General features: G+C 46.8%; 4 protein-coding genes across 6 annotated transcripts; 1 reads left to right on the top strand and 3 right to left on the bottom strand.

Annotated features, from left to right (window-relative positions):
- Positions 1-36,851: 36,851 nt before the first annotated feature.
- Positions 36,852-64,747, bottom strand: LOC115076493 (apovitellenin-1-like). Its single transcript, XM_029578036.1, has 4 exons — positions 64,658-64,747; positions 63,881-63,962; positions 40,913-41,075; positions 36,852-39,172 (listed from the first exon to the last, which is right to left on the bottom strand). The coding sequence occupies exons 1-4, from the start codon at positions 64,745-64,747 to the stop codon at positions 39,070-39,072; spliced, it is 438 nt and encodes a 145-aa protein (XP_029433896.1). The 3' UTR covers positions 36,852-39,069.
- A 5,322-nt stretch (positions 64,748-70,069) lies between these two features.
- Positions 70,070-96,972, bottom strand: ILDR1 (immunoglobulin like domain containing receptor 1). 2 transcript variants are annotated; one of them, XM_029578815.1, is made up of 8 exons: positions 96,319-96,972; positions 81,264-81,434; positions 79,069-79,218; positions 76,524-76,643; positions 75,400-75,546; positions 74,223-74,354; positions 72,574-73,409; positions 70,070-71,292 (listed from the first exon to the last, which is right to left on the bottom strand). In XM_029578815.1, the coding sequence occupies exons 1-8, from the start codon at positions 96,356-96,358 to the stop codon at positions 71,251-71,253; spliced, it is 1,638 nt and encodes a 545-aa protein (XP_029434675.1). In that variant the 5' UTR covers positions 96,359-96,972; the 3' UTR covers positions 70,070-71,250. The 2 variants fall into 2 exon arrangements, with proteins under 2 accessions (XP_029434675.1, XP_029434676.1); XM_029578816.1 differs by lacking the exons at positions 81,264-81,434; positions 96,319-96,972 and having other exon boundaries at positions 76,524-76,674; positions 79,069-79,191.
- Positions 96,973-123,274: 26,302 nt separating this feature from the next.
- On the bottom strand, positions 123,275-245,682 carry ILDR2 (immunoglobulin like domain containing receptor 2). 2 transcript variants are annotated; one of them, XM_029579221.1, is made up of 10 exons: positions 245,605-245,682; positions 187,113-187,445; positions 182,110-182,226; positions 173,183-173,239; positions 129,823-129,969; positions 129,133-129,303; positions 128,167-128,280; positions 127,152-127,359; positions 126,142-126,769; positions 123,275-124,249 (listed from the first exon to the last, which is right to left on the bottom strand). In XM_029579221.1, the coding sequence occupies exons 2-10, from the start codon at positions 187,417-187,419 to the stop codon at positions 124,214-124,216; spliced, it is 1,785 nt and encodes a 594-aa protein (XP_029435081.1). In that variant the 5' UTR covers positions 187,420-187,445; positions 245,605-245,682; the 3' UTR covers positions 123,275-124,213. The 2 variants fall into 2 exon arrangements, with proteins under 2 accessions (XP_029435081.1, XP_029435080.1); XM_029579220.1 differs by lacking the exon at positions 123,275-124,249 and adding an exon at positions 124,429-125,438.
- Positions 245,683-245,944: 262 nt separating this feature from the next.
- Positions 245,945-276,915, top strand: MAEL (maelstrom spermatogenic transposon silencer). The gene is made up of 12 exons (XM_029579035.1): positions 245,945-246,257; positions 259,124-259,222; positions 259,936-260,023; positions 260,229-260,378; positions 265,150-265,191; positions 265,631-265,758; positions 270,945-270,999; positions 273,451-273,592; positions 274,288-274,350; positions 274,587-274,719; positions 274,995-275,064; positions 275,203-276,915. Exons 1-12 carry the CDS (start codon positions 246,126-246,128, stop codon positions 275,319-275,321), a joined length of 1,221 nt encoding a protein of 406 aa, XP_029434895.1. The 5' UTR covers positions 245,945-246,125; the 3' UTR covers positions 275,322-276,915.
- The last annotated feature ends 11,443 nt before the right edge of the window (positions 276,916-288,358 follow it).

Below are 288,358 nucleotides of genomic sequence, written 5' to 3'. Positions count from 1 at the left end.
GCCAATAACTTCTGGTCAAAGTTAAACAAAGAGATAGGTTGATAAGACGCAACAGAAGAAGGATCCTTACCAGGTTTAGGGATAACTGTAGTAATCGCTTTGTTCTCTTCAGCAGGATATTGTCCCTCTTTGATCAGAGCATCAAAGATAGTGACTAGTAAATGGGGAAACATCATCAACCAAATTTTATAAAATTTGGCAGAGAAGCCATCCAGACCGGGATCTTCAAAGACTTTGCCGACCGAATGCCCGCAATTATTTTCCCCAAAACTAATAGGCCAATATAAGGCTGCGTAAGTGAGATTCCTCAAATTGTTTGAGACCAAGGTTAGCTAGAAAAGTCTGACACTTAGGTCACAACCACCAGAACTATAAAGCTGTGTGTAGTAGTCGGAGAACATCCACAAAATACCAGATGTGGAATAAGTCAGATGCCCACCCTGATCCTTGAGATGGGAGACCCCGCTAGGAGAACGGGCCCCTCTAATAAGATGAACCAACAACTTCCCCATCTTATTAGCCTGGTGGTATAATTTAAATTTATAGTATAAAATACTTTTCTTAGTCCTTTGATGTAAAAGAGTATTTAAAGCAGCTTGCCTGGAGAAAACAGCCTCTATATTAGCAACTGTATTAGATGCCAGCAACGTTGCTTTACATTTTCTCAATTTAAGGTCTAAAGCCACCAGTTGCTTATCCATAGATTTCAGTCTCCAAGCTAAATACGAAATTATGCCCCCCCCCCCCCCGACAATACCGCTGTAGCAGTATGTGTAAATACCTTTTTATATTTTGTGTGGCATGTATTGCAACTTTGTATGTAGAGTGGGTATGGATGTGCATTTTATGGATGATTGTGAAGGGTGATGTTTATTAATGAGATAAAATATTATATGAAAGCTAAGATACATTGTAATGCATGTGTCAGGTGTTTTTATTTACATAAATTCATGAAATTATTCCCTTTTTATGTTTCTTATCTGGCTAATTATTCCCCTTTTTATGTTTCTTATCTACCAACGCCTTGCGCCGCCCCTCGACCCTCCATGCGCCCCCGAGCCATTCTCTGGTCTCCGGAGCCGCGTCCCCCTGATGCCGGGGAGGCGGGCCCATGCGGCCTTTTAAATTTGGGCGCTCTGCTGTGGCGCCGCGCTGTGGCAGGCCCCTTTGTGCGCCCCTTCGTGCAGCCCCTAAGTGCTTCTTCCCACACAGCCAGCACTTTCTTGCCTCTAGAGGCCTCATCCAGTCTTCATCAACTCACCTTCAACTTTAATACCCTTTGGGCTTCTATCATGCTTTTTTACCCTATCCCTACCATAAAAAACTGCTACAATAACCGCAAAAAACGCGCCGAACCTACATTTCTCCAGCATAAGCGTTTGATACCCATTATGACATCTCCATTCACTCAATTCCTTGGGCTTTCCTTATTTTCACTAACACTCTTCAACGCCCAAACCATTAAAAAAACAAACCACATATAGTTAATGACTATCTCCTGGACTCACAACCGGACATCTGTGCCATCACTGAAACTTGGTTGAAACTCACAGACTTAGCTCTAATCAATCAACTACCCCTTCATCTCTACGATATCTATTCCATACCTAGACCCAAAAAAAGAGGAGGGGGACTTTGCTTAGCTGCAAAAAAAGAGTTAAGACTATCCCTACAGAACACTATATATACCTCCCGTCTTGAATTAGCGCTTTTCAGCTCTAAACAGCTCCAAATCTGTTTACTTTATGCTCCACCCTGCCTCCTAGACTTGGATCCGTCTCCGCTCATTGAGCTCATGGCCAAACATATTAAAAATGACACCCCAGCAACCATCATGGGAGACTTTAACCTCCACATCGACGTGACCCCCCTCTCCTCCAACTGTGAAATGTTACTGTCCTCCTTCAAGGCCATGGGCTTCTCACAAATCATTAAGAGTCCCACGCACAAAGCCGGGCACACACTGGACCTTATATTCATAAATTCAGGCCTTACCCAATCTTCCCCACCTCATTGCTCCCCTATCCCTTTTAATCTCGCTGACTGACAGCGTCCTCACAGACCATCTAATGATCACAACTGACCTTTATATCAAGGACATCCCAGTTTCACCAGTCTCCAAAACCACAATTCACTACAGGAATTTCTGCTCCATGGACGACCTCACCTCCCATCTTTTAACGGAACTCGCTAACCTTGACCTTTCTGACGCAGAGGCAGCCCTCACTTCGTGGCATAACATCACAAACAAGGTGGCAGAAAATTTATGCCCCTTAAAAACTAAAGAGCTAGACCCATCCAGTAAAAACAAAAAACCCTTGGTTCACACAAGAACTAAAAAACCTCAAACTAGAACTAAGACAAAAAGAACACGCATGGCGAAAGAGACCCTCTAATGCTACACTAACGGAGTACAAAACCTTCATGTACAGCTACAGAAACATCATCCTTCGCACAAAAAGAGATTTCTATGCCCATAAGATTCACAATTTCTCCTTCGATGGCAAAGCACTGTTCTCTTATGTCTCAGAGCTCATGAAACCCACTTCTCCAGTTATCCATGACGATCAAGCCCAATCCAGATGCACAGAACTTGCACAATTTTTCGAAAACAAAATACTCAACCTAATAGCTCCTCTGGCAGCCTCAAATATAGAACCTTCATCTCTCTACACCCCCCCCCCCCCCTTCAGCCAGAAAGCAAACCTAGAATCCTTCGAACCCACATCCTCGCTCAAAATTGAATCTATTCTCAAAAAGATGAAACCCTCCTCACATCCGATGGACTTCATTCCTTCTAAACTACTGCTCACCATCCCAAATACCATCGCAAAGCCATTAGCAGAGATCATCAATTGCTCGCTAACTCAGGGATTAGTACCGGACCCGCTGAAACTAGCCACCCTCAAACCTCTGCTCAAGAAACCCAACCTGAACCCAGCAGACCCGGCCAATTTTCGCCCCATCGCTAACCTTCCATTTGTCGCCAAACTTATGGAGAGGATAGTTAACAAACAGCTCTCAGAATACCTAGAGGAAAATAAGATTCTCACACCAGCCCAATTCGGATTCCGCAAATCCCGCAATACGGAATCCCTTTTAATCTCGCTGACTGACAGCGTCCTCACAGGCCTGGAGAAAAAGACCCCCTACCTCCTGGCACTTCTCGATATATCTGCAGCATTCGACACGGTGAAGCACGCCATCCTCATCAATCGGCTCTCAAACATAGGCATTTCAGGATCAGCCCTTGAATGGTTCAGATCATTCCTTGACACTAGGACCTTCAAGGTCAGAATAAGCAATAAAGATTCTCACCCAGTCAAGTCCACACTCGGAGTCCCTCAAGTATCCTCCCTCTCCCCCACCCTATTTAACATCTGTCTTCTCCCCTTATGTCAACTTCTCTCAAATCTAAAGGTCACGCACTTCATCTACGCCGATGACGTCTAGATCCTGATACCAGTCACTGAATCAATCTCCAACACCATTAATTTCTGGAATAATTGTCTACAGTCCATAAACTCCCTCCTCACCAGCCTTAATTTAGTACTCAATACTTCAAAAACAGAACTTATGATTATCACTCTGGATGACAACACGCAGGCTGCCAACAACCTAATCACACCCCTAATGCCCTCCCCCACATACGTAAGAGACCTCGGTGTAATTATTGACAACAGGCTGAACCTAAAAAAATTTGTCAAGAATACAACAAAAGAATGTTTTCATAAACTTCACATATTAAAAAAGCTGAAACCTCTCCTCCATTTTCAGGACTTTAGAACAGTTCTCCAAACAATTCTATTTTCAAAAATTGATTACTGCAAGTCTCTACTAATCGACCTTCCAGATATCACCACCAAACCACTACAAATGTTACAGAACTCCGCTGCCAGGATCTTAACCAATTCTAGCAGAGGAGAACACATCACACCTATCCTAAAAAACCTACATTGGCTCCCTATCAAATCCAGAATCCTGTTCAAAGTTCTAACCATAACCCACAAGACCATTCACTCCCAAACTTTGCTAGATCTAAACTGCCCACTTCGTCATCATGCATCATCCAAACCAATCAGAACCAGTTACTTAGGCACCCTCTATGCACCTCCAGCCAAGTCATTGCTTAAGAAACGGGCATTCTCGACTGCCAGTCCCACTCATTGGAATGCCCTCCCCATGGACCTTCGTCTAGAAACTTGTAGTTGAACGTTCAAGAAAAAGCTTAAAACTTGGCTTTTCACAAAAGCCTTCACCTAAAGGTTTCAATAACCCCATCATCTCAGCTTGTTCAGACTGCTCCCTTCTCACTCTTAACCACACCATACCAGTCCTCTCACAGGGCCTGGATACAGGGTTAGATTCACTCATTTCATGTCCAATACGCTAGATGTTTGATGTTATAATCTTTATTTGTTATAATCTTATAATCTTATAATTTTATAATTTATTTTCTCACGACTCACGCCATGTTATATGTTGTTTATCTATAATTCTTACTACATGTAATAGATGTAAGACTAGTTCCTTGGTTTATCTATAATTCATACTAAGTTCACCTTGTTATTTGTACCAATATGTTCGAAGTAATTTCTAACTTTAGTTCTCTGTAAACCGACGCGATATGTACTAGTACATGAACATCGGTATATAAAAGCCTTTAAATAAATAAATAAGTGACAATGGCTTATCTAGCTAACTAGCAGTGACCCATGCCAGATATCTAGATAAATACTGATTTATCCATCTAAATGACAGCAGTTCTCCTCTGCCAGATAGCTGGGTAGATCGGTAAGTATCCAGGTAGCAGCTGCCACTATTTACCTGGATAAAGCTCTAAAGATCTGGGGGGCAATATTCAACCACTGAGCGGCTTGGCTAGTTAGCTGGATAAACATATCTGGCTAACTAGTGGGGTATATTCACTGATGCAGTCGCACCACCGATTAAACCAGGCTATCCAGATAGCGTTTATGTATAAGTGCCTAACTTTAGGACAGCCCTACTGCTGCACTAGAGTTAGCTGGATAACTGCAACTATTGGAGTTAGCCAGTTAACTTATCTGGGAACTTCCGCTCCTCCCCAGAATGCCTCCTGCCTGCCCCCAGAATGGCCCCCATCTTATCTGGCTAGAATTTAACATAGTAACATGTTACTATTTAACTGGATAAGCGCTCAATATACCAGGGTAAGCCATTTAGAATATCAACCTCCTGAAGATTAAGCAGCCACATACAAGAACATGAGCCGCAGGCTTATAAAAGGTCAGGTGCCCAAAGAAAAAGATAAAGTAGCAGGAACACCGGGATGCCTGCCCCCCTCCTCTTTCCTGAGTTAAAATGTGCAGATGCCAAATGCACATTTTACAGTTTATGCTCGTTTTTTAACTCCCGATGCATTTGCATAACATTAGCTTACTGCATCGGGAGTTTAAAAAAAAAATTATCTAAGCATTTAAAAATTTGTATCGAAAACCTGCGCACAGTTTTTTTATTAATGCTCAAATTATTGCATTTGCCTGTCTGTGAGGGCTGGACTGACTTGGGAGAAGGCTATAAAAGCAAAGAAAACTTCTCCCCAGGCCACCCCACCCCAGGAAGCTGCAAATGAAACTCAGCTTGTCCTTTGCCCTGAAGAAATGTGGCATACTGCCCACTGGGGAAGCATGGGCAATGCATAGGGGCATGTCTCCACGCTTTGCACTTTGAAGACACTGGGGTGCGGGCACTGCCTCTGTGCTAGTAGGCACTAGGCAGTGCTGGAATACCAGGCAGATAATCAGCAGATACTCTTGGTTCTATCATGCAACCTGCAGCCTATCTAAAATGGCATTTGAAGGTCAAATTATAAAAGCTTCAAAGCCTGGTTTGGAGAAAAAAAATGAAGTGCCCCTTTGACAGCTCGGTAATACCTTCTCTCGCCACTTTTCTGCTTTGTCTGAAATCTCGAGAAAGGGAGCAGACTTCAAGCTTACCGCAGCCTTCCACTCAATGTCCTAAGGGGCTGAGAAATTCCTGGAAACCTGTGAGCACCCGATTGCCTTCTAAAGCCACGTGTGCAAAGTAATAGTAGAGCTTGCGCTGGAGGGAACTATGTGTAAGTCAGGGTCTCCTTTCGGCAGGGCTCCCTATTCAGTGCAACCAACTGGTAAAGCTAGCACATGGTACTCCCGCACTGCAGGTGACTGCCTCCTGCGGGCATGGACTTGTTAAAGGGAGCTAAAGGAATACATTACCTGGATTGGAGAGAAAGAGGCATGGGGCCTGGTTCTCTAAGGCTTTTCTCCCATTCTGTATCTCCTGGGAGAGCTCCTGCTCTGGCCTTTCCTGCTTTGGAAGGTTGCTTTGCACTTGCGGCTCTGCCAAGGCTGACTCAGTCATACCTCGGACAGGTGTTTCAGCCACCATGAAAAGGACCCCTAGGGTTCTCTGGAAATGAGGAATTCTGTATTACACATGCAAAAATAAATAAATAAAATAAACCAAGTTAATCCAGAAATCGAAAACAAGACACCTGATACCTGTGAGAATGAGTTCAAGGGAATCATTTTAAAAAGACAGCTGCCCCTCACTTAGTCTCTCTGTATGGACGACTCCACAAATGGATTTGAACAGGGCGACGCAATGTGGAAAGCAAATTTGTCTTCCCTCTCCAACTATATATTTTCCCTTTTGAAATTTAATTAGAAAACTATTGCAAATGATCAATGTAAAAAAAGAAAATAGGGAGCACCAGTTTATTGCAATGGATGCTTTTTGTCTCTTGATATTTCTGACCTGGGGGCAGAGCAGTTTTAAGGAGCTCCTGCTGTTGTCTGTTTTTTCATTCCAACCTGACCATGAATACTGCATCCCCAGTGGGGAATAGAAGATCTCACCCAGAAATGAAATCCAGGTCCTTCTGCAATGGGGAGCATGCAATGCTACCACTGAGTCGCCAGGCCGGTCCCACCATTCTTTCATATCCTGATTTATAATTTCACACATGGGATCAAATTACAAAGTGTGGCAGGGACCAGTGATGGTGCTGGAAAAAAATCAATTTGGCCCTTGCATGGAAGGCATAATACAGTAGCCAGCTGTAGGGGGCGCCCAAGGACAGGGGATCCCATCCAGGAAGAAGAGAAAGCCCACAGCCACCAGGGGAGCCCATCCCGTCCAGCTGCAGAAGAGAAGAAAGCCCACGGCCGCCGGGGAGCCATCTCGTCTGGCAGCAGAAGAAGAGGAGGCTCACGGCCACCGGCAGAGCCCATCCTGCCCGGTGGCAGAAGAGAAGGAGGCCCACGGCTGCCTGGGTGCTGCCAGAAGCAGGGAGCCAAGACGTTCCGCGTACCGCGGGGGAAGGGGCATGCAGCTGAACAGCCATTTCCTCACCCCTCGATACAGCCCTTACTTTTAAGAATGCTGCACCAGGGGAGAGAAGAAGAGCTGCTGCACCTGTTCCCGGTGTCTGAGTGAGCCGAGATGTTCCGCGTACCGCGGGGGAAAGGACATGCAGCTGAACAGCCATTTCCTCACCCCTCGATACAGCCCTTACTTTTAAGAATGCTGCACCGGGGGAGAGAAGAAGAGCTGCTGCACCTGTTCCCGGTGTCTGAGGTTGCCAGCAAAACAAAGAGAGGGAGCCTGCCTTCAGTGTGCATATGTATATGAATGGGAGTTTGTGTGTGTGTGTGTGTTTGTGTGTGAATGAATTGGTGACTGAGAGAGAATAGGTGCCTGCCTGGGGACCTGCCTGTGTGTGTGACAGAGAATGGACATCTGTCTGTGTGTATGTGAGAGAGAATGGGTGCTTGCCTGGGGGTCTGTCTGTGTGTGAAAATGAATGAATGCTTGTCTAGGGGTTTGTCTGTGTGTATGTGTGAGAGAATGAATGGGTGCCTTCCTGGAAGTCTGTGTATGATAATGAATGGGTGTCTGCCTGGGAGTCTATGTGGCTGAGAGCCTGTGTGTGTATGAGGGAATCTGGGGGAGTAAAAGCTTTTGTATGTGGGGGTGGGGAGAGTCTTAGAGCTTGTGTATGAGAATGTGTGCGTGTGTATAAGAGCATGTATGTATGTGTATGTGACAGTGTATGTGTGAGAGAATGAACATGTGAGTGTGTGTGAGAGAGAAAGAGGATAAAGTCTGTGTATTCCCCTAGCCTGCTAATCCTTGACAATCTCAGGTTGACTAGAAATCAAGAGTTCCCAGTGTTACGCATGCTGTCCGCGGCAGACCTGCGGCACGGCCCCCTCACCTTTCTACAGTGACTCCAGCTCCTGGTTCTACCTCGCTGGCAGCGGTGGACCATCAGCTCTGTCCTCGGGCCCCCCCTGGTGCCTCCAGCCCTGCCACAGTGCCTGGCATTCCTGGTCCAGCCACCACTTCTCATTGGACCTCTCCGTGTGGCCTGCGGAGAGACGCTGCTACTCGGCACCACGCCCACCATTGATGTTTAAGTAGGGTCCGCGGTGGGAACCTAGCCGCGGCCCTGGATGATGACATCAACACAGCTATAGTATTTAAGCGCAGGCTCCGCTCCCTAGCGTTGCCTTTGCAACAGGTCTCCTCGCTGGTCAAGTATTCATTGCTTCTAGAGATTCGTCTCATCCCTGCGTTCCTGTTCCTCGTCTGTTCCTGGTTCCTGTCTCCTTGTTCTGCCTCGCTTCATTCCTTGGATTGCCTACACGGGCTTTGGCTCTGCTTCGCCTGACCATGCCATTGACTCTCTCCAAGCCCGGACCTCTGCATTGCCTGACTACGCTATCATCTATCTCCAGACCCAGACCTCTGCTTCACTCGACTACGCTATTGCCTATCTCCAGACCCAGACCTCTGCTTCGCCTGACTTATGCTATTGACTCTCTCCAAGCCCAGACCTCTGAATTGCCTGACTACGTTTGACTATCTCCATGATCAGACCTCAACCTTGCTTGCAAGTGCCTCCGGATTGCCGCCAGCCCTGACTCAAGCCTGTTTCTTGACGCCCCTCCAGCTTGCTCCCTGGACATGGTTTATTCAGGCTTCGGCCTGCTCTTGCTCGAGCAGCCCATGTCTGTCTCCATTCCATTGGCACTCGAATTTCCAGGACACTACCCCATCCAGAGTAAGACTACCATTTCTCACCTGCTGTCTCTGGGCTGAACCAATCTCTACTTCGACTACACACAGAGGCCCACCTAAGTCCTGCCGGCCCCGGCACCCGAAGGCTCAACCTGCGGGGAACGAGGGCTGGTATAGGTGAAGCTCCAGCGGCCTCTATCAGCCCACTCCGCCTGCCGACGGTGGGGACCCATAGATCCCTACCTACGGGTTGCATCAACCCCACCTCGGCCCAAGGGTCCACCTCCGGCACAACACCCAGGTATAGAAAGCAGTGGCTTTTTAAAAAAAAATCCCTATTAGTTTTAATTATTGGGTGTTTTAAAATATTTTATTGGTGCTTGGGAAATATGAAATGTATATGACTTCAATTAATAGAAGTTATTCTATTGTCAGTAGTTTTAAAATATTATTCGATTAGTATGATTTTACTATTATAATTGATGCTTTATGTTTCTTGATTTTTATTTGTTTTATGAGGAATGGTGTTTCTGTTTTTCCATTGTTGTTTATTTATTTATTTGGCATTTTTTATATACCGACATCCGTTTGCACATCGTATCGGTTTACACTTAACCTTAGAAATAATAGGCAAGGCCTTTACATGGAACGGTAACTATAGTTAACAGAGAAACAAGCAACAATTAACGAAAGAGGAAAACTAATTTACAAAAAAAAAAAAAATGTACAAGAAGTAATCAGTGATCATGTTACACACAGAGTCTGGCTTCTTGGGGTTTCCATTTCAGTTTTTGTCTGCATATTGCTGGTTCTAATTTGTGATCCTTTATTCTGTATTTGGTGAGGCCCTGTCTGTGTTCTGCATGTGTAATTGAGGTTAAATATTTTACTAATGTGTCATTTCTATGTAGGGATCTATAGAAGCTTGAACCTCCTTATTCTCCCAGCATCCTCCTCAGTTACACCCTCATAAGATGTCCCATATTTATTGACACAATCCTGATACATGTATTATTTCTCCCATTTCCTTTCCTTCCTGCTTCTCATTGCACCAATCCTCTCTCATCTATGCCCCCCTCAACCGTTCTTCCCCTTATTGCCTTTAACTAATTGGAACCATCCCAATTTAAGCAACTTTGTAAGTTATTGTAAATAAATCTAGTGCTATGTACATAAGTTACCTTTATATACAATATCTTTAGTCTCATACATATTTCTTTTAGGCATATAGACATTTATTCTGTTAATAGCTTTATATGTACCTGTTTTCATGTTACTTGTCAAGTGCATCTTAAGCGCAGTTTCTCGTTTATTGTAAACCGATGTGATATCCCTGATGAATGTCGGTATATAAACCATTAAATAAATAAATAAATAAATAAATAAATAAATGTTCTGTTTTCCTAATAGGAGGTATATTGGTGTTTTAGGGCCTAGTGTAATGTTTGCAGGGTCACCTTTTCATAGGATTATAACTGTTTTAGTGCTGGCAGTTAGTACTGTTTTGGAATGGGAGGTTTATTATATTGTAATTGTAATTTAGCTTGCTCATGGCTTTCTGAAGACCAAGCCCACACCCAACATGTGTTACAATAGTCATCATACCATATGTGTTACAAGGGTCTTTTTGGTTTTTATGCAGGGTTTTCTGGTTGACACCACAGCTGTACATATAAATATAATATACATAATGTTGTGATAATTTTACTTCAAAAGACTGTACTTTGAGTGTGGTTTTTTTACATGTAAAATCTTTTATTATAAATGCATAATATGAAATAGTGTGTGAAGAGGACCGTGGTAGGGGGAAGGCTGGGCAAAAAGCTGTAAGATTCTCTTAGGGTGCCTAATACCCTTGCATTGACCCTGATTAGTAAAAGAATACAAATTTAATGTAAAAAAACCCCCCAAAAAACAGAATGAGGAGGGACCAGCCCAGTAACTGTTTGCACAGGGCTGCAGAAAAGTTAACACTGGCCCTGCATGGTGGTGCCCTGTGGTGATGCACTGGCAGGGTCCCATCCCTCCCTAGGGAAGAGACATCACACAGTGGTTGCCATGTGCTGATGTGCTGGCGGATGATAAGGGAGGGAGAAAGAGGGTGGCCTCGCAGAGGAGACAACATGGAAAGCTTTGTGAAAGGAAGTTGCAGAATATAAGATGTTAATAAATAAATTGGCTCCCAGGCACCAGAGACCCTTGCTACACCTCTGGTATTTACTCAGATATGGCTGCAAAATGTATTGCCTTTATAAACAGATTATTGCTGACCTTAATTTAGCTGTTCTTAATAATCGGCTCGTTTCCTGATTTCCTAGGAAGCCACATCTTGGATTCCGGCTGCTGAGAATACAGTCAGGAGAGGAAAATCTTTTCTCATGGGCAAACACCCAGCTGCTGTAAAAACTGTGTCTTTGAAACTAAAAGAGAGACATACAGTTGCATGTGGAAGGGAGGCTCAGCATTTCATAGACATTTTGAAGAATTCAGAGTATAACCTGTTTCTGTATGCCCACAGTTGTTTGGCTGAGAAGACAGTTTGAGTACAGCCTTTGTCCTGTTCGGGCAACTGCCTGCCCTTGAATACTGTGTACAATTCTGGTCGCCACATCTCAAAAAAGATATAATTGCGATGGAGAAGGTACAGAGAAGGGCTACCAAAATGATAAGGGGAATGGAACAGCTCCCTTATGAGGAAAGACTAAAGAGGTTAGGACTCTTCAGCTTGGAGAAGAGACGGCTGAGGGGGGATATGATAGAGGTGTTTAAAATCATGAGAGGTCTAGAACGGATAGATGTGAATCGGTTATTTACTCTTTCGGATAATAGAAAGACTAGGGGGCACTCCATGAAGTTAGCATGTGGCATATTTAAAACTAATCGGAGAAAGATCCTTTTTACTCAACGCACAATTAAACTCTGGAATTTGTTGCCAGAGGATGTGGTTAGTGCAGTTAGTATAGCTGTGTTTAAAAAAAGATTGGATAAGTTCTTGGAGGAGAAGTCCATTTCCTGCTATTAATTAAGTTGACTTAGAAAATAGCCACTGCTATTACTAGCAATGGTAACATGGAATAGACTTAGTTTTTGGGTACTTGCCAGGTTCTTTTGGCATGGATTGGCCACTGTTGGAAACAGGATGTTGGGCTTGATGGACCCTTGATCTGACCCAGTATGGCATGTTCTTATGTTCTTATGTTCTCATTCTGCTGGGAGCCCAGTTCTTGGATTGCCATACCAGTAGCAAAGTGTACCTTCAAGTAAAGTACTGAAAAATGAATTAGTGAAGAGGAAATGATTATTCTAGCATTGTCAGTTATTAGTGTACTGTCTTGTATGTTGTACAGTGGAAGTGTGAAAAAAAAATCTTCAGCTGTAGGTCCCCAGAGGGCTTGCAATCTAAGGGCCTGTTTTACTAAGGTTTTTTCCCCAGTCTGTGTTTATGGGGGAAAATGTTTGGTAAATGAGGCCCTAAGTTTGTACCTTCACTTCTACCCACTAATTCTGTGTGAAATGCACGTATCTGTTAAATATTCACTGACAAACACAGGTTCTCTACTTCAAAAATCTGTATGTATAGTGTGGCCATTAAGGGATGTGTTGTCATTGTATAATGACCGGATAATTCGCCACAACATTTGTGTTGTTTTTCATCCAAAAGGACACAAAAACAACAATGAAACATTTTGTTTTTGTCAATTTAGTGCACACTAAAATCTAAACAAAATAAACTGAAGACGAAATAAAACAAAAGTTTTTTTTTCCCATACACTACCCCTATTGCCAACCCCATTTTCAGTTTTTCTCTATAATCACCTTCTCCCTTTGCTGTTACCTCATTCCTGTTCTCTCTTCCTCCTCCCCTGTGATGCAAACTATGAATTGATGAGATAACACCCATTACCTATGGCACAGCAAACCAAGCATTTACTATTTCTGATAAATTTTCCCCAGTTCATGTCTTTAAAGTATCTGTGCATATCTAGTAGCACTCTAGAAATTATAAATAGTAATTTCTTCTGATTTTTAGTTTGGGACAATGGCAGATGGGAGAGGCGGGCAAACTATAGCCCATGGATCATGTGTGCAGCAAGACGGATCCCAAGTGACACCCATGAGCTGGAAGCCTTCTGCATGTGTCCCTCAGTGGAAAATCTCCCCCCACCCCCTCTGTTGGAATTCCAAAGGGCCCTCCAAACCTTCAGCAGCCTACCATCCAAGGGAACTGCTGTTTAAAAAAAAAAATAAAAAAGTTATGAAGGGTGAGCATTAGTATCTGTAGGGTGTACCAGTGAAGTACTACTAGCCATAAAGGGTCCAGCTTTCTTTTAAAGTTTAAAAATCACCACTAAGTCATTGCTAGATATGGGACAGTGATGAACCAAGCACTACTTAGACCAAAGTGTATATCTGGACCCAATAGTGGGTCTCAGAAAACTTTTAGATAGGTCCCAAGATGAAATCTTATTGAGCACATATATTCAACCTGGAAACTCAACAAGCAACATCAATAGAGCTAAAGAGTTAATCATAAAGGATTTGGGACACACAGCTTTGAAAATCGCCACAGTTTAACTTGTGTTGTTTTTTTTTTAAACTATTTTTCTCCTAGGACAAGCAGGATAGTAGTCCTCACAGATGGGTGACACATGACGTCCCTCTTCAGTCTTGTTTTTTTCCGCAAAGCAGTCGCCTCATCTTCCTTGGAGCTCTCTCCAGAATTTTCAAAATGTATTCCTTCATGGATTTTTTTTTCCATTTCTTCTTCACGCAGGGTCCACCTTTACTGTCGATTCCCCCGGTGTCTCGGTAGGTGTTTCCCTCATTCTTTGCGGTTGATTCCTGAGCATGACATGCCCCAGTAGCTGCTGGCCATCAACCGCTCACTGGCTTGTTTTCATAGCGTTGTGAGGTTTTCATAAATACCTCCAGTGCCCACGGACCATGTCTCTTATGGATCTGCTCGAGGCCTGCATCCTCTGCCTGGGGGCTTCCCATGACATCTGCGGGTACTCCGACTGCGCTCAGATGACCCGTAAAGGCCTTCATTCCCAGCTGGACAAGATGGAGCAGCTTTTTGGTGCCAAAAAGTCGGCTCCATCAACTCCAGGCTTCGGGAGCCTCAACACCGAAGGGCCGTGGAGACCCTTGTGATGCACCATCACCCTTCACGTCCCGTTTGGTTCCTCCTTGTCAAGAGAGAGACTCGGGGGATTGGCCCTCTCCATCATCGGATTGATCCAAAGCGTCTGGATCGTCATCATCCTCGGTGCTGGAGAAAGACCGGACCTAGCACAGAGGGAAGCACCGACACCAGCAGTTGCCTTGCACGGCCCCGGTGCCGATTCCAGATGAGCAATGGCCCATGCTGTGCCTCCTCCAAAGCGACTCCATGGTGAGGAGGCCCCATCCTCTTCCAAACCTGGGAGTCCCAGACATTCCCCACTGAGTGTGGGGCTGAGCACTGAGCTTCCTTGGCCCCCCGTGGAGGCTCTGGTGATGCCTCAACCTCCTCCCCCATCATCCTCGTTCTCTTCACTGGACTTTCAGGAGGAGGTAGCCTGCACGGTGCAGCAGGCGGTGCTCTGAGCCCTCCGGAACTTTGAACCACCCCCCAGCGCCAGCTCTCATATCGGGGCCAGAACCAGCGCCTTCACTGTTAGTGCCCCTGCTAGAGCGTCTTGACGTACTCTTGACCATCCTGCCAATGTAACCAGTATCCGGAGCTCCCTCGGTTCCCCGCCGGCCACCACCGATCCCTCCGAGGAGCAATACCGATCCATCCAAGGAGGAAGATTTGATGTTGCGCCCGAGGCCCCTGATGGTGCCTCCATTGCCTGAGCCCATCCCTGGACCATCAGGTGCTCCAGGGCCTTTGGTCCCCTCTGGGTCTTCGATGCCCTTCCAGCACCTTCGATGCCCTTCCATCCTCCGGCACTGAGACCACCCTCGATGCCACTGCCAAGGAACATGGGCACTGGACCCTCTCACCATCCCCCGGTGGATGTCAGTGAGGAGGATGTGCCTTATGATTTCTGGGGAGATGATACCTCCGACTCCTTGTCTGGCGACCTACCGTCCGAGCCTTCTCCGCTGGATGAAAGGCATCGTTCTCACCCAGAAGACTTCTTCTTCGTGGGCTTCATTAGGGCCGTGGTGGAAGCCATCCCCTTCCAACTCCTCATAGAGAAGGACACCCGCCACAAAATGCTGGAAGTTCTCCAGTTTGTGGATGTACCAAAGGAGGTGGTAGCCATCCCAGTCCACGAGATCCTTTTGGAACTCCTCCACAGAATCTGGGAGTACCCGGGCTCTGTCCCCCCAGTTAAATGGAAGACTAATGCCCTTTATCTGGTCCAACAGGTCCTGGGCTTTCAGAAACATCAGCTCCTCACCAGTCTGTGGTCATGGAGTCTGTCTTTAAAAAGGCCAGGAGGTCTTGCATGCATTACTCTGCCCCCCCCCCCCCCCCCCCTCAGGCTGAGAACATAGGGCCTTGGATGCTCTGGGCAGGAGAGTGTTTCAAGGGGCAATGCTCATTGCTCGCATCGCCTACTACCAATTGTACATGGCCAGTACAGTAAGAACTTGTGGAAACAAGTTCAGGAACTGGCAGAGCATCTGCCTCAGCAGCACCAAGATGCGCTGGAGGCAATAGTCCAAAAGGGCCTGGAGGCCAGCAAGTATGAGGCGAGGTCCACTTTTGACAGTTTTGCGGCCAGGGTTTCAGCTGCGGGCATTAGTGCCTGCCACATGGCCAGACTTCGAGCCTCCGACCTCCAACCAAAGGTCCAAGAAAGGCTGGCGGACCTGCCTACACCAGAGAGAATCTCTTCGGAGACAAAGTCAGGGATGCAGTCGCTCAGCTCAAGGACCAACATGAAACCTTGCAGCAACTCTCCACCAGCATCTCAGACCCGCTTCCTCTGAGCGTAGATCCCTGCGGCAGGGACCTCACAAATCATTCTACCACCAGAGAAGAAACTATCCTCTGACTTCCCCTGCCAGGGCATCACGTCCCCCAACCAGGGGCTGGCCTTGCCAACAGCGCACCCCCAGCCTGTGCCGCAGCCCAGTCTAGCTGTGGGTTTTTGACTGGTGGTGAGAGAGTGGAGACCACCTTGCAGTACCCACAGATCCCTGCCCACCGGTCGGGGGCCACCTGTGCCTGTGTACAGACTGATGGCCCCCTATTACCACCGATCGCTGGGTTCTAGCCATCATACAACATGGCTACCGCCTGAACTTCCAGACAATTCTGGCGGATTCTCCGCCTTCTCTGGAACAGGACCTATTGGAGCATCAGGAAATGCTTGAACTAGAGCTCTCAGTCTTGCTAAAGGCAGGTGCAGTAGAACCTGTATCCCGCTCCCAGCAGGGCCAGGGGTTCCACTCGAGATATTTTCTGATACCAAAGAAAGCAGGCAGCCTTCAGCCCACTCTTGACCTCAGAGCCTTAAACAGGATCTTGCAGCGAGAACATTTCAAAATGGTCTCATTAGGCACCCTGATTCCTCTCCTTCAAAAAGGAGATTGGCTCTGCTCTCTTGATCTGAAGGACGCGTATGCACACATAGAGATATTCCCGCCTCACAGGAAATATCTCCACTTCTTGGTGGGGCCATGACATTTTCAATACCGGGTGCGGCCATTCGGCCTCACCTCAGCCCTGCAGGTCTTTACGAAATGTCTGGCAGTGGTAGGGGCACACCTGCACCGGAGTGGGGTACACATCTTCCCCTACCTGGACAACTGGCTCATCAGGAGCACCATACAGGAGGATGTCCTGCGCTCCCTCCACTTGACAGCCGAGCTGCTACAGTCACTGGGATTCGTGATCAATTTCCTCAAATCCTATCTGAGCCTGTCTAAATGGCTGGCATTCATTGGGGCTCTGCTGGACATCACCCTGGCCAGAGCGTTCCTCCCCCAGGACCGTGCCCAGACCTTGATATTGCTGGCATTCGCCACCATCGGACGGTCTCTGCCAGGGTTCTGCTCCGCTTACTGGGCCACATGGCGACTGCAGTGCATGTCACTCCATTTTCCCGGCTGGCCATATGGGTAACACAGTGGACACTCTGCTCTCAATGGCTCCAAGCCACCCAGGTCCTCTCAGCACCAGTCCAAGTTACCTCACTGCTCCGGGCCTCCCTCTCCTGGTGGGAGAGTCTGCCTAACTTGGAAAGAGGTCTTCCCTTCCAAACACCATCCCTCCAAGTGGTGCTGACCACCGACGCCTCCACCTTGGGTTGGGGAGCGCATGTGGGCAGTCTCTGCAAGCAGGGCATGTGGTCAGTGCAGGAAGCGAGTTGTTAAATCAACTCCTGGAGTTGCGAGCAATCCGGTATGCCCTCTCGGCGTTCCAGGATCACCTGGCCCACAAGGTGGTTCTGATCCAGACTAACAACCAAGTCCGCAGTGTAGTACATAAGTACATAAGCAAACAAGCAGGGAGGCACAGGATTATTCCTGCTCTGCCAGGAGGCAGTACAGATTTGGGCCTGGGCCCTGTCCAAAGACATGCTCTTGCAAGCAGTTTACCTTGCAGGGACAGAGAATGTGGTAGCGGACCGCCTGAGTCGGACATTCCACCCCACGAGTGGTCACTCAGCCCGGCAGTTGCGGACAGGATCTTCTGTAGCTGGGGCAGACCGGACATAGATCTCTTTGCCTCCCCTCAAAATTACAAAGTGACCCACTTTTGCTCCCTGTACAGGGAGGACGGAGAACCAGCCTTGATGCCTTTGCCCAATTTTGGGACAAGGGCCTACTGTACACGTATCATGGTGGGGAAGACTCTCGTGAAGCTCCAGCAGGACAAGGGCACTATGATCTTGGTTGCCCCATACTAGCCACAGCGTGGTTCCTGATCCTGCACGACCTTTCAATTTCAGAGCTCATACATCTAGGCACCTCCCCTGACCTCATCACACAGGATCAGGGCAGATTGCACCACCCGAACCTCCAGTCGCTGGCACTTACTGCCTGGATGTTGAAAGGGTAGTCTTACAGTCCCTTGACCTCTCTGATAACGTGTTGCAGGTACTGGTGGCTTCCCGAAAGCCTTCCACCAGGAAGTCTTACCGGTTGAAGTGGAGGAGGCTCTCCATCTGGTGTGAGGCAAAAGGCCTAGACCCATTCTCATGCCCCACTCCACGACTGTTGGACTATTTGCGGTCCCTCTCGGAGTCTGGGCTACAGACCACCTCGATCAGAGTCCACCTGAGTAGTATCAGCACTTATCACCAGGGGATAAGTGGTGCACTTGTTTTTGTGCAGCCGTTGGTGGGCCGCTTCATGAGGGGCCTGTTACAGCTGAAGCCCCCTCTGTGTCATCCTGTTGTGTCCTGGGACCTCAACATGGTACTAGCGTGGCTCATGCAGTCTCCTTTCGAGCCTGTGCGCTCCTTGAGCTTAAACCTGGAAAGTCATTTTCCTGGTTGCGGTCACCTCCACCCACAGGCGTTAGTGATGTATCCGCCCTATATAAAATTCTTTCATGACAGGGTTGTTCTACGCACTCACCCTAAGTTCCTGCCTAAGGTGGTGACTTATTTCCAAGTCAGTCAGTCCATATTTTTGCCCTCTTTCTTTCTGAGACCCCATTCTCACCAGGGTGAATGGACTCTGCACAGCCTGGACTGCAAACGTGCTCTCACCTTTTACCTTGAGTGCACGGCAGTCCACGCAACTCTTTGTCTCCTTTGACAAGAACAGACTTGGTGTTGCGGTGAGCAAGCAGACCCTGTCTAACTGGTTGGCAGACTGTATATCTTTCTGCTATGAGCAGGTGGGCCTTCCGCTTGGAGGCCGCATCAAGGCGCACTCGATTAGAGCCATGGCAGCGTCGGTGGTGCACTTCTCTGTGGTCCCCATCGCTGAGATCTGCAAGGCTGCAATGTGGAGCTCCCTGCACACATTTGCCGCCCATTACTGTTTGGACAAGGATAGTCGACATGACAGTACTTTTGGCCAATCTGTCCTCCGTAATCTGTTACAAGCGTAAGAACCCAACTCTCCTTACCTAGGGACCAGTGCCTGGTTCGTGCTGCCTCCTGTTCTGTTGTTGTGCACGTTGGCACGTGGTTAAGTGCTGTGGGTTCTGTTCTTGCCAGGAGCAGCCTATAGCTTGGTATTCACCCATCTATGAGGACTACCATCCTGCTTGTCCTAGGAGAAAGCGGAGTTGCTTACCTGTAACAGGTGTTCTCCTAGGACAGCAGGATGTTAGTCCTCAGGAAACCCATCCACCACCCCATGAAGTTGGGTTCTCTATTGCTCTATTTGCTAAGATATGAGACTGAAGAGGCACCCCACGTGGCCACGAGGATAATGGCATGCTCAGTGTGCCAGTCAAAGTTTTCCAGGCTGCGTTCCATCTGTTGATGTCACCTGTCTGTGAGGACTAACATCCTGATGTCTTAGGAGAACACCTGTTATAGGTAAGCAACTCTGCTATATTTTGGTGGCCCTGTGATTTTTGTTATAGCTTATAAATGGGTTCCAAATGGAAAATTTTGTGAGTCACCAGCCTAGAAATTCTGACTCTAAAGACAAGAGGCTAATAGAGGAATCCTAGACTGGGGGTATCATTGTGGCGTTGGACACTGAGGGACCCATTTGAGGGTTTCCAGAATGTTTCTGAATTTGCCTAATTATAGGAATGCAATAAATGGAATATAAGCACTTTCCTTGAATATCCATAGCTCTGCTTTCTTGGAATCCAAGATCTTATCCACATTCTGGTTTTATTTTTACAATCCTAAGTTAAAGTTAAAAAGAAGAGAAGATGAACTTACTACTTATGGTTAAATGTGGAGGGGTGCAATAAGGAACAGAACTGGGGAGCGAAAGCAAAAAAACAGATAAGAGGAACCTTGGTGGCTCTCATCCAGGTTTGATCTGTTTTTCTTTCCCAGCAGTGGCACTTTCCTGGGGCCAGGATCACAACACTAGGGGACGTCATGTGCTCTTTTTCCATAACAAAGAGCCCTGGGAAACTAGGCCTGAAAGTTCAGGAACAGATTGCTCTTTGGCCACAGTGAAGTTTAACCCCAGATTTATTTACTTTCATGAGCATGTTTGGACAGACAAGAGAATCATTGATGGAAGAGGTCCTTAGACATGGATGTACAAGGCTGCATTTTTCAGTTGTTTTCACAAGAAAACCTTACAATTGATCAGATAACTATTTCCATGTTGCATGACAATGATCCTTGCCATCGTGTTTTGTGTGTGAAGGGAGATTTTAGTGACTTTTAGTTATTAAAAAAAAAAAAAGAAAAAGATAAGTGGACTATAGGGTTTATGAAGGTGATGGATGAAGAGTCAAATTTACTATGTCTCTATTACCAAAAGCACAAAATAGGAGCATCCCTCTAGTACCTCTTATCCCTAAAGGCATTGGCAACTGTGAGGCACAGAGTGAGCAACTATCATTTGCAATTTGCCACACAGATGATGCTCCTAAAATTCCAATCCTGGGACATTATTGTGAAGATACTGGCAGTGGGCTAAACTGTATCACATTTGAGCCGATGCAGTAAAGTGCGCTCAGGCATATCATAGCGATATTAAGTTGGAGGCCCCAAATAAAAATAAATAAATAAATTAAAAAAAAATTAAAAATCTGCCCATGGTCCGCAGGTTGGAAGATGGATGCTCAATTTTGCCAGTGTCCGTTTTCCGAACCCGTGGCTGTCAGCGGGTTCGAGAACCGATGCCGGTAAAACTGAGCGTCGGCTGTCCAACCCGCTGATAGCCGCCGCCTCCTTTTACTGCAGGCTCTAATTTGCATACGGGCCGATACTGAATTGTGTGCCCAGGACACTGGCCTGTGCACGCGTTGGGAGAGCGGGCGCTCGCCGGCTCTCCCGCAACTTTTACTGTATCGGTCCGATTGTGCAGCGAGTTTAATGTGTACAGTTTACTAGAAGATAGACACTCAAACTCATTTCATTGGGTCAAGAGCTGAGATATGAACCAGTATTCCCAGACCTTCCAAACTACTGCACTATGCTATTTCCCCCCCCGCCCCCCATGGTGGACTTCAATTGTATTTTATTGATTACGTAGCTACTGCGGGGGGGGGGGGGTGGAGTTCTCACAGGACAAGCAGGATGGTAGTCCTCACATATGGGCGACATCACAGGATGGAGCCCTGTACGGAAAACTTTTCTGTCAAAGTTTCTACAAAGCTTTGACTGACACTGGCGCACTGAGCATGCTCAGTCTGCAATTATCCCTGTGAGCCACAGGTGTCTCCCTCAGTCTTCTTTTTTCCGCTCTGCAGTATGCACAGCGGATAGGAGCTCTGTGAGAAATTTTAACATTTTTTCCTCACGGAAACACTTAACTTTTTACTTCACAAACACTTTTCCCTGCACGGGTCTCTCTCCGCGTATGTTTATACGACGCTCGGTGAGTACTATGCCTTATTTTTTCGGTCAGTTCCTGTCAACTTTCTGGCCTGCCAACCGACTGAGGCCTTCCCTCTCCCTATTTTTTTCAGTTAGCTACACATAGCCTGCGAGTGTCCCTCTGTGACACTCTGCTTGGTTATTAGCACTAGTGGGACAGGGACTTTCACGGTTTCCGTTTCCGTCAGGGCCCCTGTAGATTCAGGTCCTTCATTTTCCCCGGTACTCATGCGCAGTCGATGCACCATCGCTACTGTCGGTACCCCATTCAGGCTGCCCTGGATTCTTAGATGCCATCAGTACCCCTCCCCCCGCTGTACCTTGATGCCATCCTCCCTGCATCGTTTCTATCAGTGCGCCATGTTTTTCAAATTCATGGCACTGATTTTTCCTTGGGTTCCATCAGTGCTACCACTGCTCGGATGGATGCCATCAATGCACACCTTTGTCTCGTCACTGCCATCCATACTTGGGTCGATGCCACCATTGCCCGGGGCACTTCCATCGATGCCAGGGTCATTTTCATCGATGCCATCCCTTATTTCATGGATGCCGTCGGTGCTGAGGACCTCCCATCGATGTCCAGGTCCTTTCCATCGATGGGCATCGATGCCAAGGTCCATTCCATCGATAGACATCGATGCCAAGTAGTCTCCATCGATGGGCATCGATGCCGGGCCGATTCCATCAATGGCCATCGATGCCAGATCGATTCCATTGATGGGCATGCATGCCAGTTCGATTCCATCGATGGATATCCATGCAAATGCCATTTTCATGCATGCCATTGATGCCCATGCCAATTCCATGGGTGGCATCAGTGCCAAAGTGGATTCCATCGATGCCAATGTCAGTTTCATTGATGGGGTCCATGCCAACATCGATTCCATTGGTGCCCATGTCGCTGCCATCGACATCCATGTCTGTGGCAATCAATACTGTCCACATCCATGGTCATATTGTCGATGCCCATGGCCATGCCACCAATGCCTACAGATGGCATTGGTGGCATGGCCATGGGCATCGACAGTATGACCGTGCCACCAATGCCATCAGTGGGCATGCCACCAATGCCATCGGTGGATGGCATTGGTGGCATGCCCATGGTGGCATTGGTGGCATGGCCATGGGCATCGACAGTATGACCATGCCACCAATGCCATCGGTGGGCATGCCACCAATGCCATCCACCGATGGCATTGGTGGCATGGCCGCCTCCATACATCAATGCCCTCGACACCCACGTCGATTCCATCGGTGTCGTCGACGTTCCTATCGATCTGGTCATCGACTCCGTCGATGTCGGTATCTTTTTTCCTGATAACAACGATGTTTTTTCGACTATTTGATGCCACATCATTCCCATAGATAGCTACGCCGATGCCGTCAGTGCTCCATCACTGTCATCATTGCTCTGGCCTAGTCATCAACGTTTTTGATGATACCCTCGAGGCCGCTTCGGTCGCCATCGATACCGTCAATACTGACATAGCACCGCCACGTAATGCCCTTGCCTGAACACAGTGCTCCATGCTTTGGGTTTTATTAAAGCCCCATATTAGCCTACGACATTACATAGTGCCAGGAGCAGAGCAGGCATGCTGACAGTCCGTCATCGATCGCCATCCAAGACAGCGAGTGCTTCCATCTCGGTGCTGGGGAAAGACCGGGCCGAGCACCATGGCACACATCGTCGCCGATACAGTGATCATCCGCCGCCGATGCCATCCAGCACATTGGTGCCATCCTTCCCGATGCTGGACAATGCTCAGGCCGAGCAACATCACCACTGCCATCAGCACTGTTCCGCACAGTTTTGGCAGTCCTTGGTGCTCCAGAAACACCGGGTCGAGGTCCCAAGAATTCTGCACTAGTGTCACAAGACATCGAGCCGCTGCGACGAGGGTCGGGATCACAAGCTCGTTAATCGGCTCCCCTGTTCCCAGCGTGCCCCACCGTCATCGGTGCGGGATTGTGGCCCTCCGCTAATCACGGTGTAAGCGCCAGCCACGCCCAGCCTGTCTCCTCTATACCTGTGCCACCATACCAAGCATCAGAGTTGAGACGGATGTCTACGTCCACAGGCTACCTCTCCGGAAATCGACGGAGCCAGCAATCTTCACCGGCTCAACCTGCGGCGATCCACTTCGGATGGTAAGTACCCGCTTCTGCGGCATTCCCATTGAGGTGTGTTCTCTAATTCGGGCCACATGGTTCGAAAAGTTCTGGGTCATGTACCTTCCAAGAACCGTATTAGTGTCACATATCGCTATGCCAGCTATGTCAGCCACAATACCAGGAGAACCTCTCTATCATTTCTTTGGGATTGCATCAGGGATTCCTCCCTTTTTCAGCAACGAGGCTCTGTACTAATTAATGCTCTGACTTCTGGTTCCTACTTCAAAACCAAAGTTCCAGGTGCATTCGCTGATCTGCTAAACACGACATTCAGCAAATATTGCCTCAAGTACAAGTCCACCTTGAAGCCTGACGATAGGTCTCAGTGTCTCCTTGTACAGCACACAGAAATGCGGGTAAGACTTTACCGCTCACACTCCCGTGGGAGCTTACATGATATCCAGATTACATCAGCTCCTCCAGTTGGACACCTCCTGGTCTCCCATCTGGTCGGATATCAGAGCGGCCACCCCACCTTGTACCAAAGTTCCCGGTACACTCCCCCAGACACTACAAAGTGCAGAGGGGGGAAGGGAGGAGGGTTGGGGAGTTTTAATTACACTATTCTTTCTTTCAACAGAAAGTAGTTACTCTCCGCACATCCTGGATCTCAGAAATACCAACTTTCTTCAGAAGGCACAGGTAAAATGGTATTTCTCGTTACCATGCTTCCATATTGCAGTAAGTACATTACTCTAATCTTTCTATGTGCTTTATGGTGAGTCAACAATATTACAATTCCAAGCTCTGCCGGTTGCACCAGCTTCGGCAACTGGAATATTTCATTGAATCACTATTGGTGAATGCTGTTTCTCTGCGGAGTGCAACATCATTCACGCTTTTTCTTGCATGGACAACTCCATAACCTAAGTCAGTCCACACAAGAAGCTCTCACTTCTTCATGACTCACTATACATTTCCTAACTGGGATTACTGTCACTGCCATAAATCCCTTTTACAACACTTCTGGACACCACAGTCACAATGATCTTCCTGTCCAGCATACGTGCAGTCATTGTAATAAATTCTTACATGTTCCTGCATGCTTTTTCCATAACCTCAGCCCCTCAATTCTTCATTGTCGGGACATGGGGTTTTTTCACTATGCACTTTCCTCAAAGAAAATGGCTTTGAGTTAGATTCAGTGAAATTCCATTCTCAGTGGGTCTAAGCTGTTCAACCACTTTCGTCCCTCATCCATATTGGCCTCTGAGGAGGGGGACTTTCCTCCTCACTCTCCTCTGGCCCTAAGCTCGCAGCGCGCCAACAATTTCAGGGCTCCTCGTTCCCCCCACTCCCCCACCCCTCCCGGCCCGCGGGGGAGAATTTAATTATTATTATTTTAATGTTTATGTGTTATGAAAATGTTTTATGTATGAAGTTGTTTCACTGTAAACCGGAGTGAAGGCATTCTGCTATACATCGGTATAAAAAAAGAATCTAAATAAATAAATATTGCAGATCTAGAACCAAAACCTAGTCTGATTCTGCTCATGCTCACATTTTACTCAGGGTTGTAAAGTTTGGCCTAAAAGCTTCTCAACCCAATATGCGTCTATTCCACTCCAGTTACAGTTTCACATGAACTTCCTGAAGCTTGTAGCCATGAGTTATACCCTTATGCTTTTCAATACTGCCTCTGCAACAAGTCTTTGTGCATACAGACAGCATAGGGACAATGTGCTTTCCAACACACAAGCACGCACAAACTCTTCTCTGCTCTGCAAGGAAGCTGCGTAGCTCTACTCTTGGCCCTTGCTCACTTCATGCATTCTCGGCCACTTATCTAAGAGATTTACTGAACGCACTAGCAGACCTTCTCCATGTAGGTTTCTATCCTCTCGAATGGTCTCGGACTACATGTCTGGTGGGAAAAATCGTCTAACACTGAGGTCAACCGAACTTGCCCTCTGCGTCCGAATCGAACCATACGGTACACAAATTCTACTCCCTACACATGTTTCCAATGTGTTCCCATAGACGCCTTTCTTCCATCAAGGGCCTCTTAAATGTGTCTCTTCTGCTGCCTCTCATAGCCAGCACTCTTCTAATGTTGAACCGGGACGGGGTTCACTGTTCCTCAGACCCACGTCCTGACTGAGACCAGTATGCTCCCATACTTCTCAATCTATCACACCAATAACCAATTCGCCTTCTCACCAGTCAGTCTCAAATCGTAGACTCACTGATGTTCTCAGGTACTGGTAGCATCACAAAACCTTCCACACATAAAGCCTACCATTCAAAATGGCATGATTTACCACTTGATGCATACAAAGGTGTATTACCCTTTTTTCTTTTTCTACACCACTCTTTTCACTAGTCACAGAATGGAACCTATATCTTATCCTTATAAGTCTCTTACTTTCTCCGTTCATGTAAGCTTCGTGGACCCTTGGGCCGATCGGAACCAGAAGATGGACTGCCTTTGGAGAGGCTGTGATACCGGTTCCAACCGGGAGGCGGCGAAGGCGGGCTTCTGGACTGCTGAGAGGAAGGCACGAAGGGCCCTATGCGACCAAGGGCCAGGAGAAGAGGCTGACCTGGTGGAAGGTGATGTTCGCCCTGGAAGCCGGTACTCCCCCGAGAGGAGCTCGTAAGAGTCCGGCCGCTGGGACTTAGGAGATTCGCCCTGGAAGCCGGTGTCCCCCCGGGAGGAGCCCGTAGGAACCCGGCCGCTGGGACTTAGGAGATCTCTACCGACGAAGTCGTTGCTCACCAGGCCAGGGTCAGGTGTGGGATGATCGCCGTCAGCCAGTCCGGGTCCGGAGCCAGGGGGTCGTCGTCAGCCAGTCCGAGTCAAGAGCCAGAGGGATACCGTAAGCCAAACCGAGTCGAAAGCCAGAAACCACCGAAGCCAAGCTGAAGTCAGGAACCGGGAAGAACCACGAGCCAATCCGAAGTCGAAAACCAGAAGATCGAGCAACGAGCAGGAACACAGCAACTGGGAGCAGGACGAACCTGGGAACCTCGTTGCAAGGCAAAATCCAAGTCCAGCTGCAGGGTTTAAATACCCTGCAGCGTCTGATGTCGTCAGGGAGCGTCCTGTGCTTTTCCCGCGCTGGCCCCTTTAAATTCTGGCCTAAGACGCGCGCGCGTCTAGGGGGCGGGGCTAAGTGCCGAACGACGCCGGCTGCTCCGGCGAGGCGAAGAGGAGGCAGCAGAGGGCCCTGCAGGCCCGGGAGAGAGCGCCCGACGTCGGGGCCGCGGCAGCGGGGGTCCGCGGAGGCCTGGGGGGCATGAGGCAGCGCCAGAGCCGCGGTCAGGTAGGCGGCGATCCCGGGGCTGACCCGGGATCGCAACAGTACCCCCCCTCCTACGCCCCCGTCCGGGGGGCCGGGGCTTGTCCGGATGTCGGAGGTGGAACTGCCGAAGAAGGTCCTTATCCAGGATGTGGGACGAAGGCTCCCAAGAATTCTCCTCCGGGCCGTATCCCTCCCAAGACAGTAGGTACTCCCAGCGGTGGCGACGGCAGCGGACATCCAAAACCTCTTTAACCGTGTAGATGACGTCCGGATCCGAGGAAACATTGGAAGGTACTGGCGGGGAAGCCCGAAATCGAGAGAGCACCAACGGTTTGAGGAGGGCCACGTGGAAGACATCATGGATCCTAAGCGAGGAGGGCAGCCTCAGTCTGTAGGACACGGCCCCTACGCGTTCGGCCACCGGAAAGGGTCCAATGTAATGAGGCGCTAGTCTCATGGAGGGAGTCAGCAATTGAATGTGCTTAGTACTTAGCCATACCCTCGTCCCGGGTAAAAAGACTGGAGCGGGCCGTCGATACCGATCGGCATATGCCTTGAAGCGAGCTGCAGTGCTGCGGAGCTTCTCCTGAGTGGTAGTCCAGAGGTGGTGAAGCTGGCTTGCTGTTAGCTGTGCTGCCGGAGAGGTGACGGTCACCGGTAATGGTAGTGGAGGTCTTGGGATCCTCCCATAAACGAGCTGGAAGGGGGACTGTAGCGTAGCGGAGTGCTTGTGGCGATTGTAAGAAAATTCCGCCCAGGGAAGGAGAGAGACCCAGTTGTCTTGGAGCTCATCCACAAAAGCTCGGAGAAAGGTCTTAAGAGACCGGTTGGTGCGCTCCACTTGGCCGTTACCCTGGGGATGAAATGCCGTGGTGAAATCCAACTGTATCCCAAACTTCTTGCATAATGCCCTCCAGTATTTAGCCGTAAATTGGGGGCCACGATCTGAAGCGATATGCGAGGGCAGTCCATGTAATCGAAAAATATGCTGGACAAATAGGTCCGCCAGCTCAGGAGCCGTAGGCAGCTTGGGTAGAGGGATGAAATGTGCCATCTTTGAAAAGCGGTCAACCGTGACCCAAATTACAGTTTTCCCCTCAGAGGGAGGCAACTCCACCACAAAGTCGGTGGATAGGTGAGACCATGGTTCCGTGGGGATAGGAAGTGGCTGGAGTAAGCCCCACGGGCGCCCCGGTGGTGGTTTTTGCTGAGCGCATGTGGGACAGGACTGAACATAGAGCCGGACATCCTCCTTCACTCGTGGCCACCAATAAAACTCGGTGAGCAACTCAAGGGTTCGAGCAATCCCAGGATGGCCAGCCGTCAAGGAGTCGTGTGCCCATGCCAGAACCTTCTTCCGAGAACGGATTGGAACCACCGTTCTCCCCTCGGGTCCTAAGTCAGAGGCTGCCAGTAGGACTTTAGCTGGGTCCAATATGTACTGAGGGGTCTCGGTAGCGTCATCAACTTCTGTGGTGCGGGAGAGAGCATCCGCCCGGACATTCTTGGCTGCGGGTCGGTAGTGAAGCGAGAAGTCGAACCGACTAAAAAAGAGGGACCAGCGGGCTTGTCGGGGATTGAGTCTCTGAGCATGAGACAAGTACTGCAGATTCTTATGGTCGGTATATACTATGATCGGGTGTTGGGCGCCCTCCAACCACTGCCGCCATTCCTCGAACGCTAATTTTATGGCCAGCAGCTCTTTGTCGCCAATCCCGTAATTCTTCTCTGCCGGTGAAAACTTGCAGGAGAAGAATGAGCAAGGCCGGGTTTTGCCGGTCGGGGAGATTTGGAGCAACACCGCCCCTACCGCGACATCAGAAGCATCCACCTCTACTATAAACTGACGTAGAGGGTCAGGGTGCCGGAGACAGGTATCCTGTAGGAAAGCCTCCTTGAGATCCTGGAAGGCCTGCGTAGCCGCGGGAGACCAGTTCCGTGCATCCGCGCCCTTCCGCGTGAGGGCCGTCAGGGGGGCTACCAGACTGGAGTAATGTGGGATAAATTGACGATAGAAGTTAACGAATCCTAGGAACCGCTGAAGCGCTTTCACTCCCGATGGTTGCGGCCAACCCTTGATGGCGCTCACCTTGTCCGGGTCCATGCGGAAGCCTGTGGAGGAGATGATGTATCCTAGGAAGGGCAGTGATTCTTGGTCGAACTGGCACTTTTCGAGTTTAGCGTACAGGCGGTTCTCCCTCAGTTTCTGCAGAACTTGCCGCACGTGCTGTCGATGTGTCTCGAGATCCTGGGAATAAATCAAGACATCATCCAGGTATACGATGACGAAGGTGTACAGGAAGTCGCGGAGAACCTCGTTCATCAGATTCTGGAATACCGCAGGGGCGTTACAGAGACCGAACGGCATGACCAGATATTCGTAATGGCCGTCCCTGGTGTTAAACGCGGTCTTCCACTCGTCCCCTGGGCGTATGCGGACAAGATTATAAGCCCCTCTGAGGTCCAATTTGGTGAACACACGAGCCCCCTGGAGGCGGTCCAGCAGTTCCGGGATCAGAGGCAAGGGGTAACGGTCCCGGCGGGTGATTTGATTCAAGCCCCGATAATCAATACAGGGGCGGAGAGAGCCGTCTTTCTTCCCTACGAAGAAAAACCCGGCCCCGGCCGGGGATTTGGACGGTCTGATGAAACCCCGATCCAGGTTTTCCTTAATATAGGCTGACATAGCTTGGGTTTCCGGCAGAGACAGGGGATAGACCCTCCCACGGGGCGGTGTGGTTCCTGGTAGCAAATTAATTGCGCAATCAAAGGGTCGGTGCTCCGGGAGTAATTCTGCCTTTTCCTTAGAGAAGACATCCTGAAAGGCATGGTAAGGAGGAGGTACCGTTAATGGAGCTGTGCAGAGTGATATGGGTTGCAGCGGACGTGCGGGAAGGCAATGACGATGGCATGCGGAACTCCAGGAGGTAATCTGAAGGGACCTCCAATCGATCACCGGAGAGTGTTCCCTAAGCCAGGGTAGGCCCAGGATGACTGGGTGAATAGATTTTTCAAGGATAAGAAACGAGATTTCCTCCTGGTGGAGGGCTCCCACCTGAAGCTTCAGAGGACTGGTGCGAGTGGATATTAAGCCAGGAAGTGGATTCCCTTGAATAGAAGAAACCCGCACAGGCGGTTCTTGCGGGCGAACCCCGAGCTGTAGCTGTTGTACTAACTCCTGGAGGACGAAATTTCCCCCGGCCCCAGAGTCGAGTAAGGCTAGGGTATCAAAGCCTCCCTCCGGAAGACACAGGCGTACCGGAACGGTACATGGGGAGCTGGGTGAAATGTTGCCTAGAGTCAACTCCCCGCTGAACTCTAGGTTCGGGCGTTTCCCGGACGCTCGGTACAACGGGCCAGAAAATGTCCCTGACCCCCGCAATAAAGACACAGTCCTTGGGTACGACGGCGTCTGCGTTCCTCCGTAGATAGGGGGCCACGGCCTAACTGCATGGGTTCCTCGGTGGATGGAGTGGTGGCTGTAGGAGGTGACGCCCGGACTCGAGGCGGAGTGATCCTGCGGGTAGTTTGCCCCTGGGTAGGCTGTCGCTCTCGGAACCGACGCTGGATTCGTCGGTCTATGCGCCCAGCTAGTTCAATGAGCTCTTGAAGGTCGTCGGGCAGGTCACGACCGGCGAGCTCGTCCTGTAGACGAGGAGAGATGCCCTCCATGAAGATGCCATGCAGGCTGTCGGTCCCCCAGGCCAGCTCAGTGGCCAGGGTCTGGAACTCTATGGCGTAGTCCTCTAGGGGCCGATTGCCCTGCCGCAGCTGAAGCAGTTCGGAAGCAGCCGTGGAGGCCCGGGAAGGCTCATCGAAGACTCTGCGGAAGGCTTTGACAAACTGAACCAAGTTGTTCAGTCGGGAATCCTGACGTTCCCAGAGAGCCGAAGCCCAAGACAAAGGTCTCCCATCCAGGAGGGAGATTATAAAGGTCGTCTTGACTCGATCCGTCGGGAATTGTGCGGGTAGTAGATCAAAACGGATGTAGCATTGATTAAGGAACCCCCGGCACGCCTTCGGATCCCCTGAGTACCAGGATGGGGCAGGCATCTGAACCGGAGCGGCGAAGTCAGGGGTGGCCCGAGAAGTAGACGCCCGGGGACTTGCTGCGGAGGCTCCATCAACGCGATCCGCCAGACGTTGTACCGTCGACATCAGCATGTCGAGGCAACTCTGCTGCTGCTGCAACTTCTGGGCTAAGCCTGGAATAGCCTTGAGGCCGGCAAGGTCCGCCGGGTCCATGGCCTTGCAATCTGTAAGCTTCGTGGACCCTTGGGCCGATCGGAACCAGAAGATGGACTGCCTTTGGAGAGGCTGTGATACTGGTTCCAACCGGGAGGCGGCGAAGGCGGGCTTGTGGACTGCTGAGAGGAAGGCACGAAGGGCCCTATGCGACCAAGGGCCAGGAGAAGAGGCTGACCTGGTGGAAGGTGATGTTCGCCCTGGAAGCCGGTACTCCCCCGAGAGGAGCTCGTAAGAGTCCGGCCGCTGGGACTTAGGAGATTCGCCCTGGAAGCCGGTGTCCCCCCGGGAGGAGCCCGTAGGAACCCGGCCGCTGGGACTTAGGAGATCTCTACCGACGAAGTCGTTGCTCACCAGGCCAGGGTCAGGTGTGGGATGATCGCCGTCAGTCAGTCCGGGTCCGGAGCCAGGGGGTCGTCGTCAGCCAGTCCGAGTCAAGAGCCAGAGGGATACCGTAAGCCAAACCGAGTCGAAAGCCAGAAACCACCGAAGCCAAGCTGAAGTCAGGAACCGGGAAGAACCACGAGCCAATCCGAAGTCGAAAACCAGAAGATCGAGCGACGAGCAGGAACACAGCAACTGGGAGCAGGACGAACCTGGGAACCTCGTTGCAAGGCAAAATCCAAGTCCAGCTGCAGGGTTTAAATACCCTGCAGCGTCTGATGTCATCAGGGAGCGTCCTGTGCTTTTCCCGCGCTGGCCCCTTTAAATTCTGGCCTAAGACGCGCGCGCGCGCGTCTAGGGGGCGGGGCTAAGTGCCGAACGACGCCGGCTGCTCTGGCGAGGCGAAGAGGAGGCAGCAGAGGGCCCTGCAGGCAGCGGGGGTCCGCGGAGGCCTGGGGGGCATGAGGCAGCGCCAGAGCCGCGGTCAGGTAGGCGGCGATCCCGGGGCTGACCCGGGATCGCAACAGTTCAAGCCTTTCCATTCCTGTGATTTCACAGTTTGACATGGGAAATACTTCCATAAATGTCATTTCTGCCAGCAGTGTCAGTGAGTTACACACTTTGTTACATATTCATCCGACCCTGTGTTCCTCAGTCACCGAGTGGTTTTTACGCATTCAACTTCCTATCTTTCTTAAGGTAGACGTTACATCTCACCTTACTCAGGATATACTCTGCCCATTTTTCCCAACACCTCTCTCTCACCAGAGCGAGAGGGTTTTTTCCACTTCTTGGACAATAATAGTGCGCTTGCATTCTATCTAGATCGCACTACATTCCATAGGAATTCCACCTAGTTCTTTCCTTTTCTGGCAAGAGTTAAGCTGCGAGTTCCAGTGGGCAAACAGACCTATTCCTCCTAATTGACAGTCTGTATCTCTTTTTTACCAACAAGCAGACATTTCACTACAACACTGTGTGTAACCACACTCTGTTGCGTCCTTCCCAGCCTTAATAGCTTCCCCTTGGCCGCTGCTGCTTGTACATGTTTATCAGGCTGCAACCTATAAGCAGGACTACCATCCTGCTTGTCTTGTGAGAAAGCAAGTGTTGCTTACCTGTAACAGGTGTTCTCACAGGACAGCAGGATGTTAGTCCTCACGAAACCCACCCTCCACCCCGCGGAGTTGGGTCTGTATACGTTTTTACTTTTATTTTAGTTTCGCTTGCGCTTTTAGCTATAAGACGAGACTGAGGGAGACACCCGAAGCTCACAGGGATAATTGCAGGCTGAGCATGCTCAGTGCACTCAGTGTGCCAGTGTCAGTCAAAGCTTTGTAGAAACTTTGACAGAAAAGCTTTCTGTACAGGGCTCCATCCTGTGATGTCGCCCATATGTGAGGACTAACATCCTGTTGTCCTGTGAGAACACCTGTTACAGGTAAGCAACACTTGCTATATGCCCTGCCAGTGGGTGGTATATCTTGGGGTATTTTATAAATCTACCTGTAAGAATCCAAGAGGAAAATGATGAGGCCTGATATGGCCCTACCAGGGAAAGGGTGGAGGCCAGCACTTTAATAGGTTCTTATCATTTTTAGGACTGAGATGGAGGGCAATGATAGGAAAATAATTGAAGGATCAGGTTAAAAACAAAAAAACATGAGGGGTGGTGGAGAGTGGGGAACTGGTGTTAGGTTGCCATGTAGCTGTCATATGCTAACCAAAGTGGAGGAATTTCTCAACCAGGCAGACTAGTATTTTCCTGCCATCCTGTACCATGTTACCTTTTTCACTGTGGTGTAACTTCAAATGGTAGAAATGACATCAGCAATTGGTCCTCTGAGGGTGAAGTCAAATAATTATCTGTCTACTTTTCCTCAAAAATCATGGCACCAATCCCCAGAACTCACACAAGTTTTGAGGTGGAAAACAGTGTCCTAGTTTAACACAACAGAATGCCATAGATGTAAAACCTTTAAAGTCCGCTTCCATTGTTCTTTTCAGATGAAGAGAAGAATTATCCAAAGATGTGACTGCACATTGTTGACCTATGAAGAAGGGACTTGTGTGGTCTCAAAAGCAAACTTGCATCATCTCTGGATAATAACCTACTTGTATTATTTATGTGTGAGTTTGAGGGCATTATTGTGGTTCTAGAGACCAGGGGGCGGCAACTCCAGTCCTGAAGTGCCACAAACAGATCTGGTTTTCAGGACATCCACAATAAATATGCATGATGTAGATTTGAATTGAAGGATCAGGTTAAAAACAAAAATACATGAAGGGTGGTGGAGGGTGGGGAACTGGTGTTGGGTTGCATGTGGCTGTCATATGCTCATGTAACCAAAGTGGTGGAATCTCTCAACCAGGCAGATTGGTATTTCAATGTATTTATCCACTATGACACCTAGATCTCTTTCCTGAGTGGTAACTCCTAAGATAGACCCTATCATTGTGTAATTACAGCAAGGGTTATTTTTCCCTATATGCATCACTCTGCACTTGTCCACGTTAATGGTAGATGAAGTTAAACTCTGGAATTCATTGCCAGGGAATGTGGTTTCAGCAGTTAGTATTACTGGATTTAAAAAAGGTTTGGATAAGTTCCTAGAGGTTAAATCCATAAACTGCTATTACGGTAATTAATAAGCAATAGTAGCTTGTGAACTATCTAATGTTTGCGTACTTGCCAGGTACTTGTGACTTGGATTGGCCACAGTTGGAAACAGGATACTGGGCTTAATGGACACTTGGTCTGACCCAGTATGGCATTTCTTATGTTCTTATCTATCTCTTGGATTAATTTTATGATTTAATCTCTGAAAATGGACAGAATTGGTGTTTTGATGGACAGGAACAAAAAGAAACATGTGGGATAATTTTATTGACTGGCTTCCGTTAGAGGACAAGGTAATCTATTCACGGTACTTTCACAGATATAAATTAGAGAGAGGTTTGATCTTTGTGTTTTAACTATGAATAAGAACATAAGAAATTGCCATGCTGGGTCAGACCAAGGGTCCATCAAGCCCAGCATCCTGTTTCCAACAAAGGCCAAACCAGGCCACAAGAACCTGGCAATTACCCAAACACTAAGAAGATTCCATGCTACTGATACAATTAATAGCAGTGGCTATTCCCTAAGTAAACTTGATTTATAGCCGTTAATGGACGTCTCCTCCAAGAACTTATCCAAACTCTTTTTGAACCCAGCTACACTAACTGCACTAACCACATCCTCTGGCAACAAATTCCAGAGCTTTATTGTGCATTGAGTGAAAAATAATTTTCTCCGCTTAGTCTTTTAAGTAGTCAGTCGCTTTGAAATTATAAGCAAATTGAGATATGATTCTCAACTGGGGTGTGGGTCCATTAATTAAGGGAAATTGTTTTCTTAGTATATTTTGTTTATCATTTTACTTTTTTACATAATACAAATGTTAGCTTGCAGTCATGCCAGAAGGAAAACAGCTACTGCCAATAAAACAATTATAAAGATGCTACTGTCAGTAAAGAGAACAAATGTAGATAGGATAAAATATATAATACCGTACACATGGCATGAAAATAAGGCATTCGTTTATTCACCTAGAAGCAGCAGTCTCACATTGGATAGGACATTTTGGTCTTGGACAGTTGACATTAAGCACATGCTCTATGCTAAGGCATTGGGTCATTTTCCCAGCAATGTGCCTTCTCTGTATTCCTCTGCAAGGAATACAGAGAAGGCACATGTTCCTTCCAGTTGGTGACAATTGGCAGCATGTTAGGCGCTCAGGTTTTTCTTCACGCTACCCTAAAGTCCACTTCTCTCTCTTAGATTCATAGGAAGAACATAGCATCCGAATTCAGATATGCTCCAACCAGTCAAAGGGTAACCTGGACAGTTGGAGCCAGTCCTACTTTTACCGCATTGCATCTTGTAGTTCCTGCTTTTCATGGAGAAACCAGAGCTACAGGCCCATTGATTCCAAGGGGGGAACCAGGGCATGACTTAGCATGACCAGGAGACATCAGTCTAGATAGTAACCCTCTACAGGCAGAATCACATCATAGCATTAAGAAGGCATGTCTTTCCCCTTGTCTATCCAGCACCCTGTCCCCAGCTGTAGACCCTACCTCTCCCTTCTCCCCCCCCCCACCTCCTATCCACACACTGTCCTTTCACCTACTGTGAAGCCCACATTTAACCACTGCATTATTTTCTTCCGCCAGGATCTAGCTTCAAATATTGTTTTGTGGTAATAACAATAGTATAACCACACATAATTTTCCCCTTGCATATCCTCCCCGGTTCCCCCAATCCATCCTTAGCAGTTCTCAGTTATCACACCACTTATACAAAACTAACTAATGTTCCTGTACAAATTACCAAAGCTTGACCCATAACAGGATTTAAGGTACTGTGGTCAGATAATTTGATTGCACTGGGAAATACAATAAAGGCAGGACAACATAAACTGAAGTTTGCGATTTAGGTTGCTTGGGTTATACAATTTTCTAACTAGTAGAGTGAGCCCCCTCTGGTGGCAAAAGGAAAATATTAACAAAACTAAGAAAAGTTAAAGGCACTTAACTAGTACTATACCCTGAATAAGAAAAAATATTTTTAGATGTAAAATTCTAAAAATTCTGCAATTTAGGAAATACCAAGACAATTTCTGTTCTTTTCCCAGAGGTGCTTCAGTCCCTTATTGATCCTCTTGAGGAGCCCTGGAACTCCCAATTTCTCTTCAGTCGGCTGGGGGGTGGGTGGGGATTAAAGGACAGCTGGGTTCACAGCAAGAATCTGAGGAGAAAATAACTTGCAATGTGGCAGTTGCTTTTGACTCTGGTTGAAATATCTCTCGCTTTCAGAGTTTCTACCCCCCTGCTTAGCTTGTGTCCCTTATAGCCGAGGAGCTACTGCATTTACACCAGATAGTCCCCTGGTTCTAGCCCTGGCTAGGACTGGGCCATCAGGTCTGGATGAAAAAACTGTCTTTGTTGAATAAGGCTCAAACTGGTCAGCCCTGATGCTCCCAATTAGAAATTAAAATTGGAAACATTATGGAGAGATGAGGGGATTCATGGGTAATAGCATTTTTTAATTATTTTTAGGCCACCTTTCCATTTTTATCTGAAAAGTGATTTACAACATTTTTTAGGTATGAAGGGTCCCAGCCTCAAAGTGTTTACAATGTTAAGTGGGTACCTGAGGCAATGGGAGTTAGCCTTGCCCAAAGGTCACAATGTGCACCAGTGGGAGAAGCAGGATTTGAACCCTGATTTACAGTCATTCTTTCCCCAAGTTTTTGTGCAACTGTGAAAAAGAATCAGAAGTAAATTGAACTTGCTGGACACAAGTCTTTATTTAGACTCTGTCATTCAGAGGACCAGACAGACGACTATAAAATATGATAAAGTAGCAGGTTACTGGGTTAGTCCATTTGAAAGCATAAAAAAAAAGAGAGTTTTTTCACTGGATTAACTTAATCCTTTTCTTGACTAGCTTTTGGATGATAACCCTCCCTCCCTCAGGTCAGAATCAAATGAGCAAAAGATGACATTTACTATGTTCATTCGATTCTGACCTGAGGGAGGGAGAGCTATCTCCTGAAAACTAGTCAAGAAATGGATTGAGTGAGTCCCAATAAAAAACTATCTATTTTTTTTTCTGTTTGTTAACCTTTATGTATGTACAAAACAATATGGAAGACTAGAAGACAAAATGTGGTTATGGAAAGGATAAGAGAGATCATGAGATCTATGTCAGGTGAGAAAGTCGGAAAACATCATGAAACAGCTAGAAAACACATTACAGGTGTTGATTTTGAAAGACAGCAAGAAGCAGTGTTACAGAAAATAAGGATATTTTAGAATGTATTATCTAGCTGCATGAAAGTAAATGTAGGCCAACAGCAGAATAATTTGGTTAAAACTGTTAAAGATATTCTGAGTTTCATTATAACAGAAAATGACTAAGAAACTTTGGCATTTTTTCTTAACTCAAAAAAAGGATATTTTCAAATCTGCATGTTTTTGGACATCAGTTAACTTGTATACTGGAGACTGGAGAATCCTATTTACTGCTTTAAGGCACTAGATAATCTGTTGCACCCCACCCTGCTCAGGTAGTGCTTTTGATGATACTGCAGGCCAAGGATAAGCAGTGATTCACAACCCTCTCTTGGAGGCACACTGGCTGGTCTGTTTTCAGGATTTCCACCATAAATATGTTTCAATTTATTTACATAGGTTGGAGACTGAGCATAGACAAATCTATCTGCTGCCTATTCATCATGGCTGTCCTGGAAGTCAGATCGGGATAGGTGTGCCTCCAGAATAGGACAGGCTTGAGATAAAGGATGTGCTTGGCTGATTAAACTCCATAATCAGGGACATTTTCAAGACTACAATATCCCTGGCAGGATTCTTCAGATGAGTTCCTATCTCCCCTTTGTACTCTCACATTATAAAAAGCAAATATGCAGTCTGAATACTGGGGATTTACCAGTGATGTGCACTATCCATGTTCTTAAATCCCCATTATTTCCTCTGACTGTTCTCCCATCTGCTGAAACTTACCTGAGGGCTTGATGTAAGAAGGAGCACAGTAAAACTGTGTGCTGGAATTCAGCACAGTTTTTTTTTTTTAATGGTGCAGTAAAAAAATTGTAATGCCTGATGCAGTAAGAAAATGGTATACTAATGCATTTGGGAATTAAAAAGCACATAACCCCGAGTTAAACTGTGCAGTCAGTCTTTTCCACAGGGAAAAGGAGTCATGTTATATGCACACAAAACAAAATGAGCACTTTTGGGTGCATAAAAGTCATTAGAGTACAGAAAAACATTTTTCTTTACATAAATCATATTTTATGTACAGAAAACATGGTTTATGAGCACAAAACGTGTTTTCTACCTATAAATCTCAACCACAAGTCCTGGCACTGAAACTCCAGCTTCTGGCAATAGAGGAAATTAGCACTGGAAACTTTACTCCAACTCGGAGTTTTCAGCGCTAAGAAAACACGAGGCAAGCCAGCACACTGGGGGTAATAGCTAATGCTACCATCAGCATGGGATTTACATGAGACGGCGCTAACCTGTGTGCAGAACTCCATGTTGCATCGGCAGTAAAGATTACACACAAAAAAATGTGTGTGCAGCTGCGGGTTAACCTGTGTGCTCTGCTAAGCGCACCGTATTACATCGGCTCCAAAGCATTGCACTTCTCCCATGAAAGCTCTGGATTTACTGTCACAGCCTCCACAATGCCACGAAGAACAGCTGCAACAAAAGCCAGAGCTAAAGAATTTACGTATTAAAGCTTTACATGCAAATGCATTCATAAAGTGACCTCTGATTAAATGCTGGTTCTTTAGGTGTTTGCAATCACTGAGATGGCTGGCGGCTTTTTCTCCCTCTGGCGACTAATTTCAGAACATACAGAACTGGTCAAGACGTCTCAGTCTTTTTGAAGTAAAAGAATCGATTTCACTTTAGCCATGCAATGGAAAAAGATGACGGTTTTCCACAATTCATCTTCACAATGGCTGGTTCTAGGGTTTTGACCAATTTGCATCCTCCCAGAGCCCAATCACTTTATTGTACAGATCTTCAACATACGGCGTGAGCTGTGAAGTTTTTTCTATCAGGAAACTCCTGTTAAAGACAGTAATACTGGTTAGACTGGAGAAGCAAGAGGGAATAACCACCCATAGTGAGTGGTTTCTGCAACTTGCTGGGTTCCCACATTTGCTTATCAAATTGGTAGTCTCTGCGCCAGTGGTTACCAAACCTGCCCTATTGACCCCACAGACAGTTGGATGTTCCGACATGAATTTGCAAGAGATATATTAGCATGCATTGGAGACTCCGCATTAATAGGACAAGTTTTGGAACTACTGCCCTATAAAAGGAGGCTATTAATTTCTCATTTTCCTGGCTAAGGTGCAGTTTCTGATGTAAGTGTTTTCTGATTCTATTCATGTTCAGTCCTAGCTACCTATGCCAACAGGTGAAGGCTCTAATGGGAGAAAGTGGCAGGTATTATAATTGGAAGGGTGGGATCCTTTCCTCAGATCCTGTGATTTCCTATCCCTATTCTGTGCCTAGCCCTCTTCCCTGGTTTCAACAGGTTCTGGACCTGTTTTTCCTGTCATCTTCATGGGTGGGAATCTGAGGCATGGTGAGAGTTAGCATATCATAGCATCAGCGGGATATGCAGGGGAGGGAACGTTTAAATAGAAGTTTAGGATAAATAAATACTTTAAAAATATATCAGGAACCCTTTGTGTTATGGTAAATCTGGGAAAGAGGGATTTTTTTATTTTTAATAAAATGGTAATCTTGAATGCTATAAATAGGGAGGTGGAACCCTGTCACCATCCACATTTCATCATGTGCTGCCACTCACCTATTGACACTGTCTAGGTTTGAGGCTAGTGTACAGTGCATGTGTGATGTGGGTAAGGAGGAAAGTAGGAGGTAAAAGATATTCTTCAGGACAAGAAGAGAGAGTGGTCCACTCCCCATTACTCTGTGGTGATTTTATGTTGAGGCAGGTACTGTCAATGCTTTCCCACCTGGCTCAAGACAATCTTCTGAGAAATGTTTGAGTTTTCTATTACCTTTTTTAAAAATACTTTTTGCCTATTTAAGTGCAGATTTGACTGGTGGTTATTGTGGCAGAGATCTAGTCAGTTGAATTGTCCTCCAGGCAGCAGTGGTTTGCTACCCCCCTTCCCTGAGCTGCCCTTAGGCATGTGAACCAGCCAGCTCACCCTCCCCCCAACAAGATGGCACGGTGGCGCAGCTGATGATGTAAAACAAGTGACTTACACAGCTGGGCAGCTGTCTATAAGCAGGTACCCACTCTTGTCTATTGGTAAATCTGCCCCTGTTTCCAAGCTCTTGTCCAGCTCAGGCCATGCACACTGGCTCAGTGTTGATACAGGTGTGTGTACCCAGAAATATGCATTCAGTTACAGTAGATGTCTCACCTACCAACTAAACCAATGCAAATATAACTTGCAGCAATTGCGGGATGAGGCTGGGACAAGAGAAGGAAAAGAGAGGTACAACTGAAGAGACAACAGTTTACTACAACTTAAGTATGAAATTGCAAATTTGTTTTACCAATTTTTGTTTGTAATCTCTAGCTGTCCCTAAAATGTATTGTAAATTAATTGATGTAGACAAAGATGGGTGAGAGATTTGGTCGCTGGGATGCTGATGAGCTGTAAGAGTTTTACTTAACGTAACTTGAAAATTCATCTACTCTTCATTTTGCTCCTAGTTAATAGAAGCATTTGCTGTAATGTATTCCAGGGACGTATAGCTGAACATGGCATTTGAAATCATGTGTGCTATGGTCATGAAGGAGTGCTCTCCACATGCTACCTTATCTGCTGGATCTTCGAATTTTCAAAGATACTCCAGAGCGATTTCCCAAATTCTGGCGAGACTTTGTTTATAGTATCATAGATGTAAATTGCGATAGTGTCTGGTATGATCAGCCAGTCCTTGCGAGTGTGCCTTTTGGAGATGGTTCTGGTCCTCACTTCTACAACAAAGAAAAAAAATTAAGGGGGAGAGAGTTTGGGGTGGGGTGTGTGAAGGAGTAGAGTTAAGAATTGTGAAGAAGATTCTCTTTACCATGCTCCTTCAAAGTTCTAAGTTAGGACCCCCTCTCCCCTGATCAGTAATCACCATTTCCCACCCCAATTCCATGTTTCTTTCCTGTCCTAGACCTTCCAGTTTTTCACTACCCTCACTAGTACCTACCATTCACTTCACAATGTTCTTTTCCATTTATTCAATTTTACCTTGGAAATCCTGCTTGTGATCAACCTAAACCAATAATGGTGGTAGCTGATATTTCAATAAGAGTACTGTTGCTGGATCCTAGAACTCATGCTAGGCTACAAAGAATATTGGTATTGACTGACGCTCTCCTCCTGATTGACTCCTTTCCTTCCTGCAGCCATTATGCAGAATAAAGATGATATTATCCCTACATTTGGAGCACAGCTATCTCACCATCAGGAAGAAAGCTACAGCATGGCTTTTTAGCAAAGCATTCACAACAGAGACTTTCTGTCCAGCAATCTAGTTACTGCAGATGTATTCCTATTTCTACAGCAACAACAAAAGAACGTATCAATGAATTTGTCTTTAAATATATAGATCCTCAACCACTATGTTGATTTAACACTACTGTAATCTACTTTACATTTATTATGATCCGCTTTGAGGCCATTCATGGTGAAAACCGGATTATCAAATGCCAATAAGTAAATAAATAATGATACCCCTGACCATTAGTATTCAGTGACTGCAAGACTCCCATAAGCCAGTGGATGAGAGCCTATTTTGATCACTGAATGGTTCTCCCCCTATCCCCATCTGTTTTTCTTTTGATAGACATTATAGAACTGCTTCTGTGAACAATGTTGAGTTAGATTAAAACAAAGACTGGACCCAGCAGCAGCAGACTATGAATTAGTTGATCATCTTTGATGCACTTGGTCCAGTGAAAGTTAAGTACATTTTTTTTCACTTTTGTTTTTCCTTAACCTAAAGAGCTTAAAAAATGTTTATTAGGTTTCCTAAACACTCAGATTCAATACTTTGGTATAAAAATATAATCTAAATTAAAATAATTGTGAGATATCGTTCTTAGTTTTACTTCAGCCAAACTAAAAACCTACTTCATTATTCAGTATTAGAATGAAGAAAGACATCAGGGCATGGAGCTTAAACATCTTCAGACTACCCATATTAGGATAATTATTTGTAATAATCCATCCAGAGAGAGGATTTAAACAATTGCAGAATTTCAAACACTGTTTTTCCCCTGGTAATAATGAATTGTTGCTCTGTAGAAAATGTGTTTTATCAATTCACATCCCCAACCTTTTTGCACAGTGTATTTTAATTCCTAAACCTATGGCACCGTGATGTTTGATGGCACTCACAGCACACGACAGCACTCATTCCGACAGCATCAGTGGCGCTTGATGGCATCCCTGGCATATGACGATGATGGTGCACCCAGTGCTCGATGGGCCCCTGGTGCTAAATGATGCACATAGCACCTGACAGTACTGAGGGTGTCCATGGCACCCAGGGCTCTCAATGACACCCTTGACATGCTCCTGGAACATCTTGCCAGAGAACCATTAGTGCTCTAGCACAGATGTGCACAGGCAACCAATTCTGGGCATGGCACCAATGGAGCAGCAGAAAAGCTGATTGGCCAGGCTCATGCTCACCCCTCTCTCTCAAGGAGATGCATTCCCAGAGCAAGCTGTCAAGCAAGAAGGGAGGCTACATCACTCAGGGCACCAGAGGTGGGAGGGAGGTTCTAGAAGCCAAATTTAAGCTCTTAGGCTCTTAGGTAGAAAGCTTAAATCCAGAACCTCCAGGGTAGCATTTTCTGAAATGCTCCCTATTCCATGTGCAGGTCCCCAGAGGCAGGCAGAGCTCCAGAGTCTCAATGCGTGGATCAGATGATGGTGCAAGGAAGAGGGTTTCAGTTTTGTTAGGAACTGGGGAACCTTTTGGGGAAGGGGGGAGTCTCTTCTGAAGGGATGGGCTCCACCTTAACTAGGGTGGAACCAGATTGCTGGTGATAACCTGTAAAAAGGAGTTCCTGTACGTACCCGGATCAGTCCAGACAGTGGGTTGAGTCTCCTTTCCAGAAGGTGGAGACAGACTAAAACTTGAAGGATGCCCTATATCAGGACAGAGCCTATCCTCTATCCCTTCAGTATTCGTCTGTCTCCAGCAGATGCAGCATCTCCCCTTCGGTTCTCTGCTGTAGGCTAGTCAGCCTCTTCTTCTTTCTTTTTCGGCTCAAGCAAGTAGTTCTTTGATTCCCGCTTGTTTAAAAAAAAAAAAAAAAAAATCTATGAAGGAAATTTTGCCTTCTTTTAGTGCTTTTACTGTTTTTGTGTGGGAGACGTCCGTCTCCCAGCTCTTGCCCGGCTCAGGGGGGCTTTGCCCATTTTGCAGGAGGGGGTTCCCTGCATAGTCCTGAGTCCGTGGACGCTTCCAGGTGTGGGGACCAACGCTCTCCGGGCCTCGTTCCCCCTCTGGCTGCTGAGAGGGTTTTTAACCCACTGCTGCACTCAGTAAAAAAAAAAAAAAAGGAGTTTAAAAGTTTCAAACTTTCAATAAGTTGCAGGTACTCACCTACCTCTAACTTATTTGCAGCAGTTGACCAGATGTTTTATTTTTTTCTGGTCAGAGTAGGCTAGAACCGGCAGCCAGAGAAGCAGAAGGCAGCAGGTTTCCCGCCTGCTCTCTCCTGCTGTGCAGGCTGTCAATCAAGCTTTTTTTTTCTCAGCTTTTTTTTCTTCAACCGCGGCTTAGCTATGTCCCGGCTGGCAGCCTGCCTTTCTTGTGGGCTGCCCTCTTCGCGTTTTTCGCGGCAGGGCCTCTGCACTGCTTGCCTGCCGGGTGGGGAAGGTCCCTCCTCGGCAGGACAAGCAAATTTAGCCCGGGGCTCCACTCCTCCCGGCATGGCTAGGCCTTTCCCGGGTCAGCAGAGCCCGGGAACGGCCGCCATCTTGGATTTTTCATCGGGGCCGATTTCAGTGCTCCCTGGGGCTGGGGGGCCAGATTTTTTTTAATTTAACCCCCGATTTGGCCCCCGCTGGTGCCCAGGAGGGGGGTCCAGACCTTCCCTCACCCCCCCCGCCAAATCCAGGGTCCCTTTTTCAGCAGATTTCGTCCTCCTCATGCACAAATCTTATCTAGCTAGCCTGCATGAGCTGGATGAAAGCCCCCCCTTGCCCCCCCACCAAAAATCCCTGGGGCTCCGCTGCCGGTCCCTCCACTGGACCGGCCGCGGAGCCCCAGGGACCAGTTCGGGTGCGGGTGGTCCCGGGGGAGCCCCCCACCCCGGTGTCTCCCGTGTCCTCGGACCCCGCTGCTTCCTCGGATTCGGCGGATCCCCCCCCCTAGAGGGGGATGACCCTAGAGCCCTCCGTCTTTTTCGTAAGGAGGAATTAGAGCCCCTCCTTCCTTTTGTTTTGCAGGAGCTGGGTCTGGAGAGTCCCTCCGTGGATAATCTCATGGCCTCGCTCCCTAAGAATATGAACCCGGTTCTGGGAGGGCTCTGGCCTCGGCCTTTCCCTTCCACCCCATGCTTAAGCTCCTTATCCTGCAGGAATGGGAGGCTCCTGAGGGTGCGCTTCGGGTGGGGCATGCGATGGATAAGCTCTATCCCCTCCCGGAGGAGGGCTTGGAGCTGTTGCGATATCCATCCGTGGATTCTTATGTTTCTGCAGTGGCAAAGCACACCACGATTCCGGTGGAAGGTTCCACGGCCTTGAAGGATTCACAAGATCGTAAGCTGGAGGCTCACCTGAAGCGCATCTTCGACGTTCTGGCCCTTGGGGTCCGGGCGTCCTGCTGTAGCAGTCTCATGATGTGAGCGGGCCTCCAGTTGGTCCAACAGTTACTCTGCACCCAGGAGCTTCCGCCAGGTGAGGCAGAACAAGCTGAACGTCTGGAGGCAGTCACCGCTTACGTATCGGACGCCCTCTATGATCTGGTCCATGTCCAGGCGAAGGCGATGGTTTCGGCACTGGCAGCCCGGAGGCTCCTTTGGCTACGCCACTGGTCGCCTGATCAGTCCTCGAAGACCCGGCTGGGCATGCTGCCCTTCAAAGGTAAGATGCTCTTTGGCGAGGATCTTGAGAAGCTTATGGACTCCTTGGCTGACAACAAGGTCCATAAGCTCCCAGAGGACCGCACTAAGTCTTCCCGATCCTTCGCGGCCTCTCACTCTCGCTTCAGGGGCCAGCGTCACTTTGCTTCTCGGGGGCGGGGCGGTTCTGCGAGGGGGTCTTCTCGTGCGCAGTCCTGGTTGCAGTCCTTTCGTGGCAGACGGCCCTTTTGCAAGGGCCAGCCCGTGCGTGCCGCCGCTAAACCTGCCACGCAATGAAGTTCAGCCGACCCATTCCTCGGTTCCTTACCTTGGCGGACGCCTCTCCCTGTTCTTCGAGGAATGGGTCAAGATCACGTCGGATCAGTGGGTCCTCGACATTATCAGAGACGGGTACGCTTTCGACCTCATCAGGGAACTTCCAGATCTCTTTCTTTTCTCGCCTTGCGGCCGGGCCAAGAGGGACGCGGTGGTCCAGACTCTCTCCAAGCTTCTGGATCTGGGAGCGGTGGTCCCAGTCCCGGAAAGGGAAATTGGCGCTGGCCAGTATTCCATTTACTTCACCGTGCCCAAAAAGGACGGGTCCTTCCGCCCAATATTGGATCTCAAGAGGGTCAATCGGGCTCTCAAGATCCCCCACTTTCGCATGGAAACCCTGCGGGCAGTCATTGCGGCGGTCCGCCCAGGAGAGTTCCTTGCTTCCCTCGATCTCGCAGAAGCTTATTTTCATATTCCCATTCACCGCGACTATCAGAAGTATCTCCGATTCCACATTCTCAACCAGGACTTCCAGTTTCGAGCTCTCCCCTTCGGCCTCGCGACCGCTTCTCACACCTTCACGAAGGTCATGGTAGTAGTGGCGGCGGCCTTGCGCCGGGAGGGGATTCTCGTCCATCCCTATCTGGACGATTGGCTCATCATGGCCAAGTCAGAGACCTCTTGCCGGCAGGCGGTGGATCGCGTCTTGGAGCTCCTTGCCTCTCTCGGGTGGATAGTGAACTTTCCCAAGAGCAAGCTTCAGCCCTCCCAGGAGTTGGAATTTCTGGGAGCCCACTTCGACACCCGAGTAGGCAAGGTTTTCTTACCTCGGGCGCGAGCCCTCAAGCTGATCGATCAGGTCCAGACTTTGATTGCCCTACCTTCCCCGACAGCCTGGGATTATCTCCAAGTCCTGGGATCCATGGCTTCTACCATCGACCTTGTCCCCTTGGCTTTTGCTCATATGCGTCCGTTATAGAAAGCTTTGCTGTCCTGTTGGCAGCCAGTGTCGGAGCAGTTCCACGTAGTCCTTCCGTTCATGGATTCTACTGCCGAAAAATTACAGTGGTGGCTGTCTCTTCCTCATCTTCGGCAAGGGATGCCTCTTCAAGTTCCACAGTGGATGATAGTGACCACGGATGCCAGCCTGTTGGGCTGGGGTGCGGTCTGCCTTTCTCAGTCCACCCAGGGAACATGGTTGCAGACTCAGTCACACTGGCACATCAATCGACTGGAAACTTTGGTGGTCCGCCTGGCTCTTCAGGAGTTCCTTCCCCTGATCCGCGGCAAGGTGGTACGAGTCCTGTCCAACAACTCCACCACAGTCGCCTACATCAATCGCCAAAGGGGCACTCGCAGTCCCCTAGTAGCCTTAGAAGCCAGCCGTCTCCTCGCTTGGGCAGAGCGTCACCTACAGTGCCTTGCGGCTTCTCACATCGCCGGAAAAGAAAATGTTCAGGCCGACTTCCTCAGCCGGCAGTTGCTCGATCCGGGAGAGTGGGAGCTGTCTGATGCGGCCATGGCTCTGATAGTGGACAGGTGGGGTCCTCCTCACCTCGACCTTATGGCGACTCTGCGCAATGCCAAGGCCAATCGGTTCTTCAGCCGCTGGAGGGAGCACGGCGCAGAGGGCATGGATGCTCTGGCTCTACCTTGGCCAGCGGACGTCCTTCTGTACGTGTTTCCCCCGTGGCCACTGGTGGGGAAAGTTCTCAGGAGAATCGAGCTCCACCGGGGACCGGTGATTCTCGTCGCTCCCGAGTGGCCGTGAAGGCCGTGGTTCGCGGATCTCATCAATCTAGCGGTGGACGGGCCCCTGCACCTCAGTCATCTTCCTCGTCTCCTCTGGCAGGGGCCTGTATATTTAGACCAGGCCGATCGCTTCTGTCTTGTGGCCTGGCTTTTGAACGGCGTCACCTGAGGTGCAAAGGTTATAGGGAGGAAGTCATCTCCACCCTGCTGCGAGCCCGGAAGCAGTCGACTTCTCTGGCCTATGTGCGCATCTGGAAAGTTTTTGAGTCCGCGTGTACGGAGGCGGGTGTCCCTGCGCGCTCCGCCTCGATTCCTTTGATTCTTTCTTTTCTTCAGAAGGGTCTCTCTAAGGGCCTCTCCTTCAGTTCTCTACGTGTTCAAGTCTCTGCACTCGGCTCTCTCCTGGGTCGGGTGGACGGTCATGCCTTAGCAGCTCACCCTGACGTGATTCGTTTCCTGAGGGGCGTTAGACACCTCCGCCCCCCCTCTCGGGCCACGTGTCCTTCGTGCTCTCTGGGGCGGATTTTCAGAGCCCTGCTCGCGTAAATCCGCCCAAAACCGGGCGGATTTACGCGAGCAGGGCCCTGCGCGCCGGTAAGCCTATTTTACATAGGCCTACCGGCGCGCGCAGACCCCGGGACTCGCGTACGTCCCGGGGTTTTTGGAGGGGGGCGTGTCGGGGGGGGCGGGCCCGGTCGTCGCGGCGTTTCGGGGGCGTGTCGGCAGCGTTTTGGGGGCGGGTATGGGGGCGTGGCTACGGCCCGGGGCGGTCCGGGGGCGTGGCCGCGCCCTCCGTACCTGCCCCCAGGTCGCGGCCCGGCGCGCAGCAGGCCCGCTGGCGCGCGGGGATTTACGTCTCCCTCCGGGAGGCGTAAATCCCCCGACAAAGGTAAGGGGGGGGTGTAGACAGGGCCGGGTGGGTGGGTTAGGTAGGGGAAGGGAGGGTAAGGTGAGGGGAGGGCAAAGGAAAGTTCCCTCCGAGGCCGCTCCGATTTCGGAGCGGCCTTGGAGGGAACGGGGGGAGGCAGCGCGGCTCGGCGCGCGCAGGCTATACAAAATCGATAGCCTTGCGCGCGCCGATCCAGGATTTTAGTGGATACGCGCGGCTCCGCGCGTATCTACTAAAATCCAGCGTACTTTTGCTTGAGTCTGATGCGCAAGCAAAAGTAGGCTGATCGCGCTTCTTTTAAAATCTACCCCTCTGTGCGGCTCCCTTCGAGCCTCTTCGCCATGCTACGCTCAAGGATATTACGCTAAAGACTGTCTTTCTGGTCTCTATTTCCTCTGCTCGCCGTATTTCCGAGCTTCAGGTGCTGTCCTGTCGGGAGCCCTTCTTGCATTTCTCGGATTCTGGGGTTTCTCTCAGGACGGTTCCTTCCTTCTTGCCTAAGGTTGTCTCCGCTTTTCATGTCAACCAGTCGGTTGAACTCCCAGCGTTCTCTCCGAAGGAGATTGTGGGTATAGCGGGTGGCGACCTTCGTCGGCTAGATGTAAAACGAGTCTTGCTTCGCTATCTCCAGGTCACCAGTGACTTCCGGGTATCGGACCATCTTTTCGTCCTTTGGAGTGGTCCCAACCACGGTAAACAGGCTTCTAAGACCACAATTGCGCGGTGGTTGAAGGAAGCCATTTCCTCGGCGTATCTTTGTCAAGGTCTTCCGCTTCCTGAGGGTCTGAAGGCCCATTCTCTGCGTTCTCAGGCTACTTCTTGGGCGGAGAGTCAATCTGTCTCCCCGCAGGAGATTTGCAGGGCTGCCACTTGGACGTCTCTGCACACTTTTGCTCGGCACTACCGTCTGGATGTATACGCTCCGGCGTTCGGTTCCTTTGGGCGGCAAGTGCTTCGAGCGGGACTGTCTCGGTCCCACCCAGTTTAGGGAAGCTTGGGTACATCCCACTGTCTGGACTGATCCAGGTACGTATAGGAAAGGAAAATTAGTTCTTACCTGTTAATTTTCGTTCCTGTAGTACCACGGATCAGTCCAGACGCCCTTCTCTGTCTGTTTTCTGTCCTCTCGAAGCTTGTTTTTCTTGCAGGTCTGCAGATTTTCATATATTTCTTTGTGCAAGATTACTGAGCAATTACACCGGAAGCCTTGGTCGTTTTCTTATACCAAGTTGATGCAAGAGCGTATAGGTATACCATGTTTTTCTACATTATTCTATATTTGCTCTGTTGAGCTTTACAGTTACTTGCGTGATCCTATTCTTGGGTTTGTTGTTTTATGCTTTGACATACGTTATACTGAAGGGGTAGAGATAGGCTCTGTCCTGATATAGGGCATCCTTCAAGTTTTAGTCTGTCTCCACCTGCTGGAAAGGAGGCTCAACCCATTGTCTGGACTGATCCGTGGTACTACAGGAACGAAAATTAACAGGTAAGAACTAATTTTCCTATAGAGCAGCTTTTAAACTAGAACAAAGGGGAAAGCAGACAGTCGCTCAGCGGTGCATGGTTCAGAGAGAGGTATCTTCAAAGGATACTAATGATGCATTAGAATTAGGGCATCCCGACAGTGAGGTTCCAATAATAAGAAAAGTAGTCCAAGTGCCTGTAACTAAAAACTCACCTGAACTAAAAAATTCTAACTTATCCCTATCAATTAAAAAGCAGAATGAAAATACAAACAAAAAACAAACTTTGAAATGTTTGTATGCTAATGCCAGAAGTCTAAGAAGTAAGACATGGCTATTCGGTCAAGCATTCCCTTAACTTACTTAGTCTTCCACAGCTCCCATAGACTGTTTTCATACTGTTGACGTCCAGAACCTATGCTCATGTTTTTACTCATCAATAAGAAATTTCTCCCTCCTCCCCCCCTCCACGAACAACCTTCCTTCCCCCTCCCCATGCGCTAGTTTCGCTCAAATAGTGCATACTGCTACTGTTCCTAGTTATGTTATGTTATATTATCCAAGTTGTTCACTCCCTTGTTCATTGTAAGACATATGTTGTCATTGTTTTCTACTTGTTATAATGTAAACCGGAGTGATAAGTAATTCTGTTACCTGAACTTCGGTATAAAAAAAAAAAAAAGTTATAAATAAATATAAATAAGTAAGATGGGAGAATTAGAATGTATAGCAGTGAATGATGACATAGACTTAATTGGCATCTCAGAGACATGGTGGAAGGAGGACAACCAATGGGACAGTGCTATACCGGGGTACAAATTATATCGCAATGACAGAGAGGAGCACCCGGGAGGCGGTGTAGAACTTTATATCTGGGAGGGCATAGAGTCCAACAGGATAAACTTCCTGCATGAGACTAAATGCTAGAGATGTGAATCGGAACCGGAATCGGTTTGGATTCCGGTTCCGATTCACATGTGGGTTTTTTTTCATCGGGCCCGATCGCGGTTTTGTTTATCGGCTGCGCCCGAGCCGATAAACAAAAAACCCACCCCGACCCTTTAAAACTAATACCTTAGCTTCCCCCACCCTCCCGAACCCCCCAAAAACATTTTACAGGTACCTGGTGGTCCAGTGGGGGTCCCTGGAGCGATCTCCCGCTCCTGAGCCATCGGCTGCCACTAATCAAAATGGCGCCGATGGCCCTTTCCCTTACCATGTGACAGGGTATCCGTGCCATTGGCCGGACCCTGTCACATGGTAGGAGCACTGGATGGCCCGCACTATCTTGTGCTCCTACCATGTGACAGGGGCTGACCAATGGCACCTGTAGCCCCTGTGACATAGTAAGGGCAAAGGCTATCTGCGCCATTTTGATTACTGGCAGCCGATGGCCCGAGTGCAGGAGCTCACTCCTGGACCCCCGCTGGACCACCAGGGGCTTTGGGCAAGTCTTGGGGGACCCTCCTGACCCCTACAAGACTTGCCAAAAGTCCAGCAGGGGTCCGGGAGCGACCTCCTGCACTCGGACCGTCGGCTGCCAGTATTCAAAATGGCGCAGATAGCCTTTGCCCTTACTATGTCACAGGGGCTACTGGTGCCATTGGTCAGCCCCTCATATTTATGCAACACTAATAGCATATAATCTTGATAGTCTACACGGAGTAAACCTCATATAAGATGGCGGGCTTTAACTTCGATAGCCCTGTCAGCCACAAAGATGGTTGTGCGGTCACCACTTTGACAACAGACCGTCACTATGGTATAATCATTGGTTACTCTGGTATTAGATATTATAATTTTTACGTAGTTTTTTTCATTTTTTCATTTCATTTTTCCATGACTTTTTATGGGCAGTAAAGTAACACTTATCGTAGCACTTATCGTAGCAGTAGGTGCAGCGGGGATATCTGGCTGGCGGACCACCGCCATTGTACCTGAAGACTGGAGGATAGCTAATGTAACCCCAATATTTAAAAAGGGCTCCAGGGGCAATCCGGGAAACTACAGACTGGTTAGCCTGACTTCAGTGCCAGGAATAATAGTGGAAAGTGTTCTAAATATCAAAATCACAGAACATATAGAAAGACATGGTTTAATGGAACAAAGTTAGCATGGCTTTATCCAAGGCCAGTCTTGCCTCACAAATCTGCTTCACTTTTTTGAAGGAGTTAATAAACATGTGGATAAAGGTGAACCGGTAGATGTAAAGTTCTTGGATTTTCAGAAGGCGTTTGACAAAGTTCCTCATGAGAGGCTTCTAGGAAAAGTAAAAAGGCATGGGATAGGTGGCGATGTCCTTTCGTGGATTACAAACTGGCTAAAAGACAGGAAACAGAGAGTAGGATTAAATGGACAATTTTCTCAGTGGAAGGGAGTGGGCAGTGGAGTGCCTCAGGGATCTGTATTGGGACCCTTACTTTTCAATATATTTATAAATGATCTGGAAAGAAATACAACGAGTGAAGTAATCAAATTTGCAGTTCAGAGTAGTTAAATCATAAGCAGATTGTGATAAATTGCAGGAAGGCCTTGTGAGACTGGAAAATTGGGCATCGAAATGGCAGATGAAATTTAATGTGGATTAGTGCAAGGTGATGCATATAGGGAAAAATAACTCATGCTATAGTTACACAATGTTAGGTTCCATATTAGGAGCTACCACCCAAGAAAGAGATTAGGCGTCATAGTGGATAACACATTGAAATCGTCGGTTCAGTGTGCCTCAGCAGTCAAAAAAGCAAACAGAATGTTGGGAATTTGTTGGGTTTGTGGCATATTGTGGACTCTTGGTCAAAGTGGCGATGACTCCTCCCATGGGGAGGGGCCCCGTGGGGAACCACAACGATTGGCTAGACTCTTAGTAAGCAGACACTGAGGAAAGAAAGCTTTATTATACTGCTGTTGATGAGTTGAATCTTGCCCAAGGAACGGACAGTGCTGTAGTCCAGCTATATTACAGTAAAGCTCAGACAGACTCTGTAGTTGATGGTCTCACCCAGATGTAGCAAAGGTCCGGTAGTGTTCCGCAGCACGGGATAGGCCATGAACCTTGAAGGGTGGAATGAGGAGAGCTGGAGCGTAGTGATACTCACAGAGTAGCAGTGCTGATAACTTCCTTCGGTAGTTGAATGAAGAGAGGGACCCTTGGTCAGAGGTGCAGGATACACTGAGCAGAATAGGCCCTCGAGGAGCGAGTACCTAGGAGCGCCGAGGGTTCCTGAAAGAAAGCAGGCAGGACCCCCGAGGGGCGGGTGTCCTTATGGTTAGGAAGATTAACCCCAGAGGGCGAGTAGAAGCGAGAGGCCCCCGAGGAGTGGGTACCCAGAGCTTCCATAGGAGCGAGATACCCCTGAGGGTAGTGAGGAATCCAAGCGAGCAGCTTAGAAGCGGTCAGAGTAGCAACACTGAAGACCTTGTTAACTTGTTGTATTGGAGCAGAGCGGAGGTTTAAATATCTGGAGGTACTGACTTAATGCGTTGGGGCCGCCCCCAAGGTTCCTGCCATGACTGATTAAAAAACGTAGGTAGCGTGCGCGCGCGACCTAGGAGGCCTCAGGAAGAAGCATGGCGGACGGGGATGCCCATGCTGGCTCAGAGACGCCGAGGGTTTTGGCAAACAGCAGCAGAGGCAGCCATCCTTCCAAGGGAGGAGGAAAAGGGTAAAAGAAGGGTGAGGCAGAGCAGTCACAGCCATCTGCGACCGACGGACGCAACAGTACCCCCCTTCAAAGGGCCCCCTTCAGGACCTCTTCCTTTTGGTCTGGGTTTTCGAGGGTGTGCGAGATGAAATTGACGTACCATGTCTTTGTTCATGATGTTGGCCAAAGGCTCCCATGAGTTTTCTTCTGGTCCATAACCCTCCCAGGAGATGAGGTATTCCCATGTCTTGCCTCTCATACGGACATCCAAGATGTCATCTACAGCATACTCAATATCGTCCTCCGTGTCCAGGTTAGTGGGTTCTGGGGTCTTCTTAGAGAACTCTGAGAGCATCAAGGGTTTTAACAGAGAGACATGGAAGGCGTTATGTATTCTCATTGATGGGGGTAATCTCAAACTGTACGTCAGCTTTCCCAAGTGCTGAAGAATAGCAAAGGGTCCTACATAGTGAGGTGCAAAACATGCTGAAGGTAGTTTAAGACAGAGGAACTTGGTACTCAGCCAGACTTTGTCTCCAGGCTGAAACTTAGGCACCTCTCGATGGTGAGCATTGTAGATCTTTTTTGCTTTCTGTCCTGCTTTAAGGAATAGATCCTTCATTTGCTTCCAAAGCTAAGATAACTCTGTTGCAGTGGCCTGTGCGGCAGGAGAAGCCACTGATAAGGGAATTGGCAGAGGAGGAAGTGGTTGTCGTCCATAGACAAGTTGGAGGGAGAAGACCCCATAGATGTAGCAGGATGCGAGTACATAAGAACATAAGAACATAAGAAAATGCCATACTGGGTCAGACCAAGGGTCCATCAAGCCCAGCATCCTGTTTCCAACAGTGGCCAATCCAGGTCATAGGAACCTGGCAAGTACCCAAAAACTAAGTCTATTCCATGTAACCATTGCTAATGGCAGTGGCTATTCTCTAAGTGAACTTAATAGCAGGTAATGGACTTCTCCTCCAAGAACTTATCCAATCCTTTTTTAAACACAGCTATACTAACTGCACTGACCACATCCTCTGGCAACAAATTCCAGAGTTTAATTGTGCGGTGAGTAAAAAAGAACTTTCTCCGATTAGTTTTAAATGTGCCCCATGCTAACTTCATGGAATGTCCCCTAGTCTTTCTACTATCTGAAAGAGTAAATAACCGATTCACATCTACCCGTTCTAGACCTCTCATGATTTTAAACACCTCTATCATATCCCCCCTCAGTCGTCTCTTCTCTAAGCTGAAAAGTCCTAACCTCTTTAGTCTTTCCTCGTAGGGAAGCTGTTCCATTCCCCTTATCATTTTGGTAGCCCTTCTCTGTACCTTCTCCATCGCAATTATATCTTTTTTGAGATGCGGCGACCAGAATTGTACACAGTATTCAAGGTGCGGTCTCACCATGGAGCGATACAGAGGCATTATGACATTTTCCGTTTTATTCACCATTCCCTTTCTAATAATTCCCAACATTCTGTTTGCTTTTTTGACTGCCGCAGCACACTGAACCGACGATTTCAATGTGTTATCCACTATGACACCTAGATCTCTTTCTTGGGTTGTAGCACCTAATATGGAACCTAACATTGTGTAATTATAGCACGGGTTATTTTTCCCTATATGCATTACCTTGCACTTATCCACATTAAATTTCATCTGCCATTTGGATGCCCATTTTTCCAGCCTCACAAGGTCTTCCTGCAATTTATCACAATCTGCTTGTGCTTTAACTACTCTGAACAATTTTGTGTCATCTGCAAATTTGATTATCTCACTCGTCGTATTTCTTTCCAGATTATTTATAAATATATTGAAAAGTAAGGGTCCCAATACAGATCCCTGAGGCACTCCACTGTCCACTCCCTTCCACTGAGAAAATTGTCCATTTAATCCTACTCTCTGTTTCCTGTCTTTTAGCCAGTTTGCAATCCACGAAAGGACATCGCCACCTATCCCATGCCTTTTTACTTTTCCTAGAAGCCTCTCATGAGGAACTTTGTCAAATGCCTTCTGAAAATCCAAGTATACCATATCTACCGGTTCACCTTTATCCACATGTTTATTAACTCCTTCAAAAAAGTGAAGCAAATTGATAGCAAATTGATAGCAAATTCTGCCCAAGGCAGCAGTTCTACCCTGTCTTGAATTAACGTAGGACCGTAGAAACTGTTTAAGTGTTCTGTTCATTCTTTCAGTCTGTCCATTAGACTGAGGGTGGTAAGCGGAGGTCAAATCCAAGGAGATTTCAAACTTTTGACATAGGGCTTTCCAGAACTTAGCAGTGAATTGTACTCCTCTGTTGGACAGAATATGGTTAGGCATTCCATGAAGACGGAAGATATGTTTGATGAAGAGTTTCGCTAACTCCACGGCTGAGGGTAATTCTGGTAAGGCTACAAAATGTGCCATCTTGGAGAAGTGATCAATTGTGACCCAAATGGTATTGTTCCCATTGGAGAGTGGTAAGTCTACCACAAAATCGGTTGCTATATGTGTCCAGGGTTCATCTGGTGCTGACAGAGGTTGAAGCAGACCCCAAAGACATCCGGCTGGTGGATTTTGCTTGGCACAGACAGCGCAGGAACCCACATAAGCTTGTACATCCTTTTTCATGGTTGGCCACCAGTAATACCGCTGTAACATGGCCAAAGTGCGACTCTGACCAGGATGGCCAGCCAGGCGGGAATCGTGCGCCCACTTCAACAGTTTCTTCCTTTGATTTCTAGCCACAACCATCTTTTCAGCGGGTACCACATGAGTGGCTGCAAGAACCACCTTCTTGGGATCAATAATGTAACAGGGTTCATCAGGCACATCATGAGGGGAGAAGGATCGTGACAGGGCATCAGCCCGGATGTTCTTCTCTCCTGGACGGTATTTCAAAAGGAAATTGAATCTGTTAAAGAACAGTGACCATCTTGCTTGATGGTGATTGAGTCGTTGTGCATGTCTGAGGTACTCCGAGTTCTTGTGATCAGTGTACACTACTATCTGATGTTGTGCGCCCTCCAGCCAAGGACGCCACTCCTCAAAGGCCAGCTTAATTGCGAGTAACTCTTTGTCTCCGATTCTGTAATTTCTTTCGGCGGGCGGGAACCACCTTGAGAAGGAGGAGCAGGGATGGAGCACATTGGATTCGCTGTACTGGCTCAAAACCGCTCCCACATCGACGAATGATACGTCGACCTCGATGATGAATGGGTGATGCGGATCTGGATGGCGGAGGCACGGCTTCTTTTGAAAAGCCTTTTTGAGAGACAGGAAGGCTGATATTGCTTCAGGAGACCGGTTGGCAGGGTTGGCTCCCTTTCTGGTCATTGCAGTGAGAGGAATAGTCAATGATGAATAGTTGTTTTTTTTCAATCTTTATTTCTCAATTTTCAGATGTAAAATACAAACAATTAATTGAGTTTACAAACGAAATATTAGGTCTGGTTAGATTACAAATAACGAAAAATCCCTTCTTATCAATACATTCATAGAAAAACATTAATCATTTCCAAACTCATAAGTATTAATCATTAATGAGGGTGCATTGCACGTGATGAAATTATAGGGAGTTTATAAAAAAGGCAATTCATTAACAATGAAAGGGCTCATATAACTTGCTTATTTTTCCTTATTTATTTACTGCTTAACTCATAATTGGGGATGAGGTTGGGACCTTCCTCTGTTCTAAGAAATTCTTAAGTTGATCAGGCGAGAAGAAAATAAAAACGTCATTTTGTTTTCTTAAGACGCACTTACACGGAAATCTAAGGGTGAAAATATAACCTTCATCAATTACCCCTTGGCGTAAAGCCAAAAAGGCTTTTCTCCGTAATTGTGTTGTTAAAGCTAGATCAGGGAATATTTTCACCTGCTTACCCATGTAATTGACTGGACATTTTTGAAAATAAGTTTTCATTATTAAGTTTATATCTTCGAATAGAGAGAAATTTACCAAAAGTGTGCCCCAATCTATTATTTGGGCACTAGATTCTAAAAAATTTGTTAAATCTCCCTGAAAGGGCTGTTCTAATCTATCACTTAAATTTCTTTTCTTAGGTATAAAATAACAGTTTACAATTGTTATTTTTTCACTGGGAACAGCGCCAAGAATTTCAACTAGTAACTTTTTAAGAGTGGTATAGGGCAATTCCCCGATCACTCTGGGAAAATTGAGGATTCTTAGATTATACTTCTTGGCTGAGTTCTCCAGTGATTCTAATCTTCTTGAGATAGCTTCTCTATCTTTGACAACAGCCACATGAAAGTCCATATTATTCTTTTGGGATTTCTCTAATTCTTTAGTCCTGTCATCTATCTGTTTAATCTGTTTCTGTGTTTGCAGTTTGTCTTGTTGTGTTCCTATTATTAAACTATCAACTTTTTTTTCTAGCCCTTTAATATTAGCAAACATCCCTTCCATCATTCCCCAAAGCGATTCAAGCATAACCACTGCTGGGCGGGGGGGTAAACCTGTATTACTATCTTGGAAATCTTGATGTAAATTCCCTCCCAAAGGGGTATCTAATTTCAAGTCTCCTTCTCCTCCACTTCTTGAAACTGTGTCCAGTATAGCAGCGGCTCCCTCAGTGATGGAATCAACACTGCTCCCTACGGGGCTTGTCTCCGCTGGTCTTTGTGCAGGTGGAATAGCGATGTTAGGGCTCAGCGATGCCTCGTCTGTAGGCACATTCATCCCTCCCTGGATGATTGGCACATCAGAGTCTTTAGACTTCGCCTCATTTAAAGCAGGAGAGAGGAGGAACCTGCTGATTTCCTGCTGGATTGGGGAAGGCAAGGGGAGTGAGGGAAAAACCCGCACTTTACCCTTGCGTTTAGGAGGCATAATTCCGTTACTTATGATTTTAAGGACTTCAGCGGTTTCTCCAACAATTATGACGCCATATCACATGCAATGGATAGTCAGCAGAGAAAGCAATCTCGTTCAAAATGAAATAGTTCAGTACCTTATCAGTCCAGCTAAGATGGTCACCGAGATCCGACGATTCCGGGCGAAGCCAGGCAAAGCCGTCTCGCCGCGCGCCCCTTTAGCGCGCGCCGCTGGTAGACTCACTTAAGAGGATGACTTCCGGGATCCGCCTCAGGGTCCGCCCCTCATGTTGCGACGTCGGCGGGTCAGCTGGAGCTCACAGTCGGGCAAGGGGATTCCCTGCCCCATTCTCGACAGCCTCAGGTAGCTGGACAGTTCTTTTCTCTGCGCCCTCAGTTTAGGAACTCAGAAGCCCCGCTTAAGAGAGCGACTTCCGGGATCCGCCTCAGGGTCCGCCCCTCACGTCGCGACGTTGGCGGGTCAGCTGGAGCTCACAGTCGGGCAAGGGGATTCCCTGCCCCATTCTAGACAGCCTCAGGTAGCTGGACAGTTCTTTTCTCTGCGCCCTCAGTTTAGGAACTCAGAAGCCCCGCTTAAGAGAGCGACTTCCGGGATCCACCTCAGGGTCCGCCCCTCACGTCGCGACGTCGGCGGGTCAGCTGGAGCTCACAGTCGGGCAAGGGGATTCCCTGCCCCATTCTCGACAGCCTCAGGTAGCTGGACAGTTCTTTTCTCTGCGCCCTCAGTTTAGGAACTCAGAAGCCCCGCTTAAGAGAACGACTTCCGGGATCCGCCTCAGGGTCCGCCCCTCACGTCGCGACGTCGGCGGGTCAGCTGGAGCTCACAGTCGGGCAAGGGGATTCCCTGCCCCGTTCTCGACAGCCTCAGGTAGCTGGACAGTTCTTTTCTCTGCGCCCTCCATGAATAGTTGTTGATAAAGGAACGGTAGTAATTCATGAAGCCCAAGAAACGGCACAGTACCTTCAGGCCTGTAGGTTGGGGGCCAATCTCGGATGCTTTCTAATTTCTTGGGGTCCATCTGAAACCCATTTTTTGAAACAATGTATCCCAGGAAGGGTACAGATTCCTTGTGGAACTCACACTTCTTGAGTTTCGCGTATACATGGTACTCACGTAGGTGTCTTAAAACCTTCTTGACATCCTCTTGATGTGTTTGTAGATCCTGGGAGAAGATCATGATGTCATCAAGATACACTACTGCACATTGATATAGTAAGTCCCGTAAGATTTCGTTCATCATATTTTGAAAGACTGCAGGTGCGTTACTTAGTCTGAAGGACATGACGAGATATTCAAAGTGTCCATCGCGAGTGTTAAAGGCTGTCTTCCATTTGTCACCTTCACGAATGCGCACCAAGTTGTAAGCTCCTGTGAGATCCAGTTTAGAAAATATCTTGGCTCCCTGGAGTCTGTCAAATAGTTTGGAAATTAAGGGCAGGGGATACTGGTCCTTGATGGTAATTTCATTCAGACCCCTATAGTCGATGCAGGGACGTAAGGTGCCATCTTTTTTCCCCACAAAAAAGAATCCTGCACCAGCTGGGGATTTGGAGGGTCTGATAAATCCTTTTTGAAGGTTCTCTTGTATATAGGCGGACATGGCCTTAGTCTCAGCTGCAGAAAGAGGGTAAACTCTCCCTTTTGGAGGCTCCATATTAGGTTTCATGTTTATAGCACAGTCAAAAACTCTGTGAGGTGGATGTACATCTGCTGCTTGTTTAGAGAAGACATCCTGGAAGGAAGCGTATTGTGGAGGTAAACCTAGTATGCATATTAGCGGCGAGACTTCCGTGAGACACCGGCCATGACAGCCGGGTCCCCACCGGGATAATTCCAGCGTTGCCCAGTTAAATTGTGGCATATGATCTTGTAGCCAGGGCAGTCCAAGTACCACTGGATGCATGGCCTTTTCCAATACGAGGAAGGAGATGGTTTCAGAGTGTAAAGCTCTGGTGAGCAGGCCGATGGCCTGGGTAATCAACGAAACCTCTCCAGGCAGTGGTTCCCCATGGCTTGAAGATAATAGCAATGGCTTAGCTATTGGTGTGGTAGGAATCCGTAGATGTTCTACTAAGCGCTTTAAGATGAAATTTCCTCTGGCACCGGAGTCTATGAGGGCAAGGGTCTGAAACTCAAGGCCTCCGCAGAGGATTGAGACTGGTAGAGACAATGGAGGAGTTGGTGCGGTGAGGCCTAGGAGGAGTCCTCCTGCGGATCCTAGGTCTGCCAGTTTCCCGGACAGATGGGACAGGTTTGGACGGCGTGGCCTGATTAGCCACAGTACATGCATAATCCCATGTGTTTGCGGAATCGTCTGTCTTTAGAAGTTAAATGACTTCTTCCTAGTTGCATAGGCTCATCTTCTTCTAAGGGTGCAGACGGTAGGCTTGAGGCAATTGGCACAGGTTTAGGATGGTTAGCTCCCGGAATGGGCTTCCGAGGACTCTTAGCCTCTTGAATCCGATTTCCCAGCCAGTTCCATGAGAGATTCAAGGGTATCAGGCAGATCGCGAGCCACCAGTTCGTCCTTTAAGCAAGAGTTGAGGCCCTCCATGAAGATAGCACATAAACATCCTGTGTCCCAGTGTAGTTCGGATGCTAAAGTATTGAATTTGATCGCATAGTCTGCTAGCGGCTTATTACCTTGCTGGAGATTGAGCAGAGCGGATCCAGCAACGGTGTGGCGAGCCGGGTCATCGAAGACAGACTTGAAAAGTTTCAGAAATCCTGATAGGTCATTCAGGATAGGATCTTCACATTCCCATAACGGTGAAGCCCAAGCCAAGGCTCTTCCTTCAAGTAGAGATAGGATATAGGTGGTTTTGGAAGCTTCTGTGGGAAAGAGGGTAGGTTGCAAAGAAAAATGCATATTGCATTGGTTAACAAACTCTCTACACATCCTTGCTTCACCCGTGAAGTGGGTAGGCATGGATAATGGTACGGTGGACTTGACAGTCACCACCGGAGACAGCAATTCTTTCAATGGAGTTGCTGAAGTATTCTGTTGTGCATATAACTGATTGAAGGCAGCAGCCAGGCTTTCCAGAGACTTTTGTTGCTCAGTTATCCGCTGGGCTAGGCCAGGAATGGCCTGCAAGGCTGCAAGCTGAGCCAAGTCCATGGAGTTAGCAATCTGTTGGGTTTGTGGCATATTGTGGACTCTTCATCGAAGTGATGATGACTCCTCCCATGGGAAGGGGCCCCGAGGGGAACCACAGCGATTGGCTTGACTCTTAGTAAGCAGACACTGAGAAAAGAAAGCTTTATTATACTGCTGTTGATGAGTTGAATCTTGCCCAAGGAACGGACAGTGCTGTAGTCCAGCTATATCACAGTAAAGCTCAGACAGACTCTGTTGTTGATGGTCTCATCCAGATGTAGCAAAGGTCCGGTAGTGTTCCGCAGCACGGGATAGGCCGTGAACCTGAAGGGTGGAATGAGGAGAGCTGGAGCGTAGTGATACTCACAGAGTAGCAGTGCTGATAACATCCTTTGGTAGTTGAATGAAGAGAGGGACCCGTGGTCCGAGGTGCAGGATACCCTGAGCAGAATAGGCCCTCGAGGATCGAGTACCTAGGAACGCCGAGGGTTCCTGAAAGAAAGCAGACAGGACCCCCAAGGGGCGGGTATCCATAAGGTTAGGAAGATTAACTCCGGAGGGCGAGTAGAAGCGAGAGGCCCCCGAGGAGCGGGATACCCCGGAGGGTAGTGAGGAATCCAAGCGAGCAGCTTAGAAGCGGTCAGAGTAGCAAAACTGAAGAACTTGCTAACTCGTTGTATTGGAGCAGAGCGGAGGTTTAAATACCCGGAGGTACTGATGTTATACTGTGGGGCCACCCCCGAGGTTCCCGCCATGACATATTCAAAAACGTAGGCAGCATGCGCGCTCATGCCCTAGGAGGCCTCAGGAAGAAGCATGGCTGACGGGGACGCACATGCTGGCTTGGAGACGCCGAGGGTTTCGGCAAACAGCAGCGGAGGCAGCCATCCTTCCAAGGGAGGAGGAAAAGGGTAAAAGAGAGGTGAGGCAGAGCGGTCTCAGCCATCTGCGACAGACGGACGCAACAGAATTATTAAAAAGGGAATGGTCAATAAAACGGAAAATGTCATAATGCCTCTGTATCGCTCCATGGTGAGACCGCACCTTGAATACTGTGTAAAATTCTGGTCACCGCATCTCAAAAAAGATATAGTTGCGATGGAGAAGATACAGAGAAGGGCGACCAAAATGATAAGGGAAATGGAACAGCTCCCATCTGACGAAAGACTAAAGAGGTTAGGACTTTTCAGTTTGGAGAAGAGACGACTGAGGGGGGATATGATAGGGGTGTTTAAAATCTTGAGAGGTCTAGAACGGGTAGATGTGAATCGGTTATTTACTCTTTCAGATAATAGAAAGACTAGGGGGCACTCAATGAAGTTAGCATGTGACACATTTAAAACTAATTGGAGAAAGTTCTTTTTCACTCAGCACACAATTAGCCTCTGGAATTTGTTGCCAGAGGATGTGGTTAGAGCAGTTAGTATAGCTGTGTTTAAAAAAGGATTGGATAAGTTCTTGGAGGAGAAGTCCATTACCTGCTATTAATTAAGTTGACTTAGAAAATAGCCACTGCTATTACTAGTGACAGTAACATGGAATAGACTTAGTTTTTGGGTACATGCCAGGTTCTTATGGCCTGGATTGGCCACTGTTGGAAACAGGATGCTGGGCTTGATGGACCCTTGGTCTGACCCAGTATGGCATGTTCTTAAGATTAACTTGGACCCATGGAGACTCGTTCCCAGGTGTGTGGAGTAGATGAGCTCTCCTTTCCACGGAAAAGGTTCGGTCCTGGATTTCTTCACTCTGAGCCTCTGTCAGTGCCCAGTGATTGGACAAAACTTCCTGGACGTTCTGCCTGGATGAAAACTTATGCAAATCACCTGGCCAGAGGCCTACTCCAACCACACATGGACTGCATACTGCCAGTCTGAACAGGTACCTGACTAAGGCACAAAACAGACAAATTAAAGGAGAGGACGACATGAATAAGTTGTGGGTGCAGCATTATTTATTATGGAGAATAGAAAATCCTCTGCCATCTGCACAGTGCACTAGGCCTGAAGAGAGGTGCTTGAAAAAAGGAGAAATATTAAAATAAATCTAAACTACCACAAGGTATGTGAGGGTAATTATAAAACACAAAGGCTGTGCTAGAAAAAAGTGCTTGCAGCTCCAGAAATGTCACAGCAGTAGCTGTGAGAGCAACACTGAAATCGTCAGCTCAGTGTGCTGCAGCAGTAAAAAAGCAAATAGAATGTTTATTTATAAATGATCTGGAAAGGAATACGACAAGTGAGATAATCAAATTTGCAGATACAAAATTGTTCAGAGTAGTTAAATCACAAGTGGATTGGGATAAATTGAAGGAGAACCTTGCGAGACTGGAAGATTGGGCATCCAAATGGCAGATGAAATTTAATGTGGACAAGTGCAAGGTGTTGCATATAGGGAAAAATAACCATGCTATATAGTTACACGATGTTAGGTTCCATATTTGGTGTTACCACCCAGGAAAAAGATCTAGGCTTCATAGTGGATAATACATTGAAATCGTTTGCTTAGTGTACTGCGGCAGTCAAAAAAGCAAACAATGTACATAATAGGATTGCCATACCAGTGCAGTAGTACTATGAATCACCAACCTGATTTCTGTGGACATTCACTCACATGACTGCTTCCAGCCTATTGCCACCAACTGTGGTAGAGTAATATTCACTAAATTGGATGCTGAGCTCATGCAAGCTCCCCTCTTTTTCAGATGTCAATAAAGAGCCAGAATGAAGAGGGAAGTTTAACTCACCAGAAAGAGTGAAGCCAAAAAGCAGGATCAGAGCCAGAATCCAAGCCTGGGATTGCATGATAAACTGGTAGTGCATAGAGATCTGCGTAAAAAAAAAAAAAAAAATCAGTAATTTAAGCATTGAACAAACTAAATATGACTTAGTCTGGAATACAAGAGCATAAGACATGACAGGCCGGGTCCATCGAGTTCAGCATCCTGTTTCTGACAGTGGCAATTGTGATCCCAAAGAGTATATCTATCAAATTCTGTGGCCATGAGGAAGAGCATGAAGAATGGAATAATATAGGAGGACTGGTTGAGAGGTTCTTTCTAATGGGGGCTAGTATTCTTTTGTCAGTACATCACCCAGTACCTTACTAGTCAGATGAAGAGCCTCCCTTGGGTTGTTTGGGAGGATAGAGACCAGTTTTGTTAGTTCTGGAAGAAGACAGATTTTCAGTCCTGAGCAGATATAGATTAAGCTGTAGTTGATTTTAGTAGGACTTCTCCCAGAAGCAGGAGAGCCTATTTTACCACCCACCGAATACTGACAGTCTGATGTCATCATCTCTGTATATTATTAGTCCCATTGACATATTACTTCAATTGCACTTGACCACCAAAAGTAAATCTGTGGATGCCTGCTACCAAATGGAATTTGGTTTCCCTTCCCCTCTGCTCTAGAAATCGTGTTTGCCAGATATGCCTACAATTCCAACTCCAATTATTGAGTCTTTTTGTCTCCACAATATTTTTTCCATGAACACAGACACAATAAGCAGTTCAGTTTCTTACCTGTCTAGTGGAGGAGGGCTGTTCTTCATGTCTGTCCCAGGTGCTCGCACACTGACCACATTTATAAAGATAGTGGAGGACAGAGGTCATGTTTGGAGAACAAATTCCAGTTTTGTGCAATGTTTTGCCTGTTTTCATGGGTCAGAAGCTTGTGAGCTTAGTACGTCTGTGTGTCTCCTTTCAATTTCTAAATGACTGAACCTAACTGAGCCAAAGATTTTGTGGAGGTAGACCCTTGAAGGGACATCAGACTTTTCTGGTGAGTGATATTGAAGGTTTAGAGGGCAGTTAAAAGCTGGCACTTTTCCCAAAAGCAATTCCTGGAGAGCTGAACTGAGGCTATCTGGAATTTTACACTTTCTGCTGGTCATCTTTAAAATTCATGCAAACTGATAAAAGAACCTATCCAGCCTTCCACAAATCAATCATCTAATTCTAAGAGATGTAAATCTGGTAAAATAGTTTCTCTGGTTGTAAGGACAAGGTGACTCAATCCTTCTCTCTCTTGGGAATCTGGACTATAAATTCCAGAGTACCATGAGCCATATTGGGCTTGAGAATGCAATGGGCTGGCAGCTGAACCCTCAGCATCAGGATGTGTTTCTTCCCACTAAAGGTTGATCAAACTGGATTTTTATTCGCCACAGTTCTTGAGGAATCTATGAATTTATTAAAAACAAAGTTGAAATTTATGTTAAATAAAAAATGGTCTCTTTCTGTGGAATAAATGTTTCTAAAAGTCTACAGAAAAAGGATTTACCTACTGTACATGGAGTTGTCTCCCAGTTGCCTCAGACCTGGGTGGTGTTCCAGAGGTCTGTGCCTGTATGGTATTTAAAGGCTTTACTGCATCTGGTGGTAGAGTTAGCAGAGACAGCAGAGTCTGGTTTACATTTTCAACCTCAAGTCTATTCATTTCTGGGAGGTATGGTTCCATTTTCTTAGAGGAATGAATGAAAAGGACCAGCTTCAGATGCGAGTTAGTTATTAAAAATAATAGACAGATCCTTTGACCCTAGAGTCATTGGATGTCATTGTTAGAGCATTGTTTGATTCTGTCTCTGTCTGGAAGATCCTACTGTCCAAGTCTCCAACATGTTGACAGAGACTCCCACCATGTTTGGCACCTTGGATACCATTTAATGTATCCAAATCTTCACCAAATATCCAGTTAAACTCTTGAATAATATCCAGTGGTTTCAACTCTAATTCTTGGGGTGTTAGATTAGCTCTATAACTATGGAATATGTTACCAATTGCAGTGCGATCGGTACTGAACTATCAAAAATTCTGGAAACATGTTAAGGCTTTCCTGTTCCCTAGTGCTTGAGTGTGTGAGGGGGGATTGCAGGAGTAAAGAATTTAACAGTGAAGAGAGTAATTATGTTTCTTTGTTTTTATATTTTTTTTTATGGATTTTTTTTATTGTAAACCATTCTGATAGTTTTGCTTATATACAATTTTAAAATACATTTTAAAAAGCAGGAATTCACAGGAGCTGAGCTGGAACTTTGAGAGAACTTTTTTTAGGGGGAGGGAGCAAAGAAGGGATGGGGGAAAGAATTACAAAAAAAAAGAAGAAAATAAAGTGAAATAATATAATATGAAAGAAAAAAAATGTAAACATTGACAAGCCTGACCTGGTGGTAAAAAGTGGCAAATATAGCATGAACATCCATGCAGATGACCTGGGTTTGATTCCTGGAGGAAGTCTTCTGCTCCCTGGGCTGGCTAGAGCTGGGGATTCTGTGCTCACAGCCCCTGGGAGGGGCAAAAGTAGTCATTCCTCGAGCAATACCTAAGGGCCAGACTTAAGGTCCACATTAGTCGGGTTCCAGAGGAAGCAGCAATCTGTGGCCCCACGCCACAGATTGGGCAGAGATAGGATGGGGATATAAAAAAAATAGGGGGCAGGAACCTGGCTAGGTGCAAATTGAGCTGGATGGCCTAAGGAGCAGGAGGAAATAGGCCAACTAAAATGTGAATGCAAATTACAATTTCCATATATCTTGGCTCTTTAATCGACTGGGAGTGATGCTGAAGTATTCACAAGTTAAAGTGGGACTGAACACTGAGGCCCCTGGAGGTGAATCATGTAATTCTGGAGAAAGGGTTTTGCCTTGGGAGAAGAGATGGGGCTAGATTTCATCTTCTTCAGGGCTCTGATCCCAGCTCATCCTTTCCAGGCACCCTAATGCAAGCTTTGGCTTCTATGGGGATAGGAGGGAGTAGCCTGTATTGAGATAGTAGAAGAGTTCCCCCATATTTTCATTGTCAACAGCACTTTCCAAATTGAGGCAAAAAGCTCTTACAATGGTGAATCAATCTGTCCATTTATCCACCCATTTGGTCAGAAGCCCAATAATTTGGCTTTCAAGTCACCCATGGTCTTGATGAGATTCAGGTTGTTTTCAGGAGGATCTTATTGAAAGGCTCCAGATCCATGTAGATGCGTGCTTTACTTTCCCTTCACTTGCACTGAGCTATCCTCGATTTAACAGGAAGACATGAAAGAACTTGTTCCAGAAGCGTGGCGGCTAGCCTGTCACACTTTTCCTTTCACTTCAAATGGTGTTTCAATTTGCCCCCAATATTTTCCCATTCAAAACATGCTGAGATATTTTCATTGACAAATGTGGTATGCAACTGGGATAAATCTGTTCCCCAAAACAAATTTATATCTTGATTTTTCAGGAGGAAATAATACAGTTTCTTCTTCATATTCTTTCAGAAAATACCATCACCAATAAGGCCGCGGGGAGGGGACAGAAAGCAGTGGCTACCGATTTGTTATGCGCCTGTCGATAAGTGGGGAAAGCACTATTTCTAAATGTTCTTCTTTACAGCAAGTAACCTGCTCGACCTTGAGTACCCTCAGCTCAGTTAATCAGTGACCAAATGAGCACATGTGGCAGTGGCTGTGACTGGTCTTGGGCTGGGCAGGGCCAAAAAGCTGCCAGGGAGCTAAGCCATGGGTATGTGGTAACAATACACACTTTTTCAGTTTTCTTTTTTACATTTCAGTGGCAGACTGCTTCATGATTTCACGAGTGAAGCAAGGTATGCCCGTGGCTGCAAAGTTTAACTCAGACCCTTTTATTTCTAGCTGTGTTCAGCTGCTGCTTGAAAGGCAGACTTCATGGTGACGTGATCAGGGGAGAAGAAAGGGACCACCACCAGAGCTTTTGGGGCTTTCTAGCAGCACCACAGGGGCTCTGTCGCAGTCACTTCCCTTCAACCATCTAAAAAGACAGATGGTGCCTGTCTGTCAATCCTCCTGGAATAATGGAGTGAGAGTGGGGTGGGGAAGAAAGAAGGGAATGTAGACCGACTGTCACCCAATTTTCAGAAAATGTGACTTTTTAAAAAAAAACAAACCCCAAAAACAAAAAAACAACACATTCCACCTTTCACTCTATAAACAGATGATCTAGCCAATCTGAACACACACACACAACTAAACCTGGCAAATCCCAAGCTGGCCAAAGAAGCCATCCCTAATGGATGTCCTAGGGAAGATTATTTGGTATCTGATGACTTTTGGACCAGAAGAGGTGGGACTTATCTGATCTTGCATCATCTCTAACAAGGAGGTGAATCAAAATCTTTTGTGTGTTTGTTTGGTTAGTTTGCTGAGCAGTTTGAGGTTTTGATTGAAGGTCTCTGCTTTCATCAACAGATTGCAGGCCCAGCCTTGGATCCTGTAAAGCAGGGAGCACTATACTGGCAGGCATACAAGAATTAAGTAGTAATGCTTGTGAGGGAGGGTGGCAGGGAGAAGCAGCTGTCCTGCAACTGTGTAGGTGCTGGGGGAACAGAGATATATTTTTTAAAAATGAAGATATCAAGTTTTCTGCTCTAGCCTGAAAAATATTCAGCCTGAGCAAGGCATCTGAATTGAGCTTCTTGACATGTTGTCCATTCTTACCATACAGCCACTTCTTGAACATCCTAGCAATACAGTGAACATGACCAAACACATGTGGTGGAAATGCAGCCCATGCTTCAGCCGAGAGCTGGACATATGGCAGCCCAGGTTCAAATGCTGAGGCTCTGCATACTTGAAGTTGATAGGAACCTACTGTAGGTGTATTCTGTCTCTTGTTCCTTAGTGTGATGGCACAGAGGCGGTCTCTCTCTTCATTTTTTGATCTCATCTGAGAGTCTCTGGCCAGCTGTAGACCTTTCTTCTCCTAGTATTCTGTGATTGATAGCCCTGGTCTTTTCCCAATACAAAGCCCTGGACTGCACCCCAACATCCTCCCAGATAGCCGTTCCAGACTCAGAACCAACCTGCACTTTATCTGCTGGTTCAGAGGCAGCTGGCTGATCTGCCATTTGTCTCTTACTTGGGGGCATGAGATGAGTTGGGGCATGAATTCCTGAGTTATTAACACTCCATTGCAACAGGAAGAGGGAATAGATGAACACAGTTTATTTATTTTATCTGGCAGTTTCCTCTTGCTCCTTTTGGACTTCCAGAACCAGGAATGGGACCTTGGTGCTATCTGCCTTAATTCAGAATTAGGCAGGGATTTTTTCCCTCTATTTTATATTTCATTCTCCCCCACCACCACCACCTTTAATCCAGCCATTGCAATGACAGTCCTAGAGTGAGGACCATACATCAAGTCTCCTTCTCATGCTCTGCAATCATGGGCCAGTAGGTGTTACCAATATACAATGACCATGACTTACCTCCACCATCCACCATCCACCATCCCCTGTCCCATCCCCCTCCCCTCAGGCTGTGATTGCTTCTTCCATAGCAGCCCCAGTCCCAGTTAATACAGTAAGCTGAAGACCCAACCAGGGGATAAAATCTATGTCCCTCTGCATGGCAGTTGTATTGAGCGATTGGATTGGATTTATGCACACAGCTTCCTTAAATCCTGCACCCATCATCCATGAACAGCTCCCAGAAAACCTATCCTTTTCTTAAATAGTAATAAATGATATAGTTGTATGATAGTATCCAAGTTCTGCAGAATATCTGGTTTTTTGGCTTTGTGCCTTTTTGTCTTATTCCCAGTTCTTCTTTCCTTTTTGCCCTTCTAGTACACATTTTTGGATTGTGAGGGAGAGAGAAAGATTATACATCTCTTGGTAGGGACCTGAGCCCTGGCTTTCTTTTTTATATACACTTCCACCTGTGAGGATGCTCTCCTGTTTGTATTAATGTTTGGCAAGGAGGAGGGTGAGGATTTTTTTCTTTTCTTTAGATGAAAGAAGCATTTTGACATTTATGTAAGTGTTTTCCAAGCCCATTAATCTGAACAAAAATACACATGCATTGCTGGACTAATGTTCGTTTACTTTCATTTAGATTGATAGGAGTGGAAAATGCTTACGCAAATGTAAAAGCGTTTCTTTCATGGAAAATTAGAAGAACAAAATTCAAAGAGAATAAAATACAGAATCTAAATTATTTTTATTTTATAGACAGTGATTAATCAATGTAAAACAAAATTATATATAATATATACAGTATATATTCATAACTACAACAGCTGCAGCTCAAGGTTCCGAATTTCAATGACTTATTGTCTCTCTTTTTTTAAACTATAATTTTTATCCTAGAAATTTATTCTATTTTTATATTTCCTCTACTGCATATCTCACCCTTTAAAGCAACAATTCTCCTTAGGCAAGAGGCAGCCTTTGGATCCTGCTATGTTTACACCCTGAACCAGGTCAGTTGGTATTGTTGGTGTGCGATGGCTTGAATTCCCTTCCTTCCTCCCCCTAGGATTGTAATTACCACTGGGTCTCCCTCCCTCCCCCTCAAGAGCTGTGATCACCACTAGATGTCTCTTACTTTCTTCAGGGGCTGTGAACACCATTGGAACTCCCTATCTCTCCCTTCAGAAATTATAATCACCACTGGGATGCCTTCCTCTTTCTTCTGGGTCTGTGATCACTGCTGTGGCTTTCTCAGAGGCTGTGATCACTACTGGGACTCTCTTCTCTCTCTAGGGGCTATGATCACTGCTGGGATGTCCTCCCTCCCCAAAAGGCTCTGTGAGCTGCTTCTAACCTTATCACTTTCTAGACAACAGCATTTTGGCTGCAGGTGGCTGGTCTGCTGCATGGCCCACAAATTATAATAAATCACCACCATACCAGGAAACAAAGCTGTATCCCAAGCCAACAGTGTTCTGTTATCCTTCCTTAGTGAAAAATGAGTGAATGGAAATCCAGCTAAGGGAAGCCACCTCCCAAGTGAAGTGAAGCCTCCTTTGACTCCCATACACCAATAGAAACTTTCCAAACTCCATGTCTCTATCAACCCTGTCCTTGAAGAAAAACAAGACTTCCATGATGTAACCACTTGTTTCTCTTCCATCACTGCTGGTAGGTGCTGGGGCTGATCTGCTTTTAAACATATACAGTATGCACAAGTACAATTGAACTCTAGGCACTGGTCTACATTGTTGCCGTAGACCAGCTCTTCATGGGTTGCAACTAGGGTTCCTGACACCAGTTTATTCCACATCATTGGTTTTGGTCTATTCTATTAACAAAACCCAGTTCACTTGCCAGAGCAGCAGTAGAAACTGTATGGTCTTTTCTATCCCTCTAGACTCTGAGGGCTAAATGATGACACTCCTTCCACTGCGTGAGCTTGCTCGGTCCTAAAAAAGAAAGCAGAAGGTCAGAGCCAGAAGCCACAGGCATCTTTCTCATGCAGCATTCACACCCTTTGGTCTGCCAAGCCAATGTCAAGGGATAGTTTTAAAGACTTTTCATTATTTGTTTAAAGTGGGACAGTTGTGAGACTTGAGAGGATGATGCCTTTGAAGGCTGTGTAGAAGAATGATATTGTTAAGGATCTGTGCAGATGTATTTATCTTGAAGATGATTTCAAAGGGATGCATGCAGGTAAAGAGGCACATCCCTCCAATCTCAGCATGAAGGATGCAGAGTATGGATGGAAGAGCCGTCTCATCTCCTGGCTCAGATCCTCCTGGTTACTGCCAATTCATACCATACAGCCAGACCCTAGCAGGAGAGTAATAATCTGATTCTGAACAAATTACTGCCAACTGATGGGGGTTCCAGCATTTACTAGAATGGAAGGCCAAAGGCTGAGCTGCCACCCTGGCAATCAATAAAAAATTATTCCAGACCTCAAAATGGAGCATGTTGTGAGAATTTGGGCTAGATTCAGACCTGAACCCGAAGGGGAATGGTTCATTGGTCCTCCCTGTCTTTGTCTAGGGTCAGGGCAGCACAGGAAGAGGACAATTTGGATAAAACACCCAGTTTGCCACAGACATACTGGATTACACACCAGTTTCAACAGCAAAACAAATCTCTCACATGTTCATGAAGTGTACTGAAATCACAACATGGAGTGGAAGCCAACAGCCAGGAGATAAAAACAAGTTAGCTTTATTTCATTCCAGGTGATGATCCTGGACCCCCACCAATCCAGGGTCAGCCTGGGCTTGGAGTGATGTGGAAGCAGAGCATGTGACCCACTGCAAATAGTCAGGCAAGAGAGCATATCTCAGAAGGTTCCTTTCTTCTCACTTGGTTGCAGTAAACCTAACATTGTGCTGGAGGCAAATTACCAAAATACTGTCCCTACCATAATCCAAGGGTTTCAGTACAAATGAAGAGAATGTTCTCATATGGCCCATGCAAATATCAATGATACAAACTACATTTATGATGTATTTTATATTGAAGTGCAAGCTACAGCTATCTCCCTAGACCCTGCAGATCTGAGGAGTAGTGCTAAGTACTCAACTGTCATTTTAATGACATGGAAAATGCTTTATCTGCTCTTTTCAGTGAAACTACATCTGCCAGGGAACCTCAAGCAACAGAACCACCTTGAGATAACAGGGATTTTGTCATAGGGTGGAAAGCATCATAACAGGAGAAGCTTCTCTAGGCTGGGGACTCACCGACTGCCTGTCCACTCTGTAGTTGTGACTTTTTCCCACTGTGATGTCCAGTGACCGATAACTTGGAGGCTTCTCTTCCGGCCATTCAGAGTGATGGCCATCACGACGTCTGCTGCGCCCCCGAGGGCGGTCGCGATCCTCATCCGAGCTCCAGGAGCCATGCCGTGATGGTGGAGAATAGCTTCGCCGCCGACCTCTAGGCCCCAAGGTTCGTTCAGGACTGCCCCTCCTCCCTGAGCGATTCTTCCTTCTGTCCGGAGACCACCTCCTGTTCGAGCGGCAGTTTGGACGCCCCCTGGGACCATCGCAATAGGAGTCATCACTATAGCTGCCGCGGTCCTGCCTGCGAATAGGCGATGCGTCACGCCTGGAACTGTAATGGCCGCTGTGGTAAGCCTCTTCCCGCTGACTATAAGGGCGATTCTCATGCTGCCTTTCCCGAGACACTCGATTATGGCTGCTGCTGCCTCCACTGGAACGAGGGTCTACCAAGGCCTGGTTCTGCCTTCTGTCCCTCTCATCTTCCAGCGGGTCCCAGGACCCTGCCCTGTTGCTGCGCTGGCGTGAGGAGTTGCTGGTCCTCTGGGAAGCCGTAATGTGCTCAATGATGGGAGGCAGCTGAATGACCCTGCGCTCCACGTCCCGCACTTCAATCTCACCAAGGGATGAGAGCATGCTGGGGTGGTGGCTGCCACTGCTGCACTTCATGCCAGTTTGCAGCGGCTGTACTGTGTTGAGGTTTTTTATTTCTGCTTCTAGGTAATCCAAGACTTTGTTGCTGGGAGGAGGGTAGTTGGGCTGCTGGAATATCGGGAAGCTGTTCTGCAAGGAAAAATCTACACACAGGAAAAAGAAAAATCCAAAACAAAAAGGCATTAGAGGCCTAAACTCTACCAAGAAAGGGGGCTGAGCCTATTTCCTAGTGGCTGTATCATGCATTGCCATGCAAGAAACTTTGGTTTCATTCTCTGACCTACCTTCTGAGGTCAGGCTAGCAGGGGCTGGGGATGCTCAGAGCCTATGGAGGTGGGGGGCAGGGAATTCCAGTCATTGCACAAAAGCAGCATCTTCAAATGGGGTTTAGGGACATGTGCACTGGGCTCCAGAGGGAGCGCCAACCTTTGTACTTCCACAGAGGAGAGTGACTGTAAGGGCAGGTCTATAAGTGGGAAAATTTTCAGGGTGGCTGAGAATGAAGGCTATGTCATTAATGGGGGGGGGGGGGGGGCGCTGTTCCAGCTGAGCTGGAAGCTGCAAAGGAACAGAAGGAACCTGCTAGGGAAAAAAAATCCATCAGCAGACACCAAGCGCATCACTTGGATGTGGAATACAGACATAGAAACTTGCTCACTCTCCCAATTGATAGATCAGCTCAAACTCAGAGGTGGGAGTGTTATGATCCACTACCATCTTAGATCTGCACCTCCCTTCCACTAACAAGTACTAGCCAAGTAGGCATGGTGAGCACTTCCTCTTACATCTAAGAATGAGCAACAGAGAAGGGATCCCCTCCATTGGCATAGGTTGAGTACTTCTAAGCGACCCAGCATGGCATGTCAATGTTCTTATCCTCTATACAGATACTTTCCATCTAACCCCCCAATTCCCTCCTCTGCCAACCCTGCAGTGCCATTCAGGCACTTGCTCACCTCTTTGCAGCAGGGGGTTCAGCTGGTACGAGGAATGATAAGAGTTCCTTTCTCCGCCCAGATACATTGGCTTCTCCATCATCCACGGCAGTAACCCCTGTGCCTGCTTCATGTACCTATGCCGGGCTAGGGCTGGGAGGATAAGCAGAGTGACAAAGAAATACTAAGTGTTTGGGTAATTGCCAGGTTCTTGTGGCCTGGTTTGGCCTCTGTTGGAAACAGGATGCTGGGCTTGACGGACTCTTGGTCTGACCCAGCATGGCAATTTCTTATGTTCTTTTGTTCTAAGTTGATGTGTGTGTATCCTGCTCAACATGCAGTTTGTACTGCAGACAGAACATGCAACAACAATTTTAGATTGTGTCAGAGTAGGACTTCAGGCCTGCCAAAGGTCCAGAAACAGGCAAGCATGCTGGTATGCTGGAGATCAGGGCTAAATTCCCCAGACCAGCTGGATACTCGAGGTTGGGAGTGCTCTGGAAGCAGGCATCGCAGGTCCTGGGGTGGATAATCTCTGGCCAATTCATGATAGATACCCGCATAAGGGTGCCATGTAAATAGGGCAATTAAAAAACAACAACCTGCTGACTGAATTAAGGATAACAACTGAGACCTGTAGGACTGAGCCCCCGCCTGCTTCTTCGTACACATGAGGCTAGAGGGGCACCTGAGCTGTAGAGAAAGGAGAGGGGCTAGAAGGCGAGAAACTGCTCAACAACTCCTCTAGCACCTCTCTCCAACTGTCAGTGCTACCAAACATGGCACAACCAACATCGAATGTGGCACTGTGGAGGTTTCAATTAGAAAGAGGGGCCAAAATCAAGATTGAATATGGTACTATGGAGGTTTAGGAATGAGGGAGGGGGGATTTCTGTAGGAAATACAAGAGCAGAGGCAAAAAAATAATAGGACCCAAAAATTGCTTCACAATGTTGGCAAATATAATCTTATTATTATTGGCCAATATCAAAGGGGCAAATTGATACTCTAAAAGGAAGTGACTTGCTCAAGGTCACTTATAGAATCGTGGAAGGGTTAGGCTTTAGACATGAATAAATGAGTCTTATGTAAACTAGATCTATCTTGTAAATGTCCTGCAAGGCATATAGCCAGAGGCTGGTGTTGGTCACCCCTATATAGCGCTGTATAGTATGGCAGCAGGTTATTTGTACCTCACCTTCTTCAGGACAGCAGCACTTGGTTGGGCAGCAGGGGCAGCGGACATGGCAACAGCAACACTGGGGACAGCACTGGCACCAGCAGATAGCGATGAAGATGAAGAGGAGGACGGCTCCCATGATGATAAACAGTACAGTCAGCCAATCTAAGGGTGGTTAAAACAGCAATGAGAAACCAAAAAGGATCTCCTGATGATATACCATTTAGGGTTTCCAGCTGGTTCCTTAGTAACATAATAGATAAAAAAAAAAAAAAAGACCAAGCAGCCCATTCACTCTTCTCAGTATTCTTTTCCATTCTGCTAAAGATACATACCAGCTGCCAACCACAGAGGGTGACTGCCTACAAGATTTCTCCTTACCCAGGACAGGCTTTTTGTTTTCTTCCTCTGTACTCCATCATCGTGGTTATTAGAGCTACAAGATCCTTGTTCAGTTGCCTCCAGTACCCACCTTCCCCATGTCTAACAACAAACCTCTGAAATCATCTAAAATAAATATCCAGCAATACTAGCGCTATTTTGAACACTGCCCCCACCCCATAAAAAAAAAGATTGATCCAGTCCTAATTTTACTTCCCAGCATGCATAGAAAATAGATGCCCCTGCTTTTCATGGGGAAATGAAATGTACAGTGTAGTTTTCTAAGAATCAGGGACCAAATCAGTTTGTCTGGGGGAAATGGAGCCAGCTAGCAAACTTGTTCATATACGACTAACCAGAACAGTGGCTATCAATTCCCCAGGAAAACTGGATAAGAGAGGAGGAAGAAAGGAAAGAAAAAAAAAGTCAGGCAGTGATTAGGAGAAAGACAAAGACAGAGGTCAAGCTTGTCACTGTTCCCAGGTTGGCAATTACTGCTGCTACTCTCACGGGAAGGGCGACACATGGACCATCTTATAGTGACACCTAGTGGCCTGGTGGAGAGCAGCATTGGAAGGTGGCTTCTGAGGAGATAAGCATCATTGCAGTGCTTGAGGAAGGAATGCAGTAAAGACTGTGTGTGATGGGAAGCAGTAGAGAGGGGTCTAAGAAGGATTTAAGAGATGGAGGAGATTGGAAAAATGGGAAAGGGACAAAATAAGATAATTGAGACATGAGAACTGAGCAGCATCAGTACTTACGCAGCACCACTAATTTAACCTCTTTGTCTGGATCACCGGAGGTGTCTCCCGGAGCTTCAACTGCACAGTAGTAAACGCCATGGTCCCACCACATCACTTCACTGATGACAAGATCAGCTCCTGGAGGGACGCAAGCCATGACATCAGAACTCTACAAAAGTAATCATTACCGGGGTTATCCACAAGAGACACCCAGGGATGCAACACCCACACTGCATGCCTGAGACTCTAGCTAGGTAGAACAATGCAAGGCAAATATGTAGGCCAGTGTGCTAGAGTGTGCACATGTCAATACATGGTTGTGCAAACAACTTTACTCCCAATTCAGCAAAGAGTTTCATGTACAAATGTGAGTCAGAGAGGAAGATTCCAGGGCTAGTATTAGGCTATAGGGATGAACTTAGGGTTCATGCACATCAATCACATTTTCTGCACACTAAGCATATTTTTGAGCACAAATTTTCAGGTTAGTGTGCATTTTAACATTTTTTTTTTTTATAACTCCCGATCTATTAGCATACCATTAGCTTCAGCGCTTGAAGGAATTTTTTTAGCATGTAAAAAAAATGTGCATTGAAGATCAGTATTTTTTTACCCTGGTCTTCTTACATAAAGTGACCTCCCCCTTTCCTATTCCCATCCCTCACTCACCTTCCTCACTTGGGACTCATGAAAAGATTGCTTAGGGAAGAGGAATCCCAAATTGCTCAACAAGTCCTACAGATTGTGGGCTGCATTTTTTGGGGGGGGGGGGGGGGGGGGGAGGGGGCAGAGAGCTGAGGCATTCATTTGCATGCCGGCCATTATTTGCCAATATTGGGTGATGCAGGGGAGCTTTTCGGAGGGGAGTGGAGAACTGAGGCACTCATTTGCATGCCGGCCATGCAGGGGTGTGGAAACCTTCCTTTTTATTGTGGTTTAGATTTTTTTCTTAGGGAGATCAGAATTACATCTCCCTGCACACAATAGGACTGAACCGGGACTGGATCAGACTGTCGGGGTTGACCTGAGTGAGAGGGTGATCCTAATGTCCTCTTTATCACTGCCAAGAAGGCTTTAGGGTTCCCTCCTAGGACCTATGAACACAGCCCACACAATAACAATCAAGTCTGGGAGCAGAGTCTTGATCTCTGGCATTGGAGCAGACTCTAGACCATTGGGCAGCCCAACTCTCTACATTGTGAGAGATTGACAATATTTATTTTAATTTTTCAACAGAAACAAACCTGCTTTGGTGTGTACTAGCTGTGTTTTTGTTGAGGGGGAGTGGAGGAACAGGAAAAGATAAGGTTATTTTTTGGTTGTTGATTACATCCCTAACCAGATACATTTTCTGACTTTTCTTATGGATATTCTCCAAACTTCTCCAAATGTCCCAGATCCATCCAGGGCCAGCGCGTCCCAATAAGCAAACTAGGCAGTCGCCTAGGTTGTCAACCATTAAGGGGCGGCAAAGAGCAGCCATATGGGGCCACGAGCAGAGCCCATCCCACTCACGGCCGAAAGGAGTAGACATTCAGTGGGCTGCGAGCAGAACCCATCCTACTTGCTGCCGAGAAAAGCAGACATTCAGGCCGCAATTAGCGCCCATCCTGCTCACGGCTGAGAGAAGCAGAGTCTCAGCGGGCCATGAACAACACCTCTGTGTGTGAATGAGAAAGACTGTTGTGTGTATGAGAGAGCAATGCTGTTAGTAAGAGAGAGGGAGGGAGCCTGTGTAAGGGTGCATGTGTGAATGAGACAAGGAACTTAAGTGTGTGCAACAGAGGGGGCCAAGTCTGAGCGAATGGTGATGGTGGCGAGCGCAAGGCAGAAGGTTCGCCTAGGTAGCCTAATATCCTTGCACCGGCCCTGGTCACATCATGGAAGCCACAATAGCCATATTTCTCTCTTCTAATCATTCATAGGCCATGAGATCTCACTGCAGCTGGGTTGCTGTCAGCAGGTTATCAAATCCAGGTTAGGTGGCACTATAACACAGACAGCTCATACAGGGCCAGCTGAGCCAAACCACAAGTCCACCTATAGGTCAGCCGAGGGACTCTCAAAGCATTCAGTGACTAGAAACAGGTAAATATCACATTATCACTGTTCAGGGCCCCACTTTTCATCTTTACAAGGCATACTATTTCTTCCCCTCCCCATGAGGGTCACAGGTTTTTTGGAGATGTCAGACACGTACATGGGGAGGCCCCCAAAATGTCACCCTTCATGTTGGATTTAGGACTACAAGTCCTTGTTGATCATGGTAAAGTAATTATCACACATTCTGCATTTAGCGATATTTATAAATCTGTGAGGGCAAATTTGTGACCCCAAATTAAATGACCCATATGATGTTCACCAGTGCTGAAGAGAACTCGCAAATGCTCACCAATGCCAGGCTCCAGACCACCCTGTAACTACAGCTGTTTGGCACTTGAGGGCACCAAGGCTACAGGAGCCCCTCCCCATCCCAGCCACTGGTTATCTGAACCAGCCTGAGCCTGTAGGGCCAGGACTTTCCGTGGCCTTTAGAAGGTCCCCCAGGGCAGAGGCCACTTACGGTCCCGAATGGTGATCTTCCGCTGCCTGTAATCCACGCCCAGAATGGGTTCATTCTGTCCTCGCCTCTGAATGACGATGCGCACTTCCCGCTGATTGTCATTGCAGTCATTGGCAGGGTCCTGGTGCAGATTTAAAGCCGCCTGGTATGCTGGGTTGGAGGGAGGAATGTAAACAAACATAGTAAATGACAACAGATAAAGACCAAAATGACTCATCTTGTCTGCCCAGCTGAGATTAATGCCTTTTGGGTAGATGCCCTTATAAATTCCCACCTGCAACCCATGCCTTTTATCTCGCCTCTCAACCCCAACCCTTTTCCTACCATGCCTTTTATCTCGCCTCTCAACCCCAACCCTTTTCCTACCATTGTCCCCCCACATGTGATTTCATTTTATTGATTATTTTTTTCTTCTGTAAATACACAAGTTATATATGTTATCCTCTGTAAAACATTAAGATATCAGGGTCTAGCGGTACAGAAGTCTTTTTAAATAAATAAATCCATCCCAAACACACCCAAAATCTACTACAGTGCCAACCCCTGCCCCCCCTCCCCCACCACCACCACTGGGAGGAGGCATAGCCTAGTGGTTAGAGCAGTGGACTATGAACAGGAGACCAGGGTTCGAGTCCTGCTGTCACTCCTTGTGACCTTGGGCAAGTCACTTTACCCTCCATTGCCTCAGGTACAAACTTAGATTGTAAGCCCTCTGGGGATAGGGAAATACCTACAGTACCTGAATGTAAACCAGTATGATATCTCGATTGAGATCGAATGTTGGTATATAAAAATAATAAATAAATAAATAAATTTCAGGCCTCGCCATCTTCAAATCCCCCTTACTGATATACAGAGGGAAGTTACTCCTGCTATGGGAAGATTACTGTCTTGTCTGAACGGAGTTCTTATAAAACAGGAAGCGAGAGCAACAAAGTGACAAAAGATTTCTAGTCATCAAGCTCAACCAGCTAGAGAAGCGGGTGGCGAATGGAGGGACAGCTTAAGTGTCTGTTGGAGGCCTCCATTTCTTATCAGCCACAGGGCAACGGGGATGCCTTCTTTCCAAGCTGGTACAGACATATGAGTCATTTTTCATGGCCCATTAAGGATGCTCTGCATTCAGCTCTGGGCCCTGATGAAAGCTGCCTCATCACCTCTGGCACAATGCTTCACATGACAAGCGATTGCCCACTCTGAGTGCCAATTAAACGTTTCACTTTCAACTTGTTAGAACTGAAATTCTTTATGCAGGCTTCCGATCCAGAGAGTGGGTGAAGAGATAAAATGAAAATGGCTGAGAGTGGGGTGTGAGCAGTATTACGAGCCACAGATCTTATCAGAGGGTGGTGAACTACCAGAGGAATGCAAAAATGCTTCCAATAACAGAGTTAACAAGTTTCATGCCTGCCACGTGCTGTTTTGGATTATTATATAGTGTATATTAAAAACAACTTTACCATACTATGCAGATCCCGAAAGAAAATTCCGTAAATACAGATTACAGATATGCAGAGTGAGGAAGCACATGGTAATTAAACTGCAATCAATTTTAGTCTTTGAAAAAAAAAAAAAAAAAAAAAATCAGCAGGCGAAACCTAGGAATCAGCAAAGAGAGAGATACGCTGTCTCCTCCTTCAGAAAGCACTAGGATTAGGGGTGGGGGACACGCCATGAAACTAACTGGGAGCAAATGTAAAACAAATTTGAGTGTGCATTTTTCTGGCCAATGCACAATTAAGGTTAGGGAGCAAATCTCAAAGTCCACTATTCGCTGTTCATAAAGAAGCTTTACTGTCATTTAATAATAGGGTAATTTCAACAACAGAAAGCTGATTAGTGGTCCCCCTAACTGCTAATTAGCTTTCTATTGTTGGAATTACCCTAATATGAAACGACAATAAAGCTACTTTTTGAACAGCGACTAGTGGACTTTGAGATTTGCTCCCTAACCTTTGTGTTTTGATCACATATTGTGTGCAATGCACAATTACACTATGGAATTTGTTGCCGAAAGATGTTGGACATGTTTTTTCTGGAGGAGAGATTCCCATTTGGCCCAATATATTGTGGTCATGCATTTCTGTGCCTTCAGGGTACAAACACAGGGAATGTAGTGGGATCTGCCTGGGAGCAGCAGTGATGGCTTTGGCACGGTCGCTGGAGCAATGTGCTGCAGCCAAGCCCGGACTCACCGGCAGAGTAATAGTCGAAGATGGGGTCCTTGCAGAAAGATTTGAAACGCCAAGTCACGGTCACATCTGCCACCAGGGCCGAGGTGCTGTAGTCACACTTTAGGATGATACTGGAGAAGAGTAAGGTGTAGCGCTGAGTATCCTGCACCGTCACCATCAGGGAGAGACATCCTGCAAACAAGAAGCTGAGGTCAAGGAGCAGCAGAACTTGATGTCGCAGGATGGGACACCAAGGAGGGTGAGGAGGAGGAGCAAGAGTTAGGACAGAGCCCTGCAGTACTTCAGCTAAATCACATTTAAGCTGCAATTAAAAAATAATAAAAAAAAAAAGCCTCAGGAGAGCTATACAATCTCCCTCCCTCCCTCCCTCCCCCCCACCCCTCGCAGCACTCCTAGATCCTGATGCATTATTAAAGCTTTTACCCATAGGTACAGAATGGGAGAAAACCCTTGAAGAATTAATCCCACACACAGTCATGTTCTACCTGGAATGAGAGATATTTATAACTACAGACACATATGATTTGCCTGAATGGCATATGAATAGGACCAGTGATTTTTTTTTTAATACAGTAATTAGAAGACTATGAAAAGGCATCGCCTAACCTAGCAAGATGATGGGATCCCCTGCTGCTAACTCCCAGGTGCAGGATCCTCTTCGCTAAATCTTTGCTGCTGCTCCGCGCCAAACTCTCGGCACATTGCCAAGAAGACACCCAGAGGGGGGTCAAAATCTCCCAGCTAGGAGAGTCTCTTTTTGGAGGAAAGCTACTACAGACACATAGACACACACACACACACACACACACGTTTTAAGCTGAATTTGGCTAAACGTTTTCCAGGGACACTGAATGTGCCTCCTGGCCAGCTTGCAATGGTGGCAGGAGCTCTGGTCCAGGAGCTCCTGAAAGCCTTCCCTCCCTGGCCATGCTGCCTTCACACTGTGGTTTTCCCTTATCAGGGCCAAACACAGCTAGATAACAAGTGTTTGCCATTGTTAACTGCAAACTAGATAATACATAGAGTAAACGCTGTATAGACAGGGAACAGTGTGCAGCTCTGGCTGCTTTACATGCACTGTTTCTTTACGCTATAGATCATTTTAGTTGCGTCAGCTGCTCCCCTTCTCATGCATGGGTAGAAAAATGTGGAAATGGTTAAAAAGACTGCCTCTGGGCAGCATCCTAGAGCAGAAGAGACCAGGAAAAAGGAGTAACAGCTGGCCAGCTGTTTGCAGAATCACTTACTGTTAATACAGCAGCATTAAATACTGTTAATAATAATAATTTGGGGCTCATGCAGAACTCTGCAGCCAAACAAGATGCTTGACAGTTCTCACACATTAAAAGCATTTATGCCACCACCTCAGGGGGTGCCTGAATTGCATGACAACCTCTTCCAAAGGAAGGAAATAACAGTATTACTATTATTAACAATTATTACAGAAGGGTGAAGTGAGGCAGAAAGAGAAAGATGACGACTTTGTCAGGAAGTCTTCTGCCTATTGGTTCTGTGCTCTGACATATATGTAGCCGATTCTGAGAGCACCATTTTGATGCATGAATTGTATGAGGGTGGGCAAGTCATTGCCCCATTACAGCAGGGGTAAACTAAGGAACATTAGAATGCACCTGAAGGTTAGAAAGAAAAAAAAAGGCATCAGGGGACTCCTGTCCACAATCTGAAGCAGGAACATTATCCCTAAACTTCACTGGTCTGTAGCTGAGATGGTACAATCATGGACAGCCCATCTTGAAGGGAAGTAGGACTCTGGGCATGAAGGTGGCTTAAAGACCAATGCTAAAACTTCAAGTTGAACATGGCATGGTATCTGCAATCAGAGTAGACCCTTTGAAATCAGACCTTTTTTTCCCATGCATATTTCCTTGATGAGGAGCAAGTCCCAAATCCTCTTTCTGACCTTTCACCTGTCTTACTTCTCCTTCCAAGGCTGGAGGCTGTCTGCTGTTTTCTCCCAGTGAAGTGCTGGAGAAGGCTCCTTGGAACCCTTGGTTAAAGTACTTGATGTGTGTGTGTGGGGGGGGGGGGGGGGGGGCAGGGTCTTGTCAAGTGAAGCAGAAGTTGTGCAAGCCCCCGGCTAAGGAATTGTAGCCTGTTGGGACTCTAGCCTTTTCCTGAGTTAAGTCAAGGAGATTTTCTGCAAATAAGCAGGCTGAATTAGCCATGCTTTCTGGGAGCAACCATTGAGGATCTTGGTGGAAACTTCTCTTCAGAGCAGCAAAGCTTTGCTTCTGCACGCCTGCGTGGTGCCTTCCCGCGCAGTCAACAATCTCTTCTCAGTTTTTGCCTTTCCTGTGCAGCAATAGGGCGCAGATTCTTCTCTTTTCTGCTTCACTATTGTGAACACCCAACAGCACTTTTCAGTGCTTATATGGCTCATAAAGCCCCCGGTTTCAGATTTTGCCAATGTGGCAAAATCATGTCCGTAACAGACAGACATAACTATTATTATTTATGCCTTGGACCTGATCATGATATGGCAGCCTGTCAGGACTGTGGGAGAATGTCCCCCAGAGCCCAGCGTCAGAGGGCAGCTATGATTGCCCGCCTAAAGGATGGAGACCATGCTGCATTGGGTTGTTATGCCCTGCAGCAATTGGCCCACTCTTCTTCGGGCCAGGAACCAAAATGGACCAAGGGAGTGAAAACGGCCTCCTCCCTACAACCCTCCTCTAAGAGAGCATAGGTAAGATCAGGGAACATTCCCACAAATGGCCCCAAAAAGAGCCGACTCAGCCCACACCCCGGGAGCGTCAATGTCACAGCAGCATGGAGGGGGCGTGCCAGACTAGAATGGGAAGAGGAGCATTGTGCATCGGCCGACACACATCATCGCTCAACACATCTGAAGCAGGGCTCCAACACTTCATCACTCCCAACGCAGTCTCAGGCATCGGTCTTGATGCACCCAATGCACCACTGAGCGTCGGGTGAACCATTGATGCATTCCACTACAAAACATGGGAAAGCAAAGGAAAAGACACACCATCTTGAACACAGGTCCTCGAAATCCAAAGAAAGACTATCCAAAGACTCTACTGAAAAGACTCCCGATGCATCAACCCCCCCAATGCTACCACTCCTCTTATTGGATGTGGAATACTCTGGGGAATCAAAGGGGGAAGAGCCCCATCACTCGCAATGCTCCTCTTCATCTACTTCTGGCCGGGATGGTGACTTAAAGTGGTGAACAAATCAAAAATCTTCCACATCTAGGCAGTCCACACAGACAGCCATCAGGCGCCTCTTCACTCCTGAAGAAGAGGAAAATGGCTAGATGCTCCTCGGGTATGCTAGAGGGAGTAGCCTCCCAAATTTTATCACAGATCACAGGACTCCTTCAAAACTTCTTTGATTCAGTGGTCCTTTCTCAACAGTCTCATTCCCCCTCAAGCCCTTCTGTATAAGGTTCGATTCCGTCCACCCTCCCTTCTCTTCTGCGTTCGGATGTTGAAGAATTGGACAGAGAACCTAGTCCACAAAGGACTGCATATGACAGGAAGCCACATTGTCCCTGTCCACCATCACCAAGCTCTTTTACGGGAATTCCCTCCAACCCCAGCCAGAACTGTCACTCCCAGAGGATCTTTTCTATTCCAGATTTGTTGAGAAGGTGAGTTCTATCTTAAACCTGGAGATCAAGAAACTGCCTGACCCACACACAGAGGTACATAACCTCCTAGAAATCTTTGACGTTCCGGCTGAACCTATGGCTCTGCCCTCTCATTTGGTCTTGGATGCTGTCATGGATAAAACTTGGAAAACACCTTTCTCTACACCCACCACATCCAGAAAGACAGAACTAAAGTTCCAGATGTGGAAATATCCCCACCTATGCTGCTGTGCAGCTAACACAGGTTTCAATGGTGGTGGAATATGCTATGAAGAAAACCTGGAAGACAAGGCTCTATTCTAACGCTCCACCGGGCAAGGACAACCGCTAACTGGATGAATTTGGAAGAAAGGTGTTTCAAGGTTCCACGCTAAATGCTAAGGTGCAACAACACCAATTCTATATCACTCACTCAATATCTATATGAGTGCCTCCAGCAACTGAAGTCGGAGGAAGATCAGCCTATGGAACCCGGTCATCATAAACAGGCTGTAACTGATCTAGAAGAGGGCCTAAGGCACCTTTTACGCACCATCTATGAGGGATTTGAGCTGTCAGCCCGAACCTCCGCCGCCACTATAGCAGCCCAGCGCATAGTGTGATTGAGAGCAAGTACGATCCGTGAAGATGTATATGACAAACTTGCAGATCTACCTTGCAAAGGTGATAATTTGTTCAGTGACAAGCTTTGCGAAACAGTCTCTCAACTCAAAGAGCAAAGTGTGGCAGTGTCATCACTCACATTGCCTTCAGAGCAGACAACTCCAAAATGATACTATCCCTCCTACAGGAAGCCATTCTATCCTCGGCATTCTTACAGATTGTACCCTCCATACCGTCCTCCCTCTTACACTACATAGAGGGCTCAATCTCCACAAGCACAACAGCAGGGCTGGGGCCAAGCCCAATGCACCCCAAAACCAACTCCAGCTGCTGCCCCAAAGACCCAATCATCTTTTCGATTCCACCACAGCCACAGCTGCCAGAAGCAGTAGGAGGATGCTTTACTTCATGTGCGCCAGCATGGGGATAAATTACATCCGACCGTTGGGTTCTCAACATCATCCAAAATGGATACTGTCTCCATTTCAGAACACCCCCAACATTACCACTCCTTGCTCCCCCTATATGGAAGGGCGATATTCTGCCCTCTTAAAAGAAGTCAAATCCCTCCTGGGACAGGGAGCGATACAAATGGCTCCAGGGATTCTATTCCCACTACTTCTTTATTCCCAAAAAGACCGGAGGACTGTGACCCACACTAGATCTCAGAGCTCTCAAGTTCGTAGTACGGGAACAATTCAAAATGACCTCTCAAGACCATTTTGCCCTATCTGAAACCCAAGGGCTGGATGTGTTCACTGGACCTCAAAGATGCTTATGTGCACATCCCTATGCACCCCTTATCCTGGCGCTACCTGTGCTTCCAGATTCAGAAACAACATTATCAATATCGAGTTCAACCTTTCAGCCCATCATCAGCACCTAATGTCTTCACCAAATGTCTAGTGGTAGCTGTGGCCCACCTTCAAAAGGAGGGTATAAAGATCTTCCCCTACCTTGACAATTGGCTGCTGGTAGCCCCAACCCCAGAACTGCTTCGCACCCATCAAATTCAAGTTCTATCTTGTCTGGAACGCCTGGGCTTCCTAATGAACTACGAGAAGTCTCACATATTACAATTTATAGGTGCACTCATCAACACACAACTCTGCAAAGCCTTCCTCCCGGGAGACAGAATCTCTACCTTTCAAACTCTAGCCACAATTCTGAGACATCTAGTGCAACCAACTGCGCATCAGGTCCTAACACTGTTGGGGCACATGGCGGCAGCAACATGTGTCATTCCACATGCCCGCCTCCACGTATCATTTCCAATGGGGATTAAAGTTCCAGCGCTCTCACCCAATGTTGAGCAAAGTAGTTCTAAATCACTCAGTGGCGAGGGATGTGGACTGGTGGCTGCAAACAGAAACTTTGCACTCCAGTGCCTCTTTTTGGCACCCACCTCCTGACAACAGATGCTTCCACGAAGGGATGGGGGGCCATGACTGCATCTAAAGACACAGGGACTATGGTCACCTACAGAAAGGAAGTTTCAAATCAATCTTCTAGAACTCAGAGCCATTCGTTACGCCATCCGGACCTTCTCGTGACTCCTGGCAGACAAATCAGTCATGGTATACACAGACAACCTGGTAGCCATGTATTACATAAACAAAGAAGGAGGACTTTGTGAAAAAAATCCATGCTACCTCTAGAATGGGCACTAACTCATTCAATACAGCTACAAGCCACTTATCTCCCCGGCACATGGAACTCAGATGCTAACAGGCTTAGCCGAATATTTCATCTCCAAGAGTAGGAATTGAACAAATCCATAGCTTCCAACATATTTCGCCGGTGGGGGTATACTTCAAATGGACCTATTTGCCATGGAACACAATGCACAAGTGCAACAGTTCTGCTCCCTCTACCTGAGCAACCGAAGGATTGCCCAAGATGCCTTTCTGATACCTTGGGCGGGAAATCTTCTATGCATTCCCTCCAATTCCCCTGCTAGGACGAGTTGTACAAAAATGCATCACAGACAACTCAGATCTCATCTTCATTGCCCCGGCGTGGCCCAGACAGCCGTGGTATGCCTACCTGATTCACCTATCCATACAACTGCCCATTTCCCTTCGCAACAGGGTCAGCCTCCTGATTCAGAAAGGGGGAATGTTGATACATCCCATTCAAGACTCCCTTCACTTGACAGCGTGGAGATTGAAAAGTAGGTATTAGACCACCTTCCCATCGCTCAAGAAATTCAGGATATTCTCTTCTCAACAAGGAAACCTTCCACGAGGAGAAATTATGCTGCCAAATGGTTACGATACTGCCGCTGGTGCATAAAGGTGTCTATGGACCCCTTCATCTCCTCGCCAGAACAGTTATTTAAATACCTCCACTTACTTTTACAATCTGGACTGGCGATCTCATCCATCAGGGTTCACCTCAGTGTCATAGCAGCATACCATACATCCATTCAAGGCATTTCCATCTCCACGCAACCCTTAATATAATCACTTCATGAGGGGTGCTCTGCGGCTCAGAGCCCCTATTACACCACCTGCAATTCCTTGGGACTTGAATGTAGTCCTCGAAGTGCTAATACTTTCCCTCTTTGAACTCTATGGGGTGGCCTAGTTGAAGTTTCTCACATGCAGGCCGATACAGTACAGTGCGCTCCGGTGGAACACACTGTTAGCCCAGGTTTGGGCGCACGTTTTTGACGCGCTAGCTTTACCCCTTATTCAGTAAGGGGTAATAGCGCGTCGAAAACGCGCGCCCAACCCCCAGAAACTAATAGCGCCCACAACATGCAAATGCATGTTGATGGCCCTATTAGTTATTCCCGCGCGATACAGAAAGTAAAATGTGCAGCGAAGCCGCACATTTTACTTTCAGAAATTAACGCCTGCCCAAAGGCTGGCATTAATTTCTGCCAGCGCCGGGGGGGGGGGGGGGGGGGGGGGAAGAGTGTACAGAAAAGCAGAAAAAACTGCTTTTCTGTACACCCTCCGACTCAATATCATTGTGATATTAAGTCGGAGGCCCCAAAAGTAAAATAAAAGTAAAAATCGGCCCGCGGGTCGGAAGACGGACGCTCAATTATGCCGGCGTCCATTTTCCGAACCCGTGGCTGTCAGCGGGTTTGAGAACAGACGCCGGCAAAATTGAGCGTCGGCTCTCAAACCTGCTGACAGCCGCCACTCCTGTCAAAAAGAGGTGCCAGGGATGCGCTAGTGTCCCTAGCGCCTCCTTTTATCGCGGGCCCTAATTTGCATAGGCCACCCTCCTGAATCGTGCGCCCAGGAGAGTGGCCTGTGCGCTCTCCTGCGCGTTTTTCTCTATCGGCCTGATGGAAAATACTGTTTCTCGTGGCCATCACGTCAGCTAGACGGGTGGGCGAATTACAAGTGCTGGTACACTACTCCCCCTTTCTGCAATTTTACCACAACAAGGTAACACTATGGACACATCCATCCTTTGTCCCCAAGGTTGTTTCAGCTTTCCATTTCAAACGATCATGCTACCGACCTTCTTTCTGAAGCCATATACCTCGGAATGGGAGGCATTATTACGCACGCTGGATTGCAAGTCAGCCCTGGCTTACTACAAACATAGAAATCATTCACCTAACAGGCCTTCGCAGCTTTTCCTTTCCTACAACCCAAATGCCCCAGGCCCCCTGGTGACTAAATGCACATTGGCTAGCTAGTTAACCCAATGAATCTACTTCTGTTACAGTGGTCGATCACAATCTTTATACTCAAAGATGAAAGCTCATCAGCTAAGCGCTATGGCTGCTTTGATAGCACACCTACGACAGATACCCCTTCAGAACATATGCAAAGCAGCGACCTGGTCATCGTTATACATGTTCACCTCCCACTACTGCCTCCAACAGCATGCTAAATTGGATGCCTTCATGGTACAACAGATACTACAAACACATAGGTCTGTCCACCGACCTGAGGAATTTCTCCACAAAAAACAAAAAAAAAGCATAGGAGAGGACTAGCTCCATGGATATGCTGCCAATATCTGTGCTCCGAATCCTTGAGCTGGGGATTCCCAGAAAGCATGGCTAATTCAGCCTGCTTATCTGCAGAAAAAAGCAAGTTTGCTTAACGTAAACAGTGTTTTCCGTAGATAGCAGGATGAATTAGCCATGCGTCCCCTTCCTCCTCCCTGGAGAGTCTATACTTCCCACTCTCTCTCTCTCTTACTCTTGACCGTGTGGGAAGGCACCGCGCAAGGTGTGCAGCAGCAAAGCTTTGCTACTGCTAGGAGAAACTCCCGCCAAGAGCCACCGGGGAGCGCTCCCAGAAAGCATGGCTAATTCATCCTGCTATTTACAGAAAACACTGTTTATGGTAAGCAACTTGCTTTTTCAGCTTTTCTATCTAATGCTAATGACGGAGTCAGTTTTGCATTGCAGCCCATATGGATTTGTCACTGTCGACCTGTCCCACATTGAAAAAAATAGAACATTAGCAAGTTGAAGTTTGTGTTTAAGCCTGTAACACTTAATTGGATAAGAATGGGGGAAAGAGTACACAGATGTGGCAGCTAGAGCCAGCTGCAAGTTGGTGTTCACAGCTGGCTGCAAAGAACAATTTTTTTTCTCCTCACTGGATGACTTGAGCCCATAGTGAAGGAATGAGTGAAGTTTTCTTGCCTAAGGAACCAGCATTCAGGGTCATTACTGTCATTGCTAAAATATCTTATCACCATGTTTGTCCTCAGACCCAGCCCAATGACATTAAGGACATTTCTCTAGCTGGGGGTAGGGGGACAGTTGTGCCCTGTCTGCTTCTTTTGGAGCCACTTCTAGGGCTATTGCCTCACTCAGGGGCCGATGCAATACTGTGCACTCACAAGCGCGCACCATTTAACCCGCTGTCGGACGCGGGTTAAATAGGCGCTAATTCACCCCCTAATGCAATAGGGGGATTAGCGTCTATTTAACCCTCGTCTAACGCGGAGTGAATGAGATAGCACTCATCACATGCAAATGCATGTGAATGAGCCTATTACTCATTCACTCCGCATTAAAAAAAATAAATGTGCGTCTCAGACGCACATTTATCGCTCAGATATCAACGCCTGCCTGGAGCAGGCGTTAATAGCTGAGCGCATGTAAAAGTAGTACAGAAAAGCAGAAAAAACTGCTTTTCTGTACTTCTTCAGTAAAAAAAAAAACAACAAAAAAAATACCTTGGCAGACCACAGAGTTACTGAAGACCAACGCCGGTAAACTCAGCGTCAGTTTTCATAATCGGCCGTCTGCCAGTAATGAAAACAGCCGCCGATAAACTTGGTGTCCATTTTTATTACTGGCAGACGGCCGGTTATGAAAACCGATGCCGAGTTTACCGGCGTCTGTCTTCATAACCGGCAGCTGCCATGGGGTCGTGTTAGCAAGGAGGCGCTAAGGCCTCGCAAGCGACCCTAGCACCTCCTTGCTAACGTCACCCCCTAATTTGCCTATTGCATGGCGCTCCCCTTGCGGGTGCCATGCGTGCATTAAGAAAGCGGGTGCTGAAAAGTCAGCACCTGCTTTCCGCGAAAATTATTGCATCGGCCCCTCAGGACCTCCTCATGAGTGATAAAGAGACACTGAAAAAGATAGAGAGAGAGAGACAGACACAGACAGGCTTTCAGCATGAGACATTGAAATAATCTGTTGTTCTCACTTACCTCTGTCAGGGAGTGGGGTTAGCAATAGCAACAGGAGGTAAATTGCCAATGGTTAGACCAGATGGGCTGTGGGTCCTTATCTGTCCTCATATTCTATGCAAAGGGGGATTTTTAGCCATTTTGGGATGTCATGCACAGTTTTGAAATAAAAATCTACAGCAAACTTTTTCAGCTTCTCATTAAAATGGAATTCAGAGATGCTGAATTGGCAATCTTGCCTCAGGACTCCATGCTGACTATGGGTACAGTGGTATGGTAGCACATGCCCGCCACAGCTCTGCGATGCTGTGGTGTCCTGGATAGTGCAGTTGGCCTCCAAGTGAGCCTCTGGCATGCTTTTCATGGCTTCCTGTAGGATGGCCAACGACCTGCAGGGGTGTATCAGCAGCTCCCCACCCACACACAGACACTCCCTGCCCCTCACTGACTTCCCCCATGACTCTAAGAGTCTATAATGCACAGCTAACTGCCCAGATCTGCAAAACACCAGACACTGTTTTCCAGTTTCAAGACTTTTATATTTTACTAAGAATGTTTTAGGAAACCTAGCCAGCTGGAGTTGGTGGACAATGTTTCAGTTAGAGATGTTACTATTCCTGTTGTCCAAAGTGAGGTACCCCAGCAGAGTTCATTGGGATCCTTGACTCTTAAATCATTTGGATAAGCCAGCCTCAATATCGCTGGATTCCTTGTGGATTGCCATCATGAAATTGGAAGCCACTGTGTCTTCAAGTATTGACTCTTTGTTGAGCTCCAATGGGGAATATGTCAGTGGCAACTGAAACCAGTCTCATAAAATTAAAGAAATTGTCTGCTTTAGAAAATAAGATTTCATCTATGTCTGATTTAAATTCTAGCATGGTGAGAGAGAATCTCACATTACAAAGAAAATTAGAAAATCTTGATAACCATGCTAGAAGATGAAATTTAAGAATGTTAAGCTTTCCCAGATGCTCTATTGTATCTCCCTTGGAGATGCTTGAGAGATTTTTTCAAGATCTCCTTGGGCTCTCCAAGGATTCTACCCCAACTGTTTTTAAAGCAGATTACTGGTATTCTTTTTCTGAGATAGCAGAAGGTTCCAAGAAAGCAGAATCCTTTGATTTAACCATTTTTGTTTGGGGTGTTTTTTGTTTTGGTTTTTTTTTTTTTTGTTTTGTTTTTTTTACAGAAGTCTAACTTTGTTATAGAAGATAGAGTTTCTAAAGGAATTTGACCAATAAAAGATATTGAAATTATTTTTTCCTTAAAGGATTGTTTTTTCTATGGATAGGAAGATTTCTATTTTTTCCTCGATGTGACAACAGAAATCAACAATGCCATATGTTATTTTTGGCTGGAAAACAGGTTTTAGGTATGTGTGGGGTTTTTCAATTGAAATTTCCCTTAAATATCAAGTTAGTAAATATATTTTCTATGATTTAGTTCTACAAAATACATTTCTTGTGAACAAAGTGGCTGTTCATGGAGGTAGTGTTAGTTCTTAGGGTAATATTGATGGTCCTAATGTATAAGACTGGCTATTTTTCTTGAATTTATTCTTTTTTGAATTCAAATCTCTTCCAGTATGTGGTCCATCTTAGTTCTTTCAGTCTAAAACTTTAAATTTACAAATTTCTTCGTAAAAATGTTTCTTTTGTGACCGAAAGATATTTTTTGCAATCAAGTTTTCTTGGATGTTTTATTTTAGAATTCAATAAATTAATAAATAAATAAATAAATAAATAAATAATAATAGATGTCTTGCTAGGAATCTTTAAAGGCTGACTTAGTTAAAAGTCATGGGATAGGAGGCGTCCATTTGTGGATTGCAAACTGGTTAAAAGACAGGAAACAGAGAATAGGATTAAATGATCATCTTTCTCAGAAGAGAGAGGTAAACAGTGGAGTGCCTCGGGGATCTGTACTTGGACCAGTGCTTTCTAATATATTTATAAATGATCTGGAAAGGGGAACGAGTGAGGTGATCAAATTTGCAGATGACACAAAAATATTTAAAGTAGTTAAATCGCAAGTGGATTGTGATAAATTGCAGGAGGACTTTCTGAGACTGGAAGATTGGACATCCAAATGGCAGATGAAATTTAATGTGGACAAATGCAAGGTGATGCATATAGTGAAAAAAAAAAAACCCATGCTATAATTACATGAATTAAGTTTCATGTTAGGAGTTACCACCCAAAAAAAAGATCTAGGCGTCATTGTGGACAATACATTGAAATTGTCTGCTCAATGTGCTGTGGCAGTTAAAAAAAAAAAAAAAAAAAAGCAAATAGAATGTTAGGAATTATTAGGAAGGGAATGGTGAATAAAATGGAGAATATCATAATGACTCTGTATCGCTCCATGATGAGACTGCACCTTGAGTACTGTGTTCAGTTCTGGTCGCCAGATCTCAAAAAAAGATATAGATGCAATGGAGAAGGTACAGAAAAGGGTGACCAAAATGATAAAGGGGATGGAATGGCTTCCTTATGAGGAAAGACTAAAGAGGTTATGGCTGTTCATCTTGGAGAAGAGACAGCTGAGGGGGGATATGATGGAAGTCTATAAAATCATGAGAGGACTAGAACGGGTAAATGTGAATTGGTCAGATATTAGGACTAGGGGGCATTATGAAGTTAGCAAGTAGCACATTTAAAACAAATCTGGGGAAAAAATTTCACTCAGCCCACAATTAAGCTCTGGCATTCATTGCCAGAGGATGTGGTTAAGGAAGTTAGCTTAGATGCGCTGAAAAAAGGTTTGGACTATTTCCTGGAGAAGTCCAGTGAGGATCATTTAGGAAATAGCCACTACTTATTACAGTTATTAGTAGCATGGGATCTAGTTAATGTTTGGGTACTTGCCAGGTATTGCATCCTGGATTGGCCACTGTTGGAAACAGGATGCTGGGCTTGATGAACCCTTGATCTGACCCAGTATGGCAACTTCTTATGTTCTTATGACTTTTAATCTTTTCTTTATAAACATACAAGTTGGCTTTCCTTTACATTATTGAATTGAAATTGACCCCCCCCCCTACTCAAGTTACTATGCAGGCTTACACTGAGCCAGGGACCTGAATCTAGTTTGCTTTAACAATTATTTGTTATAAAGAAGGTCACTATATAGGGTCAGGGCAGGATCTCCAGTCCCTGTCTCATAAAGCTTACTCTCTAGGGTGGGCACAAGTTTCAATAGCTCCCAACCTATAGGGTGGGAGATCTGTGAATTTCAATAGTTCTAGTGGGGAAACTTTGATAGTTAAGAGGATGCAATCATCAAAGTCTGGAAATGTAAATTAATGTGGTTCCTCAGAACGGCTCACATTTATTAGATCTAGGAATCCCATGAGGGCATCCAGGTTCTGCAGCTTTCTTCTTTAGTCATGTGTACAATCCACCCCACCCCCCACCATTACCACGTGAGGGCTGCTAGGCCTCAGGAGAATGCGTTGATTTTGGGCCTAGCTTAGACCCCTGAGTGATTAAAAAATATAATACCTTTGAAGGCCATCATTTCCTATGGGGGAGGAAGGAGGGACTCAATATTTTCCCATTGTTGAATGAATGTGGCAGTCTGTGTTGGCTTTTTTTCTAGCAAAACAAAAAATGTAAGTTTTTGAACATCTGAAAATATTATTTGTCATTGAGCTGACTGTTGCCAGTGTTTCTCTTCAGAATATCGACTGACTGGTCAATAGTTTATTTTATGGTGGGTTATGTGACTGATATAATAATGTAATTTATAATGTTTTAGTTTTTTCATGCCTTCCCACCAAACGCTCCCAACATGTGGTACAAAGAATGAAATTAAGAATTATAAACCTTACTTTTATTTTACTATTGACCTGTTTAGCTTTCAATGTTTAAACCTAGATATTAATATAGACTGGCAAAAAGATCCATTGAAAAAATGCCTCTGGAGGTAACCACTCCTTCCTGATGGGCCACTTTAGTTATGCTTCTGTATAAGCAGAGAGAAAGGGTGAAGAATACATAATTACTGACTGTCAGTGAAGGGTGGAGTCTCCATAACTGACAAATGGCTAAAACCAAGAGTTCATGGAAGCCAGAGCCAGCAGGGCTGGGTGCACTATAATTACCTTTTCCAATAATGCCACTTGAAAGTTATTCAACCGAAAATTCCCACAAACACAGTGACCTAGTTCCACGGTGACTGAAAGACGACAGCAGACTGTCACCTTCCGCCTTCTCCAAAATATCCTCACGTGGGCAAAGTATAACCCATGGAACATCTAATTATGAGCTCCATTGTTAAAAAAAAATAAAAAAAAATCCAGCCCTTAACCCTAAAAGCTTACTGGAGCAAAGTGCTAGATAAGTCTGAATATCTGTAATAACATTCACTTATATGCACTCGTACCCCTTCATAAGAACTTAAAACATGTCATGCTGGGTCAGACCACTGGCCCATCATGTCCAGCATCCTACCTCCCAGTCCAGGTCAACAAGTATCTGGCAGAGGCTAAGGGTGAACTCCATTCAGTTCATTTCAAGCTTGTTTGCAGAGGGGGCTAAGACTTAGCTAGCAACTTGTTTCACACTTCACCATGCTCAGTGTAAAGAATCTCTTATTTCCCTTTATTGCATGCTGGTCATCTTTCTGCTTTCCCCACCTCATGTTGGTGTCTGAGTTTCTACTTTTGTCCTGTAGTTCTCTCTCCTTTCCTGCTTCTCAGATCTCTTACCTTTAGTTGGCTTAAGTTCGCAAGAGGCGCATTGTATTACTACTAGAATTTTTGCTCTCTAGTCTTGGAAGCATTTACACTTGCCCTGTCCTCGTTTTATTTAGCTTCCATTAAAAAGCTGAACACAATTCATAAATATTCAATAGTGAATAATAAAGTACATTGTGTTATGGGTGACGGCTTGTGTTCATTACTGTTTATCTTAAAATTTTAAAATACCTTTTAAATTGTGGAAAAAAAAAGTCAGGTGGGATGGAGGTCTTATTAGAGGCTACCCCTACCCTCCGCTTTCCACTCGGGAAGCGCTACAGTAACCCCCCCCCCCCCCCCCCGAGAGGACCCAGCGCCCGCACCTGTCTCAGGTATCCGCCCGCGGCATTGCCGGGCCAGAAGGGGGGAGTACCACGAAAAAATGAGAGAGGGAAAAAAAGGAGCCCGGCCTAAGAGTGAGCACCCGATCCCAGCCCGGCACTCACCTGCGGGGATCCAGGCGCAGAGCAGCAGCAGGGCAGCCATGACGGCTCTCCTCCTTCCTCCTGGGCTGGGGGAGGGTCAGCCAGGGCAGGGAGACTCCCCGGATCCTAAGCCCCCTTGGCCTTCTCCCTCCCTCCTGGCCTGGGCTCAGCAGTGCCGGGGCCGTGCTCCTCCTCCTGCTGTTGTTGCCTCTCTCAGTACAGGTAAGGTCCGCCTCCTGAAGCCCCCGCTCCCGGCACAAGCCACCATCTGAGTCCTCCCTGGAAAGGTGGAAATTCGCTTCCTGCTCCTCTCGCTCTGCCCCGCAGCCCGAGAAAAGCTCTCCTCTTCCTCCTTCGGCGGGAACTCCTTTTTGTTGTTCTTGACGAGCTCTCTCCCTCCAGGTCAACTCCAACAGGTTGATCCAGTTCTGGCTTTGCCCTCCTGCATGGGAGGATTTCCACCTTTCTAACAGTCATGACTAATTGCTCGTATGTTTAATGCATTTTAAGTACTTCATTCTATTTGTTTTAATTTATATTCCTGCTTTGAGCATTTTGTAAATAAAGTAATATAATTCAATATAAAGGGCTCAACTGCCACTTTTTTTCTGGTATGCAGGTAGATTAAGAGGGTATCTTAACTCTAATCGGACGCTGTATACATGCAACAGGCACCTCTCAGGACCCTTTCCTTATATACTCATGGATGGAGATCGTGCCCGGTAGTTTCCTTCTCTTTGCTTGGGCGGCTGGCTCTACCGGGGTCCTTCCACCCCGCTGCTATCCGGTCTAACCATGGAAATGACAGTTCTCTGCCAGGGGCCTCAGCTCAGACCCCCTCTCGATTATAGTGCCCGTGCATTATGAGTCTGGCCACTAGGTGCTGCTGTTGTGCGATGGTCAAGGCTCCCTCCCCATGGGTGCTCGGAGCGCCACCTTCACGGCATCCCCAGCCCCCGTAGCCCTTTGAATCAATGTCTTCTTCTGCCTTTTCTCTGGAGCATATGCTATTGTCCTTCTGTGCTGCTTCCTCTTCCTCCTCTTCATTATTAATAATAATAATAATAATTAATAATTAATTGCTTTGTGTGTCTAAGCCAAGTACAATGACAGAAAAGGGTCATTACACCAGGTTTAATGATCCCTATCTTCAAAATTCAAATGTCAGAGTCAGAGGAAAGTGCCTCCATTATCCTGCCAGCGTTTTGTTTCACATATGTTATGACCCCCGCCCCAATAGCAGATCCTTATTTATCCATGTTCCTCAGGTAATTATCATATTCTGGTTGAAGGAGAACTGCTAAGAATGATAGAGATTAATATCATTCATAAAGACATAGATTATAACTAAGGTGCTTTTTGCTTCCAGTTTTACTCAGAGGGGAATTCCTGGTAACCAAAACTACAAAAGAGCAGTGACTTTGTAGGATGGCTGAGTGTTCCTCTAATCTGAATGGGGGAATGATTATAGACCTCACTAACCCATTTATAATTTTTTAACCTGTTCAAAGGATCCTTGTAAAAAATTTCATCTCCATTCATTCTATTGTTGCCCAAGGGCTTAGGATGTTGTTTGTTTTGGTTTCTTTTTTCAGTGAAATGTTCTTCAGACATTTCTGCTTCCACCTCTTTCAACTGGATTTTGAGCACCATGGAGGCGATAAAGACTGAACTTATCTAGCCTTCAGGTTTCCAGCAGTAGTGTCAGCAAAAAAAAAAATAAATATTTTTTTGGCTAGTTCTCCAAGGACAAGCAGGATGGTGGTCCTCACACATAGGTGACATGATCAGATGGAGCCCCAGTGCATAAAACATGTCAAAGTTACAGGTAAGCAACTCTGCTTTTAAATGGCAACTAACACAAACAGAATCTTTTAGGTTGCACTTTTTTTTTCTTCTCATTTTTATTTTGCTCTTGGAGAGTATTGGGCTTTAAAGTTTTGGAAAGCCCCTTCTAGTGAGCTACTCCCATTATCATATGAAGCTAAGTAACTGAGGAGCCATAGTAGTGCTGTGCAGCCCTCACACTGGTACATGGAAGCTTGGGTGTACGGAACTAACACCTGTAGGCTTGGGGAGGTATTTTTCAAACAAGGGGGTCATGATTTATTTAATAAGATGCATGTCTCCTTTCCAGTGGTGCCCTTAGCGGTTGGTTGGGTCAGGGAGAAAATGCACTTAATCCTGGGTGGGAGAGGGGAAGGAGGGGAGGTGGCTGCTGTGATCCCTGCCAGCCAAAGGAGTGACACTAAGGGCAAGTCTCTGAAGAGACCTCCTGCCAACCCTTCTGGCCAGCAAGGGCCCATGTATGCCATCTAAAGATGGTAGTGGGGGGGGGGGGGGGGGGCAGGGAAATGGGGAATAAATTAATAAAATATGCACATCTTCCACCCACCTTTCAAAAAACGTATCAAAATACAAGAAAGTATCAAAATACATGAAATCAGGTACATTAAAACAAGAAAGAAAGTCAAGGGGAAGCAATAGAGATAAGAAATGGGCAAAACTGATATTTTGATGAATCTAAGAAGCACAGTTCTTTTATAGAGCACTGCTCTGTTTTCAGATGTTGTTCAGGATGACATCAAGGCCATTTTGCAAAGTACAAACCCTGCTGGCTGTGATGGCAACCAATGCTGCTGCTCATCATGGGAAGATTCGTGTCCAGCCCCAATGGGAAACTGATTTGTTGCTGTTTTGTGGATCCTGAAAATGCCCAACATCTCCTTTAGAGTTCAGATAAAATCCTGCCCGGGGCATTGGTGAAACCTTTATTACCAGGATCAGCAAGAGCGATCCAGCCTGCCTTTTCGGGGAAGATCAGAAGGCTGGGAGGACAGGCAGGAGGTAACTGGCTGTTAGTTGTTTTTCAGTAACTGAGCAGGCAAGGAGAGTAAAGTGCTGTGCTTGGAAACAAACGTGTCTGATGCCTGCATGTGGAATCTGCATAGTGTGCCCTCAAAACAGGGACAGACTTTTTAGAAGGCACTTTACACTATGTGATTGTAGAATAGTGTTACTTTGCTTACATTATTGCTACTAAGACAGGCTGGATTCTTTTTATACTTCTTGTTGTATTGTTTGCATATGTATTGCTGTGTATTTAATGCAAAAATTTAAATAGTTATTAAAAAAACCCAAAAAAAAACAGGGACAGACCATCTATGGCAAAGAACACCTGCAGACTTTGCTGTTAGCTTTTAGCTCTGGGTTGAATGCAAGCACATTTTCTGGTTATTCAGTAAAATTGTGTGGTTGCCATGTTAGTCCACTGGAATACATAGAAATTAAGGACAACAAACAACTTGAATTTATTGGACCAACTTAATATGTTTGTGGCTAGCTTTTGAAGATTAGCCACGAATGTGCAGAGTTCTCAACAGCTGATCTCAAGAGCTCCTGTTAGCCCAATAAAAACGCATTACCTATAGTTTTTGTTGCCCCTTATTTCTGGTTCCTCGGAAATGCAAATACCTTTTTTTCAGCTGAAACATGAGTCAACCAAACACCTAAAAGAAACCTGAGGCCTCATCTGATTTTGAAGATTAGCCACGAATGTGCAGCGTTCTCAATATCTGGTCTCAAGAGCTCCTGTTAGCCCTTCTTCATCTTTTACCTTACAGTTGTTTCCCTTCACCTCAGGATATATTTTCCATCTGGCAAATGGAATGTGTATCAATGGACCATGAGGCTGATTACATAATCTCATAAACTAATATAGGAATCAATCTGTATTAGGACCATGCAATCACTAACTCTCAAGCTAACCATTAAGCAGTGTACTGTTAAATAAGATGGTATGGAAGCAACTTGGAGAAGAGACGACTTGAGAAGGGATATGATGGAGGTTTATAAAATCATAAGTGGGGTAGAAATGAGACTGATTACCGTTTCAAATAGCATTAGGACTAGGAGACACTCCATGAAACTAGAAGGTAGCAGGTTCAAAACAAATTGGGGAAAGTTATTTTATTCACCCAATGCACAAACTGTGGAATTTATTGGGGGATGCGATCAAGGCATCTAGCATAGCAAGGTTTAAAAGAGATTTGGACAAGTTCCTGGAGGAAAAGTCCATAATTGTTCTGAAGCAATTGTGACCACTAATAGCAAAACATGATCTAATTACTATTGTGCAAGCTCTTGTGTTTTCCAGGCTTGATTACTGCAGTAGCATATACTTGGGTCTTTCCCAGGGGGCAATTCTATAATGAGGCAGGGCAAGGCAGCTACCTCAGGCAGCAAAATTATAGGGGCAGCAACACATACCCTATAAGCACTCCTCTATGGCTGCCTCACTTTGAGGAGGAACATGACTCAAACATAGGTACTGGAGGCATGGAAGGCCATGGCAGAGCCCATCCTGTTATGACCCGAGAAGAAGACCCTGATGCCCAATAGGGCCGGGGCAGAGCCTATCCCACTGCAGTCCAAGAAGACTTGGAGACCCAGTAGGGCTGCAGCAGAGCCTATCCCACTGCAGCCCAAGAAGACCTGGATGTTTGGCGGAAACGTAGTGGAGCCCATCCCATCACAGCCCAAGAAGACCCTGAAGTCCGGCAGGTCCACGGCAGAGCCCATTGTGCCACAGCTCAAGAAAACTCTGAGGTCTGGCGAGGCCTCAAAGAAAAATCCTGGAAGAGAGGGGAGGCTCTAAGGGTGTGTTGTGTATGTGAGAGACAGAGTGTGCCTGTAAGAGTGAAAGGGGTGCATGTGTATGTGAGGGAGAGAGAGCTGCGTGTGAGAGAGAAAAGGTGTATGCCTGAAAGCATGTGTGTGAGGGAGTGTTTGCCAGGGTGTGTGTGTAAGGGTAAGAGAACCAGTGTGTATGTGAGCATGTATTTGTGTGTGTGAGAGAAAGTATGTGTTGAGTACCTGTGTGTGTGCGAGAGCATGTGTTTGTTTGTGTGAGAGAGAGAGCCTGTGTGTGTGTGTGTAAGGGTTAGAGAGCATATGTGTGTGAGAATGTATTTTCCTGTGACAGGAGCCATGTGTGTGTATGAGTGAAAAAATATGATCTTGTGATTTGAGCATGTGTGTGTGTGTGTGAGAAAGGGAGGAGAAAGTTTGAGAGTAACCCCCACCCTAAGCCACGACAGTCTTAGACCATCTGTCAGTCAAAAGGTCCAAGTAGGGAGAACAGAGAATTTTTTAAAATCATGTATTAGTTTTAATTATTGGATGTTGTTTGCTATGTCTGCTGTTTTGACATATTTTGTTAGTTTTTGGGAAATACAAAATTTTTTTATGAGTATAATTATTGGATATGCTATTTGTCAGCTATTTTGAAATATTTTTATTAGGATGGATTTACTATTATGATTGATGTTTCATATTTCTTGATTTTATTGTTTTATGAGGAATGGTGATCTTTCTGTTTTTGCATTGTTGCACTACATACAAAGTGTGACTTGTTATGATTTCCAGTTCACTTTTTGTCTATACATTTCTATTTATACATTGTGATCTCTTTATTCTATATTTAGCAAGGTGCTGTCTGTGTTCTGCATGTGTGACTGAGGTGAAGTATTCTGCTAGCTTATAGTTTTTGTGTAGGGATCTATAGTAGCCTGACTTGTTCTGTTTTTTTATTAGGTGCTGTATTGGGGCCTAATGTAATATTTGCAGTGTTGCCTTTTCATAATCAGGGTTATTACTGTTTGAGTGCTGGCAGTTAGTTCTGTTTCAGTATGGGAAGTTTTCTATATTGTAAAGGTAATTCTGTTTACTTTGTGATTTTCTGAGGGCTAAGCCCACATCCAACATGCTTTACAAAAGGCCTAATATCATATGGGTTACAAGTGTCTTTTTTGCAGGGTTTTCTGGTTGATACCACAGCAATGCATGTAAATATAATATATTTTTACCTCAGAAGACTGTACTTTGAATGTCTTTTTTCATGTAAAATCTCCTTTTATGGGTCAGGGAAGTAGTTAATAAGAAATTTTAAAAGATCCCAGCTCATTATCTATCAGAATTTCACCACTGATTTTACCCTATGTGGGATCAATAAGAGATGCTTTTGTAGGTTTTGTGTTTTTTTCATCTACAATCTGAAAGGACCTGATGATCTCAGATACTCAAGCACTACAGCATGTTTAGATTTTTCTTGCATTGGTCCAAGAAAAACTATCACAACCTTCCAAGTATATGGTTGAAAAGAAAAAGATGATCTGTTGAAGCATTTCCTGTCTGAACCTGCCCATGATGAACTAGCAGAGAGGAGAAAGTTTGAAGAAGTCCCCATAAGCCATGCAGACATAGGTAGCCAAAATATTCTGCCTTATAATCACCAGGTATTCCTGGTTTCTTTCTCAAGAATTTGTGAATACTGATCTTGATGAATGAAAACCACTCAATTCCATCCATGCTGACATAAATGGGAATTTGTTCCTACATACTTCGCAGCATGCCTCATGGAGGCTGAATTGTTTCATTGTTATGTTTTCTCATTTGCATGCAATTTCTTTGGGTGCACTGTGAAAAAAATGTGAAGCTAATGGTCTGTATCAGTGGTGTAAGTTCAAACTAAGGGACTCCAATTGACCTCCAGAAAAGGGCCCCCATAGTGGGTGGGAGGAAGAAGAGGGTCCACCTTAGAAAGTCTGGGAGAGGCTGCAAGTGGGACCCCTTCTTCCTTGGGTCCCTCTGCGCATGCAGTCACATTTAGCACATCTGAACTTATGCCATCCCCAGCTCACATGCCCTCCACCAGCTGTCTTTCTACTCTCCCTTCAGCTGCAAAAGTAATTTACTACCTCCTCACCTTTTTTGTAATGAACCAAAATGAGGGTCAGCAGTGGATGAAGACATCCATAGTTTCAACAGAAACTCGTCTGATGTGCCCTGTGCCATCAGAAACATCTTTTGTTTTGCGGAAACATGCATAAATAGAATATGCAGATGGTGAGTCGGGGAAGGGGTGCTCTGCTTTCCCAGAAAATGGAACACAAGCATCTCACAATCACTGTGCACCACAAGAGTGATACTTGGAGGTCAAACTTCAGTGCCACTCAGCCAGTTAAGTTCGGACTTAGAAACATAGAAACATATAGAAATGATGGCAGAAGAAGACCAAACTGCCCATCCAGTCTGCCCAGCAAGCTTTCGCATTTTTTTTTCTCTCACATACTTACCTGTTTCTCTTGGCTCTTAGTAACCTTTTTTATTCTATTTCCCTTCCACCCCCACCATTAATGTAGAGAGCATTGTTGGAACTGCATCTAAGTGAAATAGCTTAATTAGTTAGGGGTAATAACCACCGCAATAAGCAAGCTACACCCATGCTTATCTGTTTATCCAGACTACCAGACTATGTAATTCAGTCCTTGTTGGTTGTTGCCTGAATATAGATCCAAGTTTCTTCATTCCCCCTGCCATTGAAGCAAAGAGCCATGCTGTCTATGCATGAAGTGTCAAACTTTCTGCCCTGCTGTTGAAGCAGAGAGCTATGCAGGCTTTGCATTGAAAGTGAAGTATCAGTCTTGCTCCCCTGCTGTTGAAGCAGAGGGCTATGCTGGATATGCATTGAAAGTGAAGTATCAGGCTTATTTGGTTTGGGGTAGTAACCGCCGTAACAAGCAAGCTACTCCCCGCTTTTTTGTGAATGCAAATCCTTTTTACCACATTTCCTCATTGCCGCTGAAGCTTAGAGCAATGTTGGAGTCGCATTAACCATGTGTATGTTTATTGAATAAGGGTATTATCACCAGGTAGTAGCCGTCGTTCCCATGAGCCACCCAGTCTTCATTCACATCCTCTAGACTTTATGGATCCACAGTGTTTATCCCATGCCCCTTTGAAGTCCTTTACAGTTTTGGTCTTCACCACTTCCTCCGGAAGGTCATTCCAGGCATCCACCACCGTCTCCGTGAAGAAATACTTCCTGACATTGGTTCTGAGTCTTCCACCATGGAGTTTTAAATCGTGACCCCTGGTTCTGCTGATTTTTTTCCAACAGAAAAGGTTTGTCGTTATCTTTGGATCATTAAAACCTTTCAAGTATCTGAAAGTCTGTATCATATTACCTCTGCTCCTCCTTTCCTCCAGGGTGTACATATTTAGATTCTTCAATCTCTCCTCATAAGTCATTTGATGAAGACCCTCCACCTTTTTGGTCGCCCTTCTCTGGACCGCCTCCATCCTGTCTCTGTCTCTTCAGAGATAGGGTCTCCAGAACTGAGTGCAGTACTCCAGGTGAGGCCTCACCAAGGACTTGTACAAGGGGATCATCACTTCCTTTTTCTTACTCGATATTCCTCTCTCTATGCAGCCCAGCATTCTTCTGGCTTTAGCTATCGCCTTATCACATTGTTTCGACGACTTCAGATCATTAGACACTATCAACCCAAGGTCTCTCTCCTGCTCCATGCACATCAGCTCTTCACCCCCCATCGAATACAGTTCTTCCGGATTTCCACACCCCATATGCATGACTCTGCACTTCTTGGCATTGAATCTCAGCTGCCATATCTTCGACCACTCTTCCAGCTTCTTTAAATCCCATCTCATTCTCTCCACTCCTTCCGGCGTGTCCACCCTGTTGCAGATCTTAGTGTCATCCGCAAACAGAAAAAGCTTACCTTCTATCCCATCCACTATGTTGCTCACATAGATATTGAACAGGACCGGTCCCAACACCGATCCTTGCGGCACTCCGCTTAACACCGCTCTCTCTTCAGAGTAAGTTCTATTTATCATCACACATTGTCTTCTGTCCGTCAACCAGTTTGCAATGCAGACCACCACCTCGGTACTCACTCCTAAGCTTCTCATTTTATTCACCAGCCTCCTGTGCGGGACCGTATCAAAAGCCTTGCTGAAATCCAAGTAGATGTCGTCGAGCGCTCTTCTTTGATCCAACTCCCTAGTCACCCAGTTGAAAAAGTCAATCAGATTTGTCTGACAGGATCTTCCCCTGGTGAATCCATGCTGCCTCTGGTCCAGCAATTCTCCTGACTGTAGATAGTTCACTATTCTCTCTTTCAGCAGCGTCTCCATCACTTTTCCCACCACCGAGGTGAGACTTATCTGGCTAAGTGGTGCTGCTTCAATATTCAGCCACGTTCAGCAGCATCACTTAGTCAGTAACTTTTTATCTGGATAAATAGTTATCTGGCTAAGTGTTGAATGGGATAAGTTAGAACTGCCATTGAACAGGTCTAAATATAGCTGGATAAACGTATCCAGCTATTAGTTAGCCAAGTATGATCAACAGTGCAGCTGTGCCACTGAATAGCCCAGCCAAGTTAGCTGAATATGTTTAGCTAGCTAACTAGCTCAGCCAGATAGCGGCTGAATATCTACCTCTTATATTTGGCACATTTTCAGGTCTTATTTCACTCTCTCAATAAAAGCTGAAAAACAAGTATCTGGTCTGGCTTCTTTTCACAAAATTGGAGATTATGTTCAGACCTGCTAAGGAACAGAACGTTTTGGGTTTTTTTTTTAAAATTCAGAATAAAAGAAAGTTTATTTGTGATATTTTTCCTAAAATTAAACAAACCAGTTCATTTGGATGTAATAAGAGAAAAGTTGATCCCACTTGCATTAACTATGGGTAGACTTGGATGGGCTGTAGCCCACCCATTTGAGACTCAGGCCCACTCTATCAGGGCCATCCAACACCAGAAGAGGCCTGAAGAATGGCTAAAGGAGAGGGCCTGGTGCAGCATAACTGCCGTGGGAGCCCATCCCTGTGGTGGCAAAGGGCTTGGGGCAGTGAATCCACCACAGGAGACCATCCCTGAGGGGGCAAAGGAGAGACCCTGTGTGTGTCTGAGAATGGGAGCCTCGGTGAGTGTGGGAGAGAATGGGAGCCCGGGGATGTGTGTGTGGGAGAGAATGGGAGCCCGGGGATGTGTGTGTGGGAGAGAATGGGAGCCTGGATGTGTGTGTGTGTGTGAGAGAGAATGGGAGCCTGGATGTGTGTGTGTGTGTGGGAGAGAATGGGAGCCTGGATGTGTGTGTGTGTGTGGGAGAGAATGGGAGCTTGGGGGTGGATGTGTGGTGTGTGAGAGAGAATGGGAGCTTGGGGGTGTGTGTGGGTGTGAGAGAGAATGGGAGCCAGAGTGTGTGTGTGGTGTGTGAGAGAGAATGAGAGCTGGGGTATGTGTGTGGTGTGTGAGAGAGAATAGGAGCTTGGGGGTGTGTGTGGGTGTGAGAGAGAATGGGAGCCTGGGTGTGCGTGTGAGAGAGAGAATGGGAGCCTGGGTGTGTGTGTGTGGGGGGGGTGTGTGTGTGTGAAAGAGCAAGGGAGCCTGGGGGTGTGTATGTGAAAGAATGGGAGTCTGGGTGTGCATGTGTGAAACAGAATGGGAGCCTGGGTGTGTGTGAAAGAGAATGGGATCCTGGGGCAGTGCATGTGGGTGTGAAAGAGGATGGGAGCCTGGGTGTGTATGTGTGTGAGAGAGAGAAAGAATGAGAGCCTGGGTATGGGTGTATGTGTGAGAATGGGAACCTGGGTGTTTATGTGAGGGAATGTGTGTGTGGGGCAGCCTGTATATGTCTGTGTTAAAGATAGTGACAGTTTGTGTGTACATGGGAGAGAATGTGATAGAGAGTTTGTATGTAGGAGAGAATGTGTTACGCTTGCTGGCCGCAGCAGACCCGCGGCTCTGCCCCCTCACCTCTCTCGTGAATCTAGTGCCTGGTCCCTTGTCTCTGGCAGCGGTAGGCCGCTGGCTCTGTCCTCGGGCCGCCGCTGGTGCCTCCGGCTCAGCTACAGACCCTGGTACCTACAGCTCCTGGTGGCCCGTGGAGAGATGCTGCTACTCGGTGCCATGCCCCTCTCTAGGCGTGCGCACATCACTGTGACTTAAGTAGGGCCTGCGGCGGGAACTGAGCCACAGCCCCGGATGATGACGTCAGCGGAGTTCCAGTATATAAGCCCAGGCTTCGCTTCCTAGCTTTGCCTTTGCAACAGGTCTCCTCGCTGGTCGAGATCTCGTTGCCTCCTGAGAGATTCTCCTCGTTCCTGTGTTCCTGATCCTCGCTGACTCCTGTTCCTGGTTTCCTCATTCCTGTGTTCCTGTTCTCCAAACTACCCTCGGATTGCCTTCTCGGATCTCGACCTCTGCTTTGCCTGACCACGCTGTTGACTCTCTCCAAGCCTGACTACTCCATTGCCTCTCTCCAGACCCAGAACTCTTCATTGCCTGACTGCTCCATTGCCACTCTCCAGACCCGGACCTCTGCATTGCCTGACTATGGTTGACTATCTCCCTGCTTGCCACCGCTTCCAGATTGCCGCCAGCCCTGGCTCAAGCTTGCCCTATGACACTTCTTCAGTCTACGTCCTGGACTTGGCCTATTCAGGCTTCGGCCTGTTCTTGCTCAGGCACACCCCCCCGTCCGACATTTGTTCCTTTGGCACCCATGTCTCCGGGACTCCGCCTCATCCAGTATAGACTGTACTATTTCTCTGTTGCTGTCTCTGGGCTGACCTCGATCCTTCCATGGACGAAGACATACAGAGGCCCACCTAAGTCCAGCTGGCCCCGGTACCCAAAGGCTCAACCTGCAGGGAACGAGGGCTGGTATTGATGAAGCGCCAGCCGGCCTCCGTCCATCAGCCCACTCCGCCTGCCGATGGTGGGGACCTGTAGGACCCTTCCTACAGGTTGCACCAACCTCGGCCCAAGGGGCCACCTCCGGCACAACAGAATAAGTGAAGTTGGAAAGAACGAGAGCTCATGTGTGTGTGTGTGTGAGAGTATGTGAGTGAAGGAATGTGAGATTGAGAGCTCATGTGTGGGAGAGTATGTGAAAATGAGAGCTCCTGTGTATGTGGGAGCTTGTGTGTGTGTTTGTGGGAGAGCAAGTCAGCATGAGAGCTTTGTGTGAGAGCAAGTGAGAGCTTGTGTGTGTGTGGGAAAGCATGTAAGAGCTTTGTGTGTGTATGGGACAGCATGTGAGAGTTTATGTGTGTGTGAGACTGTGAGTTTGGTGTTTTTATGTATGGGCAAGAGCATGTGAGTGAAACCTAGGTGTGTGTGTGGATGGGAGAGCATGTGACTGAAGCTTGTGTGTGTGGGAGTATGTGAGAATGAGAGCTTTGTGTGTGTGTGTGTGTGTGTGTGAAAATATGTGAGAGCTTGATGTGTTTATGTATGTGCTAGAATATGTGAGAGTGAGAGCTTTGCATACTTACGTATATGCAAGAGCATGTGAGAGTGAAAGCTTGGTGTGTCTGTGAGAGAATGCATGAGCCTGTGTGTATGTGAAGGAAAGAAGATAGGAGGAGAGAGAAGAAAGAGAGACCCTGAAAAAGGAATTAGGAAAACATCAAGAGGAAAGTGGAAAAAAAAGACTGGGACCCACTTAGAAAATAAAAAGATCAGACAGCAAAGATAAAAGAAATATAGATGTATTTTGAGTTTTTAGTGATTGGAATATGCCATCTTTAGACATGTGCTTTTCTTATATTTTTGTATTTTGCTCTTTCTTTAGAGCTCCACTGTTGAGAATGTTTTTTTTGGGCTGTTTCGATTTTGCCTGCACGTTTCTGTTTCTAATTTATAGTCCCTTATTTCTGTATTAGGTAAGGGTTGGTCTCTGTGTGCCTGAGGTGCAGGATTTTTCCTAGTGTGTTGTTTCTCTATAGGCATTTGTAGCAGTCTGCTTGTTCTTTTACCCCCAGTAGGTGGTGTATTAATGTTCTAAGAACTGGTGTAGTATTTGCATTGCTTATTTTTCATAAGATTGCAGTTATTTGAGTCCTGAGAGTCAGTGCTGCGATTGTATAATATGGCAAGGTTATAGACATCTATTTTTTTTTTTTTTGCAGGGGTTTGTGTTACTTCACAACATGTTTAGCAAAAAAAAGGCTTTTGATCGCCTATCATGGCCTTTCCTGTTTGTCATGCGCCATAATGTGAGCCTCACAGATAGCTTGGATCCAGGCTTAAAATCTATGTATGCAGTGCCATGGGCCCGTCTTCTGATTTATGGATCCCTTTTGACATTCTTTTCTATTGCTCATGGTACATGTCAGGGATACCCTTAGTCTCCCCTTCTATTTGATTTTACAATAGAATTGATTATGGTAGCATTTAGACAAGACCCCAAGGTCATTGTGTTTTGTTTTGAAATGCAAATACACAAAATCTCTCTGTATGGACAATGTGTTGATTTACTTATCCACCCCGTGAGTTTCTGGCTCAGCACTCTTACGGATGCTAACCTGCTATGAATTACTTTTGGATTATAAGGTCATGTTGCGTCCGTCGGTCGCAGACGGCTGCGACCGCTCTGCCTTACCTCTTTTTCTCCCCTTTCTCTTTGGGCAAGATGGCTGCCTCCGGTGCCAAGTGCCTTGGTGTTTCCAAACCAGCATGGGCGTCCCCATCCACCATGCTCACTTCTGTGGCCTCCTAGGGCGCGAGCGCGCACATCTCCTACACTCAAATACACATCATGGCGGGAACCTCGGGGGCGGACCCACTGCAAGATATCAGTATCTCCAGGTATATCTAGTCTCCTCCTCCGCTACCACTTTGAGTTAGCAAAGACTTCGCTTCGCTACTCTGACTGCTCTAAGCTGCACGCTTAGACACCGCTTTCATGCTAAGGGCCTCGCTCCAGTAAGAAGCTCTAGACACCCGCTCCTCGGGGGTCTCTCGCTTCCAACTTCCCTTCGGGGTTCCTCACTAACTAAGCCAACCGCTCCTCAGGAGTCTTTCTATTCTACTTTCAGGATATTGGACCATTGGGTACTCACTCCTCGAGGGCCTATCTACTTTATATCCTGCACCATGGACCTTCGGTTCCACCATTCTACCACCAGGAAGACACCTTCATTCTGTGAGTACCTCTACGATCCAGCGCTCCAACTCCACCCACCAGCCGTGGCGTTATCCGCACTGCGGGCTTCCGCCTATCGTGAACATCTGGGTGAGACTATACTTCTGAGCCTGTTGAACGTACTGCCACTTCGTGGATCAATGCCTTACCTTCCTGCTTTCACCATCTATCTACAGCAGTACAATAAAGACTCTATCCATTCTGTGTCTGCTATCTGTGTCAGCCTATCGCAGTGATTCCCCACGGGGCTCCTCCCCGTGGGTGGAGTCATCTCCATTGCAACCAAGGGTCCACAATGCCTCAAACACAACAGGTCAATTATGACAAGTTGGAACTCTTTCTTCTTAGTCACAAAGTTCATATTCCTGAGTGCCTATCAGATTTTAAGGTCATCCAGGAGGGCTTTACATATCTGGGTGTATTTGTCCGAAGAAACTTTAAGATTTATTTGCTAAGAACTAAGATAATCTATTAGCCAAATTTAAACAAGAGTTGCAAGAGTGGACAGAGCTTCCAATCTTATGGGCCAGTCAAATAAATTTATTGAAAATGAACATACTACCCAAACCGTTCTATTTATTCAAACATGGGCCTTGTAACATTCCCACTCAAGTATTTGATGACTTGCACAGCACCATCTCTAAATTTAATTTGGCAGTACAAACCTGCATGCATTTATCTGTGGCTCCCCAAAAAATAAGGTGGGATGGCGCACTCTAATCTTAAAATCTATTATTGGGCAGCACGCTTGATTTGTCTCAAATATTGGTTCAGACATTTAGATCCATCCTGGCTACAGATGGAATATCTTCAAGCGGACACTATGGATCTGTCGATGCTATCACTTGTTCCCTCCTCTTCCCCAATCCGGTGGCAGATGACAAGGGAGAGCCCAATCTTGGCTCACACTTTGTGTTTGTGTAATCAAATGTTAGGGTTCTGGGGCTTGATGAAGAGGTTATGTCACCCTGACCCCATTAACGGGAATGCTGTTGTTTCTGGTTATACCTTCTTGCTGGACTTTTGGGTATAGAAAGATTGTGGCCTTGTCTGGTGCAACTGTGGGATGATAGGTAATTTCATGACTTTTTGTCCCTCACACACATGCCTCACACACATGCCAACTATGTTCAGCTGGGCCAGGCTCTATTAAGTGTGTTTGATCTCTCCACCCCTAGTAGGCCATTGAATGAAATGGAAAGTTTTCCAGACGATCCTGATGAAAGGATCAAAGGGATTACCATTATATATTGCGGTATTTTAACAGGTTAGTTTGGAAAGACAACTCTGTTGTCTTTGATAGAAAAGTGGAATATCGATCTGGGTGCAGCATTAGGTGCTAACACAAGGGTGCAAACTTGGAATGCAGCTCGGAAACTGCAGAACAGTCTTTTATTCTAAAATATACCCATCCTCAGACACTATGTGTTGGAGAGGATGTGGTGAGGGTGCATCACAGGAAATCATTGATATTTTGGGCCTACCAATTTATATAGTGCCTGTAACAGGTTTGTTAGGTAGATGGGTGGGGTCCCTGGTTCCCCACAAATATAGATCTTTAGTTGGGCAGCTCTTTCTCATAGCCCGCTTTACAGTGGCTACCTTCTGGAAGCGTAACCACTGTTTAGACCATTGGCATGCCCAGCGCCTTCTTTATGCTCTGAAAAATGAACAATTTAAATACAATATAATATATGGGGGATTTATCATCCATACCACAGGATGGATGTATGATAGCTTCTGTTATTGGTCTCATTGTTCTTCCCAAACAGCCACAATTAGTACTTTAAGCTATATGTTGATCTGAGGTATTCAAATATATTGTTTGTTTTATGTGCTCCTGTTTCATATGACACTGTAAACTGCAAACACAGTTTATATATAAATAAATATAAATAAATATATATATATATACGGGCTAATTTTAAAACGAATGCGTGTGCACCCATACGCGCGCATATTGTCACGCAAGCAAAGATACACTGAAATTGTGTGCACACTTGCGTGCATATGGTTTCAAATACATCAACTGCATGTAAGTATGCTCCTAATTTTAAGAAATTACTTGAGCACAGCTATCATATGTGTCTTCCGTAGGACTTTGTTGGCTTTTACACATGTTATTTAGGAAGATTTTAAAATGTCTTCATGCAAGAGACAACCTAGTTTTCCAATTAGTCTATCAGTTTGCCTAGTTAATATTGAGGTCTTCCATACCACTCTGGTTCTTTATCCTGCATGTCCCCCAGTTGACCCAGACCTTTCACCCTGTCCTGTAAGTCCTAAAACTCGAGATCTACAGACTTGCTCATCTGGAGCAGCAGTAAAGTTATGCAGATAAGAAGCCAACACATGCTGCGGTCTCCAGTTTTAAAATACAGAGTTACACGCATAATTGTTAGCCCCCCCCCCTTTCCTTCTTATTTTTGATGCATGCACCTGTATATATGTGCATACTTTGTGTCTTTTTAAAATACATACGTGTATGGCCATTTTTGCAATATAGTACACTTAGCCTAGCACATAGCTTGATGTGCATTTTAGATGCGCTAGAATAACTTCCGATGCAATAATGAGATTTGCATGTTCAAACCAGTACTTAGCTAATAGTGCTCATCACATGTAAATGCCATGTTGATGAGGATATTAGCTAGTACCCCCCCCCCCCCCGACTTAAAAAATCACCATTTGCCCAACGCATACGTTTTAATCCTCAAAAATTAAAGCCAACCCCAGAGCTGGTGTTAAGTCTTGAGGCGCCCCCAAGCCATCAACAGAAAAGCAGAAAATACTGATTTTCTGTGGTTCATCCAACTTAATATTGTCGCAAAACTAAGTAGGAGGAACCACAGAAATCAGCAACATGAAAAATAAAAGTCTTGATGGTGGTCAGGTTAGGAAAACGGACAGTTTACTAGCATCCGTTTTCCTAATCCATGGCTGTGTGCGGGTTCGGAAAATGGACGCTCGTTAATTGAGTGCCCATTTTCCTAACCCATGGCTGTATGCACAGCTACGTCTCCTGGGCACCCAAAGCCAAGGACATGCTAGGGAAGCCCAATTTCCCCTAGCACATACTTTTTTAATGCAGCTCAGGAGAGGTGAGTGGGCGTGTTAGGAAAATGGGCACCCAGTTTGGATGCCCATTTTTAGCACATCCATATTGAATTGGCGTGATAGTGTATATATGTTCATGACATTATAATCTATGGGGCGGATTTTCAGAGCCCTGCTCGCGTAAATCCGCCCAAAACCGGGCGGATTTACGCGAGCAGGGCCCTGCGCGCCGGGAAGCCTATTTTACATAGGCCTCCCGGCGCGCGCAGAGCCCCAGGACTCGCGTAAGTCCCGGGGTTCTCCGAGGGGGGCGTGTCGGGGGGCGGGCCCGGTCGTCGTGGCGTTTCGGGGGCGTGTCGGCAGCGTTTTGGGGGCGGGTACGGGGGCGTGGCTACGGCCCGGGGCGGTCCGGGGGCGTGGCCGCACCCTCCGTACCCGCCCCCAGGTCGCGGCCCGGCGCGCAGGAGGCCCGCTGGCGCGCAGGGATTTACGCCTCCCAGAGGGAGGCGTAAATCCCCCGACAAAGGTAAGGGGGGGTTTAGACAGGGCCGGGCGGGTGGGTTTAGACAGGGCCGGGCGGGTGGGTTAGGTAGGGGAAGGGAGGGGAAGGTGAGGGGAGGGCAAAGGAAAGTTCCCTCCGAGGCCGCTCCGATTTCGGAGCGGCCTTGGAGGGAATGGGGGTAGGCTGCGCGGCTCGGCGCGCGCCGGCTATACAAAATCCATAGCCTTGCGCGCGCCGATCCAGGTTTTTAGCAGATACGCGCGGCTCCGCGCGTATCTACTAAAATCCAGCGTACTTTTGTTTGCGCCTGGAGCACAAACAAAAGTAGGCTATTCGCGCGCCTTTTAAAATCCGCCCCTATATGCTTAAAAAAGGTTTATAAATAGTTAAAAAAAAACAACTTTTTTAGCAGTAGAGGGAATTTTTATTTTTTGCTGAGGTGACACTAGAATTTGAATATTTATTTTTCTTGTTGTGTTGTAATGTGAAATGTCCCACTTCTGCTCTACATTCATTCTTATGATTATTACTATTATTACTATTCTTTCTGGAAGGAGGATTCATGAAATAATACATTAATATTATTTTATTACATGATTGACTAAATCTGATGTTTGTGTTCTACTTGCATTTTACATGATATACTTGTGTACTAAATAATAAATATAAAATAAATTAATACAGATTAATAAGGCATTTTTAATGTTGGTAAGTGACTGAAATAATTGAGTTAAAATATCTTGAAGTGTCACTTATGAATCATGACAGCTGTTGTAGACTACTTAGAAACCCATTGTAGGATGGGCATATTAAAAGACATAAGAACATTTAATTTGCCATACTGGGTCAGACCAAAGGTCCATCAAGCCCAGTATCCTGTTTCCAACCATGGCCAATCCAGGCCACAAGTACCTGGCAGGATCCTAAAAGATCGATAGATTCACGTTGCTTATTGCAGGGATAAGTAGTGGATTTTCCAAAGTGCACATTAATAATGGTTTATGGATTTTTCTACCAGTAACTTGTCTAAACCTTTTTAAAACCAACTACACTAACAGCTTTCACCACATCCTCTGCCAATGAATTTCAGAGTTTTATTATGAGTTGACTAAAAAAAATACTTTTTCCTATTTGTCTTAAATGTATTACCTATTAATTTCCTGAATGTCCCCAGTCTTTGTACTTTTTGAAAGAGTAAACAACCAATTCACGTTTAGCCGTTCCACTCCACTCATTATTTTATAGACCTCTATTATATCTCCCCTCAGCCGTCTCTTCTCCAAACTAAAGAGGCCTAAGCTCATTATTTTTTTCAAAGAGGAATCGTTCCAACCGCTTTATCATTTTGGTCACTCTTCTCTGTACATTTTCTAATTCTGCTATATCTTTTTTTGAGATGCTGTGACTAGAATTACACACAATACTCAAGGCACCACGGAGTAATACAGAGGCATTACGATATTCTGCTTTATTCTCCATTCCTTTTCTAGAAATTCCTGGCATTCTGTTTTCTTTATTGGCTGCCGCCACACACTTATTTATCAATAAGGGTTCAACTAGTAGGGCTCAGACTTGTATGCCTATGACCCAGCCATGTTAACCTTGGGCCCACCTAAAAAATCAGTTCTGGCTACACCACTGCTTGATCCCACAAATGTCCTTCAAGATAGTTTTCTAATGCTAGTATATGTAGGTGTGGACCATAGAGCTCGCAGGATCAGCTAAGAAGCACATGTTCACGCTGTGCAGTTAGTAAGAAAAGGGTGAGCAGCACATCAGGAACTGAATGTCTGAATCCCTATAGAAAGGCCACACTATCCCTAGTGAAAAGAATCTTTCATGTGCTAAACAGTGGCTGGTGAAGATAGTATTCTATGGTAACCTTTGGGCAAATGCCTAAAGCAGAAAAGGGGGGGAGGGAAGAGCCTCCCCTCATTTTCATCTGAATTGTGCATCACAAAAGCTTTCCAACTGTGGGATTTCAAGGGCATGGGGAGGAGGAGGGCAGGAGTAGTAGGAAGGCTGTATAGGGATTTGTTATCTTACTCATTTATATGCAGGAACTCATCCCCTGTACAATAAGAGGCAGAGTTTATCCCTTGTGCCTTATATTAAGACAAAAACGGTCTCCTGAGTGCACGGCCCTATATATGGAAAACCCAAGTCCATGTCTTTCTTGTCTGCAGTTTTTTTTTTTTATCGGCAGCAGGGAATCCGACCCCCGTCAGATTAAAACCCTAAGGGCCGGATTTTAAAAGTGTTACGCGCATAAGTTATGCACGTAACCCTCTTAAAAGGCCCCTGCACGCGCAGAGCCTATTTTGCATAGGCTCGGCGGCGCGCACAAGCCCCGGGACGCACGTAAGTCCCGGGGCTTTGCAAAGGGGACGTGTCGGGTGGGTGGCGCAAATTTCGGGGCAGGAGGCATGTCGGAGGCGTGACGCCGGCCCGGGGGCATGGTCGAGGCCTCTGGACCAGCCCCTGGGTTATGTGATGGCACGCGCAGATTTACGCCTGCCTCCAGCAGGCGTAAATCTGCCGACAATGGTAGGGGGGGTTTAGATAGGGCCGGGGGGGGGGGGGCGGGGGGTTAGGTAGGGGAAGGTGAGGGGAGGTGGAAGGAAAGTTCCCTCCGAGGCCGCTCTGATTTCGGAGCGGCCTCGGAGCGGAGCGCGCGCCGGGCTCGGCGTGCACAGGTTGCACAAATTTGCACCCTCTTGTGTGCGCCGACCCCGGATTTTATAAGATACGCGCGGCTACGTGCGTATCTTATAAAATCCAACGTACTTTTGTTTGCGCGTGGTGCGCGAACAAAAGTAGGCACGCGTGCTGTTTTTGAAAATGTACCCCTAAGGGCCAGATTTTAAAAGGTTACGTGCATAAGGTACGTGCATAACCCTTTTAAAACCCCCCTGTGCATAGGCTCGGCGGCGCGCGTAAGTCCCGGGGCTTGCAAAAAGGGGCAGTCGGGGGCGTGGTTTTGGATCGGGGGCATGTGGGCGGTCCGGGGAGGTGGCTGAGTGCCCTGACACAGCGGCCTGTGTTGGGGCCTGCCGTGCCGGCACGCGTAAGTTACTTCTGCCCGGAGGCAGTAGTAACTTTTCTGATAAAGGTAGGGGGGGTCTAGATAGGGCCAGGAGGGTGGGTTAGGTAGGGGAAGGGAGGGGAAGGTGCGGGGGGGGTGGAAGGAAAGTTCCCTCCGAGGCCGCTCCAATTTCGGAGCGGCCTCGGAGGGAACGGGCAGCGCGCGCAGGGCTCAGCGCGCACAAGTTGCACAAATGTGCACCCCCTTGCGCGCGCCGACCCTGGATTTTATAAGATACGCGCGTAGCCGCGCGTATCATATAAAATCCAGCATACTTTTGTTCGCGCCTGATGCGCAAACAAAAGTATGCACGCGCGCTCTCTTTTAAAATGTACCCCTCAATTTCTTGAATGCAGTGGGATGAACCCCCGTCCCAAGAATCAAACCTGTCTCTTGCAGGCAGTAGAATAAGCTCTCCACACTCCCTCCCCCTATGAACTTTGGGAGCAATGATTCAAATTGCCCACCATGGGACAAAGTCCACTCATGCTCTTGTAACCTGCAGATTCTGCACCAAATTTTGAAAGTTGCCATGGGTAGAAACTATCCAAGGACGTTTGCGCCTGCTTTGTTTTGTATGGGTCCTTTTTTCATGGGAAACAATGCACGTACATTTGAAAATGCAATCTACATGCTGTATGTCTCCTCTAATTGCAGCTATCATTTAGCCCATTTGAGGAAGTAATGCTTCAGACAGCCGAAATACATGAGCAAATTGCTATTTCCCCCACTTAAATGATTTAAAATTTTAACCTTGCTAATTTTATTTCGTAACATTTAGTAAACACAGGGTTTTTGCAAATATTCTGAGTTGTGGTGCCTGGTATTAAAAGTGCGTTCAGCGCTCAATAGCTGGTTAAGTAGGACTTATCTGGCTATCTGTTGAAAGTCAGCGGCCACTAGCTAGCCGGATAAGTCATTTATTCAGCTATGTTTTAACCGGTCAATTTGTGGGCGAGCAGTGGGTGGATCAGGGCGGCGCTACTTATCCAGTTAATTGGATAAGTTAGACTGGCTAAGTTACTTAACCGGCCAGTACTCTATATCGGGCCTGTGGTTTATGTTATCTGATCTGTGCTCTGAAAGATATAACTGTAGTGGAATGATAACAAGAATAGTAACCTTTCTGTCCAGTTAACAAGTAGAAATCACAAAGCAAAAGTGAGGAACCAGGCGAAAGGCACTTTTTTTTATACACAGTTTTAAAAGCATCTTTCCTGAAGGCATGAGACCCACAATGCATGGAAATCTCTCTGTGACGACTTTATGGGTTCCTTCTGGGTGCAGGGCAGAAGCAGCCTGGCAAAGGGTGAGGCTACCCAAGAGAAAGGAAACTCCAAAAAGGTTAATCTTGACCACTTAAATATCTATGTGATTTTTTTTTACAGTATGAGCTCATATATAATTTAAGATTGAACTTTCATTAATTATGCATCAGCAAGCTTGACCGCCTGGATCATTTGCGTACATGCTATTATTTGAAATTTTCGATGCAGGTAAAATTTAACAATTGTTAATTATGTTGTATCAGAGAAGATCTAGGCTCAACAATGGCCAATGTTTTGTGGTGAGGCTTCCTCAGGAGCAACATGATCATATCAATAAACCCTCGTCACATCACTGTAATAAAATGATTTTTATAAAAGTTATTTCAAATGTTACAAAAAGTTCAAGATACTTATCTCATGGTTTATATCTATTTGACCAGATCACTGAGATCTCTTCATGCTTCATTAATTAAGGAACAGTAGGAACTGTCCAATTTTAAGGGTACACCGTCAGGCTTGCTGATGCGTAAGTGAGGCTAGCAATCTCTGGATCTCCTGAAATAGGTGGGAGACCGTGAATGGCATGTCAGTTTCTGGAGACCTGTGACTGGCACTGTAGCATCCTGGGATTTGGGAGTGGTACCATGGCAGGCACAGATCTGTGCCCTTTAGGACTTTGAGAATTGTGCTGTGATGTTGTAGGACCCGTGAATGGTATTGCAGTTCATGGATGCCCAACTAGAATTGATTAATGCTTGCTAATCTTTTCTGGCTCCCTGACACCCAGCTGAAAGTTATGAATAGAACTGAAGGATTCTATATGGCTGCTAGTGCTTAGCTGTAACTTGTAAAGGAGAGAGTAGCTTACAGGCAACCTGTTGAAGCCTAAGAATAGGTTGGTGAACTGCCTGAAAGCAGAAATAGAATTAAAGACTTCTAATGCTGCAATCATTTTCTCACAGGTAGAACTAAGAAGCAGACCACCTAGGAAATATAAAGAGGAAAGCATTAAAGTATGCAAATTCTAAAAGCCCTGCTAGTAGAAGGAAAATCCAGGTTACAGACAACCATTAAATTCTCAAATCTCATGAGAGACACCATAAATATCTCATTTGTTTCTTCACCCACTGAAAAAGTGTGGCCCTTATGGCCATTACAAGGCTTCTCCAGTTAAGCACCATGAGGTCAATATTCAGCAGTGATCCAGCTGCTGAAGTCAACTGGATAAACTTATCCAGTTAGCTTGGATGAGATAGTGAGCGGTGCAGCTGCACTGCTGAATATACCCAGCTATCTTAAAATTAGTCAGATAAGTTTATCCATCTAACTTTAGGATAGCCAAATAGCTTCCTAGACTTATCTGGCTAAGCCGGAAAATGCTGAATATCTGTGCTTGTTCGGCTAAATTAGCTAGGCAAGTGGTGCCTCAGGGAATGCCAATGCCCCTCGCTTAGCCTGTTAACTTGTTAGCTAGATAAAAAGTTAACCAGCTAAGAAGTGGCTACTGACAGTGGTGGAATTTTTAAAATCCTGTCATATGTCTGGACAAATGGCATGGAATATGGACTCACCACACAGAAGCTCTTATCCTCTCAGAACAATCAAACCAATGAAATAGAGAGGAAATATCTCATTTATTTTCCAGCCTATTAATATCTGATTACTACCATGAAAACAACATCATCAGAAATAAGTGCAGATCTAATTTAATCCACTGCCTCTCACCACACAATGGGCCGCAGGCAGTATCAGCAGTTTGCCGAGGCGCCATTAATGCTGCAATTGAAACTATGGTAGAATTATTTCGTATGTAGTGATACTTTCTGAAGGTTGTATTGATTGACTAGATTGTCGGAAAGGCAGATATGAAATTATGATACAAGGCATCCCCTGATGAAGACTGGAAACAGTCAAAACATGGCCCATGTCAGGACAGTGTTAAAATAACATGAACTACAGTGGGAGCTAAGTATAATTTTTAGCGTGAATAATGCTTCATTAAATAGAAATTAGATTTAATGAAAGTTTTTGGGTTTTGGGTTTAAAGAAAATAAAGTTTTTAAGTGGATTAAATAAAAATAGAGGGATTAGATGGGAAACAACATCAAATGATTATAATACAGTGCTTGACAAACTGCTTATACTGCCTGCGGCCTATTGTGTGGCAAGAGACAGTGGATTAAATTAGGTCTGCACTTATTTCTGATGATGTTGTTTTCATGGTAGTAATCAGATATTAATAGGTTGGAAAATAAATGAGATATTTCCTCTCTATTTCATTGGTTTGATGGAATATGAATTCCCATATATCTTCTTACAGTAGCTTTACAGCCGATTGTAAGCCTTTTACAATCTACAGTCTTATGTTGCGGGGTAATTTGCTATGATATGAACACAGGGTCTGGTGCCAAGTTGTAACTGCTAGGTTACACAATGGCTGCAGGGTCCAGGCACTGGCATGTAGGCTATTGGTTCATATGGATACAAAGCCAAGTTGAGTTCTATGCCATGGTAGGTTAAATTTCACTGGATGGGGCTTTGTAGTACAATCGCTGAGTTAGGGGCTTCCCGTTGAGAGTGGCTGTTTCGTCGAAGGAACAGGAATCTGAGGACTGCGTTCTTCAATGAAGTTGTTGGGTTAGATGTTCTGAGTTAGGTTCTGTGATGTAGTTATGTATTTAGGTGGCCCTATGCTGAATACTAAAGTCCAAGCTTCAAATAACATGGAGAAGTTATTTTTTTTCGGGACAATAGCTTCACTGATTTTGTTGGCTGTGAAAAATGTTACAAAACTTGGTAATAAGACATAGCAAATAGCTTGGAGTGTTGACTTTTAAGTATTGGTCTTGTGAGAATCCAAGTTGAAGAGGACAAGACCTGATATGACCTACCAGCACTTTTAACAGTTTTTGTTTATGTTTGGGATAGATATAGAGGGCAGTGATGGGCAAAGGGTTGAGAGGTCAGGTAAAAGACAAAACTGGGGAGTGAGAGGGCGGGAGTGAGGAAAAATGCATTTGCTCATTATCCAAACTGAAAATTTCAATTGGGCAGATAAGATGAGCCAATTTCATCTTTATGTGCCATTATCTACTGTATTACTATATTATTTACAGGTTTTGATGCCCCAAATTCAATGCTGTGATGTAGATAGGTTTGGGGTGTGATGCTGCAGATTAAGTGCTGGAATACAACTATTGGTTTAAATGTCACTACGATTTAGCTACTGGGCTAGGTAGTACAAGCTGGCATGATATTTGAGATTAAGGGCAAGAGCTATAGGTTGGGTTAGGTGCACCAATCAATTCAACTTCAATAGCATTGGTTAATCCTGCTATTATGCTATATTCTTATTATGACAATTTCTATTTTGCATAAATGACACAAGGCGGGTGGCACCTTATAGACTAACCAATTTATTGAGGCCTGAGCTTCTGAGGATCAGAGTCCACTTCATGCATCTGATGAGGTGGACTCTCCTCGAAAGCTTGGCCTCAATAAATTGTTTTGTCTATAACAATGGTTCCCACACTGTCCTGGGGAACCCCCCAGCCAGTTGGGTTTTCAAGATATCCACAATGAATAAGAGAGAAAATTTGCATAATATGGAGGCAATGCATGCAAATTTTCTCTCATGCATATTCATTGTGGATATCCTGAAAACCCGACTGGCTTGGGGGGTACCTAGGACAGAGTTGGAAACCACTGGTCTATAAGGTGCCACCTGCCTTGTGTCATTTTTGCTACATCAGACTAACACAGCTATCTCTCTGAAGATTTATTTTGCATATTGACTTAAATAATATATTTAAGAGGGTAATTTTCAAAGGCATTTCTGCAGGCAAGACAGAGGTTTAACCAGAAATGGCCATTTACAAAATTGCCTGCCCAATATGCAGGTAAAATTATTCGCGTGTGTCCTGTTCACACGCAAGTTTACCCAGACTGGGCGGAGGTGTTCCTGGGGGTGGAGGTGAGGAGGTGTTTTTATGTATGCGATTTTTGGATTTTCAAAAATATGCATGGAAAATTTCTTGGTGCAATTGCGTGGGCAGGTGTAATCATGGGCCGGGAGTTTCGATGTGATTTTTCAAAGGAAAAGTGCAGGCCTGCAAATCCAGTGAAAATTTTATGCACATAGTCACCAGCCAACTCGATGGGATGCCACAAAATTAGCCCCAGGAACGGAGGTTGCACGATTGCCAGCCCTCTTGAGAAAATGCAGCTTAGCATGAAATGCGACAGGGATGTTGGCTTTCTTTCTTCTGTGGTTAGTTTTACTATATTGCAGGGGTCCCCAAACTTTTCATGAGCAGAGTCACATAAGACATTTCAAATCACCAAGACGGCTGGGGAGGTGAAGGGGCCCTTGTCAGAGTTTGTTGAGCTAGGGGAGGGGGGAGAGAACCACTCAGAGTTGTATGTTAAAAAGGGTTTGGTGGGGGGTGGGATTTCAAATCACTGACCCGTTCCGTGATTTGAAATGCCAAGAAAGAGGGAAACAGAGGGAAGGGCTCCCAGGGGTGTGGCAGATGATGTAAATATTTCTCCAAAGTTGGCAACCTTGCCACACCTCCAGAAAACTTGCCTCCTGCTTCCCCCATTTCATCAATATCTGACTGCCTAAGTGAGTAGAGGGCATGGAGGGGTAGATGGATGTTGGGATGGGATATCTGTGTCGTGCATTCTCTCTCACTCACAACCTCCATGCACTCTTGCTCCCCCTCTTCTTCCATTTCCTTACTTCTTCCTTTCCCCACTTCTTCTCCCTTTTTTCCTCCTCTTGCTTCCTGGCAATAAGCCAGTCATGGTAGGAGTAAAACAACCTCTTCTAGATACCCTAATCCAGGGAGGGACACTCAAACTTGGCATTGGGGTTATAATAATGAGGATTTCTGCCCTTTGTGCCTCCAAAGCCTGCATCCTTAGAGAACAATGTCCATGTCCCCTCTCCTCCATAGCTTTGACAAGATGGCAGTGCAGATGGAAGCTCCAGGAATCACCATCTTACCTGGCTTTCTGTGGCAGCCCCACAGAACGCCATGGCTCGATCCTGCCAGTGCCTTCCTCCCCGTGGCCTGCACTACCCTCCACAGTGGCCGAAAACTTCTTATGGCGGTGCTGCAGCCTCTCTCCCTGACTTTGGCCCCAGTAGCTTCACCCACACAAGTGGCATTAATGCCAGCGAAACATAACACAGCCATTCAGTAGTGACCTGCTCTGACATGCTGTCATTTGCACTTCCACCTTCAAGTATCTAAGCTGGTGGGAATGGTGGAATTTGCTCCCACTGCCAGCACTGTAAGCAAGATCACATTCCTGTTGTCGCTGCTGTAGGTCAGATCAAGCTTTTTCTGCCATTGCTACTGAGGTCTGGATGAAATTCAGCCAAGGGCCATATCCCAGCTCTCAGGCCATAGTTTGGGGACCCCTGCTATGATGGCATAAAGTACTTTGGTTTTATATATTTGATTGCAAAGTGCAAGGCCTTTTTCCTTTATGGGTTAGGTTCCCTCAAGTTCAATGCTGTGATTACAGACACCAGGAGGATCATCGTGATGTCATTTTTGGATTTAGGCCTTGGTTTTACTGTGGTGCCTGGTCTGACTGTGGTGAAGTAGCTTTGGGATAAGGTGTCTTGGGTTGAGTCTTCTGATGCAGCTCAGAATTTAGGTAGACTATGGCTTGGTACAAAACAGTTGTAGGGTCTGGGTTTGGGATTAGTTGCTGTGATATAGCTGTTAGCTTAGGTGCTGGGAGAAGGAGCACAGAATGAGAGAGATTTTTATAGAAAAAAATAGTTGTCCACAGTGAAGAAATGGTTGAAATTTTCCCAATCCTCTGCTTGGCACAGTAATAAAACCTTTAGTCCCTATAAGCCCTTTAGGGAGTCTCTCCTTGCCATGTTGTGTCTACAAGCAAATGGTTTTTAAGACTGAGCCCTTTGAATTTGTCAATGAAAAATGTTTAAATGGCTGTGGGGGACCTTCTGCATCTCGATTGCAGCAGAGAATAATGCTGGCAGAGTGTATGTCAATCGAAAATTCACATCCAAGACTTTCCCCTACGAAAATACCTGAAACTGATCCAAATGGAAAAATTCTGACAAACACTGAAACCCACAGAGCAAGAGAAAAGCCTTCCACAATCTCATTACAATCAAAAAGAAAAAAAATGGTTTTCAGCCAATATTGTTAAGTCTCAGATCTCTGTCTCACTGCAGAGCTGATCGCAGTTCTGAAAACAAAGAAAGAAAAAAAAAAACATAAATGCATCAGCCATTTGGTCTACAGCGCTGCAGTTGTCAATAAGAAACAGGTTCGCCTGTGGTCCAGCTCTGAGGGTGACAGCCCACAACTAACTGGCGATAAAATTCAGTGGATGCAGGACAGTGAATTTCTTTGTCATTCTTTTACAGTTATCTGTACACAACATTGAATATTATCATTTCACTGTGAGATGGAGGCACGTTACAAGTGTCAGAGCTAGAAACCCTTTCTAGCATGTGATCTTTGGGGAAAGGGGGGGGGGGGGGGTAGAGGAAGAGAAAGTTCCCACTAATTAGAAATAATTGAGATGTCAAAGGATAAAACACCTACTGGGGACGTTTAGTGGGAAAGAGACAAAGTACAAAGACAGCACCCTTTATCCAACCAGTAGTCTGGAGTTTAACATACAGAAACCTTCAGTGGGAACCCTGAGCATTCCAGGTATAGAGACAGCGCTCTCCCCTTGTGAACCCTTGGTGTTCTAGGTACAGAGTCACCATTCACCCCATGGAAATCCTGTGTGTACAGACATCAGTTTCCCCATGGGAACTGGAGGTGTTCTAGGTATGAGGTCACTGCTGTACCTTTGGGAATCTTAGATGTTCTAATTCTAGGTACGAGACATCATGCTCTTCATGGGAGCCATGGGCATTTGAACCACTGTCTGGGAGTTTAATGTACAAAGATGGCACCCACTCAGTGGCAATTCTGGGGATAAAAGATATAGAAAGATAGAAGTCTCCAAGCATGAACTTTAGGGGTTACATATACAGAGATAGCATCCTCCCTCTGGGTCTTAGAAGCATGGATAAAATTGCCCAACTCCAGTGTGGAAAGGAAGAAACTGTAAGCTTTCCAGGCACCACCCCCTCCCACTTCACCCATCTGACTTTAGTCTGTTGTCCATGTGTGATTGAATTGGGTCCCGTGCAGAAGACCTCCGGCCTAAGATTGTGCTTCTGTAGAAGCCCTGGGTTCTCATGAAGAACCAGGGGATCGGAAGATCTTCCGTTATCAAGAGGGAGGATCCTCAGAGCACAGTGGCTCACAGCTCTGTCTCTCATACACGGGACTGCCTTACAGCCTCCTCCTGTTAGAATCTTCCTTAAGCCTTAACAATGTCAGACCACGAGGGACATCCTGTTTGGAAAATCACCCTGTGAAAATAATAATAAACAAAAGATAAAATATGAAAGCAGAGCAATCCATTTGTTCAGCCAGCTCACGCCTTGTCTGAGGCACGTGAACTATTAGCCCCATGCACACCATGATGAGCTTCACTCTTCCAAAACACTCATGGAAAATGGAGATGTTTTATGATAACTTTCCTCAACTCTCAATGTAATTTAAAAATGAAATTAAAATAACAACTAAGGAGACAGCCTGACTTCCCCCAAATCCCAGATATTATTCCTGAGCTGCACAAGACTAAACACTCTAAAGCTCTAGCTACTATCCTTGAGATGGGCCACCCTGCTAACCTAATCAGCTCTACACTGCCTAGTAGAGCTTGACTTGACTCCCAGCTCATGTTCCTGCTCCTTGGGTTGGCCACAGCTGGGAGTGACTGTTGAAGCACTCACAGGAACCGGGGGGAGATGAGAGCACTCAATAGCCGTGACGAGAGTTGGATCCTATTCCCTCAGTCACAGGAGGAGGCTGCAATAATATTTAACCTAGCTGTAAGGAAAGACGAGAGAGATGTGAGGGAAAACCCTAAGCTCTCTATATGCCGACTTGTAAATCCACCACTTTGAGTAGTGTAATGCCAGAAGGCGGATACAGAAGACGTTTTAATAAATAAATAAAGCACCCAACCCTTCCCCAGCTCATCCAAGTAAGGAAAGAAGACTTTCTCACTGTTTTAGTGGGTTGCTCCTTCTTCTTCCTCTTTTCTGAGGAGCTGAGGTAACTATGCTCGCGTGTACGATACGGGGGAGCCCTGCCAAGCTCCTTCTCACTGTAAGGGGGAAGGGAGTCCTCTTCCTCTGCCTGTTTCACCTTCTCTTCCCCTGCAGACTTGTAAGATGACGTTGACCAGCCATAACGCCCACCACTTTGCCGCAAGCTTGTTTTGGACGGCGTTATGGTGCTGCAGCTCTCCTTTCCAGCCCTTGACTTCCTGTCCAGGACGTTACTCAGGTACGCATCGTCGTAGCTCTTCCCCATCCTGCCAACCCTTTTGGGAGGGTGCTTCTCTTCAGGGGCTCGCAATTTGGTTGGGCTGAATGACCAGCCCCTCTCAGAGTCCGAGAACAGTTCTCGGCCACGATTTTGCTTGCCATAGTAATCTTCCAAGGAGCTGTCTTGGTACTGGCTCCGCCCTCGCGACTCGGGTTTCTCCAACCTGCTTGGACCTCTGCTGTCCGCACGGCGGGGTCTCTGCTTGTACGAGTCAGTAAAGGCAGCCAGCTCATCTGTAGACACAGCCTGGACCCCTACAGGGAATGCCTTTCTTTCCAAGAGCTCAGATGTTGGTCTTTGCTGACTGTAGAAAGAAAAAAAGAAAGAAAGAAAGAACGTGCACTAGGTAGATATAGAATTCCAGTTCTCACCACTGTGAATTAACGGAGCAATCAAATGTGGTCATCTTGGGCCGACATGCCAAAAAGGAAGAGAAAATGCTGTTGAAACTGAGCATGTAAAGAAAAATAAAATGAGAATGAGAATTCATGTTAAGGACCTGCCTCGTGGAACTTTGAAGATTCAGTCCATTCTATCACTGCTACTTCTTTCTTCATTTACCAGCAGCGAATGAGGAAACGACATCTACTGACCATCTTCTCAACATCAAAGCTGACCATCTCCACCCCTTCCCAAAGCTACATACACGTTTCCCTGCCTTGGATCTGGATGTCCTCTCCATTTACCTGTTTTTGAAGCTCTCCCTCTCTCTTTCTTCCCTGTAACTGGAGTATGCCCCGGGTCTTGTTGCGGTCCCCACCACACCGGACCAGTATTCTGCATTGCCATCAAGTTCCCGCGAGGAAGGCAGCGTCTTCCTGTGGACTTGCCTGTAGGAGCGGCCAAAATTCTTGTCCTCTTGGAGGGAGCTGAGCTCAGAAATGGTGTTGCTATCTGCAACAAAGCAGCAGATAGAGAAACAGAGCAGAGAACTGGTGTTAGGCTCTATGCCAGTCAAATCCAATCCGGTCTTCGTGTGCTAGCTCACACAATGCTAGCAGACACTTGTCTCAAATCACAGTGCATATGATTTACACCAGCAGGGGTGTCAAACTCATTTCAGTGTTGGGCCAACCTGGGATGGTGGTGGTTGTGGAGATGTCCCCCTCAGATGTTGTGGCAACATTTGGGGGAAGGAAGGAGGTGACAATCTTTATGATGTTGCATCCAACCAGGCAGCATGTGCAGGATAATATCTCCTCTCCCACCAAACTCCATTTCTCTCTCTCTCTCTCTCTACCCACCCCCACTCACAATCATCCCTGTTTTGCTCACATTTTTTGCTTGTGGTTAACGTGTCTGCCTTTTTTAGAAGTCTGCAGGCCACGGTGAATGTTATTTTATTTCTGATTACAACGTGTCAGCATGTGGGAACGGTGGAGGCAAGTGCATTACTGGAACGGCAGGAACTGAGGTAGCTGTGAAAGAGATCAGGCACGGTGGGGGAGAGCACCGCCACACTGCAACACTGAAGATGTGCGCTGCCTCAGTGTCACAGCTGCGGGCCAAGTGTGCAAGATTAAACTAGGGCAGGGGATAGGAGACAGGATAAGGGAGCTAGCTGGGTCAGAAATGGTCCACAGACACAGCTGTAGTGCACGCAGGAGGCGGAGATATCTCTTGAGCAATCCCACAGCCTGGACCCTCTAGGAAGCAGGTGCTCTGACCACTCACACAGCTGACCTGCAAGAAGATACTCACATTTCTCCCGCAGGCGTCGGGCTGGGTCGAACTGGGCCAGTTCTTTCTCCACATAGTACAATACTTTCATTGAATCTCTCTCCTTATCAGCTTGGATCCTGTACCCCTTTCGCACTGTTGGGCATTGAAAAAGCAATTAAAAGAGAGAAAACTTTTTTCCCCCCAGAATGGCAATCATCTTAATTGCTTGGCTGTAGCTTGGGTAGATGTGACAGTGAGGGGTAACCCGGCCCCTCCATTCATATTTTTGCTGGATAGCGCATGTGCTGTTACATGCGACATGAATGAGCGAGATAGAAATTCACCTGCCAAGACTGGACAAGAAATCCTATAGCATAATCAAAGCTACAGGGACAAGTCAGAGCTACGACTTCAGGAAGCCCTGTCCTGATTCCTCTGGCCAAGTGTTGGTATTACCTGGTGCCTTCTTTCTGCAGCTGAGGCTCGGGAACCAAGCACCCTTATTCTTCTAAAACGGTTACCTCTCACCCCCCCCCCCCCCCCCCCACACACACACACATTTATGGGCCTCTACCCACCCATTCATTTAACCGATCACCTGAAATCGCTCCTGCCCTGCCAGCATCACACTTCAAAATGGCGCTGCCCTCAGATCAGCTGAGTATGATCCCTCCTACCTGTTTTTGATCAGGTAAGCAGAGGGTGGAGGGAGAAACCCCAGAAATAAAAATTGGGGGAGAAAGGGGGCAAGAATTTCCTTCTTTCATTTTTAGTTGCACAAAAACAAAATGAAAAAAAAAAAAGACATGAAAGAAATTAAATAATTCTAAAAATTGAAATTAAAAACATTTTTTGCCTGCACACTTCCTAGTGAGTGACACATACAGGCAGAATATCCTTATTGGAGAAGCTAGGTATTTGGACCTCAATACGTTGGTACAATGAAAAGAGGGTTCTTTTCAGCAGAATTACAAACAAAAAAAAAAAGACGAGCAGCAGCATTACCACTTTGTCCTCCCATGGAGTCACTCTGCAGCAGAGGAGGAGGGTGTGGTTTCTCCATTAACACAGGAGGGGGTACTGGAGCCACAGGGACCGTGGAGATGTAGTAGGAAGGACAGGTGGTGGGGACATTCGGAGGGTATCCAGCCTTTGCAGCCTTACCCGCTTCATACACTTCAAGGGAGAAGAAAGAAGAAGTACTTTCAGACATAGGACTTTGAGGAGTTGCACAAGTTAACTGTCAAAATAGTCTAAGTGGTTCTCTCTGAGCTTTACCATGGTCAAGAATCTCTTGCTGTCTCTTTTTGGCGTATCTATCCACAGTGCTAGCTGCAGGCTAGCTAAACCACTTCATAAACCCAAGCCTTCTACATGTTCTCACTTGGCTGACCTACAAGAGCAAGTCACCTGTAGTCATCAGTGTCTTGACAGGTTTGGTAAGAAATACTGGGGGCAAGTTTTAGAATGGGTGCAGTGCTTGCAGGCCTGCAACCAAATTTTCAAAATGAAATTCCCTGCGGAGTTTCTAATGACTGCGAGCAAGGCAAAGCCTGAGCTGTCTGCTAAAATTTCAGGCAGGGAGGGTTGTCCTACTCTGGAGAGCAGAGGAGCCTGGGAGTGGATTTCCACTTGCTCTCTGACAACGAGGACATCGGTAGACACCGAATGATGCTTTCAGCAGTTGGTACTTACGGGCTCGTGGACAGCAACAAGTCTCTGGACAGCAGGGGCAGCGGACGTAGCAACAGCAGCTGTGGGGACAGCACTGGCACCAGCAGACGCCCACCATCAAGAAGAACAGAAACATACCGATAATCACCAAGCTGACAAACACCCACTCTGTAAAAAAATAAAAATTAAAAAAAAACCCCACAAAGAGAACAAACATTTACAATGTGTGGAACAAGCGCGCAAGTAATCAAAGGATCATTGTTCCAGCTGGTGTGTAGAGGAGAAAGGCAGGAATACATTTCCTGATAATGAAGGGACATTTCAGAGTGACTCCCATTCCAAGAACCCTAACAAGGGGCATTGGCAAATACAAATAAGATAAAATGACACTTGATCTGCTTTCTAGGTCTGTTTGTAACTGCTGAAATGAATCATTGCGTGTGAATATGGCTGCGGGGAAACCTTACCCCCAAAAGGATGTCACCTTTTGATCTGTTTCACTGTATGGGATACAATCAGGGATCAGCAGTCCCCACCTTGGGATAAATATTTAATGATCATAGCAAGTAGGGGAAATGGGCAGCACATTGCTGGGCATCAGGGACAATTCAAATATATTAAAACTTCAAGGTATTTCTCAGATGGTAAAATAACTGGAGATTTGGGAATCTTAAAAGCCTTAAATTCAAGTGTCTATTGGTGTTTCTACTACTACAACTTACCACTTCTATAGTGCTAACCAATGTATGCAGTGCTGTACAAAAAACATATAGGGGTAGATGTTTAAAGGCCATTTAGATGGATATATAACTTAGCTGAATGTAACATATTCAGCTAAGTTACATGGGATATTTAGCAGCACAGCTTTGCTGTTGAATATCCACATACAATTTGCTACTTCTTCAGATAAGTTACATTCAGCTAAGTCAGACCTGCTCTATGGCATGTCTAACTTATCTGGTTAACTTAATCGGACAAAAGTGAATATCGCTACTTTTCTGGTTTACAAAACTGGCTAAGTAGCACTGTCTCAATCGGCCCATTGACTATCCAGTTAATAAGCTAGCCAGATAAATGACTTATCCAGTTATCTAATGGCCACTGAACTTAACCGCTGAATATACCTGGCTAGCTTAAAGTTAGCTGGATAAATATATTTGGCTAACTTTAGGACAGCCCTGCGGGGCTTCCAGAGTTAGCCACATAAGTTAAGCGGCTAACTCCAAATATCTGAGTTAGATGTATAACTTATGTGGCTAACTTCACTGATCCCGGAAACACCTCCCGCCTACCTCCAGCCCACCCCCAATATTGCATTTTGCCATTTAGATGGATAACTTGTCAGTTATCCGTCTAAATGGCTTTTGAATATCAACCTCCATATTTCCAGGATTGCAATCTTTAACATCAGTACCAGATTCTCTTTAGTAATAGTTGAATTTATAAACTGATTCTCAGACACTTGGGATTCAAGGACATCTAACTCTGTAGAATAGTCCCTAAGTGAGGCTTCATTTGATAATATGGCAAAGCATGGCTTGGCACATCCTCAACCTGAGATGATGGGGCACTGCAGGTGACCTTGAGAGGTCTCTGTTCATCACAGTTCATGAGCAAAGAGTCCAATATCAGGAGTTATTTTTTTAATGTTCTGGAGAGTCCTCACACCAGCAGGTCAACTTCCATGATACCCCTTTATGGAGAAATATGTTTAGCAGTTCAGCAAGTGTTGCATTTTGTGGAAGGAACATATGATAGAAATTGAGCATTCTCAAAAAGTGACAGCTCATCCTTTAGAACAGGGGTCGGGAACCCATGGCTCGCGAGCCAGATATGGCTCTTTTGATGGCTGCATCTGGCTCGCAGACAAATCTACTTAATCAGTGTGTCGCCACACTTTCCAGTCCCCCGCTGACCCAGCTGCTCCCCGGTCCTCCTCTGCCCGGGCTTAAAATGCTGTCAGCCCGGGCGGAACGCAGCAGAATAGCTGGAGTCGGCGGCACTGGCATGCTCTCTTCTTCCCGCCCCCCCCCCCCCCCCTGCGGCCCGGAAGAGGAAGTGGTGAGCATCGGGTGCGTGTGCGGGAAGAAGAGACCACGCTAGTGTGGTCAGCGTCGGTCCGACGAAAAGAAGACTGTGCAGCGTGGCTCGGAGGAAAATAAAGAAGAGCTTCAACCGCGGCCGATGGGACTCCTCCTCCGCGAGGGCTGAAAATGAAGGAGGTTAGCGTTGGGAGGAGGCTGCTGCTGCCGTGAGTTCCCGGGGGTGGGGGTGGGGGAGAGAGAGAGTGAATGAGCGAGCAAGCATGTGTGTTTGAGATCCTGTGTGTGTGAGTGAGAGATTGCATGTATGTGAATGATTGATTGAGAGCCTGTATATGTGAAAGAGAGTATGTCTGTGATTGAGAGCCTGCCTGTGAGAGAGAGAGCATGAATGTAAGTTTACGATTGGGAACCTGTATGTGTAAGTTTGTGACTGAAAACCTGTTTGTGTGAAAGAGTATGTGTGTATGATTGAGATCCTTTGTGTGTGAGAGAAATCATATGTATGTATGATTAAGAGCCTGTGTGTATAAGTAAGAGAGAGCATGTGTGTCTGTGTGTGATTGAGAGCTGGTTTAGGTGATGGAGCATGTGAGTATGTGATTGAGAGCCTGTGTGTAAATGAGAGAAAGAGAGGACATGTTTGTAAGCATGTGAATGAGAGTCTGTGTGTGAGAGAAAAAGTCAGCATGTATTTATGTGATTGAAAGCCTGTGTGTGTGTGTAAGCGTGAAAAGATAGACAGCATGTGTGTAAATGTGTAATTAAGAGTCTATATAAGTGAGAGAGAAAAAGCATGTGTATATGTGAGTGACTGAGAGCATGTGTGTATAGGTGTGTAATTGAGAGCCAGTGTGAGAGAGAGCGCTGGTATGTGACTGAAAGAGGAGAAAGTTCCAAGCAAACCACCCCTCCTCCTGCTAATTCAGAACAATCTCAGGACACCTGGATATCAAACGTTCCCAGGTATGCAGAGCAAAAAAATTTTTGTATCATTATTTTTCATTACTGGGTCTTTGTGTTGCGGTCTCCACCGCTTCCCCCCTAATTGCTGTATTCAGGGCTCACCTTCGATGCCGGGAATGCCACTCCCGCGGCTCTGCTGGGTCTGTGGGGCGTCCGCCATTGCTGGGCCATCTCTCTGCGGTCCCGCGTGCGCGCAAGGACGCGCGTTATGGATGCACGCTCACCGGAAGTCTGGCTCCGCCTGAGTTAACCATGCCACGCCCCAAGCCTGATTTAACCGGCGTTCATCGGTCTTCTCATTGCCTTGCAACGAGGGTCGCTACTGCTTGTAGTTCTTAGTTGCACTTCTGCTGTACTGCTTCCCGGTTGACCTCTGCTCGTTCCTGACTCCGCTTCTGCCTGCCGCCTGCCATTGACCTCTGCTCGTTCCTGACTCCGCTTCTACCTGCCGCCAGCCTCTGACCTCAGCGTGTACCCGACTCCGTCTCTGCCTGCAGCCCGCCATTGACTTCAGCTTGTGCCCGACTCTGCTCCTGCTTGCCGCCAGCCTCCGACCCCGGCCTGCTCCTAGGACTGCTTCCATTGGCTGCCAGTCTGACTTGGGGTTCGTCTCCTTCTACTCTCTGCCAGGTCTGGGTCTCTACACGCTACTGGCACCGGTCCTGCCTTCTGCAGGTCACACTCTACGAGGCTATACAGACTCTATTCCTGTTACCTGTCTGCCCCGCTCTGGCTGGGCCTACCTGCTCCCTGCTGCTGGACTCTGTGAGTTAACCTTACCAGGCCTTTCCATAGAGACTGAGACTGTACTCCTAAGTCCCAAGGTTCTGGGACCCTACGGGCTCCTCCTGGGGGGTTCCTGGTTCCCGGGTGAAGACTTGTGCCTGTGTCTCTTAAGTCCCAAGGTTCTAGGACCCTACGGGCTCCTCCTGGGGGGTTCCTGGTTCCCGGGTGAAGATCTGTGCCTGAGGCTCCGCCTCCCGAGCTACTCTACCCAGGGTGGTTCGGCTCAAGGGTCCACACCAGGACTGCAGCTTCCCAGACTGCAACAGTTTGCAAGGCCATAGACTCGGCGGAGTCCCCCAGTCTGCAGGCTATACCTGGAATGGCGCAACGCCTTCAACAACAGCAACATTGTATTGACACTCTTGCTGCCACGGTGGATCAACTGGCCTCTCGTCTCGAAGCTTCTACTCGCCAAGAGCCTTCCGTATCAGGCGCTGTACACCATACTCAGTTGCCAGCTCCCAGCAGGTACGCTGGAGACAGTAAGTCCTGTCGTGGGTTCCTGAACCAATGTCAAGTACGGTTCACCTTGTTACCAGCTCAGTTTCCCACAGAGGCGGCCAAGGTGGCATATATTTTTTCTTTACTCGATGGCAAGGCGCTAGAGTGGGCTTCTCCCTTGTGGGAACGCTCTGATCCGCTGCTTCAGAATCTCCAGGAATTCCTTCTTCAGTTTCGCCTGGCCTTTGATGACCCTGCACGCCAGTCCACAGCGGCATCTGAACTTCTGCATCTCCGACAGGGCACACGTCCAGTAGCAGAATACATCATCAACTTCCGGACCCTGGCCATGGAACTGGCTTGGCAGAATGATTGTTTAAAGGGAATCTTCCTTGAAGGTCTGGCCGGGCGGATTAAAGATGAACTAGCAGGACGGGAGATTCCTGAGGAGCTGAATGACTTAATGGACATTGCAGGCAAGGTTGACCGTCTGCTCCAACAGCGTGACAGAGAGACTCGGTCTGGTAACAGGAGTCAGCCACGTCTACACGTCTCCTCCAGGTCTTCTCAGCAGAGGATCTCTCCTGCTTCTAACCCTGCTTCTGAGCCTATGCAGCTGGGCAGATCACCACTTACTCCAGAAGAGAGGAGCCGTCGGTGTTCACTAGGCCTCTGCCTTTATTGTGGAGGTAAAGGACATTACCTATCATCCTGCACTGAGCGTCCGGGAAACGGCCGTGCCTAGGTTATACCGAGGAGCTACACCTAGGCGCTACCGGATCCGCTCCTCTCTGCACTCTGCCTGTAACCCTCAAGTACCCCGGTGGGGAGATCCAGATTCGGGCCTTTGTCGACTCTGGGGCCGAGGGGAACTTTATTGTGGCCGAGCTGGTGAACCAACTGGGGTTACCCACAGAACCAAGGAATCCTCCCCTACGCATCTCCTCAATCCGAGGGACCTTGTTGCCTGGAATTATCTCCTGCTCTACGAGACCAGTGACCTTGCAGACGGGTCTATTTCACTCCGAGGAGATTTCTCTACTTGTCCTGGAACGAGCCGTGCATCCATTGGTGCTGGGACTTCCATGGCTTCGCCAGCACTCCCCCGTCATCAGATGGGATGACTTCCAGCTGGTTAGCTGGGGCCCTGCCTGCTTTGACCAATGTTTGAGACTTCCTCATCCTCCCAACGCTCTGCATCTCTGTTCCACACACCTCCTACCAGAGGCTTATCAGGGGTTTCAAGATGTCTTCTCCAAAGAGATGGAGGATATCCTTCCGGAACACAGACCCTTTGACTGCCCCATTGATCTGGTTCCCGGTACTACACCACCCCGTGGCCGTGTATATCCTCTCTCACTACCAGAGACTAAGGTGATGTCTCAATACATCTCTGAGAACTTAGCCAAAGGATTTATTCGTCCTTCCCGCTCACCGGCAGGTGCAGGGTTCTTTTTTGTGGGCAAAAAGGATGGTTCGCTACAACCATGCATTGACTACCGTGGTCTCAACGCCATTACTAAGCGAAACCGTTATCCATTGCCACTCATCCCGGAACTACTGGACCGTCTCCAAGGAGCCCGCATCTTTGCCAAGTTGGACCTGAGAGGGGCTTATAACCTCGTACGTATTCGCCCAGGAGACGAGTGGAAGACGGCGTTCAACACACGTGATGGGCATTACGAGTACCTCGTGATGCCCTTTGGGCTTTGTAATGCCCCCACCGTCTTCCAGCATCTCATGAACGAGGTTCTTCGAGAGATGCTCCACTCCCATGTAATCGTCTATTTGGATGATGTCCTTATATACTCAAAGGACATAGACTCCCACCGTCAGCATGTCTGCCAAGTTCTTCAGGCTCTCCGGGCCAATCACCTATATGCCAAGCTCGAGAAATGCGTGTTTGAAGTGGAGTCTCTACCCTTCCTGGGATATATTATATCAGCAGCAGGTTTTTGTATGGACCCAGAAAAGGTAGCCGCCATCACGAAATGGCCACAGCCCACGGGTCTCAAAGCCCTCCAGCGTTTCCTGGGCTTTGCGAACTTTTATAGGCATTTTATTCCACGCTACTCTCACCGTGTGGCTCCTCTCACAGCCTTGACCCGGAAAGGAGCAGATGTCAAGCATTGGCCAGAGGCGGCTATCGCAGCTTTTTCTGATCTCAAAGAGGCCTTCCTCTCGGATGTCTGTCTCCGACACCCGGACCCTACACGACCATTCATCGTAGAGGTCGATGCCTCCAGCATCGCTGTGGGTGCGGTTCTCAGCCAGCACTCTGACTCGGGACAACTCCTGCCTTGTTCATACTATTCCCGGAAGTTCTCACCCGCGGAAATCAACTATTCCATTGGGGATAAGGAGTTGCTAGCGATAAAACTCGCCTTCGAGGAATGGAGACAGTGGCTCGAAGGCTCCTTGCACACAACCACCGTTTATACGGATCATAAGAACTTGGAATTTCTTACCCAGGCTCAACGACTGAACCCCCGCCAAGCCCGCTGGGCCTTGTTCTTCAGTCGATTTGATTTCATTGTACAATACCGTCCTGCTGCCAAGAATCTCCGGGCGGACGCCCTGTCTCGTACCTCTTGTGCCGAAGAGGAGGTGGATCCACCACAGTTCATCTTGGACCCCTCTAAGATCCGGCTCTCTGCCTTGACCATCCTCTCGCAAGACCGCACAGTGCTCTCTCGCCAGGACCGCTTGACGGCGTTACGATGGGCCCACGACTCCTTAATTGGAGGACATGCCGGACGAGAAAGAACCCTAGAACTGGTTAACCGGTACTACTGGTGGTCCAACATCCGGCGTGATGTCGCCTCGTATGTGGCCTCTTGCCCTACCTGCGCTCGCCAGAAGCCCAATTCTAGCTCCCCATATGGTCTCTTGCATCCGCTCCCGGTTCCCACTGAACCATGGACCCATATAGCCACCGACTTCATCGTGGACCTGCCCCCTTCTCAGGGACATACGGTCGTCTGGGTCACGGTTGACCATTTTTCCAAGATGGTCCATCTGGTCCCCCTGCCTAAGCTTCCCTCTGCACCCGAGTTGGCCCTCCTGTTCACTCAACATGTGTTCAGGCTCCACGGTCTCCCGCAAGATATTGTTTCGGACAGAGGTTCGCAGTTTGTGGCCCGCTACTGGAGAGCCCTCTGCAAATGCTTCCAAGTTAAGCTTAGTTTTTCCACTGCCTTTCATCCGCAAAGCAACGGGCAGACCGAGAGAATGAACAGGACACTAAAGGCCTACCTCCGGGCCTTCATTAATGAGAGGCAAGATAACTGGGCCGAGCTTCTACCCTGGGCTGAATTTGCCTATAACAATCAGGTCCATGCTGCCACGGGCAAATCTCCGTTCCATCTAGTGTATGGTAAACCATTACGACCACCACTCCCACTAGAGGCTCCCAGTGCCTCACCCGCTGCTCAAATTACAGCCCAACAACTCCAGGCTTTGTGGCACATGACACGAAGGCAGATTCTCCGAGCCACTGCGAAAGCCAAACTGACGGCCGATCGCCATCGTCGGCCAGCCCCTACATTCCAGCCAGAGGATAGAGTCTGGCTAAGCACAATGAATTTGCATCTTCGACTTCCATCACGAAGATTCGCCCCAAGGTTCTGTGGCCCGTTTCGAGTGGCTGAACGAGTGGGACTGGTATCGTATCAGCTGCGGTTACCCTCTTCCTTCAAAGTACACAACGTGTTTCATGCCTCATTACTCAAGCCTGTAGTCCTCTCCCGGTACCATCATGCACCTCCGGACCCTGTAACCACGACCATTGATGATGATCCTACATACCAAGTACGGGACATCCTGGACATTCGATTTCACAACTGCCGATGGGAGTATTTACTGGCATGGGAAGGGTGTGGTGATGAGGATAACACCTGGGAGCCCAGTCGGAATATTTTAGATAAAGAACTTCTGTACCAGTTTCACCGGGACCATCCAGAGAAACCCGGTCCTCTCAAAAGGGGCCGTAAAGGGGGGGGTACTGTTGCGGTCTCCACTGCTTCCCCCCTAATTGCTGTATTCAGGGCTCACCTTCGATGCCGGGAACGCCGCTCCCGCGGCTCTGCTGGGTCTGTGGGGTGTCCGCCATTGCTGGGCCATCTCTCTGCGGTCCCGCTTGCGCTCAAGGACATGCGTTATGGACGCACGCTCACCGGAAGTCTGGCTCCGCCTGAGTTAACCACGCCACGCCCCAAGCCTGATTTAACCGGCGTTCATCGGTCTTCTCATTGCCTTGCAACGAGGGTCGCTACTGCTTGTAGTTCTTAGTTGCACTTCTGCTGTACTGCTTCCCGGTTGACCTCTGCTCGTTCCTGACTCCGCTTCTGCCTGCCGCCTGCCATTGACCTCTGCTCGTTCCTGACTCCGCTTCTGCCTGCCGCCAGCCTCTGACCTCAGCGTGTACCCGACTCCGTCTCTGCCTGCAGCCCGCCATTGACTTCAGCTTGTGCCCGACTCTGCTCCTGCTTGCCGCCAGCCTCCGACCCCGGCCTGCTCCTAGGACTGCTTCCATTGGCTGCCAGTCTGACTTGGGGTTCGTCTCCTTCTACTCTCTGCCAGGTCTGGGTCTCTACACGCTACTGGCACCGGTCCTGCCTTCTGCAGGTCACACTCTACGAGGCTATACAGACTATTCCTGTTACCTGTCTGCCCCGCTCTGGCTGGGCCTACCTGCTCCCTGCTGCTGGACTCTGTGAGTTAACCTTACCAGGCCTTTCCATAGAGACTGAGACTGTACTCCTAAGTCCCAAGGTTCTGGGACCCTACGGGCTCCTCCTGGGGGGTTCCCGGTTCCCGGGTGAAGACCTGTACCTGTGTCTCTTAGGTCCCAAGGTTCTGGGACCCTACGGGCTCCTCCTGGGGGGTTCCCGGTTCCCGGGTGAAGACCTGTACCTGTGTCTCTTAAGTCCCAAGGTTCTGGGACCCTACGGGCTCCTCCTGGGGGGTTCCTGGTTCCCGGGTGAAGACTTGTGCCTGTGTCTCTTAAGTCCCAAGGTTCTAAGACCCTACGGGCTCCTCCTGGGGGGTTCCTGGTTCCCGGGTGAAGATCTGTGCCTGAGGCTCCGCCTCCCGAGCTACTCTACCCAGGGTGGTTCGGCTCAAGGGTCCACACCAGGACTGCAGCTTCCCAGACTGCAACACTTTGTGTCTGCTATTTTGAAATATTTTGTTGGTATCTGGAAATTTTTTATATGAGTTTTTAATTATTGGATATTCCACTCATCAGCTGTTTCGAAATATGTTCTTTTTGTTAGTACAGTTTTACTGCTGATGATTTTATATTTCTTGATTTGTTTTATAAGGATGGGTGATGTTTCTTTTTTCCTTTGTTACACTGCATACAGAGACTCTGGCTTGTTGCAGTTTCCAATTCAGTTTTTTCTGCATGCTTCTAGTTATGCGTTTTGGTCTCTTTATTCTATCAGGTCGATACTGTAACGTGCGGTTGAAGATTTCCCGTCTGTAACGTGCTGGGAGCGCACAATTCGGACGCGTAAGGCGATCCAGCCATAGTCTCCAGTTTCACGCGTCCTTAGCGCTTCTTAAAACAGACGCATAACCCTTTCCGCACGCAGCATGTATATGATATGTAAATGAACGAATTAGCTGTATAATGAAGGAATTAGCTATTCCCCTCCGATACTGTGACGCGCGCTCAGATTATCTCCTTTGTAACCCGCTATTTTGCCGCGGCCTTAACGTGTTAGTTTACCGCTACCCTCTACTTGGTGTTAGTGTGGTGTTCGAAAATTAAAACGGGAATAAAGTGTAAAAAATGGTGTAAAAAAAGTGTAAAAACATTGCTTACCTGCCCTGGCCCCGTCCGGTCTCCGGTGCAGCCCCAGTCCTGTCCCCTCCTCTCGAAGCAAAAAAAAAAAAAAACCCGAAAAAGTAGCAAGGCTCAGGCCTGCTACGGTAGTCCCTTCTCCCTTCTCCTCTCCTCCCGATTTCGGCGCTCAAGGCGGCCAGGTGGGCGTGCATTCATCCAGGCAGAGGGGCCGGCGGCGAAAACGGCCTCCGGCTCCCTCTGCCTGGATGAATGCACGGCCCCCGCCGGCAGTGAATGAATGCCCGTGCGATTTCGACGCTCAAGGCAAATGACATTTGAAATAACAGATACCAGCGCGGCCGTGAAGCGTTAGGCCCGCGAACCCAGGATACTGTATTGGCGCTCTATACAGTAAAATGGGTTGCGCGGGCCTATCGCTTGCCTAAGGCTTCGCAGCCGCGGCATGCATTTGCATGCAATTTGAAGAGAGTATCGAGCGGTAGGTGAAGAGAACTGTGCGTGCGGGGAACGAGGGTGCGCCTGACACTGCCGCACTGTTTCTACCGCGGCCTTAGAGTATCGATCAGTATGTTAGGTGAGGGTCAGCACGTGATTCATGTGAGGTTTTCTGCTGGCGTGTAGTTTCTGTGTAGGACTCTATAGCAGCCTGACTTGGTCCGTTTTCCTAATAGGAGATGTATTGGTGTCTTAAGGCCTGGTGTAATATTTTCAGAGACTTATTGTATTTTAAAAGTGTGATCTTACATAAAATGCACACATTTACTTGTATTTAGTTTTAAACATATTGTATGGCTCTCATGGAATTACATTTTAAAATATGTGGCGTTCATGGCTCTCTCAGCCAAAAAGGTTCCTGACCCCTGCTTTAGAAGTTTATTCATAAGCAACATGGATTGCTTTATTCCTGAAGCATCAGTTCAATAGCCCAAACATATAAAACTGGTAATCCCAATTTCACATTTTGCCTAATTTCTCAGATCAGTGTAGGATTTCCCTAAGTCACCCAGAGAGTTCATCCTCTGATGCCCCCATGACCAAGACCGTCAAAATAAAGTACAACACGAGGAATTCAGGCAATGATGTCTCAATGAAGTACTGAAAGATGCCGGATGAGGCAAAGATTCTGAATTGGAGACATTTAACTCAGAAAGCTCCTCATTGAGTAATGATTGTTTGGTTGTCCGCAGCTTCTTCATCCACAATAAGATGCTAGTTGACTTGTGCAAAGCCTCTCCAGCAAGTGTGTTAAGTGGTTAGTTAACAGCCAGCACAGGGAGCAGATGAACTTTAATTGCCTTGTTAACAATGCACTTATGATCACCACAGATCCAGATATCTCCATTTTGCTTTAGCACCAGCACAATGTGTGTGCCCCATTTTGTGTGCGTAACTGGTACAAAGATACCTTGTGCTATGAGATGCTCGAGCTCCACCTCGATCTTAGGGCATAATACAAAAGGCATATTCCTGGCCTTCAGGTTAATGTGTGTAACAGCTGGGTCCAAGTAGAATGACATTGCTGGTCTCCTCCCAGAACACCTGAGGGAATTTATCCACAATATCCTTGAGATGCCCAGCAGGGATCACAAGGACCACTTAGGTACTGATTCCTAAAGGTAGGAACCAATTCCTTCCTCATAGGCTCTAGTGTTTAGCCCATGTGGTTATGAATGGCAACATCCCCTGAAAAGGGTTGTAACAAGCACTTAACAACACAGCATTGTGTGAGCTCAAAGTGGTCCGTTGTAATCATGGAGGTTGCACCATGGGGTAGACAACTTGAGAGGAATGTGAGCAAGAAACAACTCCTGAAGAGTGTGTTCATGGATAACTCGCATCCCAGACCCGGTCAGCCTCCATTCTGCATTCACAACCATTGATATAGACTGTTAGTAACACTTCCAAATTATGTGACTCCATGCTCTATACAGACTGGATGTGGTATAGTTTCTTAAACCCAGCATTCATTGCTGTGTATGTTTGCAAATCAGGGTCCTTGTTCCTCCTATGGTTCTCACTATTGAATTCTGATCAGCAAACTCCTTCAATGTGGCCTTTCTATTTTTTTTTTTTTTTTTTTTTTTTTTTTTTTGCAAAAATGACACTCTGACCCTATCTACATAAGGGAGCACTGATGCTGTTCTCCACAGCTAAAACATGGAGGCTGGAAGCACAACCTCTTGGGTCACCTGCTGAGTTGCCTTTTTAATAAGGCCACCAATGTCCTTGATGTGCTGCAGCACCATTTCACCTCCCAAAGTCTTTTCCTGGGCTGTTGCAAGGGTCAGAGTTGGCTCGGCAAGGAGACGGTGCTCAAGTGGACCCTACAGACTAGATGGTCAAGAAGTCCATCGTTTAAAAATTCACCTCACCTTCCTCTTCCTTGACCATTTTCACAGTCAGGAGAACTCAGCACTAAGCTGCAAAATGGAAGCAGGTAGAAGCTCAAACACCCAGGTCCTCCACTGCAATCCCCATCTTGGATTGCCTCCTAGAATAAAGTTTTGTCAATGTTTCAATTAACAGAGAATTAAAAAAAAAACCAGGGAATGCTGAACTCTGAAAACTTTGTCAAAGATCTGTACAGCTAGGCCCTTCCCCAGTTAAACTCAACACAACAGTTCTTTCAGCCAGCAGCTCTAATTAAGTCATGCTTGTGTATGTTATGAAAGCTGTTTTCTCCAAAATCAGGCTTACTGATGTTATATAGATTGTATGATGTCCTGCTGCAGTACTGTTAGCAAATGACTTAACATTAAAAAAAAAAAAAAAAAAAAAAGACCCATCTCATGTTCTTCTCAAAAACTGTTTTTAACTACTGAAGAATCTGTGTGGGTTGAGAGTGGATTTTTATTTATTAATTTTTTTTAGAGCAGGGATAAAAGAGAACAAAAAAGCAGAAAGCTCTTTCCCTGCATCGCTCAGTCACTGCCTGAGTAGGAGGTGCAGCTTTAAACTATTTTCTTTCTAAAAACTGCAGCCTTCCAGAAGAAGGAGAAGGCAGAAAGAGGACACGGGGAGAGGCAAGCCCATACTCCTCACTCCTGGTTGCATGGGAATTGGCTGGATAGTTAGAAGGAACGGCACAGAAAGGCTCCTTTTTCTCCAAGCTGGCAGTGGACCACTGAGCGGAGGGGGAGACAAAAGGGCAGCATGAAAGAATTTATCTTCTCTCGAGCACCACTAGCTGCTCACCCAGAGAATAGCAGAGGATGAAGAAGCTTCCTTCTCCTTGGTTGCTAGAGAAGGATGAAAGGAAAGCAATCCGCCCTTCTAGCTTTACGGGTTCTACTGGGGAATAAGCAAACAAAAGGGGAGGAGAAGAGGGATCATGCCTACTGTTGGAGGCACCTGCCAGTAGGTTTCGCCATTGTGAATAATCGACTGCGCAGACACTAGTAGTTTTAGAGGGGAAAAGTAGCTAGCTCTTGCTATGGAAGTTCCAAGAATGTAAACTCTGAGAACTGAAGTAGTTTTTCAGACTGAGAAAAGAACAGCAGTTCTTATCAGGTCTGTCAAAACATTGCATTGCATTTTTTTTACATTTGCTGCATCTGTAACTTCGAACATTTTTTCCTTCTTCGATATAAGTACTGTTGCCAGGCAACACACGATGCAATCTTACATGATTTACAATGTGCACAAGCACTACTGACTGTTTTATTACCAGGCACAACATAGGTCTTGATGGGTGAAGGTTTTGCAGTGGGACCAACTGCTATGGTATAATTTATACCACTGCAAAAGCTTTTAGGACTATCTCCATTGCACTGGTTGGGCATTGACCTGTCCCCATGTAACGCTGCCATTTCATGCTTTTTTTTTTGATGAGCTGGTGCTTTCTTTTGTACAGAAATCCCTAGGACTAAAACATTCAGTCCATAGGCATGCTCCCCCCACCAGCCACCCAAGCAGAACAGCTGGCCTCAAACACCTGTTCATAAGCAAGGGAAGGCCACCTCCAGTCCCCATGACCACCAGGCCACTCGGATTTTCATGATATCCCTAAGGCAGTGTTCCCGAAATGTCCTGGAGCACACCCAGCCAGTCATGTTTTCAGGATATCTGCAATGAATATGCATGAGAAAGATTTGCATGTATCGTCTTCACTGTACACAAATCTAATGCATATTGAGGGTAGTCTGAAAACCTGATTGGTTGATGTTTCTCCAAGGGATATTCTGAAACAGGGGTTTTCAATTCAGTTTAAGACAGACCTACCCTATAAGGTTTTCAGAATATCCCCAATGAATATGCATGTGATAAATCTGCATATATTGCCTGCTGTTACGCGTGCGGTCCGTGGCAGACCCGCAACACGGCCCTCTCACCTTTTCACAAGGACTCCAGCCTCTGGTTTCTCCTTGCTGGCGGCGGTGGGCCGCCAGCTCCATCCTCAGGCCTCCCCCGGTGCCTCCGGCCCCGCTAGTCTCCAGCGTTCCCGGTCCTGATGCCACTACTCATCGGAGCTCTCCGTGTGGCCCGCGGAGAGACGCCACCACTCGCATCTCTCCACAGGCATCGCTGATTCTTATGTAGGGACCGTGGTGGGAACCTGGTCACAGCCCCGGATGATGACGTCAACCTCTTCATAGTATTTAAGCTCAGGCCCTGCTCCATAGTGTTGCCTTTGCAACAGGTCTCCTCGCTGGTCGAGTACTTGTTGCTGCTAAGAGATTCGTCTCTACTCTTTATTCCTGATCCTCTTTGTTCCTGGTTCCTGTTTCCTTGTTCCTGTCCTGCCTATGGTTCAGATTGATTACACAGACTTTGACTTCGCTTTGCCTGAGAACGCTACAGCCTATCTCCAGACCCAGATCTCTGCTTTGCCTGACCACGTATTGCCTATCTCCAGCCCCTGACCTTCGCTTTGTCCGACTACGCTATTGACTTCTCCATGATCAGACCTCAGCTTCGATTGACTACGCTGACTTCTCCGTGATCAGACCTCAGCTTCGATTGACTACGCTATTGACTATCTCCATGAACAGACCTCAGCATTGCTTGCCACAGCCCTTGGATTGCCGCTGGCCCTGACTCAAGCCTACCATTGGATGCTTCTTCTGCCTACTCCCTGGACGTGGACTTATTAGGCTTTGGCCTACCTTTGCTCGAGTGCCCTCAGTCTGCCTTTGTTTCATTGGCACCCGAGTTTCCAGAACTTATCCAGTCCAGAGTAGGACTACATCATCCCTCACCTGCTGTCTCTGGGCTGAACCAACTTCTCTTGCTATTCTATCTCGAGGCCTACCTAAGTCCTGTCAGCCCTGGCACCCAAAGGCTCAACTCGCAGGGAATGAGGGCTGGTATAGATGAAGCTCCAGCGGCTTCTGCCTATCAGCCCACTCCACCTGCTGACGGTGGGGACCCGTAGGTCCTTACCTTCGGGATGCGTCAACCCCACCTTGGCCCAAGGGTCCACCTCCGACGCAACACTTGCACTGTATTCAAGTCTCTCACAGGACAAGCAGGATGGTTGTCCTCACAAATGGGTGACATCGAGGATGGAGCCCAACCACGGAAAACTTCTGTCAAAGTTTCAGGAACTTTGACTGACCCCTACTGGGCATGCCCAGCACGGCACTAACCCTGCAGCCAGCAGGGGTCTCCCTTCAGTCTTCTTTTTTCCGCGCAGCAGTAGCCACGCGGTCAAAGAGCTCTTAACCACATTCCTGACAGGAATTCTTCAAATAATTTCCTGAAGAAATATTTGCCCCTCAGGGGTCTCCCTTCTTCAAATTTTTGATCCGCGGAACTTCGGTAAGTTTTTGCCGTCGTTTAGGTCGACTACCGTCGAGTTTGGCCCTCAAGGCCTGTTGGCAGTCGACAGTCCCGCGGCTAAATTTTTGGCCTATGGCCATGGCGTCGGGGTTCCGTCGGTGCCCGAACTGTACCCGAACTATGTCAATCACAGACCAACATAGAGTCTGTGTTTTGTGTTTAGGAAGCGAGCATGATGTCCTAACTTGCACCAAATGTGCCCTAATGACACCAAAAGGTCGCAAAGCCAGAATGGAGAAGATGGGGCTCCTTTTTCATGCTCGCACTCCAACGCCATCGATTGCATCGACGTCATCGGAACCGTCGAAGTCTCATCATCATCGACAGCCCTCCGGTGACCGTCCACCATCGACAACTTCACGGCCATCGACTCCTGTCCCTTCCCCTGATGATCGAGGGGATCGGAAAGAGAAACATCGCCATCCACGTCATAAGTCTCAGACCGTCGAGGAACCGATGTCATCGACCTCAGCACTGTCCGAGCCTCCGCCGAAGAAGTCTCGACCAGAAGTGGCACCGTCCACTCCTGTCTCGCAGACACCGAGGCAACCCTCACCCCTTCGGGGTTTGGGAGCCGCGATTCCACCGATGACGGTGGTCCCTCCGGCTCAGCCTCAGCCTCCCTCTCCCGTCAAGCCGGGTCTCGTTACCCCAGGTCTCCGGGCAGAACTGGACCGGCTGGTCCAGGAGGCCATCGACAAGGCGATGCTACAGTTCCAGACTCTTCTGGCACCGACTCCGGCACCGAGAGTGGAACCGGTCACCGACCCGATTCCAGCAGCACTGGCACCGCTGCTTGCCCGGATGGAAGCGCTTATGACGGCCCTTCCACCGGCAATACCTGGGTCACCGACAGCCTTTTCCTCAAGTGGAGAAACACCGTACCAAATTCCTCCATCGGGGATAGTTCCATCGGTGCCATGTCGTCCCTCGCCACCGATACAATCCTCGGGGGCGATACGCACATCAGCTCCACCGAGGATTCCGATGCCGACACCGATTCCTTCGATGCCGACACCGATTCCATCGAGGACATTCTCGATGCCCCCGGTGATTCCTTCGAATTTCTCGGAGCCTCAACCGGGGCCTTCAGGTATTCAGCCCGCTCATGGTCCTATAGGTCAGCAACCTGATCCTTATGACACTTGGGGTGATGATACCTCTTCAGATACCAATGACTTGCCTTCACCACCCTCGCCAGCAGAGAGTAGAAAGCGTTCTCCCCCAGAGGACCTCTCTTTCATAAATTTTGTGAAGGAAATGTCGGAGTTGGTCCCTTTCCAACTTCAATCTGAACAAGATGACAGGCACCAGATGATGGAATTGCTCCAATTCCTGGATGCCCCTAAGGTCATCACCTCTATTCCAATTCATCAGGTTTTTCTAGACCTTCTCAAAAAGAATTGGGAATCTCCTGGATCTGTTGCTCCGGTAAACAAAAAAGCTGACTCTACCTATCTCGTACAGTCAACACCTGGCTTTCAGAAACCACAATTAGATCATCACTCTGTTGTGGTAGAATCAGCTCAAAAGAAAGCTAAACGAGTAAAGCCACATTCTTCCACACCTCCTACTAAGGAAAATAAATTCCTAGATAGTATAGGTAGGAAGGTATACCAAGGAGCCATGCTGATTTCTAGAATAGCTTCTTATCAGCTGTATATGACTCAATATAATAGGGTCATCCTTAAACAGATGCAGGAGTACTCAGATGCCTTACCAGAACAGTTCCAGCCACAGCTTCAATCCCTACTCAATAAAGGGTTTGAAGCTGGGAAGCATGAAATAAGAACAGCTTATGACATCTTTGATGCTTCCACTAGACTTTCTGTTACGGCTATCTCTGCTAGACGCTGGGCTTGGCTCAAGTCATCTGCCAATGTCGATGCCATCAATGCCAATGTCGATGCCATCGATGCCAATGTCGATTCCACCGGTGGCATCGATGCTAATGTCGATTCCATCGATGCCATCAATGCCAAAGTGGATTCCATCAATGCCAGTGTCAATTCCATCGATGGCATCCATGCCAACATCGATTCCATCGGTGCCCATGTTGGTGCCATCGATGCCCATGTCGGTGGCATCAATGCCATCAACGCCATTGGTGCCCGAGTCGATCCAATTGATGCCATCAACGTCCGTGGCCATGCCATTGATGCCCATGGCCATGCCACCGATGCCGTCGGCACCCGCCTCCATACATCGATGCCCTCGACACCCACATCATTTCCATCGGTGTCTTCGACGTTCCTATCGATGCGGTCATCGACTCCGTCGATTCCGGTATCAATTTTCCAATGCCAACGATGTTTTTTCGATTATTCAATGCCACATCGTTTCCATAGATACCTACGCCGATGCCGTCAGTGCTTCCGTCACTGTCATCAGTGTTCTGCCCGGGTCATCGACGTTTTTTCATATATATTTTTGACGATACCCTCGTTGCCGCCATCGACACCGTCACTACCGACATAGCACCTCCACGTAATGCCCTCACCTAAACACAGTGCTCCATGCTTTGGGTTCTTATTAAAGCCCCGTATTAGCCTACGACACTACATAGTGCCAGGAGCAGTGCAGGCAGGCTGACAGTCCGTCATCAGTCGCCATCCAAGACAGCGAGGGCATCCATCTTGGTGCTGGGGAAAGACCGGGCCGAGCACCGTGGCACGCATCGTCACCGACAAGGTGACCGTCCGCCACCGATGCCATCCAGCACATCGGTGCTCTCCTTCTCGGTGCTGGAGAACGCCTGGGCCGAGCAACATCACCACTGCCATCGCCACTGTTCTGCAGAGTGCTGGCAGTCCTTGGTGCTCCAGAAACACCAGAATGAGTTCCGAAGAATTCTACACTGGCGTCATGAGACATCGAGCCGCTGCGACGAGGGCCAGGTTCACGAGCTGTTAATTGGCTCCCCTGTTCCCAAGGCATGCCCCACTGACATCGGTGTGGGATTGTGGCCCTCCACAAAATTACTGTGGTAGCGCCAGCCACACTCAGCCTGTCTCCTCTACACCTGCGCCACCATACCAGGCATCAGAGTTGAGATGGGCGTCTACGTCCGACACGATACCCCTCGATAACTCCTGAAATCCACGGAGCCAGCGATCTTCACTGGCTCGTCCTTCGGCAATCCATGTCAGATGGTAAGTACCCGCTTCTGCGGCATTCCCATTGAGATGTGTTCTCTAATTCGAGCCACATGGTTCAAAAAGTTCTAGGTTACGTACCTTTCAAGAACCGTATTAGTGTCACGTATCGCTATGCCAGTTATGACAGCCACAATACCAAGAGAACCTCTCTATCATTTCTTTGGGATTGCATCAGGACATCCTCCCATTTTCAGCAATGGGGCTCTGTACTGATTAATACTCTGGCTTCTGGTTCCTAATTCAGAACCAAAGTTCCAGATGCATTCGCTGATCTGTTAAACACGAGATCCAGCAAACACTACCTCAAGTGCAAGTCCACCTCGAAGCCTGACGACAGGTCTCAGTGTCTCCTTGTACAGCACACAGAAATGTGGGTAAGACTTTACCGCTCCCGCTCCCGTGGGAGGTTACATGATATCCAGATTAAAGTAGCCCCTCCAGTTGGACACCTCCTGGTCTCCCAACTGGCCGGATATCAGAGCAGCCACCCCACTTTGTACCAAGGTTCCCAGTACACTCCCTCAGACGCTACAAAGCGCAGGGGGGAAGGGGGGTTGGGGAGTTTTAATTACATTATTCTTTCTTTCAACAGAAAGTAGTTACTCTCCACCCATCCTGGACCTCAGAAATACCAACTTTCTTCAGAAGGTACAGGTAAAATGGTTTCTCACAGGACAAGCAGGATGGTAGTCCTCACATATGGGTGACATCACAGGATGGAGCCCAATCACGGAAAACTTCCATCAAAGTTTCCAGAACTTTGACTGGCCCCTACTGGGCATGCCCAGCATGGCACTAACCCTGTAGCCAGCAGGGGTCCCCCTTCAGTCTTCTTTTTTCTGCACAGCAGTAGCCTCGCAGTTTAGGAGCTCTGAAGAGATTCCTGACAGGAATTTTCCTCACGGAATTAATTTAATTTAAAATTGCCCCACAGGGGTCCCTCCTCTAACTTTTCTCAGGCCGTGGTACTCCGGTAAGTTTTTGACCGTCTTCCGTCGATTACCGTTGAGTTTGGCCCTCGCAGCCTACTGGCTGTCGACCCGTACCGCAGCTCAATTTTTTTCTATAGCCATGGCGTTGGGGTTTCGTCGGTGCCCGGACTGTACTCGCACCATGTCTATCACAGACCCTCATGGAGTCTGTGTAATGTGTTTAGGCCATGAGCATGATGTCCTGACTTGCACCAAATGTGCCCTCATGACACCAAAAGGTCACAAAGCCAGAATAGAGAAGATGGAACTCCTCTTTCATGCTCAAACCCCGACGCCGTCCATCGTATCAACGTCATCGGAACCGGCACCGTCGACGTCGCGACAGCATCGTCCACCGTCCGGTGACCGTCTGCCATTAACGTCTTCATGGCCATCGACACCCGCTACTCCCCCTCAGGATCGAGGGGATCGCAGGGAGAAACATCGCCATCGACATTGTAGGACTCGGACCGTCGAGGGAGCGAAATCATTGACCTCGCCACCATCCGAGCCACCGTCGAAGAAGCCCCGTCCAGGAAAGGCACCGACCATTCCTGCGACCGGTGCATTGAGGCCACCCTCATCCAATCGGGGTTTGGGAGTCGTGATTCCGCCTGTAAAGGTGGTCCCTCCGACTGTGCCTCTGCCTCCCTCTTCTGTCACGGAGCCGGGGCTGCTTGCTCTAGGTCTCCTGGAAGAACTGGACCAGCTGGTCCAGGAGGCCATCGACAAGGCGATGCAACGACTCCAGGTCCCTTCGGCACCGACACTGGCACCGATTGTGGAACCGGTCTTCGACCCGATTCCAGCAGCGCTGGCACTGCTGCTATCCCGGATGGAGGCGCTCATAACCGCCCTTCCACCAGTTGTTCCCGGGTCTCCGATGGCTCCGGTGCGCTCCTCGTTAACAGCTTCATCAGGAGGAGAAACACCGTTCCGCATCCCTCCTTCGGGAGTTTTGCCTCAGCCATCGATGCCAATTCGTCCCTCGCCACCGATTCATTCATCGGGGGCGATACGTACATCCGCGCCATCGATGCCTTCGATACCGGCACCAATGCCCTCCAATGCCGTCCATGGTGCCCCCAGCGATTCCTTCGATTTTCTCAGAGCCTCGGCCGGGGCCTTCAGGTATCCAACCCCCTTCTCGTCCTACAGGTCAGTCTGCTGATTCTTATGACACCTGGGGTGATGATACTTCTTCAGACACCGATGACTTACCTTCACCTCCCTCTCCTACTGAAAGTAGAAAGCGTTCTCCTCCAGAGGACCTTTCTTTCATTATTTTTGTGAAGGAAATGTCTGAGTTGGTCCCTTTTCAGCTTCAGACGGAGCAGGATGATAGGCAGGATGATGGAGCTGCTCCAATTCCTGGATGCCCCAAAAGTGATCACTTCTATTCCCATTCATCAAGTTCTTCTTGACCTCCTCAAAAAGAACTGGGAAAACCCTGGATCCATTGCCCCAGTCCATAGAAAAGCTGACACTACCTATTTAGTACAGTCAGCCCCCAGCTTTCAAAAATCTCAGCTCGACCACCACGCAGTTGTGGTAGAATCGGCTCAAAAGAAAGCAAAAAAGACGAAGCCTCACTCATCTACCCCTCCTGTTAAGGAACACAAGTTCCTAGACAATATTGGTCAACGAGTGTTCCAAGGGGCCATGCTCATCTCCAGAATTGCTGCTTACCAGCTGTATATGACCCAATATAATAGGGTCATCTTCAAACAGATACAGGACTTCTCTGAAACCCTGCCTGAATAATTCCAAGACCAGCTTCAAATCCTTGTCAACAAGGGGTTTGAGGCAGGAAAGCATGAGATAAGAACAGCTTATGATATCTTCGACACCTCTACTAGAGTGTCTGCAGCTGCCATTTCTGCAAGACGGTCGGCCTGGCTCAAATCCTCTGACCTTCGCCCAGAAGTACAAGACAGGCTACCTGACCTACCATGTGTAGGAGACAATCTGTTCGGTGAGCAGATCCAGCAAATGGTGGCCGAATTAAAGGACCATCATGAGACCCTTAAACAGCTCTCATCGGTACCTTCCAACTTCCCCTTAAGACAGCCCTTCCGGAAGGACTCTAAGAAGTCATTCTTCCGTCCAAGGAAGTACTATCCTCCACCAGTAAGGTCCCGAACTACGAGACCTTATCAAAACTCTCAGCCTCGCCAGGCCCGAAAGCAAAAGCCACAAGCAGCCCCCCAGCCGGGGCCTGCTTCAGGTTTTTGACTTTCACTTGGAGAGCTGCAGCCTGATTCCTCTGCCAAGCATACCAGTGGGAGGTCGATTGTGCCACTTTCACAGCATGTGGCAATCAATCACAACCGACCAATGGGTGCTAGCAATCATTGCTCAGGGTTACCACCTAAACTTTCTTGCTCTTCCTCTGGACTCACCACCTCTGCAGGCGTGGAGAGTATCCGACCACTCTGTCCTTCTGGAGCAGGAGGTTTCCCTTCTTCTCCAGTTAAGAGCAATAGAACCCGTCCCACTCTCTTAAATGTGTCTCTTCCGCTGCCTCTCATAGCCAGCTCTCTTCTAATGCTGAACCGGGACGGGGTTCACTGTTCCTCAGACCCACGTCCTGGCCGAGACCAGTATGCTTCCCATACTTCTCAATCTATCACACCAGTAACCAATTTGCCTTCTCACCAGTCAGTCAAAAATCGTAGACTCACTGATGTTCTCAAGTACTGGTAGCATCACAAAACCTTCCATACATAAATCCTACCATTCAAAATGGCATGATTTACCACATGACGCATACAAAAGGGTATTACCCTTTTCTTTTTTCTACACCACTCTTTTCTCTTGTTCCCTCGGATTCTGCTCCCCAGACATCCTCCACATAGGTACACCTCTGTTCCAGTTGGTGTATCGTTTGGAAGTGGGGATACCCGATTAACGGTAAACCCCTTCAGAGTCAGCTTACCATGGATTATCCACTGATCAAGCCGCCTCTATTTTCACTAGTCACGGAATGGAACCTATATTTCGGGCTTATAAGTCTCATACATTCTCTGTTCAAGCCTTTCCATTCCTCTCATTTCACAGTATGACATGGGAAATTCTTTTCCTCAATGTTGCGTCCGTCCCAGCCTCAATAGCTTCCCCTCAGCCGCTACTGCTTGTACATATTTATCAGGCCGCAACCTGGATCTCTCTCCATACCAGCCGGCATGCTCCATGTTTGGCCAGTCCATCTACTCTTATTCTTTTCGATTTAACTACCCAACATTCTTCCACCAACCCGTTACGGGTTTCAGGATGCCCTCCGTTCCAAATTCCACCCCCGTCATTGCGCCTTTTGCGTGTCTTGGGTGCATTTGGTGCACTCTCGGGCATCCTCAGCTCAGTACTCACCCATATGTGAGGACTACCATCCTGCTTGTCCTGAGAGAAAGCAAGTGTTGCTTACCTGTAACAGGTGTTCTCACAGGACAGCAGGATTTTAGTCCTCACGAAACCCAACCGCCACCCCTGGGAGTTGGGTATGTATACATTTTACTTTTAGTTTTGCTTGCACTTTTAGCTATAAGACGAGACTGAGGGAGACACCTGTGGTTCACAGGAATAACTGCAGGCTGAGCATGCTCAGTGCACTCAGTGTGCCAGTGTCAGTCAAAGCTTTGTAGAAACTTTGACAAAAGTTTTCCGTACAGGGCTCCATCCTGTGATGTCACCCATATGTGAGGACTAACATACTGCTGTCCTATGAGAACACCTGTTACAGGTAAGCAACACTTGCTTTCTCCGATTAGTTTTAAATGTGCCACATGTTAACTTTATGGAGTGCCCCCTAGTCTTTCTTTTTTTTTTTTTTTTTTTTTTAATGTTTATTAATTTTCAATCAATGATTAACATCATGAACAGGAAAATATGTTTTACAACAAAAGCAAAGTTATATAAATATAAACTATTAACACCAATTCCAGTTGTAACATATTCCATAATATGGGGGATAATTCAAGAAAAAATAAAAAGAAACATTTCATACCTTAAGGAGAAGGAGAATACATTCATTTTTTACACACCATTGACCTTTAAAACCTCAGCCGGTGCCTGACTCTTATCAAAAAGAAAAGTTTCCAAGTGTGTTGGGTCTACAAAACCAAATTTTTTACCCCTATAATTAATTAAACATAAACACGGAAATTTAAGAAAAAAGGTAGCACCTATAGCAATTACCCGCTCTTTCAAAGACAAGAAGTGTTTCCTTCTTGCCTGAGTGGCTCTAGCCACATCCGGAAATATCTGCACTTTTTGTCCACAAAACATAATATCTTTATATCCAAAAAATTTTTTAAACAATTTCTCCTTGTCTTGTTCAACTACAAATGAGATAAATAAAGTAGCTCTATTATTTATAACATCTAATGATTCTTCAAGAAAAGTTGATACACCCAATGTATCTGGGGCATCAGCATTATCTTTTTGCCCCTCTGTACCTTTAAGTGGATTTTTAATTAGGTAATAAATCTTCGAGATACTAGGGAAATCTTCCTCAGAATACATTAGAAACTCTCTTAAAAATTTTTTGAACATTTCCCAAGGTGAGAGTAGTCTAGTAATTGGAAAATTTATTATTCTTAAATTTTTTGATCTTTGTAAATTCTCTATGTGCTCTATTTCCTTATGCATAGTGATGCTATCCCGAATAAAAACATTTTCTGAAGATTGCATCAATTGTATCTTATTAGTCATCTTTGTTATTTCCTCCTGATGTTTTTCTAATTTCTTCCCTTGATCTTCTAATTGGGTTCTATTAGAATTAATAACTAACAACAAAGATTCATTCATTTTAGCAACATTATTATCTAATTTACAAATCATCCTACCCAAATCTACAAGTGTAACATTTTCAGGAATAACCATCGGTTCGTAGTCAGGCACTAAATTAACTGGTGGAATAGATTGTTGTATATTTAAAGTAGAAGTAGAAGTAATAATATTTTCAGTTCCTTGAAGCACCATCGTACTTCCTTGAACTTTTCCTACCAGTACTTGTGATGTTTCCACGGCTGATGGTTGCAATAAGGGCAAAGATGTTTCGCCGGGACTAGAGGAGGATACAGACGAACCTCCTACTCTGTCCCCTTGTGGCGTTTCCAGCCGTATTATAACGTGCTGGTCCATCGGGCCTGTGCGATGTTGCTGCACTGGAGAGGAGGTGGTAAACTTCGCCTTCCGTTTCTTTCCCATCCGGATAACAAAAAACAAAAAGTCCAGCCGGCCTCCGGCCTTCACCGGCCTAAGCCGACCAAAGCCGCTCGCCCCTTCGGCGCGAGCGGCTTAGGCGTCGCGCCGGCGGCGGCGGGGCGCCGCCCAACCGCAGTTTAAGTAGTCAGTCGGGACGCGCACAGCTGACGTCACCCGCCGGCGACTCAGCCTCGCCCACTGCCAGGTCTTAACTCGGAGTCCGGAACAAAGCAAGGGAGGGTGAGCACCTCCTCCTTTTCCTTCACACTCTCCCCGTCACAGCAGAGCCCAACCGCAGTTTAAGTAGTCAGTCGGGACGCGCACAGCTGACGTCACCCGCCGGCGACTCAGCCTCGCCCACTGCCAGGTCTTAACTCGGAGTCCGGAACAAAAGCAAGGGAGGGTGAGCACCTCCTCCTTCTCCTTCACACTCTCCCCGTCACAGCAGAGCCCAACCGCAGTTTAAGTAGTCAGTCGGGACGCGCACAGCTGACGTCACCCGCCGGCGACTCAGCCTCGCCCACTGCCAGGTCTTAACTCGGAGTCCGGAACAAAAGCAAGGGAGGGTGAGCACCTCCTCCTTCTCCTTCACACTCTCCCCCGCCCCCTAGTCTTTCTATTATCTGAAAGCGTAAATAACGGATTCACATCTACCCGTTCTAGACCTCTCATGATTTTAAACACCTCTATCATATCCCCCCTCAGCCGTCTCTTCTCCAAGCTGAAAAGTCCTAACCTCTTTAGTCTTTCCTCATAGGGGAGCTGTTCCATTCCCCTTATCATTTTGGTAGCTCTTCTCTATACCTTCTCCATCGCAACTATATATTTTTTGAGATGCGGCGACCAGAATTGTAAACAGTATTCAAGGTGCAGTCTCACCATGGAGTGATACAGAGGCATTATGACATTTTCCGTTTTATTCACCATTCCATTTCTAATAATTCCCAACATTCTGTTTGCTTTTTTGATGGCCGCAGCACACTGAATCGACGATTTCAATGTGTTATCCACTTTGACACCTAGATCTCTTTCTTGGGTTGTAATACCTAATATGGAACCTAATATTGTGTAACTATGGCATGGGTTATTTTTCCCTATACGCATCACCTTGCACTTATCCACATTAAATTTCATCTGCCATTTTGATGCCCATTTTCCAATCTCACAAGGTCTTCTGCAATTTATCACAATCTGCTTGTGATTTAACTACTCTGAACAATTTTGTATCATCTGCAAATTTGATTACCTCACTCGTCGTATTTCTTTCCAGATCATTTATAAATATATTGAAAAGTAAGGGTCCCAATACAGATCCCTGAGGCACTCCACTGCCCACTCCCTTCCACTGAGAAAATTGTCCATTTAATCCAATCTCGGTTTCCTGTCTTTTTTAGCCAGTTTGTAATCCACGAAAGGACATCACCACCTATCCCATGACTTTTTACTTTTCCTAGAAGCCTCTCTTGAGGAACTTTGTCAAACGCCTTCTGAAAATCCAAGTACACTACATCTACCGGTTCACCTTTATCCACATATTTATTAACTCCTTCAAAAAAAAGAAGCAGATTTGTGAGGCAAGACTTGCCTTGGGTAAAGCCATGCTGACTTTGTTCCATTAAACCATGTCTTTCTATATGTTCTGTGATTTTGATGTTTAGAACACGTTCCACTATTATTCCTGGCACTGAAGTCAGGCTAACCGGTCTGTAGTTTCCCGGATCACCCCTGGAGCCCTTTTTAAATCTTGGGGTTACATTTGCTATCCTCCAGTCTTCAGGTACAATGGATGATTTTAATGATAGGTTACAAATTGTTACTAATAGGTCTGAAATTTCATATTTTGTAGTTCCTTCAGAACTCTGGGGTGTATACCATCCGGTCCAGGCGATGTACTACTCTTCAGTTTGTCAATCAGGTCTACCACATCTTCTAGGTTCACCGTGATTTGATGCAGTCCATCTGAATCATTACCCATGAAAACCTTCTCCAGTACGGGTACCTCCCCAACATCCTCTTCAGTAAACACCGAAGCAAAGAAATCATTTAATCTTTCCACAATGGCCTTATCTTCTCTAAGTGCCCCTTTAACCCCTCGATCATCTAATGGTCCAACTGACTCCCTCACAGGCTTTCTGCTTCGAATATATTTTAAAATGTTTTTATTGTGAGTTTTTGCCTCTATGGCCAACTTCTTTTCAAATTCTCTCTTAGCCTGTCTTATCAATGTCTTACATTTAACTTGCCAACGTTTATGCATTATCCTATTTTCTTCTGTTGGATCCTTCATCCAATTTTTGAATGAAGATCTTTTGGCTAAAATAGCTTCTTTCACCTCCCCTTTTAACCATGCTGGTAATCGTTTTGCCTTCTTTGGTTCTTAGCTGTTGTTTAAGGGACTTCAGTTCTGCAGTGAACCAGGGTTTTTTGAATTAAGTGGCTTTATTTCTTTGGAACTGATAGGGCGACTTTGTCAGCAATGTCCTTGGTGATTCTCCACCCACCAGCTGCGGCATTACCCGCACTGCGGGCTCCCGCCTATTGTGAACATCTGGGTGAGACTAGACTTCTGAGCCTGTTGAATGGTCTGGCACTTCATGGATCTGTGCCTTATCTTCCTGCTTTCACCATCTATCTACAGCAGTACAATAAAGCCTCTATTCATACCGTGTCTGCTATCTGAGTTCAGCCTATCGCAGTGATTCCCCAGGGGGCCCCTCCCCATGGGCGAAGCCATCTCCACTGCGACCAAGGGTCCACAATGCCACAAACACAACATCTCTCTCATGCATATTTATTAAGAATATCCTGAAAACTTGAGCGGACTGATGTCCAAGTACACTGGAGGTTACTTATACCTATACATGAGGTCTGCTATCGTAACGGCTCTCAACCCAGTCCTCTGGACACACCTAGCCAGTCAGGTTTTCAGGAAATCTACAATGAATATGCATGAAAGAGATTTGCATGCACTGTCTCCATTGTATGTAGATCTATCTCATGCATATTTATTGTGGAAATCCTGTTGCGGTCCTGGCTGCGAGCACCGCGACCAGGCCCTTACCTCCTTGTTCCCGGACCTGCTCCTGCCTCTGGAGCCCTGGCTTGCGGCCTTTTTGGCGGCGTCCCCGCTGGGGTTGCACCACCGCGATGGTGCCTGAGGATGCCCTGCTCCTAGGCGCACTTGGGCGCCTTTCTAGCCTGTTTCCCGCCAGTGGTGACTCCGCCCACTTCCTGACGTCAGACGCCGCGGCCATCCAGTCCTTGCCTTGCAACAGTTTAGCTTCCCGGTTTCCTGTTGCATTGTGCCCTGGAGTGACTCGCTTGGCGGCGTCACTCCGTTCCTGCTACAGTACCTGCTTGCTACCTGCCTGCCTGCTACTGTACCTGCTAGGTTCCTGTTTACCTGCTTCAGTTTCTGCCAGGTTCCAGTACCTGAGTCCTGCTACAGTTCCTGCCTGGTTCCAGTACCAGAGTCTTGCTACAGTTCCTGCCTGGTTCCAGTACCAGAGTCTTGCTACAGTTCCTGCCTGATTCCAGTACCCGAGTCTTGCTACAGTTCCTGCCTGGTTCCAGAACCCGTACCCAGTTACAGTATTGCTACTGTCCTAGTCTGGTTCCAGTTACCTGTCCTGATCCACGACCCGCCTAAGTCCCAGTGGCCGGGCCCCTATGGGCTCCTCCCAGGGGGGCTTTGGCTTCCAAGGGTGAAGCCACCTAAGTCCCAGCGGTTGGGTTCCTATGGGCTCCTCCCAGGGCAGTACCAGCTTCCAGGGTGAAGAGCATCTACGTCCTGCCTGAACATCTGCCTCCCGGCCTGCTATTCATTAGAGACATTGACCATCTATTCCCAGTCTCCAGCAGGTCGGCCCAAGGGTCCACTAAACTGAGACTCCCACAACAGATTGCAAGGCCATGGACTCGGCGGATGCGCCTGTTCCCTTGGACCTGCCTGGGTTGGTCCAGCAGCTGCAGTATCAACAGCAATACCTCGAGGCCCTTACTGGTTCGGTAGGAGAGTTGACGGCCCGATTGGATGCCAGGGCCTCGTCTGCCCCAGAACCAGCACCCGAGGGCCAAGATTCGTCAGTGACCCAGCTGCCGGCACCCCCCGCTACGCTGGTGATTTAAGGACCTGCCGCGGCTTCCTGAACCAATGTTTTGTACGGTTCTCCCTGTTGCCTCGGCAGTTTCCCTCGGATGCGGTTAAAGTGGCATATATCTTGTCCTTGCTCGATGGGAAAGCCTTGATATGGGCTTCTCCCCTTTGGGAAAACAATGATTCTTCACTAACGGATTTACAACTGTTCATCACGAACTTTCGCCAGGCCTTTGATGAGCCCGCCCAAGTAGCCACGGCTACGTCTGATCTGCTGCAACTTTGTCAGGGGGCTCGCTCCTTGGCAGATTACGCAATGGAGTTTCGGACTTTAGCCCAGGAAGTAGGTTGGCAAGATGGTAGTCTTAAGGCCATCTTCCTGGAAGGCCTCTCCGGACGCATTAAGGATGAGATTGCGGCTCGAGATCTGCCGGAGGACCTCAACACCTTGATTGCGATGACTGCTCGCATCAACCACCGCCTACAGCAACGGGCCAAGGAGCAGCGCTCCTCTCGACACATTCCGGCTCGTGGGCCGAGACCTGCGCCCTCTCCTAAGAGTTCTCGTCCAGATGCTCCCACCTGCGAACCCATGCAGCTGGGACGGGCCCCGCTTTCTGCTGAAAGACAACGTCGCCGTTCGTTGAAGTTGTGTTTATATTGTGGCCAGAAGGGCAACTTCTTGGCACGCTGCCAGTAGCGTGCGGAAAAATGCCAAAGCCTAGGAGGTCGGGAGGAGCTCCTCCTAGGCTTTGCTACAGCTCCTCAATGTACAGTTCCTGTTACTCTGAAATACCATGGAGGATCCTTTGAGACGATGGTGTTCCTGGATTCCGGAGCCGGAGGTAATTTCATCCTGCACAACCTAGTCTCCCAGTTGCGGATTCCTATGCATAGACGGGAGGTTCCGTTACGAATTACCTCTATCCAGGGGACGCTCCTTCCTGGTTCCGTCCAGATGTCCACGGCACCCATTACGGTCTGCACCGGGGCGATCCATTCGGAGGAGATAGCCTTCCTAGTGTTGGATAAAGCTGTCTACCCTGTGGTGCTAGGGTTGCCGTGGTTACAGAAACACTTGCCCACGATTCAGTGGGATACGCTACAGATTGTTAAGTGGAGTCCCTTCTGCCTGGCTAATTGTATGAAAGTGCCTAAGACTCCTGCACTTCGATTGATGCACTCTGCCGTGGTTCCCCCTGCACCTTATGAGGACTTCACGGATGTATTCTCCAAGACCAAGGCGGAGATCCTTCCGCAGCATCGTTCATATGACTGTGCTATTGACTTGTTACCTGATACTATGCCCCCTCAAGGAAGGGTTTATCCCTTATCTATACCTGAGAACCGGGCCATGTCTGAGTACATTGCAGAGAATTTGGCCAAGGGATTTATCCGCCCGTCCAAGTCGCCTGCAGGGGCAGGCTTCTTTTTTGTCAGCAAGAAAGACGGCTCACTGAGGCTGTGTATAGACTATCGAGGCCTAAATTCGATTACCAAGCGAGATCGCTACTGGCTCCTGTTAATCCCAGAGCTCCTTGATCGGCTTCAAGGAGCGAAGATTTTCACGAAGCTGGACTTACGAGGAGCATACAATTTGGTCAGAATCCGTCCTGGAGATGAGTGGAAGACCGCGTTTAATACCCGAGACGGGCATTACGAGTACCTCGTGATGGCTTTCGGCTTATGTAAAGCCCCGGCGGTGTTCCAGTACCTGATGAATGAGGTGTTACGGGACCTTCTGAACACCTGCATAATTGTTTATCTCAACGACGTGTTAGTCTTCTCCCAGGACCTGCCGTCACACAGTCAGCATGTCCGTCAAGTGCTCCAGATACTTAGGGAGCATGGCCTGTACGCGAGACTGGAAAAGTGCAGCTTTGAGAAGACCTCCCTGCCGTTCCTAGGCTACATAGTCTCTGCAGTAGGCTTTCAAATGGATCCTGAGAAAATGGCAGCTATTAAGAATTGGCCCCGGCCGAGGGGTCTTAAAGAGTTGCAACGCTTCCTCGGCTTCTCCAATTTCTACCGTCACTTTATTCCCAATTACTCTCGTATTGTGGCTCCGTTAACTACCCTCACCCGAAAGGGGGTTAACGCGGTGGATTGGCCAACGTCTGCCTGCCAAGCTTTTGAGGCCCTCAAAGAAGCCTTCTTATTAGACACCTGCCTTCGTCATCCAGATCCCAGCCGGCCCTTCGTGGTAGAGGTTGATTCCTCCAATGTGGCCGTAGGGGTCGTACTGAGCCAGTACTCTGATTCTGGACAGCTGTGACCCTGTTCTTATTTCTCAAGGAAATTCTCCCTGGCAGAGAGCAACTACTGTGTTGGTGACAAAGAGTTGCTAGCCATGAAACTTGCCCTGGAGGAATGGAGACAGTGGTTGGAGGGAGCCAACCATCCGGTTACGATTTACACTGATCACATAAACCTAGCATTCTTGAAGCAAGTCCAACGCCTGAATCCAAGACAAGCCCGGTGGTCGCTGTTTTTTGATCGGTTTGACTTCACCTTACACTACCGACCCAGCTCTAAGAACGTTCGAGCTGACGCGCTTTCATGCTCTTCTGAGGTTGAAGAGACTCCTGATACACCTCAGTATATCTTGGACCCCGTGAAAGTAAGTCTTGCTACTACCTTGGTGCCCTTCCAAAGGAAGACCGTGGTTCCGTGTCGCTCCCAGAGAGCAGTTCTCGCTTGGGCCCATGACTCCCTCACTGGGGGTCATGCTGGTTGGAAAGGAACTTTAGACTTGTTAAACCGTTTCTACTGGTGGCCAACAGTGAGACAAGACGTCCACGCTTTCGTGGGCTCATGCCCTACTTGTGCTGTTCATCGGGAAGCCCAGGGGCTTGTTGCAACCATTGCCCATCCCGGTGGAGCCTTGGACACACATCTCCACTGATTTCGTTGTGGATCTTCCTGCCTCTGAGGGTAATTCGGTCATCTGGGTAACCGTGGACCGATTTTCCAAGATGGCGCACTTTGTTCCCTTGCCAAAACTACCTTCGGCCCCTGACCTGGCTAGCCTGTTCGCTCAGCATATCTTTAGACTTCAGAGTCTCCCGCAGGATATAGTCTCCGATCGAGGACCGCAGTTTACAGCCCGCTATTGGAAAGCCCTATGCAAACGCTTCAATGTGCAACTTAGTCTTTCGTCTGCGTTCCATCCTCAGAGTACTGGACAAACGGAACGAACCAATCGAACCCTGAAGACTTTTCTCTATGCCTTTGTGAACGAACGACAAAATAATTGGTCCAATCTACTCCCGTGGGCGGAGTTCTCGTATAATAATCACACGCATGCCGCTACTGGAAGTTCGCCATTCCTCGTTGTTTATGGGAAGCAACTTCGACTGCCCCTACCTTCACCTGAACCTAGTGCACACCTGGCAGTGCAACTCTCAGCCCGCCAGCTTCGGTCCTTGTGGATCTCTATCCAGGAAAAGAACCATAAAGCCGCTCTGTCAGCCAAGGAGTGGGCGGATAGGCATCGTCAGCCAGCACCTATCTTCCTTCCAGGAGATCGTGTCTGGCTAAGCACCAGAAATCTACAGCTACATATTCCGTCTCGAAGACTAGCTCCGAAATTCTGTGGGCCCTTTCGAGTCGCTGAACGAGTGGGAGCAGTCTCATACCATCTACGCCTACCCTCCTCCATGCGCATACATGATGTATTCCATGTGTCATTGCTAAAGCCTCTTGTGTTGTCCAGATGCCACTCCCGGGCTCCTGAACCCTCGGACCCTTCAGTTCCGGACGAGGTTAAGTATCAAGTACATGAAGTTTTGGATGTCCGGTTCCACCAACGCCGATGGGAATACTTGCTTGTCTGGGAGGGTTGCGGACCCGAGGATAACTCTTGGGAACCGGCCCGCAATATCCTCAACAAGGACTTATTACGGCAGTTCCATCTGGATCACCCAAGTAAACCTGGACCGGCGAAGAGGGGGCGTAAGAGGGGAGGTACTGTTGCGGTCCTGGCCGCGGGCACCGCGACCAGGCCCTTACCTCTTTGTTCCCGGACCTGCTCCCGCCTCCGGAGCCCTGGCTTGCGGCCTTTTTGGCGGCATCCCCGCTGGGGTTGCACAGCTGCGAAGGTGCCTGAGGATGCCCTGCTCCTAGGCGCGCGCGCGCCACTTGGGCACCTTTCTAGCCCTTTTCCCGCCAGTGGTGACTCCGCCCACTTCCTGATGTCAGGCGCCGCGGCCATCCAGTCCTTGCCTTGCAACAGGTTAGCTTCCCGGTTTCCTGTTGCGCTGTGCCCCGGAGTGACTCACTTGGCGGCATCGCTCCGTTCCTGCTACAGTACCTGCTTGGTTCCTGCCTGGCTCCTATGGGCTCCTCCCAGGGGAGTACCAGCTTTCAGGGTGAAGAGCATCTACGTCCTGCCTGAACATCTGCCTCCCGGCCTGCTATTCATTAGAGACATTGACCATCTATTCCCAGTCTCCAGCAGGTCGGCCCAAGGATCCACTAAAGTGAGACTCCCACAACATATCCTGAAAATCCGACTGGCTTGATGTGTCCTAGGACTGGGCTGAGGATCCCTGGGCTATTGTGCTGGGTCTTCAGTCTTGCTGGTTGCACTCCATACGGAAGAAAAAAAACAAAGGCAAAGGTGTACCGGTACTAATACAGATACTTCAGACCCACAATGCTTCTCTAATGTACTTTCAACCAATTACTAAATGAAAAGTAACAAAAAGAGAAGAGAGAAACTAAGAGAGCACTGCAATCTACTTTCATTAACACAAAGCTCAATATGTCCACAACTGGCTGAAAATATTTGCCAAATTTGTTGAATAAAATTAATCAGACCTTACCTGGCAACCAATATTGCTCATAGGCCCTGAATAGCTTCGGAAAGTCAAACAAACTTGATTTGTGTAGGATTTTAGACCAATCCCCCACCCCACATCACATTATTAGTTTCAGTGCAGTCGTAATGATCTTCATTCTCCCTAGGGGGCTAGGCAGCCACTCTCCTGACATCATCAACATCTGGAACCTGGGCAGAGGCAGCCCATCGAGCACAGTCCAAGCAGGATGTCTATTTAAAACCAAGGGCAAACAGCTAAAGACGTCTATCCATATCACTTCATTTCAATGTGTACAAAATCTCCCATGGAGGAAACATGGGCAAACAAAAGAAAAATGCAAAATTGTCATTTATCATTATAATTATTTTAGAAGTGTTAGTTGATAGAATACAAAACAAGGGCTTTTTCCCCCCAAGGACAGGCTGATTCACTCCTTGTTTCACCCCACCGCATGCCCGGCCTTGGATTTCCGATTTTAGTAACAAAAGCAGGACCACAAGTCCAGCACGTGCAAAACTGGAACCAGATCAGCTAGTTTTGAGAAACTGAAGCTGATGGGTTCCACATCCAGAGGCAATCCATTGCCCAGTGAACAGGGCTCCACTTGGCCCCACTGTTGGCTCAGAAGTTATTCACTACTGCGGAGCTTCCCATGCCTGCATCTGCTGTCCCTTCAGAACATGATGTCCACCTGGTGGCCTAGACCACACATGTGATACCACTTTGCTCTAGCAGAAGCAGGGGTTAATTTGGGTCACCCTCGTGATGCTGCAGCTTGCGAGACTGTCTCTGTGAAGCCACAAGGTAACTGGCTGCCTTCTGAAGCCTTACAGGAACTGCATGGGGAAACTAATAATGAGCGTAATACAATAAGGTTTATACAAGTGGAAGGTTGAAAGTCCAAGACAAAACATCAAACAAGTTCTATCGAGGAAATGGCTTGCCTGAGGTGCAGGTCAGAGATATTTTCTGTCTCCGTGATATTTTGCTTGTCTTAATTGTGATTCCTTGCATAAGCAACGTTCTAGTTACCTTGTATGCACATGAGATAAAGGTGAGCAGATGTATAAAAACCAGTGTAAATGTAAAAGTACTATGAGCCTGGCCTAACCAACTAACCAACCAACTATATGGCCTTATGAATATATAATGGTTATATGTAAAGGGTATACACTTTCTCTATAATACCGAATCACCCTTGTCTCTCTATGTCCACACAAAATATATTTAAGACAAGGTCCCTTAATTCTGCTCACTAAATACCATAATACTCATTAAATATTTATAATTTTTCATTTATTTGTTAAACCATATAAATACCACTTCACACAATACTACTTATATTGGTATATGTATTAAAACTGTCCCAACCATTCATTCATCCCGATTCACACTACACATACAACCCCACCCCTGTAAACCATTTATCCCCAAAAGCTTTAACCTATATTATCAATATTTCAAATCTGTCTTCCAGAGAAACTCTATTCAATATCTCAAAGGTATCCTCTTCCTCGTATTATTGTCTCTTCCATTTGTCAAAAGCAATTGAAATCATGAACAAAACTTATACTTTGTTGCTGTAGAACTTGCACTTATGCAGAGTTAACATCATCAATATTCACTCTATTTGTATCACTGTGTGGGCAATGCAATTCTTTCTCATCACTGCTACAGATCACAGTAATCCTCATTCACCAATGTCCCGCTCTATTCGTGTCACCTGTACAGGCGAACTGATCCTCATGGAATATGCAAATTACATTAGCAAACGGTGCTGTACAGGTGACACGAATAGAGCAGGACATTGGTGAATGAGGACTATTGTGATCTGTAGCAGTGATGAGAGAGAATTGCATTGCCCATACAGTGATACAAATAGAGTGAACATTGATGGTGATGATAATTCTGCATAAGTGCAAGTACTACAACAACAAAGTATCAAGTTTTGTTCATGATTTCAATTGCTTTTGACAAATGGAAGAGACAATAATACGACGAAGAGGATACCTTTGAGATATTGAATAGAGTTTCTCTGGAAGACAGGTTTGAGATATTGATATTTCCCATCGATAGCAGGGCTGAATTAGCCATGCTGTCATGGGATCTGCCAATCAGGTCCGGGAGGCGGAGCTTGTTAAGCAGAGGTTAGTTTTTGTGTCTCTGCGGCTGCGCGTGTGTTCCCGTGCAGAAAAGTAACAGATTTTCCTCAGTCTGTTCTTTCCGCTCGTGGGATCGCACGCGAAGCCATTTTCTCCTCAGACATGTCAAAATCGGGCTTCAGATGGTGTCGCTGTGGCAAGGTAATGTCGGTCACGGATGGCCATGACCGATGTTACCATTGCCTAGGTGTCACTCATGATGTACGGGACTGCGAGTTTTGCGCTCGTATGTCCCCTAGGGCCCAGAAACAACGGGCCTACCACCTCAAGGAACTCCTTAGCCTCTCGGACCCATCGGAAGCCCACTCTTCACCAGGCCCGGTGAAGAAATCCGCTCATTCTCTCAAGAGGGCGGCTTCGTGGGACCCTTCTAGACCGAGAGGAACGGAGGCGAGGCAAGTACCAAGGGATCAGGGCTCTGATTCCCCGATTGGGATCGATCAGCCTCCAGCTCGATGCTGTCATGAGACAGCTCCGGGAAACCCAGTGTATCGACGCAGGGCCCGGGAAAACCGTCGCACTCTAAGGCACCAAAAAAGTCGAGACATGGCACGGTGCCGACAGCGCCAGACATAAGAGTAGTGCCGAGAAAGTCGGCGCACACTACGGGCCCGACAGTATCGAAGCGACCAGCGCCAACACCATCGGTGCAAAAGACGGCACCGACATCGGCGCAGAAGACGGCGCCAACACCATTGGCGCAGAAGACAGCACCAATACCAGTGCAACAGAATGCACCATCGCAGATAACAGCGGCGCAGATCACAGGACTAAAGACATTGGTCACAGTGCAGTCCGGACGCCGACGTGACTTATACAGCCTTTCACGGCAATCTATGCCATCTCAACCCGTACAAGGCCACAAGCCAACGAAAGAACATAGGAGTCATCGTAAACGTAGACACCAATCCCCACAGTTATCACAATCTACCTCTAGTGATTCTGTACAACGAACATCGGAGACATCTTCTAAAAAGTCTCGATCTACCCATAGGCACTCAACTCAAAAGGGACTAGGTCACACACATAGGCACAGACATCATTCCAGCCATAACACCACGCCGAAAAAGACCTCAGACAGAGAAATCAGCCCTTCCACCTCCAGATCTTCCAAGACTCAACACCATAGGGTACGATCACACCAGTCACCCATATGCCTCACTTCTTCTCAGGCGTCCATGTCACCAAGAAGTTCTTCCAAAGGACTACAGGATACTTCTCCTCCACGGACAGTACCAGTACCACAGGATACTGACAAACCAGTCATGCCTCCTAAGACAAAGGAAGCTTTTGGCAATTATCACAATCACTCGCAGGATTCTATGAAACTCTTGAATCTTCTTTCACAATGATCAACCAACCACAGACACCGGTTAACGACCCTAATACTCAACCTTCACGGGAGCTTCCGGTGGAAACCCCCCCCCCCCCCCCCGTCTCCCCAATTTCAGAGCGCTCTCCATTCTCACTTACAGGACCAGAGATTCCAGGAGATTCTCCATCCTCATCGACAGGGTTCCCATCCGATCCGCAGGAGCAACCACAGGAACCATACTCTCCGCCTGAAGACCTCTCGTACCCTAGATTTTTGGAAAAATTGGGTACTATTCTACAGTTGAAAGTACAGAAGGAACCTGACCCCAGATCAGAAACTCTGGGTCTTCTAAAAATTTTTGATGTCCCGGGAGAGCCCACTGCACTTCCACCGCATGATCTGCTTCACAGTGTTCTCCTAAAATCTTGGGAAGCACCTCAATCTTTGTCGGCGGTTTCCAGGAAATCAGACATCAAATTTTGAATGAAGAAAGATCCACCGTATGTGCTTCCGCAGCTACCCCACGAGTCTATAGTGGTGGAATCGGCGATGCAGCATTTTAAGAAATCAAAGACTCATTCGACGTACCCACCAACCAAAGACAACAGATATCTGGATGAATTTGGACGGAAGGTGTATCAGAATGCAATGCTTACAGCAAGAATTATGCATCATCAGTTTTACATAGTGCAATATCTTTATGAATGTATTCAGGCGACTAAAGGTATGCTCTCTTCTACGGCGGATCAGTCACCTCAAACCCTCCATGATCTGGAAGAATGCTCCAGACACCTACTCAGGTCAGTCTATGAAGGTCTAGAAATATCATCCAGAGCATCAGCAACAGCTATAGCGGCCCGCCGGATGGCATGGCTACGTTCCAGTTCCATAAGAGAGGATTTGCACGAAAAACTTGCAAATCTACCATGTACAGGGGATAACCTTTTTGGTACCAGATTTCAGGAGACGGTGGGTAAGCTGAAGGAAGAAGCGATAGCTGTGCAATCTTTGCAACCAAAACTGGCTTATGTGGCCTCCCGAAGATACTACCCGTACAATCGACGGTCTTCTTATGGTCGCAGACCTTATCGGTCTTACCAGACTTTCCAGCCTCAACCATACCCATCATATCAAAGGCCACAAACAAAGCCAGCTTCCTCGTAGGGGTTAACCCCGTACTCAGAGACAACAGACCCAACAGCCAACACCGGCAGTTAAACAGCACAGCCTTTTTGAATTTACAGCCACCACCACGCACCTTAACGCCACCAGGGAGAATCCAGTCGTGTCTACCAGTGTGGGAACAGATTACTTCCGACCAATGGGTACTAGACATAATACATCAGGGTTATCAACTTCAATTCATAACAAGACCACCCTTACCTTACCTTCCCACAATACAGATTCAGAGATCTCAGTTACAACTCACACACGAGATCTCCAGCCTGCACAAACAGGCCATCACACTTCTATCCCGGAAACAGCAGAACACGGGATTTTACTCCCCATACTTCCTGATACCAAAGAAATCAGGTGGCTTACATCCCATCCTAGACCTTCGGGAACTAAACAAATTCCTGACCAAGGAGAAATTCAAGATGGTATCATTGAAGTCAATTCTTCCTCTACTACAACCCAATGACTGGATGTGTTCAATCGACCTGAAGGATGCATACACTCACATTCCAATCCATCCATCCTCTTGGCGTTACCTATGTTTCCGGTACAAGCATCAACACTACCAGTACAAGGTGCTCCCCTTTGGATTATCAGCTGCACCCAGAGTATTCACCAAATGCATGGTAGTGGTGGTGGCTCATCTCAGACAACAGGGTATGACAATCTTTCCATATCTGGATGATTGGCTCATAATAGCCTCGACTCGGGAGATATTGTTTGATCATCTCCACAGAATAATACAATGCTTACAAACATTAGGACTAGTGATCAATTTTCAGAAATCACATCTGCAACCAACGCAACAACTACAGTTTATAGGAGCATATCTGGACACCACGAGGAGCAGAGCATACCTCCCATCGGACAGAAGGTTACAGCTATGCTGGCTTCTGCATCACTTGAACAACACTCAAACCCCTTCAGCGAGACAGGTGTTAGTAGTCTTGTGTCACATGGCGGCAGCCAATTTCACAGTTCCCAACACCAGATTACATATGAGAAGTCTGCAGTGGGGACTGAAACATCAGTGGAAACAACACACTCAACCGTTAACGCAACCAATCCATACTAACATCCGAGATGAAGAAGGACATCGCATAGTGGCTTTTCCAGTCCACTCTCTCCAAGGGAGCACTGTTCCGCCCCCCCAACCCACAATGCAGTCCTGACCATGGACGCATCACGGAAAGGTTGAGGAGCGCATCTCGAAATTTACGAAACACAAGGGGTATGGACATTAGCAGAACAAAACCTACAAATAAATTTGTTAGAACTCAGAGCAGGTCTCTACAAGTTTTTCAGGATTACCTAAAGGGCTGCAGAGTCATGATCTACACGGACAATCAAGTAGCAATGTTTTACATTAACAAACAAGGAGGGTCCGGTTCATGGTCCCTCTGCAAAGAGACATTGATTATCAACATGCTCATCAACATTGCATACATCTGCAAGCGACTTACCTCCTGGGAGTGGCCAACACACGAGCAGACAGGTTAAGTCGAATCTTTCAACCTCACGAATGGACACTCAATCCAGACATAGCCCACAGCGTCTTCAGGTGATGGGGAACCCCATCGATCGATCTCTTCGTAACGGAACTCAACACGCAGGTTCCAAATTTCTGCTCCATACGGCCCAGCAACCTCAGGATAGCTCAAGATGCTTTCCTCATTCCTTGGTCGACAGGCCTCCTATACGCCTTTCCTCCCATACCTCTGATCACGAGAACGATTCAAAAGTGCATAGCGGACAGAGCTCAATTGATTCTCATTGCTCCAGCCTGGCCGCAACAACCATGGTACAGTTTCCTTCTCTGACTATCTCGGGGAGCACCAATATGTCTACCAAATTGTCTGGACCTCCTCCTTCAGGAGCAGGGGACTCTTCTACACCCATTACACGCATCCCTCCACTTGACGTGGATGTTGAACAGCTCCTGTTGACAGAACAGAGAGTATCTCGGCATGCACAACTTATTTTATTGGAATCTAGGAAGCTTTCCACAAGGAAAAACTACAGTTACAAATGGAAACGTTACTCAACTTGGTGTATATCCAATAACATATCACCAATAGACTGTCCGCCGGAACAACTCATGGATTACCTTCATACTCTGTACGACACTGGGCTGGCCACGTCTTCCATTAGAGTTCATCTCATTATACCATAGACCATTAAATAATACACCAATATCTAATCATTCATTACTATCTCGTTTCATTGGAGGACTATCTCACCTTCGCCCTCCAATTGCAAAACCTCCAGTTCCATGGAATATCAACACAGTCCTGGAACAACTCATGCTTTCCCCCTTTGAACCTATGGACTCAGCACACATAAAATACCTTACTTGGAAGGTAGTGTTTCTAATAGCAGTAACTTCGGCAAGACGAGTCAGCGAACTGCAAGCATTAGTCCATTATTCACCATAATTAAAATTTTTTCACCAAAAGGTGGTTCTTAGAACTCACCCATCCTTCTTATCCAAAGTAGTTTCGCAGTTCCATCTTAACCAAAGCATAGAACTACCAATCTTTTTTCCTAAACCTCATGCCAACGAGAGGGAAAAATTACTTCATATGCTGGATTGTAAAAGAGCGTTAGCTTACTACAAAGAAAGAACTGAGTTCGAACCTCGAGCTTCTCAACTATTTGTATCATTTGACCCAAAGACACCGGGACTACCAGTCAAAACATACCATCTCTAGCTGGATAGTACAATGTATTCAATTTTGCTATAAGAACATAAGAAAATGCCATACTGGGTCAGACCAAGGGTCTATCAAGCCCAGCAACCTGTTTCCAACAGTGGCCAATCCAGGCCATAAGAACCTGGCAAGTACCCAAAAACTAAGTCTATTCCATGTTACCATTGCTAATGGCAGTGGCTATTCTCTAAGTGAACTTAATAGCAGGTAATGGACTTCTCCTCCAAGAATTTATCCAATCCTTTTTTAAACACAGGAGTCACATCTGTCTTCTATTCCCAAAGCTCACCAAGTAAGAGCCCTAGCAACTTCATGGGTACATCGAAATGTGCAACCCATAGACATTTGCAAGGCAGCTACATGATCATCACTACATAAGAACATAAGAAAATGCCATACTGGGTCAGACCAAGGGTCCATCAAGCCCAGCATCCTGTTTCCAACAGTGGCCAATCCAGGCCATAAGAACCTGGCAAGTACCCAAAAACTAAGTCTATTCCATGCAACCATTGCTAATGGCAGTGGCTATTCTCTAAGTGAACTTAATAGCAGGTAATGCTATTAAGTTCTCCTCCAAGAAGTTATCCAATCCTTTTTTAAACACAGCTATACTAACTGCACGAACCACATTCTCTGGCAACAAATTCCAGAGTTTAATTGTGCGTTGAGTAAAAAAGAACTTTCTCCGATTAGTTTTAAATGTGCCCCATGCTAACTTCATGGAGTGCCCCCTAGTCTTTCTACTATCCGAAAGAGTAAATAACCGATTCACATCTACCCGTTCTAGACCTCTCATGATTTTAAACACCTCTATCATATCCCCCCTCAGTCGTCTCTACATACCTTCACATCACACTACTGCCTAGATCAGCAAGCAACCATGGATTCGAAGATAGGGCAAGCAATCCTGCAATCTCTATCCTCATGTCCTCGGTGACTACCACACTTCTTCAGATCACGTCCCAATTAACAGTATTGCACCTAACGTGATCGGAAGCTTGGGACTCCCATGACAGCATGGCTAATTCAGCCCTGCTATCGACGGGAAAAAGCAAGTTTGCTGACCATAAACGGTGTTTCCATAGATAGCAGGATGAATAGCCATGCTGACCCACCCTCCTCCCTGGCAGTCACCGTTTCTTCAGATCAACTACAGCTTAATCACAGACTGAGGAGAATCTGTTACTTTCCTGCACGGGAACACACGCGCAGCCGCAGAGACACAAAAACTAACATCTGCTTAACAAGCTCCGCCTCCCGGACCTGATTGGCAGATCCCATGACAGCATGGCTAATTCATCCTGCTATCTATGGAAACACCGTTTACGGTAAGCAAACTTGCTAATATAGGTTAAAGCTTTTGGAGATAAATGGTTTACAGGGTTGGGGGTGGGGTTGTATGTGTAGTGTGAATCGGGATGAATGAATGGTTGGGACAGTTTTAATACATATACCAATATAAGTAGTATTGTGTGAAGTGGTATTTATATGGTTTAACAAATAAATGAAAAATTATAAATAATTAATGAGTATTATGGTATTTAGTGAGCAGAATTAAGGGACCTTGCCTTAAATACATTTTGTGAGTATATGTAATGGGTGACATACACAGTACAATGGTACGAGGCATGTATAGTGCCTCAGTCTATATAATATGATGGTATGGACATATGGCATTGCTCATGTAGTCATGAAGTTGCAAAGGCGTGCTCTTTGCCTATGACAGCATGTGTGTATGGTGGCATAGAGACAGCAGTAGCAGGGATTCATAGGATTTCCAGTTTATGGCAGTACAGACACTTGCTGTATATATACATAGGACTACGATGTAGATATGCAGAGGATGCCTGTAGGAGAAGGAGAGTAATATCCATGTTTTAAGGATATGAATGGGAAGATGGATGGACTGATGAAACGGTTGAAAATTAGTAGATACCTGGCATAATCTCCACTTCAAAACTGGGCAAGAGATCAGCCAGCACACCTGTCTTGCCTAAAAGAGACAGAAGAAAGAGAAGAGGCAGAGAGGTTACTGCAAAAACAATACTATTTACAGAAGACATCTTCCCCCCACCTCTCATTTTTCCGTTACACAGCATTATCAGAATGGCCTCTCTCTACGAGTCCCAAGCAGTTGCATTCCCAATTAGGTTTTTATCTGCATCAGCTGTCTCCGCTGTATGGGAAATGTCACTATTTGAAGTGAGGCTGGAGGGCATGAATGGAATGGTCTGCAAAGCAGGTGCCTCCTAACCTCATGGCATCTCCATTGCCATCCCTGACATCAGGGTGGCTCCTGGTCTGGGCATAGGAAGGCAAGAGTTTTGTGAAAAACAAACTCAGTGATAAAAGCTTAAATAGTCAGTCAGCCCAGGCCTTGCTAGCTCATTAAGGTGAGTGATGGCAGCTCTAACGTTTCATGGTGTTGTTTTCCAGACAACAGATTGAACATAACAGCAATACATTACTTTATATAGGTGCAGTTCGGCCTACTTGAAGCAAAATATTTGGGGTTTAGGAGAAACTTCACCACTCATGTAGAGTGGGGATGTTATTTCTCCTTTTCTGCTCTACCTCATCAATGTTGGGGGGGGGGGGGGGTGAGGATGTTTCCAATATGTACCTTGTTTGGATAGCGTCCTACAGTTGATAGGATGCTGATCACTGCTATGGGTCATACAGCAGAAGGACAGGGAAAAAACAACCAATTGGAGAAATCAATGGATCGCTATTTCACAGCTTTTTGTTGTAAGCTTTTTTTTAAATTGGAAAACATTCCTAATTATTGTACAGAGGGACTATGAACATGGAGTATCAAAATATAAGATTTCTCTTCTCTGGGAAATATTGTATTTCAGGGAATAGTTATTGGCTCACTTGGATAGGGAATTCCCTAGCCTACTGTAATCATGACTTCTGTGAAAATAAAAAAGACAATTTAACGAAACACCCCATTCCTCTGGCTATACTTCACTGCAAATAAAAGGTATTAGTCAATTCATTCACAATCCACTCTCCTCCTCTTATGACACTGGCTCCCCTTCCCACTTTTCATAAGGTCTGCTAAGTAAGCCACAGTGACCTACTAGCGCTGACCCAACTGCCCTGGTTCATGCTACTGGTTACCATGGTGATGGCAAGGGGCAGCTAAGCCTCAGGGTGAAGAAAAGTTAGCTAATTGAAGGCTTGCATTCACTACTCCCACAGCAACTCGCTCGCTGGCAACAAGTAGAACAAAACCCGGCCCAAAAGGAAGGAAGAGGACCAGAGGGAAAGAATGGCCTAAACAAATTAGAGAGGACAGTGGTGAGCCATCGCAGTGGATTTATTGGGAAAGTGTGTCGCTGCCACATTACTTCCCGATCTTTATTCTTGTCCAGCAATAAAACTTTTTTCCCCCCTTTCTTCCGTTTTCTATTCTCCTCTTCTCCAGTTTGTAAATCTTAGACGGAAACAGGGCCAGCTGCTTTCAGGGATCAAAGGCCTAGCAGGCAACAAGGCCTCCAGAGAGTGGTTGCTATGGAAACCATAGTTGCCCAGGCCTTTAATCCTGAAAATCTTCAATGCTGGCAGCACGTTACTGGAGCTGGCATAGAAATGGTGAGGCATGAGCAACCCTTGGCAACGGGCAGCCGTTTTTAATAGCGTGAAGAAAAGTAATAGAGCAAGCAAACCGAGAAATGATTCCAATTGAGTTAACAGCGACCAATGGGGGCTGCATGTATGTGTACATGAGACAGATTATTTACGGAAGAGGCAGGAAAAATTAAATCAAGCGTGAGCTGGGAAGGAGATGGCGCATATAATAAGAGTGCAGCACAGAGACAAAACGTTTAAACTGATTTAATGTGGTCATAAACGAGGCCTGGCACTGAATATTTACAAGATCACACTTCTCTCAGAGCCCTCTCGACAGGTCGAAAGAAACAGCACAGGACAAAATTTTTACATATAATATCAAAGAGAAGCAAGGCAATTGGTTGGTGCCGGACCATAATTCCATTCAGAGGTTCTGGTGAAATCACCACCCAAGTGAAACCACAATGGTTTGTGATTCATCAGCAGTGACTCTGAATACCAATAGCTCTTAAAAAAAAAAAATTGTATTCAGGAATCGTCTAAAGAATTCCTGCACTGAGCTCACTGAAAAAAGTTCTTCAATAACCCACCATAACAGTAGAAGTTAGGTCAAATGTGTGAATATATATATATATATCATGATCCAGGTATCAGTCAAATCTGATTCGAAGATAGTATGAAAGCAGCTTTCAGCACTGGTTGGAAAAGTTGGAGTGTATCTGAAGTTGGAACCATTTGCAACGTAACCTTAATATATCAAATTAACAATAACTTACTTCTGAAAAAAAGCATGCACGCATACACACAATCATGTTGACTGCCTTCCAATGTTTTTTTCTTCCGCAACTCCTTTTCAGCTACTCCTTCACAACCTATTTCTTACCTAAGCAAAACTGGAAGCCAAAGCTTTACAGCTTAGGCAAAATACAAAATATTGAGTTTATGGTGAACCATTTTGCATGCTTACATTGTTGAATGTCTTAGGACGGTCTTGTATTTAAAGGTAGGGAGCATGGGCCGAGATTCCGGCCTGTGCTAGTTTTCCTTGGCACTCTGGAGAGCAGAGTTTATGCTGTGCTCTAAGCTTTTTTCTGTTAAACAAGAATTGTCAAAGTGAAGGTGCAAATACGCACCGATCAGTACCCATCTCTAGAAAACTAAAGAGCTGAGAGCGGAGTAACCCTTGTTTCAGTCATGTGCTTACGTGGTAAAATCAGTGTAAACATCACTGTGGTTTTACTGAGCACAGCAACTCTTTCCTCCTCATATGAGAAAGAGCAGTTGCTCATCTGTAACAGATGTTCTCCTAGGACAGCAGGATGTTAGTCCTCACATGTGGGTGACATCATCCGATGGAGCCCAGCACGGAAAACTTTTGTCAAAATTTCTAGAAGCTTTGACCAGCATGCTGCTATCCGCACATCCATGCGAGGTCCCCCTTCAGTCTCGTAACACAAATGAAAAAATACGAGCGAAAAAAAAAATAAAACAACAAACCGGAAGGTGAACCCAACTCTGTGGGGAGGCAGGCGGGATTCCTGAGGACTAACATCCTGTTGTCCTAGGAGAACACCTGTTACAGGTAAGCAACTGTGCTTTCTCCTAGGATAAGCAGGATGGTAGTCCTCACATGTGGGTGAATACAAAGCTCCAGACTGTCGCTGGGACAGGAGAGACCAACAGTGACCAAACAAGGTGCCAACGGGCACAACACAACTGCGGCGCTGTACATCAGCAGGGGACTGTCTAGATCTCACAGAAGCACAAAGAGGTGGGTTCAGGCCTGGATCAGGTTGTGCAGAACGGATTGGCCAAAAGCTCTGCCCTGACGCCCATCTTTATCCAAGCAATAATGAGCCGCAAACTTGGGAAGAAAACTCCAGGTTGCGGCTCGGCAGATTTCGATGGCAGGTCTGTTTACCCACCACCACTCCCAGCCTGTTGGGATCAAAGGACACAAAGAGCTGGGAGGACGGTCTGTGGCCGGTAGTGCGATCCAGATAGAAAGCCAAGGCCCTTTTACAGTCCAAGGTATGAAGAGCCCATTCCCCCGAGTGGGAATGAGGCTTCGGCAAGAAGGTGGGTAAAACGATGGACTGATATGGAAATCAGTTACAACCTTGGGCAGAAATTTTGGATGCGTATGCAAGATCATACGATTGTGGAAGAACTTCTTATATGGTGCGTACGTAACCAGAGCCTGAAGCTCACTGACTCTACGAACCGAAGTAATTGCCACCAGAATAAGACTTTTTCTAGGTGAGGAACTTCAGATCGCAGGACTGCAGTGGCTCGAAAGGAGATCGCATGAGCCATGCCAGGACGACATTGAGGTCTCAGGATGCAACTGGAGGCCGAAGAGGGGCCTTCAGCTGGAGGAGGCCCCACATGAAATGGCCCACTAAAGGTTGGACCGAAACGGGTTGCCAGCAACACCTCAATGGTATGCGCTGACGGCACTGAGGTGCACCCTGACTGAGCTGGTCTGAAGCCCAGACTTGGACAGATGCCACAGGTAGTCTAACGGCCAGGGTAGGGGGTATATGAGAGGATCTAAATCATGTCCCGCGCACCATATGGAAAACCTTTTCCACTTCAAGATGTAGGACTTCCTGGTGGAGGGCTTTCGAGACGCCATCAGTACCTGGGAGACGCAGTCCGAGAGCAACAAATGTTGGAGGACTACGTGCTCAACATCCAAGCCGTGAGGGCCAGCGCCCGGAGGTTCGCATGGCGCAGAGTACCCTGATTCTGAGATTGGGTGCCGTCCCCAGCCGGATGGGTGCCCGCACTGACAGGTCTTGCAGAAGCGGGAACCAGACCTGTCGGGGCCAAGAGGGCGCCACAAGTATCATGGTCCCCCTGTCCTGCTGAAGCTTCCGCAGAGTCCTCAAGAAGAGCGGCAGAGGGGGGTACGCGTACAGCAGGCCCCTCCCCCAGTAGAGGGAGAAGGTATCGCATGCTGGACGGCCGCCCCCCAACACCAGGGAGCAGAACCTTGTGGTTGTGTGGGGAGGTGAAGAGATCCACATCCAGTGTACCACATTGGCGAAATAGCTCGGCCGCTACCTCCGGGTTGAGGGACCACTTGTGTAGCTGGAAGGACCAGCTTGAGCAGTCCATTAGCACATTGAGATGGCCCGGCAGGTAGGTCGCTCGCAGAAACATTCCTTGGGACAGGGCCCAGGTCATCACTTGTACCGCCCATGGCAGAGGAGGAAGGAATCTGTGACGCCCTGCTTGTTGATATACCACATCACAACCTGGTTGTCCATCCGAATTAGGATGTCCTTGGATGACAACTGGAACCTGAACGCCCACAAGGCATACAGAATTGCCCGAAGCTCCAGGAAGTTTATCTGAGAACGGGCTTTGGAGGCAGTCCAGAGATCTTGCGTTTGGATACCACTTCCCAGCCTTGAGGGGAAACATCGGTGGTCAGAATCACATGAGGCAGAGAGGGTTGGAAGGGAAGTCCTCTTTCTAGGTTGGAAAGATCTTCCCACAAGGATAGAGACACCCTGAGAGGGTCTGTAATTGTGACAGGAGCCTCAAGATCCTGGGAAGCCTGTTGCCACTAGGACCATAGGGTCCACTGGACTCTCCTCATGCAGAGGCAAGCCAGAGGGGTCACATGGACGGAGGCCGCCATGTGGCCCAGCAAACAGATTAAAAGGTGAGCTGGCACCCTTCGTCTTTTCCGGAGAAGGGTAGCCAGCAAGGCAAGATGAAGACAATGCACTAACTAGCAAATGTTCTTCAATACCTCGAGACGAAGACAATGTACTAACCAGTGAAGGTTCTACTATACTACATGAGGAAGACAATACACTAATCAGTGAATGTTCTTCAATATATCAGGACGAAGATGATACAACTCCTCATGAACTATCTTTTATTTCTCAAGACTCACTGATCTTCAGTACAGAAGATGAAATAGAACTCAAAATCACAGAAATTCTAGATGTTCGTAAAAGAGGCAAGACTTTTGAATACCTTCTAAAGTGGGAAGGTTTTGGCCCCGAAGTTATCTCTTGGGAGCCTCAGACCAAAATCCTGGACAAAGAGATGCTTCGTCAGTTCCACCTTGCGCATTCTTCAAAACCTAAGCCTGGTACCCAAAGAGGAAGTTGCCCTTTGAAGGGGGGTACTGTTGTGTCTGTCGGTGCCCGACACCATCTCTCCGCCCTCCTTACCTCTCTGGCGCCTCCCTCTCCGACTGCGGGAAGATTGGCTGCCGCGGAGTCCTTCTGCCGCAAGTCTTCGGGCGTTCCCGGACCGTCTCAACGCTGCTATCCGCCATGTTCCTGGAGGCCTAGGGGCACGCACACGGCACGGCCCCGACTGAAGTACCGGCAATGGCGCGAACCTCGGGGGCGTCTCCCGAAGATGATGTCACCTGCGACGGATATTTAAGGTCTCAGTATTTGCTAACACATCGAGTTAGCAAGGGTTTCGCTACCTAAGCTACTCTGCCTCCTCGGACTTACCAGAGGTAACCGCTCCTCGGGGGCCTCGCTCTCTCCTTGTTTTCAGTTGACAGTCTGGAACCGCTCCTCGTGGGCCCTTGTTTACAGACTTGCTTCATATACTCTTCTGCCTGGAAGTCATCACTACCAACTATATCAGCTACATCAGTGAGTTACCATCATTCTCTCTGAGCTTTCCCTGGAACCAGGTACTTGCTCCTCGAGGGCCTATATATTCCAGCTCCTGGGTTTCTATTGGGACTTTGCGTGAGTGTTACCATCTGCATATCCTGCCTACTCACTATATCTCAGTTTCTCTACAGCTCAGCCTCCAGGGATCGCTGTTCCAGGATCTGAGGGACTACAGCCCATCCGGGCTTTCCAGCTCACTACTGCCATCTCTGGTAGTTCAATATATTGTTTAATAAAAGAACTAGTGTGTGTGTGTCTCCAAACTCTGAGCCTGACCGGTGGTCCCTCTCGGGATCTTCCCCCGGGGGCGTGGTCATCTGCCACCGGCCCAAGGATCCACCCACAACTATAACAGAGACTGCTAACTCCTTAGCAGATTCTGAACAGATTGCTAACTCCTATTTGATTGCTCCTCCCATCAGGCAGCAGATTGAGAACATCAAACAAACTCCAAAGGACAGACTGGCCAAAACTACTGTTACAGCGGCCACCTCTATACAAACAGTAGTGAGATGTGAATGTGTGAAGAGAGCTCCAAGTTGCAGCTTTGCAGATCTCCTCCATGGGGAGTGCTGCCATGGCTCAGACAGTGAGCCTTGACATGGCCCACCAGATTCAGCTCTGCCTGGACATAACAGAAGAAGAAGCAATCTGCTAGCCAATTAGATAAAGTCTATTTGGCAATGGCAATCCCCAGCTTGATTGAATCAAAAGAAACAAAAAGTTAGGTGGACTTTCTATGGGCTTTAGTCCACTCCAGGTAGAAAACCAAGGCTTTCTTGCAGTCCAAACTGTGCAGGGCTTATTCACCTTGGTCAGAGGTGAGCACTGTTGACTCTTCCTCTTCAGAAACATCTGCAAAGTTATAGCTGTCGTTGGTGAGGACTCCATTATTGCTTGATCCCCAGCCATAGTTTCCAGAACCAGTAAACATGGGCTGTTTGGGCCTGGATTCTGAGGAGCTTTGATGGCTTCTCTCGATGTTCAGCATAAGATCTCCTTAATGCCGAAGAGGCGGGACATGACGCCTTTTTCGACCGGGAAGAGTGAGACTGTGGCCTGCTTCCAGGTTCCCTATCAGCTAATGGTATCAAGAGATAACAGTCCCCCGCAGATATCCATGACGCTCCTTCCACAAATTCAGCTCCAGGGACCTTCAGTGTTAATGTCTTTGATACAGATGTCGATGGATCAGTTTTCTGGTGTCCAAAAAGTCTCTCCATCAGTTCCAGTCAGGTCCAATGCTCTTTTGGGATCATGGTCACACATTTGCAACACCTCTGGTCACCATGCAAAACTGCCAGGCAAAGGAGGCCATGTCTCTCATGGGAATCCATGAAAGACACGGCCCTTTTGCACCAGAGGCATCAGTGGAACCCACTAAATATGTCCAGCCAAAACAGAAGGGACACAAAATCAAACTTGAAGACAGTGGTGGGTCAATGGCCAGTGGCACCAACATTGTACCACTACCAAAGGGATAACAAAAACAAAACAAAACTCTGAAAAATGACCGAAAAACCTTATCTAGGGAAAACTATGAGGATTAAAACTGTAGGACCCTGTGGCAAATGCTCCTATTATTTGGAAAAAACTACTATAAAGGCCCAGAACAGGAAAGCGAGACACCACATTGCAGATAGAAAAAGAAATACTGAAGGAATCCCACATGGAAACATGGTATAATTGTGTGCATGGGTATGGCTCAGTGAGGCACTGTTAAAGTTCTAGAAACATTGACTTAAGTTTTCTTTGCCAGGCCCTATCAGATGATGTCACCCGTATGTGAGGAATGACATCCTGTTTGTCCTCAGAGAATTAAATTAGTTGTTTTAATTTCAGCTTTCCTAAACATCACTTTGTACTACTTATAATTTATAACGAGTGAATATGTGTCATGAGAGACATATTTTATGTTGTAGTCATGGCACCCAGAACCCCATAGCTTGGTCTACTTGTCCAGGCTGCACGGGATGTCTTTCTTATACTATAAGAACTCTGGCAGTATTCATTAACATATATAATTAATGGTGGGGCAGGAAATACAGAAACAGCTCAGATCAATGAAAATGCAGCTGGAGCACAAAATGTTATAGTTTGGTGGTTTTGCCTGGAACAAACCCAAAGTAGGCCAATCAATCTGGAAAATTTAATCTGATTTTATAACTATGGGATAAATCTTCAGTCAGGGGATTTCTTTACTATCTGGGTTCCTCTTAATGAAAGTGACATTTAATTGTTAAACACTTAATGTATTTACTGCTGGCTGCCTAAATGATGTGGCACAGCTGTATTCACACTTTTCCCTAACAGAATGGCAAAGATGTTACTTTACTGACATCTCTGCTCTTCTAACTCTTTGAAATATTGGCCAGAAACATCTGGAAATGAGACACAGAGATGCATACATTCAACATTAGGGTGACCGTATAACTCCATGTCAAAGGCAAGCTGATCTGGTCCTGTTTATATCCTCCCAATGCATGCAGTGAGGTAAAATCAGGACTGCCTCAGCCTGTACCTCTTCACATGGAGTTCCATGGTCACCAGACTCCACACAGATGGAGAGAAGCCAATGTGTTTCAACAACAAGGCAGAGAAATTATTTGTGGAGATAACTCACCCATCACAAGGAGTTCCACTCTATCTTCGTTTTTCCCTTCCAAGTCATCAGAGGTAACAAGACAGTAATAGAGTCCACTGTCTCCCCACTGCACCTTCCCAAACTGAAGGTCGGCATCTGAAACATAAACAGACACAAGGGAGCAAAAACATGATTCCTGCACTGACCTCCGACCTTTATGGCCAGTTTGGGCAACCCAATATATATTTTTTTTTTATATTGACAAGTTTTATTTTATAAAATACAGCAAAACTACAGAGCAATATACAATTGAAAAATTATTATAACAGCAAGATTCAGATAACTTCTAGAATTTCTCTAATAAAAAATTAGGCGATGGATTTATCAGAATCTGAAAACAACCTCCCCTAAAGCTCTGGCATTCCCTGATGTTATTGCCCCTATCATCCCTCCCATCCCCTTCCCTTACCCCCCCCCCCCCCCCCTTCTAGTCCTATCACTCTATCCTGTAGAGCTCCTTCGGTAATGAGGGTGAAGATATTTGGTGACTCTACCTTATCAGAGCCTTGTATAATAGGCTTCAATAAAGACCAAATCCTATTAAACTTTGGAATGGAGTCTCTTCTTATTGCTGTCAGTTTATCCATAAGATATATATGTCGTAACTTTGTGAGCAATTGCGTACAGTTCAGTATGTCGTTAGACTTCCACTGAGCAGCCACAAGTAATCTGGCCGCTGTCACCACATATGTAAACAGTGCCTGCTGCGCATCTGAGAGCGCCACATACGGGAACCCCAGAAGCCAAATTTCGGCCAAGAGCGGAATCTGAACTCCCAGGACACTAGCCATCAACCGCTGGCTGTCCCGCCAAAATATTTGTATACGCGGGCAATGCCACCACATATGGATAAAAGAGCCCACCTGGGAGCATTGTTGCCAGCACAAAGAGGAGCTGCCTGGGAACCACTGTGCTATTCTGGCCGGGGAATAATGCCAGCGATATAAGAGTTTGTACCTGTTCTCCATCATAGCCGCAGACATTTAAGTCTGTCCTAAGTATCGGAAACATTCTTCCCATTTGCCCCTGTCCCAGGTGATTCCCAAATCTGTCTCCCAGGCTGTCAGATGAGTTGCTGTTTGAGATTTCCCTCCCTCCAGCAACTGACCTTAGAAATAGTTTCCTTCAATTTGCCCACCAAAATGCAGTAACCCTCAAATATAGAACGTTCCTATTGCAAATCAGGGGTAACCCCCCTTGTGGAGATAAAATGCCTTAACTGGGCAAATGCTAAAAAATCTGTAGGAGGTAATCCAAAGGTATGTTGCAAGTGCACAAAGGATACCATCCCAGCACGCCACACCTGTCCCAAGCATGTGAGGCCTCTCTCTTCCCAACGCTGAAAAACCTTATTGGTTTGGCCGGTGGCAAATTTCCGCATATACCGTATTGGGGAGAGGGCTGAGTATATCTTATTACCCACAAGTTGCTGTCACCAGCTTTTCCAGATAGTAAAGGTGCTTTGCAGAATCGGTGGGAAGTTCAAAATATCTCTATGTGGAAGCCCGCCAGTCCAAAATAGTGAATAGATCGGGAGGTCTCCCACCAAGGCCTTCTCTATCTCCACCCATTGTTTGGTGGAGCCTAAATCATGATAGTCAATCACATGTTTAAGTTGAGACACGACATAATAATGCATTAAGGAGGGCAGGGCCCCCCCCCCCCTTCCCTCCTGGTCTTGCAAAGCACCACCTTAGCAACCCTAGAAGGTCTCCAGCTCCAGATGAAAAAGAACAATTTCCACTGCAGCGGTTTCAATTCATGGGTTGGTAACAGCACAAAAGTGCCAGAAAGAGGTATCCCAGTGTGGGCAAAATATTCATTTTGATGGCGTTAATCCTTCCAAACCAAGATAGTGGTAAACGCTGCCATTTGTCTAACTCGCCAATCAAATATCTCACCAGGAGTTGATAATTTTTTCTGCACTAAATCATTAAGGTTCAAGCCTAAATTTACTCCAAGATATCGAATAGGGCAACCCAATACTTCTAAACTAGTTATGATTGTTAAAAAAAAAAAAAAAAAAGAAAGCAACAGGATGTTGGATTCATGTCTTCTGTGAACCCAACCAAGTAAGTAACCCTCTCATGCCAAATGAGGCTGGTCTCTTAAACAGTTATCATCTATTCTAGAGCTTTATTAAGTTCATATATTTCCCAGTATTCCAGGCAATTTTTTTTTCAATGTAATATTTTATTGGCAATAAACAGATAACATCATAAACATAAGTGCATCATGAAACAGTTCCATCAGACTACCGAAATGCAGGTACAAAAACCAGCACAGTACATACTAGTTATCACCAATTTTCAAACCATAATTGTCATCAGCAAGCATCCCACCCTCCCCAAACCCTTTTCACACAAAACCATCGTATAGTATCCAATAGTACAAGCATACAGTACATTAACATTATCAATAAGCATGTGGGTCAGAAAAAGTAACTACCAGCTCCAGCCAAGTAATACATCACTTATGCAGTGTGGGAGGCCAGGGATCCAGGAACATCTAAGAGGTACCAGCTGCCCTCCATTCTACATAGGGTTGCCAAATCTTATGAAATTTGTGTATCGTCTTATTCCTGTGCGCCGTGATTTGTCCCAAGGTATGAGTCAGGAGCATATGGCCCTGTATATCAGTTATGGTGGGAATATCTGGACCCCGCCACCTTCTAGCCAATTCTCCCCTGGACACCGTAACAGCATATTTAATAAAACCATTGTGAGCAACCGTGAGTTCAGAATTGGCATGATTAAGTAGGGCCTGCAGGGGCGTAAGCACCACCTCCAAATGGATGACTTTGGATATCCAGCCCGAGACCAAATCCCAAAAAGCTCGTATTTTTGGACATTCCCACCACAAATGGTAAAATGTACCAATACCACCACATTGTTTCCAGCAGAGATCTGAGTGAGCAGTTTGGAATCGGTGCATCTGAACCGGGGTCCAATACCATCGGAACCAGACTTTGTAACCATTTTCAATGTGAGTGGCAGAAACCAGTCCTTTGCCAAGGGCCTGTGATAGTCTATTCCACTTATCCAGGGGCCAATTAATATCAAGATCCCTCTCCCAGGCCTCGATATGCCTCCCCTTATGTTTAGGGATCCCCACAAGCATGTTGTAAATAAGGGAAATGTGTTTGCGCACCTTCGCTGCCCTCATACACAGTGCTTCAAACGGAGAGATCCCCAAAGCCAGGTCTCGAACCTCCAAAGAATGAGAAACAAAGTGGGTGATTTGTAGATAAGCATACAAATCCTTGGGTACCAGGCCAAATCTCTCCTGCAGAACACCAAACGAAAGCAGCCCCCCAGGTGCCCAAATGTGGGAGACTTTTGAAATGCCCTTCAACGTCCAATAGAGAGTGCGGGTCGACTGCGCTGCATGCCGAAAGGATTGATGGTGAAACAAGTGGGTGCTAAGGAATGTTTGCCGAGTGCCAACCAACCCTTTCCGCCACTGGAACCATACTTCCAAGGTACCCTGCACTGTCTCCGGGAGTTCCCCTATGGGGTACCTGGTGGACCTGTCTTGCCAGAGGAGAGCCGCTAATGGAAACTCCCCCATCATAACCTGTTCTAATAAGACCCATGGTTTCACAGAGTTGGGGTTATTCCATTCTACAGCAGCTTTCAGATGGGCCGCTCCATGATACCCCCGTAAAGAAGGCATCCCAAGACCTCCCTGTGCCTTGGATAAATACAGGATTTGTTTCTTGATCCTGGGTCGTTTCGCTTTCCACAGGTACTTAAGTAGTCTACGTTGCCATTTGTCTAATAAAAGTCTGGGAACCAAGATACGTAAAGTTTGAAACAGATATAACAATCTTGGTAAAATGTTCATCTTAATAACAGCTAACCGCCCAAGCCAAGATATATGGTAACGATCCCACTCCTCCAGATCCTTGTAGATTTTAGCTAATAATGGGGGATAATTAAGCTGAAAAAGTCCTGGGGAACCCCCTATGTATATACCCAAGAATTTCAATTTACCTTTAGCCCACCGAAATGGATAGGATTGCCTAATATGACTCGTCTCGGAATCTGGAACACTAACATTCAATAACTCCGATTTTTCCCAATTAATTGTGAATCCCGAAATCCCACTAAATGCAGAAATTTCCTCCGTAAGTGCCTTAAGAGATTCTGCCGGCTGAGTTATGGTGAACAGAACGTCGTCCGCAAAAAGGGACATCTTAGAGGAGAAAGAGCCCAGTCCCATCCCATGAATCGATGCATTGGCTCGAACAGATTGTGCAAATGGTTCCAAAAAGATGGCAAATAATAAAGGGGATAGAGGACACCCCTGGCGAGTGCCTCTACCCACCAAGAATGGCTCGGAATAACCCCCATTAATCTGTATCCACCGAAGAAATTTGTCCCCCAAATGAAACGCCCTCATGGTATGAAAAAGGAAGGGCCAGTGTACATAATCAAAGGCTTTTTCAGCATCGATTGCAAGGAGTAATAAGGGTACATGCTTGTCTCGTGCTATGCCCATGAGATTAACTATTTTTCGCACATTGTCTGAGGCCATTCTACCTGGTATAAAGCCCGATTGATCCGTATGTATCATCTGTGGGAGAAAATTGTTTAGTCTATTGGCCAATTATTCCAGGCAATTTTACGTAGTGCAGACCTAGTGAAACTGTTCTCTTGTACATCTGTGCTTGTACCAGTAACAGTTAAGTATTCAGATGGTACCACATAAATATATGGATTAATATTTAATTACAAGCTTTTTTTTTTTTTTTAAAGTGGACACCACCAGATGTTTTGGGAAAGAGTAGTTTCTCCAAAACTTCTGCTAGGTTCTGGTTCGCTAACGTAGACTGGCATAGCTAAGAACCTCTGAGCTTCTATGTGACCTGAGTTTTGGCTAGCCACCATTGTGACTCTCTTATATTCCGCTGTTAGTGAATGTTAAATGCGTTTTGTGGTTTTAGACCATGTATACATTACGAAATGCAGGTGGGTTACCATGAACAATGGTGATCTCTCGCTTCTTGTAGAAGTCCCCCAGCGAAATGTCAGAGCCCCGCTTGTAGGCCACGATGCGGACCGTGCGGCTGCCATCCATGCAGTCCAGGTAGGGATCCCAGGCATGGTTCTTCTTGCTCAGTGCTGAGGACCCGGGGGCGACCAGCCCCAGAGCTTCTTCCATGCGATCCTGGCAGTATGACTTGTACCTCCACTGCACCTCTACCTTTTGTGTGGACGAAGTGGTGAAGTTGCACCGCAGCAGGGCAGGCTGGAATAGCATGGCCACTTTCTTTTTCTCCGGCATTGTCACTTGCACTCCCTCTGCAACAGCTGTAATAAAAAAAGAATATATTTATTTATTTATTTATTTATTTGCATTTGAGTTTTTTGCCACTATTCAAAGAACCTCCATGTGTATTACAAATAAAATCAAGTGAAACCAATACAATCATAAAATCTTAGCTAACAACAGAAAACAAACATATTTATCTGTTTATAAATAGACAGATGTGTTACGCTCATTAGCAAAAGAAGCAAACACGCCCAGAGTTTGCAAGAGGAAGGGGGTTCCAAGCTATAAGTGCCTCTCATTTCCTGATTCTCTACAAAAGCATTACCCTGGGGAAACCAAGAGAACATTATGCATACTATTCTAATGATGCTAACTGGAATCCTCCTACCTTCTTTCTTTTCTATTCTTTTATTTAATTGTTCTTTTTATCCCCAGGTTTTTCTAGTTTCTGTTACCTACTTTCTCCTCCTTTCCTCTATAGCCCAGTCACTGCAGAACTGCAGTGAAGGTCCTTCGGCTATCAGGAATCAGGCATGTGTGCCAGCTCAGTCTCTGCCAGCAGGTGTCTCTGTTGTGCAAGGGCCGGGACCCCATCCATTCCCATAAAGGGGGCCTGCAATTGTGGAACCTTCTCCGTGCTCCATGTCCAAGGAGCAGGCTCTAGGTTCGGAAATCGACCATGCTGATTCTCCTGCTTAGAAGTACTGCCAAAGAGCCCTGCTTATTTCTTTTTAATATGTACTGAATGAAACTTGAAAGCCTTTTTTTCCCAAGGCCGGTAGTTTCCTTCTGCTCCTTTGCATTTCCATCGCAATTGTAACCAGGCCTGGGATCTTGCACCATGAACCTTCCTTCATGACTAGCTGGTTCTCCCTCCTCCCTCATTTTATAAACCCTCCCAGAGCCCCCCATTCTCCCCCCTTTCCCATGTAGCTCAACCATCACAACAGTCCCAGGCCAGGGGGCCAGAAACTGCCGCTACCCTCCAGAAAGATGGTACACAAGCACTCCCTAGCCCGGTGATTAGCCTCGCCATTGCATGATAGCTGAAACTCCTTCCTCCTTGGGAGCCAGGCCTGGGAATCCAGCCTCTGTCTCCCACGTGGGGAGACAGAGGGGTGCAAAGCTCCTAATCACGCTGAGGGATTCATAAATTCCTGCTAAGCGAGTGCAGCAGTCTCTGTTGCCATCAAATTATTCTCATTTATCTCATCATGATCCCCTGCATTTCATGTACAGCAAGTTCCACACCTGTGACAGACAGAACAAGGGCTGAGAAAGAATCTGAGAATAAATCGCCATCTTGCTGTGAAAACCCCTCTTTGTCTCTGTAAAACTGAATTTTTGACAGCTTATTTCCAGCACCAAACAAATGAATTGATGGTGATAATATATATAGGTGTCACATGGGTACGACTCAATGAAAGTAACCTGTAGCTAAAACAAAGAGGCACGTATCGAGAGGTTATGTATTGGGAACACAGGAGAAACGGATAGGGTTAGCAAATATAACTACAGAAAAAAAGAGACAGCACATCTGGAAACAGCTGAAATAGATTTATCGCTTGGATATAGGAGACGAGCAAGAAGAACGGGATAGCATACATGGGTGAAGAAACAGTGCACCAAGAAAAAGCAGGTGTAAACCAGGAATGGCATGCCCAGGAGACAAAGTACTCTGTATCCCAGGCACGCCAGCCCTGCTTTACTGACCATTCACCTAAAAGCAATGAAATAAGGGTCAATACCAGATGCAGCAGAAAATGTCCAGAACCAGTGTTCCCTTTCAAACCAGCAATAAATCAGGCAGTGTACAAACATAGCAGACGTGCAAAGCACTGCATACGCCAGCATCAGAGGCAGTCCACGGAGCCTACCTGGGTGGCCCATTTTCCCTGCCCTTTCCAGTATCTGCAGACCCTATTACTGGCCCAGTGCACCTTGTTAGAGCAGGAAAAAAATGATGTATCTGTGAACATTAAAGAAGTGTCTTTTACACTAACAGCCCCATCAAATTTTCTGGAAATGCCCTACCATGCAAGGGAGAAGTGGTCCTAATATTAGTTCAAATGTAAAGCTATTAGCTACTGAAAACACTTTAGTTTTAAGTGGTGCTGCAAGAAGAATTTTAAACAGTAATAGGGAGGATATAAACAGAACTGTGAGTCTTGAAGCAAAACAGTTTTTCGCAAAGGGAGCATGATCATAGAGCTATCTTGTGACTGTGCTATCAATGATGTATGTTTTGGAGGTTTTTTTTGCCTCATGGCTGGCATTGTATTCATGAAGCCCAGAGGCTTCCACTGTAAGGAATTGTTCCTTTGACAGACTACCAGTCTCTTTCACCTGAGAAGGGCTGTTCCTACCCGGCAAGAGATACTGGTAAGATAGAGACAGCCCTTGAGAACTGGTGCTGAGCGAGCCAGATCATTTCCCTCCAGGCAGAGCCTTGTTCTTGCTTAAGTAAATTCACTAGGTGTGGGGGAAGAGCTTAACACTTGCCAGCTTGGCGCTCCCACCTACAAGAGAAACATCAGAGACACGTATGTCTGGCATTTCTTGATAGCTACTGTGAGACCATGCTGTTACAGAATAAGTTTAAGAAAGAAGAAGACAAAGTCATAAGTGAGAGGGGGAGGTAATTCCATAACAGCCCAAAAATAATAGCAATTTTCAAAGCAAACTTACACACATGCTGTAAGTTTGCTTTGAACATTACCCCAGCAAAACTACCCACACCTAATTCACACCTGATATTTGGTGCAGGGAGTTTTGCCGAGAGAATGTACATGCATGCTGTTTCAAATAAAAAAAAAGGATGCATGTAAATGAAAAACCCATCCAGTTTCCCCCTCCCCTGGAACCCCTCTCCAGAAAGCTAAAGTGCATGCAGACAGGTCCTATATGCCCACTTCAACCTGCACTTCAGGTAGGCAATTTTATTAAGGGACATTTCTGTGGGCAATGCATGGCTTTATCAGTGTAAAATCTTTTTAAATTACCCTTTTAATGTTATTATGCAGTGAAGAATTAATTGTTGTAGTCATGGTAAGACATTAACAAGGTTAAAGACTGAGGGGTTGACCCATGAAGGCTTTTTTTTTTCCTATTCTGTGTCTATAGGAAAAGACCTTAACAAATCAGGCCCTAAGACAACACTCAAGAGCAACAGTTAGGAGATTAACCACTAAAGATTTTGTCCATAAGCACAGAATGAGAAAAAGTGGATCAGGCCCACAGCGATGGACTAAAATGATGCACCTGTACCATGTTCTGAAGGATGCCATGGTTCATGTCCCTCTGTGCAAAGGACTGTCCTGCCATTCCAAGGCAGCCAGATGAAATTAGAGGAAAGCCACCAGTAAACCAGCATTCCAGGGATGGCAAACTCCAGTTCTTGAGAGCCACAAACAGGTTTGGTTTTCAGGATATTGACAATGAATAATTATGAGATAGATTTAGATACAATGAAGACAATGCATGCAGATCTATTGCAAGTATATTCTTTGTGGATATCCTGAATACCTGGCCTATTTGTGGCTCTCAAGGACTGGAGTTGGCCACCCCTACAGTGTACACAAAGGTCCACAGCACCTTGGCTGTGCAACAAGGCAGTGAGCAGAGCTGCAGAACGCTCTAATTGAATTGGAAGGCAGGTGGTCCAAGTCAGAAGCTAACCAGTCACAAAAAAAAATCCAAAACAAAACAACTGGCAGGGCAGAGAGGCTGGAGTGCCTGGCTGCCAGGAGGTAACGGGCGTGCCAGGCAAGATTTGGCAGCTTGACACCTGGGGCGGGGGTGTGTGAAACAGGGGTTGTGCGGCGGTATATTTTGATTTTGAACAATACTCCCATCGTGGCCCCATCCCATTGGGTGTCACGGGGAGTATTGGGATGGGGGGAGTATTTAAGGAAGGCGGGGCTGGGGGGAGCTCTCATCCTGCTCCAAGGTTCCCAGCTGAGTGGCGTTACTGCGGCAAGGAATTGATACATTCTTTTGACTTTGTTTATGGGCACGATGGTTATTGAAATTGAGAACGTGGTCAGCGACCATGAATGTGAGGGAGAGGGTCCGTCGGGTTCTGGGTTGCAGGCGGGCGGCAGAGTTCGTGCTCTGGGTGGGGAGGGGGCAGGTGGCTGGGCCTTGCCTTTGGACCTCCCTGGGTCGACATCAACAGCCAGTAGTGCGTGCATGCGGCCGGTGGAGAGGGCACCTTCTTGACCAGCAAATGCTGCCGGTGTGTCCGGGTCTGGGCTTTCCCGGGGAGGATGTAATGAGCCGGGGAAGGGGCTCTGCCTCGACCCACGTTGCTGCAGCTGTATCGAGGGAGTCTCCTGGGTGCACGGCTATGTCAGCTGCCCCAAGTCGGTGGGGGGGCTACTCTGTTGCATGGTGGGATGTGCCCAGGTGATGGAATTGCAGCCGTCAATGTGGTGGGACCAGGGGTAAGCTCTGCAAGGGGGGGCATCCTGCGGTGTGGGGATTCTCAGCGTGGTGATACTGGACTCTTGGGCGGGGATGTGGAGCTGGGTACGCCCAGGAGCAGGGCCCAAAGAGCAGAAGGTAGCATGGGACCCGGTGAGGAGTTCGGTTTTGAATGTGGGTCTGGGTCGGGACCGAGGGTCCCAGGAGCAGGAGGCAGCAATGCCCTGAGGGGGGTGGATGGGGCCTTGGGAGGACATGCGTTTATTCAGGGAGGGGTCCGGTCAGGTCCCTGATTGGTATCAGGGGGCAACTGGGGGCGTTCCTCCTTGGTTTGGGCACCATTTCAGCTGGCGCAACAACAGGGGTGCTGGTTTTTCTGGGTATCCACCACAGGCATGAGGGTGCAGTGGGCCAGAGGGGGGCATAGGATATATACCGCCCAGCAGTGGGAGGGACTGGTTTCCTGCATGGGGTAGGGCTTCTGCAAGCAGGGCAGTCCCAGTAGGGGCTCAGGTGTGGGGTTAACCTTACAGAGGAGGACTTGGTTCTGTTCCTTTGTCTTTGGCATATTTTTCTGCTTCGCAGGTTAATCGAACTGATCAGCAGCAAAGGGGAGTGGCGTCTGGTGGTCCTGGTGGTTCAGTATCAGAAGAGCATGGATCGGGTTTGGTGGAGGCGGCGGAGGGGGCAGCAGATGTTGTGGGAATGGCCTCAGTGCCCTCTGGGCAGGGTGAATCTTTGGACAAGGGCAATGTGGTGGTGGGGGGTAGTTGATTGTAGCAGAGCGGCTAGGGAGCATTCGGGGAGTTGGAGGCTGTTCCAGGTTGCAGTGGTATTGGAAGTAGGTGGAGCAGGCAGTTGCAGGTCAGGTGGATGCTGGGGGCGGAAGCGAAGGAGGTGGGGTCCAAGTCTCTCGACAGGGGTGCTCCTGCCTTGGTGACACTGTTGGAGTTCTGGGAGGACATACGTGTTCCATGCGGCGCAAAATTCGGAAGGGTAAATACCTTGATTTATTTAAGCTGCTGGAGGGTCCTCGGGGTGGCAGGAAGGAGGGAAGGAAGAAGAAGGATAGTGAGTGACTGCAGGGAACACAGAAAAAAGTCCCTAGGGCCATTCTTAATTGGATTCGATGTTTTTTGCGAATGGCCAGCATGATAGGGCATCAAGATATGTCACAGTATGGGCTGATGCAGTACGTTATGCAGATGCTATATTGGCTGCCCACAAGGATTGAGGGTTGGCCTTAGCTCAACTGTGATGAGCACTTTAGGGACAAAATGGAGGAAAATAAGTTTATGTCCTGGGGCACTCAAGATGTTGGGCTATGGCTTACACAAATGATGAATAAAGCAGCTTCAGCTGGGCAGGGAAGTGGGATAACAGGGCGGCCAGTGGTGGGGCAGGCACTCGGTCCTTTCGGTTAGGGTCCACACCGGTAGGTGTGGGGAAGTCCGGGGCTGGGGTACCAGACGTGTGCTGGCGTTTTAACAGATCCATCTGTAATTTTACAGACTGAAAATTTAAGCACCTGTGTGCCAATAGTGGAGCTAGTCACCTGGCCACTAAGCGTGCAAAACGGGGAGCTCCGGGAAGTAGGGGCATCGCCACAGCCGGGAACTCAGGAAAATGAAAGGTCCTGAGGGTTCCGTCTCCTGTATTACTTGAGGCTACGGAGCCATGGCTTCAGATTTATCCCAGGGTAGAGGTTGCTAGGGTTTTGCTTGAGGGGTTTTCGGTTGGTTTTCGAATTCCATATGCGGTTTCATTGGGGCAATGTGAATCCAGGAATTGTACATCAGTGGTTAGGTGGCAATATGTTGTTGCCAGTAAGTTGCAGGTCAAGCTGGCACTGGGGAGAATAGCTGGATGTTTTGATAAGCTGCCCTTTGAGAAAATGATTTTGTCTCCATTGGTGGTGCTTCTGAAAAAGGAGCAGGATAAGTTCCGGCTTATTCATAATTTGTCCTTTCCTGCAAGTAGTTCGGTTAATGATTTTGTGCCTCATGAGTTATGCACAATGACTTATGCTTCAATTGATTCAGCAGTGCAGATGGTTGTGCGTTGTGGGGAGGGAGCTCTGATGGCAAAAGTGGATACTGAGTCCACTTTCCACCTGCTGCCAATTCATCCAGACAGTTTTCCTCTATTGGGCTTTTGGTTTCTCGGAAAGTTTTATTTTGATAAGTGCCTTCCCATGGGCTGTTCCATCTCTTGTGCATATTTTGAGATGTTCAGTTCTTTTGTACACTGGGTGGTGGAACAGGTGTCTGGGGTATCCAATATAGTGGATTATCTTGATGATTTTCTAATTCTTTTGACCCAGGGGTTCCAATGCCTGTGGGGATCTCATGCAGTGTTTCTGAAGGTGGCTGATGATTTCGGTATTCCCATTGCTGCACAGAAGACGGAAGGGTCTTGTAGCTCCTTGATATTTTTGGGCATTGCAAGTTTAGCGTTAACACACAAACGAGCATACTCTGTTGCGGGACCCATCCTCTGGAACTCTATTCCCGAAGAACTTCGATTGACAGCCAATAAGAAAGAGTTCAAAAAATCCCTAAAAACGTATTTCTTTACCCTGGCTTACAAAATCAGTTGAATTTTAAAGTAACACTACTGCTTCCTCAACAGTCCCTCATTAGTCAATGTTGGAAACGTAGTATATGTTATGTTTTTATTTGTATTGTTATTTTAATTATGTATGTTAATTGTGAATGTCTAGATGGTCAGAATTCTGACCAATTCACGGTATACAAAATTTTTTAAATAAATAAATACTCTGTGAGCATGGTGTCCAGGCTGCCTAAAGAAAAGGTTGATAAGTTAAAAAGAATGGTTGATGGGGCTAGGGCTTGCAAGAAGTTGATCCTGCAGCAGCTGCAGTCATTGATGGGTAGTTTAAACTTTGCGTGTCGGGTTATTCCCATGGGGAGGGTTTCTCTGAGGAAGCTGAGGAGGCTGAGGCTGAGGAGGCTGTCACCGTATTCGAATATCTAAGGACATGAAGGAGGATTTGGGGGTCTGGCAGACCTTTTTGGCAGACTTCAACAGGGTCTGCCTCTGGCAAAAAGAACTGTTGTCCAGTCAGGATTTGGAGTTGTTCTCCAATGTGTCTGGAGGCAAAGGATTTGGAGTTTACTTTCAGGGCTCTTGGTGTGTGTCTTCATGGCCAGAAGAGTGGGTGTGGCTTGGGGTTACTCGGAATATAGCTTTCCTGGAATTGTTCCCTATTGTGGTTGCATTGCACGTGTGGGGACATCGATTATGTGACCGTAGGATAGTCTTCTGGTGTGATAATATGGGGGTTGTTGAAGTAATCAACAGGCGAGCCGCGAAGTGCTACTTAGTATCGGAGTTGATGCGGGAATTTGTATTGTGCTGTATAAGGTTAAATGTCACTGCTTGGGAGCGACATGTCCCAGGTGTTAACAATATTGCTGATTCTCTTTCTCATTTCAAGTGGGTGCTTTTCCAGATGCTCGCCCCTGTGGCGGATCTCTGCGGGGCTGCCGTCCCAAGTTTCCTCTGGAAGTTCGGTTCCTGGAAGCCTGGCAGTTGTTGCGGGCATCATTAGCCCCCTCCACCTGGGCTGGCTAATTGAGTGGAGCTTCAAAGGTGGTGGATTTTCTCTTTATGAGAGGCTGGTCTTGGGGGCCGGTATCTGATATTTTGCTCCTGCAGTTCATCGAGGAAGCACGCAGACTCAGAAGCTTTAAGTCTGCTGTTATTTGGCAACTGGCCAGTTCTCATTTTTTATGAGGGTGCATGGTTGGGGCTACTCGATGGGTCATTTCCTGATACAGAAACTGTTGATAGGTTGGAACGGAGGTGGCGCAGGAAAGCAGGCGGCTTGTTACCCATGAGATATTGCTGGCATTGTGGGACACGGCTGCTATCGTGTGTTCTTCCTTTTATGAGGGTTGTCTCTTTCGTACGGCATTTGTTTTGGCCTTTTTTGGGACATTTTGCATCTGGGAGTTGGTGGCTAAGTCTAGACAGGGGGTGGAGAATACGGGGCTGCAGTTTCACCATGTGCAGGTTAGGAGGGATGTAGTTAGGCTGGTGATTACTAAATAAAAAAATGATCAGGCGGGTAAAGGGGTTGAGTTGATACTGAGGGCGGTCAAGGGACTTCATACTTGCCCGGTTGCCAATGTGCTACATTATTTGTCTCAGCGTCCTAATGGGGGTTATTTTTTGGTGCATGGGAACTTGCGGCCATTAACCAGGTATAGGGCTGTGCTGTCAAGGATAGGTTTGGAGGTGGCCAATTTTGGGACTCATTCATTTCGAATTGGAGTGGCCATGTCTGCTGCGGGGTCAGGTCTGGCTGGAGAAGTGATTCAGCGGATTGGGAGATGGAGGTCTGATGCATTCCCGAAGTATATTAGATCTGGGATGGGGATATTGCTGAGCGGTGCTGTTTTTCTGTTTTCCCTTAGATATCAGGCCCTATAATCGACAGGTGTGGATTAATGGGCGCATAAGCACGCTTGTCAGCGGCCTTACAGTCCTCATTTGGGCTTGGCAGTGCATGGTGTGACTGCCAACTGGTTGGGACGGCAGGGGAAGCGCTGATCAAATTGCTACCGTTTATGCCACTGGACGAGCTGCAGGTCCCATCCAGATGTTGTGGTGGCTCATTTGGGGGGGCAATGATTGGGGAAAATTGTCTGGTCGCCAGTTTATTAGTATGGTGAGGAAAGACCTCTCCATGCTGATGATTTGGATGCTGGAATCTTTGGTCTGTTGGTCAGACATTATTCCAAGGCCTGTGGAGATGGAGCAACACAGTTTTAAAGCCAAGGCCAATCAACAGATTGGATCTTGGTTGCGTGTTATGGGAGGGTTTCACATTAAGCATAAGTGGTCTTGCTGGTTTGCCCGAGCCTCATTAATGCAATGTGGTGGCTTGACGGGTAGCCAGTTTGGGCATTAACTGGCTGGGGCAATACCCATCTGGTGAAAGGTTGCTCTGGGCTTGGCTCCTTGCTGGCTGGTGCTGGGACTGGAGGTTAGGTGGTGGGATGCTGTCTAACAGGGAGTGGCTGGTTGGCCTGCGGATGGGTTATCTTGCTGGCTTGTAGCAGATAACCGTTTGTTTAGCGTTATGAGGGCTTGGGCTGGTTGTTTGTTCTGTTTAATAAAGCTGCGGCCTGTTGATTCCCATCTCTGAGTGTGTTGTCTTTATTTATTTATTTGGTTTTATATACCGGTGTTCTGGATCAATCACACCAGTTTATTGTGGAGAGAGGGGTGAAGTGAAGTCCTGGCTGCATCTGTTACCAACAGGAATGAAATGTCTCCCCTCTCCCCCCCCCCCCTCCCAAAAAACAAACCCAACATATTCTGCACTGCCAAGAAACTTCTGGATATCTTAGTACAGTCATCAGAACTCTGTTCCACTTGAGAATCATAGAAACATAGAAACATAGAAATGACGGCAGAAGAAGACCAAATGGCCCATCTAGTCTGCCCAGCAAGCTTCACACATATTTTCTCTCATACTTATCTGTTTCTCTTAGCTCTTGGTTCTATTTCCCTTCCATCCCCACCTTTAATGTAGAGAGCAGTGATGGAGCTGCATCCAAGTGAAATATCTAGCTTGATTAGTTTGGGGTAGTAGCCGCCGCAATAAGCAAGCTGCACCCATGCTTATTTGTTTTACCCAGACTATGTTATTAGCCCTTATTGGTTGTTTTTCTTCTCCCCTGCCATTGAAGCAGGGAGCTATGCTGGATATGCGTGACGTATAAGTCTTCTCCCATGCCGTTGAAGCAGAGAGCCATGCTGGATGTGCATCAAAAGTGAAGTATCAGGCCCATTTGGTTTGGGGTAGTAACCGCCGTAACAAGCCAGCTACTCCCCGCTTTGTGAGTGCGAACCCTCTTTTCTTCTCCCCTGCCGTTGAATCAGAGAACTATGCTGTATATGCATTGAAAGTGAAGTATCAGGCTTATTTGATTTGGGGTAGTAACCGCCGTAACAAGCCAGCTACTCCCCTCTTTGTGAGTGTGAATCCTTTTTTCCACATTTCCTCTTGCTGTTGAAGCTTAGAGCGATGTTGGAGTCACGCCTGTGTATGTTTATTTAATAAGGGTATTGACTCCAGGCAGTAGCCATCATTCTGGCGAGTCACCCACTCTTCATTGGCAGCCTCTTGACTTTATGGATCCACAGTGTTTATCCCACGCCCCTTTGAAGTCCTTCACAGTTCTGGTCTTCACCACATCCTCCGGAAGGGCATTCCAGGCATCCACCACCCTCTCCGTGAAGAAATACTTCCTGACATTGGTTCTGAATCTTCCTCCCTGGAATCCCAAGGCATTCTGTAATTGATGCTTAATCTGTGGCCGAAGGACAGTGGGCTGTGGAGGCCACATGAAAACGAGTTACAAGAGTTTGCTTGAAACTGCTGGCTGCTGCTGATCTGACACAGTAAAACATTATTGCAGGAACTGGTAAGATGCATGGGCAAACAGCTTGTCCATGCAGGCATATGAGTGCAATACTGTTCTATCCCAGAACGCATGCTTTGGGTGGGACTTCATTACGTAATTTTGACACTGGTAGTCAAAAAGGCACCATCAAATTTGCAAGCAATAAAAGAAAACCTGGCGGATCACCAACCTCTAGTTTAAAATCCATACCGGTTAGAAAATTAGTCATGAGATACTTCAGTAGCATTATGAAATGTCCTTCAGCACTTTATTTGGTAATTTACTTCTCAGATGGTTGCATTCACTTAGCCTTTGGTTTTGTGTTTCAAAGTGTAAAGGCCAGGTAAAAACACTATCTTACTGCCCTCATGAATACAGTAACTGGTTCAGTATGAATTTGGTGGTTCCACTATAGCCTAGAATTAGAAGGTGCTTGCTCACCCCAGCCTCATGTATACTGTAGCAGGAACCTTATTGTGCAGGCCTGTAAAGGACTATAGCACTATACCCCTGTAGTGAGCTTTTAATGCTCTATGTGGAAAGGTTCTCTATTTCTAGCCTATCCTTTAGATCAGCTAGAGCCTAAACATCCTTGACAGAAACCCCAACTGGACTTGCGCAACTTATTTTTCAACAGCTCCCAGCTGTTTACCTCTTCACCACACAGCACTTAATCATCATAATATTCCCCCGAAGAAGGACAGACACGCAAATGAAATTTCATAATGCTGAGTGGTAGAAAATTGAAATGAATGATGCTAGACACGAAGAGCAGATGACAAACTGGTAATGCATGCAAGATGGTCTTCAAATCATAGCTATCCATGCCAGATGGGAGGGGGGGATACAGAGAGCAAAAGGTCAAGCACGTCGCCATTATTTGCAAAAGTAGCAAAAAAGCTCCACTAGGTATATGCAGCTTGTGGTTATCTCACTCTGAAAGGCATTATAATAAGTCACAAAGGGGCAAAATTAACAAAAGAGATGCATAACACAAAAACAACAGCAATCGAACAAAAGGAAATCAAGTGAAAGAGACGAAGGAACCGATTCCTGCTTTGTCAGCTAGCTCATATGTGAGTGGGTAGGGGAAGATGGAAAGGGTTGGGATGGATTGGGGGTGGGGAAGAACAGAATAAACCATCTTTCTAATTGGCTGTGCCAACATTCTTTACCCTGGTATGAACCCTTTATCTCTTCAGCTGGTTGTCAGCAGAAGGAATGAAAGAATGTACCAGTTCTCTCTCTCTCTTTCCTTTCCCAGACCTGTCAAAAAAAAAAAAAAAAGGACACTGCTCCTATTGCACCATTACCCAGAAATAATTGAGGAGCAGACTGCAGCAGGGAGGGAAGAAACGGGGTAAGTGACCCAGCTCTGAGAAGGGCGACTGGCTCCCAGGATCGTGTCAACCTGCTGTCTGGTTAGGAAGCCAAAAGAATATCCCAGGGCTTCAACTGGCCCAATTCCTATCTATCCTTAGAGGTGAGCACATCCTGGTTAAAATAAAGGGAATTAAACCCCCCCCCCCCCCATTTCATGGCTGTCAGACTAAAAGAGAAAATGAAAAGGTCCTAAGTAGGTTTTGAGACTCCTTTATTTTTAATGCACATCTTCCATCACCTCTGCCCTCCCCCACACACACAAAAAAATAAATGTTTCAGGATTCCATGTAGCAGGTGCACTTTATCCCACATAACCCCAATTTATCCTTGGGTGGATTCTGCACTCCAGGGCCATCTTATCAGCAGTGGGCTGTGCATTTACAAAAATTAAAGTAGCAAAAACAGCTTTAACAGAAGACCCTTTTTTTTTTTTTTAAAGGGTAACCGGAGGACACCATTAGTGTAATAACTCCACTTCTAAGTGCCTGAAACAACTGAGGCCTCAGCTCCTGTTTAAAGAACAATGGAAAGGATGTTTACAAAAAATAAACTCTTTCTTGTAATAGCAAAGTACTCTCAATGTGCACCGCATTTCCTGGCGAGCCCTGTGTGGCACCCTGACATCACTGAAGACTGCTCAAGCCCAAGGACTTTCATGATGCAAGTGGAAAACAATTCAAAGGATGAAAGGAACTTGGAAACCCAAAAACCTCACTGAAGACAAAGACTGGTATAAAGCAATTAGCCAAGAAGATCAGATTTTAAGGTTTCCCTTTTCTTTTATATTTAGAGGGGGGATGGGTTACCTTTGTCATTTGTTTATTAGCCCTTGGTTTCCTGTTTTTCTCTGCAGCCTCAAAGTGGACTATAATCAAACAAACAATGCAAATTGTAGAAATAAAATCATAAGGCAAACACATAAATACAAGAAACATGCAACATAATAAAACACATGGTGAAAATACAGGTGTGTAAGAAGTTGCAAAATGGATCTAAACCTCAACATAAAAATCTTAAGCGGTTAACCCAATCCCATTCCAACCAAATCTGAGCTAATAGGATAACCAGGTTCATAATGATCTTACTACTGACCAAACGCTAGTTCATACAGCCAGGTTTTAATTTAACCCATCTCCCATCTAAGACAGAGCTGCCACCTGATCCAGTTTCTGAAGGGAGGCTTTTCCTGGTTTTTGAACTTACATGTAGTCCCCGCTTCTCCCCCTGGCAAAGCATCAGCATGAAAGGCCAAAAGAAAAAGCTAGGAGTGGACTGAAGTTTCCCTCCAGAAACTGGCTTCCTAGGCAGCTCAAAGGTCTGGAGAGACTTGGTTTTCTCACTGATTGAGGGCTAGAGAAGTCTCCTCTAGGATAGGGTTACCAGATGGCTTTCACGTCAAACAGAGACAGACTGAGCCAGTCCTGGGCTTGCCCCATTGCATGCACTTGGACTGAAGTTCCGGTTTTTCCCATGGATTTTCTTCAGAAAACCAAAACTATAAAAGTTCATGCATGCAGTGGAGGGTAAAGTAGGATAGGCTCGGGGAGGACATTAAGTAAAACTACCACAAAAGCCTTTAACTTTAAAAAGGCAGAGCTGTCAAATTACCCAGGAGGAAGGCTTTCTGGCCAAACCTGGTTTTGAACTTAAATCCCAAAGTATTCTTAGTCCCTGATTCTACCCTTTGAATTCAGTGCTGCATATTCCATAATACAACAGAATGGTATTGTCAGAAATCCAGGTCTAGCCTAAAATCTTCATCCTGGAACTAGGTACCTTGGCAGTTCTAAAAGGAAAACTATGATAAAATGAGGAAATCTGTAGGGAAAAAAAACTAAAAGGAGATGTTATAATGGTTAAAAATTAGCATCAGACATGGGCATTATTTAAAACTACTATATTGGTGTTGCGACTGTCGCTGCTCGACGTCCTCACTCAGCCCTCTTTACCTCTGTGGCGACTCCCTCTGGGTCTGATGGACGGCTGGCTGCCGCGGCGTCTCCATGCCGTCTCCCTCCGGTGTCCCCGGACCGGCTCGACGTTGCAGATCCGCCATGTTGCCTGAAGACCTAGGGCGCGTGCGCGCCCTGATTGAAGTACCAGCAAGAGCGCGAACCTCAGGGCGTCCCCCTGAGATGACATCATCCACTTACTATATTTAAAGGTCTCTATTTCACTATCTAACTGGGTTAGCAAGGGGATTGCTTCGGCTACACCTCCCAAGATACTCTGCCTCCTCGGACTTACCAGAGGTACCCGCTTCTCGGGGGCCTCGCTCTTTTTCTTTACTTTCAGATTACAGATAGGAACCGGTACTCGCTCCTCGAGGGCCCATGTTCCTGGACACTCTGAAGATTCTCTACTGCTTGGAAGCTATCACTGTTACAAACAATTGTGAGTTACCATCGCTCTCTCAGAGCTTTCCCTGGAACAAGGTACTCGCTCCTCGAGGGCCTAAACCTTTCCAGCTCCTGAGCTTCCTTGAGACCTTATGTGAGTTTTGTCATCTAGTTCTGTTCATGAACTCTGCCTACTCACTTTCTACAGTTTCTCAACAGCTCAGCCATCCTGGATCGCTGTTCCAGTACCTAAGGGACTACAGCCCTGCCGGGCATATCAGCTCACTACTGCCACCTCTGGTGGTTTCAAAAACCTGTTTAATAAAAGAACTAATGTGTGTCTGTCTCCATACTCAAGCCTAGCCGGTGGTCCCTCTCGGGATATCCTCCCAGGGGCGTGGTCATCTTCCACCGGCCCAGGGATCCACCCACAACTATATCAGATTCATTATAGATTGCTACTCCTTAGCAAGACAATATCTGAGACACTACAAGATTGCTACTCCTCACAGAGAATACATCAGATTGCTGACTCCTCCTTCTTTAGGAGCCAATAAGAACAGATTGCTACTCCGCAGTCTAACTAACAGCAGATTTATTACTATTGGAAGCCCAGATAAAATGTATTCCACGTACTCAGAAGAGGTCAAAGGAAGACCAAACAACTGCCAGCATGGGGTCTGCCGGGTACTTGTCAGAAACAGGATGCTGGGCTTGATGGACCTTTGTTCTTACTTGATATGGCACATCTTATGTTCTTATGATGACCCGGAGCCATCTGGTAACCTGAGCCTCTGAGTAGTGCTCTGTCAGCGTAAGGGGGGGGGGGGCAATCACCTTCCCTCCCTCCCCAGAGCCCACCTTCAATGGACAAAAGGCTCAAATCAAAGTCTCCTGTGTGGCAGCTTTATGCATAGTATTGATATTTCATCCAGGTCAACGTAAAGAGACCAATCTAACCTTGGCTTTATGCCATTGCATTCACAGAAATGCAGATTCCATTCCCCAAGGACATTGCCATGCACACTCTGGGGCCAAACCAAGACCATGCCAGGCTCTTTGAGTTAGCCTAAGTAATTTGACATCCCTAACTATGAACCATGGATCACTACAGTATTTTCTTTCATCTTTTTTGGTTCACTGCACTGACAAGAGAGTAATGACTCCCTTGGTTACTTATAGACAACGGGAACATTTTGCCAAGTTTCCAAGGCGAAACAAACACCCTTTTCAGAAAACATACTGCAAAAATTACATTTACCATAAAAAGAAAAGGTGGTAATTACAGAGGCAGAGCGTTCAGCTTTTGTCACTTTCCCACCTAGTAGGAGGTTAACAGGAACTGCAACAGTTCTGACTCACTCCACAGCCACAATACGAGTGGGAGTTGTTGCAAAAGCAAGGACCTGTTTGGCAAAAGCCTTCTATGGAAAAAACAGAATTTAGAGATGAGGGCACAGAGCTGAGTTGCTTCAGACAGATACAAGACGGACAGAAATTGTGTGCTGAGCACTGCAAGACAACATTCAAGGAAGCAAAGGTGACGTGACAAAATCATGCTATGTACAAACAGGACCCCTAATCATGCATGCCTGGGAGGTCTGGGCATGTGGTTACTGCTTTGAGTAGAACTAAAAAACAACAAAGGTAGCCAAAACCATGCTTATACTTTGGATTTTGTAGCACTTTTCAACTTTTAACCGGTTGGATTCTGATAAATTTCAGTAGGATAAAGTTCTAGGATCATGGCTAGCCTTTATACAAAGCTTAAACCTTATCAATCCATTTTAACAAAGGTTATCATGTCCCTGGATGGATTAGATCTACACATAAGACCTTTCCAGATGCCCTGAAAAGCACTAACAAAGCATTTTGCCCCATTTGTAAACTTGACAGAACATGTGCTGGCCCGGAGCTCTTTTAAGACGCAAGAAAATGCATCGGAACCAGATATCCAACCGGCATAAAACATTCAGAAGCGGGCTTCCATTAGAAGATGAGAACGGGGGACCTTGCCCATTATTAGATAGCATTCAAAACCCTGGTCTCAGGATTTGCTTAGAAAGGAAATTCACAAGGAAGGCCCAGAGCAAAAGCGGGTTTAGAGCTAGCCCCGTCACTTGCACCCTCAGGATTCATCACTAGAGGAAGCCACTTCTCCTGTAACATGTCTTGTTTGGCAGGTGGAAGAGGTCAGTGGGGAAAAATAATAACCAGAACTGATTTCAAAATGATTTACATTTTTTAGTGCTCTAGAAATACACATGTAGTCTGTCACCACTGGATGGACTAATGGTACCGGTATGTCTGCATCAAGACTACAGAAAGGTCTCAAAGGGAACAATGTTATTATTAATTGATATTGTTAACCAGTTTTCATATGGATAAACTCAGCTCCACCTCTGAGAAACAAAAATGGAAACAGTGATTGCTTTTTGGTAACAGAGACTGTATATCTGAGACTTATGCGGTCAGTCCAGGAGAAGGTGGAACTGAAGCAGGACTGGAAAGTCAGAAAGGTAAATTTTGAAAAATGGGTCAGACTTCCTAATTGTCAGAGTATTGCAGTATGTCCAGAATTCGGCTGCTAGAGTAGTCTCTGGAATTCCAATCCATTAACACATTATTCAAATTTTGTCAAAATATCATTGGTTACCTGTCAACTGGCACATTAAATTAAAAGTATTAATGTTAGTTTTTAAAGGTCTTAAGAGCCTTGTGCCTGCAAGTTCTAATGCTTGCCTGAAATTTTATCTCCCCTCAAGGCCCTTTAGATCTGCCTCATCACTCATTACAAGGTTGTTTGCTTAGATGAAGCTCGCGAACATCTTTTTTATGTGCAAGGCCCCGAGTTTTGGAATACTTTCATGCCTTTTGAGGGAAGAGACGTCCTTTTTAAAGTTTAGGAAGTTGGTGAAGGGCTTTTTCTTTCAGCAGGTAAGATTGGTAAGTTTAAGTCAGGCACAAGGAAGATTTAATTTTTTTCATTTCATTTTCTTGTTCTCATTTTTGTATTTTAGTGTTGCGGTCCAGTTGCGGCAGCCGCGACTGGGCCCTTACCTCCTTGGTCCCGGTCCGTCTCCGAGGGTCTGCAGCCTGTTTTGCGGCATCCCCACAGGGGGGACGCCACCGAGAAGCCCTGCATGGATGCCTTCTCCCTAGGCGTGCGCGCGCGCAGTTCGCGCTTAAGAAGGCCGTTTCCGCCATTGGAAGCTCCGCCCCATCGATGACATCAGACGCCGCGGCCTATGTAAGGCCGCCGCGGAGCCCAGGACTTTGCCTTGCAACGGGGTTCCTTGTGGTTCTCAGTTGCTCCGTGCCCCGGAGTGCGCTATTGCGTTAGCGACTCCGTTCCTGCCTGAGACTTGTGTTCTCTCCGTGTTCAAGTCTTGCTTTTGTCTGGCTTGCTTGCAGTAACCAGTTCTGCTTCATTTCCAGCTTGGTTCCAGGTTCCAGTAGCCAGTTCCGCTTCAGTTCCTGTCTGGTTCCAGTAGCCAGTTCTGCTTCAGCTCTTGTCTGGTTCCAGTAGCCAGTCCTGCTTCAGTTCCTGTCTGGTTCCAGTAGCCAGTTCTGCTTCAGCTCCTGTCTGATTCCAGTCGCCAGTCCTGCTTCAGCTCCTGTCTGGTTCCAGTAGCCAGTTCTGCTCCAGTTCCTGCTTGCTTCAGTCCTAGCCTGTTTCAGTTCCTGCCTGTCACCAGAACCCTGCCTGCCTGCTTCAGCTCCAGCTTCAGTGATCGCCTAAGTCCCAGCGGCAGGGCTCCTATGGGCTCCTCCCGGGGGAGTACCGGCTTCCAGGGTGAATCACCTAAGTCCCAGTGGCTGGACTCCTACGGGCTCCTCCCGGGGGAGTACTGGCTTCCAGGGTGAACCTCACCTTCTGCTCCTGCCTGGTAACTGCCTCCCGACCTGTCACTCTCCAGAGACTATAGTACACCTCTCCCCAGTCTTTCACAGGTCAGCCAAAGGGTCCACTAAATACTTCACTCACAACATTTTAGTTAATGTTCTATTTTTTGGCTCTTTGTCCACGTTGGAGCGACGAGTGTTTTTATATGAGGCTTTTAAGCGATAACTTTGAGGTTTAGTGTTGAGCCTTGTTGTTTTGGTTATTGTTTGTCTTACTTATATTGTCTCTCTAGTCTTGTCATATTATCAAATGTTTATTTTATTATGTTGTTATTTTAATGTTCATTTATTATTTTAATATTTTGTTACTTTTGCTGATAGTTTTATGAATGTACCTTTGGAAACCGCTAAGAAATGCTGAATAGTAGTATATAAATGTTGAAATAAATAAATACTGATCTGGGCCTTTATGCAAAAAGGTGAAAAACTATTTTAATAATCTGGACACCGCAGAGGGTTCCCCTGAAAAAGAAAAAAGAAGTGGGAGGAACCAAGATAGCAGCTTAGAAGGAGGACACATGAAGAAACATTCCTGCAGTTACCTTTGTAGTTGTTCCTATGATGGCGAAGAGAAAAGACAAGACCCGGGGGGGGGGGGGGGGGGGGGGGGAGCGGGGAGAGTGCATCAGCCCCTCCGGTGTCTCCATCCATGTTCCAACTCTCCATTCCGGAGCTTCTTTGTGTTTTGCTTGATGTGATTCTGTAGGTTGGGTCCAGTGCTGCTGCTGCTGTGGGAGAGACAGCATAGCTGAATGACGATGCAGATCCGTTGTTAGGATTTGTAAGTAAGTGGGCCCTTTGGCCGAGGTGAGAGGTGGTACCGCCCAGAGGAAGAGCCCCGCTGAGCCTCACCGTCGGGAGGTGGAGCTTTGGCTGCGGGATGATAGACAGCAGATGTATAGGTGGAGAAAGTGAGGGTGACCCCAGGAGGAGGGCCACGGAACAACAGCGCAGAGCTGACGTCAGATTCAGTTTGTATGACAAGAGTCAGGCAATAGCTGTGGCACTACCCGAGGAGCGGGGGTGCTGGAGAATGTTACAGTCACTGTAATACACTGGGTCCGTAGAGATGGTAGACTAGAGGTTCCTCGGTGGGAGAACACGACAATGGTCCACAGAGCGGGGTACACCGGCGAGGGTCCCTCTAGGGATATCATGGCTCAGGTCCGTAGAGTAGGGTAGACCCGGAGGTGGCTCCTCTAGAATCACGGCAATGGTCCGCAGAGTGGGGTACACCGGAGAGGATTCCCACGTAGATATCAACAACAGGATTCCACAGCGTGGTACTCACAGAGACGGAAGATAAGAGTAGTTCCGTAGGGGTAACGGAAGTGGAGGCAGAGGCTGACGTCCGTATACCACTTGGAAGGGCGAAGACCCAGTGGATGCAGAAAGATGAGAATTGAGGGCAAACTCTGCCCAAGGTAGCAACTCGGACCAGTCATTTTGTCACGAGTTTACATATGCCTGGAGAAACTGCTTCAAGGTCTGATTGGTCCTTTCCGTCTGACCATTGGCCTGACGTGAGGTGCAAGGCAATGTCAAATTTCTTACATAAAGCCCTCCAGAACCTAGTCGAAAATTGCACTCCCCGGTTGGAGAGTATATGCCTCAGAAGTCCGTGGAGTCGGGATATGTGACGGATGAACAGTCTCGCCAATTCCAGAGCTGAAGGAAGGCCAGATAGAGCCACAAAGTGTGCCATTTTGAAAAACAGTCCACTGTGACCCAGATGGTATTATTGCCGTTGGAAGGAGAAAGATCCACTATAAAATCAGTGGGAATGTGTGTCCACGGTTCACTGGTTGAGGGCAGTGGTTGCAAGAGACCCCAGGTTCAATCCGTCAGTGGCTTCTGACGGGCACAAGTGGGGCACAACTCCACATACGCTTGAGTGTCCTTCCTCATGGTTGGCCACCAGTAGAACCTCTGGAGTGATGATAGGGTTCTGGCTTGTCCTGGGTGGCCCGCCAACAGGGAATCGTGTGCCCATCGAAGGATCTTTCTACGAAGTGGACGGGGAACCACCATCTTCCCAGGTGGTACGGTGAATGTGGCAGATAAAAGAACCTTGTCTGGATCAATGATGTGACGTGGGACATCCGGAATGTCTTCGGTGGAGAAGGACCAGAAAAGGGCGTCGGCTCGAGTATTCTTATCGGTAGGCCAGTACCATAGCAAGAAACTGAACTGGGTAAAAAAGAGAGACCAGTTGGTCTGTCGGTGGTTAAGGCATTATGCATGGTGCAGGTACTCAAGGTTCTTGTGGTCTGTATAAACCATGACCTGGTGCTGAGCCCCCTCGAGCCAGGGGCGCCACTCTTCAAAGGCAAGCTTAATTGCCAATAATTCTTTATCCCCGATTCCATAATTGCATTCCGCAGGGGAGAAGCAGCGAGTGAAGAATGAGCAGGGATGTAAGGTGTGAATAGCAGAATGCTGGCTCAGGACTGCACCAACACCGACGTCGAATACGTCAACCTCGACGATGAAAGGTCGTCGGGGATCCAGATGGCGTAAGCACGGTTCTCTAAGGAATGCGTCCTTAAGTGTCTGAAAAGCTAGTATGGCCTCAGGTGACCAGTGCAAGGGCTTGGCTCCTTTGCGGGTCATGGCTGTGAGAGGAGCGGTCAGTGTGGAGTAATGTGGGATGAATGACCGGTAGTAATTAGTAAATCCCAGGAATCGATGAAGTGCCTTGAGACCCATTGGTTGGGGCCAATCCTGAATGCTCTTGGTCTTTTGGGGATCCATCTGGAAGCCTTGACTCAAGACCACGTAACCAAGGAAAGGAACAGTCTCTTATTCGAAGGAACATTTCTCCAGCTTGGCATACAAGCGATTGTCCCGTAGACACTGAAGTACCTTGCAGACATCTCGGCGGTGACTCTGGAGTTCTCGTGAGAATATCGGGATGTCGTCCAGATAGACCATGACGCACTGGTAGAGCATGTCCCTGAATATCTCATTCATCATATTCTGGAACACCGCTGGGGCATTACAAAGGCCAAAGGGCATTACCAGGTATTTGAAATGGCCGTCACAGGTGTTAAAAGCGGTCTTCCATTTGTCGCCCTGGCATATTCGGACCAAATTGTAGGCCCCTCTCAAGTCCAATTTGGAGAATATTTTGGCCCCTTGGAGCCTATCAAACAGTTCAGAGATTAGTGGCAATGGGTATCGGTCCTTCTGAGTAATTTTGTTCAAGCCGCGGTAATCTATACACGGCCAGAGGGAACCGTCCTTTTTCCCCACGAAAAAGAATCCTGCTCCAGTGGGAGAAAGTCGAATGAAGCCATTTGCCAAATTATCTTGTATGTAGTCTGACATAGCCTTAGTTTCGCTAAGTGGGTACACCCTTCCTCATGGAAGGGTGTACCCACTTAGCGAAAGTGGGTACACCCTTCCATGAGGAGGCTCAAAATTTGGAAGTAAATTTATCACACAATCAAATGAGCGATGAGGTGGTAATGTGTCCGCAGCTTTCTTCGAAAATACGTCAGCTTAAGTGGAATACTGCAATGGGAGACCCGGGAGAGACATCGTGGTGGTTAAGCAAGGCAGGGGTGACACGACCTCCAAGCAATCCTTATGACAGGAGTTGCCCCATTGTGAAAACTGTAAGGTGTCCCAGTCTAATTGCGGAGTGTGAAGTTTCAACCACGGCAGTCCAAGAACCACCGGGTGGATGGCCTTGTCTAGTATGAGGAAGGAGATGGTCTCCGTGTGCATGGATCCGGTATGAAGTCGGATGGGAACTATGGAGCAAGTAACTTCGTCAGGTAGCAGCTCACCGAGAATAGAGGAGAGCAATAAAGGCATGGGAGTGGGGACCCGAAGATGCTCCACCAGCCACGGAATCCACTAAGGCTAAGGTGTGAAATTCCAGGGTACCTGAGTTGATGGAAACAGGTAACATTAATGGAGGAGAGGATACTGTCAGGCCTAGGAGAAGTCCTCTGGTAGAACCTAGGCCTGGGAGTTTCCCGGACAGAGTGGACAGGCAGGTACCTCGTGTCCGGGTTGACCACAGTACATATATAGCCCTGAACGTAGGCAGCGACGTTTCTCCTTCGAGGATAAGTGGCTGCGACCCATCTGCATAGGTTCCTCTTCTTCAGTATCTTGTGGAGCAGTGGTCTTCGTGGAAGTTGCTGGGTGGATACGGGGGGTGGAGGTAGCCACCCTCTTGGATCCTCTGGTCTCTTGCGAGCGTTCATGAAGACGGCGGTCAATGCGGTCTGCGAGATCCACGAGAGCATCCAGTGTGTCAGGAAGTTCTCGAGCTGCTAGCTCATCTTTGATGCGTGGACTCAGCCTTTCGAGGAAGATGGCACTCAGGCAGCCCAAATCCCAGTGCAACTCAGACACAAGAGTTCTAAACGCGATGACGTATTCGGTAAGGGATCTAGAAACTTGATGCAGGTGCAGTAGTGTGGAACCGGCGATAGCCTTATGAGCGGGGTTGTCAAAGACGGAGCAGAAAAGGGCGAGGAAGCCCGGCAGATCTTGAAGGATTGGGTCCGCTCGTTCCCACAGGGGTGACGCCCAGGCCATCGCTTTTCCTTCCAATAGGGATAGTATGTTTGTTGTCCTGGTAGCCACGTCAGGGAAGTATGCAGGTTGTAAGGAAAAGTGCATGTTGCACTGATTCAGGAAGCCCCTATAGGACAAGGGGTCGCCTGAAAAATGAAGAGGTGCTGGCAGAGGCACAGGTGGCTAGAACAGAGGCGTCTGTGGAGTAGGACTCAGTTTGGCAGACGCTTAGGCAGTGTCCAGCCGGTTATTTAAAATATTTATGGCATTAGCCAAATTCTCCAAAACTTTCTGCTGGTCAGAAATCCACTTGGCCAGGCCAGAGATGGCCTGGAGGGCCGCAAGCTGGGCTGGGTCCATGGACTTGGCAATCTGTTAGGATTTGTAAGTAAGTGGGCCCTTTGTCCAAGGTGAGAGGTGGTACCGCCCAGGGTAGGAGCCCCACTGAGCCTCACCATCGAGAGGCGGAACCTCGGCTGCGGGATGATAGACAGCAGATGTATAGGTGGAGAAAGTGAGGGTGACCCCAGGAGGCGGGCCATGGAATGACAGCACGGAGCTGACATCAGATTCAGTTCGTATGACAAGAGTCAGGCAATAGCTGCGGCACTACCCTAGGAGCGGGGGTGCCGGAGAATGTTACAGTCACTTTAATACACTGGATCCATAGAGATGGTAGACTAGAGGTTCCTCGGTGGGAGAACACGGCAATGGTCCGCAGAGTGGGGTACACCGGCGAGGGTCCCTCTAGGGATATCACGGCACAGTTCCGTAGAGCAGGGTAGACCCGGAGGTAGCTTCTCTAGAATCACGGCAATGGTCCGCAGAGCAGGGTACACCGGAGAGGATTCCCACGTAGATATCAACAACAGGATTCCACAGCATGGTACTCACAGAGACGGAAGATAAGAGTAGTTCCGTAGAAAGCCTCGGGAAGCGAGGCAGGCAGGAGTCAGGGTGAAAGGCCCTTCGAGGAGTGGATAGCCAAGAGACGAGGAAGGGCCCCCGAGGAGCGGGAACCCGATAGTCTCACACCACAGGAACAGGAACCAGAACAACACTGAAGACAGAGTAGGTGGCTACAGCAAGTGAACTCGTTACCAAGTTGTCGGCTGTCTGGGCAGGTGAGTTTAAATATCGGAGTTGAGTGATGTCATCTGATAGGGATGCCCCTGAGGTTCCCGCCATGATGTAATTAAAGCAGGTCGGGGAGCGCGCATGCACGCCTAGGGAATCCCAAGGGTAAGATGGCGGTCGGCAGCGTCCACGGTGCTCTAGTAGGCCCAGGAACAGAGGCCGGAAGGCCAGTGGTAGCTGGGAGAGGCTGCGAGTTCGCCCAACGGAGCCAAGGTAGCAAAAAGAGAGGTGAGCAGAAGCGGTCACAGCCCTCTGCGGCCGTGGAGCGTAACATCCGTCTTTGAGTCCTGAGGAAGAGCGGCCCTCGCTGCTCCCAGTACAGTGGAGAGAATGTTGGTATAGGACGTGGTGGTTTCAGCCTATTTGGAAGAGGCAATTCCAGCCACTGAATGGGGTCCTGACTTCTGTATCTTCAGCTAAATTGGCTATGATAATGGAGCAGTGGTGTCTTCAGGTGTTGTGAAACACTGGGGAAAAGCTGGAGCCCCAAGGAAGTGGAGAAAATACAGGTCAGCAAGAGGTGGCACAACATGGAGTGGCACATGTTTCCACCCTTCAGGTTAGATCTGGCTCCTCAACTGAAGTTTTGGCTACCATAGGGACCCTAGTTAATAGGCCTATTCCATCTAAGTCTTCTTTTCCTAACCTGGAGGATATTTGGAGGATTCCTTAGAGAAATCTATTGCCTCATTAGCAGTGGTATCTACAGATATACATGCAAGATTTCAACTACAAGAATCTCCTTTGGTATTTCCGTCTGAGAAAACCAGGAAGTTAAAGAATACTGGTCCCAAATGTATATGACAAAGCTATTATACATCATCAGATTTAGAATTTGGAGAACAAAGCAAGATCTCTGAATCTGAGATTTTTCGACTTTGCTAAGGTTATCGTTATTTTCTCCTTTGGATCTTTTCTCATCTTATTGAAGGGAAGTTCTTAACATTTCTCAATAAGCTCTCCCTCCCATAACTAAAGCTTTTTCCTGCCCTCTGGTAAAGGAAGGGAGGTTTAGGGAGCTGATGTAAGGGAGGGGGAGAAGTCCCACAATAGTATGGATTTGCCTCGAGTGTTAAAAAGGTCACTGGTGGACGAAGCTCATAGAAGCTACTTTGTTTGTGACTTTTGTTTTTCCAAAAGATTGGGATTCGATTCTACGGTTTTATTTCAGCAATTCTCAGACTCCATTTATGGGAGCCTAGAATTTGGATATTTCCTGATTTATGCAGAATAACTCAGGAAAGAAGATAGACATTTTGGCTAATAATTTGGACCCCATTTCCCTCCTCCCTCCTCTTCTAAAACAGTACGGTGGCACCAGAGAAGCGGAGCTGTGGTGATGTACTTCAGAGTTTTGCTTTGGAACAATCGGCTGGAGCTCTCCCCACAGTGTGAGAAACAATCTGTGATGAGCAGAAAGCTTCAGATATTAAACAGACAGCTGCTGCATCAGCGGAAGGAAGATCGGTGGCACAATCAAGCTGGCTTAAATTAATTCTGTCTGGCCAGACAAGTGGCTAAAAATTCCTTATGGCAGAGAGGGTAAACCCAACAAATGCCTGCACATTACCTCCAAGGGCGCCACGCACAGCCTACTTTTTCCTTTTTTTTTTTTTTTTTTGAGAATTGATATTTGATCATGGTAACGCCATTGCTGTCCTAACGTGTAAAATGATTCAGAAGAACATTCACATTTCTCTGTCATATAGGTCCAAAGGCCAGCAATTTGGACTTTTTAAAGGCCCAAGTATGTTACTCACAGAGCTACAGAATCGGTACTTTTTTCCAGCGGGCTCCTGACTTGTTCATGCTGCTTTTTTGCTTTTTTCTTTTTTTAAATTAATGCTTGGTTTGACTGGTAATCTCTAAAATCAGATTTGAAAAAACCCACAGCATTAATTAACGATGATAATAACAACAACAACAACAACAAACATTTTAGGGCCCCAGTTGTCAAGCAGCTATCACTCCTACAAAATGGAAGAAAAAAACCCCCCAATACCTCTTAAATAGGACCCCTCTCTTCATTTCCCTGTGACCCTGCTTTCTGAGGTAATATATAATTGTTAAACACGCTCTTAACTGAAACCACACACGCTACACTCTTGAACCTGAGGGATTCATCTAGCTGTAACAGCTCTTTTTATGCTTACATTGCTGTTTTCAAAACAGCATTAAGAAATGGACAGAAAGAGTAAATTCTTATGCTCAGGGTTCCTGGTGCCTCTTTGCATTTAGCAGCTTTTTCTGTAGATGAAATAAAATCTATTTTATCATTATTTGCTGTTCTTGATTTACTGCTCTTCTGTAAAAATCATCAAAGCAGGTCGCATAAAATTCAACAGTATCCATAAACAAAAGTATAAACAAAAATACAATTATGACTCACAAACACAAAGAATATAAAATCGTGCAGCTGGAGGTCAATATTCAGTGGGTTGGTCTGGCTCGGTTTTGGACTTAGGAAAATCTGAGGTTTTGAATTTCCTATCCCTCACATGGGATAGGAAATTCTGGGATAGCCAGATTAAGTAATTATCCGACTAAAATTTACCTGGATTAAAAAGCAAAAAAAAGTGCTCTGGAGGCATTCCGGGGGCGGGGCTTAAACTTAGCTGGGTAAGTTTGGTCATGGTGAAGAACAGGTCTATTTACTCAGGTAAATTCAAACCCAACTGGGTATATTCAGTGGGCCTTGTCTCCCTCCAAATATCTCAGCTAAAGCTGCCTCTAGGAAAACTTTACCCTGGGATCTTGCCACTCCCTGGGCCACTGAATATGGACCTCCTGTTGTACCGAAAGGCTCACAGATGCGCAGGAAGTGAGACAGTTGACAACTGACTCCTGAAAAACGTTCTACTTCTCCAGCTCAGTTAAGGCCTAGGCTCAAGACGAGGGCAGTGGGGCCAAGCCGGTGAGACCTCAGTAGTGATACAAGAAGGATATGTGATGGAATTTTGCAGTGCTCCTCAGGACATGTTCATGGAGTCTCCCTGCAGAAGAAGCAGGCAATGGAGAGTGTATTGACATGGCTTCTCAGTCTGAGGGCTGTGGTTCCCAATACCCACGTCGCAGGAAAATACAGGGCGATATTCCATTTATTTTGTCGTGCTAAAGAAAGAGGGCTCCTTTCATTCCATCCTGGATCTCAAAGGTGTCAACCGTCATCAGCGGGTGAAACATTTCCTGAATGGAAACCTTACGCTCAGTGATAATGACCTTGTAGTTGGGGGAATTTCTGACTTCCCTGGATCTATCAGAAGCGTATCTTCAGATCCGCATCTGACCCGAACAATGCTTTCTGTGGTTTACATTTCTGGGGTGCCATTTTCATTTTCGGGTGCTGCTCTTTGGTTTGGCCACCACACAAGAACCTTCTCCAAGGTAATGGTGGTGGTTGCGGGGGAATTGAGAGAGGGTGGAATCCTAGTACACCCATATTTGGATGACTGACTAATCTGTTACCGTTGCTATTACTAGCAACGGTAACATGGAATAGACTTAGTTTTTGGGTACTTGCCAGGTTCTTATGGCCTGGATTGGCCACTGTTGGAAACAGGATGCTGAGCTTGATGGACCCTTGGTCTGACCCAGTATGGCATATTCTTATGTTCTTACCTGGGTTTTTAATCCCAGCTTGGGTGTTCTGCTCCCCTGCTTGGCTGAGGATGTGGTGGAGGCAGCATTTGCAAACCCTATTTGGGGGGGGGAAGGGGTAGGGAATCAGAGTCATCACAGAAGGCACCCCAGTGCAAAATAGGGGAAAACAATCCCCGGGTGGTTGTGAATGAAGGCTCATGGGGGCCCAGCTCTGGTTTCCAATTGAACTGGAAATACAAAGAAGCAGGAAAAAAAAACTATCGAGTCAAAAACCAAAAAACAAAGAAAGAAGGACAGAAAGTACTTCAAGGACATCATCCAGGCTAACATGAAGAAGTACAACATCGGCCTCAACCTTAGGAGACACTGTTGCCCAGGACCACCCCAAACAGAGGAAGAGTCTGCTTCAAGGCCCTCAGCACTGACACCCTGCAACTGTCACAGGAAAAGCAAGAGCAGCAGGAGCAGAACGCAAGCCGACATCTGGCCAATCAGTGACAGAGTCCATCAAACTCGAATCAACCTCATCAGCCGTCTTTGGATTGTCTTCTGGGACAATCACAGAAGGTGAGATCATCCTCGACTGTGAGGGATCGCCATCACCACTGCCGATGAGATGAGCCGCCTGGTGCCTCCAAACTAATGCAAGTTTAAAATGTGCATGCAGCGGCATCAGCCATCAAGGCTTCAAACCCCCTCCCCCTCACTGCTGTACACACGTCTCAAGCATGTCCCTGAATCCCCCCACCCGCACCCCTTTTGCATATATGCTGCCATCCACCTGCTACACATGCCTGCATTTTTCCAACAGCCGTTGAAACTCAAAAGCCAATCACAGTAAAAAAAAAAAAAAATCTCACCTGTATCCCAAATTTTTCAAATTGTACAAGCCTAAAAACATAATGATGGGACCCTGAGCATACTTCCCCATCGCTTTCCTTACAACAGTACCCCACACAACAACGGCACAACACTCAGAGCCTAAAGAGAGTAAATTCATCTGTAACAAATCTTACAAAACTCACCAATATTATAAATAAAATAAAACCAGACGATCTTGTTAAAAGGCTTCCAGCATGCAAAATGCACTTCCATGAGCATGCTTGCCCTTTAAACTGCTGACAGGGATTTATCACCCATACTACGTAAGCCATAATTCATATAAAGGACCCAGTGCATATACTTTTATCATTATTCTGGTCACTGTGGGGGTCATTCTGTAACGGCCTGCATAAATCACACAACAAGCACACACGGACATCTTACCAGTTTTCAAAGGGAAGGCAGGTGCCCACTTTCCCTTTCAAAAATTATTCCGCCGAAATTGCCGGTACAAAATTTTATGCATGCTAAATTGTGCATGGAAATCTCCAAAAAATGTAAGGTGCCTACTTTTGAAAATGTGGAAGCACAGGTGTTAAGTGCAGCCCCTCCCCGGCTCCACTCCCACCACCCACCCGGGAACACCTCGGCTCAGCCCAGGATCAACTTACATTTGGGCGAACGTGACATATCAGCGGACGTTTACCTGCATGTCAGGTGGGTAATGCTGTAAAAGACCCGTTTTTAAACTGTTTTACCTTTGGAAAATTACTCCCAAAATGTCGGGGGGGGGGGGGGGGCGGGGGTGAGGGAGAGGGAACTGGATGCTGGCTCAGTAGATGAATTTAATTCCATAAATCTACTCGTGCTAAATAATATTTAGAGGACAAGTGTGACATCTGCCTCTTTTTTTCCCATCTTGGGTCATCATTATTTCAGAATAAAATATCTCTTTAGTCCCACACTTTAATAATTCTCTCAATTTATCACCCCTCCTTGGATGGTTGCATACTTGCTCGGTCCTCATAAATCTCATATATTAAATTCTATCTCTGTGTTCCTCCGTGGCATGCCTTCTTACTTGAACAAATCTTTATTTCCACCCCAAAATAATTGTTTATATATCTAATTAATTGCCATACATTATGAGCACCTATAAAATAATAGTGCAGAAATTACTTTAAAACATTCACGCTGTTCTCAGTACAAGTGCATTTGATATAGTGGGAAAAATGGACGACATTATTATTATTTTATGGTACGTTTGATGGAAATGTTGACATTTTGTGGTTGTTCTGTTAAAGAAAAACTTTATTACAAGTGCATTTGAGCTAAAGAATTGTATGGATAATCTTACCACAAGCAATCTGCAGATATGCACATGCACTCACCTGGGTTAAGCAGGACTATGATTCTATCACCAACTAGTAAATGCCATTTATCAGGTCATATGTGAGACAGGTCAAGCAAGGCCTGTGACCAGGGCTATTGGCCGGGGTGGATGAGATAGGCGGCCGACTGCGGCTCATGTCGCTGCCGCTATAGTGGGGGCAGGAGCACTTTTAAAGTCCTTATGTGGTCTCACGGCCGGAAGAAACTCTGGAGAGGGATTGCTCCCTTCCTCCGAATTTCCCAGGATAACAGTTTGCTTGGTGACGAGCCTGACTGCGACAGTACAGTAGGCAGATACACGTGGGCAGACCTGGTAGATCAAATAGGGCTTCTCCACCGAAAACCTGTTTCTAAATTCTCCAAACTGGACCCCTTCCTTCCTCGAGAAAAAGGTGGAAGAACCAGTCTCCCTCCCCTCCACTCCCCCGTTAGCAGACACAAGCAGAAGTGGCTTCTCCAGCAAAATCAGAAATAATTAGTTAGGACTTCCGTTTTATTTCAGTCCCAATTAATTGTGTTTCCACTCTATCCTCTTGTTATTAATAAGCTTAAGGAATCCTCTGCAGATGGTCTCCTTCACTTTAACATGATTTCTTTTTTTTTATTCATTTTAGCTTGCCTGACTTTTTCTTAATTTTACCTTACACTTTTTTCTTTGTCCTACATCAGCTTCCCTTTGGTATGGACAAGGGGAAGAATTTGACTTGAAACTAGAACCAGGAGGAGCTCAGCAAGAATCGAGTTGGCCAAAAAAGAAATCCGCAGATTTTTTCAGGCTTGGTGGGGGGGCGGGGTGCAGAGAGTGCATCTGACTTTTTGCAGCAGATCCCCAATTAAACCTGCAGCAATCCACAGCGGGCTGCTGGGAATTTGACAAGCTGCGGAATTGCCAAACAGATTTTCAGTGGATCCAACAAATTCCTGCATGTCCATAGTGATTTGGCCAGAACGACACCATTTCTTTACAAGCAAGGGCCACAAATCAATTCCAGGAATTTTCTGTAGGTTAAAAATGGGAAAACAACAAAATCTGACTGGGATAAGGAGAGAGGTTCTACAGGCCGCCATGTTTCTCCAGCTGGGATATATCCTTGCAGCGTGGACAGGAATAACTAAGCAGACTGAATGGGTCAACTGGTCTTTTTCTGCTGTCGTCTACTGTGTTATACTACATGAGGTCCATATTAGGCAGTGCAGAGAGTGGATAAGTGATCCAGATAACTTTGTTTGGCCATTCAGTGGAACACAGCCAGTTAGGTGATCCACTGACTATACTAGGATAAGTCCAAGTTATCTGTATAAAATTATCCATATAACTTTTGCACTACTGTCCAGCATAACCAGACTTCTCGGATTACTTAGCTGGATAATGCTGAACATTCTGTTATCTGGATGATTTAGTCCTGCCCCCAGAATTAGGGCTGGATTAATCCAGTGTGTACCCATAGGCAATGGGGGGAGAGGGCGTTATCCTCCCCCTCCTCCCTGCAGGGGGGAAGAGGGGGTACAATCCCTCCTGCCCAAATCCTCCTCTCGGGGCATCCCCACTCCCTTCTCTGTTGGCTCAAAAGGACTATGGAAGGCCCTGTGCTGAATTGTACTCATATTCTATTGCTGCTGTCACTAGAGCTGGTGCTGCAAGAGATGAAATGTCATGGTGAAGTAACAGAGTTGGATTTAGACATAGGCAGCAGTGGCAACACTCCAACGCCTATAAAAATTTGGAAGCGGAGGCAGTTGCCTACGTTGCCTACGTTGCCTGTGCCTAAATCCGGGCCTGTCTAGAATGCATCTGATTTACCCAGATAAATCAGCAGCATGGCAGAAAATTCAAATCTCACTTAGAGGTCCATGCTCAAACCGCTCTGAACATGGACTTCTTAGGTTGCTGTGATCTGAGAGCCCCTTTTAAACACATTCACATGTCTATTCTCACCTCAGTGTTTCCCAACCAGAATGCCATAGCACACCAGATCAGGTGTACCATGAACAAGTCACCACTGCCTGATGCTCAGATCCAGACCAGCACCCAGGCTCTATTCTCAGCGCCTTGCAGCAACAAGAGGCACCAGCCATGACTCTTAAAGGGGCAGGAACTCCTTTCTGAGAACATGTGCAATCATACCTGCCGCTTCCTAGCTTCGGCATGAGCCCTGGAGAGAGATAATTAATAGGCAGCATGCAGGGCCTTGGTTTGTGCAGCATGTGCATACTTCACACAGCACCTCCTCATCTTCCCCCTCCTGAGCCTCCTCTTTTGAGTCCTTCCGGCCTCTGTTCTTATCCCCAGGCTGAGTAAGTCAGGGAGAGCATGCACTGCGCACTGGATGTGACTCACTCTGAGTGTTGGATGCAGCAGCTCTGGTAGCCACATGTAGCCACATGTGGCAGCCAAGGCAGCTAACTGCGCCAGCTGCCCATAGCACACTAACTTCTTCTTTCTCCTGCACTTGTATAGAAAAGGGAAATGGTGCATCATGATGAGTTCATGTCTGTTTTTGCCCCCCTCTCTCCCCTTGTTTTAAAATTTGGAAAAGTGACTGGTGGGGCTTTCAGTGCTTCCCTAGGCTCTTCTTTTAGCCATACAAGTCCTCTTCATGTCTGTATTGCCTGCTTGGAGGATTCTCATGTGCAACACAACATTTTTATTAATGTAGGTTTGAAAAGGTTAGGAAATACTGCCATAGCCAATGGAATACACGCTTCTTGACAACTTTTAAAGCTTTTTGAAATACTACCTATTTCCATTCAGTCTGAATTTTCAGTCTGCATCCCCATTTTCGGGTCAGTCGGCAAGTTAGGCATAATTCAGAGCTGGTTCTTTTAAAATTTAAAATGTGGGTGTTTTTCCTCTCGCCTTTTCAGCTTCCATCCTTTCCACAGTCATTGTGAAGAACTGCTCTCCAAATGCTCCATGAACTGCAAGTCCCTTGCAATGCCCTCCTCATTTGTAAGGACAGGCTCCAAAACTGCTCCTAATCTGGTGGGGGTCACTTACCTGCAGAGAGAGGGCAACTCTCCTTAAGAACCTGCTAAAAGTCTTGTGTCCCTTCTCGACTTTACTCAGTTCCTGATACCGGCCAATATCTGGCCAAGGAAAGTTCCCATTATTACTACTTGCCCTGGCACAGATGTCCTCCCTTGCCCTCTATAACACCAGGTGGACTACAGTGCACATTTGCCCCTGATTTCTCCCTGACACAACATCCACCCCCTCATCTTTTCCTCCACCAGTATCCTTTCCAAGGACAGGATGCAATTTAGGCTTGATACAAAAAGGGGACCTCTGCCTTTTCTTGTATGAGAAATCTTCTCAGTGATTTCAGTAAAGTCTGCGTTCAGTTCTCAAGTCTCCAACAGTCTTGCTTCTTGCATTTGCCCATAAAACTTTTGGCATCTCAAATAAGACAATATATGATGTTGGCAGTCTGTTCTGTTAGAGAAGATTGTCGCCAGATGTCTGGTGGTTCTGAGGAATACCAAACACGTGCACTGTAGAACTTAATGGTAAAAGATAACTTCCTAAGGTGTATTCTCTTATTATAAAGCAGCTAGAAATTGCATATTTTTGAGGCGCTTTCTAGTAAATCCATTTTTTAAATTGGGAAAAAAAGTGCTGAGGTGGAAAATTCTCCCTCAGCACAGCATGGAACACCAATCGTTGCCCCAGGGTGTGTGCCCACGCTGGGCCAGGACAGGTGGGTGACATGTCAGCCAGTTGAGCAATCTGATCAGATGAATGCTTCCCAGTGCTTTATACAGTAATGCTGAACGATGGAGTGTAATACAATTGTTGGATCCGCATTCTCCTCAAAGTGGAGGTCTCAGACAAAATCTTTCAGTTTAGCCAGAAATGACTGAAACTCTGTCACAATTGGTTACACCAGTTTACAGGTTTACTCTTTGCCCTTTCCCCTCTGTTGCCCCTTTGCTGTCCCTGTAATTCCTTGGTTTTCTGCTTTCCGTGCCCTGGACCAGTCATCATAGCCTGGCTGGCTAATCTCTTTTCCTCCCCCTTCTGCTCCCACCTAGTGTAATTTGCATGGTCCCTCAGCCAATTTATCACAACCATCCCTCCCCATCCCCCTACAAGAACATGGGTCCAATGCATGAAGAAAAATCTCAATTGAAATGGGCCTAGCCTGGTAAGGTAACACCAATATAGCTCTAAATTCGGATGATGCAATACCGACAAAAAAACCTAATCTGACAAAAGAGTCTATGGAAGACGACCACAGCGAGACCTGGCCCTTTCCACGGACTAGAAGGTGATACAAGAAGAGAAAAATACACAGCTTTCAATAGATAATAAACATAAGGAAGGGCTCTACAAATAGAGGAGATTAATGAATCCTAGCCAAGTAAATTTATTCACTCTTACACATACACAGCAAATGCAATGCCTTATCCGTAAGTCAATATAAAATCTTAAGGGACCAATGCAATGCTTGGCCCTGCATAGCAGGGCTGAATGACAGTGAATGAAGGTTTGCCTGATTCCTTGCATTTCAAACTGATTCAGCCCTTCTTGACTAGAGCTTCTAAATTAAATCAAACATTGGCTGTGCCAGACATCACCGATTTCAGCTTTCACCTTGATATATATGCAGAGAAGCCTCACAAAGAGAAGCAGCGAGGATGTCGGGAATCATGAATCAAACCACATATTTATGGAAATCAGCACGTTTCAGCAGCAGCAGCAGCAGCAGCAGAGAGGAGCTTAGAGAGGTTTAAAGGCCAACAAATGCCCCCTCCAAGGACCCCCCCCCCACCTTCACCCCTTCCAAGCCTCCCCCCATATACATTGTGCATGTCCATAGAGAGGTTTGCTGTTTGTAAGACTCTTTATGACATTAGGTTCATTTTCCTCACCGCTTCCAGCTCCATCGGATCACATTGATCCCCCCCCCCTCCCCAGCGCTATATTTCCAAGGAAGGAGGACGGCAAAATCTTTACACCCTCTTTCTACTTCTCCCCTCCACATCTCATTTTTCTCCCCTCAGGTCTCCACAGTTAGAACCAACATCTCCTCCCCCCCCCCAATGTCCAGTCAAGAACACCTATAAAATCATGCCCCTCGCAAGAGACATTTCTAGGCATCTGCCAGCAGCTCTGAACTAAGCGGGACGTAGGGTGCAATTTCACATTCTGCCTTCACCCTTTCTAGGACACTATTTTTTTCTTTTTTATGCCTCTACGAGTTTTTGAGAACTGAGCCCCAAAGTCTTCTAACCACAAAAATGCTAATATCGGGAAAGAAAGAAAACACCATATCTGAGTAAAGCATTATGGATTTCAGTTTTTATACAAAACCAGACGCCCATGACAGATGGTCGGCGCTGCCAGCTCCCATTGTCTGTCCCTCATGTCATTTTTTTTCCTGCCCCTGAAGTTCAGCTCCAGAGTCCAACATAATTTAAAAGGGTCTTAAAGGGATCTAAAATTAATACGAGCATGGAGGGGAACAGGGGGTGGGAAAATACAGCAGGTCTACCTGGAAATGCGCGGTTGACGTGACTGAGACGGCGATAAAGCTTTGATACTGCCCCCTTCTCCCCTCTCTGACCTTCTCTTTCTCTCCACACAGGACATAATTCCCGACCCCCAACCCCAGGGCCAGGAGCATATATGGGCCAGGGGAAAAGAAAAACAAAAAACACATTCACAGAACCAAAAGTTATTCCTCCATTGAAGCAGCACTTACCTGTTACCCAGATGAAACTGATGCACTGCAACAAAAGCTTGTCCATCTTCCAGGGTTTCCACACAGGGAGGAAAGAAGGCGAGGGGCAAACTAAAAACAACGCCCCCCCCTCCCGTCTTCTTCAGCCCCCACCAGTGCAGGGACTGACACCTCTAACTGCTTTTTCTTTTCTGTTATCTGCAGCCTAGGCTGGAAATCAGAACAGCTTTTGAATGGAAGCTACCACTCAGTTGTGAAAAAAAAGGGATGCTACGTCTTCATTGCATCGTGTTCCCTTAGTAACAATCTCTGCCCAGTTCTTAGCTAAATGCAAAATGGCCTTTTATGCACGTTTTCTCTTGTTGTTACCTCTGCTTGCAGGGGAGGGTGGGGAGAAATAAAAGCTATGCTCCTATCTTTTCCAATCCCCTCTCCACTGTATCTCCCCTTCCTGCCTGCAGAAGCCGGAGGTCCTTAATCACATGCCTGTCCATTGAAGCTTTCTATGGACGGTAGAGAGTTTATAATTCAAGAACACACAGTGCCATGAAAAGACAAGGGAGTATGTGTGTGCGCGCGTGTGTGTGTGTGTGAGAGAGAGAGAGTTTGCATAACAAAACTGGAACCAAGAAACAGGTTGCCTGAGTAGAGAAGAGACCCAGCTGAACATACCAGAGTATAGAAATGTCCAGTGACCAACCTGTGGAATTACACGAGAAAAAAGTCCAGAGAGGGGGAGAGAGAGGTGGGGAGCGCTATACTGAACTAGCAATACCAACGTAATAGATAAAGGGAAGTAGAAATCATGGCAGTAGACTCGAAGGTACTAGTGTTGCACAGAATTAGGATGGGGTGAAACAGGCAGTCCCTGATCACTGGGTAATTTTCTTTGGCCAAGCCCATTTTATTTTGCTTAAAAATTCCCATTTGTAAATATTCTGGGATCTGACTTTCCTATTGGATCGATAAGGTGTTTCTCGCCTGGCCAAGGTCTGGGGATGTTTTCTAGTTCCAGTAGCCCAAAGATGGACTTGCTGGTGGCTCTTTCATAGATCTCACACTATCACCCAATTGCTTGGAAACAGCACCACAACTTCCAGAGAGGAGAGAGAAGATGGTGAACACTGTTCTGATTATTAGCCAATTGCAGGTGGCTTAAGTGAGGAACAGAGGGATCCACAACATCAAATTAAGAGAAATTTATGGCGTTCCGTGCCCCACACTGGTACAAGGGTGCAAAAAATACCTACTGCCCTTGCACCGAAATGGACTACTGAAAATTGCTCCCAGAGCCATCTGTCTTGTTTCACAGGTGGCCAGCAGTGGCTCTCACACTGGAAGCCTGGCTACAGAAGTCCTGTGGCACCCTCTGCTGCTATCAGATAGCACTGAAGCAATCAAGCTCAGGGTTAACATTGCCAAAACAGCATGCCGACTTCAAACACTTCCGGCATCAAAGCTGCACCCCAAGGAACAGCATTTTCCTATTAGGTGAGGAATGAAAAGAAAACAATGTTCCAGCACTTTAACTATCCTGAAGGTCCACCCCATGCATTAAATTAACAGGGTCCTGAAAGACCCACCTCCAATTCCTTTAAAAATGAAAAAAAAATATTCTAGATTGCTAAGTTATCTAGAGTGCTGTGTTAGGTTCTGGAGATCATATCTCAAAAAGGATAGAGACAGGATGAAAGCGGTCCAGAGAAAGGCAACCGAAATGGTGTGGGGTCTGCACTGGAAGATGAGACTGGAGAACCTAAGTATGTATATCCTAGAGGACAGGAGAGACAGGGAGATATGATACAGATGTTTAACTATCTGAAAGGTATTAATAATGCACAAGAATCATGATATGAAATTCCTAGGGGCTAGACTCAGAAGCAGTATCAGGAAGTATTTTTCATGGAAAGGAAACTGGTGAATGCATGAAATGCCCTCCCGGAAGAAGTGGGGAAGACAGGGATGGTAATGGAATTCAAAAGGGCATGGGATAATCACAGAAGATCCCTAGTGGCTAGAGGATGGAAATAAAGAAACAGGATAACCTGTGGTAACTTTAGCCATAACATTTCTGCATGGGGGTAACCAAGATGGAATGGCAGTTACAACCCTAAACATTTTGAAGGGCAGACTGGCTGAACCATGTGTGTCTTTATCTGTAATCATTTACTATGCTACTACATTAAGTTAAAAGGTACCACCTATCCTTCTGGCACAGGATAACTACATGCATGACCAGCAACTAAATGTTCATGCATTCTCACATGACAAGCAGGATGGTAGTCCTCACAAATGGGTGACATCATCAGGATGGCGCCCAGTCACGGAACACTTTTGTCAAAGTTTATAGAACTTTGACTGGCACCTACTGAGCATGCCCAGCATAGCACGAACCCTGCATCCAGCAGGGGTCCCCCTTCAGTCTTCTTTTTTCCGCGCAGCATTAGCCACATGGGTCAAGGAGCTCTCCTGAGATTCCTGACAGGAATTTTCCTCACTGAACTTCTTTCAAAAATTTTCAAAACATTTTACCCCATAGGGGTCCCCCTATCGATATCCATACTCCGCGGTCGAAAGGTAAGGTTTTACCCTTGTTGCGGTTGATTCCCGTTGAGTTATACCTTTGAGGCCTACCGGCCATCAACCACACCACGGCTAAATTTTTGTCGGAGTCATGGCATCGGGTTTTCGTCGGTGCCCCGATTGTACTCGACCTATGTCCATCACTGACTCGCATGGGGTCTGTGTTATGTGTTTGGGGTCCGACCATGATGTCCTAACTTGCACCAAATGTGCCCAAATGACACTGAAGGGTCATAAGGCTCGTTTAGGGAAAATGGAGTTTCTCTTTCAGCCAAAAACCCCGACTCCATTGATAGCTTTGACTTCGTCCGAGCCGGTGCCATCCACCTCTTGCCAGCACCGGGACACCACTGCTGCCCGACTGGCATCGACGATTCCAAAGGTGTCGATTCCCTCCTTGCCTCCTCAAGAAAAGGACCAAGGAGATCATCGTGAAAAGCGTTGACACTGTCACCGAAAGGCTCAGGCCGCCAATCCTGGCAAGCCCTTGGCATCGGCGTCGACAGAGCCACTGATAAAGAAGCCCCATCCAGAAAAGGCCCCATCCTCTTCTGTGACCGGGTCACCAAGGCGTTCCCCACCTTCAGTGGTGCCGGGATCCGTGATTCCACCTTCACCGGTGGACCCTCTGGCTACGCCAATGCTGCCTCCTACTCCGGAGCCGGGGTTCCAAGCCCCAGGCTTCCGCGAGGAATTGGATCGGATGATCCAAGAGGCCATTGGTAAAGCACTTCAGGGCTTCCAGCCTCCATCGACGCAGGTACCGGTCCCTGAGCCGGTCACCGATCCGATTCCCGTAGCGCTTGCACCGCTACTGAGTAGACTGGATGCATTGATCGGTGCCCTGTCATTGATGGAACTGAGAGCACCGGTAGTTCCAGTGCCTTCTACACCGATTCCACTGTCATCAGAGGATGAGGAATCACTGATACCCATTCCACCGTCTGGCATTTTACCACCGGCTCGTCCATCGATGTCACCGGACCCCTCGGTGCCTCCATCAATGTCGTCAGTTCCTCCATCGATGCCGTTGGTGCCACCTCCGATGCCACCAATGCCTAGGCCTGGTCCTTCAGGATTAGCACTGTTTCTTCCTCCTGAGGACCCGCTAGGTGCTGGAGATTAGCCCTATGATCCTTGGACTGATGATTCGTCCTAAGATTCAGATGATCTACCATCAGAGCTCTCTCCCCCAGATGAAAGACGGCGCTCTCCACCAGAAGATCTGTCTTTCATTAATTTCATCAAGGAAATGTCTGAAACCATTCCTTTTCAACTTCAGACAGAAGAGGACTCTAGGCACAAGATCCTGGAGGTACTCCAGTTTCTTAATGTTCCTAAGGAAATCATGTCTATACCTATTCATGAAATCCTGCTTGATTTCCTGAAGAGAAACTGGGAACACCCATGTTCGGTCCCACCTGTGAACCGCAAGACTGATGCCACCTATCTCGTGCAGTCAGCTCCTGGGTTCCAAAAGTCACAGTTAGATCATCATTCTGTTGTGATTGAATCAGCCCAGAAGAAGGCACGACGTTCAAAACCTCATTCCTGCATACCTCCAGGGAAGGAGCAAAAATCCCTGGATTCTTTTGGTAGGCGTGTCCTCCATGGCTCAATGCTCATATCTCGCATTGCCTCTTACCAGTTATACATGACCCAGTATAACAGAGACTTTTTTAAGAGGATACAGGATTTCTCTGATTCTTTACCAGAACAACTCCAGGCTCAGCTTCATACTCTGGCTCAAAAAGGTCTGGATGCTGGAAAGCACGAGGTCCGCGCTGCGTATGATATATTTGACATGGCCTCTAGAGTGTCTGCAGTGGGGATTAGTGCAAGAAGATGGGCCTGGCTCAAATCCTCAGACTTAAAACCAGAAGTCCAAGTCAGGTTAGCAGATCTACCCTGTGTGGGGGATAATCTCTTCGGGGAAAAGATCCGAGAGACTGTGGTGCAGTTGAAGGACTACCATGAGACGCTGCGCCAGCTTTCCTCTGTGCTGTCTGAGTTTCCTTCCACCCCTAAGAGAACTTTTAGGCATGACTCTAAACGGCCGGCCTACAAGCCAAGAAAATGTTATCCTCCAGCTTCTAGAGGTTGCCCTTCCAGACCTTACCAAAAAGGTCAATCCAGGCAGACTCGGCCTCAAATGTCTCAGCCAGCTTCCCAGCCTGGGCCATGTTCAGAGTTTTGACTCCTTCCTAGAGCGTGTAAACCAATCTCCTCTTCCATCCATACCGGTCGGCGGTCGGCTCTGCCACTTCAACAGCGCTTGGCATACAGTCGCTACAGACCAGTGGGTTCGCGCAGTAGTCACTCAGGGTTACCACCTAAATTTCCTGACTGTTCCAGCGGACTCCCCACCTCGGCTGACATGGGGGATGTCCAACCACTCTTCCTTGTTCGATCAGGAGGTCTCATCCCTCCTCAGATCCCGAGCAATAGAACCATTGCCCCTCTCCCAGCAGGGGAAAGGGTTTTATTCCCAATATTTTCTGATACCAAAAAAGTCAGGTGGCGAACGCCCGATACTGGACCTCCGTGCCCTAAACAAATTTTTACAGAGAGAAAAATTCAAAATGGTAACCTTGGGCTCTCTACTTCCTCTTCTAAGAAAAGGAGATTGGCTATGCTCTATAGATCTCCAAGATGCTTACACACACACATCTCAATTACTCCATCTCATTGCAAGTACCTGAGATTCCTGGTCGGCCCTCGTTACTTCCAGTACCATGTATTACCATTCGGCCTAGCGTCCGCTCCTCGAGTATTCACCAAGTGCCTGGTGGTGGTCGCAGCCTTCCTCGGGAATCAGGGTGTGCATATCTACCCTTATCTCGATAATTGGTTGATAAGGGATCCGACTCAGCAGGGCGCACTAACCTCCCTGCGTCTCACTATCCTCACCCTGATCTCCTTTGGGTTTCTAATCAACTATCCCAAATCCAAGATAGTTCCATCCCAAACTCTATCCTTTATAGGGGCTGATCTAAACACTATACAGGTGAAAGCCTTCCTCCCCCAGGATCGTGCTTTCACCATAGCATCTCTGGCGCATAACCTACAGACTCGAGTATCTTCAACTGCTCGTCACTTCCTCATACTGTTGGGTCACAAGGCGTCCTCGTGAATGTCACTCTGATGGCTTACCTAGCCATGAGGGTGATGCAGTGGACCTTAAAACGCCAGTGGATTCAAGCTTGTCAGCCAATGTCTAGCATTGTCCAGGTTACCAAACGGCTCCGTCTGTCAATAGCCTGGTGGATACACCACTCCAATCTCATTCAAGGCCTTCCATTTCAGGCTCCAGATCCTCAAATTACCTTAACAACAGACGCATCCAACCTTGGGTGAGGTGCACATGTAGGCAACCTGCAGACTCAGGGAACCTGGTCTCCAGAGGAAGCCAAACACCAGATAAATTTCCTGGAGCTACGGGCGATCAGATATGCCCTACAGTCGTTTCAGGATTGCCTATCAAACAAAGCCATCCTGATTCAAACCGACAATCAGGTTGCGATGTGGTACATCAACAAACAAGGGGGAACGGGCTCCTTCCTCCTGTGTCAGGAAGCTGCACAGATATGGGAGTGGGCCCTTTCCCACTCGATGTACCTCAAAGCAACCTACTTGCCGGGAGTGGACAATCACTTGGCGGACAAGCTGAGTCGCACTTTCCATCCGCACAAGTGGTCTCTCAACCCCACGATAGCGGACACGATATTCCAATGCTGGGGTTACCCTTGCATCGACCTCTTTGCGTCGATCCACAACTGCAAAGTAGACAACTTCTGCACTCTCATTCGCACTCACCACTTGCAACCAAGAGATGCCTTCTCCCTCTCCTGGGCCAGCGGTCTCCTTTATGCGTACCCTCCACTTCCTCTCATTTCAAAGACTCTCGTGAAGCTCCGGCAGGACAAGGGATTAATGATCCTGATAGCTCCCCACTGGCCATGCCAGGTGTGGTTTCCAATCCTCCAGGACCTTTCAGTACGCTGGCACATTCTTCTGGGGAAGGATCCCCTTCTAATAACTCAGAAAGAAGGGTACCTACGTCACCCCAACCTCCAGGCTCTGTCTCTGACGGCCTGGATGTTGAAAGGTTAATACTCCAACCATTTAACCTTTCAGAGTTGGTAACCCGAGTCCTGGTGGCTTCACGAAAGCTTTCAACGAGAAGGTCTTATCACTCTAAATGGAAGAGGTTTACAGTCTGGTGCACTTCCATGTCCATAGACCCCTTCGCTTGTTCCACTGCGAAGTTCACAGACTATCTCTGGCACCTGTCAGAGTTAGGCCTAAAAACTTCCTCTATCATAGTGCATGTTAGTGCAGTGTCTGCATACCATAAGGGTATAGGAGATGCCTCCATCTCAACGCAACCCTTAGTATCACGTTTCATGAGAGGCTTGCTCCATTTGAAACTTCCACTGCGCCCTCCGGCCCCTGCCTGGGACCTTAACATGGTTTTGGGTCGGCTCATGAAACCTCCGTTTGAGCCTCTCCACTCCTGTGATCTCCGCTATCTTACCTGGAAGGTAGTTTTTCTCCTTGCGATCACGTCCACTCGCGGAAAATGGCGCCGGCCGTACGGCAACACAATTCGACTGCAGGAGGTCGTTCCGGACCCCCACTGGACTTTTGGCAAGTCTTGTGGGGGTCAGGAGGCCCCCCCAAGCTGGCCAAAAGTCCCTGGGGGTCCAGCGGGGGTCCGGGAGCGATCTCCTACCGTGAATCGTTTTTCCGTACGGAAAAACGATTCGCGTGCAGGAAGTCGTTCCCGGACCCCCGCTGGACTTTTGGCAAGTCTTGTGGGGGTCAGGAGGCCCCCCCAAGCTGGCCAAAAGTCCCTGGGGGTCCAGCGGGGGTCCGGGAGCAATCTCCTACGCTCCTGATGTCGGGGGACAAAAAACAAAATGGCGCCGGCGCTACCTTTGACCTGTCATATGACAAGGCAAAGGTAGCGCCGGCGCCATTTCTACAACGCACTGGAGGTCCGAGAGTAAAAGATCACACCGGGACCCTTCCTCTGGACCCCAGGTAATTTAAGGCATTTTGGGGGGGTTCGGGAGGGTGGGGGATTTATTTTAAAGGGTCGGGGTGGGTTTTAGGGATGTTTTAGTGTGCCGGTTTTTGATTTACACGATTTACACGATATTTAAAAAACCCAAACTGCGACGATCCGATTCCCTCCCCCTCCCAGCCGAAATCGATCGTTAAGACGATCGATCACACGATTCACATCTCTAGTTACAACCCTAAACAGAAAGTATGGGGGTAGCCTGCATGGAGCAGCAGTTACAACCCTAAACAGAAAGCATGGGGGTAGCCTGCACAGAGCAGCAGGTTTGGTTTTTTTTATCTGTTGTTTGTATAATTTCTTTTTATAACTGTTTTAGTTGTTCTCCACATAGAACTATGGATATTGTGGAATATAAATATATAAATAAATAAAATAACCTGCATGAAGCAGCAGTTATAAGCCTAAAAACCTTGCTGGGCAGACCGGATGGGCCATTTCGGTCTTTTTCTGCTGTCATTTACTATGACTGAGGGGGGATATAATAGAGGTCTACAAAATCATGAAAGGACTTGAACGGGTAAATATGAATTGGTTATTTACTCTTTCGGATAATACAAGGACTAGGAAGCACTCCGTGAAGTTAGCAAGTTACACATTTAAAACAGAAAATTATTTTTCACTCAAAATACAATTAAGCTCTGGAATTCGAAGCCAGAGGATGTGGCTAAGACAGTGTAGCTGGGTTTAAAAAAGGTTTGGACAAGTTCCTGGAGAAGTCCATAAACTGCTATTAATCAATAGGGAATAGCCACTGCTTGCTGATGGCATTAGTAGCATGGGACCTGTTAAATTTTGAGTACTTGCTAGGTACTTGTAACTTTGAGACAGGATACTGGGGTTGATGGAACCTTGGTCTGACCCAGTATAGCATATCTTATGTTCTTATATTCAAATGATTTCTAATTATGTGCTACTGAAATATTATGTATTTATATGTTACTTATATAACATCTTTCCTTAACAGACCAAAACGGTTTACAATAAAGCATACCAGTATATATAATTTCTTATTATCATTGTATCCATTATGCTGACCATTAGTATGATGGAAAAACCAAGCTGAATAGCCATATCTTTAGCTCTTTTATAAACATTGCAAACTCTGTGCATATTCTCCAATTCTCTGGCATTGAATTCCAGAGTTTTGGGCCAGCAATGGATATTTCATTTTCCCTGAACTCTGCTACATGTGCGCTGTGTATTGATGGTATCTCTAGCAGTCCCTTATTTGAGGATCTTAGGGATAGTTGTGGAACATAGAAATGTAATGTAGTGTCAATCCAGGTGGTGTTTTTGTTTGACAATATTGTGGATTAAAGTTAAAGCTTTGTATTGAATGCAGTAATAAACTGGGAGCCAGTGTAAGTTAAATAATATAGGTGTTATATGATCAAATTTATGGCACCAGTTAGAAGGCGTGCAGCACTATTTGTACAGCCCTAATGTGCTGGCAGGAAGACCCAAGAATAGAAAATTACAATAGTTAAAATTTGAAAAAAATAGAACTTGACATACAGATCGAAAATCACCAGATTCTAATAAAGGTTTAAGTGTGGAGCATGCCCTTCAGGCCCTGTTAGGAGCGCAGGGGCGCGGTCCCATCTCAAGGGAGGATGTGAGCCCTTGGATCACGGCATGGCTTAGGGAGGAGCCCCAAGACACACTGCAAGAGGTGAGCAGGTATGAGCACGGGTGGAGCAGGAGCAAGATTGGACTGAAAACAAAGCGAGGAATATCCAGAACAGGAACAAGGCAGGCTCAGGCCTCCACTGGACCTACATGCACCAATGAGACCCAGCAATGCAATGCTGGTCTCGAAAGTAGCCCTCCGGCCACTCGATAGCCCTTCCAGACCCGCTGCTTGGGAACAACGAGTGCGTGAGGCCAGACGGAGGCTGAGGGCAGGAACACGGAGACTCAGGCGAAGACTTGGATACTCAGAAGACTCGGACAAGGATTAAGGTTGCTCAGAAGACTCGGACAAGGATTCAGGAGTCAGGCGAAAGTACTGGGTGAGAACTGCATCGCAGTGCACCCTACACAGCCGCCCATGGCTGGTCACGGACCAGGCTAAACACGAAGCAGACTCCAAGCGAGGAAGTGGAACTTGAGACTGACGAAGATTCAGAAGAGGCCTGCACCGAGGCACACCCTACACAGCCGCCTGTGGCTGGTCGCGGACCACACTGAAGCGGGGCAGGTTCTGGCAGAGTCTTAGGTATGGACAGAAGCAGCCACAAGGGTCTCCGAATACCGGGACAGGATTCAAGACTCAGGATTCTCAGAAGCAAGGCATTAAAACAGAAATCTTCCGGAGGCTTGCGCTGCAGACGAGAAGAAGGCCTTGTACCACGAAGTGCCATGGGCTGGTCACGGACCACGATGGTGGCATGCCAGGAAAGGTGAACAGATGAGGGACCTGGGAACTGGACGAAGAGCTGAAGAAGAGATGGTGGCGTCAGGGCAGGAACATCGGACATCAGGAATATGGAACATGGCACCTCAGGACACAGGATATCAGAACATGGAACATCTGGACATCAGGAACATGGAACAAGCAACGAGGAAGTTCCAACAAGGGACGAGACCAGGAACATCAGAATGACGAAGTTCAAGAACATGAAGAACACAGAAAAGAAAATTATTCCTTACCTGCTAATTTTCGTTCCTTAGTACCAAGGATCAGTCCAGACGGTGGGTTATGTCCCCCGTCCAGCAGATGGAGTCAGAGCAAACTTTGGAGGGTGCTGGCATATAAGCTGGTGCAACCTCCCCAGATCCTCAGTATCGAGAATATCAAAGCCAAGACAAAGAACTGTCAAGATTGAGAAGGATGGATCAAGCATATCAAAAACTTAAACTACAGAAATCTAACAGTGCAACTTGCAAAGAGAACTGTCGAACAGAGCCAGGAAAAGAAAGACAACCAGAACAGGGGGGCGGACAAAACAAGACCCGCCCCAACAGACAGGACAGTCGGACAGGAGAGACCACACGAGCAGGGGTGCCCCGAAGGCCCAACAAGACCAGGGTGGGCGTCTGGACTGATCCTTGGTACTACAGGAACGAAAATTAGTAGGTAAGGAATAATTTTCTTTTCCCTGTATGTACCAGGATCAGTCCAGACGGTGGGATGTACCAAAGCTTCCCTTCCCTGAGAACCCTGCTCGGATTACCCTGTCACCAAAAGAGCCTGAGTCGGAGACCGGCAAGTGAAGCCGATAATGTCTGGAGAATGTGTGCAGAGATTTCCAAGTCGTTGCCCGACAAATTTCCTGAGATGAGACGTACTGAAATTCCGCCCAGGACGTAGCCTGGGCGCGTAGGGAACGAGCCTTGACACCTGCTGGGGGATCCTGACCGGTGCCGATATACGCCGATACCACTGCTTCCTTGAGTCATCTCGCTATCGTGGTTTTCGAAGCTTGATGGCCTTTTCTGTTCCCGGACCAGAGGACGAAGAGATGGTCGGATACCCGGAAGTCGTTGGTCACCTCCAGATAATGGAGTAGGGTGCGCTTTACGTCCAGACGCCGGAGAGACCTGGGGGCGTCCGCCGGGAAGGATGGGAGATCCACCGTCTGGTTCAAGTGGAACGCTGAGACTACCTTGGGTAGGAACGAAGGAACTGTCCGCAATGAGACCCCCGAGTCAGTGAAACGCAGGAAGGTTTCCCTGCAAGAGAGAGCCTGGAGCTCAGAGATGCGATGCGCCAAGCCTATGGCCACCAAGAATACCGCTTTTAGGGTGAGGTCCTTGAGTGAGGCCTGGCGCAGAGGTTCAAAGGGGGGCCCCCGAGAGAACCTGAAGGACCAGGTTGAGATTCCAGGAGGGATAAGGATTCAGCACCGGGGGCCGCAAGTGTTTAACCCCCTTGAGAAACCTCATAATGTCCGGATGAGACAAGAGGTCCGACCGTCCCACGGTGCGAGCAAGCGAGGCCAGAGCAGAGACCTGCACCCGCAGGGAATTGTAGGTAAGTCCCTTCTCGAGACCGTCCTGGAGAAAAGCCAGGATCTGATGAACCGAAGCCGTAGACGCATAAAACCGTGTTCAGAGCACCAGACCTCGAACACCTTCCAGACCCGCACATAAGCGACCGACGTCGAGGCCTTACGGGCCTTGAGGAGGGTGTCTACAACTGGGACAGCGTAGCCCTTGCGCAGGAGTCTCCGCCTTTCAAAAGCCAGGCCGCAAGACAGAAGTGTTCTGCCTGGTCGGAAAATACCAGACCCTGACGAAGAAGCCAAGGCAGATGGGAGAGTCACAGGGGCCCGTCCACCACGATGTTGAGCAGGTCTGCAAACCACTGGCGGCGCGGCCACTCCGGGGCCACGAGGATGACTGTCCTGTGATGGGTCTCTATTCTCCTTAGAACCTTGCCCACCAGAGGCCACGGGGGAAAGACATAGAGGAGGAGCCGGGACGGCCAGGGAAGCACTAGGGCATCCACTCCTTCTGCGCCGTATTCCCTCCTTCGGCTGAAGAACCGAGGGGCCTTGGCGTTGGAGAGCGTTGCCATGAGATCCATCGAGGGCGTCCCCCAGCGCCGGGTGATGAGTAGCATCGCCTCGTCGGAGAGGGCCCATTCTCCGGGGTCCAGAGTCTGCCGACTCAAGAAGTCCGCTTGGATGTTGTCCACCCCAGCGATGTGCGAGGCAGCTAGACGTTCGAGGAAGCGCTCCGCCCAAGCCATCAGACAGGCGGCTTCGAGGGCCACCTGACGGCTTCTGGTGCCGCCCTGACGGTTGATGTAGGCCACGGTGGTCGCATTGTCCGACAGGACTCGAACTGCCCAGTTTCTTAACAGAGGAAGAAAATGGACGAGTGCCAGACGCACCGCTCTGGTCTCCAAGCGATTGATCGGCCAGGTTGCTTGTTCCTTTGTCCACTGTCCCTGTGCCGAGCTCTGTTGACAAACTGCTCCCCAGCCGGTCAGACTGGCATCGGTGGTGACCACCACCCAATCCGGAGTCTCCAGAGGGTAGCCTTGAGCCAGCTTCCGTGGGTCTAGCCACCACCACAAGCTGTTCCTGGTGGTCGGGGGGAGAGGGAGAACAACCTGGTAATCCCGTGACACGGGTTTCCACCGCGAGAGCAGTGCCGCCTGCAGGGGCCTCAGATGCGTGAACGCCCACGGTACCAGGTCTATTGCAAAGGCCATGGATCCCAGGAGCTGAAGATAATCCCAGGCTGTGGGCTCCGGAAGAGAAGCAAAATGAAGGATCTGCTCCCGGAGGGCTTGGGCTTTGTCTGGACGCAGAAAGACTTTGCCCTGAGCTGTATTGAAGCGGGCTCCCAGGAAGTCCAGGCACTGGGCGGGTCGGAGGCTGCTCTTGTTGAAATTTACCACCTAGCCGAGAGACTGAAGGAGGCGAACCACTCTGTCGACTACCGCCTGCCCCTGTGAGAGGGTCTTCGCCCGGATGAGCCAGTCGTCCAGGTAAGGGTGGACCAGGATCCCCTCTCGCCTTAACGCGGCCGCCACTACCACCATGACCTTGGTGAAAGTTCTGGGGGCAGTCGCCAGGCCGAAAGGCAGGGCCTGGAATTGGAAGTGTTGGCTCAAAATCTTGAAGCAAAGGAACTTCTGATGAGCCACCAGGATCGGAATGTGCAGATAGGCCTCTGTCAGATCCAGAGAGGCGAGGAACTCCCCCTGGTGAACCGCCGCAATGACTGAGCGTAGGGTCTCCATGCGAATGCAGGATATCCGGAGCACCTTGTTTACTTCCTTGAGGTCTAGGATGGGGCGAAACGTGCCGTCTTTCTTGGGTACCACGAAGTAAATTGAATAGTGTCCCGAGCCCACCTCTCCGGAGGTGGCTCCGAGGTCCAGAAGTCTGTCTAGAGTCTGCCGCACCCCCAGGCGCTTGGGACTTGAACCGCAGGGAGAGAAGATGAACCTGTCTCTTGGGAGGCGTACAAACTCCAATGCGTAGCCGTGCCTTAGGATGTCCAGGGCCCACTGATCCATGGTGATGTTGACCCACTCCTCGTAGAAAAGAGAGATGCGACCCCCGATCCAGGGTTGCGAGGAGTGGGCTGGCCTGGCATCATTGGGGAGACTTACCAGAGGCTCCCTGCGTCGAGGCGTCCCTAGGAGATCTGCGGCCACGAAAAGACCGGGGCCATGACTGAGACCTGGAAGAGGGTGTCCTGGGTCCCTGCTGCCTGGCACCCCTATATCGATGTTGGGTGTGGGAACGATTCCTGGAGGAAGAGGACGGGCGATATGACCGCTGGCGGTCCTCGGGCAGCCGGTGTACTGCATTTTCACCCAGCGATTTGATGATCTGGTCCAGATCTTCGCCGAATAGAAACCTGCCCTTGAAAGGGAGGGCGCCCAGACTTGATTTGGAAGTGGCGTCTGCCGCCCAGTTACAGAGCCATAGGAGGCGTCTGGGAGAGACCGCAGACACCATGGTCCTTGCTAGGACGCGCAGCAGGTTGTGAATGGCGTCAGCCCCGTAAGCCATGACGGCTTCCAGCCGATCCGCTTGGGCCGCCTCATCCGGTGGCAATTGCTGAGAGGTGAGAAGCTGCTGCACCCACCGGAGACCAGCCCTCTGGGTGAGTGAGCCGCAGATGGCTGCGCGGACTCCCAGCGTGGAGACCTCAAAGACCTTCTTGAGGCAGACTTCCAGCTTCCTGTCCTGGAGGTCACGGAGAGCCGTGCCCCCCATGACCGGGATCGTAGTCCGTTTCGTGACCGCGGAGACCGCCGAGTCCACCTTGGGAACCTTGAGGAGATCCAGAAAGTCTCCTGGGAGCTGATAGAGCTTGTCCATTGCCCTGCCGACCCGGAGGGAAGCCTCCGGGGTGTCCCACTCTCTCACCAGAAGCTGTAGAAAGGAAACATGGATTGGAAAGGTCCGAGCCAGGGGACGCAGGCCCGCCAGAACCGGGCCCCCCTTTTTGCTGGAAGAGGTGATGGTGGGAGCCGGAGGCCCTGGCGGTTCGACGGGAGGATCGAGGTCCAACTCCTGGAGGACATGCGGGATGAGGTCCACCAGCTCCTCCTTACGAAAGATCCGGAGGACACGCGGATCGTCGCATTCCAGATGAGCTGGCAGGTGCATGTCATCATCCCCAGCGACACCGGGTCCCCCCCAGGGTCCGGCAATGGTGCCCACCCCCCCCAGCGGAAGAGACAGGTGCACCCTGGGCCCCCCCCCCCCCGCGGTCCCAGGAACCGTGACCACTGCGCCCACCAGCCGGGGGACCTTAGAGGGAGGTGGGTCCGAAGCTGGACTTCCCCCCCCCCCCCCCCCCCCCCGGATGCTACAAACTCTGCAAGTAGGCTTTGTGCATGAGCACCACAAAATCGGCCGAAAACGCGGAGGGCACTGGGGGGGGGGGGGGGCGCGAGAGGGGGTCCCTGGGGGGCTCTGAGGAGGATAGTGGTGGACCCTGGTCCCGAATCGGCGGCAACGGGTGCAAGAAATCCTCCTGCGCTCCTTCAGTGTCAGAACAAACGCTGTCTTCCAGCTTCAAGATGGCCGCAGCTCCCGCCAAAGGAGGGGGCAGGGCTGTCCCCCGAGGCCCGCGGGGGACAGAAGAGCGCGGTGGGGAAGTTGACTGGGGCGCGGGGCTGGTCTCCCCACCAGGGAGACACCTGCTGCAGAGCCCCTCCCGCGATCCTTCCGACCCCGGGCCGCCGCAGGAAGAGCAACAGGAATGCTGCATAACGCGGGCCCGGGGGAGGAATCAACAGCGCGGGAAAAACCGGAGCCGGGAAACGCCGCGGGAGGAGCGGGCGCGGCACACCCTCGCTCGACTCTGGAGCCCCCCCACCCCCCCTCAGAAAGCCGCAGGGGAATGATACCTCCCTGCCGCGTCGGCCCTGGGGAATGTAATGTCGTGGGGCCGAGGGGGGGAAACTAAACCGTGGCGAGGAGGGGGGAGGGGCTGGCACCACCAGCATCCACCCCCTGCTTCCTCAGAGAGAGAAGAAAACCTGTACTGCAAAAAAGAAATAAAGAGCCAAATGAGAGGACTTACTCCTGGGCAAACCGTCGTGCTTCTTGTAAAATAAGTTTAGTTATGTTTGTTATTCAATTAACTTTTATTAAGCTGTCTAAAAATTTTGCTTTTATATCGGTTTCAGTTCTAGATGTTCAATGTATTAGACTAAGGAATTGTATTTCCTGCTTGTTCAGCTTTCACTGTAAACCGGCCTGATTTGCATTTTATGCAAGAAGGTCGGTATATAAAAATTATAAATAAATAAATAAATAAATAAAAGACAGGAGGAAAAAAGAAGAGAGAAGACTGAGAAAACAGTCCTGCTGGCAAGAAACAGGGGCTCCGGGGAGCCAAGCAAAAGAACACAGACTGATCTCACTGGGTTTTTTTGGGGGTTTTTTTTTTTTAACTAACACAGAGCCTGCTTGATCTAACCTTCCCTTTGGACTATTGGCTGCACCCAGGGTTTTCACCAAATGCATGGTTGTGGTGGTGGCTCATCTCAGACAACAGGGTATGACCATCTTTCCATATCTGGACGATTGGTTGATAATAGCCTCGACTCCGGACATCTTGATCGACTACCTTCGACGGGTAATAGAGTGCTTACAGAAATTGGGGCTGGTGATCAATTTTCAGAAATCACCTCTACAGCCAACACAAATGCTACAATTCTGTTACGCTCTCCTTCTCCTGAGGGACGGAGTTAGCAATCTGTTGTGTACTAGCTCCTGAAGGAGGAGGAGTTAGCAATCTGTTACACTCGCCTTCCTCCAGAGGGGAGGAATTAGTAATCTGCTGTCACTCACTCCGCCAGGAGGACAGAATTGGCAAGCTGTTCTGCTGTTCTCCTGAAAGGGGAAGGAGTAGCGATATGACATGACCTGCTCCTCCAGAGGGGAGGAGTTAGCTATCTGTAGATCCGTTAGCGAACTGTTGTAGATACTCCTGTTATGGACAATCTCCGTGCAGACCCTGCAGATACATTTATTGGCACTCAGAGCGATTTGAAATGCACTACAAGTATTTCAAGACCACCTGAAGGGCCGCAGGGTCATGATCTACACGGACAATCAAGTCACAATGTTTTACATCAACAAACAAGGAGGGTCCGGTTCATGGTCCCTTTGCAAGGAAACCCTGATAATCTTCGAACATGCTCACCGTCATTGCATACATTTGCAAGCAACCTACCTGCCGGGAGTAGCAAATACAAGAGCGGACAGGCTAAGTCGCATCTTTCATCCTCATGAATGGACACTCAATTCAACTGTAGCCCAAAACATCTTCATACAATGGGGAACACCCTCGATAGATCTCTTTGCAATGGAAATCAATGCTCAAGTTCCCAAATTCTGCTCGATAAGACCAAGTCTGCTCAGAATCGCTCAGGATGCCTTCCTCATCCCGTGGACAACAGACCTCCTATATACCTTTCCTCCCATACCACTCATAACACAGACAATTCAAAAGTGCATAGCAGACAGAGCTCAACTGATACTCGTAGCCCCGGCCTGGCCCAGACAACCATGGTACAGTTTCCTTCTCCGACTGTCCATCAAGGACCCAATTCGACTACCGAATCGCCCAGATCTTCTGTTCCAAGACCAAGGGACGCCCCTGCACCTGCTACACTCATCTCTCCATTTGACAGCATGAAGATTGAGAGGCTCCTTTTAACAGAACAGGGAGTTTCCACTTCGAAACAGTTCATCTTATTAGAATCCAGGAAACTCTCAACGAGGAAAAATTATAGCTATAAATGGAAGCGCTACTCTAACTGGTGCATTTCCAAGGGCGTACCATCATTGGACTGCTCACCTGAGCTACTCATGGATTATCTTCATACACTATACCCAGCTGGTCTGGCGACATCATCCATTAGAGTTCATCTTAGTGCCATAGGAACATATCATAGACCAGTTAACAATATTCCTATATCCAATCACCCCTTAATCTCTCATTTCATTAAGGGATTAACTCACCTTCGTCCTCCGATCTCTAAGCCTCTAGTTCTGTGGAACCTCAACATAGTTCTTGAACAGCTCATGCTTTCCCCGTTTGAACCCATGGACTCAGCACACATTAAATACCTTACATGGAAGGTTGTATTCCTGGTAGCGGTAACATCAGCATAACGAGTCAGTGAATTACAAGCCTTAGTTCACTATTCTTCATATTTACAGTTTTATCATCAAAAGGTGGTTCTCAGGACTCACCCATCCTTTCTGCCGAAAGTAGTTTCTCAATTCCATCTCAATCAAACCATTGAACTACCCATCTTTTTCCCTAAGCCTCACTCGAATGATAAGGAAAAAGTACTACATACACTAGACCAGCGGTTCTCAACCGGTGTGTCGCGACACACCAGTGTGTCGCCAAGCACCGGCTGGTGTGTCACGTGCTCCCGGTCTCTCCCGCTGCTCTTTCTTCCCTGCTGCCGTTGCAGCCGGGCTATCAGCACGTTCAAGCCCAGTGGGAACTGCAGCAGTGCTAAAAGAAGCTGTGGCGCCCGTGGCTGGCCTTTTCTTCTTCCCGCGCCTGCATTCCCCCCCCTCCCCCCGGACACGGAAGTGATACGCGGTGCGCGGGAAGAAGAAAGAGCCGTGCCGTGTGATAAAGTAGAGGCAGCCACTGCAGCATCGGCCCCCGAGCAATTGAAGCAGCCGGTAATCGAGAAAGGAGACAGCAGCATGAGCCTCCCGCGGTCGATGGAATTCTTCCTTCTTGGCCTGCGGGGGCTGGAGGAGGAGGCTGCTGCAGCTACCATTTGTGCTGGGGGTGGGGGGGGATAGAGAGGAAGTGAGTGAGAGAAAGAGAGAGAAGCAGCCAGCCAGCCAGTGTGTGAGTGAGAGAATGTATTTGATCGAGAGCATGGGTGTGATTGAGAGAAACTGGTCAGAGAGCTGATGTATGTGTATATGTGAGAGACAATGAAAGTGACTGCTCAAGGAGATGACTGATGTGTATGTGAGAGTGTGAGACAGTCATGGATGTGACTGATGTGTGTGTGTGTGTGTGTGTGTGTGTGAGAGAGAGAGAGAGAAAAAGAGAAAAAGCATGGAAGTGAAAAATCTGGGTATGTGAGAAAGCATGAGAGTAAGAAGCCTGGTGTTGTGGGGGTATATGTGAAAGAAAACATGGGAGTGAGAAGCCTGATTATGTGAGAGAGAGCATGGGAGTGGGAAGCCTGTGTGTGTGTGCATGTATGAGAGAGAGACTGGTTGGTAAGGTGACGGTGTGACTGGTGTGTATTTGAATGTGAGAGAGAGAGAATGTGATTCAGGGAATGAGAAGCCTGTGCACATGGAGAGCGAGCATGGAAATAAGAGAGAGACTGGTGTGTGTGTGTGTGTGTGTGTGTGTGTGTGTGTGTGTGTGTGTGAGAGAGAGAGAGAGAAAAAGAGAAAAAGCATGGAAGTGAAAAATCTGGGTATGTGAGAAAGCATGAGAGTAAGAAGCCTGGTGTTGTGGGGGTATATGTGAAAGAAAACATGGGAGTGAGAAGCCTGATTATGTGAGAGAGAGCATGGGAGTGGGAAGCCTGTGTGTGTGTGCATGTATGAGAGAGAGACTGGTTGGTAAGGTGACGGTGTGACTGGTGTGTATTTGAATGTGAGAGAGAGAGAAAGTGATTATGGGAATGAGAAGCCTGTGCATGTGAAGAGTGAGCATGGGAGTGAGAAACCTGGGTGTGTGCGAGACACAGCATGGGAGTGAGAAGCCTGTATATCTGAAAGAGAACATGGGAGTGGGAAGCCTGTGTGTGTGTATGCATGAGAGAGATCAGATGACTGGTGTGTGTTTGTGTGTATGTGAGAGAGAGAAAGAAAGTGATTATGGGAATGAGAAGCCTGTGCACGTGAAGCGTGAGCATGGGAGTGAGAAACCTGTGTGTGTGTGAGACACAGCATGGGAGTGAGAAGCCTGTATATCTGAAAGAGAACATGAAAGTGGGAAGCCTGTGTGTGTGTGGATATGCATGAGAGAGATCAGGTGACTGGTGTGTGTGTGTGTTTGTGTGTATGTGTGTGTGAGAGAAAGAGAAAGAAAGTATTATGGGAATGAGAAGCCTGTGCATATGAAGAGTGAGCATGGGAGTGAGAAACCTGGGGGTGTGTGAGACACAGCATGGGAGTGAGAAGCCTGTATATCTGAAAGAGAACATGGGAGTGGGAAGCCTCTGTGTGTGTATGCATGAGAGAGATCAGGTGACTGGTGTGTGTGTGTTTGTATATGTATGTGAGAGAAAGAAAGTGATTATGGGAATGAGAAGCCTGTGCATATGGAGAGAACAAGCATGGGAGTGAGAGACTGGTGAGTGTGTGTGAGAAAGAGAAAGTGATTATGAGAGTGAGAAGCCCATATATGTAAGTGGAACACGGGAGTGGGAAGCCTGTGTGTGTGTATGGCATGAGAGAAACTGTTCAGGAAGGTGACTGGTGTGTTTGTCAAAGACTGTTTGGGAGATGATTGGTGTGTGAGAGACAGAAACTGGTCATGGGGGCATGACTGGTATGGTGTGTGTGTGAGAGACATGGGCCCTAAGGAAGAGGACCATGAGTATAGAGCTTAGCCACTACTGCTGCTTCTGGTGTGTGCCACAGCCTGCATGGAAGAGGAGTAGGAGAGCTGCTGGAGGGGGTAAGTAAAGGTGGCTTTTTAAGTTTATTTTTCTTGATTGACTGCCATTTTAATTATTTAATATTATGTGATGTGTCTGCTTTTTTAAAAATATTTTATTGGTGTTTGGAGAATTTTTAATAGTTTTTATGAGTTTTTAATTGTTGAATGTTATTCTGTTCATAGTTGCTGTGAAACATTTATTCTGCTTATTAGTATAGTTTTACAATTATTTCTGTGTGGGGATCTATAGCTGCTTGCTAGTTCTGTTTTCCTAATAAGAGGTGTATTGGTGTTTAGGGCCTGATTTAATATTTGTAGTATTGCCTTTTCATAGATAGGGTTGCTCCTGTTTGAGTGTATTCCATCATACAAGTGTAACTGTGTGCAGATTAGTTTATGTGCATTACTACAGATCCTGGGAGTATGTTAGGTCGGTTCTGTTGTCTGTTACCGAGATATTTTACTAGCATGTAAGCGTTTTATCAGTCTTATTTGTTGTGTTTTCTCAAGAGGATATGCATTGGTGGTAAACTGCTGTCTTTTCATAAGTAGGGCTATTGAGCCTGGAAGTAGAAGGAGTTTGAGTTGCTGTTACTAAGATGACACCAGAACCAGAATATCTTTTTTGTAGGGTGAGTTGTATGAGGAATGTCATAATTCTGCTTTACATCCATTATTGTGGGTCAGGGGGGTTCCCGTGGATGCAAACTGTACTTTTACATCTAGCCCTGTGACGATCATGGGTCAGTGTGTCACGCATATGAGAACCATCTGTCAGGTGTGTCCCGACAGAAAAAAGGTTGAGAACCACTGCACTAGACTACAAAAGAACATTAGCATACTACAAAGAAAGAACAAAATCGGACTCCCGTGTTTCTCAACTATTTGTCTCTTTCGACCCGAAAGCACCTGGACTACCAGTGGCTAAACGAACCATCTCCAGCTGGATAGCACAGTGCATACAATTCTGCTACGACAAACAGCAATTACATCTACATTCTACTCCCAAAGCTCACCAAGTCAGAGCAGTGGCGGCCTCCTTGGCACACTTTAAAAATGTACAACCCATAGACATTTGTAAGGCAGCTACATGGTCATCGCTCCATACCTTCACATCCCACTACTGCCTTGATCAACAAGCAGCCACTGATGCGAAGATAGGGCAAGCAATCCTGCAATCTCTATCCTCCTATCCACGGTGACTGCCACACTACTGAAGATCACGTACGCTCATACAAATCACAACCACGTGATCAGGAGCTTGGGACTCCCATGACAGCATGGCTAATTCAGCCCTGCTATCAACGGGAAAAAGCAAGTTTGCTTACCGTAAACGGTGTTTCCGTAGATAGCAGAATGAATTAGCCATGCTGACCCTCCCTCCTCCCTGGCAGTCGCCGTCTCTTTGACTACAATACAGCTTAATCACAGACTGAGGAGAATCTGTTACTTTCTTGCCTGGGAACACACGCGCAGCCGCAGAGAGCAAAAATTTAGCCTCTGCTTGGTACAGCTCCGCCTTCCGGGCCTGATTGTCAGATCCCATGATAGCATGGCTAATTCATCCTGCTATCTGTAATCTGTAATCTATCTGCTATCTGTAATGCTATCTGTAATGCTATCTGTAATGCTATCTGCTATCTGTAATCTGTAAACACCTGTATTTATTATAAGAACTTGTATTTACTATTTATATTTATTATTTAGCTATTAACATTGTTCTATTACCACTTGGTACTATTTCTCTCCTTCACCTCTAACTCTAAGTTCCTACTAAGTTAGCCATGTTATTTATACCCAATTGTTGGATGTAATTGTATATTTGTTTAATTGTTCAATCTGTTTGATGTAATTTTCTGTTCCTTGTTCCGTGTAAACCGAAGTGGTATGCACTAGTGCATGAACTCCGGTATATAAAAGCCTTTAAATAAATAAATAAATAAATAAATAAATATCTACAGAAACACCGTTTACAGTAAGCAAACTTGCTTACTTTGGATAAATGCATATAAAATTGCTGTTGGACAGACTGGGTGGGCCTTTTATCTGCCATCATTTACTACATTACTATAAGATCCTATCAGCTAAAGCGGGAGAAACAGAAGTTAGTTAAATGTCATATCATTATACCATTTTCAAGGTATAATTTTCAATAATTCTTGATGAAATAATAGATATTATACATATACATCAAATTCAAATGGTAAATTATTAACATAAATATAAGGTAATTCCAGACCCCCAATATTATACAGTTGATTACTTACTCTTTTTTACCACCGTGGGCTTTGTATTGTTGGGCCCTTAAAAAGTATCACAATCTACAACTACTGCTGTTATTAACCCTCTACCTGCAAACATTTCTGTAAATCACTGAAATCATGTTGGCTGTACGACCGGCACAACAGCCACGTGCTTTCGAATCAGCTTTTCCCGCCCCAAACTCGGCAGATTCCCAAATGCTCCGTATTATGTCTCCCACGCTACCAATCACTGCCCTCTCCTGTAACCTTCTCTCCGCCCACTTTTACACAATCTCAGCCAATCTCCGCCTTGGGCATCTGAACATCGTACGCCGGGTTTCGCCTCGTTCTGCTTTCAAATATTGTCATCCAATCGCACCGTGGCGGTCCTGTTCTGATTGGCTAGATCGCTGGCCAAGGTCCGTGCGTAGCTGCGCTCCTCGGCGGGTGTGGAAGTAAATCACGTGCGGTGCTCGCCGCGGATCCTAGATAGTGGAGGTGTGCTAGGATTTATTCTGTGGGTTGTGCGATAGATTATTTTCACAATGCCGAACAAGCGCAGCGGCCGGAACGGTTATTTCTTTTTCGTGCTGGAGAAGCTGCCGGAGCTTCGGCGCCGCGGGCTACCTGTGAACGGGGTACGGGATGCCGTGCCCTACTGCTCCAGCGACTGGCAGGTAGGAGCTGCGCGGCGCTCTGCTAGGATGCAACTGCTTTAAATGATTTACTATTTATTTTAAGAATTGGTAGCCTGCAGATATACAAAACTCGGAGGGTAACAACACAACATTCACAATATTAATAATACTGTTACTGATAGAGTTGGCTTTCTTTAGGCGGGGATTCTAGCGATCACCTTGTGAGCTGATGCCATATTATTCTCTGTAAGCCTATCTTGCTGGTGCTTTATATCCCCAGTCCTATGATTTATATGCTTGAGCTATAGTTGCAGTCAAATATTAATTGTAAAACCCAGGCTGGTTTGCGGCCCTTCAGAGCCACATTTGGAAAACCCCAGTGCGCGCGCCCCCCGAAAGCCTTCATCGTTTTATGTAAACCGGAGTGATTTGTAATTCCCACAAGAACTTCGGTATTTAAAAATAAATAAAAATAAAATCTATTCTTGTTGTTGCCTCTTTCCTAGCATTGAAAAATAACAATTTCTATGCATGTAATGGGGCAACCTATTGACAGATGCATGGGCATAGTATTCAGAGTACCTTTTCAGTTAGAGGGACAGATGATAGATTGGCTATTGATTATAGTATAGTAGTGCCTGTAGCCGAAATAAAGTTGTGGCGTTCTTAAATTTGTTTGAAAGAATTAGTGTATGCTGTTAAGTTAAGGGATGTGATTTGCTGAATTTAGTAGACTAAAGCTGCAAATTTAGTCATGTACTACTGCTTTTGCTATTGCTCACTTCTATAAAGCAGGGATCCCAAAATCTGCTTTGGTCCTTGTGGGCCACAAATTAGTCTATTTTTCAGAATTTCCATAATAGACCTTTATCTTTTTGTGTATAGTAGAAGCAAGGCATGAATATAGAGCTGTATTGTGGAAATCCTGAAAGCCAGTTTTTGTGTCTCAAGAATAGAATTTGGGAAATCCTGCTCTGGTGGTATTAGATGTGCACAGTACTAAACAGAAACACAAAAACAATCCTTGCTCTGTGGTTTTATATTCTAGTGGAGAGGAGACACAAAAAGACTTGTCTTAAAATCAAGATAGGCATAAGGGGGATGAACCCAGGACCACATGGGTTAGCGAGTGTCATTAATTGATTAAAGCTGCAAGAAGTAGAGCTGCTTCCAGGAAGTAGGGTGGGACCCTAAAACAGATGTGAAAAGGCAGTTTTAACTCTATCCGAACTGTATGGGCTCCTCCTTATACTAACTACCTAACATCTGAGGTTTTGGTGTAAAATTAGTGGCCTGGGTATCAAAAATAAAGAGCTAAAATCAGCAGTGTGCTGATCTTAATGTGCTTTATCAGTTGCATTTTATTTCCATTTAAAAATCACTTTCCTCAAAGGAGCCAGAGCAATATACAGTATGTCACTTATATCATAAAAATATAATACTCATCACAAATTTTGACACTGGGGTTGTTGGTGCCTGGTCTACGGAGATACTGATATGTAGAAAAAAAGGGAGCATTGCCATGCTAGAAGAGATTCTTTTCCTCTGTGCTAAATATCCCGAAGTTAAGACCAGTTAGCCTGGGGGAATATGATTACCACCACCACCACAACACTGCCAGCCAGGAGTCTTACTGGCTTGCCTTCCAATGCTAAGCTGGCAACACTTAGGGGCTGATGCAGGACTGGCATGACCATTAACCAGGACTAGGCTGCTGCCTAGGGCGATATCAGTGGGTGAGGTGCTGCCGAGGCACGGAAGATGCCATTTTCAAAATGTGAAAGAAGAAATGACAATGGTCCAGAATGCTAGTTTGGAGAGAGTGAAAGAGGGTGACCATAACTGTTTTTCCCTGTACATATCCGGATCAGTCCAGACAGGGTTGAGCATACTGGCCAGCAGATGGAGACAGAGAAAAACTGAAAGGGTATCCTATATCGGGACAGAGCCCACCCTGCGTCCCTTCAGTATTTCTCTCTCCCAACAGATTCAGACAGTTGAACCTGCTTTCCCTAGATTTATCTCCTTTTCTTCTCCTTGGGGATTTTTTCTTCTCTTCTTCCCTCTGGGTTGATACTGGATCAAGCAAGTATTGTTCTTTACAAATTAAAAAAAGGTAAAGATACAAGGTGAGACTACTTTGTCTCCTAGCTCTTACTGGGTCCCAGGGAGGACTTGTCCCCTTGAGTGTTCAGCCTGGGACCCACTTTTCCCAGTGACCTCCAGCCTGGCTGCATTGGGGTGATACTGGTGGTCCAGTCACTCCCCCCCTTCTTGCCTAGTCTGCACCCATTGAGGACTGGGTGCAGACATAGCAGGAAGGTGTTTCCTCTGCTTGGTTAAAGTTTAAAAAAAAAAAAAAAAAAGTCTAAGGCGATCGGCAGCGTTTTTCTTCACGATTTCTGGGGAAGGAGCGAAGCAGGGTTCATTCCCTTGCTTCGACTCGTGGTCAGCCAGGCACTGCCATTTTTCTCCGCGGCTAGAGCGTGGTGCCCAACCCCCCCCCCCCCCCCCCCCCCCCCCACTGGAGTTCATGCTGCGTTTCTCTGCCTGTCTTGCCTGTGGGGAGCCTGCCACGTGGCTCTCCCGCAATGGGCTTTCCTCAGCATGTCTCCCCGGTGGGGGAGGGTCCCTCCGGGGTAGTGACTAAATCTCCAGTTCGGGGTCGGGCTGTGAGATGCGCTCCCAAGCCGGCTCCCGCGCGAAAAACCATGGGAATGGCGGCCGTTTTGTCTCCGGAGCTGCCTTCTCTCACAAGCCCTGCTGATCTGGTGGAGCCGATTTTTTTTTTTTTTTTTTTTTTTTTAAACCCTTCACTGCCCGATCTCAGCCCCGTGGATTCCCTGGGCCCAGTTTCTGACACTTCTTCTCTCCCCCCCCCCCCCGCCTGGCAAGGTTCAGCATTGTTTTTCTCTTGAATTTGTTTTATTACATAAGTCTTTTGTGGCTAGTCTGGAGGAAGAGAATGATTCTCTTCCCCCCCCCCCCCCCCCCCCCCCCCCCTGCCAGCTAAGGTCCTTCGGGTAGTCCACAGGCCAGGATCATAGGGCCCCAGACTTATAAGCCTCTTCTAGGGTCAGGACTGTACCGGATCCCCCAGACCCTCCTGAGCCATCTCCTGCGCCGGATGCAGATCCTGATTCAGATTTGGTTCTTCCAACCCCGCCGGCCGACGGGAATGATCCTCTGGTTCTGCAGTTGTTCCAACAAGAGGAACTTCAACCGCTCATTCCTTTTGTCCTGGACGAACTAGGAATTGAAGTTTCTCCAGAGGAGCCCCCCACTCCTTCGTCTTCACGCACAATGGACCCGGGCCTGGCGGGACTGAGAACTCCACCGTGCACTCTTTCATTCCACCCCATGCTGATGCAGCTCCTGCTATGGAAGTGGGAATCTCCTGAGTCAGGTCTCAGGGTGGGCAGGGCAATGGGCAAGCTTTACCCCCTGCCGGACCAATGCCTGGAAATGCTTAAAGTGCTTAAGGTTGATGCTTCGGTGTCCGCAGTCACCAAGCATACCACCATCACGGTGGTAGGAGCCACGGTTTTAAAGGATTTGCAGGATCAGAAGCTGGAGCTCCATCTAAAGAGGATTTTCGAAGTTCTGGCTCGTGGAGTCCGGGCGACAGTCTGTAGCATTCTCATGCAGCGGGCAAGCCTCAGGTGGGTTCAACAATTACTCAGCACCCAGGTCCTCCCGTCTGCAGAGGCGGAACAGGCAGAACAGCTGGAAGGCGCGATTGCATATGGGGCTGATGCCCTTTACAATCTCCGGGTGCAAGCCAGAGCCATGGTTTCCGCGGTATCGGCCAGACATCTTCTCTGGCTGAGGAATTGGGCTGCAGACTCCTCTTCTAAGGCACAGTTGGGCCCTCTCCCCTTTAAGGGTAAGTTGCTTTCTGGTGAGGACCTGGAACAGCTTATTAAATCCTTGGGTGGCGACAAGGTTCATAAGCTGCCTGAAGCAGTCCAGGTCACTTTTTCCATCACGCTCTCGCTTCAGGGGACAGCGCAGGTACACCAAGCCATGGGAAGCTTTTCAGCGAAGCACCTGCCCTAGGGCTCAAGCATGGCCCCAGTCCTTTCGAGGCCGGTGGCCCTTCCTTGACTGTACCCACCAAGGTTCCGCCGCCAAGCCCTCACAATAAGATGCGGCCGGCCCATTCTTCCGCTCCAGACTTAGGTGGTCGTCTGACCCTATTTCTCGAGGAATGGGTCAAGATTATTTCGGATCAGTGGGTCCTCGAAGTGATCGAAAGAGGTTACGCTTTAGAGTTTGCTCTAGATCTTCCGGACCTCTACTTAATCTCTCCCTGCGGAACGCGGAAGTGGCCAGCAGTGTGCCAGACGCTCGACAGGCTTCTAGCACTCTGAGACATAGTCCCTATTCCCCCACAGGAGCAGGGATCCAGCCAGCATTCCATCTACTTCATCGTCCCCAAAAAGGACTGATCCTTCCGGCCAATCCTGGATCTTAAGAGAGTCAACAGGGCCCTCAAGGTCCCCCACTTTCGCATGAAGACTCTGAGGGCGGTTATAGCGGCAGTTCGCACGGGCGAATACCTCGCTTCACTAGATCTAACGGAGGCCTACCTTCACATCCCGAACCGGCAAGAACACCAAAGGTTCCTTCGCTTCAACATTCTGGATTCACGATCGGTTTCGGGCGCTTCCGTTTGGTCTAGCCACCGCACCCCACACGTTTACCAAGGTTATGGTTGTAGTGGCGGCCTTCCTCTGGCGGGAGGGAGTCCTAGTCCACCTGTACCTGGACAACTGGTTCATTCTGGCGAAGTCGGAGGACCTGTGCGTGACAGCGGTTAACAAAGTATTGTCGGTCCTCTCCTCCCTCGGGTGGATAGTCAACTTCTCCAAGAGCTGCCTCAAGCCCTCCCAGGTACTCTAATTTCTGGGAGCCCTTTTCGACACCCGCGCGGGCAAAGTGTTGTCACCCGAGACTTGGGCGATCAAGCTCATATCGCTCTCGCTCATATCACGCTCTCTCGCTCTCTCTCTCTGTGCTGGGCTCCATGGCCTCAACTATAGATTTGGTTCCTTGGGCTTTTGCGCATATCTGTCCGTTATAGAAAGCCTTGCTGTCCCGCTAGAAGCCGATCTCAGGAGTTTCGCACGCCCCTGCCACTCTCCAAGGCTACCATAGCCAACGTGCAGTGGTGGCTTTCGTGTGTCAGGCTCAATCTACGCAGGGATGCTGGTCCCCAGTTCAGATCCGTTGGCACATCAATCGTCTGGAGGCCCGGGCGGTTCTTCTGGCACTCAAGGTCTTTCTAACTCTGATCCATCGCAAGGCAGTGAGTCCTATCTGACAACGTCACCACGGTAGCCAATATCAATCTGCAGGGGGGCACCAGGAGTTGTCCAATGGCCCTGGAAGCCAGCAAGCTGCTTGCCTGGGCGGAACGTCACCTGGATCGGCTGGCAGCCTCCCACATAGCGGGGAAGGAGAATGTTCAAGCAGAGTTCCTCAGCCGGCAACATCTAGACCCCAGAGAGTGGGAGTTGTCCGTGGCAATGGATCTGATTGTGCGCAGGTGGGGAGTCCCTCACCTAGACCTGATGGCCACTCTGACCAACACGAAGGCTTCCAGATTCTTCAACCACAGTTGGAAGCATAGCTCTGAAGGAGTGGATGCCCTGGTTCTTCCTTGGCCCCACGACATTCTCCTCTATGTTCCCACCTTTGCCTCTGGTGGGAAATGTCCCTCAGAAGGATAGAACTACAAAGGGGATCTGTCATTCTTGTGGCACCGGCATGGCCTCGGCGGCCATGGTTCGCAGATCTGGTTAACCTTGCAACGGACGGTCCCCTTTGTCTCAGGCTCCTCCCAAATCTGCTCCGTCAGGGTCCAGTATTTTTCGATCAGGCGGATCGCTTTTGAGCGGCAGTGTCTGAGGAGGAAGGGCTATAAGGAAGAAGTTATATCTACTTTGTTGTGTGCCCGTAAGCCTTCTACCTCCCTCGCTTACGTCCGGGTTTGGAGAGTGTTTGAGACTGAGTGCAGAGTCTGGGGTGCCGGCATGCAAGGCTCCGGTATCCCAGGACCTCTCTTTTCTCCAGAATGGCCTTTCCAAAGGTTTGTCTTTCAATTCTTTGAGAGTACAGGTTTCGGCCCTCGGGTCTCTCTTAGGTACTATCGATGGTTACGCGGTGGCGGCCCATCCGGATGTCGTTGGATTTCTCAAAGGGGCCAAGCATTTGAATCCACCTGTCCGGGCCACTTGTCTTTCGTGGAGTCTTAACTTGGTGCTTAGAGTCCTTTTGTGAGGCACCCTTCGAACCCCTCCGGCGGGCTACGCTTAAGGATCTAACTCTTAAGACAGTGTTTCTCATTTCTATTTGTTCTGCCAGGAGGGTGTCCGAGCTCCAGGCGTTGTCTTGTAGGGAGCCCTTTCTCCGCTTTTCTGATTCAGGTGTCTCCCTCAAGTTGGTCCCATCCTTTTTGCCGAAGGTCGTGTCTTCCTTCCACATCAATTAGTCTGTGGAACTCCCTGCTTTTTCCGCGGAGGATGTTGCGAGCACCTCCGGTGGTGACCTACGACGCCTTGACGTAAAAAGAGTCCTACTGCAATATTTACAAGTTACAAATGAGTTTCGAGTTTGTGATCATCTATTTGTCTTATGGAGAGGTCCAAATAAGGGAAACGAGACATCTAAAGCTATAATTGCTTGCTGGCTAAAGGAGGTGATTGCATCGGCATATATCTGTCTGGGCCGGCTGGTCCCGGAGGGCTTAAAGGCCTATTCTTTGCATTCACAGGCTACTTCTTGGGCGGAGAGTCAGTCTGTCTCTCCGCAAGAAATCTGCAGGGCAGCTACTTGGAAGTCTCTGCATACTTTTGCTCGTCATTATCGCCTTGATGTCCAGGCGCCAGTATTTGGCTCCTTCGATAGGGAAGTGCTTCGAGTGAGACTGTCTCGATCCCATCCTATTTAGGGAAACTTGGGTACATCCCACTGTCTGGACTGATCCGGGTACGAACAGGGAAAGGAAAATTGGTTCTTACCTGCTAATTTTCGTTCCTGTAGTACCACGGATCAGTCCAGACTCCCACCCTTGCTATGTCTGCTCATGATATGTCCACTCGAAGTTTTTCCTTTCACAGAATTTTGGATTGGTTTACTTCCTACCTGAAATACAAGGCACCGGAGGTACTCAGTACATTGTTTTTCATATAAGAGCAACTGCTTACCTGTTGAACCTCTGGGTTCCATTTGACTGTTAAAGTTTATTACTTGCTTGATCTTCTTCTGGTTCATTTTTTCAATTGTTCTTTGTCTGCTTTGATGTTTATACTGAAAGGATGCAGGGTGGGCTCTGTCCTGATATAGGATACCCTTTCAGTTTTTCTCTGTCTCCATCTGCTGGCCAGGAAGCTCAACCCACTGTCTGGACTGATCTGTGGTACTACAGGAATGAAAATTAGCAGGTAAGAACCAATTTTCCCATCTACCACTGTCAGTGTGCACATTCAACTCAAGGTGAGTTTGGGGGGGAGGCAAGTGTTACATTGCTCTGCCTAGGGCGCTACAGACCCTTGCCCTGGGCCAATGCAATATTTTAATTGGGGATCGCGCAAAAAAGAGGCACTAGGGAAGTTTTATGCTTAACTAGCACTGCCTCTGCATCGGGTGCACAAGAGAGGTGGGTTGGGAAAACGGACACTCGATCTACAAACATCTGTTTCCTCCTACTATTGGCATAGACATGCACAAGATACACAGCCTGGTTCCCCCTACTTAGTATCACTATGATACTATTAGGAGGAATCACAGAAAGCAAGATTTTTATCTTTTTCAATGCACCCTTGATAGAGGCATACCTTTAGGCTGCCTTAAAATTTTCTACATTACAATGGGCGCATTGGCTGCATGGGAAACTTTTTTTGCATTGTGGGGATTAGCTAATAGCCTCATCTACATGGAATTTACATGTGATGAGTGCTGTTAGGTACGTGGCTAATTTTGACATGCATTTTGGACAAGCTAATCTCCCCATATTGCATCAGGGGTTATGGTCACGCATCCAATCGTATGTTAAACTGTGCGCTAGCTGCTGCGCATAGTACTGCATTGGCCCCCTAGTGTGGACACCAATCTTGAACCAGGTGTATGCCGTTCGGAGTTAAGGTTGCCATTAGAAAGCAGCAGATCATCTCTGGGAAAGATGTAAGTCTCCTGCCGGCTTGGGTTAGGCTGGCTTTTCTGAAGCTGGGCAAGAGTGAGCCCAGGATATGGTCCCTTCCGTTGTAAACTGCTGCGTAATATTATTATTATTGTAAACCGTTATGACAATTTATTTTTTATAAAGCGGTATATAAATACTTTTAAATAAATAAAATAAATAAATATAGAGTGGCATATGTTAGCAGTTTGTAATAGCCCTGAGCAGGAGCTCAGTTTCATGGTCTGTGGTCAGTATATGTAACTCCTTGTTACGTAGCATGGTCATTACCATGCTATTTACATATTTTGCCTATACACCAAATAGGCTTTTTTGTTTTGTGTTGTGTTCAATAACTGTAATGTGCTTCTAGTACATTGATTCCCTCATGGTGGAAGCTATAGGAGGAAAGTAGAGAGCAGTTTTGGTTGCCCCCATCGTGTAAAAAAAAAAAAAAATAGAACTAGAGTGAAGGATTAGAGCAGTGAACTATGAGGCCAGGATTCAACTCTCACTGCCACTACTTGTGACTTGCCAGAGGTCACGTCTACTTCCATTGCGTCTTACAAATTTAGATTGTGAGCCCTCTGGAGATAGGAAAATACCTACAGTACCCGAATGTAATCCACTTTGAGGTTCTGAAAGGCGGAATATAAAATAAAAAAGGTAGAGAGAGGGGAAACAGTGACAAAGTGGATGAAGGACTCCCTTATGAAGAGGCTAAACGGGTTAAGTCTTCAGCTTGAGCAAGAAGCAACTGTGAGGGCGTATAAAATCTTGAGTAAGATGCAATAGGTACATAAGGAGCAGTTATTTACCCTTCATATAATAAGACCAGAGACACTGCATGAAACTAATAGTTAAAACAAAAGTGATTGTGCGTTGCATGAAAACACTATCAAGCTGTGGAGTTTGTTGCCAGAGGATGTAGTCCAACACGGCTTTAGGAAAGGCCACTCCACAGAAACCTTACTTCTATCTTGTTTTGACACAGTTTTTCGTGGTTTCGACGCACATACAGACTACATTCTTATATCATTAGATATATCTGCAGCGTTCGATACTTTGGATCACCATGTACTCTTATCAGGCTTAAAGTCTTTAGGTATTCAGTCAACTGTTCTTTCATGGTTTCAATCATTCTTAACTAACCGTCATTTACATATACAAGTTAATAATTTTTGTTCAGATTCTTACATATCTTCTGGCATACCACAAGGTTCATCACTCTCCCCTATATTATTTAACATATACTTACTTCCTGTCAGATCCTTACAGCACTCAATATCTACTTTCGAATCTATGCTGACGATATTCAATTACTTGTCCCTTATAACATTTCTTGGTCAGATACTCTCTCGCTGATTACTCTGTATCTCTCTACTATTAATACTTGGTTAGATCATAACCGACTAAAACTGAATCCGTCAAACTACTTACTCATCTTTCTACTATTGCTATTTCTTCTAAGGGCCTCCCCCTCATTTAAATTTCAAGGGAATTCTTATCCCCATCAGTACTTCTACTAATAGTCTAGGAATCACAATTAACTCAGACCTTTCAATAGCTAACCATATTGCCAATTTAACAAAAAAATCTTTTTACAAATTACATCTCTTGAAAAGAATTCGACCTCTTCTTTTTCTTCAAGATTATCGTACTATACTACAATCTTTGATATTTTCAGGATTAGACTATTGTAACGCTTTATTATTAGGTCTATCAGACTTTGCTCTCTACCCTTTGCAATTAATTCAAAATTCAGCTGCTCGTGTGCTTTCAGGAACCTCGTGCCGAAATCCTATTACTCCTGTCTTATTTTCATTTCATTGGCTTCCAATTAAATATCGGATTAATTATAAAGTCTTGTCAATTATTCATTCTCTCATTTATAATACAACATCCACATGGCTTTGTAGTAATCTTCATATTTACAAACCAGCCAGACAACTCAGATCTTTATCCAGAAATCTCTTAGATGTACCTACAATTAAACTGGCAAAACACGAGTTAACAAGGAAAAGGGCGTTTTCAATAGCTGGCCCTATATTATGGAACGCACTTCCAGATTCTCTTTGCCTTATTTCCTCTACACAACAGTTTAAAAATCATTAAAAACATACTTATTTCAGAAAGCATACAGTTTATTCATAAATTCCCAAAGTTAATATCCATTTACTTTTTCTTTACAATCATTTTTCTGCCAGATACATTTTTTCTTTGAGCTATAATACCATCTCAATTTAGTTTTTGTTTAATTTTACAGGGCATGACTGTCTTTTTTAGTCTTGTATTGTTTTATGATTTTTATTTTCTTTTATTTAATTTATTATGTATGTTTGTTTGTAAACCGTTTTGATTCTTTTTGAATTGTAAAGGCGGTATATAAACATTTTTAAATAAAATAAATAGTCAAGGTAACTAGAGGTGTGGATACATTTTGGGGGGAAAAAAGGGAGGGGGTGATCTGGACTGGCCACTGTTAGACACAGGACCTCTGGTCTGATCCAGAATGAGGCATCTTTATGTCCTTGTATAGAAGTCTGGAGTAATGATATGGGAGGAGGGGAGAGGGCAAGATCTGGAAATATGGATGAAAGAGGAAAGCCAAGCACACAACTGGTGCACCAGTAGTCAACCTCTTATATCAATGATGAGAAAAATTGAGAAGGTAGGGAAAAACAGAAGTTTGTGTAGGTCTCGCCCAGAAATCAATGCATGGCAGTAGGGCATGTGATTGTGAGGATTAAGTTACAAATGCTAGTGTTTGGGAGTAGAATCTAAGCAGCCAGGCTCTTTTTGTGCAAAAAAAAAAAAAGTTGGTGACCACCTCAGATTGCTGTTTAACCTTTTTGTAGTTACTGTCAGATAGTAAATTACTGTGGGAGCTTGTACGGTAGACAATTCAGATCTTTAATTTCCCTGGTGGTGTGCCAGTGAATCTAGTATCTGCCTCATGCACTCCCTGATATAGGTAGATGCAGAGCTGCATCTGTACATTGAAGGACATTGGCATTAGGTGAACAGCATATTCTGATAACAGAAGAATGCATTTCTATCAGGCCGGTACAGTAAAAATCTCTGGAGAGCAGGCGAGTGCCCACTCTCCCGGCGTGCACACAGGCTACTCTCCTGTGCGCGCGATTCAGTAAATAAAAATATTCAAATTAGGGCCCACGGTAAAAAGAGGCGCTAGGGACATTAGCTCGTCCCTAGTGCCTCTTTTTTGACAGGAGCGGCGGCTGTCAGCGGGTTTGACAGCCGACACTCAATTTTGCCTGCTTTGGTTCTCAAACCTGCTGACAGCCTCGGGTTCAGAAACCGGACGCCAGCAAAATTGAGCGTCTGGTTTTCAAGCCGCAGGCAGATTTTTTTTTATTTTAATTTTTAATTATCTTTAACTTTTGGGACCTCCGACATAATATCGCCATGATATTAAGTTGGAGGGTGCACAGAAAAGCAGTTTTTACTAGAGATGTGAATCTGAACCAGAATCTGATCCGATTTCAGTTCCGATTCACATCTCTAGTTTTTACTGCTTTTCTGTGCACTTTCCTGGTGCCGAGAGAAATTAACACCTACCTTGGGTTAGGCACTAATTTCTGAAAGTAAAATGTGCGGCTTGGCTGCACATTTTACTTACTGAATCGCGCGGTAATAACTAATAGCGCCCGCAACATGCATTTGCATGTTGCGGGCGCTATTAGTTGGGGGGGGGGGTTGGATGTGCGTTTTCGACGCGTTATTACCTTTTACTGAATAAGGGGTAAAGCTAGCGCGTTGAAAACACGTGTCCAAACACGGGTTAACAGTGCGCTCCACCGGAGCGCACTGTACTGTATCGGCCTGTATGGGAGCTTTTGCAGGTAATTTGTGTTGATTTCAGCATAGAAACAAGTGTGCCTACTGTTTATCACCATACATTCAGGTGGACTATGTCAAAGAAAAATGAGGTGATATCTTTTTTTAGATTAACTTAAAGCGCTTGGAACTCTGTCAGGAAATGTATTGGCAGCAGCATGATTTCCAAAAGCAAGTAGAGAACTATTCCAGTAGTGCTCAACCAGGTTCTCTGCCCTCTCCCCTTCCCCAGCCAATCAACTTTTTAGAATATCCCTAATGAATATACCTGAGGTATTTACATGCACTGTCTCCAATGTATGCAAATGTTTCTTATACATATTCATTAAGGATATCCTGAAATCTTGACTGGCTAGGGAGGGAAAGGGGGGGCCAAGGTCTGGGGTGAGCACTATTTATCCGTGGCTCTTCAGCCCCTTGCTGAGCCTGCTGACACACTTTATCTACCTGCAGTTACCTCCTGAGAGGATCCAGGTGTTTGGCACTTTCTGCATTTGCAAGTTGCTGTCGTTTTGTAACTCACATGGAGAATTGCTGATCAATGAGGAATGAATTAGCATAAAAAGATCAACCTTCCTGAGTTCATGCCTGCCTCCCCACCCCCCCCTGCCATATTCAAATCTTGTCTAAACTCTCACCACATTGAGGTTGCTTTTAAATCTTAAACCCTGGCTCTTCCTGATTGTAACTATCTTTACTGTCATACATCTCCTGTTTTTACCAGATTATAAACTTTGCAGAGCAGGGAATCTTGTTGTGCAGTGCTGCATATGCTCCAGTAGGGGTGTAGAATGCATGATTTGCAGAGAAACCTGGACTCCTAGTTAAACTCTTTTTTTTTTTTTTTTTTAATTCCTTTAAGTTGTTGAGTCAAGAGGAGAAAGAGAAATATACTGACAAGGCTCGCAATTGGAAAGCCGAACAGGATAAGTCCCCAAAATCCAATCCACCACCTAATCAGGTAAGGGGAGGGAAGCTAGAGCATAGAGCCAGTTCTCTCTAAAATCTCCATGATGAAAACTGTACTTAAAAAAACTCCGTGTGTTACATGTGACACTCCCCAGAGCTTGGGGTCTGTTTCTAGGCTCTGGTTGCAGCACTTGGCTATGGAGGGTTCCTAGAGTCACCTGGGCATGCTGTCTGGGGTGGGTGAGAGTGGGAATGGGGCTGAAGATGGAAGACAGTAATAGGACAAAAATTATAAACAGAATAATTTTTCTTTTACAAGTAAATTTGCTGACTATTCTGCTAGAACTGCTGTTTGATAGGGTGAAAATTTCAACATAAATCCTAGATTCTCTCCCCATGTCTGGTTTTTATCACAGGGGGTTCTCTATCTCAGTCCTTGGGACACACCCAGTCTTGTCAAGATTTCAGGATACCCACAATGAAGATGCATGAGATTTGTATGCATGCCTCCATTGTATGCAAATTCTATCTCTTGCCATCTTCATTGTGGGTATCCTGAAAACCTAATGGGCTGGGTATGTCCTGAGGACTAGGTTGAAAAACCCCTGTTTAGGAGATCTGTAACAAGATGCAAATATCCATGAATATTTATCTATACAAAAAAAAGTTTAAACTTTTCTTAAGGTTGTGGTTACCTTGAAAACCAAACGAGTTGGTGTGAAAGGAAAGGCAAGCATGTTGATTGTTGTGTTCTCTCTCTCCCAGGCACCACAAAGGACTACAGCTGCATCCTTGGGGACTGCGATGCCAAATCCAGTAGGCAATGCCATGAAGTTGGAAGGGAATGAACATGGTACAATAGCTATACAGAGAGCTCAGAGAGTGGGGGAGATGTGATTGCTCTTGCCTCACCCCCCAACTCACCTCCTCAAAAGGGGAGTTGGGGGGTGGTATGTAGTTATGCATGTGTTGTGTTAAGCCTGACTGTGGTCTGCATGCTTGCTTTTTATCTGGTTCTATAATGCTGTGCCTTAGGCTTATTTTTTTTCTTTTTGCAGCTATGGACATTTTTTACTTTCTGAACATCTTCAGTCAGGGAGAGCTGCCCCTGCACTGCGAGCAGCGCTTCATTCCGTGCGAGATCGGCTGCGTCAGATACTCGTTGCAGGAGGGCTTGCTGGCCAGCTTCCACCATTTCATAGATCCTGGTGTGTGCCTCGGTGGGGTGGGGTAGCGAGTTTCCCCTCAGGATTTGATCATGGACTGCATGGGCAAAATAGATGAAGTGGGTGCAAGGAAGGGGTAGGTAAAAAGGAGTGCACTCAACTGTATAGCCTGAGATGGATTTTCAGTAATTGTACAAATATGCAGATGAGGATTTATACAAGTAGATCCCTTTTATGTGGATAGATTTCTTGTAAGAGTCCCCCTCCCCCATTACCACCTAAAAAACTTGACATTGGCAGAGGAGACATTGAGCCCTGGTTTACCAAGGACACCTTCCCTCTCCCTTCCAGTTGACTCCTGGAGGAGCAGACTTGCCGGTGGATATTCCCAGATCTAGTTGGGATTCCGCAGCATTTGGAGACGGCTCCAACTAATAACTTGGCCCTGCATGTAGGATCTATATGAAGATTCTATCTGCTGTGGGTGAGTGTCTCTCTCCCAGCCGAGGGAGTATCTTTGGACAGTCCCCAGATTCAGGCCTCGACCCTGGAGGACAGAGGGGCAGCTGTTAACACTAACATAGATGAGAGCAAACCCAGCAAGGGATTCCCAGTAAAAATCTAGTCAGAGTAATGCTAACCAAGCCCCCAATTATTACCTTAGAGCTATTTGGAATGCTTTAGTCTCTTTAGCAACTGTTATTTCCTCACTAACAAATGTTACCTTGGATACCAGTCGCCGCATGCAAGTTACTGAGGACTTGGTTGTGTCTCAGAGAAAAATTTGGAAACCTTGGATACTTGCATGTCCAAGATTGAGAGCATCCAGCACAGTTTGGTTCAAAGTGAAATGATATATGCAAAAAAATTGGCGAACAAAGAAAACTCCAAGAGAAGTTTTAAATTTGAGGGCAGTCAATTTCCCCCTTGTTAAATGTATTACACTTCTGGACTTGTTTGTTTCAGAACAAGAGATCCCAGGTTTTGAACATTCCAACTGAGGCTATGCCTGTTATTTCCAAGGCTGCTTGTTTGCCATCCTTCAGCTGGGAGCCATGCACTAGTTCCTTCTGAACCTGCAGTCACTGGTCCTAAATTCAGCCACCGTATGGGACCCTTAAGAAATGACTAGTTCCACCCACCTCTCACTCTTTTATAGCGACATGAACCCTATCTGGGCTGCATTCCCAGCTGATGTAGGTAGTGGAGGACCTGACTCAAGGTTGAAGCAGGCTACATAGCCAGCTAACCTTCAACATGCCAGATTCAGACCTGGTTCCGACTGAGCTGAAGTACAAAGAGTGCCTTTCGGGAAGAGGTGGTGAAGATGAAAAAAGTAAATGGAATTCAAAAAGGCATGGTATAGACACTGTAGATCCCTAAAGGCTAGCATTGGAAATTAAGAAAAGGGTGCATGGAGGGTAACCTGCATGGAGATGCAGCTGCTACCCCTAACAGAAGACACGGGGATTACTACCCTTTTAACCAATTAACTTACGTGATTTTGACGTAACTGCGGCATTGCTCTCCACTTTGGGGGTGGGGGGGAATTTGGATTCAAACGACAACTATTGCTGGGCCCTGATTTTATGGTCTGAGGTACTGATTTGCAGACAGGGAAAAAGCACAGGACTGCTTCTGTGGCAGAGTCCAAAAGCAAAGCAGGTTCAAGCAGCATTGATTGAATTATCAAGAAGGCTGCTCACACCACACAAAAATGTTGATAGCAGTAATTTTATGGGTTTACAGTTGCTTGGTTTTAATTAATATTACTCCCCTTAACAGAAACATGGGAGTAACTTGCCCAGCGTGGTAGATAGTATCACAAGAGCTTTGCTGAGCAGACTGAATGGACCATTTGGTCTTTTTCTGCTGTTTTACTAAACTCATTTATAAATGCTAGGTGTCTGTTTAATAAAAAAAAAAAAAGGCACCCCCCCCTCACCACCACTTTAATCCAATTAATTTGGCCTGCAAGGCACAGCTGATCTGTACAGGTTATGGCATTTTGGTAACCCTATCAGCCGGTCATTTATTTTAAAAAAAAAAAATCTATGCAGTTGGCCTTTCTTTCTGATCACTTATTTTATATCATGTAAGTATGCTTTTGTTCTCTGCTGCAAATATTTTTAGATGTGTGCAGAATATACATCCATTTAAAAGAATCACACATCCTGTGCATGCCATGCCTGCTGGATAAAGCTGGCGTCTGCTGATAGCTTGCACTTCCCAAGGCTTTGTATCCCTTTTTATCCAGGAGAACGTCCCCATCAGTACCCCTGCTGCTAAATCTGTCCCTTTGCAGTGGCATGTGAAACTTCCTGCCTCTGTTTTGTGTACTGTTAAGCATGAGCACATAGGCTGAGCCCATGCGGCTTAGCTTTTTGAGAATTGCTCTGTTTCTCGGACTGAAGTTTTTGGATGCACCTGAGCGCTCTGTTGCAATTTACTTGGTTCTGCTGAACCCCAAATGTGACAGGAACATCTGGGGTACACTGGAGGTGCAAATCAGCAAGTGGTATCATAAATCCTCAATACATCAGCTGTTAACAAGAGGAAGGATTTGGAGGGGGGAGAGACATAAGAATACAGGAACATGCCATACTGGGTCAGACCAAGGGTTTATCAAGCCCAGCATCCTGTTTCCAACAGTGGCCAATCCAGGCCATAAGAACCTGGCAAGTACTCAAAAACTAAGCCTATCCCATGCTACTGTTGCTAATAATAGCAGTGGCTATTCTCTAAGCCAATTTAATAGCAGGTAATAGACTTCTCCTCCAAGAACTTATCCAATCCTGTTTTTAAACACAGCTACACTAACTGCACTAACCACATCCTCTGGCAACAAATTCCAGAGTTTAATTGTGCGTTGAGTGAAAAAGAACTTTCTCCGATTAGTTTTAAATGTGCTACATGCTAACTTCAAGGAGTACCCCCTAGTCATTCTATTATCTATTATCTACCCGTTCTAGACCTCTCATGATTTTAAACACCTCTATCATATCCCACCTCAGCAATCTCTTCTCCAAGCTGAAAAGTCCTAACCTCTTTAGTCTTTCCTCATAGGGGAGCTGTTCCATTCCCTTTATCATGTTGGTCGCCCTTCTCTGTACCTTCTCCATTGCAACTATATCTTTTTTGATATGCGGCGACCAGAATTGTACACAGTATAAAGGTGTGGTCTCACCATGGAGTGATTATTTATTTAAAAAACTTTTTCTATACCGACCTTTATGGTTGAGGGACCATATCAGATTAGAGGCATTATGACATTTTCCGTTTTATTCACCATTCCCTTTCTAATTCCTAGCATTCTGTTTGCTTTTTTGACTGCCGCAGCACACTGAACCGACGATTTCAATGTGTTATCCACTATGATGCCTATATCTCTTTCTTGAGTGGTAGCATTTAATATGGAGCCTAACATTGTGTAACTATAGCAAGGGCTATTTTTCCCTATATGCATCACCTTGCACTTGTCCATTAAATTTCATCTGCCATTTGGATGCTCAATCTTCGTCGTGCAAGGTCCTCCTGCAATTTATCACAATCCGCTTCTGATTTTAACTACTCTGAATAATTTTGTATCTGCAAATTTGATTACATCACTCGACAAGGAGCTGTGGGGTGTGAAGGGATCAGAGGGAGGGAATGTGGAGAAGTGATTGGAGGGGCTGCAAATGAGGGGAGAAAAGGGATGCAAAAGAAGGGAGGTCGTGTTGAAGGGTGTGATTGAATCATCCCTTCTCTCCTGATCCTGGATCTTCTTCCCCCAGTCTAGGATCCCTGATTACATCTACCCTCTATCCTATCCCCTCCCCCCCCCCCCCCCCTAAAAAAAGATATCAGAAAAGGACTTCCACTTTTATAAAGTAAAATACAAATGTACATTAATATGCAAGAATGCTACAATGGCCACAGAATTTGCTAACTGTTGCCGCAGAATCCTAAAACATTTGCTGCAGAAAACGGGGGCAGGACGCCGACAATAGTTCAGCTGGAACAACTGAATGTGTAATATCTTTTTATGAGAGGAGTTACTGTGGTCATGGGTAGGCCAGACACTTGGTCTGGCTCTGGAATACAGTGTTTGTAAAAGCAGTATAGATTTTTAAATAAAACAATGTAGATCAAAACTGTTTACAGAGACAGTATCCATGTATAGGTCCAGCACACACAATTAGGATTGCTGGAAAGTGTTTGGAAGGGCAGATAGGTGCCCGATTCTGGGATCTCTAGTCATTTTCTAGAACTGGGCCTACCTCTGAGGAAGCTGGAAAGACGAAATTGTTCAGAGAGAACCAACTTCCTTATATTCAGCTAGAAGGGATGAATTCCATCTGACAGTTTGAGCTGTGGGTATATTATTTAAATAGGCAGGAAAAACACCCTAAACCACTATCACAAACTTCCTTCTTTGTGAAAACCCAATCCAACCTGCCCTGGTGCAGTGAAGCCTTTTTAATACACAAAATCGTAGATGAACCCCCCCCCCCCCCCCAACATGAGGTATTTGCATGCTAGGGCTTTCCCCTTGCTATAGTAGCATTTTGATTTTTCTTAGTAATGTCCAGTATTAAAAGTAAATTGCATCTAGGGACAGAACGTGTCCCAAGAACGCCAGTTTCTGTGATTTTTAAACTCCCCAGGGTCCCCCTCTCTTTTGATGGACTCCTTTCCCCGTTCTGTGGCACAATCAGAATGGTTACAGCACAGCCGTGTTTAAAACAGCGACCATAAGTCTGGTGGGTACAACTCAGACTGTTGAACTGTGCACTAAAACGCTTAAAAAATTTTTTTTCCCCTTCTCCAGGGGAGATACCACGTGGTTTCCGGTTTCATTGTCAAGCTGCAAGTGAGTATTGGTAGGAGGTGGGGGTGGGGGGGGGGGGGGGGGGGGGGGGGGGGGCAAAGCTGCTGTTCCTCTCTTGATTGCATAACTTCACAGAATAATGTAGGTTGCATTTTGGAGCACAGTAACTGCCTCTCCTGCGCAGCCCCTAACAGGTCTAGTGATGTACATACTAATTTTGCTTTCTGCGTCATGTTCATGGCCTGTAGGCTTGATATGAAGGTGAGGGGATTTTTTTCTTTTTCTTTACCCTGTGCATAATGGTGGCTTCCACTGAGGCAGGTTATTTCATTCATTTAAACTGTGGACGTCTTTCCTTACTCCCTTCCATTCTTTCTTTCTATTGTGTGTTTCAAAGGACGTGTTAAGTTACCTGAAAGCAGATCTCGTTTCTGTTGAACTGTAATTTGTAAGCCTGTCCTGGTTTTCCATGTATTACCAGGTGATGCCACTCACCAGATCCCTCTCTCTGGCTTTGAGTTCGCAAATGGTAGATACCATAACCTGTTTCGTGAACTCTGCACTTTTGTCTGTCCAAATCCAGGGAGCAGTGCTACGGTCTACTGCAAGGTATGTAACTGGGGTTCTGTGTGCACTAAGGCCCTTCCTCCAGGGTATCTAGGAAGAAGCAGGGTCATATTATAAAATAGCATAGTAAATGACAGCAGAAAGACTAAATTGGCCCATTGTCTGCCCAGTTGCAGTTCATTTTTGGATAGATGCGTTATGGGAATTTGTTTAACACTTTTCTCACAGGACAAGCAGGATGGTTGTCCTCACAAATGGGTGACATCGAGGATGGAGCCCACCACGGAAAACTTCTGTCAGAGTTTAAACAGAACTTTGACTGGCCCCTACTGGGCATGCCCAGCAAGGCACTGACCCTGCAGCCAGCAGGGGTCTCCCTTCAGTCTTCTTTTTTCCGCGCAGCAGTTGCCACGCGGTGAAAGGAGGTCTCTAACCACGTTCCTGACAGGAATTTGGAAATTAATTTCCTAAGAAAATTTGCCCCTCAGGGGTCTCCCTTCGACAAATTTTTAGTCATCTTACGGAACCCGGTAAGTTTTTTGCCTTCTTCCATCGACTGCCGTCTATTTTGGCCCTCGAGGCCTGTGGGCACTTACCGATCCCCAGCCTCAAGTGTGGTTTCCCATACTCCAGGATCTCTCCATCCGCAGGCACATCCCTCTGGGAACGGATCCGCATCTGCTCACTCAAAACGACGGATGCCTCCTCCATCCCAACCTCCAAGCCTTGTCCCTGACGGCATGGATGTTGAAAGGTTAGTCCTTCAGCCTTTTAACCTTTCGGATTCGGTTTCTCGTGTCCTGATAGCTTCACGAAAGCCCTCTACCAGAAGATCCTATTCATATAAATGGAAAAGGTACACATCATGGTGCACTTCTCAGTCCCTTGATCCCCTTTCCTGTCCAATCTCTAAGTTCTTGGACTATTTATGGCACCTATCAGAATCCGGTCTAAAGACCTCTTCCATTAGGATGCATGTCAGTGCGGTAGCCGCCTTCCATAAAGGTGTACAGGGTGTCCCTATTTCAGTACAACCCCTGGTAACACGTTTTCTTAAAGGCTTGCTCCATCTGAAGCCACCCTTACGTCCTCCGGCCCCATCTTGGGACCTTAACCTGGTTCTTGGTCGTCTAATGAAACCTCCTTTCGAACCTCTGCACTCCTGTGAATTAAAGTATCTCACATGGAAAGTGTTATTCCTTTTGGCTATCACTTCAGCTCGCAGGGTTAGTGAATTGCAGGCCCTAGTTACCTATCCGCCTTACACTAAGCTCCTGCAGGACCGGGCGGTACTCCGCACTCACCCTAAATTTTTACCTAAGGTAGTTTCTGAGTTTCATATTAATCAATCCATCATACTACCTATCTTTTTTCCCAGGCCCCACTCCAACTCCGGGGAACAGACTCTGCATACCCTAGACTGCAAACGAGCTCTAGCTTTTTATCTAGACCGTACAGTTGCTCACAGGAAGAGCACTCAATTATTTGTCTCTTTCCATCCTAACAAGTTAGGACATCCTGTGGGTAAGCAGGCTCTTTCCTCCTGGTTGGCGGACTGCATTTCTTTTTGCTATCAGCAAGCTGGCATTCCTTTTCAAGACCGTGTGAAAGCACACTCTGTGAGGGCCATGGCGACGTCAGTGGCACACCTTCGATCGGTGCCGCTTCCTGACATCTGCAAAGCTGCAACCTGGAGTTCTCTCCATACCTTTGCAGCCCACTATTGTTTGGACAAAGCTGGAAGACAGGACTCCATCTTCGGCCAATCTGTCTTGCGTAACCTTTTTCCAACGTGATGTACCAACACCCTTCCACCTTCCCGGTAGGGTGCGGATGCCCTTTACCAAATACCACCCCAGTTGTTGTGCCTGTTGCACGTCATTGGGTGCATTTGGTGCAAGTCAGGACATCCTCAGCTCGGTACTCACCCATTTGTGAGGACAACCATCCTGCTTGTCCTGTGAGAAAGCAAATGTTGCTTACCTGATGTAACAGGTGTTCTCACAGGACAGCAGGATGTTAGTCCTCACGAAACCCGCCCGCCACCCCGCGGTGTTGGGTTTGTTTTGTTTTTTACTTTTTAGGCACTGCCTGTAGCTTTGAAAATCAGACTGAAGGGAGACCCCTGCTGGCTGCAGGGTCAGTGCCTTGCTGGGCATGCCCAGTAGGGGCCAGTCAAAGTTCTGTTTAAACTTTGACAGAAGTTTTCCGTGGTGGGCTCCATCCTCGATGTCACCCATTTGTGAGGACTAACATCCTGCTGTCCTGTGAGAACACCTGTTACATCAGGTAAGCAACATTTGCTAACTCTGCACTTTTTACCTGAATTTACAACCCCTTTCCTACCACTGCCCTTCATATCAGCAAACTTCTAACTCAACTGCCCCCTAACACCGCTTCTACTTCAACACCACATCAGACCGCCTTCAAAAATTCCCGCTTAGAAGAACTGGAACTCACTTCTTCCATTGAGATCCAAGGTATACTACGGAAAATGAAACCATCTTCTCACCCTTCGGACCACATCCCCTCGAAATTGCTTCTATCAATTCCTGACTCCATTTCCAAATCCCTGTCAGACATCATAAATTGCTCATTAACGCAAGGATCTTACCCAGATGACCTAAAATTGGCCTCTCTCAAACCTCTACTCAAGAAACCTAATCTAGATCCTAATGACCCAAACAACTACCGTCCGATCGCCAACCTCCCCTTCATAGCCAAGATTATGGAGAAATTGGTGAACACCCGACTCTCAAACTACATTGAAGAAAACAACCTCCTTTTCCCATCACAATACGGTTTCCGCAAAACACTAAGCACGGAGTCCCTCCTCATTTCCTTAACAGATCACCTCATCCTGGGCCTCGATAAAGGTCAAGCCTTCTTACTGATCCTACTGGACCTTTCTTCAGCCTTTGACACTGTTAATCATTCATTACTCATTAACCAGTTAGCCTCCATAGGTATCTCAGGCACAGCTCTATCTTGGTTCATATCATTTCTCAGCAATAGAGGATACAAGGTCAAGATACAGAACAAAGAATCCTCTCAACACCCGTCGTCAGTAGGAGTCCCACAGGGGTCCTCCCTGTCTCCTACTTTATTTAACATTTACCTTATACCGTTATGCCAACTTCTCACCGACCTCAACCTCAAACACTTCCTTTACGCGGACGATATCCAGGTCCTGATACCCATTAAGGATTCCTTCGCAAAAACTCTAGCTTACTGGGATAAATGCCTTCAAAAAATTAAACTCCTCCTCACCAGCCTAAACCTGGTATTAAATTCCGGCAAAACTGAACTCCTGCTCATCGCCTCAGAAAACAGCACCATCACCTCTGCACAACAAGCCACGCCAACAATCACACAAGTGAGAGACCTAGGAGTCTTAATTGATAATCGCCTGAATTTCAAAGCCACTATTAACAAAACCACCAAAGACTGTTTCTACCAACTACAAGTGCTGAAAAGAATTAGACCACTTTTCCATGCCCAAGATTTCAGAACCATTCTACAAGCAATCATTTTTTCAAAATTAGACTATTGTAACACCATCCTACTTGGCCTTCCCGCTTCATACACCAAACCGCTTCAGATGGTGCAAAATGCAGCTGCACGAATTCTGACAAATACCAGAAGAAGGGACCACATAACCCCCATTCTAAAGAGCCTCCATTGGCTACCTATACACTTTAGAATAATATACAAGGCCATGCTTACCACATACAAAAAATCAACCAACTGGCTCCCATTGACCTACAGATCCCTCTCCGACTACACAATTCGTCAAGACCGACAAGAGATGCATACAGGGGATCGCTACAGGTACCACCGTCCAAATCCACCAGACACTGCACACTAAGAGACCGGGCTTTCTCTACAGCCATTCCACCGTTATGGAACTCCATCCCCTCAAATCTAAGAACAGAACCATGCATCTCAACTTTCAATAAAAGACTAAAGACCTGGATATTCACACAAGCTTTCCCGGACGCCAATTGATAGAACACCGCCAAGCCACCCCTAATCTCCAACTATACCATGGTTAACTAATCTCCAACATGGTTTACTATTCTCCATCTCGGTTAACTAATCTCCAAATACACCATGGTCATCCTTATCTTCTATCGTTTACCTGTGTGAATTTTAATAACCTTTCCTTTCTCTTCCTTCTCAGCCAAGTTCTTATCACCCTGTTATATGTAACTGCCTTTTCAACACCATTGTTATAGTTATGTTTACTATGCACCCCTGTTTTATGTGAACCAGCACGATGTGACTGCTGTCTCGAATGCCGGTATATAAAAATCTGAAATAAATAAATAAATAAATAAAATATCAGTCCCAAGCATGCCCAGAATGTAAAGTAGTAGCCTCTTCCATTATCGCTGGTTGGCCATTTCTGGCCTCATCATCTTCCTCTGATTCTTACAAGTCAAACACCCACTCCAAGTCCCCTTCAGTATCTTATTGCTAAGTTCTCTGAATTTTTTTTTTTAAACAATTGGGTTTTGAATTGGATCCCAAAAAAGAAGAAAAATGGGTAGAAGCTACTCTTCCTAGAGTATACCCTTGTATAGGAGGAATGGCAGTTGGACTAAACCTTTTTGTATAAAGAAATTTCACTTTTTTTTTGTTTAAAATCTTTTCATAGTGTGTTTCTAGATACATGAGATCACCTTTTTATCAGACACCTCAATAGGTAAAATCTGAAATAGCCAAATCTGTGTAAAATGGTCATCTTAACCAGTGTATCCCTTGGCAGCCAGGTTTTCAGGTTTTCCCCAGTGAATATGTATGAGACGTTTTGCATACATTGGAGACCCAGAGTATACAAATCTCTCTTGCATGTTCATTGGGGATATCCTGAAAACCTGACTGGTTAGGTGTGTCTCCAAGAGAGGGTTGGAAAGCACTGATCTTGATACTAGGCATGCACCCAAGCCAAGATGTATTAAATCTGGTCCAAATCTGCAGGTCCCTAGCCAGAGAAGGCATGAAGTGTCTAGTTGTATGTGCTTTTATTTTAAAATATGTTCCAAGCCCAAGAGGATCCGGCAGTGTTACAGCCTGATAACTGGCCTGTTCTTATCTAATGGAGGTGGTTATCCTATTGGCGAGGACAGAGGAGTGGGGGATGGGGGGTGCAGGTGGTAGACATATCCAGCACACATTGCACAGCTGTCTTTTGTGTTATTTTTAAACTGAACTTTCTCTTCCAGTCTACTGACAGGTATAGAGTCAGCTGGTGCTTGAAATTGCTGGCATCCAAAGCAGGTAAGAAGGGGGCTAATCTAGTTTCAAACTTGCAGCTTTTCTCGGACAATCTCCCCCCCCCCCCCCCCATATGAAACAGTAGCTCCTTGGAAGGGATTTGCATTTTGCTTTACTGCAGAGTTGGGGGGAATGGGGGAACATGAGAGCCAACATTGGATATCATGTGAGTATTTTTCATTAGAAAGGAAGCTGTGGAAAAGGAAACCATAGTGTGAGGGCATGGACTTAAGTAATATAAATTTTCACAGAAAGAGTGGTGGATGCAGCAAAGCACCCTGCGCGCGCCCCCCCCCCCCCCCCCCCCCAGGTCCCCCCCGCCCGGCCTTTCACCCTCTCTCTCAGCCCGCCTGATCCCCTCCCCTCCTCCCCTGGCCACCTCCCTTTATCCTCGACACCCAGCCACCTCCCTACCCCCCCCCTTTTTTTCCCCTTTTCCCCTGCCCTCCACACCCCCTACATACCCTTGAAGAAACCCTTCCCAGTAATTACCTCCTGTTTCAATTGTTCCTTATTCCTATTTAATCAAATGTTTCCTGTACATTAGGCATCTGTACATAGCATTCCTCTTTTCCGCTTTATTCCCTCCCTTTTACCTCTGTTATCTATACCTCTCCCCCCTACCCCCCTCAAATCTCTATTCCTTGGTTCCATTTATTGTTTATTTTGTTGTATTTGGTTTTGGGTTTGTTTTTGCTCTTGCGTTAGTTTTTTCATACTGTTTTATTGTCATTTTGTTATACTGTATCTCCCACCTGAGTTCATTGTAAACCGGCATGATGTGCTTCACGAATGTCGGTAGATAAAAGTTAAATAAATAAATAAATAAATAAATCATGGGATGAAGACAGAGGATCCTTAGTTGCAGGGAAGAGAAGATAAAGCCAGAAATGCTCAGCCTTTTGGCTAAGATCAAGATGACATTGAGTTCAGGGCTATGGGTTGAGGACAGACTGAGACATTCATGTTCACTATGCAGGGGTGCATGCCCCATTTGGTTATCTGCTGATATACCCACCATTGTCTATGCAGGAGGGTTAAACCACCTTTTTTTTTTTTTTTTTTAATTTAATTTAAAGATTACTGTATTCCAACAGGAAAATAAATCAGGCAGACTACACAACCATCATATTCAGTTTGTATGGTTTTTGCATATCAGATTTGATAGTGTTATCTGGTGGCTTATTGAAAGCACTACAGTGATTTCTCATTTTTATAAGAGATGGAAAGCCAATTTAGGAACACTGTTCAGGGCAAAGAGTAACGTGTGACAGCAGTAACAGTCAAGGGATTACTTTGGAGGTATAACTCTTCCATTTATTGCAGTTGGTATATCATGAATTGATAGAAGCAAAAAGTAATCTTTTTTTTTTTTTTTTTTTTTTTTATTATAAATATATATTTTTTTCTTAAGGGAATCCACTACCTACATAGTTTTATTTGGGACTTTGGGTTAAATTGAATACTGTGACTAAGACAGTTCATTTCATGTGTTTTGAGAAGGGGTTGACTTTTTTTTTTTTTTTTTTTTTTTAAACCCTTCCCTTTTAGGTTTGTTTCCTTCCCTGACCCATCTTTCTGCCTGTCCTCATGCATTGTTTTGTGCTGAATTGCATCATGTGACCCTAGTAACTTATTGTTCCTGCATTGTCTATAGGGAGCAACAGCATTAAGGGTTGCCAGTGATAAACTGCTGTCAGGGCTGGATTTGGGGTGGGCGAACAGGGTGGTCATCTGGGGTGCCGTGAGCTGGAGGGTGGCCTGAGTGCCGCCATCATCACCCAACCTGCGGCAGCTTGGCCTCGGCAGTTCTCATCCCACCACAACTTGAGGCTCATTGACTTGGCAGACCCCATCCTGTCACTACCAAAGAGAGGTGTGTTGGGAGGGAGGCAGAAGTGTCACTTTTTGACACAGCAAGCATTTGCCCTAGAGCTGGCCCTGATTGAAGTAATTTTGATAAGTTGAAACTTCAGCCCACTCCTTCTAGCCGCAGATGTAGTAGGTGCTGCTGCAATCAAGGCAGCCACAGAAAACTTAAGGGCCCTTTCTAGGAGTTTATGCAGTATCATATATTTTTTTTTTTTTTTTTTTAATCTTAGACCCTTCCCCTATACCTTACACATTTCTGCTCTACTTTTGAAGTCATCCTCATTTGGCTACAAGTATGAAGGGTGTAGGGTCCAGTCTGGTTCTTAGCACTCCTTACCTGTGGCTTATTTGTATTTTTTAGGGGTTTTGGGGAGGGTGGAGAGCTGTTCAGTGGCAGGGAAATGTAAGAGCATAAGTATTACATTTTAAAATCCTTCTGTCCTGCCATTGGTCATCCATTGTGATGGGCTCAGTATCCATTCTCAAACCTGCTACTATTTCTTTGGTGCTCTGCTCCAGTTTTTGCCTCTCCCTCTGACAATAGTCTGCCTATTCCCCCCCCCCCCCACCCCTCAACATCAGGAATGGAGAACAGGTTTCTGCTGTTGAATGTGGAGGATCTGGTAATAGAACTTTACCAGCGCAAATTGCATGAGGAACCTTCAAAAACCCAAGTGCGCAGCTTACTGGAAGTCTTCCAGTGGGACTATTCATGTAATACCAGGTATGTTTTATGTATATTCCCAGCTTTCACACACAGGCCTCTCCCCATCCACCTCCCTCCCCCAGCACTCTCTCTCTCTCTCTCTCCTTATAAACAAGGATGCACTCTGGAGCTCTTTGCTTTGAGAATGTGGACACATTGCTGTTCAAGGTAGCTCTTAATTTTTGTGGGTCTTGCCTTTCTGCGCTAATTAATCTCCACCAGTTATTCGGCAGTGGTGTCTGCGTAGCTCAGGAGACATTTTAGTGGGTGGTGTTCTGCATTGCCTGGTGGGGAAACTGTATTTCATTCCTGCCTCAAACTTGCTTGATCTGACCGGTGCTCGAAAGTGTTGCTAGGGAAGCCTTGGCACATCCAGGGAGAGCAATATGACCTGTCCTAAAACCTGTTTCAACATTCACACTTCAGATTTGCAGCATAATGTATTTTCGTAATGGTGAGAATAGCCAATTAGGAACTTTAGCTATTCTTTTTTTAAACAATGCATCAAGCAAAGTATTCCTGATTTATCTTCACTATTTTATTTTAAAAACCTTACAGTAATATTGCTGCTTCCAGAGTGGCTGGGCTGGCTGGCTGCACGTTACCAAAGACCCTAACTAGGAATTTTGACATACAGCTTTTAAGCCCTGGCAGTGATGTGCATGAGGTCAGTCTCCTAATGCTCTTTCTGAGGCATTTTGATTTCTCTTCAGGTGCAAATGGCATGAGGAGAATGACATTTTATTCTGTGCGTTGGCAGTATGCAAGAAAATAGCGTAAGTACAGACCTATTTCTACATCTGATTTTTCAGCCCTAACACACTGGTTATTTTTCTAGCTCAAATAAGAAACACAAATCTCTACTCATTATCTGTAGGAGGAACTTCGTGGTGTCTGAAGCATACATAATTTCATACCGTTAGCAAAAGTAGTCTCTCTTAAAACTTAACTGGATTTTGCTTGTTGCCATAGCAATGTTGGTGACTTTTTTTTTTTTTTTAACACTTTTCAGATATTGCATTAGCAATTCTTTGGCCTCCGTTTATGGGATCCCATTAACACCGAACCACTTGCCTTTTCAAGACCAAGTTGTCAGCAGTACCGTTAGCCCTAAGATGGTGATACTAGATGCTGGACGTTTCCAGGTAGCTGTTTGCCATTCCCAGTCATTCTGCTAGGGAGCTTGATGTCTGTGTTGCTGGAATTTGACAAGCAATAGAATCTTCTTAAGAGCTGGTGCAGAGGAGTGTAAGGAAGCTTAGTCTGTTCTAGAGGTGCTACACCTCATGGCTTGATTTCTGTAATGGGGAAAAGGCATTCCATCTTGTGGGGTGGGGGAGAGGTTATGGTGACTGTCTGTGCACACGCGCACACCATATTTAGACAAGGATTTTGAGGCGCATTCTTTACCTTCTTGCAGAGACAGAAAACCCAAACCCTTTCAAATTCCTGTTATTTCGGTGGTATTGGTCAAGGCCAGGGATATGCAGGTGAGCTAAATGTCATTTTAGGATAGTTAAGGAGATTGGAGTCTGTTGCTGTGTTGATTCAGTCAGATCAAATGAATGCATTGTTGAAGTTTCTTTTCTTAATGTATTTGTGATTTCATCTTGTCCCACATGTTATAGGCAATTCTGGTCCTCCTCCCAGCGGAGTGCACACTTCCTATGGCACAGGCATCGGACGCGGACGAGGAATCATTCGTCTGTTGGAGAGCATTGCTGCATCAAGGGCTTCCAGCTGCTGAGAAAATAATCCTTTTTATACATCATAGCTGCCAGGAGTGTCTCCCTCCACATGGTCTTTCCCCCTTCAACATCTCTTGGAATCCCAGCCATCCTCTGACTACGAACCACAGACTTTCCAGAAGAGGCGGTCATATACATCAGTGAAAACATGAAGTCCTCCATTGAATTTACAAGCATGACTTTGACTAGTTTATTGCAAAGCCTACTCCAAGCAATTATATTCTCTGAGCTCAGATTATGGTGGGTCTGCTCACTAGGAAGTTTCTCGTCAGAGGCTGAGAAGCTAAGATGGCAAGGTCTGCTGATGCACTTCAACAATTTTTTGAGATAAGTACAACAGTACATAGGTTGCAGTTTCATAGTTTCTTGAGCCATTGTTTGTAAGCTTAAAATGTGTTGCATTGCCTCTGTTATAGCTTTGGGTACTAAAGCATCTTCCCTACTATGGTGGTACTTGTTAATTTTGTATACAGCTTTGTAGTTTCAAAAAGCAGTTTATAAATTGGTTAAAATTGTAGCCTAGCTTTGGAGAAGGATGATAGAAGAGTAGTGGGCTCTGGGTAACCTTTGCCAAGAGCAAAGTATGCTTTGGGCTATTTGGTTGTTGCTGGGCACTAATGCTTCTCTTGCAAGTTATCATTTAATGTGGCTATTGTTTCAATTTGTGAGGCTTTTGTTTCATAAAGCACAGTGGGATTGTGTTTTAAACCAGTATAGAACCTACAACGTATTAGGTTTTGCACTAAAGCTGAGATTTATTTTAAGTTTCTTCCTTACATTCAGGGCCAGGGTTGCCTTTAGTTCATTCTCAAACAAGTTTAAAAAGAACTGATGTTCCCATGGGTTGGTTTGTTTATTTATTTTACATACAAGATTTAATAGCAAAAAGTGAAGGTACAATCTTGGGACTTGCAAAAAAAAAAAAAAAAAAGTTAATGTGCCCTTTTTGTATACCTGTTTCTGAGCTTATCACCAAGGCTTTGGCTGCAGCCTCTGCTAGTAAGATCATTTGGGGCTGCAGATCTGTGGAACTGCAGTAAAATTATATGTGGGTTGTTTTTGTTTTGGGTTTTTTTTAATGCGTTACCTGCCATATTTTTCCTTCCATTAAGACTTGAGGGCCATGCAGTCTGAACAACTGGCATAAACTTGATTTTTAAGCCTGAATTCTCAGTCCCCCTTCACCCCCAGGAGATCTGGGTACAAACCAGTTTACCCTCTCGCATCCAGCTACACACGCCAACTTTTTTCCCATGTGGCGCTACTGGAGGATGAGTAATATACAATGTGTTCTGTAACCTTTTCACACACACGTTATATATACACATACAATTTTTTGTGGGTTTTTTTTGTGGGTTTTTTTTGTTTAACTACAGCAAGGCTGTGCTTAATGATGAGTTCACTAAAATCTCATGTTTTGTATACCTAGCCAAAGAAAAAAGAGAAACAAACCTAAATCATGAAGAAACCATCCAGAAAACTTTTTAAAGGAACAGATTTGTTGCAGCAATGAGCGTTCTGTTACAAACCCAAGTTTCTTTAAGAAGATGGCACTGCTGAGGGAAGAGGAAACCTTTTTCCAAAAAAAAAAAATTTTTTGATAGGTTTCAGCTTGGTAAGCAGATGAAAATCTAACTAATACCACTTGTGTGTAACAGTATCTGCATATCTAAATGTTACCAGTGTAACAATGCTTAAAGAAAATGCCGGAAATGAATGGCACATGCTGATTGGTCTCCAACATTTCTAATCTCCACATTTTGGGATACCAGGAAGGCCTATGACTGGGGTTTGCAAGGGATCGGCCAAGATTCACTGAAGCCTTTTTCTCCTCCCATTCTGTATCTAAAAGAGAAGCTTTAATGGATCAGGCCCCTAATGCATATGATCAAGTGATTGGAAAAGGTGGTGCTCAAATGAGAAATTTAAGGGATAATAAGGAAGCTCTTTTTGCAGATATTTTCAGGCCGATGCAATATCAGCATGTAAAAAAGTGTCCAAACTGGGCGCACGTTTTTTGAACATGCGCACATTCACCTCTCCTGGGCGCTTGATGCAATAGACAAATGAGCTGCTGCGCTAAAAGGGACGTGCAGTGGGTAATTTGTGCAACCCTAGTGCTCTGCATCAGGCATCCAGAAGAAGTGGCTGTGCATCTAGAACAGCCTGGCCAGAGCTCCCTCCCCACCACCAGCAGGGCTGTTCCTGACTGGTCCTTTTCACTGACACTTGTCAGAAGGCTGTCCTGAAAGGGGATTGGTCCTTTCACTAACGTGACAGTAAATGGATCAATCGGCAGGAAGTGAAGGAGTGAATAAATTAATATCAAGTGCCTAATACTTAACATTAAGTTATATTTATATCTAGTTTTCACCCCCCTGTTTAATGTACTCTATTGGTTATATGTAAGGGCCCCGCCCAAAAGTTAATCCTGTTCCGCTGTTATATGTAAGGGCTCTGCCCAAATGTTTTTGTTTTTTGTAAACCGATGCGATGTGTCAACGGATGTCGGTATAAAAGAGACCTTAAATAAATAAATAAATAAATAAATTAATATAGTCACTCCTTCACTCATTGCCAGCAGGGGTTCTGATTGGGCCAGACCTTGGAGATGCTGCTTTCTGTGGTGTGTCGTTTCCCCCCCCCCCCCCCCCCCCCCCCCAATGAGGAGCCACAGAAAGGCTTTTTGTTTTTTTTGAAAGCCCTTGAGCAGGACATAATTCTGCATTCTGTGGTTCCTCTTTAGTATCGCTAGGATACTAATAGGAGAGGAATCGCAGAAAGCAGGACTTTTTTTTTTTTTTTTTTTTTTAATTAGCCCTTGAGCGCCACATGCTTTTACGCCTGCTCCTGGGCAGGCGTTTAAATTTGCAGTATTAAAATGGGCACCATGGCAGTGTAGCAATGTTTTGCATTGGGGGGGGGGGGGTTATAGCTAATTGCCTGATCAACGTGAATTTACATGTGATGAGTGCTATTAGCTACGTACTGGTTTAGATGTGCGTTTTGGATGCCATAATCCCCTTATTGCATGAGGGGTTTTGGATTCGCGTCAAAGCGTGTGTAAAGCCATGCGCTCAGCTGAGCACAGTATATTGCATTGGCCTGTTGGTGTGTTAAAAATAAATAAACCTTGTGGTGCTTTTCAATGTAACTACTGAGCTTATTCTTCCCTGGGTGCTTAGCAAGGGGTGCAAAACTTTTTTTTTTTATTCTAGTTTTGTGCATTCCCTGCGAGCTCTTTATAGAAATAAAATGCTTGTTTTCTTTTTCTTTAAAGATTAAGCATTGCAACAACCTTTTCAACCATTACTTGGTTTATTTACTTTTTTTTTTTTTTTTTTTTTGTGTGTGGAGTTTGAGTTTTTTTCATGATAAATAGTTTGGTTTGTCTAGATCAGGGGTGGCCAACGCCAGTCCTCAAGCCACAAAGTGTCTTTTTCAGGACATCCACGATGAACATATCTAAGGCACATTTTGTCTGCATGCCTCCATTGTATGCAAATCTATCTCATGCATGTTCATTGTGGATATCCTGAAAACCAGATCTATTAGTGGCTCTTGAGAACTGAAGTTGACCACCCTTGGTCTTGATTAATGGCAGGGTTTAGTTAGTGGGGAAAAGTTGATTGAGCTGAGATTACCCTGACATAACTGATCTTAATCTGTTTAAAATACATTATAGTAAAATACTTTCATTTGCTGCCATTCTGTATTACTTTTTTGTGAAGTTGAGGGACTTGTTCTTAGCTGTACATCAGTGTCTAGATGCCATGAGTGTGTTTCCCTGGAATTAAATGGCACAATATTCATCACATTTTGGAATACTTTCTGTATGTGTAGTTGTAATGGATCTGACGCAGTTTTGGGCAAGTTCTGCCTGGAAATGTTTTTGCCCCTTCAGAGAGTAGGATAATCTCAAAAGCCTTCCATGCATTTCTCCTCCCCAATAACTTAACCCAACACCCAAATTGTCAGGGACAAGGCTGGGGTGTCTTTCCCAGATCCCCTCATATGTGGGCACGTCCCAGAAAGCGGAGTCCTTGCGTTCCAGATGGAACTTCTCAGTACCCATGGCCAGTCTGTGTGTTTGTAACTTTTGGATACGTTTGTGCCATGGAACATCTGGCAGTACCTGGAGGCTTGGGTTTTCATTCAGGTGAGTTTGGGGTCCCTGCCTGCTCGCCGTGCCTTCAGCCTTGCCTTCATGCTTTTTGTGGAGAGCTCCTGTTCTGGGCAGAAACCACAGCCAGCTGGATGGAACAAGAAGTCCTATTCCACTGGGGGTAGGACCTTGGATCTTGCCTAGCTATACATTTTGTTTGGTGCCATAAAAGAAAAAAAAAAAAGGTGGGGGGAGGGGGTGGCACACTTCCATTCCTAGTCAATATTAGAAATTGAGAAGGGGCTTGTGTGAAAACTGCCGTGCCTGAGGGAGGACATGGTCTGTTGGCACAGCACAGGTTTAAGTGGAGAATGTTGTACTAAAGGTATGAAACATAGTGGAGGAAGAGAGTATAAGTTTTTAAAAAAAGACAATAAGAGAAGTGAACAAAATTTTGCTGGTAGCTGCCACTCAGTTCCTTTTTGGGCTTGCTAATTATCATTTGCTGGAGCTTGGTGGGTGTTGCAGTTCAGTCTGTTTAGTGGGTCTTCTGTTGCCTTTTGTTTCTCCTAAGCATTGTGTTGGGATAGGCTGCATTGTCCAGTTTAGTCATAATAAGTCTTTGCTTCTATACAGCTATGACATTGCTTTAAAGGGATGAATTAGATCCAGTGAAATTTTACCTTTTGACTTGGGGGAGGGGGGGATTTACATATCCTGTTTTATTGAATGCTGCAGCTATTGATTGCTCATGATATAACTATTTGTAAGGCTCAGTGTTTACCGAAAAGGAATGTTCTGCCTCCTAGCAACAGCTAGCATAACCCCGCCCCCATGTCTGTCATCCTCTGTCTTAGACCCGATTAGTCTCGTGCCAACTCACAGTAGCTGTATCTCACCAGCAAATACAACTTGGATCTTCTCTCCTAGATCTGGTCGATTGACTGTTTTCTAGGCTGTTGGGAAAATCATGGTGCCAGGGCTTTGTTCTCTCTCATGGGTGCGCTGTGGACTTTTTAAAATATATCCGAAGCAAGAAACCTGTGAGGGAGTTGGACTGTTAGATGACAGAGGGGTAAAGGGGCTCTTAGGGAAGATAAAGCCATTGCAGAAAGACTAAATGAATTCTTTGCTTCCATGCTTACTAATGAGGGTGTTGGGGAGATACCAGTTCCGGAGATGGTTTTCAGGGGTGATGAGTCAGGCAAACTGAACAAAATCCCTGTGAACCTGGAAGATGTAGTAGGCCAGATTCACAAACTAAAGAGTAACAAATCACCTGGACTGGATGGTATGCATCCTAGGGTACTGAAGGAACTCAAATGAAATTTCTGATCTATTAGTTAAAATTTTTAACCTATCATTAAAATCATCCATTGTACCTGAAGACTGGAGGCTGGCCAATGTATAACTCCAATATTTAAAAAAGGCTCCGGGGCTATCTGGGTAACTATAGACCAGTGAGCCTGACTTCAGTGCCGGGAAAAATAGTGGAAACTATTCTCACGATCAAAATCGTAAGCATATAGAAAGACATGATTTAATGGAACACATTCAACATGGATTTACCCAAGGGAAGTCTTGCCTAACAAATCTGCTTCATTTTTTTTTAAGGGGTTAATAAACATGTGGATAAAGGTGAACTGGTAGATGTAGTGTATTTGGATTTTCAGAAGACATTTGACAGTCCCTCGTGAGAGGCTTCTAAGAAAACTAAAAAGTCATGGGATAGGTGATGTCCTTTCGTGGATTACAAACTGGTTAAAAGACAGGCAACAGAGTAGGATTAAATGGTCAATTTTCTCAGTGGAAAAGGGTAAACAGTGGAGTGCCTCAGGGATCTGTACTTGGACTGGTGCTTTTCAAAATAGATAGATATAGATAGATATAGATTCCTTTATATGATCTGGAAAGGAATACAAGTGAGGTTATCAAATTTGCGGATGATACAAAATTATTCAGAGTAGTTAAATCACAAGCGGATTGTGATACATTACAGGAGGATCTTGCAAGACTGGAAGATTGCAAGATGTTGCATATAGGGAAATATAATCCTTGCTGTTATACAATGTTAGGTTCCATATTAGGAGATCTAGGCATCATAATGGATAATACTTTAAAATCGTCGGCTTAGTATGCTGCAGTAGTCAAAAAAGCAAACAGAATGTTAGGAATTATTAGGAAAGGAATGGTTAATAAAATGGAAAATGTCAAAATGCCTCTATATCGCTCCATGGTGAGACCGCACCTTGAATACTGTGTATAATTCTGGTCGCCGCATCTCAAAGATATAGTTGCGATGGAGAAGGTACAGAGAAGGGCAACCGAAATGATAAAGGGGATGGAACAGCTCCCATATGAGGAAAGGCTGAAGAGGTTAGGGCTGTTCAGTTTGGAGAAGAGACAGCTGAGGGAGGATATGATAGAGGTCTTTAAGATCATGAGAGGTCTTGAACGAGTAGATGTGACTCGGTTATTTACACTTTCGAATAATAGAAGGACTAGGGGGCACTCCATGAAGTTAGCAAGTAGCACATTTAAGACTAATTGGAGAAAATGTTTTCACTTAACGCACAATAAAGCTCTGGAATTTGTTGCTAGAGGATGTGGTTAGTGCAGTTAGTGTAGCTGGGTTCAAAAAAGGTTTGGATAAGTTCTTGGAGAAGTCCATTAACGGCTAATCAAGTTTACTTAATAGCAATTGCTATTCCCGGCATCAGTAGCATGGGATCTTCTTAGTGTTTGGGTAATTGCCAGGTTCTTGTGGCCTGGTTTGGCCTCTTTTGGAAACAGGATGCTGGGCTTGATGGACCCTTGGTCTGACCCAGCATGGAAATTTCTTATGTTCTTATGGCCAAGACCAACCTCCCACATCCAGGTTACAAAGATCAACAGCAAATACGGTCAGCCAGTGCTTTTCAAAATGAATAGAAGCTTAAATAACTTTGAAGTGATACGCAGAAAAGAGAAATTCCAGCAGTTTAACCATTAAAAAAACCAAAGTTTTTTTTTTTATAAAGTGTATAGTTCTTCCCTTAGTAACATAAGTGGCAAGTAAAAGGCTGCACATGCTGACTACCTGATGCATTCCAGGGCTCTTCTCAAACAGGGAAGAAGCTTTGGGAAGCAGGTAGGAGATGATCCAATACTAAAATGCAACTTTTGCTATGTTGGGAGAGCTTCTGTGAAATCAGTATTTAAATGTAGCCTTTGATAAAGAGCTTCAGGAATCCCCTGTGTGTAGTCCTAGCACCGCATGTGTGTTTAAAACCTGCTGTAAACTCCATCTGTGAAAGAGCCCTAATTTGGGCTTTAGAAAGACTCCAGTGATTTTTTTTTTATTTTTATTTTTTTTTGCATGTGCAGAGAAAACACTGTCCAGTCCTCTCTCTTCAAGAGATAATGGTGCTTGCCTTCCAAACCTAAGTCCTAACTCAGGAATTCCACTTTCCGGTCTTGAGCATACAATTTTTTTTTCCCTGACACATCACCTGCCCTGTTTTTTGTTGTTTTTTTTTGGGGGGGGGGGGGGTTCCATGGTGTTTTATCCTATAACTGACCTATAGTCTCTTGCCATAAGCTTTGCTCTCCTTTCCAGGACTAAGTGAAAGGACATGTCAAATATGATGGAGGGAGGAATTTTATGTACATAGTCACTTCTCTGACCCCCACCCATGGCTTTACCCCTTTTTTTTTTTGGCCATAGCTGGAGAACACCTAGCTGTGGCCAAGAAAAAGTAAAAATTAAAAAATACAGGTGCTGTCAGTGTATGCATGCATTTATGTGCAGAGAGGCTGGATGTTCCCATACATGTTTTACCTGCATGTACACAAGCCTTCGACTTGGAAAATGTGTAGAAAATGGCTCTTTGCATGCCCCATGAGAGATGCATTTTAATATTGTTTCATGTTTGAATAAGGCACCGTTGTTGATGGAATACAAAGAGTAGACCCTAAGGAATCAAAAGCAAATACATTTTGGTGCATGATCTGCTGAGTCTCACAATATAGCAAATTATGGAGAAATGCATTTGTGGTTGCAGTATGAAGCTTTCTTAAAGATGAATGAGGAGAGAATGGGAATAATAGACCTACTGAAGATTGGAAAGGGGGGCTATCTTTTCAGTCAAGGGAAGAAGGGGTTTACTTTTTGACAAATGAATCTTCCACTGTGTTAGGGAACAGCACATACTGAATTAAGTATCCCTTTAAACCTAAGTGTTTCCCTTAAAAAAATTCATATATATGTACCTGAATTTTTTAAGGGTATAATTCAGAGCTTGCTTTTTTTTTTTCTGCTGAATTAGCAACCAGATTCCACATCCTTGGAGGATAACTTTTTTTTTTTTTTTTTCTGTTGAGGGGAGGGGATAATGGTAATGTGCATTTGGAAACCCTGAAGAAGTGGCAGTTGTTGTAGTGCCACACATCAACCCTCAAGGCTAGAGGATGGGAATGAAGAGTAGAGCCATGGGGGTGGCTTGCTGGAATGTTAACTACTACTTGGTGATTACTACCCTTACTCAAAAAATCCCTTGCACGGTTAATGCAACTCAAACATTGCTCTCTGCTTCAATGGCAAAGGGAAATGTGAAAAAGAGGATTTGCATTCAGGCAACAAGCAACAAGGACTGAACTTCACAATCTGGGTAAACAAATAATCATGGGAGTAGCTGCTTATTACGGCGGTTAATACCCTAAACCAATTAAGCCTGATACATCACTTTGAAAGCATATACAGCGTTGCTATCTGCTTCAACGGTAGAAGGAAGTGAGGAAAATCAGGATTTCCTAGCATGTAGCAGATGGACTCAAGACCAATGGGTATAGCGTACTCCTGATAGCAGTTGGAGACTGATCAGATTTCAATCTGAAGTCGGCCCTAGTACATATACCACTTCAGGAAGTGCAGCTCTTTGATATTTTCTGTCTCCATAGCAGTTAGGGACTACCTGCATGCTCTCACAGCGTTAAGAGTAAATTCAACGGAGAAAACCCAAAATAAGAAGAAAACTTACCTCGATAGACGAGCCCCGCAGTCCTGCGGTGACACCCTTGGGTCCCTCCCCCAGTTGAGAATTCCCGAGGTGATTTCTGTGATCCCTTGGAGGCAAGCCTCGGTCCAGCGGCCGACCCTCGGTAGGGACCTAGCCCCCAATTTCGGGTGTGGCTGAGAGGCAGCGAGTGCAGCCTAGAGCGCAGCAGTGAAGGTATTTGCCCTCTCCCCCTGCAGCCGGAGACCACCCGGAATGAAACCGGGAAGCGCCGAAGACAAGGTAAGGTAAAAATCTTCTTTAAAGACTCCTGTCTCCGAAGCTCGAGGAGTCGCACAGGTCGCCGACCAGGGCCACCGGGTTGATCTGCCCTAGCAGGGCTAGGCCCCGGTTAGATCCAAGGGTCCTCCCACGTGGAGACCCTCCGAGGGGGTTGCCATATTGTCAGCTTGGTCGCAGTCGCCATTTTGGCCATGTCCACCGTCCCAATCCGTGCGCACAAAGGCGAGCCATGCGCACAAGATACGCGCGTATCACGTGCTTACTGCACCGGACGCATAACTGTGACTCGTGTGCACACCAGCGCGCACATGCTGAGCGCACACCCAACCACGCGCACATCTTCGCACCGGAGCGCTTAACAGATTTTACGCATCTATATCCATGGCACCCACTGAAAAGGAGCTCAAGGCTCAGGGCCTTTGCCCAGCATGCCACATCAGAGCCGCACAACAGGAAGAGGCCAACGCCCTGTGTATCCAGTGGGAGGGGGCCCTGGGGGAACTAGCCCAGGGCCAGCCCCAGTCGGGGCTGGGTTCTAGCTCCTCAAGTACCCCGGACCTAGTGAACCCCAGCGGGGACCCCCCCTCAATTGGGACCCCCCCAGGGATGCAGCGCCTCCTAGCTTGGACCCAGCATCTATCTCCTGGGTGGAATTCTTCAAAGGCCTGCACACCTTCGTTCACATGCAGATGGTACCCCTGGTAACATGGCTGCAGCCTCCACCAGAGGACCTTTACGCCCCGGACCCCTCTAAGCCCAGAGATGTGAATCCACAGCCCAGAAGACCCACTTATGGGGACACGGACAACTCTGAGGAGGAATCAGAGCCCCTGGAGGAGGGGGAACTCCCTCCGGGGACAGAGCCTCACCGGACCATGAGGCACTTCTTCACCAAGGACAAGCTTCCAGACCTGGTCACCCACAGCCTGAAGGAGTTTGCTATCCTGGGCACAAGTGCCTCGGGGGAACCTAAGACAAACCCCCCCTGCTAGAGGGACAACGTCCGACCTCCCACCATTTCCCTCTTTTACAAGCCTTCCAACAGCTAATCGACCTGGAATGGGTTGCACCAGAATCTACATTCAAAGGGGGACGGGCTCTGGCAGCCATGTACCCTCTGGACCTGGCAGCCAAAGACCTTCTGACATACCCAAAAGTGGATGCCATGGTCTGCGCAGTCTCGAAGCGCACTACCATCCTGTGGAGGGAGCTGCAGCCCTCAAGGACGCTCAAGACAGACATCTGGAATCCACCCTCAAACAGTCGTTTGACGTCGCTGCTATGTCTCTACAGATAGCAGCCTACTGTGCCGTGGTGACACGTGCCTACCTATCACAGACCAGGAGCAACATTCCTGGGGAAGCCATTCCTCGTGGACGCTGCCTCTGACTTGGTATGCACTGCAGCTAGAGGAGTGTCATCAGCCGTGGCAGCCAGGAGGCAACTCCAAAGCTGGTCGGCCGATGCATCTTCTAAAACGAGACTCACAAGGATGCCTTTCAAGGGATCCTTCCTGTGTGGAAGCGAACTAGAGAAACTCGCTAACAAATGGGGTGAGTCCCGCTGCCACGGCTACCGGAGGACAGGAATAAGAGAAACCAGCAACATTCCCCCCCCCCCCCCCCCCCCCCCCCCGATCTTCCAGGGGCAGAAGTTCACAGCACTTCAACCCATACAGAAACACTTATCAAGTGCCTCATCCTACAAGCAGGAACCAGTCCTTTCAGAACAAGCACAACGACAGGGGAACCATCTCGGGACCAGGCCACAGCCGCACCCCACAACGAGAATCAGCCGACCCATCCAAAGGAAGAAGCCATAGGGGGCAGACTTGCCCTATTCTACCAAAGATGGGTCGAGATAACTTTGGACAATTTATTATTTGGGGTACTACCTGGATTTCCTCCGAACCCCTCCGGACAAGTTCGTGGAATCCCCCTGCCACAACCCCTCCATGAGGGTGGCAGTGGAAGCTACACTGACCAGATTACTAGCCCTAGAGGCCATAGCCCCAGTGCCTCCACAACAAATACTGGGCATTATTCCATGTATTTTATCGTCCCCAAGAAAGAGGGAACGTTCAGACCCATCTTGGACCTCAAGTCTGTCAACCGTCACTTGAAGATCCCCCACTTCTGCATGGAAACCCTACGCTCTGTAATAAGGGCAATACAACCAGGAGAGTTTCTCACATCCCTGGATCTGTCAGAAGCCTACATACGCATTCCAATCCATCAAGAACATCAGCGCTTTCTGCGCTTCAAAATCCTGGACCATCACTACCAGTTCCGGGCACTACCTTTCGGGTTAGCCACAGCACCCCGGACGTTCATAAAGATCATAGTGGTGGTGGCGGCGGCAACACTGAGGAAGGAAGGAATCCTCGTACACTCTTTCCTAGACGATTGGCTGATCAGGGCGAAATCTCCAGAGGAAAGTTACCGGGCAACCAACAGAGTCAAAACTCTACTGGAGAACCTCTGATGGGTGGTCAACACAAACAAGAGCTGTCTGCAGCCCTCCCAGTCTCTAGAATATTTAGGAGTCCAATTTGACACCAAGCAAGACAAGGTCATCCTGACACCAACAAGGAGATCAAAACTGATGAACCAGCTGCAAACCCTGCTGAGCGAACCTCACCCCAGAGCATGGGATTTACCTACACGTCTTCTGTCTCATGACATCCACACTGGAAGTAGTGCCATGGGCACGTGCTCACATGAGACCCCCTACAACTCTCACTTCTATCTTGCTGGAACCCACTGTCCCAGAACTACACGTACGTCTATATCTCCCGGGCAGAGTTTGGACCCAACTACGATGGTGGCTACAAGACGGCCACTTAAGCCAGGGAACAAGGTTATCCTCACAGACCTGGATCCTGCTCACCACGGATGCCAACCTACGAGAATGGGGAGCAGACTGCAAAGAGCTAACCGCCAAAGGGCAGTGGAACACAGAGTCGGGATGGAACATCAATCGCCTAGAAGCCCAGGCAGTCAGACTAGCCTGCCTACGGTTCGGCCACAGACTCCGAGACAAAGGGGGTCAGAGTAATGTCGGACAACGCCACAACAGTGGCCTAGATCAACTGTCAGGGAGGAACCAGAAGCCAACAGGTGTCTCTGGAAATAGACCCCTAATGTGGGCGGAAGCAAATCTCCAGGAGATCTCAGCCATCCACATCACTGCAGATTATCTCAGCAGAGAAAGTCTAGACCCAGGAGAATGGGTGCTGTCGCCTGCGGCGTTCCAACTGATAGTGAACCATTGGGGAACACAGACCACAGATCTTCTGGCAAACCGGTCCAATGCCCAAGTACCCAGTTTCTTCAGCCGCAGATGGGAAACTCCAGTCCCAGGGAATCAATACCCTGGTACAGACCTGGCCACAGGAGACTCTGTTATACACCTTCCCGCCGTGGCCTCTATTGGGCGCAATAATTCACAAGATAGAACAACACAGGGGACCAGTCATTCTGGTGGCCCCGGACTGGCCAAGAAGACCGAGGTACGCAGACATGCGAAGGCTACTGACAGGGACCCCCCTGCCACTACCTCCACACAGAGACCTGCTCCGACAAGGACCTATCCTCCCCAAGGATCCATCTCTATTCTCTCTTATGGTCTGGCCATTGAGTGGGATTCTCCTGAG

Source organism: Rhinatrema bivittatum, chromosome 15, assembly GCF_901001135.1.
Source record: "Rhinatrema bivittatum chromosome 15, aRhiBiv1.1, whole genome shotgun sequence".
NCBI classification, from domain to species: Eukaryota; Metazoa; Chordata; class Amphibia; order Gymnophiona; family Rhinatrematidae; genus Rhinatrema; species Rhinatrema bivittatum.
The sequence above is the reverse complement of the archived record's forward strand: the minus strand, read 5'-3'. Positions and strand labels throughout refer to the sequence as shown.

Excerpts from the sequence above, each read along its gene's own strand:
- LOC115076493 (XM_029578036.1), bottom strand. The coding sequence starts at position 64,747 with ATGACCTCTGTCCTCCACTATCTTTATAAATGTGGTCAGTGTGCGAGC. Across the intron at positions 41,076-63,880 it reads TTTTGGCTTCACTCTTTCTG|AAGTGAGGACCAGAACCATC; the intron begins GTGAGTTAAACT and ends TCTTTGTTGTAG. Across the intron at positions 39,173-40,912 it reads TCGAAGATCCAGCAGATAAG|GAGTTTCCTGATAGAAAAAA; the intron begins GTAGCATGTGGA and ends TGTCTTTAACAG.
- ILDR1 (XM_029578815.1), bottom strand. The coding sequence starts at position 96,358 with ATGGCTGCCCTGCTGCTGCTCTGCGCCTGGATCCCCGCAG. Across the intron at positions 81,435-96,318 it reads CTGCGCCTGGATCCCCGCAG|GATGTCTCTCCCTGATGGTG; the intron begins GTGAGTGCCGGG and ends TCTTGTTTGCAG. Across the intron at positions 74,355-75,399 it reads GTGCTGCTGTCCTGAAGAAG|CCCTAGCCCGGCATAGGTAC; the intron begins GTGAGGTACAAA and ends TTATCCTCCCAG.
- ILDR2 (XM_029579221.1), bottom strand. The coding sequence starts at position 187,419 with ATGCCGGAGAAAAAGAAAGTGGCCATGCTATTCCAGCCTGCCCTGCTG. Across the intron at positions 182,227-187,112 it reads AGAGATCACCATTGTTCATG|ATGCCGACCTTCAGTTTGGG; the intron begins GTAACCCACCTG and ends TTTATGTTTCAG. Across the intron at positions 127,360-128,166 it reads CCGACGCCTGCGGGAGAAAT|ATAGCAACACCATTTCTGAG; the intron begins GTGAGTATCTTC and ends GCTTTGTTGCAG.
- MAEL (XM_029579035.1), top strand. The coding sequence starts at position 246,126 with ATGCCGAACAAGCGCAGCGGCCGGAACGGTTATTTCTTTTTCGTGCTG. Across the intron at positions 260,024-260,228 it reads GTTGGAAGGGAATGAACATG|CTATGGACATTTTTTACTTT; the intron begins GTACAATAGCTA and ends TTCTTTTTGCAG. Across the intron at positions 274,720-274,994 it reads TAGATGCTGGACGTTTCCAG|AGACAGAAAACCCAAACCCT; the intron begins GTAGCTGTTTGC and ends ACCTTCTTGCAG.